At 42.1% G+C, this 255029-nt stretch overlaps 9 protein-coding genes across 12 annotated transcripts; 4 read left to right on the top strand and 5 right to left on the bottom strand.

Moving 5' to 3' along the window:
* Positions 1-13496: 13496 nt before the first annotated feature.
* ccs (copper chaperone for superoxide dismutase) lies at positions 13497-28206 on the top strand. The gene is made up of 8 exons (XM_030753456.1): positions 13497-13627; positions 13812-13884; positions 15006-15143; positions 16370-16544; positions 22962-23022; positions 23419-23496; positions 23588-23691; positions 27258-28206. Exons 1-8 carry the CDS (start codon positions 13499-13501, stop codon positions 27415-27417), a joined length of 918 nt encoding a protein of 305 aa, XP_030609316.1. The 5' UTR covers positions 13497-13498; the 3' UTR covers positions 27418-28206.
* Positions 28207-29658: 1452 nt separating this feature from the next.
* rbm14b (RNA binding motif protein 14b) lies at positions 29659-37909 on the top strand. Of its 2 annotated transcripts, none has more exons than XM_030753433.1 (4): positions 29659-29797; positions 32882-33234; positions 33528-34572; positions 34821-37909. In XM_030753433.1, the coding sequence occupies exons 2-4, from the start codon at positions 32886-32888 to the stop codon at positions 35149-35151; spliced, it is 1725 nt and encodes a 574-aa protein (XP_030609293.1). In that variant the 5' UTR covers positions 29659-29797; positions 32882-32885; the 3' UTR covers positions 35152-37909. The 2 variants fall into 2 exon arrangements, with proteins under 2 accessions (XP_030609293.1, XP_030609294.1); XM_030753434.1 differs by lacking the exon at positions 29659-29797 and adding an exon at positions 29941-30072.
* A 4877-nt stretch (positions 37910-42786) lies between these two features.
* actn3b (actinin alpha 3b) lies at positions 42787-79095 on the top strand. The gene is made up of 21 exons (XM_030753416.1): positions 42787-42921; positions 64303-64417; positions 64927-65046; positions 65626-65712; positions 67448-67535; positions 67800-67878; positions 68236-68317; positions 68738-68823; positions 69107-69199; positions 70363-70593; positions 71176-71323; positions 71807-71957; positions 72867-72975; positions 74115-74255; positions 74598-74780; positions 75543-75677; positions 76027-76206; positions 76323-76469; positions 76708-76773; positions 76889-77047; positions 78463-79095. The coding sequence occupies exons 1-21, from the start codon at positions 42787-42789 to the stop codon at positions 78619-78621; spliced, it is 2694 nt and encodes an 897-aa protein (XP_030609276.1). The 3' UTR covers positions 78622-79095.
* An 895-nt stretch (positions 79096-79990) lies between these two features.
* On the bottom strand, positions 79991-95605 carry prkd4 (protein kinase D4). The gene is made up of 19 exons (XM_030753426.1): positions 95461-95605; positions 94915-95081; positions 90791-90929; positions 89628-89759; positions 89358-89512; positions 89013-89208; positions 86780-86863; positions 86077-86230; positions 85624-85747; positions 85385-85462; positions 84192-84405; positions 83994-84019; positions 83811-83883; positions 83504-83610; positions 82207-82368; positions 81928-82026; positions 81589-81856; positions 80557-80642; positions 79991-80336 (listed from the first exon to the last, which is right to left on the bottom strand). The coding sequence occupies exons 2-19, from the start codon at positions 95068-95070 to the stop codon at positions 80172-80174; spliced, it is 2418 nt and encodes an 805-aa protein (XP_030609286.1). The 5' UTR covers positions 95071-95081; positions 95461-95605; the 3' UTR covers positions 79991-80171.
* A 194-nt stretch (positions 95606-95799) lies between these two features.
* On the bottom strand, positions 95800-110402 carry klc2 (kinesin light chain 2). 3 transcript variants are annotated; one of them, XM_030753431.1, is made up of 15 exons: positions 110251-110402; positions 109763-109969; positions 107010-107255; positions 105974-106316; positions 104416-104632; positions 104131-104320; positions 103803-103976; positions 103149-103248; positions 101878-101927; positions 101644-101711; positions 101008-101116; positions 100543-100695; positions 100234-100358; positions 99244-99301; positions 95800-99092 (listed from the first exon to the last, which is right to left on the bottom strand). In XM_030753431.1, exons 3-15 carry the CDS (start codon positions 107235-107237, stop codon positions 99009-99011), a joined length of 1899 nt encoding a protein of 632 aa, XP_030609291.1. In that variant the 5' UTR covers positions 107238-107255; positions 109763-109969; positions 110251-110402; the 3' UTR covers positions 95800-99008. The 3 variants fall into 3 exon arrangements, with proteins under 3 accessions (XP_030609291.1, XP_030609292.1, XP_030609290.1); XM_030753432.1 differs by lacking the exon at positions 109763-109969; XM_030753430.1 differs by lacking the exons at positions 109763-109969; positions 110251-110402 and having other exon boundaries at positions 107010-107379.
* A 5445-nt stretch (positions 110403-115847) lies between these two features.
* Positions 115848-195020, bottom strand: pacs1 (phosphofurin acidic cluster sorting protein 1). The gene is given in 25 exon segments (XM_030753415.1): positions 115848-117545; positions 117640-117759; positions 119160-119398; positions 120774-120915; positions 121015-121057; positions 121154-121196; positions 121283-121385; positions 121479-121589; positions 121839-121993; positions 123673-123779; positions 123888-123992; positions 124340-124475; positions 126247-126305; positions 126307-126369; positions 126621-126704; positions 128359-128452; positions 129309-129469; positions 132947-133006; positions 135663-135740; positions 140142-140233; positions 140340-140484; positions 147857-147982; positions 150011-150100; positions 151216-151303; positions 194507-195020. Coding segments are annotated over 25 exon segments (2718 nt in total). The 5' UTR covers positions 194662-195020; the 3' UTR covers positions 115848-117426.
* A 4649-nt stretch (positions 195021-199669) lies between these two features.
* Positions 199670-212272, bottom strand: sf3b2 (splicing factor 3b, subunit 2). The gene is made up of 22 exons (XM_030753425.1): positions 212094-212272; positions 211606-211652; positions 211309-211359; positions 210149-210376; positions 209793-209843; positions 207209-207293; positions 206968-207047; positions 206520-206628; positions 206219-206322; positions 205683-205895; positions 205469-205591; positions 205298-205378; positions 204973-205200; positions 204739-204888; positions 204546-204635; positions 203760-203867; positions 203474-203581; positions 203026-203168; positions 202081-202182; positions 200983-201082; positions 200667-200858; positions 199670-200016 (listed from the first exon to the last, which is right to left on the bottom strand). Exons 1-22 carry the CDS (start codon positions 212221-212223, stop codon positions 199945-199947), a joined length of 2595 nt encoding a protein of 864 aa, XP_030609285.1. The 5' UTR covers positions 212224-212272; the 3' UTR covers positions 199670-199944.
* A 627-nt stretch (positions 212273-212899) lies between these two features.
* capn1 (calpain 1) lies at positions 212900-244787 on the top strand. The gene is made up of 23 exons (XM_030753429.1): positions 212900-213036; positions 216252-216340; positions 216621-216938; positions 219989-220058; positions 222906-223024; positions 230680-230813; positions 232176-232344; positions 233828-233911; positions 235677-235762; positions 236343-236417; positions 238694-238854; positions 239468-239628; positions 239771-239782; positions 239863-240074; positions 240721-240760; positions 240839-240904; positions 241005-241062; positions 241234-241298; positions 241400-241468; positions 241652-241730; positions 241853-241969; positions 242056-242114; positions 242258-244787. Exons 3-23 carry the CDS (start codon positions 216681-216683, stop codon positions 242282-242284), a joined length of 2121 nt encoding a protein of 706 aa, XP_030609289.1. The 5' UTR covers positions 212900-213036; positions 216252-216340; positions 216621-216680; the 3' UTR covers positions 242285-244787.
* On the bottom strand, positions 244779-248033 carry pnp5a (purine nucleoside phosphorylase 5a). The gene is made up of 6 exons (XM_030753457.1): positions 247794-248033; positions 246961-247130; positions 246767-246870; positions 246495-246670; positions 246216-246406; positions 244779-245624 (listed from the first exon to the last, which is right to left on the bottom strand). Exons 1-6 carry the CDS (start codon positions 247814-247816, stop codon positions 245401-245403), a joined length of 888 nt encoding a protein of 295 aa, XP_030609317.1. The 5' UTR covers positions 247817-248033; the 3' UTR covers positions 244779-245400.
* Positions 248034-255029: the final 6996 nt, after the last annotated feature.

The following is a 255029-nucleotide window of genomic DNA, read 5'->3' as shown; positions in this document are numbered from 1 at the left end:
CCTCAAAATGAGCTGATTTAAAGCTGTGCATGATTGGCACATAAGAAAAAATAATCAGGCCTGTTAAATGCTAGTTTTTATAATTGTTTCTGCAACTTTATCATCTTGTGAAAGAAGGTGCAGAATTTTGTGAAGTTTTTACGATGAATAAAATAAGATATGAGGTTTTAAAGGAAACCACTGAATTATTTTCCTGTTGTGACATTTACGGCATGGCTGTTACCAGCTGTTGCAGTTTATCCCTATAAACCTTTTTTTCTCTTTTGGAAAAGTTGGCAAATTTCTTTATTTTCATATACATAAAAGTTACAGAAGACAGCAACAGTTATACTGTTATACACATGACAGTTTCTCAGACAAAGTTGATAACTTCACATATAATAAACTGACATGAAGAAAAACCATTACAGTCAATTGATTTTCTTACATGTATGTAACATGTAATAACATAACCATCGTGTTTTTTTTGTTTGTTTTTTTAATTTAACAAAAATTTTAATGCTAAAACAAATATATATATTTAGTGTGGATTGTGAAAAATGGCCGCAGAGCAGGTAGAAATCCCTTAATTGCCACATTCCAGTCTGCAGAAGAAGCAGAAATATCAGTATTAACGTGTTATCTTTTGTTTGGACATAAAAACTGAAAAATCATTAAACATGCAGCATTTAAAAACCACTATTACAGGAAATGCAAATGTGTTACATCATAATTTGGAGGGTATTTGAATATAAACTGTGGTTTATTTGCTGTAAGAATGCAGTGATTACTGTTTTTTTCCTGATTACTCACTGGAAAAAACTTCAAAAAATAAAATTTGTAGTCACTCATCTGCTTTCCAGGGTGTTGAGCTGCTCTCCAATCAACCTTCTGCCCGCCTTCTTCAAGCCAATCAGCCTGCGCTCTGCATACTTTAAATCTCACTGCTTACCTGTCATTCTCCCTTGCAGACTCATTCATGCAACCCACCCACCCGCATCTCCACCTTACCCAAGTCACAGTGCTCCATCCAAGCCTCCATCTTCATCTTCACCCCCGCCAGTGTCCAGACTACGGGGGCTCCTGCACTAATTCCTGCTGAAATTCACAATTATGCTTAATTGGATTCTTTATATCAATAAATCATGTTCAGTATCACCATGTGGGTTAGGTGGCTGGTCAAAACAGGTGAACACACATGGAAGGGCTACAATCTGATACCAGGCTCCATCTTCTAGCTGTTATTCCTTTGGGATAAAATCATTTTTTAATATACTTATTTTTCAAAATTCACCAAATTTGAAATTTTATTTACTCAGTGAATTAAAAGAGTTTGCAAGATTACATAATCAACTTGATTATCAAGAGTAATGATGGAATGAACCCAGTCTTGATAATCAAGTTGATTTTTCATGCAATTGTGCCCTTATTAAGTTTAACTGCCCCCAGCATGAATCAGCATGAGCTTTTTCTGATCTGAAGGCCCAATCAGCAGACCTGTTGCTTCTTTACAGAACTATAAAACACACCACTGAAAAATGCATTTGTTTCTTGAACACTATCAAATACAAGCTTTGATTATTTGCTAACATAGTCGATAGCGCCGTTCTTAGAAGCAGATCAGGTTCATGTTGATGCTGCTGGCAAACTTGGAGCCAGTGTAATTTCACCCATATCTTGACTCACAGTCAAGATATGGGTGAAACTGAAAGCTAAGATACTGGATCTCAGTGAAAGCCTCTCAGCCAAGTTCCCAGTTGTGCCTGAACGTGACATAAAAAGCGATTCCCCTCCTTCCACCTAACCCACAGATGACCAGTGCCAGGACCTAATGCCATAATGCAAGCAGCTCAAGGGACCAGCATGGAGCATTGGATCCTGTTGTAGCTGTGTGCTGTGACCCAGGGGGCAGTGTTAAAACATGTGGACGCTGATGTTGGCCCTCTAGCTTAGCCCCGGTCTTGGGGAAACATAAAAGTCACACAAAGAACTTCTTTGTTGTGTTAGAAACAATGGCAGCTCTCCACTGAGTCCATTGCCTGTGGTTGCTTTTTTTAGACTTTGTTTATGTTATCATGTTTCTTCCTGTTTGTGGTTAACTCCACAATTTCCAGTCTTTGCAGTCCAAGTGAACTAATCAGTCACTCAGCACTCTACCTACGCACAGCGTCATCGACATGCTGTGTTGTTGTTTAGGAGAGCTGCGTGCAAGCACATCTGCATATGTTGCAAACCCAAAATCTTTTGCTGTGCATTGCTAAAGACCTGCAGAAGCAGACAAAGAACCATGAACTCCACCTCTTTAACGAATAATAAAAACTGTGATTCTGGGTCATAGCAGTTCTTTCTTCTTCTTCTTCTTCTTCTTCTTCTCTTCTTCTTCTTCTTCTTCTTCTCTTCTTCTTCTTCTTCTTCTTTTTTTTTTTCTCTTCTTCTTCTTTTAGATGGTGTTATCATGAATCCTGCAATCCTAATTTGCTTCAGTGTCCTCTTAATCGTCTCCAAGTCACATCTGGTTAAAGATCTTTGTCGATTTTTATCACCCAGCATCTCTCCTGCGTCATTTGAAGTCAGCTTTAAGCACCATTTATTAAAAGACACAAATGCTTTTTTTTTTTTTGTTTATGCTCATTAACATCTTCTTAAACTCTGTCTTTATAAATTAGTATTCGCATCATATTTGCTTTGACTGTACTGTATATGGCAGCTTATTGTGACCCTTTTTGTAATTAATTTTGAGTTGCGTTGTCCCTTCAGAGATAATACGCAAAACTAAGTTTCAAAGGCCTTTGTAGTTTTTATATTTTCCATAATATTATCCTGTTCTTAGAGCGTTCCAGTAGACTATAATAATGAGCCACGAGTATTGTATTTAAAAGACAGTTGGGCTCTTTGTGCTTTCCGGCCTTTACCTCCTAATAAATCCCACCACTCTTTGATCCTATATTAGTATTACGTTCCTATTTAATTCATAGATTTCTTTTGTTGTGCAGGGGCTAAGGCTGCTTCCTGAATCATGACAGACAGATTGAGTAACAGTCTGGACTCAGGGGTGTAATAAGTTAATGAGCTATTGTGTTTGGTACCCACACTGCATTATATTGCCGCCTCCATATGGGTTATTATTCTTGTGAGGAACGGTACAGACTTTGATTAGGCAACACCGTCTCTTCTTCCTATTGATCGTGTTCGTGAAGAGCTGTAGAGATCGGCCGAAGCTTGTTAAACACCCCGCTGGCATTATAAATTCATCGTTTTTAGCTTGTTTGTGGACCGGCAGGAATGCATGACACCTCTGTGCTGAATGGATATTGTTTGTTTAATGGGCTGCTTTCTGATTGATTGGGCGCCTTGATCTGGTCCCTCTCCAGCTTTTTTATAGTTTGTGGTTGATGTGATTCGAGAAGCAGAGATGGATGTTTCTAAAACTACACAGACTCTTTTCTTTGATACAAGTAGTTGTTTTTGAGCAAAAAAATTGATTTGAATAAAAAGTCTTTTATGCCCAAAACGATCCAAAAGAATCTTTTTAAGAAAAGAGATATTGGGAAAGTATTATTTTATCTGTTCCTATACTTACATTTATTGATTTACGTAGACGAGAATCAGGCACACCGAAGTATTCACCAACAGCCTGTCCAGCTTGGCCAACCTTACCAATGTTTAGTACTTCAGAACCAAAGCAAATATCCATCTTGTTCCAGAGCGTGAAAGCTACAAAAGATTGAAAAGAACTGAAGCAGGTCAAAGTCACACTCTGTACTTTAAAAAAAAAAAAAAGTATTTAAAAACTGTCCACTTGCAGAGATCCCCCGGACACGCCTCACTTCATCTTTCATTTGAGCTGTCAGGGTGCAATCAGCAGACACGGAGGGCACTCTAGCTTGTCTGTGACATTACTTTGACCTCTGCAGGGTCCCTCACACCACTAACAGGCCCCACCACTCCTCGGTTCTGAAGCTGAATAATTCAGCATCATGAGGTCGTGGACAGTATTGCTGGTACAAAGCATTTGCAGGGTCAATGGGCTGATTTCACGGTGGATCCACATAGCAAATAAATAAATATGTGGCTGTGGTGTGTTTACTGACTGATCTGACAGGTTACAGCAAAGAACTGTTTGTTTAAATGTCCTTATTGTCCTTCAACAGCCTTGAATACTATCTGAAAATCAAATGTCATCTCTGGTCACTTTTTACATTTTAATATTACTAGATGGTCTTAAAGCATGTTGGACACCTTCAGAATGTGTCCTCACACTTGAAATTATGCAATCAAAAGGCTGAATATAGCAAGTTTGTGGCTAAAAATAAGTTATGATCATGCAAGGACAGATCCGCTCAGTTTCATGACTCATTTTTTTGTTTCTTTAGCCAATAAAATATAATTCAGATTTCTTTTGCAACATAAAGATTCAGAAATAAATTACAGCTTTTCAGCAAAACTGTTGAAATGTTTATCCTTGAGCAGCTGACTTAATACTAACTAACACCGATTCATGGGATAATAGTAGATTCAACATCAGTACTCAAAAGATATCTCACCATCACCAACAACCAAGCAAAAGGAAAACATTCATCATTTTGGAATTTCTAGTTTTGCACTTAACATATTTAAAAAGAGCCATCTGTTTAGGAAGGAGCTTTGTTTCTGGCGTCTCTAACAAACTTCATGATTGACACTGTAATGGAAACTGCCAGAGGGCTTTAGAGATTTATGCTGCCATAAATACACTGATTACACGGAGTCGTATACAAATCCAACCCCAATTCCAAAAAAGTGTGGGATGCTGTGTAAAATGCAAACAAACCAGAATGCAATGATTTGCAAATCTGATAAAACCATATTTTAGTAACAATACAAAGTGTTTAAACGTTTTACTACTTCATGAGTAACATCAGCTGATTTTGAATTTGATGACAGCATCACGTCTCAGAAAAGTTTGGGATCGGGGCAACAAACTGGAAAGGTAAGTGGTACTGACAAGAAAAAGCCTGGAAGAACATTTTACAACTAATCAGGTTAATCAGCAACATGATTGGTATTTTAAAGAAAGAGCACCTTAGAGAGGCAGAGTTTCTCAGAAGTAAAGATGGGCAGGGGTTCACCAATCTGAAAAAAAAAAAACTGCATCTATGGATTGTGGAACAATTTCAGAATAATGCTCCTCAATGTAAAATTGTGAAGACTTTGAACATCGCATCATCTGCAGCACATAATATCATCATAGGATTCAGAGAACCAGGAGGAATCTCTGTGCGCACAGGACAAGTAACAAGTATTGGATGTCTGTGATCTTCAGGCAGCACTGCAGTAAAAACCGACACGATTCTGTCATGGAAATCGGTGCGTGGGCTCAACAGCACTTCCACAAATCACCGCGTGTGAGCACAGTTCACTGTGCCATCCACAAATACAGCTTTAAGCTCCATGACTTTCACAACTGGAAGCAGGGAAACAGAAAACATATCAGAGGACAGGAGAATAAATCATATTTATTTGAACACAATAAAGAATGCCTGAAAGTCTCACTGAGTTCAAGTTGCTGTTGAACTGTTACCTAATGCATCACTTCAACTTAGATAAATCTGCATACTTGAATCTTTTTCCTCTCGCGGCTTGTCATTGGCTGTCTGTACTGCAACTGTTCGGGTTTGCTCTTAATGCTTTCATAGCAATTTTTTTTTTCATTGGCAGCAGATGCTGTTTTCAGCAAAACCTCTAAAATCCCACTACACACCCTATACACCAATAAGGAATTTTAGATAACAGCTTTCCTTTTTTTTTTTAAAGCCAGTCCCAGTGGGGCGAGCCTGCTCCGCTCTCCAGCATAATGAGTGGATTCTGTTGGTGGCCTCCAAGTGTTTCTGTGGCCTCTGTCTACATTATGTTTACTTGTGTCTGCATCCACAGGAAGGTCAGAAAGCTGAGCTGCTGACAGAAGATTAGAATGTGCCTTATCTGAATAGAAAAATGAGCTGAATATTTACAGTAGTGTGCAAAAGTATTGAGGCTCACCCCTCGTTTCTTTATATTTTGCTTGGATAAAGGTGCAGTGATTTATTGAAACATGTGCAAACATACAGGAATTGTAGGTTCCTGTACATTTGGTGAAAAAATAGAGTTTATACTATTCTGACAAGCTTGAAAGTCAATATCTGGTATCACCACCTTTATTCTTCAACACAGCCTGAACTCTCTGAGGCAGCTTTCTAGTCATTTCTTTCAGTAGTCTTCAGGAATAGTTCTGCAGGCTCTTGCCTCTGATTTTCAGTCCAGTTCTTGTAATGTAGCATACCTCAGCCATTTCTCCCTGTTTCCCTTGGATAAGAATGGCTTCTTGACAGCCACCCTTCCTCTGAGACCATTTCTGATGAGGCGTCAGTGAACAGCAGGTGGATCAGCTGAAGGTCCAGATGCGTCTCTCAGGTCCTGAGTCAGGTCTTTGCTGGATTTTTTTCCCTATTTTTTTAAGCACATGGCTTTCAGATACTGTTCATCTGCTGCAGATAAGACACACTGCACTGAAAATGATCAGGTAGAAAGAATTTTGTAATATTATCATCATTATTATTATTATTATTATTATTATTATTATTATTATTATTATTATTATTATTATTATATGGTCATAACAGATTAAAGTCAGCCCATCTAATACAACTGATGGTGAAGCCTATTAGTCAGTCATGCACACTAACTATTATTATTATTATAGCAGAAAGTTTTTAAAAGAATCATTTCTGTTACCTCAATAAGCTACATTCAGCTGCTCCCTGAGTCCACATGTTTGATTAGGCAGATTTTTACACCTGCCCTTCCTGACACAACCTCCGAGGGATTTGCGTCTCCTCCAGGGATCAGACGAAGGATCTTTTTCTCGTTAGGCAAATGCGTAAACCATCTTACAGGCTTCAGCAAACAATGATAACCAGATTGTTTCAACCAGTGGAGAGTTACATAAAAACGTGCAGTTGTGACAGACAGCTGCCCCTCCCTGAGTCAGCTTCTGCTAGAGGTTTCCCACCATCACCAAGAGCTCCCTCACTGGGGATCATCTGATTGCTGGGGTTTTCCTAATATTTTAAGGTCTTTAGTTTACAATACAAAGCATTTTGAAGTGATAGTTGTTGTGAATTGGTGCTGTCTAAATAAAAGTGAACCAAACTGAATTTGTTACCCGTAAATTTTTTTGGGTGTACTTTAAAAAAATAAAGAACTCAGATTTTGTGCCACCAAAATATAACTAATGGTCTCAGCTTGGCCAAGCCTACTGAAGCTGCATTGTGCACCAACAACAGAGAAACATTCCTTTTCTCCTCCACCTTTGATTACCTCTGTTTGGTTTTATTCGTTGTTAGATCTGAGTGTGCGAGTTCTCTGTGCTTCTCTGTGGAGTGCACCGTTTCTTCCTGGCTCTAAAAATAAAGATTTGCTTGCTTTGCTTCTTTGCAGTAATCAATGAAATGGGAGCTGCTTCACCCACTTGAAGTATTTAATAAGAAAATATAACAGACTCCAGGTTGGCTTTTAATAGGGCAGTGTAGGATGGGATATAGGGCCTCATTTATTAGCACAGATAAAACCTCTACTGTTCCAAACGGGCCTGTCAACACATCCTGTCAGCACTGCTTTGCACTGCCCTCCAAACACACACACAGACACACGCGCGCGCGCGCACACACACATACATTCCCACACTCATCTTTGTCATCTTCTTTTTTCTATTGCTGTCTTCTCACATTTGCTCTGCCTTCCTCCTGCCTCTTCCTTTTCTCATTTGCTCCTTCCAGTAAACACATTTTTCAGCTAATTTCACCATCTCCTCTGCTCTTACCTCCCTCCTTTGTTCCTGTCGCTAAATCTGCTCTGGACGATGCTCGAGTAGTTATTAGGTTTCCTGCCACTTCCTAGCTCTCCTGTGCCTGTTTCTGTATGTGTGTGTTAATGGGCTCAGGTGTCACCGGAGCACTCTGAGCACTCCTTTGAACGGCGAGCTCAGTGCTGCGGCTCAACATGAGGGCAAAGGTTGTAACCAGTTTCCCATTAAGTGAATAAATTAGCTGCTGCTGTGTGGGCAGCGTGTGCGCGTGAGTGCGTGTGTAAGAAAAAAGGCTGCTCAGCACATACAGAAATGACTATGCTTGTGTTTTCAGCCTTGCGCACATTGGCTCGGCCCTCTTAAAGGATACGGTCGTATTATTCAGCATGGGGTCAAAGGTCAAAGCCAATGAGGCACCAGATACAGAAGACGCTCTGTTCTAGCTGAGCTGCAGCTCGACTTTCTTCTGTGTAAAACATCGGCCTCTCTGTGTTGTTTTGACATAGCGATGGTCACGTTTTGGGATCGACAGGCAGCGTGGATGAGCTCACGTGCACAGTGGCGATTATGTGTCACTCTCTGTACTGTGTACAGGGTGTCTGTACTTATCCACCCAAACTTAGTTGGAGGAAGTTTCATTTTGAAAGCTTTTATTTTAGACTCGTGACCCAGATTTTCCGTCATTATCTGCAATCTCCCGTGGCCCGTCGGTGCTATCAAAAAGATGCAGAGAGGTATGGCAGGGACGTGTAGACACAGACAATGGCCTCCTTATGAGCCTCTTAAAACCTGGGGAGTGTGCATCCGGCTTAGTGGGGGTCTCTCAGGTGCCAAACGTGCTGCTTTAATCTGCAATAATCGATTAACACTCTGTTAAACTGAACGTGAGGACATAAAACTCTGAGAATCAATGCTCTAATCTTATATTTTCTCACTGCCAGATGTTCCTGTCCTCCCACAATGACTCAACATCTGCATGTTCCTTGACAGTTTCAGTGCGCTCTCATCTCATTACCATATTAGTGCGCTGCATAATATGGCCCGCTACTGATGACTGCAGCTCACTGTGGATATAGGTTTTTATTCAGTTTCAATATGAAAATCAGCTTAAATGGATTTGAAGGATATAATGATGTAAACATGAGATTACAGTCAGGTCAGCGTAACACAGAGAAGAGCAGTCTTAAAATTTCCATTACAGCAAATCAATCTGGAGAGCAGGCAGTTTATGCCGATACTGGATTTCTGCATTGATACTATAGAACATGTTGACTTTGGTTATTTAACCTGTGATCACATCTCAAAACTGTTTACAGCTTCCAACATTTTTAGTTTAAAATCCTGTTAATTGATGTCATAATTAAACAATAACAATTAAACTTTTCAGTATAACACAATGCACAGGAGTCACATATAGTATAGTATCGGCCTATAGTGTTGTGCAAAAGTCTTGAGCCACCCGCCATTTCTTTATATTTTGCTGGGAAAATCGGAAATCGGCACAACGATTCATTGAAACGTGCAAACATACATGGAAATGCAGTATTGAAAGTCAGTATTTGGTATGACCACCTTTATTCTTCAACACAACCTGAACTCTCTTAGGCAGGCTGTCTTATAATTTCTTCAAATAGACTTCAGGAATAGTTCTCTGGGCTTCTTGAAGGACAGGTCAAGAAGCCTGGAGAACTATTCCCGAAGTTCCTGAAATTCAGGAATTTAATATTAGACAAGTATAATTTGAGTAAATACAAAATGCAGTTTTAAAATTACAATTTCATTTACAGAGAGTGTGTGAGTGTGAGGTCCCAGAAAGAAGACAACACAGGCGGGCAGGATCTCACAGAAGGCGAGCCATTTATTAAGGCTGATTAAACTGTCCATGAAGCAAAACACAATTCCAACAGGAAAACAGGAAACCAAGACCAAAAGAAAAGTAAACTAACAGGCACAGGGAACTGAAGTGCATTAACCACCGAGGAACACAACAGGCCAGGGTGGGCGAGGTAAGGCAACACACTTGGGTGAAGGGAACAGATGCACTGATGAAGACAAAGGGAAAGACAGCAACTATAATTTGCTATAAATAAACTGTAGATATATAAATACACAGAGGGGTGATTGGGGCAGAGAGGAGACACCTGGGAACACAGCTGAACAAAATCAGAATAACAAGACACTGGGGGAGTAAAATGAAACACCAAGCACAAGAGACTAACGACTGACAAAGTTAGACAGGAAGGAAAGAAATAGAGATGACAGACTCTAACATACAAGCTGGACAACAGGATACAAGGAACACAGGGGAGGTAACCAAGGACTAAAATATCAACCCTACTACGAGCAAAATCCAAATTCTATATAAAACTTAGAACACCTGAGAATACAAACATAATGAACCAATCAGGAATAAAAGCTAAAAGTAAAAGAACAACACAAGAATCCAAAACTCAGGCCCCAAACCTCAGGGTTCATGCTATTCAGACCTTACTATTATTTACATTCCTGACTAAACCATACTACAGAGTCTTCTGTGCAGCCATAAGAGCAAAAGACAAAAGATTAGAGAAGGTCAAAAACTTAACAATTTTCATGTTTCCCCCTTTTGAGCATTTGTTGGTCACACAAGTACAGTACCAGTCAAAGGTTTGAACACACACACCCATTCTGGTACTGTATTTCCAAATTTGGCACAAACATCAGACCTAAAAATTCCAACAGGTTCAATCAAAGTCATCACTGTGTGTCATACAGAAAGCATGTAGCTGCTTTTGCAGGGCGTAGACACCCCAGGCACTAAAATTAAAACCATGCAACAATTTTACACCGTTGTTATTTTGATTCTTCATCAGAATCAAAATAGCAACCATTAGGTTTTTGAGGATCAGTCACTCTGAGGCTGCCGCTCAGGGTCAGGTGCACTCTGAACCAACTGCCACAAGAGAGAACGATCAATCAGTCTCATCACCATCAAACTAAAACATGGTACTACAGAGAAAGAGCCAAAGTCATAAGCACAACAAATGCTGGGGCACATAGTCGCACCTAGGTAGAGTCCCAGCCTGGAAATAGGGAAGATAACCAGTCAGACGATCCAGATGTGTGGAAACTAAGTTGGTTAACCATTCTTGTAATGTTTCTAATTCCCTCATCAGTAGCATGACCACCAGCATCATTATCTGGAATATAAGACAGTAGTAGTCACTGAGGACTCTGGTACCTTTTGAACTAGGGGCAGCTGCAAAATGGCAAATGAAGTGCATCAAACTGTGAGACACTCCCATCCAGAGTTCCCTGCTTTGAAAGAATAGACTGACCTGCACTGATGTCTCTTCAGGAATCCCTAAAACTGGACACATCCAGCCAGTGCACAGTGACTGAAAACCATTGCAGGCAGGACAACAGCTTCAACCAAGGGAGCAGCACCTGGCAAAGGGACCCATTCCCGATAATTCTTAGCAGAATGGGGTTCATAAGGGTGTCGGTCGAATTCCCAACTCTCAGTTTATTGCTACTCACAGAGTGGGGCATGGGGGAGCAAACATAGCTATCAGTGCTGTTTGTGGTCTTGGCTTGATAGCAAACATACTGGAACCACATATTCACCTCATAATGGTGACTGGGTTCACTGGGATGAGGATTCCATACTCTATGTGGGGTGTACACTTATCAAGCTAAAGCACTGACAAAAAAAAACCCATATCAAAGCAACAATCAGGATATTAACAGTCACTTCCTCCATGATCCACACATAACTCAGTCTGTTCAGTCTGCACTCCTCCCTCACCACGGAAGCAGAGATGAAACCTTCCTCCCCAACCTGGTGCTCGGTGGAGCAGAGTGCTTTGCCGCTTGCCCTTGCTGGGTGTCAGGTGGAGGTAGAAGTGCATCCAAATCCCTCTCTCAGCAACCACTGTGTGTGTCTTCAGGAGCACCTGGAAGGGGCTGTTCCACCTCTTGGTCCTCCGATGCTTCCTCAGCAGGTCCCTGACCAGCACGTAGTCTCCCGGCTTGATGTCGTGCAGATGGTGATTCCCTGGAGTAGGGAGTGTGCCCTTCACCTGCCTGTGAACCTGAGACAACACAGAAGACAGGGTTTCACAATATCTGTGGGAGGGGGTGGCCTGTCTGCAGGCCCCATTGCCATCTTTGGGGGTCTCCCAAACATGATTCCTAAAGGACTGGGATTAGTACATTCCCATTTCCTCATCATGTACATTAACACATCTCGCAGGACCTTTGTCCATGAAAGGCCAGTTTCCTCTCAACACTTGGTCAGATTCAACTTCAGCGTGGAATTTTCCCATTCCACAGCTCCTCCACCAGCTGGATGATAAAAGTAGTGCTGCCTGAATGGTGCGCCATTATCACTGCTGATTTTTATAGGGATTCCCCATCTAGGAACAACCTCTGTCAAAAGTGCCTTTGTTACTGCTGCATTTTATCTTATGTTGGGAGGGCCCCCACTCATTTAGAGAACATGTCACCCATAACAGGAACACATCTTTTGGAAAGCTGAGTTCAGTTTTACTAGCTACACACAGGCCTGATTGCTACCAGACCTGCAATCACTTAAATAGAATCTGTCAAAATGAATGAGGCTAAAAGATCCCAAAAAATAACACATCTAAGGAAACAGCTAAGAAAAAAAGTCACTGACATTTATCAGTCTGGAAAGGTTTACAAAGCCATTTCTAAGGCTTTGGGACTCCAAAACCTTAGAACCTTCGCCATGCACCTCCACAGGAGCCTATCAAAGTTACTCCAAGAGCACATCGAGGACTCATCAGGAGGTCACAAAGAAGCCGAAACAACATCTAAAGAACTGCAGGTCTTGCTGTAATTGATGGAAACATGAATTCTGCTCTCTACCAGAAAATCTTGAAGGAGAACATCCGGCCATCAGTTCATACCCTGAAGCTCAAGGGCGCTTGGCTTATGCAGCAGGACAATGATCCAAAACACACCAGCAGATCTACCTCTGAATGGCTAAAAAATAAAAAGTCTGGACTCAAATCTGACTGAGATGCTTTGGCGTGACCTTAAACAGGCCGTTCATGCTGGAAAACCCTCCAGTGTGGCTGAATTACAACAATTCTGCAAAGAAGAGCGGACCAAAATTCCTCCACAGTGATGTGAAAGACTCCTTGCCAGTTATCACAAACATTTGATTGCAGCTGTCGCGCCAAAGGTGGCACATCTAGTTATTAGGTTTAGGGGCAATTAGTTTTTTTCACACCAGGCCAGGTAAGTTTAGATAACGTTCTTCCCGTAATAAATGAAATAACTGAAAAACTGCATTTTGTATTTACTCAGGTTATCTTTGTTTAATATTAAAATATGTTAGATCTAAAACATTTGAGTGTGAGAAATATGAAGAAGAAATCAGGAAAGGGGCAAATCATTTTTCACAACACTGTAGATGACATTATTTGTAAGCCAACATGCTGAGGCAAAAGGAAAAAGAATATAATAATTATATATAAAAAGTACTTTATACCTCTTATATTTAAGTAGCCTAGTTTAAATAGGTTTAAGACTAACGTTCTTTTTTTTTCTTTTCTTTCTTCTGGCTCAATAAAGCTAAAGGCTCAAAATTTTCTTCGTAGGACAATATAGACATATAGGAAACTGCAGTAGCAGGTGCTCAACACCTGGCGGCAGCAACGTGCGGAACATCACTCTGACCTCACAAACATGGCGGCGCCCATTAGCAAACATTGTATTTCCGTTTCTAGAAAAGTGGGAAGTTTTCTGTTTAATTCCGTGTTTATTACCCAAGCGGCGCAGTGCGCCAACAAAATGGACTCGGAGAGACCCACTAAGGTTTGACAGCAGATTTTTGTCCCTCTTATAAGCGCATGTTTTGTTCTTTCGCAACATTATCTTGTATGTTTCTGGTAAATATGACTTAACGAGCTGTTACTGGTAAAGCAGCGTTGCCTATGCCGCGCAGGTATCTGTGTGTGCGCTAGCTCCAAGTGTTTAATGTCAGCTCTGTCCTCCACAGCTGGAGTTTGCGGTGCAGATGACATGTGAAAGCTGCGCGGAGAAAGTCAGAGCTGCTCTGGAGGGCAAAGCAGGTGAGGGCGCACATATAGGATTAGCTGCTGACTCTCAGTGCAGTGTTTATTAACAGGGACTATATATATATATATATATATATATATATATATATATATATATATATATATATATACACACACATACATACATACATACATACAGGGGTTGGACAATGAAACTGAAACACCTGGTTTTAGACCACAATAATTTATTAGTATGGTGTAGGGCCTCCTTTTGCGGCCAATACAGCGTCAGTTCGTCTTGGGAATGACATATGACATAAAGGGAGCAGATGACATAAAGGGAGCAGATGAAAGAAGGAGATTTTGAAGAAATGAAAACAACAGCTATAATTCTCAGCCCAACTAAAAAATCTTACCAAGAATCAACATTCATGGTTCTTTTTCTAAAGAGTGTTTGGAAGTGATTAGAAAGCAATAAAGCTTTAAACATAGAAAGCAAGACAATGTATAGTTGTAATTTGAAGGTATTGTATTTATTGTTTACACTCACCAGCCACTTTGTTAGGTACACCTTTGTTAGAAATGGGTTGGTCCTGCTTGTACCTTCAGAACTGCTTTAATTCTTTATGGCACAGATTCATCAAGATGCTGGAAACATTCCTCAAATTTCCTCAGATTTTGGCTTCCTATCAGTCCAAAGCAGTCTCACCTCTGACACAAACATGCCATTTTCACCCAGAAAACTGCTGCTCACTGGATATTTTCTCTTCTTCGGACCGTTCTCTGCAAACCCTAGAGATGTTTGTGTGTGAAAATATCCACAGATCAGCAGTTTCTGTAACCATGCCACGTTCAGTCACTGAAATCACCTTTCTTCCCCATTCTGATGCTCAGTTCAGCAGGTTGTTTTGACCATGTCTACATACCTGAATGACTTGAGTTGCCCCCATGAGATTGGCTGATTAGATATTTGTGGGTCTATATTTTCATTGCTATAATTCAGCGAAAAGCAGCAAGTCTTCACATTTAAGAAGATGAAAATCAAATCAAAATTACACAAACTGTGTTTGACTTCAACGTTTTCACTTTACCCACATCGCTGAATGTTCACCTCAGCTGTGTTTCCCCGTCTGTTTGTCTGATGATCATGTCCACTGGTGCTGATGTGTTTGCAGGTGTGAAGTCAGTCAGTGTTGATGTCAGTAAGGAGCAGGTGCTGGTGGAATCTGCTCTGACCAGTGCAGAAGTGCAGGCCCTGATAGAGAGCACCGGACGGAGGGCTGTGCTGAAGGGCATCGGAGGATCAGAGCAAGGTGAGGAGCAGCAGCAGAAGCGCTCCTGTGTGCTTGTGTTTAAATGCAACTGAAATGTACTTTAATGCAATGAAGTATCAGAAGCTTTCCAGTGTCAGAGCTAAGTTAGGTTTATAGTCTTGTTTAATCATTTTATGTTTGACAAACTTAAATGGTTTTGCCTCAGGAGGCAGAGCAGGGTGTCCATAATTCTTAAGGCTTGTGGTCTTTCTGTTGAAGTGGGCCTGAAGCCCAGTAACATCCCTGATGCAGGAGTGTATAAACTGGTGTGTAAAAATGGAAAGACTAAACGAGTGCTCTATAAGATGCAATCTATTTACAAAACTATAGACTATGTAAGCAAAATACAACTGATTATGTGTTCCCACTCCTTTTGATAAATTAAAAAAACAGAATGAATTCAGATGATTTAGTCAGGAATTGGGCCTTTTAGGTATTAAGTACAGTGGGGTAACCGTACAGTTGATTTTTATTGAACTTCCTGCTGAGCAAAGATGCCTCATGAAACAGTCTAAATGGAGCTTTGTTAGTTGAGCTGCTGTTTGTGGTCGCACGTTTCAGTGAAATGCATTCTGCTTATGCAGTCACAGGCCAGTGAAGGTGTGACTGCGTGTACTCAGGATCAATTAGGATTTAAAAAATACACAACTTATCAGTTAATCTGCTGTAAAGTGTGAATATCATCGTCATCACGCTGGCGAGGAGCCAAGCCAGCTTTGTTTTACATGTCAAGCACAGTGTGATATGGTAGATATGCTGCCCAGCAGCTGCACCAGACAAGGATTTGAAGTGTGTATAATAAAGAAACCACAGTCTACTGCAGTCTGCCCCACTCTGTAGCTATATGTTGTTATACTTTTATATTAAGCTCACAGTTCCCTACAGATACCATCTAATGTGAGACTGCAAACAGTCTGATCACAGCCAGCCGCCTGAGATGTATTTGTATTTCATTCTAATCTCAACCCCAGTTTGTCCTTATCAGATATAAAGAGTCTGGATCTATATATGTGCATATGTGTTATATATAGATGGGCACAAAACATATAACCACACTGCAAGATATAACCTTATTGCTCCCACCCCAACCCATGTACAAGAATACAAATTATTCCTTTTCTGTATTTTTCTAAATCAGTGCTTAGTTTGTTCAGTTCTGCAGTGGCAGAGGGGACAAAACTTCTGCCGAAGCAAGCGCCTTTACTCTCTCTGTCTTTCCGTGGCAGATCTGGGTGCAGCAGTGGCCATGTTAGCCGGCGTGGGATCGATTCAGGGGGTGGTGCGTTTCCTGCAGCTGTCTGAGGACCGTTGCCTGATTGATGGGACCGTTGATGGGCTGGAGCCCGGACCCCACGGCCTCCACGTTCACACGCTGGGGGATCTCACACTGGACTGCCTCAGGTGAGACCAATGTTTCATACCAGTTTCATCAGGCCAGAGTCTGATTGCTAATGTACTGTTCTCCTAAGAACAGCACATTAGCAATGTACAGTTAAGAAAAGTTACAACTGCAGGAAAAATGTTTCTTATTTGTTTCTTCATAAGTTTATCCTGAAACGTCATCAGATTTTCACACATGTTAAGAAGCTGCTTTCAGCCGCTCCCTTATTCACACCAGATCACCACAGCGAGTTGCATCACACATTTGATTGACGCCTGATGCTGCCCCATAGGAATTTGATCCCCCCGGATCAAACTGGGGATCGTTTGCTTGTCAGGCAAATGTCTAAATTACTGATTATTTTAATTTAACACAAATAATAGAAAACCCAACTAGATTAACAAATCATTCTGAAACTCTCATAGATCTTTTATTTACAAATCATGCTGAGAGGATTCTTAAAACATATAATCTCATTACAGGTCTTTCTGATCATAATATTGTACTTTTCTCCCGCAAATTAAGTAAAAAACGATTCAATACCGCTAATTTTAATAATCATCATAAATTTATTCCAAAACATTCACATTCAAATCTTGAAGATATTATAAACGAAGTAAATTGGCCCGAATTGTTTTTGGAAGATAATATTGAACTCAACTCTCAAATATTTAATTCAAAAATCACAGAACTTATGGAACCTTTTCTTAAAAGGGGAAAAGAAAATATAAGGAAAAAACAACTGCCATGGCTAAATAACTACTGTAAAAAACTTATGAAAGAAAGAGACATTTTGCTTAAAACCTCTTTGAAAACTGGGTTGACTGTTGATAGGCAAAGATTTACTTCCATGAGGAATAAAACTACTAATGCACTACGTAAAGCCAAAGCAAATTTCTTTCTGGATGTAATCAAAGGTGCTAATGGAAACGTCAAAATCATATGGCAAAACATAAATAAACTGATAGGTAAGGAACATAAAATGATCAATGATAGATTGGAAATAAAAGTTAATAACAAGTTGTTGATTAATCCAAAAGAATTAGCAACTGAGTTCAATAACTTTTTCATTAAGTCTATTGATGAAATAAGACATATGTTTAGTCAGTCAGAGACAGTTTGCAATTCTAATGACTCTGGACAGCCTCTTTTTAGATTAGATCAAATTACAGATATGGAAGTCGCTAGTATAATTCAATCAATGAGGGCTTCAAAAACTAAAGATGCATACGGGCTTGACACACACTTTTTAAAAACACACAAAGATGCACTGGTTTGTCCAATAACACATCTGATAAATTTATCCATCAGAATGGCAACAGTCCCAGCAAGTTGGAAGGCTGCCATAGTCTCACCAATTTTTAAATCAGGAGACAAATCAAATATTTCTAACTATCGTCCCATTAGCATCCTCCCTGTTGTTTCTAAGGTTGCAGAAAAATGGATTGCCAAGCTGCTGAACAAACATCTCAGCCACCATTCTCTTCTGCACCCCATGCAGTTCGGGTTTCGCCAGCATCATTCCACAGAGACGGCAAATTGTGTCCTTATAGAAACAGTGAAATCCCTGCTCGATAAAACCACCTGTGTTGGTGCAGTCTTTCTAGATTTAAAGAAGGCATTTGATACAGTGGACCATCAGGTCCTTCTGTCCAAACTGACTTATTTTAACTTTGCCGAAGATGCATTAGCTTGGTTTCAATCTTATTTATCCAACAGGAGACAGTCTGTGTCTGTCAGGGGCACAATGTCGTCATACCTTGACTGTCCAGCAGGGGTTCCCCAGGGCTCTATTTTGGGACCAGTCCTGTTTTCTTTGTATATAAATGATTTGCCAAATGTGTGTCAAAGTGTCCACTTCCAAATGTATGCTGATGATGCTGTTATTTTTACACCTGCAAAAAGTCCTCAGGAAGCATCTTCAATCCTCACATTAGCCTTGGAGAATATACAACACTGGCTCCTTCAGTCCTCCTTACTGCTGAATAAGAAAAAAACAGTTACAATGATGTTTACAAAAAAACCTATAAAACTGGAGCGGTCTAGTGTGTTCCTGGGGGGCGAAGAGCTTGATCTTGTGCAGGATTTCAGGTACCTTGGGGTCACACTGGATCCCACACTGTCTTTTAAAAAACATATAAAACTTACAGCAAGCATAATTAAATTTAATTTAAATAACTTCAAACAAATTAGACCATCAATGACAATTATTTCAGCTAAGGTTTTTCTACATTCAATGATATTATCACATATAGATTATTGCATTACATCTTGGTCACTCACTGGAGATACGTTCTTAAAACCAATAGAAATATTATTTAAAAAGGCTATAAAAATCCTTGATCAAAAGCCCTTATCATATCATCAGTGTAATATTTTGGAAAAATACAATATGCTCAATTTTGAAAATTTTATTAAATTTAAAAATAGCTGCTTGATCTATAAAGTTCTTCATGGACTAGCTCCAGTTCCACTTTCAACATACATTAAATCAAGAACTGACCGAGGTTTTGGCACCAGAGCCTCTTCCAGAGGAGACCTTGAGATCCCCCGTAGAAAAACAACCTTTGGACAAACGGTTCTGTCAGTCAGAGGGGGTCATTTCTGGAATACTGTACCGACTAACATCAGAGAATGCTCCACTTACAGTACTTTTAAAAAGCACCTTAAGCAGTTCATTAAAAGTTCCCAGACATGTTCGCACTTTCACTAATTTTTATTTTTATTTTATTTTATTTTATTTTTTTTTCTCCTTTTTTCTTTTTCCATTTGTATATTGTTTTAATGTTTGTCAATGTGTTGTCTTTTACTACTATTGTATATTCATGATGTTTTCTGTTGTTTGTCCTTCTGCCTAGGGACTACAGATGCAAATTAGCAAATATGCTATAATCTGGCTCATTTACAATCTGTACTAAGTATTGATTGTTTTATTAATGTGCATTGTCCCAAATAAATAAAAATTAAAAAAAAAATAAAAAATAAAACACTGCACTATGGAGCAGCTATAAAAGTAGATGAAGAGAACCCAATCTATTGAAACATAATTTAAACCAGTATAATAAGAACTGAATAATAAAACATTTAAAAAAAAAAGCAATAAAAAGCAACTGTTAAAATGTAATGATATAGTAGGGTATTTTATTCTTTACACAGAGGATATGTTTGTAATTTGAAGCTAGACTGAACGCAAAGTGTGTCATCTGTCAGGATTTGAATGCTGTGGTGATTCCTGTGATCTGATCTGGAAGCAGAGGTTTTTCCAGAGTTTCAGAGCTGCAAGTAAGAAATCCTGGCTGGCTGTAGGTTTATGTGCCAGCCTGGAACATAGAACTGCTAAAAGCTGCAGGCTAGCTGACCTCAACACATGTTGTGGAACATAATATTAAACATTTTCTTTTTAAGAGTCATATCTAAAGAGTTTGGAGGCCACAAATGCAAAGTCAGAGTCAAACTGCATACAAATGTAGGAAATTAAAGGCCATTGTTACCCTGCCCAGGAGAGATCAACCAACAAAGATCACTTCAACTGCAACTACAGGTCTTTCTCTCATGGGCTCAGGAGAACACTTAGCGACAGCAGTGTGCATAGCACAGCTGCAAGAGAAGGCACTACGCTTCATGGCAGTTTATTTTCCCATACTGCTGTCCATCTGCAGTTTGCTAAAGATCATGTAGATGAGAGCAAAATGAGTCACTGTAGTTTAAATGAGAAACATTATGTTTGAAGAAAGAAAAACACTGAATTCCCACATCAGATCCCCATCCCATCTGTTCAGCGTGGTGCTGTTATGCCTCTTTTCCACTACTACCTACTCGACTCGACTCTACTCTGTTTTTAGGGTTCTCCATTAGGCACCAGGTACATTTTTAGTACCTACTCAGCCGGGATTCCAAGCCAGCTGAGTCGAGCCAAAAGTGTGTTGTCAACAGACAGCTTGCCACTGATTGGCCAGGGAGTAGCTCCTTCACAAGAATCAAACCATGGAAATGGCTCCACACTGACTGAGACCGTGGTCCACCGACAAGATGCAGACGTTTTTGTGCTTGTTGTCTGACGACAGAATCCAGAGGGAGCTAGTTTGTGTTTGTTTGTGTCGCATACAAATGATGTCACAAGTTTTTCAGGCCACCTTGCTATAAAGACCCCACCCACACGAGGCTGTCGTCAATTGTAATGGAAAATGACCCAAACCGAGTAGGTGCAAGTGGAAAAGAGGCATTAGTGTCATGGGCTGGTCCTGTTTACTGCCAGGCCAGGATAGCTCACAGTCACTGATGGAGCAATAAATTCTGATTTATAGAATCTGTTTTTAAAGGAAAATGTCAGGACATCTGTCTGAAAACTGAATCTCAAGAGAAAGCGGGACATGCAGCAAGACGAGGACCTGCAGCACTCCTTCTAAATGCCTCCAAAAGTTCCTCCAATTCAGTGTGCAAGACTGATCTACAGTCAGTTTGTTGCCGCTGTTGCAGCACGAGGGAGTCATACTAGATACTTTTTACCCCCTCACAGATATGAAAGGATGGATCTTTGTCCTCTGTAATTAAAACAAGTCCAGTATTTTCTGCTCACTTGTTTAATTGGATTCTTTTTCTACTTTTAGCACTTCTGTAAGAATCAGATTAGAAAAACGCTTTCATAATGTTTTTCTTTCTTTAAGAGGGATGCACAGAATACATTTTACCATGCTGTGATATGTGATCTGGCCTGTGATCTGAAAGAATAAAAAGCAGGGTTTATGGTCTAGAGACCAGTGGTGACCTTCAAAACTCCCACGCATACACACAGGCCCTCAGTTTTAATTATCTCATCCTTGTCCCTGAGGAATATTGTATACTGCTGTACCCATGAGCCTCAGCTCCCATTGCTTTGGAGAAGGCAGCGGCAAGAGATGAAATTATTGTGTAATGTAATTATGGTTTTAATTAAAAACAGTGCTTTGGCTGCGTTAATCTAAAACTAATCTAGAATCCAGCAGATTTAATGTGTTAATAGGACAATGTGTAATGTTAAACTTGCACTTGCCATTTTAAGCTCGGTAATTCAATTAACCAAATGCATATCGACAGCCCCAGTTAACAAGTGTTCTTTTTTGTACATGTAGCTTTTCTTCTTTTTTTTTTACATTTTTTGTTGATGCTCTCCTGCAGGGATACAAAATGTGTCAATCATGAGGATTCAAATATGTTCATGTGGCGGCTGACTCATTAAAAATAAGAAAATTGGGGGACAAATTCATCCATATATCCACAAGCTAATCACAGGGCTGTACCTGTTATGCTTTTCACTGGACACTTCATTAGGTGCACCTTGTTAGTACCGGGTCGGACTCCTTTTTTCTTTAAGAACTGCCCTAATTATTCATGGCATAGATTCACAAAGGTGCTGGAAACATTCCTTGGAGATTTTGTAGCCTGGGCTGTTAATACAAGGCAGGATGGATCCATGTTTTCATGTTACTCCAACCAAACTCTGACCCTGCCATCTGAAAATCAAGATTCATTAAACCAGGCATCTTTTTTTTTCAGTCTTCTGTTGTCCAGTATTGTTGTAAATTTTAGCCTCAGCTTCCTGGCAGTCAGTGTGGTCTTCTGCTGCTGGAGCCCATCTTCAAGTTTCGATGCATTTTTTGTTTATTGATACTTTTCTGCATACCTGGGTTGTAACGAATGGTTATTTGGGTTACTGTTGCCTTCCTATCAGCTCAAAGCAGTCTGACCTCTGACCTCAACAAGCCATTTTCACCCAGAGAACTGCAGCTCACTGGATATTTTCTCTTTTTCAGACCATTCTCTGTAAACCCTACAGATGGTTGTGCATTAACAAAGAGTGGAACAGGTATACCTAACAAAGAGGCCGGAGAGTGTAGATGCTGTTACAGTGGTTGATGCCCACATTAAAGATGGCCAGAATTTTAAATAATGAAGTCAGTTTTTGTGCAAGAAATCTCTGTGAGTCTATTTACTACTCATGGATCTGTTTGATGTCACAGAGAGCAGAGATCTCTAATATGGTCGTGGCACAAACAGTCTCGCCTAGCTGCAGGGGTGAGGGGGAGTGAAACACTAGAAAGGTGGCTTAAAGGGAGAAAGTGGTTATTTCAAACTGAGGGGTAGCATCAAGGCCTAGTGTGAGGTAAATAATGATTATTTTCAACTGTGAATGATGCAGAGCTACTTTAATAAAGTCCCTCCAGTATCTTAACCTTTTATTCTGGAGGGGGGGGGGGGGGGGGGGTGATCTGGTGTGAATAAGGGAGCGGCTGAAAGCAGCTTCTTAACATGTGTGAAAATCTGATGACGTTTCAGGAAAAACATATGCAGAAACAAATAAGAAACATTTTTCCTGCAGTTGACAGCTACTTCATTAGCTGCAACATTAACAAACTACATTTTCCGTATTTGATTACATTCATCTTCTTCTTTTTCTGCAGTTGTGGAGAGCACTATAACCCCTTTGGGAGACAACACGGCGGTCCAGAGGACCCTGAAAGGGTACAGTTACATTTCTTCTTTAGAGCTCTATAAAATAAGGTCTCCATAAAATCATTAATTTTTATAAGTAGCGTCTACACTGTGATCAGCTGTGCCAGAACTTTCAGAGTAAGAGGATGAAACCATGAAGAAAATAACGGATAAATTCTGACAGAACCCCTTCTGGCTGTAGTAAAGTGTCAGCGGAGGCCAAATGCAAGGCGCGATAACCCTCTCAGATTGCCAAATGTGTCCCAGAGGAGCCGTTTTAGGCTCTTCTGCTCCAGGTGCTAAATTTTAAGTGGAGTGTGAGAAAGAGTTGGAACTCTTCTATGCTGTAAAGGCCTTCTTTTTTATAGATTTATACTTGTGTCGTGTGGTTAAGTGCAATGTTCACATGCACTGTATCACATACAGCATGTAGGTGATCTGGGAAATATCATCGCTGGACCAGATGGGAGAGCCTCATTTAGACTAGAGGACAGTCAGCTTAAGGTAACACACACACACACAGAGTTATATTTGTCACCAGTACTTGGCTACAGGATATAGAGCTTAACAGCATGCCTTGGTCCCCTTGCTGCAGGTATGGGATGTGATTGGTCGATCCATGGTTGTGGATGCAGGGGAGGACGACCTGGGTCGAGGCGGTCACCCTCTCTCCAAACAGACTGGAAACTCTGGTGAAAGGTGGGTGTGAAGGTGGTTTGTATTAAAGATGTGTGGCTTCAGTTTGGTTTTCGTTTCATTCATGGAGTCACTCACTTACACAGCATACAGTTACACTACAGCCAATACGTTATCAGCCCTAGTGCCTCAGTCGTTTTTTTTTTTTTTTTTTTAAATCTGCATAAAGGGCATCTATTCATTGTGGGCACTTCTACATGCATGGAGAGATTTAATATAAATTAATTTTGTAATTATCCCACATTTGATTTTTATCATCATTGAAGCAGATTTTCTTTAATAACTGATTATTTAGTCTGTAAAATAAATAAATATTCAGGTTGTGTGACTAATCATCTGAATCTCAGCAGTAATCATTATACTGTAATAAAAGATCAATAAACCAGCACCACATTCAACAGGGATGGAGCAAGAAAATAGTTGGCATTATTGATGAAAAATGATGTAGGCATTTAACATAAAAAATGTTACTGATGTTTTGTTTTGGTTTTTTTTCACAATATTTTATTAGACATTTTACTTCTTTTTTTTCTTTTTCTTTTTTTTTTTTAACCCCAATTTGAGAAAATAAAGAGACACAAAACTCAATTTCCAGTCTCATCCATCCAACCAATTTCCAGCATTTATCTGGGTCCGGGTCAGAATAGAATAGAATACCTTTATTGTCATTATACAGGATGTATAATGAGATTGGAGGGCCACTCCTCTTCAGTGCCATGCAACAGAAAGTCAAACTTTCGAAAATAAAAATATAATAATCTAATATAATCTAAAAATATACAGAAAATAAAATATATTAAAAGTACAGAAAATAAGAGAATGTATAAAAAATATATGCATTGTAAAAAAGAGTGTGTGAGTTCAGGGTGGTGATTGCGCTGTTCTTGAGTCTGTTTGTTCTGGCTTTGGGAAGCAGAGCCCTCCCTCTCCTCAGCCACCTCCTCCAGCTCTTCCAGGAGGACCCTCGAGGCATCCCCGAGCTAGCTCTCCAGCATGCCCTGGGTCTGCCCCAGGGCCTCATCCCAGGTAGCCCGAAACACCTTACATAGGAAGCGTCCAGGAGGTGTCCTAGTCAGGTGAAGCAATATCCTCAACTGTCTCCTTTTGATGTGGAGTAGCACCTCTGCTGCGAGTCCCTCACCCTGTCTGTAAGGGAAAGTCCAAACACCCTTCAGAGGAAGCTCATTTCTGTTGCTTGTACCTGTGACCTCACGCATCCAGCCACCACCCAACACTGACAGCCTCAGGTGATGGTGGGTAAGAAGCACAGATAGATCCAGGGTGATATTCCATGCAAGCTAGTGTGCATGAGGCACAGCATTGCCTCACAAATGCTGTGTGTGGAGCAGACAAACCCAGAATCCTTGGTTATTGTTCTTGGTGATTTTAACACAAAGGAAACCTCATCTGCAAACTCCCCATTTTATTAAACACAGTTTATTAAATGCCAGATCAGAGAAGACAGCCGTGTGGATCACTGTTACACTACAGCAGTGATTATGACGTGGTCCCTCACGCTGCTTTAGGATTCTCAGACCATGTCATGTGTTCACTTGATCCCTGCATACAGGCAGAAACTAAAACTTAAAGTGTGGGGAAGACATCGAGGCTGTGTAGATTCTGCAGGCCTGTCTGGGCTGCGCCGACAAACTGATATCACGCAAAAGCGTGTAACAGACACACTTTGCCTGAAATGGACATGCATGATGAAGTTGCAGTACCACCAGGGTGTGATATTTTACTTAAAGCTAACAAGCTAGATGGCTGACATTTATGTAAATTTGGCCTCCGTTCACCTATCCTGTCAACTTTTGTTTTGTTAAACAATATTTGTAATCTAGAATTGTTTAAATGGCTGTTACTCAACACAAAGGTGGTAGAAAGTTGTTGCCTTAAAATAAAGTGTTGCACCCTGCTGGCACTGCAAGTTACTGCAACTTAAGCATGCGTGTCCATTTTATACCTAGGACAGGCAAAGTCTGAAATCTACACGGTGCACCAGCGTGTCTATTACATGCTTTGCCGTGATACTGGGTTGGCACTGACTGGGAGGCTTTCAGGACTGCTACCAACAGTATAGACGAGTATACAGATGGTGCGATGTCCTGTATTTGCTTCTGTGAGGACAACTGCATACCGTGATGCACCAGGGTTGACTTATTATAATGACAAGCCCTCGTTCACAGCGAAGCTAATGGGGAAGTTGTCGTCAGAGGCGGTTGTACGTTTGCAGTCTGTGGAAAGCTCCGGACAGCCCGTCTGCCTGTCAGATGGGGGCAGTGTCAAAAATATGTGGCCACTGCTGCTCATGCTGCAGTTGTTCCATCAGTGAAGTTCTAACATACAGCTTATCCACTGCAGCCACTGTCTGCACTTTCCATGCTGTATTATTTTTGATCTTCTCTTGAGTATGTCAGAAGCTGTTCAGTTGTGTTTTTTTGGAGGACTGTGTGGAAGCATGTTTGCGGTGGTTGAAAACCCCTCTCTGTAGGCTCTCCACAGACAAATACCTCTGCAAACAGACACAACTGTGGTAGCATAAATTAATCATAAGGAGGCTACGAGGAGGAAATGTTTCAGAGTGGAGCTGGAGGCAGTTTCAGAGTACACCGCTAATGACTGCTTCTGTCTGAGCAGGACTTCAGCAGTTAACCAGCTGTGAGCCTAAAGGGACCCCCCCCCCCCCCCCCCCCCCAAATTCCAACAACAATTCACACCTAGCCAACAGCCTGAACAACTTCTGCTGTGGTCCCATTGACAAACAATAGCTCCACCATCTCCACCATTCATAAGACAGCAGGGGCCTGGATTTGCCTTTTCTTTTGTACCATTGTTAGCTCTATTACACTAAGACAGAGTCCTTGGTTGGGTAAAAACTTGGAAATAAGCATAATTCTGATTATGATTCTAAAAGAAAAAGACACTAGCAGGTTATTGTGTCCTTTAAGAAGACCTTCTAACCAGCTGGAGAGAGTACATGTCTATGGTGGTGTGAATGATGGGCCTAAAAAAAGGTTGCCTATCCAAGTTATATGTATGTAGGAGGAACAGAGCTGTGTATTTCTGTTATTAGTAATGAGAGAAGAATCAGATTGCAGTGTTACTGCTGTACGTTTCCCGGCCACATGTAGAGCAGTTTCCACCGATGTCGTTAATGTCTGCTAATTTTATTAAAGTTCTCTAATGATAAACAAAACTAACAGTATTGGAAAGCTAACTCCTGTAGTCTGAGTCAGCTTTACAAAGGCCATCCTCACCTTTGGTCAACACCAGGAAATGTTTGTTTTCACTAACTGATTAATCTTTAATTACTGGCACAGGCCTGCTCCGGGCCAGTAATCCTATCATTTCAGTCACAACCAGACCAGTTAATCAATGTTTTTGTGAACAACTAAACATTTATTAACTTTGAAAATATGCAAATTAAAGGCAGATGATCCTTTACCAAACACTCAAAGCAGGCAAAAGCCAGATAATTGTGATGTCGAAATTATTTATTCAAGCACTCTGAGTTGGTCTTCTGCAGGTGTTCTTGATTGTTTCCTGCTTCTTTCTTTCGTCCTCTGCAGACTGGCCTGTGGGATCATCGCCCGGTCGGCGGGCCTTTTCCAAAATCCCAAACAGATTTGTGCCTGTGACGGCGTCACGCTGTGGGAGGAGAGAGACCGGCCAATAGCCGGGACAGGTCGAAGCAAGACAAACCCAGAAACACTGGCAGCGCACCTGTAATCCTCGGAAACAGACTCTGATGGGAGTTTGAATGGGAGGAGGAAGAGTGTCTCAGAGAGAAATGGACATGACGTTTCTCAGCGGGGGGGTCGGAGCTGAAGCGAGGAAGACCTGAAGTCCTGAAGATAGCCGCACTGATGACCAAACAGAAATCAATGGCCTTAGCTGTATGAAAATGTTCTTTGTGATATAATCAAACACTCTTGGAGTTGTTCTCATTGTTCTCTGAGGGGTTTAAATGCATTGAAGTTGCCTCATTAGTAAGATGTCCGTTATTAGTGTTCTCAGCTAAAGATTTAGTATATGAGTTACCCACACAGCTGCTAGCACACACAAAAGCATCAATTAATTATTATAAACCTCCCTAAAGGACAAGAGGTTTAAACATATTTTGGGGGTGCATGTTATCTCCACATAAGAGTTTTATGACGCACAAATAATATTAAAACTGATGTGATGCTGAAGATTATTCTGATTGCTCATGAATAGTAGCTTTTTTTTTTTTTTTTTTTTTTTTTTTAAGGTGAGTGCACAGCTGGTGGTTGGAAAACCAGATCAAATCTTGAAATTCCAGGATCTAAGATGTAGATGTGTTTTTATTTTTGAAAATGTTTGTCCGGATCTGAGGAAGACGTGAAAACCATCCGTCCCTCCCTCGGTCTGTTCGCCTTAAATCCGTAAGGTGGTGTGAGCGACTCGGTAGGAGAGTTTAAGGTGCCGTTTACACGAGACCGTTTTCATTTTGAAACGGTGTCGTTTTGATGCGTTTCGGCCTTGCGTTTACACGACAACGGTGTCGTTTTGATGCGTTTCGCCCTTCTGTTTACACGACAACAGAGTGAAAACGATGTGTTTCAGAAACGGGGTCCAGAGTGGAGCGTTTCAGAAACGCACCGGCTTGCGTTTTCGTGTAAACACTTGAAACCGGGGTGATTTGAAAACGCTCGACTCGCACATGCGCACTATGGTTGCGACGGCCAGTTTTTCGCGCACGCGCAAACTGACAAACAGTACTCGCGGATTCACGAGTGCTTCTTATGCTTTTCCTGTGTTTTTACCGTTTTGTAATTCAGCGTTGTGTGCAGCAGCGATCCAACCTCATCATCGGTCCACACAAAACCTCTCACATTGGCCGTTTTGTAAGTAATGAACAATTTGCCGCACTACCTACTGTGTCACTCCACGCATGCGCGTCTTGCGTAAACAAACTGCAAAGAGAAAACCAACGCCAACTTGTGGCCTGGCATGGGAACTACATCGTTTTCATCGTTTCACATGTCCTCGTGTAAACGCGGATCGTTTCTGAAACGCCATCGTGTAAACGAAAGGCTGAAACGCATCAAAACGACACCGTTTCCAGTGAAAACGGCTTCGTGTAAACGGCACCTAAAAAGAGCCTGGGAGGGAGAGTGAAATTCCTTCCAGAGTGAAGGGGCAAGAGGGGGGTTTAAAAAATGACAGAGGGAGTCCTTGAAGGACAGTGTGCTCAGCTGTTTTTTTTCTCTCCAACATGGAGAGTGAGGTTAGTGTTCCTATATTACTGCTGCAGCCAGCTTTAGAGCCACACAGAGAGGACAGCTGGCAATCTTTCAGACTTCCTCTGTTCGCTTGTAGGAAAGTTGGATGATTGAAATAGAAGCGTTCCAAACTGCTACCTCTGCATATACCCCAGCAACACTGCCACATGTTGTACTGTGTGTGTGTAGCAAGTTTTGGATTGATTTTTTTTTTTTTTTTTTTCCACCCCCAAATCGAGCTTCTGTCTTGTTCTGCTGATGCCTGAATAAGCTTATTGAATTTCCCAGTGAATGTTCGGGGATTGTCCCTCTCCATTTGAAGTGTCTGGGCTTTAAATGAAGAATGATGTCTGCAAATGATTATTGTAAGTGGACATGTAAAAAAAAAAAACTTGTATTAAAATTGTCTAATATCTAAGCAGGAATCCCAAATCCACAGATGTTTGAGTTACCGTGAAATAAATTGAGTATGGATCCGTTCATTAGTGTGTCTCTTTAATCTCTGCTCCACCGAGCCCACATAAACATTAATTCCGCACTTGGAGGTGTCCTCTGTGGTTAAGCAAATGTGTCATCATTAATTGACCCCCACTCACTCACTCACTCACTTGTTGCTTGTCGCTTTGGGCCAAGAGCCCGCGGCTTTGTCCCCCGTGGTAGCTGTAATACATTAAAAAGGCTTATGCGGGGCTTTGTGTGTGTGCTTGAGTCATTTTGGAAGGTTTTCTTTTGTGAGGATTCAGCATCCTCCCGGTGCAGCAGCAGCAGCAGCAGCAGCCCTCCCCCTCTGCAGCCTCTCCAGCAGTATGCCCGACGTTCAAACGGAAGCAGGCGCTACCATTTTGAAATACAGCACCGCTTAGGTAAGATGGTAGATCCTTTTATTTAATCGCCTTTTTTCTTGGCTATTATTCTCATCTGGGAGCTCGTTAAAGCCGATCGGGCTGTTTTCGGCGGGTATGTTGTAGCGACAGAGAGCATTAGAGCGCGTTGTTACGCGGGTATGCCTCGCTGTTTCACTGTATTCATTCCTGTGCGGAAAAATGTGTCGCTATATTGTATCGATCTGGTATCGAGAGGCACGCGTTTTATCAGATATTAAGTATTGATCATTGACGCCTGGCTATCCAGAGTGAAAGTAAGTGTGTTTAATGTCTCTCCGTGCCTGTTTTCGCTTTGGGGGGGGACTTTGTTTTGCTTTGCTTTGAACAGCACCGAGCGGAACCAACAAGCATCTCTCTCTGTCTCCATTCACAAAAACAGATATTAGAGCAAACAGCAGGCGAGGCGTTTAGCAGTCCGGCCAGTCCAACCGACTCGTCTCGTCTCTTTTCGGTATTTATGCGCTTGTAAATAAGCCGAGCAGTAAAAATGTGTTGACTCAGCGCCGCGCTGCGTCATCAGAAAACCAGCTCCCCCCGGTTATGCTTCACTTGAACCCAGTGTGTTAGTGCAGCAGCCATATGTAAGCGGGGTTCAGGCAGCAGCGCGGCGTACAGTATGGGGAGCACATAGCCCGCATCTGCTTAAGCAGCAGGAGGAGGAGAGGGAGGTGTATGCAGCCAGCTTTAACCAAAAACTAGAAGTGCAGTTCTCTGCTGTTATGATGCTTGTCCTGTGCACAATGTGGAGTGAAGGGGAACTGGAACCTTTAATGGGGACCCTGTTGTGCTCATTTCCTGTTCCACGTATCTGCTCTTGGACTCTTTTAGAGGAGTTTGCTTGATTCACGGTTAAGTTAAACCTTTTAATAATGGACCTCGGTGCAGCTCCTCAGTTCAGCCGCTGTCTGAAACCACTGTCTTCTGATTGGCTGCCCCTAGTAAACAGAAGCTTTGAACAAAGGTGGGAGGAGCCTCTGCGCTCACACACACAGCTGTATGCACAAATCGCGATACGAAACCTCAAGCTGAGCTTTTTTGTTGCTGTTGCCATTTAATGTTTTTAAACCGACTGTGAGACGCAGCAAGCGCGCTGTCTAATGATTGACGAGTCATTATCCAAGGAGCATACACGGGGTAACCCTCTTTTCTGACTCTCAGAATGACCATAATTTGCACTACTATTTGCTACAGTTGTCTTTTGCACAATCTTAGTCCTATTTTTCTTCATCTTCATTTTTTATTATCTTATTTTATGACTTTCGTATATAAAAGTTTGTGCATGTGGTACTTGTAATGATGTAACAGTAATTTCCCTTGCAGGATCAATAAAGTATCTATCTATCTATCATTTTCTATACAGTATGGCCTAAAACTAGAGACTGAGCCAATTTAAGTTGCGTCCACTTGAAGCAATTTCATTCGTCACTTGCAGGCAATCCAGGCTCCAGTTTCCTTGGTAACCCACTAATGTATTTCCTACCAGCTCATAGGTCAGTCGGTGGTATCCTGCGCTCACACTGGTAGTCGCTGACTTTTTGTAGTTCCTGGAAGTTGAGAAAAGTTCCTGCCTGCTCCTTGTTGCCAGCGGTTATTTTGCCTGTAGTTGCTTGAAGTTGCCAGCTGTCCTCGTTCCCTTTATATGGTCTCTGGTCACCACATTGTTTCCAGTGTGGACGCAGCTTAAGGCCTGGATTATACTTTTTGTATCAGCGAGTCTGCTAGGGTCCATTCGGGTCCGTGTGATGTAAAATTTCATCATCAGATAGTGGGTGAGTCCACAGCGGAGTGTAATGGAGGTCTTAGTCATCTGGAGAGCATTTACCGAGGTCACCGAGTGAGGGAGCGAGGGGCCGTTTTCCCATAGACCCCTGTGCAACCAGAAACCATAGAAGTTGCCCCATGCTGTCCATTAAAAACACTGCATGTTTAAGGCTCTCCAGCATTGGCTTTAATTATCAAAAAACTGGAAGCTACACTTGCTGTGAGCCTGAGATAACCATATTAGGGATATTCCCTCTCACTGACATCAGAAAGAACCAAGAATCGAAAAAAACTGCATCAGGCTGAGGATCTAGAGCAGTGTGAAGCCTGAACCTTTATTTTATAGAGGTTATTTATACATACGGCGGCCTCATTATATGAAACTTTGACCACAACATGAGCATCTACCATTTTACAGTGGGCGTCTGTGACAGAAAATATGGAAAAACATGATAGATCCACTTTAAAGCAGCATTTTCAGCCACAAATGTGTCATCCTGTTTCATAAAAGTCGCATTATCGTCACTGTAAATTCATCGTGAGTTGAAGAACAGTGCTGTTTCTAGAGGTGATTGGTGCAAAATGCTCCATTTGCTCGTCTGTCTCCTCCGTATGAGGGTGACTCATAGCTGCATGGGTAGTCACAGCCTGCTTGTGAGTGCGACCAACGTCTTCTCAAGTGAACTCTGTGATATCTGTGGCACTTATTGAAAATGTTTAGTGGTTATTCGCTAATATAATCTCCACAGCTCTGTTTTTACATAATATGACTTTATCTGACCTCAGTGGGCAGCTCTTAGGCAAATCTGTGGTCTGTGTTGTATTTCATTTGAGGAATTTGAATGTTAATCTGTCTGCTCATTCATCCATAAAGGTTCTTTACCAAGAGTGCGTGTGTAACATTTTCTCCAAATAACAGGTTTCTGCCCCCCCCACCCTTATGCTAAAGCTTAACAGCTTCTTTCATCTGTTATTTGTTTAGTCATTCAGTGTATCTTACAGTGAGCAGCAGCTTCACACTGGAGATATTGACATTTTAATTGAAAGTCAGCAGCACCCTTTCCCACTGACATCTCTAAGCCTCGACGCTCACACGCTGTGTCCTGCTTTTCACCCCTAAAGTCAGGCAGTTGCACTCCAGCTCTTCCGTCTCCTTGTCAAACTAAGACAGAGCCAAGGTGTATCTTCATGCTCACTCAGCAACTGTCACGTCTGGGGCAGCTGATAGTCATACCGTGTTGCTAATCCTTTCACTTATCTCTAGACAACAGTCAGACTGAATGCTCCTCTGTTTCTCTTCAGCGCCATGGACAAGAGCCACACAGTGAAGCTCTTCGTGGGCAACCTGGCATTAGACACCACACAGGAAGAACTGTCGGCCATCTTCGAACCTTACGGCCAGGTGGTCAGCTGCAGCGTGCTGCGGCAGTTTGCCTTTGTGCATCTGCAGGGTGAGGGTGCTGCGGAGCGAGCCATCCGGGAGCTCAATGGGCGGGAGTTTCGCGGCCGGAATTTGGTGGTCGAGGAGTCGAGGGGGAGGCCGCTGCACTCCACCAAGGTGTTCGTGGGTAATCTGAGTGGGATGTGCACCACTGAGGACCTCCAGCAGCTGTTCCAGACATTCGGGAAAGTTCTCGAATGCGACAAAGTCAAAGGTAAGCGAGGACCTTAGTCACACCTGAATTGAAGTTAGTGTATAAGTTGAACTTGTGCAGGTGAGAGATTGTGTTTTATGGTTTAATTACAGTTGTGGAATTGCTGGGAGTGCCCTCAATGGGAAATGTCTCACCACAAGATATGATGCAAAGTTCTAAGTTCAAGATCATGTCGATGTTGTAAAGATGTGACTGGGTGGTTTCTTTTGTCGCAGTTCATTTTCCTAGTAAACAAATGTATTCCTTATTATTATCTGTGCACTTAATCACAGCCAAGCATTGCTCTTCCACAGGCTATGCTTTTGTTCACATGGAAAACAAGGAAGATGCACTACAGGCCATCGAAGCCCTGCACGGCACCTCCTTCAAGGGCCGCCCCCTGTCCGTAGAGCTGTCAAAGGTCCAGCCCAGCAAGCAGGCACCGACAGGGAAAATCCCGTGTGTTAACTGTGGGAAGCAGGGCCACTATGCTGGAGAATGCCCCGTGGGGAAACCTTCTCTGGAGCAGTACCAGAGTCAGGCAGCGGTCCTGGCTGCTGCTGCTGCTGCAGCCGCCGGCCTACCGCTACAGGTCCAACAAAGCGTGCACAATTCAGTCTACAACACCTCCACCTTTGATCCCACATACGCTGCTCTCACAGGAATTACGACGGGGACACGCACTGATGGGAATCCAGTAAATCCAGCTGTTTATGGTGCCCTTGCCAGCCAAGTGTATGGTGCCAATGTTGCCAGTCAGCTTTATGGAACAGTGGCGAATCAGGCTGCTCTTACATCAGGCGCCACACAGGTATACAGCGCTATGGCACCTAATATTTATGGTCAGGTGGCTGCATCTCCAGCCGCAGCTGCAGCCGCCGCCGCCGCTGCTGCTTACACGACTCCGGTTTACACCCCAACTGTGGCCAACCCCCCCGTCTATCTGGCTGCTGCTCATGGGATCGAAATGCCAACAGCAGCGGCTGCGGTTAATCCTGCTTACACTGTAGCGCCTGCGATTTACGGCGCTGCCACACCAGCCTACGCTCAGTTAAGCGCCATGGGGGCAGCGGACCCAGCTACAGCCATCTTTGAGGCTGCCAGGCAGGCACATTACTTTGCCCAGGGCCAGCAGGTTGTGGCAGAGCAGCAGTCGGCGGCTGCCGCCACAGCAGCAGCTGTGGCAAAGTCCGGAGAGAGGGATCGTAGTCCACTAAGGAGGTCGGCACCTCTGCTACCAGACCCCGTGATGAAGCCATTTATATACCAGAGGGCCAAGCCGCGCCGACCCCTGCTCCCCACGCCAGCTGGTCGAGCAGCTGAAGAGGCGGTGGAGGCTGCAGAGGACCCCATGGCCAGGTAGGATATAATCTTTGATTCTGTTTCCCACTTGCTAAGCAGGAGATGTGGAATAATTAGAGAGTTTTGACTTTCAGGTTTTCTAAAACTATTTTTTCAAGCTGCTCACTTACCACTAGGAATCTAATTTTCTTCTCGTGGTTTTAAGTCATGTTTTACAGTCTTGTAAGCAATTTTCTCATGATTCGGACTCTGTATTACCTTAACCCAGCCATCTCTCTATTTCCGTCCTTCTTCACCTGTCTTAGGTACTATGCGGAGTACTACCAGCAGCTACAGCAGTACCCCCAGTTCCAGTATGCCTATCCATCACCGAGCACAGTGACAGCCATCCCCGGCATGCATGGAGTGCAGGCCATGCAAGCAGTCCCCGCAGTTCCAGCTGTACCGACGATGTCCGCCCAGTCCGTCGCTACGCTGGACGCCCTCAGGCCAGTGGTCCCCACCGCTGCGGCAGTGGCAGCCGCCATGGCTGCGCCCAGGGTGTATGAGCCGCCGTTGCCGCCGCCCACGCGCAAGGAGGCCATCCTCCGCCGCCCCGAACTCTCCCTTCACACGCCTGAGCCCCCCTTCCGATAGTCGCACACAGCTCTCTGCCCGCCCCTCCCTCTTTGCCCTGAACCCACCCCTACCCCTCAACCTCTTCCACCCCAAACTTGACCACCTTACAGCAGCTGTATGTATGTGTGTGTGTATGTTTGTGTGTGTGTGTGTGTGTGTGTGTGTGTCTGGGGACTCTTGAGTGTTTGGTATTAAACTGGGGACTCCTTGGTTTATTAACCTGCTTTATGAGAAACCTGATACGCCAGCCTTGGTTCAGTTCACATGCACACAGTGCAGCCATGAAAGGGAGGCTTTCATCTGTTGTACGGGCATTCTTTGCGCTTCTCAGTTTTACTTTTTTATTGTGCCAGTCTCACACTTGTGCCAGTATTAGGCTGACCCAGTCAGCCGTTTCATATGCCTTTATTTCTGCAACCCAGTTATGATTTTCTAAGGCCAAACCTACGATAGACAACATCAGCCATCCTCCTTAGGCCTAGATGATCGGTTAGGGCAGCTAATTTGAAACCTTTTTTGCCTTATGTTGAAGAGCTTCAATTTGTAATGTAATCAGATGGGAAGTCGGATGGACACTTTGCGTGTATTGGCTGCATCGCGTCGTGTGCGGCCGAACCAAGGTTGAAGTGTTGTTTTTGGGGGGACGTTTTGTCTCGAATGTGACGTGGCTGCGAAGCGTGTGAGCGAGTGAGAGGTGAGGGCTCTTGACCTTGCAGCGCACAAACACAGCAGCAAAAACTGCGCCTTGCCGAAAAACTAAAAAAAAAAAAAAAAAGAAAATCAAAAAAAAAGTAAAGCACACATAAACGTACTGTAACGTATGTTTGGATCTCCCCTTTGACCCTTTTTTTTTTTCCCTGAGTCCTTCCCCACCCACCCCCTTACTCTAACTACAGCGACGAAAGACACTGCTTCGCCTCTCTCGCTCTTTTTAACTACAGCTGCCTACCTCTTACAGCAAATTTCAGTGTCTAATCTTTCCTATTCTGTTCTCTTCTATTGTCAGCTGTTTCCGCTCCTTGTAAAGGTACAGGGTCAGTAGTTTAGAGAGGGAGGAGCCAGACGTTACTGACAGTGACTTTTTGTAGATATTCCTTGTTGAGTCCTTCATGTTCAGAGGCCTTTTTTTAATAGCGTAAATGTTTTTTGTTGTTTTACTGTAGTTTACATGTGATGGAAGTCCGCCTGGGAAAGGGGGGGGGCATGTGTTACTACTGAACGAGCTGTTTACAAAAGGATCTTTTAATTGCATCCTATTAGAAACCGTGACCGTATGTGAGAAGCTCAATCGTGTGCCTATAAAGCCTTGAGTGAAGTGCATTACGTGGAGGGATCTCCCATTTTAAGTGCTTTTGACATTATTTTTTAATCATTAACAGGTAACAGGAGCCCTCCAGAGCATTAGTGTCCAGAAGGCTAGAGAGCAGTGAAGCTTTCTCTCGGACTCCTGCGTAAGATTTGTTTTACAGTTCTTAACAACAACAACAAAAAGCCACAAACTGAGCCTCGCGGGTTCATTATTAGCTGCTGGTTGAAGCAGAAACAACAGTGATAGCACCAATGAAGTGAGAGGTGGGGCAGTGTCTTCCAAGTTGCTTGTTTAGTCGTCTGAATACCAGACCTGCTTTAGATTGTGATTTTTTTAAAAAAAAGAACATTTTTGTGTCTGTTTTAATATATTTGTTAGAGCTTGTAAGTGCAGTTTGCAGCATTAAAAAAAAACTGGACTTATACCTCCTCATGAGTGGCAAATTCCACCCATAGAGCTCTACATTTAATTAAAACGATCACTTTCAAAGTATTTTGCAACTGCCATTCGACGGCGGTCTGCTGCACACACACCCTCTGAAATCACTTTTACTGCCTCATTGTCCCCCTCCTCTCTCCCCCTATGGTTTTTTAGCAGTTAAGTGACTTTTGCATCTCACAGTGTAATCTCTCTCTGTGTCGTATATACAAACACATACCAGTTGCATCCTTTGTAGAACTTTGTGGTTTGCGAAATGTCTTGTTTGCCATGTTTGAGACCGTATTTTTTAGAGAAGTATTTTAATTTTTGCCTTCTTTTTAAGAAAAGACAAAAAAACAAAAGTAAAAAAGAAAAAAAAAATCAGCATGCTTTTTATTGAGAATATGTATACTATAAACCTTATTATAATAAAGAATGTTTGGCTGACTAATGTGGTAAAAGAAAGCAAAGGGTTTGGACATTTCCCCTTCTTCCTGTTTATGTTATTCTTCTCCACTATCTGTTTCTCTTGTGTAAAATGACCACCAGACCCATTTGACTGGGGACCCAAGGGGGAGACAGGTGTAGATGCTGGCCCAGCTTTGCTCTCTTTGGTCAGGGTAAGTGCGGGTTCGTGCTCCTTCCTCTCTCCAGCCTCTCAAAACTCAGTGCAAACCAGCTTGTATCTTTAAGGGGTTTGCATTTGACGAAATGCATTTTGGTATTTAATTCCGGCGAGAAACGCTCGCCGTGGTCCCCAAAAATCGTTTTTTTTTTTTTTTTTCTTGCGGAAATATTTTTTGCACACTTTGAAATTACATTGAGAGCTGGGGAGAGGCACACAGATAGAATGGCCTGGGTGCATTTTGATCTGTGGAGCAGTCCTGTTCCTGGGGTTGATGGGTGTGTGTCTGGTCTGGTCTGGTCTCTTCCCTGCTGCACCAAATTCTCCCTCTTCGTGTGTCTCTATGTCCACTCTACTCTCAGACCTGCATGTGTGATAACCTGTAACTCTGCCGCACAAGCAAAAAAAAAAAAAAAAAAAAACAAGCAAAAAAAAGAAGCCCCACGACAGTCCAGCTCTTGACTAACTATCTCAACTGAATTAGGTCACCGTGCCACCTGGAAAGGCCAGTGTGCAGCCGTGCGTGAGCGTGGCGGCGTGAGCCATGGGGACGACTTTTAGCGCAACGCCAACGCAGCGGGAACTTGTTCTCTCTCTCTTCACCACCAAGGTAAATAAAAAAAAAAAAAGCAACAACAGCAGCAAAAGAAATCATAAAAGCACTGACCTCTCCTCTCCCCACCTGCCGCCCCCTCCTTTGACTGTGCCTTGACCAAACACTCCTCCCTCTCCTCTCCACACTGCCATCACCACCTTCCTTCCCCACCCCTCCTCCCCAGTCCGTAACTCCTCCTTTGCTGCAGTGGCAAGTGCCACAGCTACAGCCTTGGGCTTCTACTCGGTGGGGTTGGTGAGCAGGGTGGGGTTGGGTTAGGAGTCAAGTCTTGCAATCAGCATTAGGAGGCGACTGGCACGCCCTCTCTGTCCTGCTGGTGTGTGGGCGTGTGAATGAATGTGTGTGATGGTGTGTGTCTGTGTGTGTGTTGGTGTGCTTAAGAGAAAGAGAGCAGCATTTTATTTTTTTTTTCCCTGTGGGTGGTACTTCATTGATTGGTGAGGCTTGGCATATGCGGACACCCTCCCCCCTCCCCGCTAGTCAACTCCTCGCCACCGCCGTGTTCGCCGCCCTTGCCCCTTCCCCACCCACCTACCTACCCCCGTCCCTTCCTCCTTCCCCTTCCCTCTCACACCTCCTCCTTAACCCCACCCTCCTGTCCCTGTGCGCCTCTCTTTTCCGCCGTTCACACACACAGCGCTTTTTTTTTTTTTTTTTTTTTTCCCCCGCCGCCACCGCCGCCGCCACCTTGGATCTGGGTTTGTGGCTCTGGCTCGGACTCAGACTTCCCAGAACCACCCACCTAAACCCAAACTACCCACCCTCCTTTTGTTACCATAGTGGCCTGGGCGTGCCAACGGACAGTGTATGTGTGGTGGCCCGCCGCCGGACTCAGTAACATGACGCAGGGAGACTTCAGTGTCGGAAGAGTCGCTTTGCTGAAACTGTTTAATGATGGGTTTGCACCACACAGCTGTGGAAGGGATCATAACTCCCATAAGACCTTAGAGCCATGGCATCTAAAGTGATAAAACCAACCTCATTTATGTTTATAGCGGTTTGCCTTGGGTCCCTCACAGCCTGTGTGCCAATCAGAAACGTCCTATAAGATAGGCCCAGGTATGAGGCCAGTCTGACCTGTAGATTCTCACCAATCTCAGGACTCCTATAGGACTTTTCTGGTACGGCAGATCTATTTCTCTAATACTGGAATCAGCTGGACTGGTTGGATATGTGCTATGAGTGACTTGTATGAGGTGTGGCTTTTAAATAATGAGACTAAGGCTGGGTCAACCCTGTACAGTTGTTTAACAGCCACTCCTCGTCTGCATTCTTACCTGTTAAGATTATCCCTGTACACACAGTCCTGCACACACTCACTGTATGTCAAATGAGTTGTCTCGCATTTGCTCTGACAGCTGCGAGATGGGAGTCGAGACAAATGTGGCGCTGCCTTCTGTCTGCCTAACAAACTAAAAGGAGGTGGAGTGGATTGAATAGATGAGTTACTTATAAGGTGAGTTGATAGCGGAAGGATCCTTTGTCCAAAAGCTGCTCCCTAACCTCACCTTTCTGATCTTGGAGGACCCCACAATAGATCCACTGGCCAGAATCTTGTGCAGTGTATCCTGATAATGAGCCCTGGACTCTGAGGTCTCTGTTGCTTGGATACACTTAATCTGCAAAGTGCAAAAATCTGGTTAAACTGATTTTTGCATTTACAGACTTATGAACTTTTTTTTTTAAACACAGTGCATCACATGCTACACAGATAAATGATACATTAATTGTTTGAGAGCACTAATGTGAATGCAGTTAGGAAACTCGGTGCATCTAGAAGCCATTTTTATAGCCATTTCTCTCTAAAGAACCAGTGTGTAAGATTTAGTGACCTTTGTCACTGAGGTGTGGATTGCAAGTGCAATGCAGGATTCAGGGTCCTACATTGGTGCCCTTTTGTGTAGCTCTTTGGCTGCACAGAGAGAGGGATTGTGGGATTTCAACCAGTGCAGAGGCGATGTGGAGATGCACTTGCATGCATTTTTCCAAAGAGCCAAAAGCACATATCCCAACACTAATGGCAATCGGCTGGAAAGTTGGCTTGAACAAGAAAGGGAGAAACAGGGAAGCTTGCTGCAAAGAGGAAGCAGTGTTTCCAGGTTTCACTTCACCACAGAGAACCGAAAGGACCAACAAAAGCATATAAACAAGAGTAGCCCACATTACTAAATGTTGCACACATTTCTGACCCTGCCCCCTGGTGACAGTACACAGCTACAGCATATAGTCAAACCTCTGCGTACACACAGACTAATCCATGACGAGCTCTAATGAAAACAAAGCAACAATTATGAATACTGTTTTCCATTTCCACAAGTAGAGCCTCCCCTAAATCCTACACACTGGTCCTTTAAACAGTGCAGCTGGAAAAAAAAAACCCTCCTCAGCCTCCATGATCAGGGCACACAGTGCTCCAGTTTTTCCCCTCCAGCCACCTCATCCCCACCCCGCCCCTCCACTCTGCCAGCTCCTCACTAAAGGCTTCTTCTGGTGCTTGAGAGTCTGGGCTTCCCGTGCTTGGGTGAATGCAGCCACGCATCTCTAACACCCCTCCCCCCCCCCCCCCCCCCCACACACACACACTCTGAATTCACAGTCACACTGTTTTGACAGACAACTCGCTGTAGCCTCCTCCCTACTTCCACTTCCTCACACAAACTCCGCCTGCCTTCTGTGGTTTGAACAGCTGACGAACTCAAATACTCTACACACACACACACATATATATATATATCTGTGTATTGTGTTGTTTTTGATGAGATCCCACAGGATACAGCAGACATCAGAAGAGATGTACATCGGGAACAGAGCCCACTTCAGTTAGGTTTGAGCGCAGCCCTTATACTGTAGACCGTATTGCCTTTTTGAGTTGAAGCTGAAATTGAGCAGGTTTAATTAACATGACTTTTCTAGGTCATCTAGCACAGATGTGAATTACAGATATCACACTTTAATGATGCTCATCCTCTCTTCAGATAAAGGCACCGTCAGACGTGTCTTATCTCAGACATTACCTCGTCTAGAGGTGGCAGACACAATATGAACACCCGCAGAATGCAATGCAGCTCAATACAGACGTCACTGCATCGATCATTCATACCATCAGATGTCTTTTGTTTCCTCTAAACTGCAGTAGCGGTGTGTTGGCTGGCATTACAGTGACAGGCGTTCATGTTATTTTGTCCACCCCTCTGCCCTTATATGATTATTAGCCACCTAAGGCCAAGCCTGTCTTTTTTTTTTTTCCCCACGGTCCATTTCATTGTCAGTAGTCCCACGGTGGTGTTTAGCCATTTCAGTTCCCTCAGCTCAGCACTAGTACAGTCACATACCCAGTTGTAACCACAAATAGTCGCACAGTAGCTAAGCTGCTTTAATTAGGTTAATGGACCAAGCTTAGTGTAGTTAAATAAAATGCCTCAATTAATTACAATATTAATCATTCTAGTTTCCAAAGACATCAGGGGTGACCGAATAATGCGTCATCTCAGGAGGACTGTAATCTGGATCTGCTCATTTCAAAGAAATTGAATCTAGCACAACGCTGAATGAGGGGATTTTACATGATGAATGTTAGATTAAACGTTTTCGTCAACATGTTTACTGTGAATGACAAATCCTGATAATAAAGACAATTATATTGTACGGTTGTGTATGCATATATTTATGCCTTTTAACCTGTATTTCTTAAGATGTTGAGGTATTTTTCAGTCTGCATGAAAATCATGAATAAATTCTTTTTTTTCTCAAATATTATTTGCCTGAATTTGTTTTTATTGCAAAGGAGTTCCTGCAGGCTGTTTTGAGTGCACCTTGATGGATGTTTGGACCTTTGCAGTGTAGTTTATTCAGTTTTATTCGTATAGGGCAAAATCGCAACAACAGTCACCTCAAGGTGCTTTATATTGTAAGGCAAAGACCCTACAGTAATACAGATTATTAGGATAGTAGAAACTATGCATTTACCTGCAACCTAATTTTAGCAGTGAGTAATAAGATTGTTGTGAGCTGCTGGCAGTGATAGCAGTGCAGGCGCTACTTTGCCTGGAGTCAGATCTGGCCGTATTCATAGGAGAGATGTTGTCAAAATCTCTTAAATGGTTGTCTTAATTTTATTGACTCAGGGTTTTGTTTTGTTTTTAAGGAATATTAGATTCAGTTGTTTGAAATTGTTTTATGATGTGGGTAGGCTGAAACCACATAGGCTTGGGTTTGCCATTGAGGATCACTAACAGCAACAGGTGCATTGCACAGACCATAAAAACCTCTCTCTAGTGAGAGGAGGCGTAATTGACATACTTCCACACCATTCACAAGCCCCTCATCCCTACCCGCGGGAGACTACCCCGCCTTTTACACCTTTTTAGGCCCAAAACCTGATACCCAGGCTGTCGGTTCCCATACTTATTGGGGTGCGGTCACGTGTGCCACTTTTGACCAGGAAAGGAGCACCGGCCAGCAGGGTCTTCTGGTAGTGGGAGCACCACCTCTGCACAGGCACCTCGCACCAGTGGAGTCTGGTCTCTGCAGCCCCTAACTGTCTCTCCCCCCCACGATAGCGAGACCCCTACTCTCAAGGAGGTTTTTTGGCCTCACGGCGTCATATTCGTCGTTGCTATTGCTGATTTTTGTTCTTACCAATAAGCTGAGGGGGACGCGTAAAGTCCTGACTGAGGCGGAACCATGACAGCTGTCGAAACCCAAATAACATACAGCAACTCCTTCACGATCCACCATGAAGACGCGTACATGACCCAGGAGGAGGACTGGGACAGGGATCTGCTGCTGGACCCCGCCTGGGAGAAGCAGCAGCGGAAGGTAGGTTTGGTTTAAGGGGCTCTAGCAGCGCTGTGCCGGCGTGCGTAATTACGCACAGATTGACCCCATGTCACATTTCGCGTCGGTGAGAGGCGCTTTTTAATGCATTTAACACGTTAACCAACGCAGACTGAATTTAATTTCGGAATCAGTGTTGTTGGGCTAATTGAAGTCTAATATGAAAACTGCGCTTTAGCTTGTCCTCACACCTGGCACTTCAGTTCTGCTTCAAGCTGCGTGGGCAGATATTTTAGGCTGTGGAACTTTCTCAGTTGTGTCTTTCAGTTACCCCCGATTGCCTTGCAGACTGTCTAAATATATTACCAATCTCCCAAGTTTAATTTTTTTTTTTCTTTGGCCTACTTTTAATCACTTAACTTTTAAAATGCTCACGAGTTTATAGGGATATAGTAACGTTAATCCAACCTGGAGCAGATTTGAAACACGGAATGCAGAGGCTGGCTGTAAAGGAGGAGGGGAAATACCCAAGGTAAATTTACTGTTTATTTGGCTAATTTAGTCCAACATAAGTATGCCTAGGTCTGATCTAAAACGTTTTTTCATGTTTCAGAGGGATATTACTTTGAACACTTGCAAGCAAAGCAACAAAAATAACTCTTACATTTAGATCTTTAATCTTATTTTGAAAGTCATACTGAGCTGGGGTGTGGGTGGGCTTTATGGTTGCATGGAGAAAGAGCATGACAGGTGTGTTTAATGAGCTACTGGCGCAAAAGTCATCTGACACAGGTGATGTCTGCCACAAAGCACCAGCAGAGGTTAATGAGCTGCAGTTTTGTCTTTGAAATGTTCACCTTACACACAAATTACCCGCTGTGATGTTTAAGTTCAGTGAAAAAATTATCCATCGTGTTTGGTATTTCTGGCCCAAGCTGATGTTAAGAGTTGGTAATTGGTCGCCATGTTGGATGACCTCAGCCTTCATCTACCAGGAAACCCCACAGCCCCGGCTGAAAATAGCTCTCAGGGAGATCATTTTTTGCCATTTCTCATGATGAAATGGAGTATGTTAAATATGAGTAAAAGTGCCTAAAATACAACAGTAAGTTTCAGCTGTTTGCCATGCCATGAGTGAAATACATTAGCTGCTGTTTACACAGCACGAGGTCATAGATATTGCACTTTAAATGGATAATTAGCTCTCTGGCATGTCTGAATGGCAGGGTGAGCAAGGATACACTCAAGCCTAAGCAGTCCTTTTTTTATGACGGGTAACATTATATTGTAAAAATTTTAATATATTTTAAGGGTTTTCCTATATTGCTGTAACAAACAAAAACTATTCAGTTACAAGAAAAGTAAAAGTTGAGACTTTGCCTTCGGCTAACCAAGATTTCAGCCAGAAATGACCCACAAAATCTCTTAAACTGTGCTCTAAAGATAAAGAGACAAATTTGGGCAAATTAGGTTTAAATCAACAATAAAACCCTCTAAAATGTGACGCTAACTTCCAGCTGCCATTTGTGTTTAGCTGAGTTGAAGAGTTTGAAAAGAAAAATAATCTTTGTGTAATCTGTTATTTTTGACGCAGTTGGTTTGGAGAGTATTTTATGTTCCTAGGCTCATCTGATAGTTATTGTAGTCCACTGGTTGCTGCCATATCCTACTTAAACCCAAAATCTAACCTAACCTGTAGCTAACACCTAATCTGCATTATTTCTGACTTCATCAGTAAAACAGTCACATTTTATGGCAGCAGCTGCAGTGAATCTGCAGAATTGTTCTCACTGCAAAATGTCTCCCAGAGCAGTGACAGGCTGAGAGACCTCAACAGATGGTACCAGAGAGCAAGAGAGGGAGAGAGATGGATGGCAAGGCTGTTAGATATACACCCCGGGTTGGTTTCACAGGCCTACAAATAAACATCTTCCTAAAAATACCTTTTAACTTGCTTGGCTCCAACGTCCCTCCCCCGCCCCTCACCTTCATTGCTTACTTTCTCTTTATCGCTCTGTCTTTTCTCCACTTATGCCAAACACTTCCCTCACCACCGTTCTTGAAATATTTGCACATCTTCTCCTGGTTTGTGTATTTTGTCAATTAGATGAGTTAATCTTTTACTTTGCCTCATGCGGTCACCCAGCCTTTTAAATGTTGGGTCATAAAATAGGCCTCGAATGAGACTCCACAGCCAAGTAAGCCTTCAGTCTTCGCCCCTCATCCTCCCTGGGGAGCCGGTCATGGTACTCCGCTGCACTTCTCGGCATGTAGAATCTAGCTTAAGGAGCTGATATCAGCCCATAAATATAGCCAGCGCTTCATTTTGCAGCGCTATGAATATGAAAGGGAAGCCTCGTAACACCTGTTGTCTCCTCTATCCTTGAAATTTCAGTGGAAAAAGCTGCTCACCACTTGGTGCAGTAGTAAAGTGTTTGTCAACACACAGTGATGCCGAATCTGATACCGGACATTAGAAATGGTGTGTGCTCAGGTGTGTGTGCGTGTCTGAATTGTACACGCTGACACTGGTTTATATTTATCATAGAGCATCTCTCCCACTTTGCTAACTAAGTGATTCATGACTTGATTTGGACAAGGGATGTGATTTAATAGGAGCTGGCAAAAATTGTGTTAGATATTGCATCTAGGGAAAGCTGTCGGAAGGAAATATGAGATATGAAAGGCCAGAGTGATGAGATTTGGCTGCATCTCATCTTGGCGAGCTTCTTTGCTCAAAGCAACTGTAATCCTGGAAATAAGGAGGGCTGGTTTGTCGGGCTGATCCAAGCCATGAGGAAACCAGTCCAGTTAGGACCAGAAGTTCTTTTCATGAGCTTTCGGAGCTCATTGATGTCTGCCTCAAACAGATGATGGGCTGACAGCCCGGAGAGGTCCATCTCCACTACATCTGCAAAAAGTAGTGATTGCTGTGGGCGCAATCAATATCTGTTTAAAGATTTACTCTTTCTGCAGAGATCTGCAAAAGACTGTACTCACAAGACCACATGTAATGGCAATTTTTTATTTATTTTTTATTTTTTTAGAAGATGATGGGTCCATGCTCCTGTACAGTTGATACTTGTAGAAAATGCCAATATGTTTAAAAAAAAAAAAAAAATCAGTGCTTTGACCCCGGCAGCTTGTGTTTCCACATTGTTAGAGTTCAGCTGCTAACTCACTAAGTGAAGCTGCCTGCGATGCGTATGTTAGCAATAACCTAAAATATCCATTACGATGGGTTAACAGGGACCTTGTGCTTAGCTGACCTGTTAGCAATGAATGTTCTGTGTGTGTGTATGTATGTGTGTGTGTGTATATATGTGTGTGTGTGTATATATATATATATATATATATATATATATATATATATATATATATATATATATTAAAAAAAATAAAACACACAAGAAATTAGGCTCTTGACAATGTTTAAGCTGAAAAGTATAAAAATAGTCATCTTATATTTTTACCCACTGCAATGCATTGTTGTAATGCAGTTTAAGGTATGATAGGTAACATGGTTTAAATTGATACTGCAGCATTATGATGTTCAGCAGTATCAGAAATGCAAAAATTAAAGTTGTACGGATGTTTTCAGCTTCGTTTCCGAGTGCTCACACAGACCTGTCTCTTTACAGCTGCGCGTTTCTCTGCCCTGATCGATATTCAGATGATATCACCGTCACAGATGGCAGTGGTGCCAAGCTGAGCTGGGTCTTCACATTAAGTTGCTAAATAGTTTTTTGGGGGGTTTTTTGAGGTGTGTAGCCAGTAAGTTTATGAACAATGACCCCATGATTTTTTCCATTTTCAGTATCACCACATATTGTATTAATATAAATCTAAATAACTAAATCTAAAGAACATTGTCTGCTATAATGACATTAGTTTTTTTTTTTTTCTACTCTAAAAATCAGCCGGACTGTCCATACTGTACACTGGTGTGAAGGAAAGGAAGCAGAGGGTTGGTTGCTGAGTTGTGAAGAAGACATGCAGTGAATGATGAGATCCAGTCAGGAGTCAGATGTGGGTGTCCGTTTCATTTCCATCCCATCCGCTCCTGTCTGCACATCAACACAACACATCATGCACTCATCCTGCAAGCTGAGTTTGCATGTGGATAAAAACATAATTGGAAAAAGAAAATGATCACATAGGGGGAAAAAAACCTTCCTTATCCTGGGGGGAAAAATCAGACAGTCAGACATGTTAGGGAAAAAGATAAATCTGCACACTGTTCAGGTTAAATTAAAGCAGAATTCAATTACTGAATGCTGAAGCCTAACAGCGTGGATACGTTCTCCCTCTTTTTTTGTTATGTACAGTATGTCCTTGTCACCCAGTAGCATTAAATTTGTCCAGTCATCTCACATTAAGTGGCCTTCAACATAATTATGAACTCATAGTTATGTTTCTAGGATTCAAAGAAACCCTGATTCATCAAATATTAGTTTCACAAAACGTACATTTTGATTTTTTTTTTTTTTTTTTTTTTTTTTTTCATTTCTCTGCTTTTCTGTTGCGTTACTTTTTATTTCACACGGTGCAAAAAGAAGTGGCCCACAGAGTGTTCATCGTTCAGATTCAAGTGTTATAAAGTTAGATTTGGTAATGTGATATTTACCCTCTCAGCCTAATGTAAAGTCTCTCTGTGTGGGCCAGGAGAGATCTTAGCAGGCTGAATAATCCAATCTATTCTTGTCTAATCTCATTTGTTACACTTTAACAAGTGAGCGCCAGCGTGGTAGGGTCATCAGTGTCATACCTGATGCTCAGCGATGGAACTAAAGCACTGGACCTCCTCAGGCTTTAGCAGCATGTAGATGTTTATATTAGAGTTAAGTCTAAAGAAAGCTGACACAACTCACAGTATCATTGATGATGCATTTGCCTTGTTTATTATCATGTAAGCTATAAAAGAAAGTAAGAGAATGAAGAGAGGAGTCTTTTTAGAGACCTCTTCTGACCACTCCATCATCATCTGCATCTTTTATTGCATAACTGACTTATCATTTGCCTCCATTTGTTCAGTCTCACCGCAGTTTGTATTTACAAAACCAAGTAAGACATTGTGTAAAACTACAAACTGCCTTTAAACTTTGCTACATTTTTTCAGTTTTGCTCCCAAATTCAATTCAGTTTTAATTCATTTTATTTATATAATGCCAAATCACAACAGTCGCCTCAAGGTGCTTTATACTGTAAGGTAAAGACCCTACAATAATACAGAGAAAACCCCAACACTCCTATAACTGCCTGTGAGCAAGCACTTGGCGACAGTGGAGAGGAAAAACCTACCTTTTACCTACCTCCGGCAGAACCAGGCTCAGGCCATCTGCCGTGACCGGTTGGGGTGAAGGGAGGGAGACAGGGCAAAAGACATGCACTGGAAGTGAACCAGAGATTAATAATAACTAATGATTAAATGCAGATGGTGTATAAACACACAGAGAGAGTGAAAAGAGGTGAGTGAAGAAGAAACACTCAAATGTGAATTGTGTTAAAATAATGGAATTAACTTATCACAGTTCACTATATCTGTTTTGTGCGTTGCATGTAGAGAGCATCTGTATGAGAGTTCAACATAAGTGGAGAGGTGAGAGAGCCGGCAGTCAGATCAAATAGCAGTTTCTATTCCAGAAGCTGTGTCCATGTAGGGAGGCTTCTATAAACTGCTTTAGTGCAGGAGCCCAAGGAGGCTGTAGGAATGGCTGAGGAGTCTCTCTCTGTCTCTCTCGTGTCTGTGTGTTTGAGACATCTTCTTTATGGTCATACATTGTGTTTTTATTTTAATTTAAATTTTTTTGTATAACTGTATGTTTTGCGAGTGCATTCCCGTGGGGACAGGAATGCAGGCATGTTCTTGTGTTCTAATGTTGTAATGGCAAAATCAGATACATGATACGAGCATGGCACAGCGTCAGAATCCACGCAGCCAAAGAAGAAATGGTGATTGATGGCCTGCGAGAGCCGCCATCTTGATCTAATCACAGCAGTTAGTCTGTAAATGGAATAAAAGGTTTAAAATAGTTCATGAAAACTGACTGACTGCGGTGTTGCTGCCGTGCAGTTTTGTGCACACATGCGAACAAACGTGCAGGTACGTCTGAGTCTCACAACCTCCCAGTTTCAGCTGTTATTATTCCTCAGGCCCATTCCTGGTGTTGAAAACGGAGAAACGCTGCATGAGAAAGGAGACGGCAACAAAGCCTGCCAAGCCTGTGCCTCAGTAACTAAATGCACATAGAGGACAGATGGCCAAACACCTGCAAAATGTCACCTCGGGTCCAGTCAGTGTTTATGCTATTCAGTTTTCATGTAGTAATGAGACAAATGAGACACCTGAACCTGCCTTTATAAAAAGTGAGCTAAGCTCATAATGCTAGGGCTGAGTGTTTGCTTCATGCACTAGATATTTATAGGTTGCAGAGGATGAGATGAAACTCTGCCTTATGATAGGACTGAGGTCACAGGGATATCATTATGAGCTTTATAATGGCTTAAAAAGCTGCAAACTATTCTGCCAAGGCAGCTCCAATTTAAAATACCAAAACCATAACATAGCCCACCTATTTTATTGGTTAATGCTTTGGAAACAATATTACAGATCTAGCAGCTCATATAAAAGAGAGATTATAAAGGAATAACTGAAAAAGAAAGCAAAATTCATTTTGATTTTTGTTTACCTCATTTCGTTACAGATGTGGGACAGGGGCGCTTTGGTCATTGAACAGCTCAAACACTATACACTCAGCTATAGTCTGAGCTGTTTGATGCTATTGGCAGCAGCTCTCTAAGGAGTGACAAAGCAGCCGCCATGTGTGCTCATTCTGGGCTCGCTTTGGATTCACAACCCACAAATAACAAAATGAAACCAGAGTTGTGCGATCATCTGACCTGAGCATTTAACAGCCTTTTTGTGGTTCTCCAGTGGAGGCTGAAGTCAAAATCACAAGGTCATCTGTGACTTGCTCGTTTGGATAAATGAATGCTGAGAAATGTAGCTGGTTACATGGTACCGGAGGCAGCCTTGGATCAGTTTCACACATTGGTTTTCATGGTCAAGGTTTCCGTTAAGATGGAATTAGCTGACCCCAGATCTGCCTTGAGAGTTTTGCCTCTTATTACAGAGAAAGGACTTGCCTGCTGAAATTAGAAACAACCCGCCCTCACACACCCCCCCCACCCACCCATCCTCAGTCACAGGCGCACTGTCATAAATCCTCTGCAACCACTTACACCAATTTATCTCCCCCACCGTCAGTCTTCAAGTCCAGAGCTCATTAAACGACAAAAGAGACGACATGCTGCTGCCGCCAACCGTGAACCTGTACGCTCACCTTTATTCTCCACCATCAATCACGGAGTCAATTCATCTGCTCACTCATGCAACAAGAAAGAGGCTGAAAGCTGTGTGAACAATGCAAGATAAGGATTTTGTGTGCGTGCGTGTGTGTGCTGCAGTGCCAGCAGAAAATAAGGGCTATTACATACACCCCAGCTGACAATTTAAAGTAACAGCGTCGTGAACAATATCTTTTGACTTTGACGGGTAGTTTTTCAGGCAATTAAATGAAGCAGTATATCAGAAATTACACAATTACAGCGGGTTTCCACATACACGTACAGGGACCGCTTTACAAGACTGTTGGATGGTTATTGTATTATCTGGCATGAAAATGTACATATGAATTTCAGGAGGATTCATTCAGTTTTTCTGTGGCGTCCCCTTAGTGGAATTTATTAGGTTTTTGGTTTGGAAATAATTTAATACTTTTTCAGCTTAGAGCCAAATGACACAAGCTGTTATACCGGAGATGGATGGGCGGCCCATAAGGGATGTCACCAGAAATTATAAAACTATGTGATAAACAAAATCCTGAAAATGCAATGGTACTTTTAAAGTAATGTAGGGCCAGCGTTCCTGTAATGCCTTTCCCAGGAACTGATGGGGGCAGCAAACACTACGATACACGTGTTCTTGTCTGGGTCCTGAAGACGGCTGAACATTCACAAAGTACAGGAGACAGAAACTACACATGGTACAGGACCACGGTGATTTAGTGTAGCCGCACGTGATAGCCCATGCCCCAAACTTGGTTGAATAAGGAAGAAGACCGTAGAATTGAGTATGGAAGTACTTTCATGTTATGCCTTGAATACCACATTCTCTTTTGTTTGAGACAACTGCCAAGTGTGTTACACAAGCTACAAGGTTTGCAGTGGCTAACGCTGTATTAGGGTTACCAGAAAGATTAGTATTCGTACCAGTACAAAACAAAATGATCATCCCACGCACTTAACACAAACTACTCCTTTATTAAAAAGGTATTTTGAAACACTGACGTGGTGGCAGATCATTTATTTAAAATGTTAACAATATATTTTGTTGGAAAGACAGATTGAATACATTAGCATTCAGTGCTAGCCACTGCTAACATTTCAGCCTACGGAACAAAGCTGACTTCACATCTGCAGTGTCTCAGTCTAAAATGGTAATGTGCATTTCAGATTAATGTAAGAATAATACTTTGGATCTTTCTAATATAAACTGAAACTTTGCCAACTTGAATTCTTTCAACAGATCCGAATGCCAGTCTTTTAAAATGCTTTGCTAAATTGGAAGTATTTCTTCCCTCCAATAACATCGTTTGCATATTGCCTTTTGCAATTAGTTATCATCCCTTGTGTGGCTTCATTCTTCTTCAGCATGTAAGCATAGACTAAGACACTTGTAGCTGTTTGGTGCCCTTCAGCTGCAGAAGAAACTGCCACCTCTACACACCGTGCCTAAGGTACCTATGGTACAAAAGACAAACAAGCAGCTGCATTTTCAGAATTTTGGTATCGAATGGTACCATAAGTACTGGTTCTGGTGACACTCCTGCACTGTAATAAATGCTTAGCTTAACTTGATGTAATTAATGTTATACCTTTTATAACATTAGGAAGCCAATCAACTACCATTCCAACATTTCAGTCTGAGTCCTGTCAACAAAATATTAACATAATAAACAACAATAAGCAGTCTGCCGCCATGTTAGTGATTTGAAATGAATTGTTTAATAAAGGAGTTTATTTGGGGGATAACCATTTTGTATTGGGAGCAAGAATTGTGCACTTCTGCACCGTATTAGTTCAGAGGTTGAGCAGGGTGACTAGTTGGCCCCAAGGCTGCATGCAGCAGCCTGGGGTTTCCAACCTAAGTCCTCTTGCCTCTTCCCACCCGTCTGTATTCCCGTCTCTCTTCACGGTGCTGTCTAATAAAAACATCCCCAAGTTCTTTAAAAAAAAACAAAAAACAAACAAACAAAAAAAAAAACAGAACTGTGCACGTCTACTGGTACTGACTGCAACATTTCTGGTGTCGTAATATCCCTGCTAGCCACTTGAGTCATGTGTGGATCTAGTTTTAAAACCTTGAGTTTGTCATTTTGACCATCACTATATTTTCTCAGAGGCTTATTTTTGCATCCAGACAAGTCGCCCCCTGCTGACTTTTAGTAAGAATGCCCTTTTCTGACCAGAAGGTCTCCGATCATGTGCCCACATTAACAACGCAAGACAATCATCTACAATATATTGCGATTATCTTCTCATTAAGGAGAAAAAATGTCTCTTAAAGGGCAAAGAGGCAGCTATGGTCTGTATATGTTTACTTCATTGTGGTTCCCATCTGTGTGGGTCATTATTATTGTAAAGTTTTTCTGTCTGTTGAATTTATTACCTTTCTATTAGGTTTCCCTCTTTGCAAGTTTCTTCTTCTGGTTAACTTTACCCTCACTCAGTTGCTCTGTTATTCAAATTGGGCAGCAGAATCTGTTGATAACAATGATGGTGATCAATACTGTATTTCACCTGCTGTGCCTGAGTTACTTCATGACAGACAGAGGAGCCTGTATAAAATCATGAATCACATAAACTACCAAACAGTTGAGATCATCTGTCCCCTGAAGATGTTCCACGGTGAACTGAAATGACGTCCAGCACAGCAAAACAAAATGCCAAGGATTTCTAGCTGTGCCCTCTAAATAATTGCCTTCGCTTTTCTGTCCTTTCTTTTCTTTTGTCTCCTTACATCGATCCGAGATTTTGATAGATGTGCGTCTGTGGACCTGCCAGCATTTCCAGTGCCTCTGGAAAAGCAACACACAAATTGCAGTTTGCATCGCACACTCTCACATAGACACGCTGTTAAATTCTGGCTGGCATTTGTGGTTGGCATCATCATTCTGGTAGTGCAGCAACCTGCAGCCACGCAGCAGTAGGACACAATGTGAGGCAGCATAATGGAGCCGGGCAGGACACAATGTTTCCTCCCCCTCCGCGCGGAGTCGAAGCAATTAATATGACAACTCAGACAGATGGTTGTGTCAGTGCGAGTGATTGACTAAACCAGGTTAGCCATTCTGTCCCTTGGGTGGTGTTCAGACATGGGCAGAAAATAAACAGAGTACCTGATTTGGAAGCGGCTGCCAATCACTGTGAGGCGCTTTTTCTTGTAACCTTATAAGCACGTGGGTAACGTGCTCTGAATCCCATCAAAATGCAGCAGATGATGATGCTGCATATCCAATATGTCCTGTTCATACAAAACTCATCCTTAAATCTTTAAAGCGTAACCATTGTTCTCTCTGTGTTGGTGGGTGGAGGGCTGTTGTCTTTCTCCACCTGTTCTCTCACCTGTTAAAATCCCTTGTGCCTACTGTATATCTCACTGGCATCTGGCACCTGGCACACACACACTGACTAGAAGAGGTGTCCTAGTCCCTTTCATCCTCTAAACGCAGGCATAAATCCACGGTTGGGACACACCCGGTCTTGCATTGGAGGCCAGCGCTGGCTTGTTGTCCGCAGGGTCTCTGGGTATTAGCCTGTTAATCCTTCACAGAGAAACGGTGGAAAGGAAGGCTGATAAATTCATGTTGGGAACTGCTTCAGCCTGAAGATGGAACTTGAAACTGCTCATTCACTATCACTGATGGGTTTTTTGTTTGTTTGTTTTATGTTTCAGGCATGTTTACCTGGCCCTGCTGATATTCAATGAGGAGAAATTTAATTCTTATTCTTTCTTTTTAAATTTCTGTTTCCATTTGCTTTTTGTATGGCTGCAAACATGAGTTCAGTGATTGAGCTTTATGTGGTGATTTTGTAGTTTACTTTAAATTCAGCCAGTGCCAGTTAATAACTGTTTTTGTCCAGATTTTTCCTTTTCTTTCCAGATGTCAATTCAATTTTGGGTGCTTAATTTTTTTTTCTTTCTTTTTTAAGTGAAAACATGCCAAAAAAATGCAAATTATTCTAAGCTCATCATATAATTCCGTGTTGCTTTGACCCCTTTACAAAGGCTTTATGGAAGCAAAGATGTAAGACAAACAGCAGTGGGCAGGTTAGAGGTATAGTAGTTGTTTATAGACATTATGAGGAGGGGGTTAAAAGTGAGTCCCCAAGGTGGTCGGATGGCCTATTAGAGGTGTGCTTAGGGTACAGGAGGGTAAATGCCTGGCTCTTGCGTCATAGACCAAAATCATCCCTGTGGCACCAAAGTTCAGGGCTCTGGATCTGTTTTTGAGGGGTGGGGGTATTTAAAGACTACAAGGAGAGCATTTGATGGGGGGGGGCTGGTGGTTCCTAAATATTGGTGACACCTGTTGAGTTTTGTAACCCCCCCCCCCCCCCCCCCCCCCCCCCCACTTCGGTCCTGTCACTTTATCGACTCTTAAAACTCAGTGAAGGAACTCGGTGCAGTTGTTGTTTACTGAACCCTCGATGCAAGGAGGTGATGTCAGATGTGAAGCCCGCAAAATCAAGTTGCTGCAAATGAAAGGTTGAGAGTTTTATTCACTGAAAACAGTTTTCTTATTTTAAAGCCCAAGTTTTCCCACCTGCTTTTGTGTGGATTTTGGGTTTGCAAGCATCAGTCCCACACGCATGGAAAACATTCCCATTTTTCAGAAGTGCTGGCGGTTTTTGGTGTTTTTTTTTTTTTTTTTTTTTTTTCTTTGACACTTCTTTGAGATGACGAGCCTTGACGTGAGTGTTGTTTGTCCACTCAGAGCTCATATGGCTCAACCGCGGCTGTTCGAGTCTGTCACAAGTGCTCTGATTGACGACTTACATAAGTGCTGTCAGTGTTTTCATCATCACAATTTATGAGCAAATCCTGGAAATGTCATCATGTCAGCAGCTCTCAAAAGCATTTTACTAATGTGAACCGTTGCATTGATGCAAGTTTTTTTTTTTTTTTTTTTTTTTTGATGCGTTTGAAATTTACTGGTGTGAGTGAGGAGCAGAGTTCAAGAGGAGAGCTCAGCAGTGCACTGACACAGGAACACAGCCTGTTACATTTCCTACACTTGCAGTCAGTGTAGCTCAGTTACAGCAGCTTGTTCAATGGGAAGCACCCAGCAAAAAACATCTGACCTAATATTATTGTATAATTTTCCTCTTTATAATGCAAATTAACCCTTTTCCTGGACATACTGTGTGTTATGCTATTTTAGATAGGAATAATGTCTTGCTAAAATGTATCTGTGTTGCTTTTTGTGTGCACAATGCTTATTTTACTATCAGTAAAAGTTAATTAAATGAGAATAATATAAAATCAATCCAGTGGTCCTGTGATGATGATTGTTGCTTAAAAATGCAGGTGCAGTTCTGGGGATATGTGAACCAGGTGTGTGTGGTGTGTGTGTGTGTGTGTGTGTGTGTGTGTGTGTGTGTGTGTGTGTGTGTGTGTGTGTGTGTGTGTGTGTTTTTAATAACTGCTGACCTGTGGTTTGTTGACACTGGAAGCTGCAGTTTTGTTGCAGAGGTGGAAAGGCCTGCAATGCGCTCTTCTCTGTGCAAACAGGCATTACTGTCAGGCAGGTGGACCTCCAAATCGATGCGACTATAATTAGATTTGTGGCTTTAGGTAGTTTCTCAGAGCTATAAATTACATAATGTAGGTTTGGGAGATTAGTGTCCATAGTATGTGTTGAATCAGCATTTTTTTAATGATTTTTAAAAAATTTTTTAAATATATTAAGTCTTCCTTTGAATACAGTTTCAATGTGAATTTGATGTTAGCCCCGCATCACAAACGTAAACAAAAGCGTGCAGGTTTTTTTATGCGTGTGTGTTGTTGTGTCCACTGTGAGCGGATGTGAGGTGAGCTGTGACTGGTTTGCGTGTGAGAAGCACGTGACTGGCGAACAGCGTGTGACAAAGGTAGCTGTAGTGGACAGGTGTGAGCGGGGTCCACAATGTCAACCCTGCAGGAAGACTATTTTTATCATGGCATTGACATACAAACCTGGGTTAAATGAAGGCTGGGCACATGCAGGTATACTGATTTATACAGATTTTTTTTTTTGTACAGTAAATCTATAACAATTTAGATGTACACATTGTTATATACAACATACTGACACAAATCCTTTGGTGGGGGGGGGGGGGGGGGGGTTGTGTCAGGAAGGGCCTCCGGCATAAAAAAGCTAACAATCAAACATGTGAGTGACCCACTGTGGAGAGCAGTTGTGATAAGGGAGCAGCTGAAAGTAGCTTATCTTTACTTTACCACTTACACTAATCTGGTAATGCTTAGTGTCCTTTTCACAAAAAGCACTTTGGGATTTTATGAAAAGTTTATATTTAATTTATCCTTTTTTGAGGATTTCCTCAATATTTTCCGAGTCTGAAGCTTGGGCGTATGTGAGCTAGCTAAATTCATCTTCTGACATGTGACCGTTCTTAATGGGAGGTTAAGGTTGCCTGCAGCTTTTACATCTCGGCTGCAGAATGATGCATACCCTTTTTAAAGGGACTGGTTTTGCCTTTAAAAACCCTTAATAGCAGCACATCAGGTATTCAGATGTAACTTCATATGAAACCAGTTCTGATTTGTTATCGTGCTTCATACAGGGTCAGAAAAAACCAAAGCCATTGCAGAGGTGTCTGACACCTGTGCTCTGGTCTGAAAGCCACCAGGTGGTGATAGCTGTGTTTGCAAAAAGACTTTTAGGTCCTAACGAAGTCGGTGGGAACCCAGTTTTCTGACTTGACCTCTGTCAACACTTTCCTGCTTTGTTTATGGGCTCAGTCACTCCTTTTGCGTCATTAGATAAAGTCTATTGTGTAAACCTTGGTCTATGCTATGTCCAAAATCGAAGCTTATGTTAGTATGAAACTGAACGCTCATTGGATAACAATCTGTCAGTCACAAGGCATTAGCCAATAAGCATGCGATTTCACAGTCAGACCCGCCCCTGCTCATCACATTTGTGTTTTTTGCAACCAAGGTGGAGACGGCAGAAAAGCTCACCTCAAAGGCTTCAAAATGAGACTTCAGAAACCAGTGGGTGACATTATGGTAACTGCAGCCATGTTTTATGCTGTCTGCAGCTAAAATAAAGTCACTATTGACTTTTGGCTTCAGGACTTTGACCTGGGAGATGACTCAAACCCCACTCTCCCTGGTGAAGGTCCTACTTAATCCAGTTCAGCTCAGTGTCTTAGCTCCCGTGTCTTTTTTTCTCTTGTTATACTGCTCCTCTCTCACCTGATCTGGTCTGGGATGACCTCTGATTGGCTCCCGTCACAAGCTCAAAGCCTAAAAATCCAGCCCAGAGAATCCACTTCAACTCCAATATATTAATAGGATATAGATTTTTAACAAGCGTGCTGCTTTCCCAGCTTTAAGGTGCTTTCTGTGCTATGGAAAACCCTGAATTTGTAGAACACTGGGCTCAAAAGGCTTCAGTTATGAACCACAAGACAAAACAAAACCACACAGCAGAGGGGAGAAAATGCCAGAGAATGAAAAGGAATACCTTCCTGTGCATCCTAACCATTACTCTTTATTTAAACTAACTAAATTGAAAGAATGAGGTTATGGGCATAGAGATGAGCGCAGCAACAAAAGAATCCTGTCGTAGTTCATCGCAGCTATGCTGTGTGATGCTCGAAAAGCAGCACCTACAAACAATACCAGACTTCACAAAATGGTTTATAACAGATTCAACGGTTTTTCTACCACATGTGCTGCCAATTTTTCTAAAGCCCCGCTTATTGTTTCTAATTCTGCACTGTATCACAGACCTCATAATTTCCCTTTTTTTACAGTCAGCAGATTAAAACGCACCAAATCTTAAGACACGTAAAGCCACGCAGAGATTATCTGTGCTGGCAGCGTTTCCTGTAAGCCACAACGCTGTGCGCATTTTTATTCCAGGCAAACATATTTCTGTAATTAGATCAGCTTCGTCTGATCAACGGCACTAATTAGTGAAATCAGATACTGTAGACTTTTGTAATTAGATCTACACACTCTTTGGAAAAAGGCCTGTAAACAGTGAGGCAGTAGTGCAAAGAGGTGAGGTGTAATTTAAGCTTGTCCTGAAGGTTTATGTAATTATGCCTCTTGTTAGCAGAAGTGTGGTGTTTATATTTATTTACTTATTTATCTTTTCTTAGGACGTATGACGCAGAGAAATGAAGCTCTGAAAGTGTAAAGAGAGCCTTGATACATGTGAAGCAGCACTCACTCTGGACTAATCAAGTCAGCCACAGCCGACAGTAAACAGCTGTGTGTGTGTGTGTGTGTGTGTGTGTGTGTGTGTGTGTGTGTGTGTGTGTGTGTGTGTGTGTGTGTGTGTGTGTGTGGATGGTCAGCTGTGGAAGGCCATTTTGTGCGCACACAGGGTGCTGAGATTTATGTGCGAGGTAAACTCAATATAATCCCAGTTTATGGCTCCCATGTCAAATCGCACCCACTTTATGATGAAAGATTTCTTTTAAATGCAACCTCATTAAAAGAAGCATTACTAAAAGCATCTCATAATGTTTGATTTATTAATGACCAGGTCATCGTTCATTTTAAATGTTTTTTTTGTTTTTTTTGTGTGTGTGTAATTACTAACCTACATTTTTTTTCATAATAACAAAAAAGGTTCACACCTTGTACAAAGATGCTTAAGATATTAACAAAACCTACATGGAAAAAAGTTTGAATTTATTTTGAAGCTTTTGGATTTGTCACATTGATCTTCAAATTACCATCAATTTTATATTGATTTTATTATTTTTTTTAATTGATTCAAAGACTCATCCATCCATCTTTTTTTTTTTTTTTTAACATGACCAAGTGCGACCATGAAAGAGAAGGTGTCGATTCGCTGGTCGATCTACAGTCCTACCCTCACCTATGACCACAAGCACAAGGGTAGCTTCTCCTCCACACTGAAAGGACCCAGTTGAGGTGGTTCAGGCATCTGATAAGGACGACCTCGTAGGTGAGGTGTTCTGGAAGGAGAGCCTGGGACAGACCCAGGACACTCCAGAGAGATTACATCTCTCAGCTGGCTTGGGAACACCTTTGTGTCCTCCTGGAAGATCCATCAGAAGATGGATGGATGGATGGCTACATGTAGCTGACTTGATGGCGCAGAGTCACTTTTTTATTTTTTCCTTTCACCGAGGGAGAGAACTGGGGGGTGCTGTCGTCTGCAGGGCTGCAGCTCCAGTTAGCAGCAGCTATCTGCTAACCTCTTAGTCACAGCAGTGAGCTGGCATTGTGCATTCAGAAAGTATGAATGTTTACTTTAATCACCTAGTAGTTCTGCTGCCAGCTGGTGAGGGCAACAACCTTTAAACATCTAGTCGACACTAGTCGTGCCTATCCCTCCAATAAAGTAACATGTCTGTCTTCTGCTAGGATGTGTTTTTTTTTTTTTTTTTTTTTTTTTTCAGCAGCAGGGCCTGGTGTGAAATGGGGAATGCAGATAATTGAACATGTCAGTTCATAAAAAGCACGATGTTCTTGGTTTCAGCTCTGAGGCTGGCACGCTCTGAGCTGCAGGCAGCGCTGCAGTTGCGTCAGCACTTTGATGGACAGCCGGGCTGGCTGACATTATTAAGAGCTCCGAGCCTGTTCAGATGGGAAGAAGAGTGTGTGTGAGCATGTGTGTGTGTGTGTGTGTGCGTGTCAGATATTTTTTTTTTTTTTTTTTTGGGGGGGGGGGGGGGGGGGGGGGGGTCCTGCAGCCCTGGTTCCCCTGGGGGGATGTAGTCATGACAGGCATTCAGCTGGGCTAAACTGTGACCACACTTTACAAGAAGGACCTGTAAAAAGGCCCTGAGCCAGGATGGACCAACAGGTGCAGACAGAAGAAAGAGGAGAGGGGGTGGGGGTGGGGGTGCTGGGATGGAGGGTGACTTCATGCCGGTGGACTTTGTAGACACCACAGGCATTACAGCAGACTCTCGGTGGGGGTGGGAGGGATAATGAAGCATTACAGTACAGAGGAATAAAGGTATCAGCAGCTTTAGTTTCACATGTGTGGCAGTTAATTGTTTTTTATCCAAGGCTCCTTATATAAGCGTTTTGGATTTAATGAATCAGTGATTATGTTTGTGTCTCCAGGTTAAGTGAATCCTTGATTTCATTTAGCGCCACTTCAGCTTCTAATAGCTCTCCTTTGATGTAGGTGAGGCGTCACCCCTCTCATCTTTCCCACACTTTCTCAAGTTATTATTTTATATCTCATCATATTCTTAAATCCATTCCTTCCTCCCCGTCTCCTCCTCCTCCTCTCTGTCTTGGACTCTTACAGTTCACCTCAGGAATCCTGCCTTCTCAGCTGTCCACTGGTGTCCCATGGCATTCCAATTTAGCCTCCGCCACCTCCCTTTACTTCTTGCTTGTCCCCTCCCCTTCACACGCCTTTCCCCACCTCCCTGCTCCCTGTAACTCTCTGCCACCGTCCTCCATTCTCCTTCACACACCTCCTTGTCCCCTCTCCAGTTTGGCCTAGTGTTCTGTGTGTGTGTGCTGGATTAGGAGTCTGTCTAAATTTGGTCATGCCTGGGAAAGGAGATGAGCACCTGCTGGTTGGACAGGCGTCCCCTTCTCCCCTCCAGACCTTTACATCAAATTACACCAGGGCTTGGGCATTCCTGTCACTCCTCTCCGCTCCTTCACTTTGTTGCTTCTTTGTCTCCGAGTCTCCTTTTCTTTGACCTTCCATCTCAAATTCAGATTATATCAAATTTTGATTTATGGGTGTGAAAATCTAGTTTTCAAATGTCAAATTCTGGCAAAACACAACTGTTTGACTACAAAAAGTACTTGCACTACAGTATAAAAAGTCCTGCATTCTGAAGTGTGATTACAAATTAGGCTTGATCATACAAAATTCTGCAAAATACAAACAGCTTTCCAGTAAACTCCAATGCACTGTAATGGGAACCATTTTTTAAAATAGCAGAAAATGGAAACACCTATGCAAAGAAAGTACAAATGCCTCTAATTTGCATTCACATAAAGGACTTCCACTTACGAAGAGGACGAAATGATTACATAATCAAGAGTTCTTTTCAAAGTTTAAAAGAGTTTTGCTAGCGAGCAAAAACATGCACACAAACTCACAATGTTCTGCTAATAATGTGAAATATGAGGTTTTTGTTTTTTTGGGTATAAATACAGTACTGGACAAAAGTCTTGATCCACCCCTCACCTTTATATTTAGCTTCCAAGCAGTCAGACTTTCTTCTAATTTTTTTTTAAATTGGTCTTGAGCAACAGTTCTGCAGGTTTTACTTTCTTTGGCTGCTTTATCGCTTGTTTTCAGTCCACTCCTTTTATCTGACCATTTTCAGAGGAATGCGTTTTGTTTGTTAAGCTGCTTAACACTGACCCATGAATCATTAAAGCATTAAAAAGTCACTTAACTCAAGGGATGAACCAGTGTTGTGTCTACACATAACAGGCAACTTAGAAAAGAACCATTTTAAAATGTATCTTTAGGCACTCTGTTACTAGCAGATTGTATCAAAAACATATCATTTGTTCCTGTTTCTCTGGCATTTTTCATAGATTCAACTAAAGATAACACAGTCTGACAGACAGAAAATTGTGTTTTTGCACCAACAAGGTGTTTCCCAAAGAGCTATTAGGTGATGACTTATAGCTTAGCATATCTCAGCATGGTGTAGAGCATGTCCTTTAAATAATTTGAGGAAAGTGGACAAGTGGAGGACAAGAGAAGAAGTGTGAGGCCTAAAAACTGCAGATGAGTAGTATCTGAAAGTCAGACCATGTCATGGCTCATCCTTCAGTTGATTCATCTACTGGTATGCTAAATTACAAAAGAACTGGACTGAAAAAGGTCTGATGGAGTGATGAATCCAAATTTGAAGTTTTTGGTTCAAATCATTGTCGGTATGTACAGAGGAGGTCAGGAGAGGTACAGCAGTGAGGGTCTACAGCCATCTGTAAAACACAGTAGAGGCTCTGTCATGGTTCAGGGCATTTCAGTCAGTGGTGCTGGAGATCTTGTCTAAATTGACAGAATTATGAATCCAGAAAAGTAACATAAAATTTCGATCCACCATGGAATACCATCTGGAAAGCATCTAACTGTCAGCAGCTTCATCTTTCAACATGACAATGATCCCAAACACACTGCCAGTGCAGTAAAAGCACACAATGGAACGATTCCTGAAGATTACTTAAAGAAATAACAAGAAACCTGCCTGAGAGAGTTCAGACTGTGCTGAAGAATAAAGGTGGTCACACCAAATATTGACTTTCAAGCTCTTTAGATCAGTATAAACTCTGTATTTGCCTTATATACTAAATATAAAGAAATGAGGGGTGGCTCAAGACTTTTGCACATTACTGTATTAACTATATTTTAAGTGGTCACACCAAAAATAAATAAATAAATAAATAAAAGAACACAAGGTTGCCTGCATGCTTACATTACATCTGTTATATTAATGGAAATTCAGCCAATCACAAATCTTCTCCAGGAAAAGGAGAAAATCGGCCTGAGTGAGGTAGAGCCAGCCCTGAAAACTCTTTATGTAATGGTTTATCTATAAAATGTCTTAAAAATGATGAATATATTCAGTTTGCATTTACATAACATGGGGGGGCAGAAAATCATTAGAGCTGTGAAACAGGAACAAGGAAATGTGCAGCATCTTTGCTTGAAAAATTGCTTCAATTAGTCATCAGGTTAATTCATTTTCACTCCATCAACTAATTAGATAATCATTTCAGCTCTGGAGCACATGCAGAGATGAGGTGTCTGTATTTTGTCCTCATTCTAATTTGCTGCTTTTTCTCAGACACTGGTGTGGTTTCTCTTTTTTTTTTTTTCCTGTCAAATAAGCTCCTTTCCTCAGCTCCTCTCGCTGTCTCCCTGGCAGTTTCCTACTTTACTTCTCTGTCCACACTTGCGGATGCAGACGTGAAGCCCGGAAGCACATATAGGCATAAACACCCACTTACTTTAAAGGACATATGCATTTTTATTCTTAGTTTATTTAATATGCTCCGCTATAATGTTATGCTCTTACCTAGTGAGCACAAACCCTGTTTCATTGCTAATTTATACATCTCTCTCTCTCTCTCCCCGTCTCTCCTCACTCCACCCACACTATCATCTGTAGTTTAGTTATTCAGCTCATGTACTTATTCTGCTTCTACACCCCCGCATCCTCTAAACCCTGGCAAAGTTTTGGCTCTACAGCAGAAGCCCTAACGCACGCTCACGCTCCTGAGTCTGAACACACATCTTGTTTTCAGATTTAAGCTAAACAGCATGGAAAGCCTCTTAGAAATGCCTTTCAGCAGCTGATTGATTGATTGAATGGCCTGATGGAACCCACTGAATTGTCCCCTGCATGCACGCCTGACGCCATTAGGCAGTTTTCCAGACAGACTGAAAGCAAGCACTCAGCGCTTAAGAGCCATTTCTGTCTATTACACACGTCACCATCACTGAATGAGCAGTTTGGTTTCCAAAACGGGAGATTTGTAGCTGTTGAAAGATGCAACACCGACTAAAACGTGTGGGTTTTTTTTTTTTTTTTTTTTTTTTTATAGCAGGTACCTTGATAGATTAGACTCACACCACTAGCAGACTCATTTTACTATACTGGGATTTCCAGCTGCTTAGGAAATGGGCAGTACTGATACTTTTGCATGTAATTTGTAAATGTTAAAGTTCTGCCGGTTACATGTATTTATAGTGAATATCTTTCATACTCCTGTGAATTCATCTGGGAAGTTCAACAGCTTCAGAGCACACTTTAAAACAAACTGAGCCCAAAGTCAGATTGAACTAAGATCAAGCAGCCTGTCAAACTGGCATAAATGTCAGCGTGTGGATGCTCCCGCTCTCCGTCAGCAGCCGCAGTCACAGCAAGGTCACGATTCGAAGAGGACAGCGCGGGCCTCCCTAAGCGTTTTGTGACCCTGGTCTCAAAGGGGAAGCATCAAGCGATATATGCGCGTGTGTACATGCATGCATGTTTGTTGAAGGACGTTTTTCTGGCTCTGTGTGTATGTGCAGCAGGTAAAGTCTGTGAACATATATGCGGTGCGGGTGGAAATATGACCTGTGAGCCTGCATCTCTTCTCTCCTTCAGACCTTCACAGCTTGGTGTAACTCCCACTTGAGGAAGGCCGGGACACAGATTGAGAACATTGAAGAGGATTTCAGAAATGGCCTCAAACTCATGCTGCTGCTCGAGGTCATATCAGGTGGATGTCATCAGACACGCACATGCATGTGTACACATTTGAAAATTGAGTCATACTGAGTCGTATTTGGCTTTGGAAAGTCTTTGTTGTACATGTGCAGCATGTCTGTCAGATCTGCTCCTCTCTTGTGTCGTCCGGTTTGAAGACAAAGAAACTAAGATGGTGATGATCAAAATGGTCTGCTAGAATATTAAAAACTGTAGACCACAAACCAAAAACAGTGGCTACGGCTGTCCAGCATAAGTACAACCTTGGAGCTTTTGTGAATACCTAGAAATATTCTTCTGATTTATAAATGTGTTCTTTGGTGTTAATAAACTGACAGCCTAGTCAGAATGTTCATGAGTTATCTCCAGACCTTATGTTTGATTAAAAAGTCCAAAAAAAACCATGAAGTCTCACATCTGTACAGCAGGAGAGGGCGTGTTCTTGGTGAGATCATATTTTTCCTTGGCACTCAACTCAAACAGTAACCGGTGATCTAATCCATCTTTTTCTTGTCCTTTCAGGCGAGAGGCTGCCCAAACCCGACAAAGGCAAGATGCGTTTCCACAAGATCGCCAACGTTAACAAAGCTTTGGACTTCATCTGCAGCAAGGGGGTCAAGCTGGTGTCTATTGGTGCTGAGGGTGAGACAGATGACTCCATCTCTATGTTGTCTGCTACCCACTGTACTATCCCCCTTAAAAAAAAAAAAAAGATATCACATTGTAGTATTTTTGCACATCTTTAGCCCACATTAGAGATGACACTTTAATGGCATCAAGAAAGTAAACTGCACATCCCCCAACTGGGACCAAACGTGATGAATTAACTGCAAAAATACTTAAATTTAGCAGAAGCTTCAGTGCAAGTGAAGCTTTTTTTTTTAATCAGTTAATTTTTTTTTTCCTGTTGTTTGATTGACTTGACATAAGAGAGATGATAGATCCCTGATAGAATAACATTAAATCCAAAGGTGACATTGATGCCATCATTTTAAATAATTTTATTGTTTACTAAGATTAAACAGAAACAGAGAAAAATAACCTAAAAAAAATGAGTGCACTAAAGTAAAAAAGACTGAAGCTCATGCAGCAGAGAAATACGTCTGCTCCATAACTTCAATTCTGAAGAAAGAAGTTTATAGGCACACAGTCTGACTAAATTAATCTGGATCTGCAGACACGAGTACAGTAAGTCGCATCTGCGTGTGTTTGGTTTTGCAGAAATCGTCGACGGTAACGTGAAGATGACTCTCGGTATGATCTGGACCATCATCCTGCGTTTCGCCATCCAGGACATCTCAGTGGAAGGTGCGTTTCCGTAAAGCAACACTGAATCTTATCAACCACGAGCTTAAATTGAAGCTGTAAAATGCTGAAATAAATAGTCCTGCTGATAATGCGTTAATAATGAGACTTTATGAGAGTGCACAGAAATCCACTGGAGCGGTCAGCGTGCCTGCTGCACGAGTACGACAAACAGGGACAGTTTTCTTTGTGCTGGTTTGGGTTTCTTACTTAAAATCACTTAGAAGCACAGTTACACATTTCTTACTATAATACACAAAATCTCTGTGTGTTTGTTTGGCCGCCAACTCCTCCTACACAGTCAGGAGTTGAGCAACCAAACTTGGCACAGAGGTACGTCTTAGGCCCCTGAAGCACCGAGCAGTGGGCTAAAATGACCTGTTTTTTTGCCTTTATGCACCTACAACACCTTATGAAAGCAAACCAACAGCACGAGCAGGCCAAACGACACTGCAGCATGGACATGTACGAGTCGGTTAAATGCTTGAAGTGCATTTTGGGTCAGTAACGCCTTTATCTTAGAAAATGAGGAAACCCATAATGAGTCTCCTTTAAACTAGGCTCTGACACGCATACACACGTGTATACTGTTGCAGCTGTAGATGCTCATATTAAACGACCTTTTTCAGATTTCTAAGCACTTCGTTTTAGACAGTTATCTCTACGTTCAGCTCTGTATGATGTCACTGAGAGCAGATATCCATAATATGGTCATCTCAGGCACAATCTTCTGTTTGCAATGTTCTGTTTGCCAATCAAAGAGGAAGAGGAACTAAAATGTCCTGTTTCACACAGTTTGGCTGCACCAAATTAATACAAGTTAATAAGGCTTATTTTGAACTGTGAATCATGCATGTGACCTGGTAGCAAATACAGTAGAAGGGTCACCTAGACAACCGCAGCCTGGAATAGCCACAAAGCTGCACGACGAGTGCGTTGCATTCAGTGCGGATGCAGTTTTAGATTAAAACTGCATCCACACTGGAAATGAATATAATAGATCTGCTTTGATGCAGTGTGTGTGTGTGTGTGTGTGTGTGTGTGTGTGTGTGTGTGTGTGTGTGTGTGTGTGTGTGTGTGTGTGTGTGTGTGATTTGTTGCTTACTTGTTTGGTAATCCCTTCCATCCCAGCCCCGAGCTGCATTTGCGCCTCATGCCATTTTATTTAACCTTAATGCTGTCAGCAGGTCAACCCACAATAAATTCTTGTTTACAAAGACTCTGACCTTGTTCACTCTGTCCTTCCCTGTGCATCTGCCCCCCCCCCCCACCACCACCACCACCACCACCACCACCACACACACGCTTACCTTCAAGTCATCTCCTTTAACTCTGCTTTTATTGCTCCTGCTCTTCAATCATCTTCTGCTGTCATACAGCTTGACTTTCTTTGCCATCGACCTCGCTCTAACCTCTCATAACTCCTCTTCCCTCCACTAGTGCAGGAAATTATCTTTAAGCCACCTGTCAGACAAGCCTGAGAAATATATTGAGTGCTGAAATCATACAGCATTTTTTTTAATGCCAGATTTTGATTCTAAACATCTCTTTTTAGGGTTTCTTTCTGCAGTATTTCCACCTTTGACAGCTGACTCTCCTTTTTCTTCATCACTCTCTCATCCTGCGCCTCTTTTCTGACGGTCCAGGGGTCCTCAGCATCATTCTTCTTCTCTTAATATTTGAAATAACATAAACCCATCTAAAATGACCTCCTCTTTCCTCTCCTCAACTTTTCCAGAGACCTCTGCTAAGGAGGGTCTGCTGCTGTGGTGCCAGAGGAAGACCGCCCCCTACAGGAACGTCAATGTACAGAACTTCCACATTAGGTGGGTGAGCAATGCCGAACTGTGGCACTGACAGGGAACTGCAGTCATTCAGCTCATAATTCTGTTCTGATGATTTCTTTCTGTTACTTTTGTCTCCCTCCGTGTCACCCACTCGTCATTTTGACACCTCCCTAAATTGATGTCATCTGCTTTTTTCTTTTTCATGGTTCCCTTTAACCCACCTCTCTCTCCACGCCTCTTCACTTTTCTTGCCTTTCTGTCTGTTTCTTCACTCGTGCCCCCCTCCCCCTTCTCATGGCTCAGTTGGAAGGATGGCCTGGCCCTGTGTGCCCTCATCCACAGACACAGACCCGACCTCATTGACTACTCCAAACTGAGAAAGGTGGCCTGTCCTTCCCTACTTTCCCCTCTATTTTCAACCTTTATACTGAATCATAATTAATACACCCTGTTTACATCTTCAGTAAACTTGCCAACCCAAAGTACTGTCCAGATATTTGAAGCTATATTAGAGGAGTGTTAATAAATAACAGTTTTTCTTATTCAAAATTGTGTCCTTTAAATTTGGATGTGATGTAGGAAAGAAACAGAGCTGGAAACCGTTTGCTTGCCAGAACTGGCACTGAAACATTTATTAATGAGGTTTATTTATCACATTGTGGATCAAAATACTCATCAAACCCACTTCCTTATGTGTTCCTTAGCGTGCACGTGTGACACTAATTGTCTGTGCCTTCAGGACGACCCCATCGGTAACCTGAACACCGCCTTCGAGGTGGCTGAGAAGTACCTGGACATCCCTAAGATGCTTGACGCTGAAGGTGAGGCCGTGAAATGTCAATCAAAGTGACAAAGCTGTGCAGGAACTCATTTCTTTCCTTATGCTGACACGCACGCGCGCGCGCACACACACAGCGATGACCTCCGCTGCAGCGAGATGCATGATGGCAGATGGTTCTTTCTTACTTGGAAATTCAACCATCTGCAGTAAAACACAAATGCATTTAAATCACTTTAAAAGCATCCACTCCGGCACTGATGGTTCTGACCTTGGAAATATGACTACTTACTCGGCAAATGTCCCAAAGTGAGTGATTAATGCAAGAATAAATCATAATGTTCTTTACTTTTCAAGGCCACATTTTAATTGAGTATATATTTAATATAATTTCTATTTAAAAAATGCTTTTTGCAGCTTTTCAGAATAAAATGTTGCAAAAATTGATATTTTGCACCTTCAGATATCGTGAACACACCCAAACCTGATGAGAAGGCCATCATGACCTATGTATCCTGCTTCTACCACGCCTTTGCCGGTGCTGAACAGGTGAGCCGGTGTTATTGTGTTTTGGGAGGTAAGGTACTTTTGGCTGCTCCCTTACCATAAAGGGGGAGCAGCAGCAGATGGAGCTGCATGTCTGAGTTTTACGGTATAATTTTTTTCATGGATCGAGATCCTCACAGTGCAAACGTGCCAGCAAGCGTTCCCATTCTAATTGATTAAATCAGATGACACGTGAAACACTGTCATTGTGACATAACGGCAGCGCTGAGTAAATGTGAGAGCTGCGTGAATCTCTGTAATCAGCTGTTGCTACTCTCCCTCTCAGGCTGAGACAGCTGCCAACCGTATCTGCAAGGTGCTGGCCGTCAACCAGGAGAATGAGAAACTGATGGAGGAGTACGAGAAGCTGGCCAGCGAGGTGAGAAACCGCTGCAACCGCAGAACTCCCACTCTCAGTCTGTCCTGCACTTCCTCCTCTGCAGCGACACTTCTCTTCACTCTTTCTGCTCCTTCCACTGAATTCAATAACATCATTGCATGAAAACTGATTTTTCACTGCTATAGAAGCCTAAAAAGGAAAGCTGAGGACTAAACACATTTTATATTGTGCAGAAAATATGAAGCAATCACAATGATAACTTGTAGTTTAGCACTTTAAAGTCTGCAAACCCAAAATCCTGACTGAAAAATGTCAAAGTAGCTGTTTTAGTTTTTGAAGAAATCCCAGCTACTTCTGATGATTTTCAGTGATATGATTTCAGTTCAGTGGGGGTTCCGTTTATTCAATTTAGACCTCAAATTTAATTGCACTTGTCAGACGACCCAGGGTTGAATTTATAGTATATCAGGAAAGTGCACAAAAGGCTTTAGATTTATAGATCGGGGAGGTCGTTTGTTTGTTTGTTTTCCAGGCTCGGGTGTCAGGGTTAGTTGGCAGGAGAGTTACGGATTAGCAGGGCAACCATTTAGAAAGCACAGTGGGGTTAAGAAGGATTAACAGAAATTCAGCAGCCGACCGAGACGGACAGTTTCTGAAAACTGTGTCTTCATCTGATTTTTACTTACAGTACTGTGCAGAAGTCTTGAGCCTTCCCTCATTTCTTTGTATTTTGCTTCCAAAGAGCCAGACTTTATCATTTTTAAAGTTCTCCTTTGGACACTGGCTGCTTTTTCACTCATTTCAGGCTCGTTAGAACTGTGCAAATTCTGTTCTTGCCTTTTATTTACTGTATTTCCATGTATGTTTGCACATGTTTCACTGTACCATTGCCATTTTCCTGACAACATATTAATAAATGAGGGGTGACTCGAGGCTTTTTCACAGCACCATATTTTTTGCAGGGTAATCAATCAATCAGATATATAATATATATAATCAGCGATATCAATATCTAAAGTCAGCTAGCATCATGTTTCCTACCTATATAAAACATGAAGCCATTGTTTCACTAAAGACAAAATATTCCCCTTAGACTTTGATACCGTCAGCAGGTCATTTGATACAGCCGACCTACTGTGTGCCTATAAACTGCAGACAAAACAAACACCCTGAGTAACCTTTGCATTTCCCCTTTTCTGCAGCTTCTCGAGTGGATCCGCCGCACCATCCCCTGGCTGGAGAACCGCGCGGCGGAGCAGACCATGCGCGCCATGCAGCAGAAGTTGGAGGATTTCCGTGACTACCGTCGCGTCCACAAGCCGCCCCGCGTGCAGGAGAAATGCCAGCTGGAGATCAACTTCAACACCCTGCAGACCAAGCTGAGGCTCAGCAACAGGCCCGCCTTCATGCCCTCTGAGGGCAAGATGGTGTCGGTGAGTTTGTAAATTATTCCCAAACCAAGTGAACAAAAACTGTTCCCTTAGCTTCAAAATCCTCACTGCAAAACATCAGTTTCCAAAGAGGAAACGAGTAGAAAAAGGGGACACATTCAGACGCGTATTGGTGGTTAGGTACGGGCACTTTAGTTAAGGTTAGGGATAGATAGTAGTTTTGGTTAAATGTTGTGGCTCATGACGCTGTAGACTGTATTAATCTGGACCTCAAGCTTTCCAGAACGAGAACTGTGTTTTCAGGGCCTAAATAAGAAAAGGAAGATTAAGATGTATTCATCATCACTGCATTCCTTTCTTTTGTTGCATAAAGCACGAATTCAAAGAGACGTGTGTGTGTTTTTTTGTTTTTTTTTATTTACTAAAAAGAAAATGTTCATATCTACTTTCTGAGAAATTTACAGATATTAAAATGCTCTCAAGGTCTACAGCCTTGAATAATTTCAAAGGCAGAGTAAAGCAGGTCTCCAAGCTCTCAAGTCTCCTCAAACATGCCGATAATACAGCTAAAGAGCCTCATCCTTAGCATACAGTAATAATTAAAGCTCTCTCTCTCTCCTTCAGGATATTGCAAATGCCTGGAAGGGCCTGGAGCAGGTGGAGAAGGGCTACGAGGACTGGCTGCTGACAGAGATCCGCCGCCTGGAGAGACTCGACCACCTGGCCGAGAAGTTCAAGCAGAAGTGCGGCATGCATGAGACCTGGACTGCAGGTAGGAATGAGGCAGAGTAAATGGAAATTAGATGGACTGCAGGATCTGGATTATTAATTTGTGTTTTGTTCCTATCACAAAGAGTGACAAATGAAGATGTGAAGCTGCAAAAGAAACAGTTATCAGATACAAAAGGATGCTGTCGTGCTCTGTTGAGTTTTATGATTTATATTTGAGATCAAATTATTATTTTTGTAGTGTTTTATCCTCCATGAACTGAGAGTCTTCCCACTTCACTAATAGGGTAAAATGCCAAATAACCCTTAAAACCACATCAAAGTATTATAAATCTCACAGTAAAATTATACAGAGCGATCTAATAATTCATGGGGACGATGAAATGCTACAGCGAGTCAGAGTAAAAGAACGAACTGCAGTGAAGATATAAAAATCAGAGGCTGAGCTGAAGTGAGACCTGTAAAACTTTACAGCCTGACTTTTCACTGTGAAGAGGAGTCACTTTAAAATGATTGTGTGTTTCAGGTAAGGAGGACCTGCTGTCCCAGAAGGACTATGAGTCGGCCTCTCTGATGGAGATCAGAGCCCTGATGAGGAAGCACGAGGCCTTCGAGAGCGACCTCGCCGCACACCAGGACAGAGTGGAGCAGATTGCTGCCATCGCCCAGGAGCTGAAGTAAGAGGCAGGGATGGAGAGGGACAGAGCGGAAGATGGACAGATGTTTTAAAGTGTCGTACGTGGGGACAGCTGGAGTTTTAGAGGCTTCCTGGTTGGAATTTTATTCTGTGTGGGAACCTCATTCGAACAGATTCGTGCCTACGTTGGGCGTTAAGGTCATGGGGAGAAATGGAGAAATGAAACTGTGATTGGGTGGCGAAATTATTATTCTACAATTTTTTTTTTCTACATAATGAGTTTTTTTAATGAGATAATGCTCATTTTAAAAACTGCGGGAGGAACAGCAGGGAAGAAAGTGAGTAACTGAAGCGTTTCACGAGTCGTGCTGGGAGAGATGTCGAGAGCCAAGAACAAAAGATGCAACAGATGAGTGGAAAGCATATTAATGAGAGCTAAAAAGATGAAAGGGTGGTTCACGAGAGAGCGGAAACCTCTGATCTCACCATTTCCTTATCCTCCAGTTTCCTCTGGGCTTTTTTTTTTTTTTTTCCCAGATAGCCTTGAGATGACTTCTTTGATGTTACAGTATGTGAGCTGATCAGCACTGTAAAGCTGAAAACGTACAGTATAATTTTATCAGTGAGGACTTCAAAAGCACAAATCGTGACCTCAGTAGCAAAAAAGTTCTTAGATGACCCCTTGACTCAAAGAAGGGTAAAATATCAACGCATTAAAAAAAGGACATTAAATATTCCAATACAGTGATTTTGAAAAATGTGATCACTTCACAGAAGAGTTTCCTCATGAGTTTACTGTACCGTAGATGATTTATTAGAGATGCAGTGAGTTCCGCTGACTTTCAGCTATTATTTGAATTAGTTTTGTAAGTCCATCCATCTATTTTCTTCTGCTTATCTTTTGGAAATGTGATGTCACTGAATCGGTTCCCCGCCCCTCCCCCTCCAGTGAGCTGGACTACCATGATGCTGCTACAGTCAACACCCGCTGCCAGGGTATCTGTGACCAGTGGGACAATCTGGGCACCCTCACCCAGAAGAGGAGGGACGCACTGGAGGTAAACCTAAAAAAGCGATCAGCTGGTGCATGTGGAAAAACATTTGGAGGGAAAGGGCAAAACTGACTCGGATGATAGGCAGCAGCACAAAGTGGAGTCCCACATAACGGTAGGGGACAGTGACTGGAGCCCTCTGATTATCTCTGGAAAGTAGCAGAACACACCTCTCCAGGGTATACCAGACTGGGACAGCTGGATAATCCTGAACTGGATGGATGGATGGATGGATGGATGGATGGATGGATGGATGAGTAGCAGAACACTGATGCAGACTTTGGATGAGATGGTGATGTGGGGAGGACGCAGGATGGATGACAGGTGGCCTAAAATTGCTGATTGCGGTTAATTTATGTAGCTGGGATTAGTGGCTGATTGGCTGGGAGAATGTGGTCAGGCTTAGATGATTGGACAGGAGGAATGACAGAAATTATTTTGACCCTGTGGGAAAGCAGAGATAAACTTACAAATAAAGCTTATAAACTAGATTTGCCTGTAATAATGAAAAACACAGTTTCACTAATTAATGTGAATTTGATTTTTGGTGATTAGACTCAAATATTATGAGGAGAGGGTGGCAGTGGAGGGAAGTATAAGGTTCAGGGAGGGTGGCTGTATGCCTCAGTGAGGGGTGGTGGAGGGAAGCAGCAGACAAACAGTGGACAGCTCTGTGAGATCAGAAACCAGCAGAGAGATGCAGGGAAAGTGGACAGAGAGGAGACTGAAAGCTGATGACATGCAGCAGCGACTGATGGAAACTTGGATTAGGAGGGGTTGCATGTGAAGGGACTGAAAAGCAGAATTCCAGTGATTACAGGAAGTGACAGAGTTGCAGAACGCAGGCAGAAAGATCACAATTTCAGAATTACAACTGAGTGAAGCTGTGAGGTTCTGTGAGGACAGCGGACACATATGGCTAACGTGAGCGAAGACTTCTTCCCCTCAGCCAAAGCTTGGGTGATGATTTCTTTGATTGCCAAATGTTTTTATGACACTCAGTGAGCAGTCCACAAACTAGCAGCAAAAACAATATAAACAGTGCAAATAACAGATTTTCTCCTTGTCTCAGATTGAAAGCATCTGCTGTTTGTATCCACACCTCTGCTTTGGCATCATCAGTGTGTTTGTCTCTGTGACGGCAGCGTGTGGAGAAGCTGTGGGAGACCATTGACCAGTTGTACCTGGAGTTCGCCAAGAGGGCGGCGCCCTTCAACAACTGGATGGATGGAGCCATGGAGGACCTGCAGGATATGTTCATTGTCCACAGCATTGAAGAGATCCAGGTACCCTCTGTTTTTTTTGAGGGGGTTGTGTGTCCATATTTATTCATGAGTTTTTTGTTTCATTTTTAACTCCCTCAGGTTCCTGATTTCAGTGCCTGACAGAATTCCAAATAATGACCCTCATCAATCATGTTTCTCTCATTTTAAGCATCCCTAAAAACTTTTATTTCTATGAAGTTCCACAGACAATAACCCTGAAGTCTCATGCATATTGGTCTTTGATTTGAACCTAACAGAAATATTGTAAATGATAATAAAGAAAAATGAATAAAGCATAGAAAAGTAGCAGGACTTTTAGAGGCATCTATCACATTTGCTCATCTGTGTTCTTCTCCCATACAGAGTCTCATCACAGCTCATGACCAGTTCAAGGCCACTCTGCCCGAGGCCGACAAGGAGCGCATGGCCACTTTGGGCATCCACAACGAGATCCTGAAGATTGCCCAGACCTACGGCATCAAGCTGTCCGGAATCAACCCGTATACCAACCTCAGCCCCCAGGACATCAGCACTAAGTGGGACACTGTGAGTCAAGTCAAACGTACCCCAGAATCATGAGTTCAAAGTCCAGCAGCAGCAGTTGGAAGTAGCAAACTGGTCATTGTATTATAGACACAATGAGATGAGGAGTGTGGTTGCTCTTTAAATCTGCTTTCAGTTGTGGTCTGTGCAAGTTACCATTATGTAAGCAGCAAATGTCAACCTGGCTCTCTCTCGCTCTCTCTCGCTCTCTCGCTCTCTCTCTCTCTCTCTCCTCTCTCTCTCTCTCTCTCTCTCCTCTCTCTCTCTCTCTGTGTGTGTGCACTGCATTTGGTCATCCAGCTAATAATGGTGCAGTGCAAACATAGCGACCGGTCAGGAATAGTACAGTGCATGTAGGTTAGAGTGACACTCAACACTGCTGGCTGCAAGCTCTCAGGGGAGATCAAAATAACTCCACAGGACAGCCTGTCAGTGCAGTCGTAGTGTGACACGCATCAGACCATCTGTGCTCGAGAACAAGATTTTTTTTCTTTCTTTTCCTTTGGGGAATCATGAAGAAACAATCTGGACTGAAAAACTATGCATATAAACTTAGAAAATATGGACTTTATTTGGGCAAAGGCAATAATAATAATCGGTTCATTTAAAAATGAGTTCTTAGAAATGCAAGAGGCAGTGAGGCCTTTAATTAAAATGTAATAAAATATGGTCACACAAAGGTTTGAAAATTACAGAATAAGAATTATCAAGTACATCCACATAAACGTCCACATACTCTTGACCAGTTTTAAACCGTGTCTGCAGGTGAAGCACCTCGTGCCCCTCAGAGACCAAATGCTTCAGGAGGAGGTGGCCAGGCAGCAGGCCAACGAGAGACTGAGGCGCCAGTTTGCCGCCCAGGCCAACATCATTGGACCCTGGATTCAAACCAAGATGGAGGTACGAGATGGAGGTGTTTCTGTAACACGGCACCAGTCGTGCTGTTTTTTTTTTGTTTTTTTTTGTCTGTAAATCTGTGCAGTCAGATCAACAGGACATATTGAGACTTTAACAATAATGCTCAGCTGGGAAACAGAAAACCGTATGTGAAATTCTCTTAAATACTCAAACCTCTTGCCTTATGGCACTAAAAATGATAGTGCCATAAGGCACTGAGTTCAAATGTAAAAATACATTTGAACTCAGCATATAAACAAATGGATCTATGCAGCTATTATAGAAGAGTGCCAGGGCTGCATTTAAAGAAATGGTTAGTGCTGCATTTCCTCATCGCTTCCCGTCTCTGCAGGAGATCAGCCACGTGTCTGTGGACATCGCCGGCTCCCTGGAGGAACAGATGAACAGCCTGAAGCAGTACGAGCAGAACATCATCAACTACAAATCCAACATCGACAAGCTGGAGGGAGACCACCAGCTCATCCAGGAGTCCCTCATCTTCGACAACAAGCACACCAACTACACCATGGAGGTGTGCGTGCAGACCGCAGCCCCGCAAACAGGCTCAGCGTTCAAACCTCCAGCTTTCCTTTATTTAGAGTGTACGTTACCTCCATTTTATTTCCTTCTGTTTCTCCCCCCCTGCAGCACGTCCGTGTGGGCTGGGAGCAGCTGCTCACCACTATCGCCAGAACCATCAACGAGGTCGAGAACCAGATCCTGACCCGCGATGCCAAGGGCATCAGCCAGGAACAGCTCAACGAGTTCAGGGCCTCCTTCAACCACTTCGACAGGGTAAGGAGAAGTGTGTGTGTGTGTGTGTGTGTGTGGTCCCTCATACCGTATAAATCGGTAGTTTTTTAACTTATTTTTGGCATCTCCTACTTAAGAAGCTGAAAAAGTTCCAATACATCACTTCAGTTAATGTGAGGAATTAATTCCTGGGCATTATTACTGGGCTGCACCTTCTCATTTTATATCTCCTCTCTCTGATACAGTAATAACATGGATACACTGTATTGTTCCTTTGCAGAAGAGAAACGGCATGATGGACCCAGACGACTTCCGTGCTTGTCTCATCTCCATGGGTTACGATCTGGTCAGTGGTCAGAAACTCGTAGGCTTGACTTGTTCAAATCTGAAGTGAAGTATAAGGATGAAGTGATTCATTTATGCAGTAATGATGTTGAAGCAATGAATGCTTTTGCTGACAGGGTGAGGTGGAGTTTGCACGCATCATGACCCTGGTGGACCCAAACAACACGGGCGTTGTGACCTTCCAGGCCTTCATCGACTTCATGACCCGCGAGACCGCTGAAACCGACACTGCAGAACAGGTCATGGCCTCCTTCAAGATTCTGGCTTCAGACAAGGTGAGCAGACAGATACGGCATCTCCTTACTTTACATCCGATATGCGCACGATCAGGTTTAGGTCATTTCTTTTTAGGATACACTCTATGGACAAAAGTACTCGGCCACATTACAGGAGCTGCTCGTACATGGAAGCCCACACTTTGAAGTGCTGGTGTTAATGACAGAGGAGGTTTGGAGCGCTGCAGTTACTGAGTCAGCTTGATTTTGTACACCTCTGGCAATGGGACTGAAAACACCTGAATTCAAATATTAAAAGACTCTGTGGCCTAACACTTTGGGCCATATAGTGTATCTGGGCTTCTGCTAGATAAATTTGAAAAGCTAAATTGTTGCCAGACTATATCCAGTGGTTTTAAGATTGCATTTCAGTAAACACAATCCCTCTGTGCCTTCAAATTTGGACTGTTAACCTGCATCCAACCAAAGCCTCCTTACATGTGATTAGTTAGTACAGCTCAGACTACACCATGAAGTTTCTGGTATTTAACATCTTGTCTTTTCACTACTGAGTCAGTATATATTTATAGTATTTAGTTTGTATTTGCTAACCACAGGAAGATCATGGTTGTGCCACAAGAATTTCAAGATGTCTGACAGGTTGTAAACAAACAAGCTTTGTTAAACGATAAAAACAAGAATCCTGCTTCTGAAGTAAAGGATTACGAAAACCTGATTTCTTCAGGCCAGTGCATTTTCTCGTTGATGGTTGTGGTTTCTAACAAAAATAGATCTATAACATAGTTAGACTTGGCCTAATTATAAATACAAATTACAGACATAAAAGAAATATCAGAATCAGGTTTGTGGTCATTTTTGAAATATTGTCACCACAGCACAGTCTGCTCATTAGAGAGCATTAATTGTAAGTTGATAAGACTTTTTTTAAAAAGTGCACATGCATGGAAAACACCTCTGACAAGGAAAGATGATGCTGTGGCAGCTAAGAGGTGAACTCGGCTACAGATATATGCTTGCAGCCCAAAATAATTCCATCCAAAGTGAGACCAGCTCACTGATATGAAACGGATGCACTCTTTATCAGTAATGTAGTTTTAAAGCCATGCTCCCATTAGAAAAGCTAGTATGGAGAAGTCTGTTCATCACATTAATCAGCTTTCTTCAGTGCATCCAAGTGTTTTCCAAGATTACATGCATAACCTGGAGTCTATGTAAACAAACATCCTCCTCCCCAGATCACTCAGCTCCTAACCTGGAATAAGGCTACAAAATTTCCCTTTAAAGATTTATCTTGTACTGCTTTAGGTTAACAGTCCAACACTCAGTCCAAATGTGGGACTGTTTACGTAAACTTTTAGTCATCATTCTTACCAAATCCTCACAGATGCATCAGATTCATAACAGGAGACAATAGTTCTTTGTGAATCACACCTCGCCCCCTCTCTCTCCTGCAGAATTACATCACAGTGGAGGAGCTGCGCAGGGAGCTGCCTCCCGAGCAGGCAGAGTACTGCATCAGCCGCATGACCAGGTACGTTGGACCCGACAGCCCCACCGGCGCCCTGGACTACATCTCCTTCTCCAGTGCCCTCTACGGAGAGAGCGACTTATAAGCGCAGCTGCTTCTCTTCACCTCCTCCTCACCCCTTCTTCCCAGCTTCTCTTATTTCTCCTGTATGGAGAGAGTGGTTTTAAACCCTTCCACTGTCCCTTTAAATACTTTATCATTTCCCCCCCCTCTCAAATCTTAACTTTATTTCCCCCTCATCTTAGTCCTCCCATCCATCTTTTCATGTCCAGGAACTCTGCTGAGAGAGGGGAAGAGAAGAAGACTTTGCTCAAATCTTAGAAACTATGTTTGGGCTGCTCGGCTCCTCTCTCATATTTAAAGGAAAACCGGCGTACCAGGTATTGCACTGAACTTATGTAAGCAGCATACATAATGACATACCTGCCTTTACAAGGCTTTAAGGAGAAGGCGGCAACGAGAGAGAAAGTTATTTTTGAGCAAAGCCTTGTGGCTCTTCCCCTCTCCATCTGATGACTTTTTTTTTTTTTTTTTTTTTTTTTGGCAGAAGGGTGATCGAAGAAGAAAATGTGATTTTTAAAAAAAAAAAGCTGGTTGGTCAGTTGGCTTTGGTTGGTTGTGTATTTGTGCAGATGCATGCTATGTTGAAGTTTAGAAAACGCCGTCTTTGAGTCTCTGACTCATCCTTAATCATACACAAACCCAGTAGGAGCCTGTTCACAGTTCAGTCAGCAGAGGAACGAGGCCTGTCAGGTTGCTACTGAAAACTCTCACCACAGCACTGTGAAACCTGAATGTTAGCAAACATGCAATTTAACCTGGAGCTCTTAAAGCCTTAAGAAACTCAGGAACACACGGGGGGGGGATGAATGGGGGCGCCTAAACGTGAGCGCTGAGTAGTAACATGCAGGCAGAGGGAATGGGAGGAGAGCACTGTGGATAAATCTAAACACTGGGCGGTGACTCGGGAACGGATACAGAAAGATGAGCTGTAATGGGCAGAGAGTGTGACCCCCCCCCCTCCCCCCCTCACACACACACACCTCTCTCCTTTCTTTTTTTTTTAAGTTAATTTTTGGCTAAATGTAAAATTGCGAAGAGAAGGGGGACACAGGCAGAGAGAGAGGTGTCAAACAGCGAGAGATAACAGGGCATCAGGAAAGTTGTGGATGAAATGGGAAGAAGCAAAACTGTACGTGGAACCATCGCAGGCCTACTCACACACAGGGTTTAGGGTATCATTTGAAGAAGACAGGCCAGCCGTGGTGATCAGTGTGTTTAGGCTCCCCCCTGTGCATGATCACAGTATCTTAATTTCATCTGTGCTCCATTCTCCTCTTCCCCTCACCCCTAACTCATTCTGTCTCATCACTGATGCCACACTTTCAAACGGTCACATTTTAAAAACCTCAACTTGAAAATAAAAAAGGAAAATTATATTAAACCCACAAGTGTTTGTGTCCTTTATTACATTATGTTTACGAGTATACAAGTAATCATTCTGGGTGTGTTAATGTAAAATATCCAATATTAGATCCGTGGTCTCCTGCTGGCGTCCAGAATTTTGATCGGCCTGAAATGTTTTTATGTAGCTGTACAGTCTAAAGTGTCCGACCTGTAACCTCTGCGCTGAGGTCACGTGTCCAGTTCGTTGTCGGGGTCCCAGCAGAGGTTGGAGGGGAAGTCCAGCCCCCTCTCCACAGCGTAGCGGTGCCATCGATCCTTGTCCCCCCGATGCGTCAGATACCTGCAGCCCATCCTGAGCTCGAACTCCCGGAGGTCACACCACAGCTGGAAGTTCTGCAGGAGCGAGAGACGAGTGAGCACTACTGTTATTAAAAATAACAGTCTGGGTTACATCTACAGAGCAGAAATATTACAAATTTAATCAGAACAACTGTTCAGGTGCATCTGAGCATCCTGGTCAACGTCTATGAATTCAGTAACAGATTGAGGAAATCCTGTTGTTTCATACTACAAAATGAAATGATTCTTAAACATGGATAATAAAATATCTGACCTGCAGCCAGCTGTGTCCCAGCGCTTTCCCCACAGTGAACCGCCGTCTCACTGACACCTGCAGCAGGTTATTGATGAGGCTCACAGCTGGGGAGGAAAAGAGATGGAGAATGATTTTCTATGGGAAGGATTTACTCACTGGAGCCATCCAGTGGGAAAACAGGAGAATAACGGGAATCTTCCATTCCACTACTCACTACTGAAAATGCCAGAACATGTCAGGGGAAATAGAAAATAAAGTAGCATTGCTGATTGAATAATGCAGCTATATTTTTGATATTGTCAAAATAATTTGATACACCCCTATGAATATTATTGATTCTTAAAAGTAGTTGAAAATCCAGCCATTCATTTCCTTTAAACAGTTACTACAGTGTCTTGGAGGTAAAATCTTAAAGCAGACCTATAATACTTGTTTCCAGCTCCATATTTTTATTCTCAGACTCCATGAAAGTAGATTTGCATTATTTACAATTCAAAATAATCACTCTTTGTCTTATACTGAGCCTTGGTGCAGCTCCTCAGTTTATCCAGTGTCTGAAACAAGTACTTCCTACTGCTCTCCCATCATTAAGAGGCTGTTGAAGCATACTTTCTTTTGACTGGCTGCACCTCATAAACAGAAGGTTTGAACAGCAGGTGGGTGGGGCTTCTGTGGCACAACCAGAACTGACATGACCATATTAGGGATATCTGCTCTCAAGGACATTATACAGAGCCAAACATATTTAAAAAAAACACATTATGGAGTGTTTAGAACAGTCTGAAACCTGTAACGGTGTGTATGACACAAAATCAAGGAAAGCAGAGCAGCTCTATTTAAACTCCCATTAATGATGCATTAAATGACAGTAAATTGCAGTAAATTTGCTGACCGCAAGCTGCAAACCCAGACGACAAAGAAGTATCAAACTGTTATTTTGTGAGGATGATGCGGTGTCAGCTGGCTCCTCTTGCATTTAAAGAGTCTGATAAGTGTTCTTAAGCACGCCGATGGGAGAAGTTCTCAAAAGAACAAAAGAATCGTTCTTACCTTCCAGTGAAATGGTGGCCCACGTTTGGCGTGGGTACATGAAGGTGGCGTTGGTGATCTGCTGCCGAATGTCCTCATCTTCATTAAAGGGAAACGTGCCGCTCAGGCTGACGTACATGATGACACCAACGGACCACATGTCCAGAGAGCGGTTGTAACCGTTGCTGCTGATCACCTCGGGTGCCAAGTAGGCTGGAGTCCCCACGACGGAGCGTCTGAAAGACTTCTCCCCAATGATCCGGGCGAAGCCGAAGTCGCACAGCTTCACCTACAACACAGACACAGCTGATTAAATAAGATGCTGTTAGAGATATCAGGAACAGAAGTGCGAAATCCCACCTGAGGTAAGGGGTCTGCCGTGGCCAGCAGTACATTCTCAGGTTTCAGGTCACAGTGAGCGATATGCTTCAAGTGCAGATACCGCAAAGCCTCAAGAATCTGAAGCACATATTTGAGAATTTCACATTTTATTTTGGTATAAACACATTTAGGATAGATAACAGATGCTTATGAATACACACAAACAGTAAAGATTAGTGCACCTTTGTTAAAGGAAAAAACGTGAGACTGACGTCATCTAGACAACTCCAGAGCATTTCTGAGATCAGGATCTCGTACCTGCATGACGAGGAAGCGAGTGATGCGTTCAGGGAGTCGGCCTCTCTCACTGGACAGAATCATCTCCAGCATGTCTCCGTGCAGCTTCTCCATAACAACGAACACGTGCTCGACAGTTTCGAACATCCCCTCCAACAGCACCACACCGAGGTGGGACAGATTCTGGACACCGCGCGCATTATTAGGAAATAATCAGATCATAATTATAACGCTAAAACTCAGCCAATAATTGGGTAACACTTTTCATTAAAAATTTGCTGAGTTAATGAGGAACAAGCGAGGAAGGAGTCAGGAACAATTTGATAGTTGAGTCATTCGTTGGTACTTTGCTAATAACTCGTTAGTAACTAAGCATTATTTACAAAACAAACAAAACAAGACACCAGGCCCACACGCTCTCTTGTCTTCAAAATCACATTAATACTTTGTGGCAAGATTTTGGTCCACATTGATGTCACAGTGTCACACAGTAGCTGCACATTTAGCCTTGTTTGCTGTTCTTATCTGACAGCAGTGGCACCCGGTGAGTGGCTATTTGAGTTACTGTTGCCTTCATCAGCTCGAAGCAGTCTGCCCATTGTCCTCTGACCTCTACAGGGCTCACTGGATATTTCCTCTTCTTCGGGCCATTCTCTGTAAACCCTACAGATGGTTTTGTGGGAAAATCCCAGCAGATCAGCAGTTTCGGGAATACTCGCACCAGCCCGTCTGTCACCAACAACCACGCCACATTCAGTCACTTAAAGCACCTTTTTTTAACCATTCTGATGCTCAGTTTGAACTTCAGCAGGTCGTCTTGGCCATGCCTCCATGCATAAATGCACTGATTGCTGCCACGTGGTTGGCTGATTAGATATTTGTGTTAATGAGTGGTTGAAGAGGTCTGCTTAATAAAGCGAGTGTAAGTTCCCTCTAGGTAATTATGTTGCTTTACTTGAGAGGAGACAGAAACACAAGATAATGGCAGCGTAACCTTAAAGTAATAATGGACTGTGTAACTACTGAGTATACCAAACACCAAAACAAATTACTAATGCCGAATACTATTTTGTCAATACATCATGATTTAAATCAATTAATTATGAACTAACTGTTGCCTAATAATGATTTGCTAATATATCCCAGCTGGTTCTTCTACAATGAAGTAATGGATCAGGACTTATTAGCCAACTAATGATGAATGGCTCCTTAACCATCAGGTTGTTCCTGTTTTCTTCTTCAGCTGTTTTTTTTAAAGTAAATTTTTGATTTTTTTTGTCCCTTATTGTAAAGTGTTGCCAAAAAAACGCATCAAAACCTGCAAGATGGCCACTTCGTTTCTCAGCTGCGTCTCCTGTTGGGTGGGGAAACGCGTCTTGTCGATGACCTTGATGGCAACCGGTCGACCTGACTTCCTGTGAGTGCCTGAAAACAGAAATGATACGAGGGATTCAGCATTTGTAGTTTAGCAACACTTACTTGTCTTTTACTTCTTTGTCGACCAAAGACTGTTTAGACTTTTGAAGATGGTTCTACTGTGTATTTTCAGGTTTACTGCATAAAGACAGTTACAATCAGTCTCAGAAAATAATAGTTTCATATACACTGTGTCTTCATCAGCTAACCTCCATACACGACACCAAACTGTCCTGACCCCAGCACCTCGTCTGTACAGATCTGGTACACCGAGCTGATGTCCTAAAACACACACACACACACACACACACACACACACACATTAACACAGTGCAACGATCTCTCCTACTGTGTGTGCAATAAATTCAGGAGCAGACACACTGAAACCTTACCGTACTGCGTCTGTGTCGGTATTGATCTGTAATCAGAACAAGGACTCATTAAGAGGTTCCATTTTGTAAATGAAGATTCATACATAAATAAGGCCGTTTCCATCATTACATTATTACAATCTAAATGAATTAGTATTAATGTGGATGCATACTCCACCACCATTATTACATTCTGAGTAGTAAGTGTTTAACAGGTACCCTGGTTCTCCTCTTTATGTCCTCTGCTGCTCTCCACGGGCATCATAGCCTGACGGATGGCGCCCTCCCAGGCTGCCCCATCCTCGCCGGCTATCACGCAGTACACCAGCAACACCGTCACCAGCTCAAACGAGTGAGAGCTGCTGTCTGACAACGAGGGCACGGCGAGCTGGGTGGGGCCTCGGACCCCGAGCACCTCAGACAGTGAGATCTCCTGCAGGAGAAGGATTTAATCTTCTTCACAAGAATACATCACAGATACAAATACTGCTCACATCTTAAAGATTTTAATTAATTACTATTTAATTATTATTAATTATTAATGAATTAAAGATGAAAGTTTAAAGAGGAATACAAAGACCAGTCAAAACAGAGAACCTTTCATTCACAATAGTAACAATAGTGATCCTAGATCAGGTTCAGCTGACAAGGTGGCACGGTCGTATGGAGACTTGCTGTTGCTCTCCCTGTATGTGATTGTTGATTTAAGAAGGAAAGGCAGGTCAACATCTCCCCTTCTCCATCAATGGCCAGGTTGTTGAGAGGGTTCCCACCACTATACACCAATCTTTATCATGGGACTTAAACATTAGTCTAATTGTTAGTAAAACCCACCAGAGACTCTACTGTCTCTGGTCAGAAAATACAGGAGTCAGTCATAGAAGGTATGATCCATTTTTACAGAGCTGTCACAGAGAGAGAGTGCTTACTTTCTCCATCCTGATTTGGTACCACATCAGTCACTCCTGAGGAAATGTTTTGGAAAGGTGCGCCTTTTGTGGCTTCCTCCCTGGACACTATTTTTTCAGTTTCTTCAGATGGTAATTCTGCTTTTTTTGCTTTAGCAGTGCAGGTTTCTGTTACACCTCCACTGCTTTCTCAGTGATCCACCTCACGGCAAATTTGCTTCCTTATTTAGAGAAAAGGGGGCGAGGCAGTATGCACATCACAGGTACGAGCGTGAGCCTGTTGATTTACAGTGTTTCAGATTCACTAACATATGCACAGTGGTAAAAACAAAATTGGCCCTTTTCATGAATCCAGTGGTAATTTTCCATGTTTACTTTTTTTTTGCGCATTGTAAGAACATTTCTACACACATGGCCAGTAAGTGAGTGAGACTGAGTAGTATAGTATATAGGATACTGCTTTGTCGGTTTCTGTTTGGCTTTTAGGCCATGCAGAGATCATACCTTGTAGTACTTGGTGGTGCCTTCATTCTGGTACAGAGTGATGCTCTTCCAGTCCAAGATCCAGTAATGACGTTTCCTCTGGGTAAAGAAATTAAAAAATATGATTGCATTAAAAGCCAGTGAAAATGCACTTCTGCTACATAAATTCATGATTACAAACCTGAGCTACACATTCTTGATTTTGTTTTTTTTTCCTTTTGAGCATTTCAAGATCTGAGTGTGACGACTGTGTTTCTCACCAGAGTGTCTGTGTTGGTGTGATGGAGCAGCCATCCCTCTCTCAGGACTCCTCCACCTCTCCTCTTAGTGTGATGCACTGACTGGACGAGCCTCATCAGGGGGATGTTGCTGCTGAAACACGGACTGATGGACGGACAAAGGGCAAAAGGAAAAGGAGAACAAAACAAAGACCCATTTAGGGATGGTGGGGGGGGGGGGGGGAAACTGGTGAATTACACAGTGAATTACAGAGGTTGCCTCTAGGTGGCAGTGTGGGCCAAAAACTCAGCAACCACAAACAACGCAGATAAACTCAGAGATAAATGACAGGAGAGAGAAATTTTTTTTTTTTTTAATGTGTTTGCTCAGAAGACACGTGATTCAAATGTCTGACATCATCAGGACACCATCTGCCCCACCAGACAGCTTTTAGCTGGGATTACATCACCAGAAAAACTTGATGACCCTCTGACCTCATCGGCTCTCGCAGTTGCTCCACTTCCCCAGTCTCGGCCAGTGAGTCATCTTCGGTGAGCATGTCATCATCACAGATGTCTGTCGTACTTGTGAGCACTGACTCATTGTCCTCTGGGTCTGGTGGGCAGCTGTTATCAGCTGGTAGGGTTTCTGGAAAAGTGACACCAGCAACTAATGAACATCCACACACAATTTTATTTATTTTATTCATGATTAGAGCTATAAAATGCCAACAAATAATGAGAAGAAACAGCAAGTTAAAATCGCCCACACATGACGATATTCACTACGCAATTAAAAGTAAGACCGAAAGAGAAAAACAAATAAAATGTTGTGGATTTTTCTCAGTAATGTATGTGAAATACTGCTGAAAAGTTATCTGTCTTTTCTTTTTTTCAAATTTCAGGAAATTACATTTTCTCTGGTGGAACAATTTCAAATCTCATCAGGCTCCGATCGAGTTTCCCTGACTCATCATGCAGCTAATCATCATCCCTACTCTGGGGACTGTGATGTTTCTGAGATCCTAATTTAGAGTGAGGCCTGAATCTATCAAATGTTCCTCAGAAACAGGGTGAATCAGCTTTGACTCAGTCTGACAGCATCAGAGTGAAGTCCTTTTTCAAAGAGCCATGATCTAACACAGTTACAGGCCCAGAATACGAAATGAAAACCAGACCTCCAGGGACTGTTGCTCACCTTCTCCGTTCATGCCGCTCCTCTCTCCAGGACAGTCTCTCGGGACTAAATGCTCACAGCGCCGATGGCAGTTAAACCTGCAGTCTGAAAGAATTGATCACAGAGGAGTTGTGGGAGGCTTAAAAGCTGACAGAAAAAGAAGAGTGCTGGAGTGTGGAAAGGTACAGAATTCATGAGTCAGAATATTATAGTCAGTTTTTTTAATAATTAAAATGAACCTCACTGAGCCGTCTGAGACACATCCAGGCATTTAGGTAAAATTAGATTCAACCCAATCTGCTTACGTAAATATGTGGGATACAGAAGCTCCTTGACACAACGAGTGTTTGCTGTGTGCTCATGAGCCTCTAAGTCAAGCATTACTAATCAAAGTCAAAGCTCTGCAGGAACAGAGCATCTAAAAATGGCCACAGGATGTAAACGCACAACATTATCGGTGTGGAAAGAAGGGAACCTGCAAAGCATTTAATTTTTACAAGACCGGGTCACCCCCCCAAAAAAAATCACATTTACATATTCTTCTGTCCTGCTGTGCTCTTTATTCCTTCAGACCACATGTGTCAAGATCAAGGTCAGCAGAGTAAATCAGGCCCTCTGCAAAGACATGGAGCCAAAGGGAGAAATGAAAAAAGCAATCCCGCTACATCACGGGATGCTTCTTTGAGCCAAATTTCAAAGTGATGGAGCTGTAAAGGCAAGTTTTATATTTGTGTGCAGCCAGTTTGAGAGCATAAAGCACAGGCAGACTGCATGATCAAACACTTTTCCTTTTAAATGAAGCGTGCTACAACAACTGTTGAGTTGCCATGTTTAGGCCTATAAAACAGGTTAAAAAAAAAAAACACAGCTATTACATTTATATATCAGAGTGAGGTTTGCTTTTATGAAATGCCTCATACTGTCAGTTTCAAGCTTACTGCTAGACTAAATGTTATAAAGGCTAATAACCTTTTTGTGAACTGGTTGAGGGCTTCATGTGGACCAAACGCCTCTGACATTAAATGTGATGTGCTTTCCCATTCTGGCCCAGACTACATTTACCACCCCCTGGCACTGAGAGGTTTGCTGTGAGTTTTGCAGCAATGTCTGCCTTTTCTTAGCACTTGCACTAATTTCCTTCTACCAAAATGAAATGTGCAGCTGGCTAAAATAGCAGCTCAGCTGAGGTGTAAACCATTAATATTTACATCCTGTGATGGTGTCAAAGCAAGAGGGTCTCATTGCAGTAGATGCACGCTTCCTTTTTTTCTGATACGGCCGGTCGGTGCAGTGTGTTAGAAAGACGGTGATTCCTACATTAAAATATCTACAATGTCTGTCTGTGGCTCAGAGCATGAGCAAGAGACATTACTGATGACTTTATCAAATGTGAATTCTTGGTACTGTGGCTCATTTCAATGATTATGCAGCTGTGTTGTTTATAAGGTGGGGGGAAATGAGGCTGAAGAAGTCACTTGGATGAGTGATGAAATGTTTCTCCCACTGAAAACGCTGAGTCCAGATAAACAAGATCAACTTTCAATACATTTAAGTTTTTGATCACAATATAAACACTCTGAAGCTTGCATAGAGGACGTAAGGATACAACATACAGTCAAGTGATAAAGAAAGTTTCCACAGCACTCTATGTAGTCCTGTGAAAAACTTGCACTTGACAAGACCAAAGTGGAGATGTTTGCTCATAATGCACAGCATATCAGCACAAACACCTCATACCACCTGTCAGCACAGTGGTGGAGGGGTGATGATTTGGGCTTGTTTTGCATCCGCAGGATCTGGACACTGAGTCAACCATGAACTCCTCTGAATACCAAAGTATTCTAGATGTGAAACATGTTCATGCAACAGGACAATGATCCCAAGCACAGCAGCAAATCTACAACAGAATGACTGAAAAAGAAAAGAATCCAAGTGCTGCAATGAATCAGTCACAGTCCAGACCTCAACCTGACCGAAATGCTGTCGGGTCACAGATCCGTGCATAAATGAATGCCTGCAAACCTCAATGAACTGAAACAACTCTGTAAAGAACTCCACAATGAAGTGAGAGGCTGAAAAAGCCACACAGGAAATGATTGCTTCATGTTACTGCTGTTAAAAGTGGTTCTACAAACTGCTGAATCCTAGGATGTAGTTAGTGCTTTTCTTTTTCACAGGACTGCACATGTACACTCACTCACATGCACTGTTAGCACACTTTGTTGAAGAAGAAAAGAATCCCTTCCACCCTCACCTGAGCACTGCAGCCCCTGTCTGAAGAGGCCTTTGAGCAGCCGGTGGCAGTACTGGCAGACGGTGGGTTTGGTGTAGCTGTGGATGTGGAAGGTGTGAGGGACCTGAGCTCTGCTCCAGTCACCATACCCCACTCCCAGCCACACTGGAGGCTCGCCCCAGGAAGGAGGCCTGGATGTGGGCTTGGACATGCTGATCTGGTGAAGGATTTAAAGGGAAGGACATCGATGGGACACATCTTTAAATAACCAAAAAACAAATCCAGGGTTGCAAACATACTTCTGCACTCTGTCTGACTAAAAACGTTAGCTCATCAGGTAAAATTCCAGTTACAGTAGCCCCTTACCTCTTCTAGACTGCCACCTGCCTGATTGGACAGCGAGTGTGTGCGAGGTCGTCGGGGTGGAAACAGGGAAAAGCTGGTGCTAACCTGGCGCCGTGCTCGACTACAGTTATTGGGCAACAGCAAAGCACAACGTTTATGGAAGTCTAACCCACAACCTGCAAAGAGACAAAGTTTTTCTTTAACATTCGACACCCTCTAACAGCACTCAGGTATCAGTGAAGAAAATATACTGCTGAGCTACATCATCGTGAGGTGTGAAAGCGCCTTTACCGTCACATTTTAAACCCTGTCGAACGAGCCCCCACAGCATCTCTCCACAGTGGTGACAGAAAGTGGGGGTCCGGTATGACTGCACCACCAGGGAGTGTGGACGCATCGCCATCTGTGTCACGGAGGCTGATCCTGAATTGCAGACAGTATTTATTACACCAATAGATATGTGATATAAAAGAGGCTCATTTCCAACTCCATGCACTTAGTGTTAGACTCTGCTAGAGTAGCTTTGCATGATTCACAGTGGAAAATAATCTTTATCTATCTTATACTGGTCCTTAGTGCAGGCCCTCGACTCATCTACTGTCTGAAGCAAGCTGTTTTAACCCCCGTCACCTGCCCGTTAAGCACACTTTCTTCTGATCGGCCTTGTGAAAATAAGTTTGGACAGTAGGAGGGCTGGGCTTTCGCACTTCGTTATTTAAAACTTTGGCCATGTTTTTTAAAAATATCTGTGGGCCTTTCTGCCTTCAGCGCCGCACCTGTGAGCTACACCGGCACCCAAAGCTTTGGCCTTGTTTAATATGAACATCCATCACTCTAACTCTATATACATGAGAGAAAATAAGGAATAATCAGCCCAGTTTGAAGAGGAACAGATCACACATTAAGCAGCTCAATCCCATTAATTAATTATTTCCTATTTGCTATATGTTAAAATAAAAATGGCATTATGGGATGTGAAATGGGCTTGTACAGACACCCTCTAACAGGAATGAAGAGTAGCTGTTTCCCTGATGTATCCATCAATCAAAACAATCACACTTTTGAATGTGATTTCTTGATATTTATGGATTTTTTTCTGCAGCAGACTTGTAGTTTTGGGACAATCTCTGAGCCAGAGGCTTAAGTAAGAAAGTTCACCTCATACACAAGCTTTACTTTGGGGTTTAGCAGCTTTGTGATGGTTGTAAGTATAAAGGGAAGGGACCAGCTGATTTTAATATACATTTACATTTTATAAAGCACCTTTTTATAAAGCTGCTTGAAAGAGCACCTGGTCTTTGCTTTGTAAAATTATTTATTTTGAAGAGGTTCCCTTCAAACACCTGGAATTTGAAGATAAGCAGCATTTCGGATTAAAATACACATCATGCATGACTGAACAACAAATCATCCAAACAAATAAGGTCCACGCATTTCAAAGCTCAGCCTCTAACCTGCAATGATGACCTCGATGAGGTCGCCATCCTGCAGCTCGTCGCAGTCGGTCAGCCGCTGCAGCAACTGCTCGGAGGCGGGCTGATGTCTGAACAGCAGAATCTTCTCCCCAACGCCCACCACGCTGCAATCTGGAGCCTGAACCCACACACATACACACAAACAAACAAAACCCACAGTCTCAGGTTGACTCGTCACTGAAGTTTTAAAAAAAACCCCAAAGGGTTCCAGTAATTGTGATGATTTGCCTTATCACTAAATAAGCAAGTGATAAGCAATGTGCACAAAAAAGGCAATTTTACCACAAAGGCAGTAATTAAAACGTTTAACCTCAGATAATCTGGGTTTGAAAAACTGGACACAGCAAATAGAAAACCTGCAATCTGTCAGTCGCAATTTTCCCTTTTCGTATCTGCACGGCGGTAAACAACAAAACCACATTAACGTAAGCAGCACAGATGAGGAACGGCTCTGAAGAAACTATAAGCGATGCACCACAGGTAAACTGTGATTCCACCGTGTACAGTTGTAGAAATAAATAATCTGCATATTTATGTCGCTGAACTGAGACAGAGGAAGAGAGAAGGCAGGAAAATTAGTGAAAACAAGTGATTTTCTAAATGAATCATTTTTGCAGAGATGATATGATCACTTGCCTCAAAGGTGCATTCGCTACTAGCCACTTCATTAGGTACACCCATTCAACCGTTTGGTAACTCAGATATCTCATTAGCCAATCACAGGCCAGCAGCTCAGTACATTTAGGCATGTACGCATGGTCAAGACAGCCTGTTGAAGTACAAACTGAGCATCAGAATGCAGAAGAAAGGTGATTTAAGTGACTTTAAACATGGCATGAATGTTGGAGTCGGATGGGAAAATCCCAGCAGATCAGCAGTTTCTGAAATATTCAGACCAGCCCATCTGACTCCAAACTTATTTGTGAGGGGCTGGAGCAACATAAGACCACACTGGAAACCAATCCTGCCAACTGAGAACAGGAAACTCACCAAAACTGGTGAACAAAAGATTGGAAAAACGTTACTTCGTCTGATTAGTCCCAATTTCTGCTGCAACATTCAAATGGTAGAGCCAGAATTTGACACACACAACATGAAAGCATATATCCATCCTGCCTTATTTTCTTGGCACACTTTGGGCCCCTTAGTACCTACATGAGCATCATTTAACCACCACAGCCCACCTGAGTATTGTTGCTGACCACGTCCATCCCTTTATGACCGCAGTGTACCCATCTTCTGATGGCTGCTTCCAGCAGGATAACACACCATGTCACAAAGCTCAGCTCATCTCAAACTGGTTTCTTGAACATGACAATGAGTTCACTGAACTCAGATGGCCTCCACAGTCAGCAGATCTCAGTCCAATAGAGCACCTTTGGGATGCGGTGGAACGGGAGATTCACATCATGGACGTGCAGCAAGAAATGAGCGGTAACTGTGTGATGCTGTCGTGTTAATATGGACCAAAGTCTCGGAGGAATGTTTCCAGTACATTGCTGAATCTGTGCCATGAAGACTTTAAGCAGCTCTGAAGGCAAAAGTGGTCCAACACAGCACTAGCAGGGTGTACCTAATAAAGTGGCTCGTGATTGTATTCAGAAGGTACTTTTAGCTGCTCTCTCATTTCCCAAGGGGTCGCCACAGCGGATGGATCCGCCGTTTGATTTGGCACAGATTTTTATGCCCTTCCTGATGCAACTCTCACATTTATCCGGGCTCGGAACAGTAGGAGTCCACCGTCTTCTCTTAGACTGAGCAAAATTAACATTCCTAACAGCAGTACTCAGTACTTAAAGGATGGTTCTCCAACAGGGACTGTGACTAACAGCACATCCTCAAAACATTGCATCATTACAAGGACCATTTACACTAATAAAACAACCACATGTATTTCTCTATAGCAGCTCTAGCATTAAATCTGTCATGCAATCATTCAATTCTCTCCAGGTGCAACAAACATTCCTGCTGCTGCACAGCTTGGCTTATTAGCCAACCAGCTGAGGAGCAGTTTGAGTCAGTCGGCATCACCAAACCAGCCCAAACCCCCTAAAATCGAGTTAGGGTTAAGATATTCTTTGGAAGCTTTTCTTCCAAATCTATTCCAGTAAACTGTATAATTTACTTTAAAAGAAAAGCTGTATATTTTTAAATGATGAATGAAAGGATTCTCAGCTACTCAATGAGATCACTAACACACATTTATAGATTTATACTATAGCAAATGTATAGAATCAAATATACACAGTGGATAGTTGGAGAGGGTGATTCCCGAGAAGCAATAGTTCTGTTTTCAAACTGTAAACTCAGCTGCTTTACGTGACCCTAAAGGTAAAAAAAAAAATACCTGTTAGGTTCCTGTGTTGGAAATGAGGGTGTTTCACCATTAGTGACATACTCAATATAATGAATACACAACGTGCACAAGTCTTACACACACGGAAACACACTACTCCGGTTGTGCTGACCTACTGCTTGGAAACTCAAGATAAAAACTGTAAAGTTGCGCCGCATGCATGTGTGCGTGTTGGAGTGTGAACCAGAGAGAAGAAGCTGTGGTCGGAAAGTTTTCTGCGCTCGTGGTGACCACAGGCCCTGTAAACGAGGCAGTACAAAGACCAGACCAGCCCCTGCAACACCTGCAATTCACAACCTTCCTTGTTTAACCTCAACTACAATGCTGCTGCACCATCTGTGTGCTGGCTCTAGTTTTAGATTTTATTCAATACACAAGTTCTCTCATTACTGGAAGAAAAGCTGTGAAAGCTGGAGAGATTATACCTTTTTAATTGTTATTCACAAATGATCCAAACTCTGAGTTATATTATAAAGTAGGTATGACACAACCAATTGTCATACCTACTTTATAATATGAAATGTTGGTTAGATCACATGTTAGCAAACTGCATACAGCAGAAAACCACCAAATTCTTCAGTCAAAAAAAAAAAAAAAAACACACTTCATGCATAAAACCTACACAATCTTCCTATCATAAATGCAGTGACCTTTCAAAATCCACTTCCTGACAGCTCAGAGAGGCCCAAAGAGCCTTGAAACATCATCATAATATTTTCCAAGTGGGACTGTGCTATGGGTGAGGGTATGTTTACAGTCACAGCTGTGACAGCTCAGTGTTTGCTGAGTGTTTCATACTAATTATGTTGGCATGAAGCACTTCTGGGTTTTTGCAGAGTTTTTTTTTTTTTCCTGCAGCTGTGGGATGTGAACAAGCCACATTAGTTTCAACCACTAATGATTGGCACTTAAAAAAAAAAAAAAAAAATCAAACAAACTTGACTTTAAACTGCACACCTGCCAGACAAAAAGAGTTGAAGAGCACAGTGAAAAAAGCTGCTCTCTTTGAAGCGCTCTATGCAGATTAAAACAAACACCAACTGCACCTGAAGGGGAAAAAAAATCACTCAGCTGAGGATGATGAGAATACTTGTCTAGGATGGGTCCAGCTACAAAACCAAAACAACAGAACAGAATAACCACAGTACCCACAATGCAATTTATATGTCCTTTATGAGACCCTTCCTGCTTCCTAAATGGTAACTTCAAGCCACACATCTGCAGTTTGTTATGCAGACTTTTGGTTTAGCATGGCGCTAAACTTGTTTAAAGGGGACCCCATTACACCCAGCTCTATATTTTTATAGTTCTGCTTATACTGGCCCTTGTTTGTAGCCCCTTACTTTCTCCTTTGCCCTCAAACAAGCAGGTTTAGCTCCTCTCCCCACCTTCAGTTTAAGCAACTTTTCCTCCAATTGGCTGCCCCTCAGAAACAAGTTTGAATCGCTGGTGGGCGGGGCACATCTGCTCACTCCCACAGTCCTGTTCTTCAGAAGTCCACTTTTAAGCATAACCCCTCTCTTCAGCATCAACAGATCCAAGAGCAGGAGAAACTATGTGCACCCACCACTGTGCCAGTGTATGTGTGTATAATAAAAAACATCCAAAGTTGCACTTTAAAATCAGTGCGGTGACTCTGTAAGACCCCCGACTGATGAGGAACTTTCCTCATCAGATGCACACCACCTCCGCAACCTCGTTTCGTAGTACTGTTGAACTAAGAAACGAGGGCACCCCGTGTGATTACCTTGCGCTCTATGACCTCAGCAGCCAACCTCCGGGCATGACGGTAGCTCAGGTTGCCAGCCGAGACTCGAACCACCTCCCTGAACAGTCCCAGCTGGAACTGGACCAGAACCGGTGTTGTGAGACTATTGCAACTTGAGGGAGTCAGTGCAGACATGGAGAGAAAGCCTGCAGGAAGCGTGGATACAGTTACAGAAAACATATAATGTGGGATTGGAGAAAGAAAAAAACTGAGAAAAGCTGCTGAGGTTCAAAGTGGATCTCAAAAACAAAGCACACTGCAAACACACTTACAGCTCGTTTGAAATAGTTCCTGTTTAAGTTTCAGGCGCCTAAAAATTAGCCCAACATCTCGGTGTGAGATCTTAATCTCATCATTGCCCAGAATAGCAGCGACAATTCAAGCAGCGAATACTCTTTGCCTTAAAAGACATCTGATGTAAACACCTTTTAGCTGATGTTAAACATTGATATAATAGGACATAATTTACTATACAATATAGTTTTTAATCAGAAAATGAAACAACCCAATGAACATCAACCTTACTTTCTAATCCGGGTCCAGTCTTTGACTTTGATCGAAGGATTGCGTCTCAGCGGTCCAACAGCTGATCAGTCTATCATTGTGCTGCCGAGTCTCATCATGAGCTCTGGTGGGTTTGATTTCCTTTTTGTGGGGCTCGTCTGTCTGAGACAGGAAGTAACAGAGAGGCACTCACCTCTGTGACGGCTGCGACAGCACAGCGTACGGTTAACACCCCACACCCAGGCTGTTAAAAGCAAAACACACACGTACTTTGAAATGGTCAAAAGCGTCTATTCCCCACGCGTAGTTTTTTTTTTTTTTTTTTAAACGTTTTGAATGTGAAAACACACAAGACAAAGATTTGGTCTGAAAAGTGGAATTTGTATTTATTGAACCTTTGATAAAATACACTGAAGGTTGGCCCCGTCATAATAAGATGCACGAAATCATCTGCAACAAAAGAGAAGGCCCTCACACACATCAGTGGCTCCGAGTACATGCACTGATCTCCATAAATATTTGGACAGACGGCACACACAAATCAGATTTTACTTTTAAGCTTTGGATCAAAATTTTGTTGCTGTGATCCCAGATAAATACTTACAACCGTAGCAGTATTGTTCTTCACCCACACGAGAAAAATAGTGCATTAGCGTTCACATATTTATGGAGTCTGCAATTCCTGAAACTCCAGTTATTACACTGCACCAACCCAGGGTGTATTAATACCGTACAGTACTAGTAAGTATTGATATGATGTTGTGTATACTGGAAAGGAGCGGTGATCTTTATTGGATCTTCAGCTACAAACTGGTGTTTCACTATTTTTATATATACACACCAATACAGTGTTGAGATTGTGTGTATGATTAAAGGAAGCTTCCATCATTGTTATGAGTGAACAAGTGACAAACAGTAAACACATATATAAAGGTAATACACGGATAATTCTGTACATTATTTGCTGTGAACGACACTTAAAGCACTTTACGTTTTCCGGTGTCTTTCCAAAGTTCTTCCAGTCACTTCTTTTCAACTCCTTCCTGCACTTTCTTTGCTCCTCCTTTCCTTCGTTGCACCATCTTGCACATTCAGAAGCGGACAGGATAGGATGAACTGATTGCAGAAAGGGTGACTTCAGTTTATATAGGCACGTGGTGATGGTGTGTATACACCAACACTGACAAAATGCCTTCACAATAAACCTGTCTTTCCCTTTTTTTGAAATCAACTCGCATTATTAAGCCATGAAGTGGAGTGTAGGAATAAGACGTACATTCGGTGAATAGTTCTCCTGATAGTAGTCTCCTGGACACACAACAACCATCCAGTGCAAATGCCACCAGACCTCACCACAATCAACATTAAAATTAACATTCAAATAACCAGCTGTTTGTACCTGTGACATAAAAGCTCAGCGCCAAAACAATAACTCACATCAGCACAAAAATAGTCACTGAGGATGGATCACCATCAGTCAGATTCCTGTGAGGGTTTGATTACGACTGATGGGAGCCCACCCGGGCGAACTTTAAAAAAAAAATTAACAATGAGGATTGTTTTGTACAAAATGATACACATTCAGCAACAGGAAATATGGGAAAAATAACAACAGTAAACGTATTATAACACTCTGCATCAACAAATGAGAGGGTTACCCACAGCTTTCATTGTGTCTTCAATATCCTGCTGTAATGATTGTAAACAAATTACTTTTAAACATCTCTTAAACATCCATTTTTTTAAAATATTTATTAGACACATGGATGTCGGGAAAAAGGTACCCAAAAAAAAAAAAATTCTGATTATAGTATTGATGAAACTCCCTGTTGAGCCACGTAGGATTGCTCGGTTCTCATTCCCAGGGTGTCAAACGCTGCCGTTGTGTCAAATTAACCAGCGTCTCACAAGGAGTCCTTTTGGAGTTACCGCGTGTTGGCATTAGTGAGACGTGTTGCTCACTTTAAACTTGTGTGTAAAGGACCCCTAGGAGCCACATTTAAATGCAATGAGTAGGCGTTATTTTTCAACACACAAGGTGAATGTTATGAAAGAGCGTTTTTAAGATAATACTTGGCCTTTTCCTAAATCTATTCAAGCGGAGAAACAGCCCAAAATAGGAAGATCCAAAACGGGACATGAAACACTGTCTCCTGGATCACGTATGACGTGCTACACTCGGAGCCTCTGAACGTGGACTTTGCAGGTCTTTAAAAGAATTCAGTGCTGATCAGAGTTCAGTCATCAAGACACACGTCTGTGACACCAGTGGTATTTGACACAAAGGCAGTATTTGACATCTTGGCATGAGAATGCAATGACAGTATTGAAGAGGATCCCCACCCCCACCCTACCAAAAAAAAAAAAAAAACCCTGCACATACATCAAAAAAAAAAAAAAAGAAAAGATTGTGAATCATTTCTAAAATTTTACATCAAATGAACTTTCTGATCTGTTTTCTTTCTTTTGACCCATGAGGAAGTTCATTTGACAAAGTGCAGTTTTTGCCCCAAACGTTGCCACAAGAGCATCCAGTGAAGATTAGTGACAATCACCATCCAAGCATGCTCAGCAGATAGCAAGACTGCTGCTGGAAATACAGTACTGTCGCATTTAAAGCACATACTTTTAGTTTATAGTGAAACTTTGACGTCTTGGTACTGGATTTCAGTGGTTGAGGTAATACATTTAACAGCATTTTTGACTTTGTCATTGATACAATCAACTAAATGCCCGTTCAACCCTTCACATCGCTCCCTCCCTTCTTTTCTTTCATCTCCAGTCTCCACCCTTCAAAAACTTAGAGTTTTTCTCCCAGCTGAGACCCTCTTTACCAGAACTAAAGTGTAAACAAACAAAAAAAAATAAATCAGTGCACTATATACAGAGAACCAAATATCAAATAATTTAAAACTGTATATACATAAAAAAAACAAAAACAAAAACAAAAAAAAAACCAAGAAGGCAAAAGTGAGGTTGAAAAAGGTTAGTGCTAACGATTTCCCCCAAAGATTGCTTGTATTCTCTTTTTAACACCTCTGCTCTATCTTTCAGGTAGTACCACTTTTATCATCTGTGATATGCTTTAAATGGATGGTTAGAATCTGTAACTACTTCATGCTACTGGTGAAACTGTATTGGACCTGGAGTACATTAAGCCTACCTAAGGTTGAGTGTCTGCACATGAGAGAAGGAGACTGAAACAACCAGCACGTCACAATGCGCGATGCTCTGCTACGGTGCTATGAGTCAAAAAACACGAGGCGTTCAGGTGCAGACATTCCACGATCTAGTAAGCAGCATGCTTGTAAATGTGTATCTAAATATTCTCTTTTTTTGATCGATGGCAGTATTTTATACAGCGAAGCAGCAGTGTCTCACAGGACAACCTTTAGTGTGGAACTAATGCTTTTGTTTCCCCCCAGTGTTCTTTAAAAAATATGCTGCAGGTGCAAAGTGTTTGATCTGCCATTGAGCTTTAAGTGTGTAGTTTGACCAAACCGAGCTACAAACAACCTCCCCTCCTCCTCAGGCCGCTTCGTGCCTCCTGAATCCCACCTCGTGTCTGTCTAGCCGAGCAGAGAGCTGCGTCTGGATAGGTCCACGTTGCTGGCGGATAGCCCCCTGCTGTCTGAGAGTCCCGAGTTGGCATCCTGCAAACAGACCAGTGTTAATATTGGGGTTGGGAAACACTGTACACATTCTGTCAGGTAACAGACAAACACCTGGACTCGATATTTAATTCAGAAAATATCTTTTCCTGAGATGAATCATGTGCAGTGACAGCTGTGATGAATAATGTACCTGTGTGGTTTCCTCAGTGCTCTTATTGAGGAAGTTGAGGGAGCTGGCTCTCTTCATTCTGTGTAGAAACACACAAATAACAATGACCTCAAACCACAAACAGCAGATTAGTAATGAGTTAAACACAGACACTGTAAACAACTGGAAATCTGGTGGATTAATCCCAGATTCCTCCAGTCTGCATGTACAGCCCCTTTACCATTTAATTCATGATCAATTCTTTTTTTAACTATACCCAGTTTTCATCATGGATGCTCAATTGTAAATTTTATACTCAATTATACACTCACTGGACACTTTGCTACTACCAGGTTGGACCCCCTTTTACCCTCAGAGCTGCTTTAATTCTTCGTGGCACAGATTCAACAAGGTGCTGGAAACATTCCTCAGAGATTTTGGTCCATATTGACATGACAGCATCACACAGTTGCTGCAGATTTGTCCGCTGCACATTCATGATGGGAATTGTCCATCTGCTAACACTGAAGCAGTCTGGACATTTTCCTCTGACATCAATAATGCCTTTTCACCACTCACTGGATAGTTTCTCTTTCTGCATCATTCTCTGTAAACTCTACACATGGTTGTGTAGGAAAATCCCAGGAAATCAGGAGTTTCTGAAACACCCGTCTGGTACCAACAACCATGCCCTGTTCAGCCTCACTTAAATCCCTTTTCTTCCTGATTCTGATGCTCAGTTTGAACCATTTCTAAATGCCTAAATGTATTAAGTTACTGCCATGTGATTGGATAATTCCCTGTCTGTTAACAAGCAGATAAACAAGTTGTGTACCTAATAATGTGGCTGGTGAGTGCATGTTTCAGTTTTGAACAGTGCTGCTGGTCAGAAGCATTTTGAAGATGTAGGTTTTGCTATGAGAACTGCAGTACAAATCTAATTTGGATTGGTGGCATGAAAAGTCACAAAAATAGTCATAAAATTTTCAACAATCATTGCAACCCATGACTGCACACCTAGAGTAGTCTTACCCAGGGTTGCGGGGTTCTTGAGGCCCACTCCCCTGCAGTTTCTTCACCAGCATTTCGCTGCTCCTTCGCAGAGCATCACGAATCTTACCGAAGGAGCCGCTGCGGCGCAGAGACCCGTTACCGTCCTGAGGGAAATGCGTGCAACGGTAAATATGAAAAAATATTTCCTTTAAAGTATGTTAGAATAGAGACACAGCTACCACCTGAGGATTTCTATATCACTGCATGAAATTATTCTCAATGTGGTTGTGCTGTTTTTATGATGTCCAGTAAAGCTGCTACTTTCATTAGCTTCAAAACTTAACTCACCCCGTTCCACTCAGCGGAGTCATCACCGTCGTTCTCCCCTCTCTGTCCACCAGGTCCGTTCATTCCCTCCCTGCTGTGTCGTCTGTCGCTCCCTCCGGATCCTCCATCCTTCAGCAGCTCCACCACCTTACTCTGGTTAATGGCATCGATGCCCTGAGAGAGAAAAACAAAGATGGGATTAACGTAAGGAACTAAAAAAATAAAATAAAATAAAAAAAAATTAGACAATACCACACGCAGCATGTGTTCTTTATTGCAGTGTACAAACATTAGCACGGCGACTGATCTTTAAATCACTTTGGCACAGTTTATGAGCCAGTAAATCGTAGCTTAAAAGCCCGCTGAACAAATCAGCTTACTCAACTGAGAAAAAAAAAAGTATCCCTTAAAAGACCCCAGATGACTAATCTAATGGCAGTAATTCAACCGAGCAAACAGCAGTCTCTGAGAGGGTTTCTATTGTACCTGTTTGCGCGACTTGCTGGCGCACTCCTCCAGAGTTTCTGCTGCCTGCAGTTTGCCCTGGCGACGGTACAACGCTCCCAAGCTTTTGAGAGTTGTGTTCACTGTTGGGCTATTGAGGAAAAAAAAAAGAAATCCAGCCAGGAATGTTGGGTTTTTTTGTTTTTTTTTTCTTTAGATCTTTTAAAGTAACTTACTCCATCAATCAGGATTAAACAATCAAGCATTAGACCTTTCCCAAACTGAACCGAGGACGGAGTGCACAAAGCAAACTTTCTCCTGTTGCTTTCAGGACATTACAATGTTTTATGTGACTTTTACTGTTACAGTCTGAAAAGTATTTGCTCCTCGGACAAAAGCGATGGAAATGTGGTGTTTCTACTATAATATTGAGTACAAGATGAACAAGATACTGATGAAGTCTGTGGTTTAAATACTCTTTCAATGCTGCAAACATAAATGTGTACTGAGCTAGTTCCCTTTTATTCACTTCCTTTTGGTGATGACAGTTCCCGTTTTCTGTTCCCCTGTGTTGCTATTTAAAAATGCGTACAAATGACAAAACGTGATCAAAATAGAAAAGCATCTCCTAGTAGAAGTCCGCAGTTACTTGGGGCACATGAATGATGTCTGACTAACCTGTCCACCTTGCAGGCCTTGTACCAGCTCCCATACTCTACATACGGGCCGGAGTCTTTGCGTTTGTTCTGGGAGAAAGATTGAGACACAGATACAGAGATTAAGATTAAAACAGTCAGACAGCAAGAGGAGAAAAGTATGAAATATTGGTCCAGTAGCAGCAAGTTAGAAATGTCTTCAATGCCCATTCTGCTGTTGCCCTTTAGATCACTGTATAATGTGTCACTTGCCTACCTTGATCTCTTCTCTCTCCTCAGCATGCATCCAGATTGGTTTATTATCATCTGCAAAAGAGAGAAAAAAAAAAAATCATATAAATACTCTCTGGTATACAAGGACATTATGTGTGGCCCACACAGCTATGTGTTACATAATGCTAAAATCATGACTGCTTATAATAAACATGGCCCATGGCTCTGAAAGCTCAGTTTCAGATATTTTTTCCTTCTCTTGGCTCTGTAGTCAATTACATTTTGTTTGCCTGCCCCTCAAAAACAGGGGCCGTCACTTCAGCGTGACTCCCTTTAAGCCACCAGTCTTGAGATCCCTTCCCAGGTGCCTAAACCCCCACTCACACCTTACTCTCTATCATGTGATCTCGATAGGTCACATGAAACCCATGGTGGTAATGATCCATACCTTTTTTCACACCTTGGCTCATGTGATGGCGCACATGATTAATAGTGAAATAGTGGAGCACGTCCAAAGGGACAACCCCGACTAGAGTTTAAATAGCTGGGACTCTCCACCTTTTGGTTTTAGAACTGAAGAAGCTCCTTGGATGAGAGATAAAACATAATTAAAAACTTAGAGGAAGTCTAGTTGCCTTCTTTTTCAAGCTCTTAAGTCCACAATGACCTGGATGACTGAGAACCTCAACAGACAGACCTTAAAGGAGAAGAGCTAAAACAACTAGTTGCAGTAGCTGCACAAAGGCTGAGTATACCACAAATAAGGATTATTTGTGTATTGTGAATTATGCAAAGCAACCCTCCAGAGTGCTGGAATAAAAGCATGGAATTATATACAAGTATGAAAGGTCCAAAATCCTGAAATGATCTATTTTCAAAGATAATGCCTCCTCTCTGTCTGTGCCAACACATGGCTGTCACTCACCAAACCCGTGCAATGCCAAATCCCAGCTAAGGCCCGCTCTCGGGCTGAGCATGTGAGCACATAAGGGTTTGATAGACTTAGCAGGATAGGCGGGAGGAATCTATCAACATTAAGCTGCTTTGCGAGCTTCAGTGTAACAGAATAATCCTCTGACCTGCTGAGAACTCAGACCGATGCAGCCGTCAGGGTGTGGACAAAGTGAAGCCTGAATCTGAAAATACCACAGTTGAAGGAAAGGACTAACAGAGACACTGCTGATATTAACCAAGTCTGACTCGCAGAATGGCCCTCTCTGCCTAGTGCTGGCACTTTAAGTAACGCTGTGAACAGGAGGATTTGATACAGTGACTTCAGGGTGACTCAGCTGTTTGACTGTTGGCTCAACTTACTGTTGACAGAGCCAAACTCCTTCTCATGAGCCCTGGTCAAAATCTCTTTGTACAGGGTTTCCGCCTCTGCAAACTTCCCCTGCTTCAGGTAGCATGTGGCCTAAAGAGAAACAGGAAGGGTAAATAATCCTGATCAGTGATCAGTGTATCTAAACTTAAATAAACCAGCTTAGAAATATGTAAAATATGAACATGTATTCTCAAAAAGATAATTACAAAAACAAGAGAACACACAAAGGTAGTTAAACAGTGAAATGGCAGAAGTCAAAGAAACTTGTTCAAAAGATAGACTGTATATAAAAGATGGATGTAGCCAATGTGATGTAATCCATTGGTTAAGACCCACTGTGAAGCCTCAAGCTGAGGCTTAAGCTGTTGCCCTCTTGATGTCACAAGAGAGGAACTGACTGAGAAACTGAAGGGCTCAGGACACTCACAGGCTAGCAGCTTGTCAATCAAATGTAAACCACGTCCTTTATCCTCCTTTAACCTGTGACTGAGCCTGTAAATTCATCAGGACAGTGTTTACTAGTGTCTCTTAAATCAAAGGGGTTGGCTTCCCATTGACAACCAGAGTCGCTGCCCCTTGCTGGTCATTTTAGACCCTGACACTACATCCACCTTAACAGTCAACAGTGCAAATCAAGCTCCCACCAGGTTATTTTTGGTCTTGGCCACATTGGGGTCATCAGCTCCCAGTTTGGATTCGTAGATTTCCAGGGCTCGTGTGTAGTAGTACTCCACCTCGTCGTACTTGCCCTGGTTCTGACACAGCAGAGCCAGGTTGTTTAGCTGCTTAGCCACGTCTGGATGGTACTTCCCCAACACCTGATACAGCAGGGAGACAACCACACATTTGAAAGACAAACTACAACCACATGGAGACAGTCAGGATACCTTGCATGACTATGTACCCTTTACATGGACAGATGGTTCAGCTGCAAAGCAACAAATATGAACAAAACTGAAATCCATCATTTACCTTCTCTCTGATCTCCAGCGCTCTCTTACAGAGAGGCTCAGCTTCCTTGTATTTGCCCCTCTTGCCGTACAATACAGCAAGATTATTGAGGGTTGCAGCCACAGCTGGGTGGTCCTTCCCCAGTGTCTTCTCCCTGATGGCTAGGGCATCATTCAGGAGATGAGCAGCTTCTTTGTATTTATTCTGGTCCCTGGAGCACAAAACACAGAACCATAGCACTGTTTTCAGATCTTTTATTTGATATGAATAGTTTAGGGAACATTTCCCTACTCTCTAGCCTCCCACCTGTACACCAAAGCCAAGATGTTAAGCATGGTGGCCACATCTGGATGGTCATGCCCAGATGTCTTCTCCAGGTCCTCCAGGGCTTGTTTGCACAGAGGCACAGCCACCTCGTATCTCCCCTGAGAGGCGTACTGGATCACCAGGTTGTGCAGGGTCCTGAGGCGTGCTGGGATCTCGTAGCCTCCCTGCTGAGCTGCCACCTCTCCACTGGGCTGGGCTGTGACACGTAACACAGCATGGGTGGGAATAAGGAAAAATACCAACTAGAAAATTTAATTTGCTGATATTGCCTAACAGGTATGGAAAAAATTAAGTATTCACATTTGACAAGCTCGAACTAGGACATGCTTGCTTCAAAAAGGACTTAATCAATCCATCAGTTTTCAAAATCGTTAATAAATTCACTGCCAGATCCAAGCAGGACATGTAATGGATAAAAACATCAAGTCAGATCTGCTATAGTGATAGGCACTCCAGCAGGAAAAAGAGGAAGCTTCTGTAATGAGATTTTTTTCATTTATATAATTTGATGGTCGTGATGTTCTCCGAAAAGCCTTTTAAAAGCCATTTGTTGTACTCTCGACCCTCTTCTCTGCTTATTAATCCCTCTCTGCTGCTCTAAGCCATTAGCCATTAGCAATATGGCTGAATTTATATTTGACTGTAAGAGAGAGCGAATGTTCAGCATGTAGTGTGCGGTTCATCTGGAGGAAAGCTAAAGTAGCTACATATACTGATATAACTGATCTACTTTTAATGTGTTTTGTTGAAGCTGAAAAAAGAAAAAAAATCCCTCATTTTTGCTCCCACTTCAAGTCAGATTTGCATCCTTTCCAAACTACCCCGCATGTTACAGGCTTCCCATTTATACAAAGAGCTGCTTGCATAAAGAAAACTCTAAAGCCTAAAACTTGAACCTAAGCATTTAAACGACTTACAGCTCTGTCTTCATGGCAGTTTTGAGTTTTTCTAGTACTTCAATGTGATTTTGACACTGAATAAAGCAGCATTGATTCCTTTGCTGTGTGTGTGGGAATGATACAGTTAAGACCATCTCTGTTTACAGCACTATAATAATAATAATAATATCATCTATCTGGTACTCCTAATGTGAAAGTGTATTTGTGCCACAAAGTACCACATGCTGCAACATGAATAGATCAGACATGGTGGCTTGCGGTTGGTCATCAATACTGGGGTGTAGGACAATACCCAGTGAGTCACCAGTTATCTCTTCTTGTGGTGTACCATAGATAGCGCACTCTCTCTGGTAAAATGGGATGTGGACAGTGTGTACTCTGAACTGATGATTAACCTCAGCAAAAAAGTCATATTATAGTTAATTCAAACTGTCTTGGCCACATGGAGGCCCAAATAAACAATCTATATATAAATGTTTATAGCTCTCATGACTAGATTTTGTATTAAATTATAGAGTTCAGCTTTATTTAAGGCGTTGACTGGCAGGTACACTCGCAAAACCCCTTTATAGTCCCCTTACACTCAATCATGCTGCTAAGGCCTCTCTGAGATTTAATCACCACTGCTGATGTCATACCTGGTCCCTGGTCATCATCATTAGGGAACAAGTCATCCAGACTGTCCTTTGAAGCATCTCCGCCTCCACTTCCACCACCGCCCGTGCTGCCGGAGCTCTGGTTCTTCTCGTCGGAGGGCGACACATCATCGTCAAACTTCTTGATCTGGTTCATGAACTCCAGGTGCTTTTTCTCCTCCTCCAGCTGGGCCACGCTCTGCTCGCTGCGCTGCAGCTTGTGCTGGGTTCCCGCCAGCTCGTCCCGCAGCCACTGGTTCTCCTGGCAGAGGCGACGCACCTGAGCGCGCAGCTTCTGCTTCTCCGACTCCACGGCACTCAGGTGGCTGGACAGGGCGATGATCACCTGAGGTGAAGGGAAATTTAAAAAGTTTTACTATAATACACAAAAGCTGTCTGCCTGTTTCTTTGTCCGCCAACTCCTCCTACACAATCAAACTTGGTGCACAGGTACATCTTAGGCTCCTGAAGGTTCTTATCTATATCAGATATTATGATGTTGTTATGTTGCCATGTTGCCTAGCAATTGGCTAAAATGGCCCGTTTTTAGGATTTACACACCTACAGCACCTAATAAAAGCATATCATTTTAAATTCACAACAGCAACATCTAATTTATATCCACAAAACTTCAAACACGCATGATATACTATGAAGCCATCAGGCTGCCTAGCAACCACCTAGCAATGGGCTAAAATGACCTATTTTTTTGTATTCATGCACCTACAACCCCTTATGAAAATATCCTATCAATTTAATTCCATGACAAGAACATATTATTTATATCCACAAAAGTTCAGTTACACACAACATATTATTAAATCACTGTGTTGCCTAGCAACCACCTAGTAACATGCTAAAATGACCTACTTTTTTTAAATTTATGCAACTAAAACATCTCATCAAAGCACTGTATCACTTTAAGAGGCCAATCAATACTATACAATGACCATGTGCTAGTACATATAATTTACTACCTGTTATTAGATACAAACCTGTCAGAGCAAACAATAAAAAAAAAAAAGAACCCGTCTCTCACCTGTGCCTCTCCCAGACCCAGTTCAATGGCTTCCAGACTCTTGCGTAGCAGCCCTGACTTCTCTTGTGCGACAGGTGGCTGGGTGCAGTCCAGGAGAGAGTTTAGGAGCTGGGCATGCTCGCCGCGCAGCGTCTCCAGACCCTGCATGACAGCTTTAGTGTTAAGGACGATCTCATCCTGGCTCAGTCGCTCCAGGGCTTCTTCACGTGGATACACCATGGTGGACATTGCCAGGTTTCATACACACTGTGGAGAAAGGGAAAGAAAACCAAACTCCCTTTATATTCATATCCTGTCCTGTGCGACACCCTCAAAACATTAGCTGCTCAGTGTAACCACATCCTTTATCTGTTGGTGACTGAGGTCAGCTGGAGGTGGACAAGATGAAAGAAGAAAGCACCGAATGTAAATGGAGGGATGATTCATTTTGTGGTGTGAGGCCATAATGAGACAGCAGATGAGAAAAAAAAAAACAATAGCTTAATATATTTTAAAAGGTTTCATTATGAGTCAAACCCTAGCAACACCAAAAGTTTCACTAAGCACCTGCTCACATATGAGAAGGATATAATGTGGAGTAAACTAAGAAAATGGCAGGAAACAAAAGTAATGAAGAGAACAAAATGAGAAACACAGAGAGCGGGAATGAAGCAAATGTTCCTGAGATCCATTTACTGCTTGACAGCAACCTCTAAATTATGGAGTTAAAAGAGATGGACGAAAAACAAAAAGCATGTAGTACAAACACGTCTCATTATGGACAGAATGCACACTGTAGAAAAGCGTCCCCTCACATCTCCATTTATTTAGACCCATTTCTCTACAATGTCAACCAGGTCAGTGGTCAAATAATAGTTTCTCATTTCATCATTGCGTAACATGTGTCCTGGGGGAAGGTTACATTAGACAGAAAGAGAAAAGGTGCCTGTGAGAGGGAATACTGTGGGTGTGTGTGTGTGTGTAATTAAGGCAAATTTAGCTTTCAAACACAGGAGCACCCAAAGACCAGTAAATCCAATTAAAGGCAGAAGTGATCAGTGAACAAGACTAACCTTGCAAGAGCTCACAGCGGGTGGGGTGGGGGGGTGGGGGGGGTCGTATTTAGAGCCAGACGGACGTCTGAATGAAATGCTACTTTCAAGCTAACACAACTGTCTCACCACTTTAAACTTTTTGTGTCAGAAATTTTAGTTTTTTTCCCCCTCATACATTTACAGCTTTAATAACTGTAAATTTATGGGGATTTTTCTAATACGTTTACCACTTTAACATCAAGGAATATGCATCTTTTCTTGTAAATGTTTGCTTTTGTTTCCTGCTCATACATCTACAGCTTTAATCTCAGATTACTTTTTACTGCAAATTTGTGTTATTTCCTAAATTTATTTTTACCCCAAAGAATATTAAACCTGTTTCTTTTAATTTTGCACTCATACATTTACAACCTAATCAGTTTTATTAACACCTTTTCAATGTTCAAGCCAGTAGCACTGATGGACTAAACTGTCCAAAATATAAACATATATAATGTCCAGATATGAAGAAAATAAAGACAGAGTAACCTAAGATTGATCAGAATTAAAGCTGTTTTTGGTTTTTTTTCCCATTTACATTTTGTTTGATTACTCTAAAATATCTCACAGCCTAAAGGGAGATCTTTAAATATTTGTGGCTGATCTTCTGGGAGTATTAACCATCAAAGGTAGATGATATATGGGCTCTAAATCATTACTCATTACAAGCCATCTTCATGATGAGCCCAACAGGTACGGATGTGCGCACTGTTAATTCCTACAACCAGGAAAAGATTACACTTAACCTGGATATTGATATCTCCAAACTGTAGACTGATTCTAGCAGAGTAAATGATGACCTTCCTGCCTGAGCATGCGCTTTGTGGGCCTCCATATTGACCAGATGTAAGTGAAAGGGTTGCAGCAGCAGCAGGAGGTGGTGGTGAGAGGAGGCAAATGTGCAAAATCGTGACTTTCTCTCCTTTCCATCTTTGATGGAGGAGGTGCACCTGTTCTCCTTTCCTGCTCCCTCCCTCCCCCGCTTCCTCCCTCTTCCTCTTTCACCCAGTCTCCTCTCCCACCCCTCCCATCCGCCTCATACACTTGACTGCAATGCACCAATATTCCCTTCAACTCCACCGTTTACAAATGCGGGAGAACAGGGCTGCTATGAGGGGCTCGAACAAGCTCCAGCAGGAAATTAACGCTATCGCGTAGCTATCAGATTTTAATTAAACCCTTTTGAACCACAAATAAAGGCAGGAGCCGGTGGCTGGCCGAGGCCTGAGGCTGGGCAGGGAGCAGCGTTTAGCTTGGCACCAGATCAGTGAAGGTGACCGACAATAGAGAGCACTGTCAAAAAGCATAAAGCTATAACACACGATTAATACAAGCGCAAATAAATCACTACCCATTAACGAAAACGTGTTGATGTGCCAGGTTCCGACACGCAACCTGTTTGTAAACAGTGCAGGCCCGGTGCTCTGAGGTGTTTACAGATGCACATTATAATCACTATCAGCACACGCAGGGCTGCAATATTTACAATATGCACACAGAATCCTAAAGCAATCGCCACGAAAAGAGCGACGCTTTATTTCTGGCGACAAGTTTATCGACCTCGCTCGCGTGCTAGATATATACCGACAAATAGTCACCACACAAGATAAACTGCAACCTATTCTAACTATATAACTGCACCACAGTGCTAGTATTATTATTATTTATCCATATTTTTACCTTCATCGAAGACAAGCACAGCGATTTCCAAGCCTCGAACAAAGCGGCGGTACAATGTTGTGATGCTCCGGTCAGACCCGCGTGAAGTCTACGGGTACGAGCCAGCTTCCGGTGCCAGTTTTCAAAATATACACCTCATTTACAGTTAGACAAGCGGGCAGTGGGACGATAACGGCATCCAAGGACGACATCAATGTTGAACAAATTCTAGTATTACACAAATACATGGTCCTCTTATTTTTTTTCCTAAAATTCATTTAGCAGAGTAGCCGTTTAATTTGCTTTATTTTGAAGAGCGCTGGGCGCCGATAATAACCGTTAGCACAGCCGCTTTGTTCAAGTAGCACGCCTCGGGTTATTTGCAGGCAAACCAAAATAGCTCCTACACACTACTGAGGGTACTTTAATGCGATTATTACAACAAGTTTAACGGAGCTAAACGCGACCTTGGCTAACTGCTGTTTGCTTTCTCCTTCACTTTGACTTACCCAGCTGTCACTTGACAGCAGAGGACAAGTGGAAAAAGCTCTAATGTGCCAACAGTGTCAACAGCATAACTGACTGAACTTTTAATAAGTATAAAAATGATGCCTTTGCGGATGTTCTTCAAAATGTGACTGAGAAAACGAAATGGCTGAGTTCCCAGAGTCCCCGACCAAAGATTAAGTAAACATCAAGATGATTCACATTTAATATTTTTTTCAGCTGGGCAGGTGATGTCTGTTGCGCGTGCGTATAGTCGACGTTACCGCTCCTAGGAAGGAGCATCCGAGCCTCTCATTTTTATCGTTTAATTGTTTTCCTTTTCAGATTTCAGTGACTACTTTAACCAAAACTGTCATTGTACATTATTATGTAATTTAAACAAGGCAATATAATTGTCTGGACTGTTTTGTTTAGCAGCGTTAGGGTAAAATAGAAAAATGTGAAAGTAAAATATTCACTTAGCAACATTACCTTTATATAGATAATTAGTTTTGATAAAGGCTAGTTTAAAAATTATACTGGACACCAAAAGCAACAAAGATATAAACAATGAATAAAATCAGATTTTTCACAAAACAAGTGGAAATTAACTCTCTTGCTTTGGTCATACTCTTTGTGCGATGATGTCACCAGCATCCTCCAGCCACAGTCGCAAAGGGGGCTCACCACTGATGTGCCTCAAAAGGATCATCAATGCTTATTTACACTTTTAAATTTTATAGACGCATCAGAAATCTGCTTTTACCCTCAAACTTTAACATGACATTATTCATCTCCAACAAGGACTGCGATTCTTAAAGTTCCTATAGATTTCTATATTTTATGTGATGAGCAGCACATCTTTAATGATGTTTATCTAGACAGTTTTTGTTCTAAGGAAGAAAAAAATGACTTGTATTGATTGGCTAGAAAAGCTGGAAAGGATGTGCAACAGGTTCGGATGATTAAGGACAGAGATGGAAATGTACTAAAGAGTGTGCTGAGGAGCACTTAGAGGAGCTGCTGAATGAAGAAAAGGACAGAGAGGACGGAGCCTGAGCTGTCTCAACTTCAGACCTGAGACAGCTCAGGTTGAGCGTTTTGAAGACAAAGAGAGGCAAGGCTGAGTTATTACAGGCTTTTATTTTCCATCCATCCATCCATTTTCTTCCGCTTATCCGGGGTCGGGTCGCATATGTCACATATTACAGCAAATGATCAGCTCAATCACAAACAAACAAAAAAAGTATAACAATGTAATTCACCATCTAGTTAAACAAATTATTACAAGTTCCTTTATTGTTCTTGTTATGATCTGATATATTGTAACTACAGCACAGAGTTGCAGAACAGTGACCTGTTGTTTTACTACTAGTAACTTAAGCTAACCTGAGTATTTAAAAGCCTCCTCTTGATACCAGGCCCGGTTCTAGCCCACTGTAGTTGGGTGGGCAGACTGAAAATGTAGGTGGGCAAGTATAAACGTGCAGTGGCTTGCAAAAGTCAAAGTGTGGAAAATAAAAACTATTGTAGGCGTAGCTTGATGGGAGGACCTTTCGCTGCCCGCAGGCTGTATGGGAGGTTTTGATTGGGTGGGCAAGAATCAGATTTGGGTGGGCTGAGCCCACCCTTGTCCTATGCTACCGCCGGCCCCGCTTGATACACTGACATAAAGTACCGACTGTCTATAAAACATTTTGAAAAGTTTTTTTCATCCCAACAACCTTTTTAAATCATTCTCCTTCTTCCCTTTTCTGTTTTCTTTTTTGCCTCTCCATCTTTAACTACCTGTCGTCAGATGATAGTACGACTCAAATGAAAACAGTCGCGATCGAGCGCCTTTTGCGTGTGTATGTGTGTGTATGTGTGTGTGTGTGTGTGTGGGGAGGGGGGGGGTGAAGGAGCACAGGGGGGCCTAATCAGCGCCGTGCCTCTGTTATTGATCAGATCATACGCACAGCTGTTAAATACAGAAAATGCAACTACAGAAATAATTTCCCCGCATCGCTTTGCCCCTCCCCCTTTTGTGCGGCCCCCCTATGCATTGCATATTGTGCATACCCACTTTTTGCGCCACTGGCTGAGATGGCTTGAACATGTGCAGAGAATGGACAGTGGATATATGAGACAAAGGATGTTGAATATGGAGCTGCCAGGCAGGAGGAAAAGAGGAAGACCACAGAGAAAGTTCATGAATGTAGCAAAGGAGGACAGAGAAGGATGCTAGGGAAAGGGTGAGATAGAGCTAATGATCCAGTGTGGTGACCCTTAAAAAAAATAAATAAATAAAAAATCAGCTAATAAAAGAAATAAAAGATCCAGACAGTTTTTGTTCTGCATGATAAATCAGATTTGTGAGGCTAGAGTGATCGCATTTGTTTGTTCCTCTTCAGAAACACATTTTAGTTTTACACTAAAGTTTCGAGCTGTAGCACAAGCACACATCCTTATTTCAAGAACAGGAGACAGGGCTACAAATCAAGAATATCTTTATTTTAAAAAACCAATGAAACAATGAACACGTCCACTTTTCATCCCACATCTGATAGACAAACGTAATCATGAAAAAGCAGTACTACAAAACATGTCAAATTAAGAAAAAGAACCAAAAATAAAGAATACAATATAACAAGTACTATCTGATATGTACAAGCATCATAGTTTATTATAGTTATTGTTATAGGCAAAAGGCAAAAAAGCTGAAGACTGCTGCTGAAGAAACAATGGCATGTGCAAATTACTCTTCACCACCACAAGCTCCAGGCGCTCTGTTCTGAGCAGAACCTCGTCAGGGAGAAATCTGCTGCTTTCACGGGTTAATCCCCTTCTCATGAAGACAGGTGGCAGCAAGAAAAAGAAAGAAAAAGTATGGGGAGAGAGGGATGGCGTGTTGTCAGAAAGGTGAGCTTGTGGAAGCTTGGTGATGAAGACTCTCTCATCATCATCAGAGGGACGGCAGAGAGGAAAAGACACTGCTGACCACTGACAGCTTATAAATGGACCGAACAGCTCCTACTCTCTAACCACGACGAGACAAGGACAGAGGAACCATCGTTACAGCGTCACAAACACATCGACACAGGTACAGAGGTACAGGTAAAAAAAAAAAATAAATACACAGCAACAAGTTCAGGACTTACACAGAACAACCAGCATGTTCAGAGAGACGGCAGGAGAACAGGGTAAATGAGGAGCGAGGGTCAAATGTTTTTAGGTCATCAGGAATGAGACTGTTGACAAATGACAACTCCACAACAAGGATCACTTTGCTGTTAATGTTTGTTTGGTTTTTTTTTTTAGTTATCAGCACCCTGAAAACCCTCATATTTATTTGGATATTTCACCATTTCTTCACATTTTAGTTTTGGCAGTGATTTTTAATGCCTCCCGTTCACGTTCAGTGACCTCCCTCCCTCCCTCCGAGCGCGTGAGGGAGGTCACTGAGAATTTGTTGTAATAATTTGACTAACAATACTACGAGGCAAAGAGCATTTTTGACTCAGTAGGGGTCTCAGCAGATTCTGGAGCACAGCTACAATTTAAGTTAAAAAGTTGAAGGTTTCATTCCAAATATTATAGAAATTTCTCAAATTTAAAAATGCTGTACCCTTTTATACTAAAGTTAGAAAAACCTACTAGTTCATCACTATGAGTTTATACATTTAACAAAAAGCTTACAATACATGAAGTAATACAAGTTTTGGGTTGCCATGTAGCGGGGAACGAACCACTGGCTCACCTGCTGCGTCTCAGCTTTTATGGACAAAAGGCCACAGCTGCTAATCTTTGAATTCTGCTGTTTTCAGTCCCACTGCCACAAAAATCCAGCAAACGTCTGTGAAAGAATGGGCCGTTTTAAAGCAGGATGCCACCACTGACCTTTCTTCCCTCCTAGATATTCCACAGTCAGATGTAAGCAGTATTATTACAGAGTGGGAGCGTTTAGGAACCACAGCAACTCAGCCACAAAGTGTCAAACCACGTAAAGTTTCAGAGCGGGGTCGCCGAGTGCTGAGGCGTACAGCACAGCACAGAAACTGGGAGCTTCATGGCTGCAGTTTCCATGACTGAGCAGCTCCTATAGGTGTATTGTGTAGGTGGGGCTAAGGACTTTTGTCCATATAGTCCATTTTATATTGGAATTAGTTAACAGTTCCTAATGGTACAAAAGTTCAACTTTGGGCCAACTTTACTGGGAATGACTGAGGAAAAAAAAAAAAAACTGTGGATTGAGAATTTTTTTTTTTGAAGTTTCTTAAAGGGGGAGCATCCCAGGATAAGTTTGCTATGTTAAACTGGTGGCAAAAGGAATCAGTTTTAGTTGAGTTTGTTCTCAGTTTCCTATTTAAAGATCAGACCAATGTACAGCAACATTATCAGCTTTGGTCTCCAGCAGATCTTGAGGGGAATATCCAGCGCTTTAGCTTTTAGTTGTGGGACACATTTAAATGACCCACTGCTTATATAAAAATCTTAATAAGTGCAGCTTTAAAAATGAGATGTAGCCTCAAAGATGTGTCACAGAAGCATGAACTCTGGCAACCCAAAAGTTGTTTCTTTCACGCATCATAGCAGAGCAATCCTGAACCTTAGACTCATTTGAATGAAGTAAGTAAAATAGAAACTCTCAGTATGTGTGGATTATTTTACAGTAGTACTAAAAATGTATCTACCTTTCATAACAACAAACACAGCGCTTTACTTTTAAGCCAGTATGTTCTGAGGGTAATTAATACTGGAATGAAACCTCATATTTTTAGTTTGGATTGAGCAACCTCTAAAGTACAGTACAGCACATCATTCAGGCATCTTAAAGCCCAGGAGGCTCCCGCTCTGTCTGTCTGTCTGTCAGGCCCTTCAGTGGTTGTCAGCAAGAGGCAAAAACCTGCAGGTTTATAGAGGAGCTTCATTTCTAAAAGTCTCCGATCCCTACTTTTATCTTATTGAAAAAAAAAAAAAAAAAATCAGTCATTCACAAAGATGCAAGACAGCACATGTAAACTAAATTCAATACATTCAAATCTTTGAAATCACTCTAAAAATCAATCCGCAGAGCTGAGCGTTCACTCAGCGGTGACAGACGAAACCCAAACTTCGTGTAACAGAAGAGGAAAAATGAGCTGTCGACATCACAACTGTAACACTTTAAACACTGACACAGGAGGGGGAAACGTTCAGGTCTAAATTCAACCAACCAAAACACAAAAAGCCTTTAAATCAAGAAGTTGGCATTAACACTAAAAAAAGAAAAGAAAAAAAAAATAGCATTACTAATACTTCACTGGAGATGGAGATTGTTACAATGTAGGTGACACAAAGCCGAGTCATTAAAAACGACTGTTAAACACTTCTAACCCACACAAGCTCTTAGGTTTGCACCACATTTTAATTTCAGTGATCTCCTTTGTCATTAAAAGTCCAATTTATTTGTAATCTTGTTCATTTTTACTATTTACTAGAGGAAAAATCTGCATTCGCTTTGTGCCAGTCTACAACGTGAACACGATGACCACTGCAGCATCTGCAGCCCTAATCGATGGGTCAGTGACATCAACACGCACACGCGCACACCAATTGCATGCCCTCTACCACACTGTATTAAAAAAAAAAAAAAAAAAAAAAAAAAAAAAAAGCTATTTCTCTTCTTAAGTGATTTTTTTTTCTTTAAAGTTTCTGACCACATTACATTTATTTCACCACGCACACACACACAGGCACACACACGTTACCAGTTACTGTACACTCACTAATCACCTCACGACATCCTAGAGAAAGCGTGTAGCGGAGAGACCTGCGCCAAAACAAAACACGTCTCCCCCCCTTTTTTTTAAATTTTTTTTCTTAAGAACAGGGTCCGTGAGGAGTTTAAGGAAAATGGGAACACTCAGATTTTACATTTGGACCCGGTCTGCTGTTTCCACTGCAAACAAAGCTGCCAGTCTGCCAATGAAGTGAGGACATTTTTGGGAACAACTGGCAACAACGTTGTGCTTCACTGCGAGTAATTAACTCCCGTTTTTACAGCATGAATACTAAAAAGGAAAGAAACAAAAAAACAAAAACAAAAGCGTTTCCCGTTACGTTTCCGTGAGTGCTGCAGAGTTTCAGACTGTTTAAACATGCATTTTGTTGCTTTCTGTTGCATATGTATTTGGGTCTGCTGTCAAAGAGCGTTAAACTGTATTTTTTTTAACCAGCTGCAAACACCCAAATGATCCACGTGTATTTATACGGTAAGTGCATAGCAAATAATGATTAAAAAAAATGCACACTACGGTAGCCCCTGCCCTGAAATCTTCACAGTAACATACACTATGCATCACGAAACAGCTTTGCAGGGGGAGGGTCGGATATTTCTCACTACTGCACGTTTTTTTTTTTTTTAAAAAAAAGGACACTTGCCATTTACAGGGATTTTTTTCTCCTTTTTTTCTTTTTGAAAGGAAATATTTGCCATTAGACATCCAAATCACTTACAGAGGAAATATATATATAATATGGAAGCCCTTGAAATGAAAAGATAAATGTACAGAACTTTATGAAGGGCTTTTTTTTTCTGTTGATACAGAGAAAACCCATTAAACACCAGCCTTGTTATCTGAATGCATGTCCTTGCTGACTCATGCAAACACTGAAGCCCTGTTGTATTAATTTGAGTTACTGTTTCTGGCACACGAGTGGTTGTATCTGTTAGTTTAGAGCATGCACGTGTGGATCGGGGTCTTCTGCGGTGAGTGGAACTTTTGAGGGGTCGGACTTTTAGGGCTTGAAACTGGTGAGTCGTTGCATGCTGCTGCATTCCATAGAACGGAAACATAAATGGCAGTTAGCTAATAAACTTGTGCTGTAGTCCCCTTGTAAACACACACACACACACACACACAAACATACTGTACATTCATGTGTACATGCACACTCACAGAACACACCAACACACACAGAAAGGGGCATTAATAAAGTGACTAGTAACAGCACTGTACCCCCAACACTACCCCCACCCTCCTCCTCCTCTCCCTAAAGACAAATAAGACAACTGAAGCCAAAATGACACTGAAGAAAGGAGTGCAGCTGCTTTATGTCTTCCCTCAGCTCTGCAGGTGGCTGAGACGAGGGGTCTGTGTGCAGAGACAGGATGGAGGGGAGCTGAAGGTCAAATCGTGGGGGGGGGGGGGGTCCAGGGAATCGAGGCGCGCTCGGCCCTAAGAAGGAGGCTTGGTGTAGCCGAAAAGTCCAACAGGTAGGTATTTGACGTGAGTGGGCCACTGGGCGGCCAGCTGGAAGAACTTAACGTCGTTCCACTCGACACCGTCTATGGACACTGGTGGGGGAAACACAGTGACAGAAACAATGAGGCAAAACTACAAGATGAACTGGAAACAAACAAACAAACTGATCCCAGTCAGCCAGGTTACCTTTCAGGATGGTCTGCTGCTGCTTGGCTGAGCAGATGAGTCGGCTGATGCCTTCAATGACCTGGCTCTTGGAGTCTACGTCCTTCTCTTTGGGCTTCTTTCCCAAGAAGATGGTGGGAACTGAAGGGAGAGGTGAACACCAATGTCAACAGGACTGAGTGATTAAGGGAGGGATGGAAGTCGACTGTGTGGCAATGCACTGAATTTAGATTTAGACAGGTCAATTATGTTTAAATATAATACTGTTAAAATGATTAAATCTTTATTTCTGTGATGTCTAGTGTTTCTGCCCCTTTCCTCCACAAGAGTTGCTGAGTTGTCAGTTACAGAGGAAGGGTGTGACAGTGTGTCGGTTGCAAATTCAGCAGGACTCATGCCACTACGCCGTATGAAGGACCATAGCTATAAAGAGCAAATTCAACCCTAAGATGATCCTACGAGCATCATCCAAACTTTGTGCAGTAGGATGACGGCACATTTGGTGGTTTCATCAGGCTCAGCAGTTACTGTGTGGCAGCCTTGGTCGACCTAGGCCCGTAAATTTGACTATTATTCCATCAGCATCACAGCGACCAAAGAAGCCATTATTTAGCAGAAGTTATTACAGTGCTTAAACTTATTAGACTGCCTGTCATAAAAAACAACAAAACACAAATGCTTTAGAAATTTGTCAAAAACTTGTTTAAAACTAAAAATTATATTGTTATTTATTAGGCAAATAGAAATCTGATTTCATGTTTTTATACCCAAATTTGAGCCAGCACACTGCACTTCTGAGAAGTCTGAAAATCACTCAAGCAGAACACTCAACCACTAAAATGAATGTTTCTGCTCAGGAAATAACTATAATTTGGCATCTTTAAATCAAAAATAATAATAATGTGCTTTAATATTTGCTTCTGCTTTTTTTTTTGTGAAACAGTAAATTGGAAAATTCATGGATAACAACAATTTAAGCATTAAAAATCTCATTTAGATTAAAGAGCATGCTCATGCTGGTGGATTAACCATTACAGAAGGATAAGAAATTATTTTTGTAAATACCAGTGCTATTAAAATTAGATAGCTTATTTAATATGCAAAATACTTTTAATAATGACAGCACTGGTAGCATACCAGCCCTCAAAACATGTAAGCAATCTCTCCCTTGTCGCTAAGAACATCCCGTGAACCGGGAAATGACCTGATTCATATGTTATTGGGCTAAAAATTAGCCCCTGCAACTCATTTTGCCAGCTCGAGTCATAATTTAGGACATTAAATTATAATAATCCTTACTCTGGGTGGTGATCTAATAAATTTGTTAAAAACTGTACTTAGTTCTGTCTTCTTTTATTATAGATATAAGCATGTATCCATGCATTATGAATCCATTTAAATAACCTTGCCATTGAAGGATCACTAATGAATCTTTGACACGTAGACTTTGCATTAAAAATGTCTTTTTAAAAATATTCTGGCCTTAAAAATCTTAACCCAGTCTGCGTTAACTATGCTGCCAGATTTAAAGCAGGTCTCACCTTTTTTGTTCTTCTCCTTGGTGACCACAGTCATGGCCATGGTGCTGACCTGGGCCTGTGGATCGCTGCTGCCCCCACCTGGTAGCCTGCTGACCTGCAGTGAGCGGAAGGCGCTCTTCAGTGTGTTCTTGCAGCCCGTGTCACGTCGCTCTCCCTCCCGCCGCTTCTCCGCCAGAGAGGCCAGCCAATAATCCACCTGCAGGCCGATGGCATCCACCCCGTGAGACATGCTGGGGCTCCTGTGGGCAGAGAGCGCGCATGAGCAACATCTCAGAGGATAAACGAGGCCCTTTGTGACAACTGTGCAGCCTTATCATTGTCTCTATTCATGTTACCCATGTCAACATTGTAAAGAACCTATTTAGATCCCCATTTAACATTTTTAGCTGAGATTATCTGTGGTTTTTTTGATCTCAGCAGAATACACAGATTCAGGGAGGGTCTGCTCTGGTTTAATTATGACAGACACACATTTAACCTCTCTTTATCCAGCTTGCAGCACCCGACCTCCCAAACACATCTGTCAGTCGATTTAACTGCTTCAAAAACAGACGGACCTCCACTGAATTTTGTTTATCGTATAGATGTTCAACACGCTCCCCAAAAGCTTTCCGCAGAGGGCGAAAAGGAAACGATTAGATCAGTGAGCTCTGCGGAGAGGGACTGCAGCAGGCACAGCAAAACACATCTGATTCAGTCAGATAAAAATGCGGCTGAACTATCAAAGAGACCCTCGTTTGGATGAGGAACTCAGAGAAACATGAGTAACTCGCTGCCTGTTTGCTTATAGAACAAGCAGACAGATGATTAAAAGGCATTAATCTCTCTGCCACAGCTCAGCGCTGATAGCTTCATCAGCACGCGTGTAGACAGCTGATACACCAGGCATAAAATCAACCTGAATAGAAACATATCTTTAAATATCAACATCTGAGGAGTTCTGTTAAAGCACTTCAGCATCATTTACTTACTAAATCCTCACAAACACCTTTTGAAATAACTGCAGCCTGTTTGAGAAAGATAGCATATCAGAACTGTATGATCTGTTTACATCCTCTTCATCAAAATATAATATAAAATAAAATAAAATAAAATAATGAAAGAAAGATTTGGAGCCATCAGAGCAGAGAAGTGGAAGCTCATCCTCAGATTAACACACTATAACTGGTTCATACAAGCACACAATGCCAAGTTAAATGTTATAATAAACACTATCTGACATATTATGATGCCTGGTAGCCACTTGTTAGTTCTACAGGACAGCAGAAACTATATCAAAGATACACAGAGTAAATGTACAGTTACCACACGAGCAGCGTTTGAGGTTCTAGTTTAATATGCCCCACGTTCTCTGTAGACATTACACCAGCAACCACACGGTCCTCCATCCATTTCACCAGCTTAAATGTGAAATGAGTAAAACATGAATATTGAATATTTTTATAGTGTAATTTTAGAGCTTTAGAACTTATTAATGATCAGGTTTTTTTCTTCGTTTTTTATTTATGTTGCTGCAAAAGACGATGAGAAAGGAGAAAATCAGGACAAAGAAATAAAAAAGGGAATAAAAAGGAAAATGATAAATCAAGATACTGTAAAGGAAAGAAGTCTTACCCTTGAACAGTAAGGACGCTGCCCATGGAGGGCGAGGACGGAGGCGTGGCTGCCTCTTTGATCATCCCAGTGGGTGAGCCGTGGGAGGGGGGCGATGTGGAGGGGACAGCCAGGCTCACTGCTATGCCCTCCTCTGTATCTCCTGGATACGCAAATGGAAATAACAGTGTGAGACCCTGAATCAAATTCAGCCTCTTTTTATTTGTTTAAATCTGTGCTCAGTCCTTTTTCCATCACTCACCTGTTGGAGACTGACCTGACTCGATCAGACCAACCTTCACCACCTGGAAAACAGCAAGTGACATCAGCCAAAAAAAAATAATCTTAAAGATGAACAGCAGCAAGAGTCAAATTTCGCTTCTTCAGAGTACGAATCTCACCCCGATAAAAGGAATGAACTTCTGGTAGGAGTCTTCATCTCGCCTGTGAAAAGGAGAAAGGACAGAGGTCATTAATGAAGCCCTTAAAGATAAAACACCCGGCATGTGTTTGCGAGCATCGGCACTCACGTTCTGTGTTTGCAGGTGAGCATGGCCTCGGCGATGGGAAGCTGGTGTGTGATCGTAGCTCCGCTGATGTATTGGGAAATTCTTCCTGCCACATCCAACTGATCTGCAGGAGAAAGAAAATAAATAAAAATCACAGAAGTGAATAAATGCATCAAACCCAGAATTACTTTGCGAGGGGAGACGGCGTGTGTGGTACCTGTCTGAGGTGGCTCTGAGCGGCTGAACATGTCCCTCCATGCCACGTCCAGGAAGGAGGAGCTGTAGCGATTGTCGAGGGCGCCGAGGTGCTTAGCCACAGGATGAGAGCCTGACAAACAGAGAGAGAGGGAGAAGGTGAGAATGTGGAAGGGACAAATAAAAAATAAATTGAAGTCAGTTTAATGAGCTAATGTAATTCAACAATCAAGGCATGGTAACAAGCTACAGCATTTGCCAAAATCCAATCAGCATGCACACAAGCGGCTGTGTGTACCAGACATCGCTTCCTGCAAAGTAATAAAACCTTGCTGCAGTCTGACTCTGCAGGAGGAGAGGAGACAAAAGCAGACTCTCTCACCCAGCGGCACCACCAGGAAGCGCATGTGGTTCAGCCAGTCAGACGTCTTGTTGGCGAGCTGGGTGACGAAGAACTGCAGGATGGCTCCCAGGTAGCTCTGGCTGCCCACCGCCACCACCTTCACCGCTCTGGGCATGGACGAGTTACAGTTGCAGCTACACAGAAAAAGAGAGCGAGAGTGAGTGAGACAGAGAGATGTAATCAGCGCTGTGTAGGTGTGAAATAACATTAAGGACATTACACGTCAGCTTTCCGGTGCCTTCAAGTTTCTTGTTTTGCCTGATCTGTGTTATTTTATTCATATAGACTACAACGAAATAAAAACTGGGGTCACTTTATAGTATCCATTTGTTTTCATACAAAATTACTGGGCCAGATACACACTACTCCTACAGAAGCTGCTCGGCTATGGAAACCCATGCCACGAAGCTCCTGTTAATGCCAGAGCAGGTTTGAAACTCTGCAGGTTAGTGAGTCAGCAGAGCGTTGGGGACTTTTACACACTCGGCGACCCCCGCTCTGTAACTTTACATGGTCTGCCACTTCATGCCTGAGCTGCTGCGGTTCCTAAACACTTCTGCTTTACAATAACACCACTTCCAGCTGATGGTGGAGTATCTAGAAAGGAAGAAATTTCATCAGCTGACTTGTTACAGCACTGCTCAAATTCTTCCACACATGTTTGTAAAGGCAGGCTGTGTCAGGTTTTGATTATTGTCTCAAAATGCTTAGAGCATTCTTGCTTTAAGAAACAAAAGCTCATCTGTTTGGGAAAACACTCCCAAAACTCCCAGCACGAAGTAGTTCGGACCAGAATGGAAAGAGAAGCAGGAGCTAAAGATGAGATAAAGAACATCAGAGGTGTGAGAAACAGACACGTGTCAGGTCCTAAATTTGCAGTTTCAGGAAGCCAGACAGTGCAAGTAGTACGCATGGATGTATGAAAACTTTAGTTTTTAAGGAAATTTCCTGCTTGGGTCAGCCTTCCTTTCTTATGCTGCGTTCCACTTGAAGTGGGAAATCAGAATCAGAAACGCCCCCTCAAATCAGAATTCCTACTGGGAAGGTCGGAGAAGCCACACCAACCTCGACTTCACAATCCAACATGGCAGCAGTGAGCGTACACAGCAGTAGAACTGTAGAAGTTGTACTCTGTACTACCACTGCTGTGTATTTGTGACTTGCTAAATAAGCCACACACAGAGAACTGACGAGGCACTGTGTTGCACTCCAGGGTACTGCTATCGATGGCAAAATAAAACCTATTATTCCGGCTGCTGCGACTACTGCAGCGGGTCTGACTTCAGTCCCAGCTCCAACATCCGCATTACAACAACACTGACGAACTTCAGGAGGAACTTTGTTTTTGAGGCAAACTCACAGTCAAACTCACAGTGTTTGAGGCAATATAATCATTGTCTATATAGCCAGTCAGTATGATAATTACTGCTTTGATGACATTTCTTTCATGTTTAGGCAAATTTCATACCAATAATGCAAAATCAAACCAGAAAAATTCACAAATGTGTATGAGAGAGATAAGAAGAGGGACAAGAAGTGATGGGTGCAGATATGGGAGATATTATATAATATAATATTTTGTTTTAAATCAAGTAATGTGAGTCACAGGGGCAAAAAAAGTGGAGGAGGACAAATGCATGGGATGGAGGAGACAAATAGAGAAGGGTCAAAGAAAGAACAGAAGACAGAAAAATAAGGCTTAGAGCAGAGAAAAAGACTAAACAGATGAGTCATTCTGCAAACCAATGAGTTCTAGCTCGGAGTGTATGTGTGTGTGTGTGTGTGTGTGCTGGATTAGATCAGAAAAACTCACAATTTCTGGATGCGAGTGAGCACGGCAGACAGCACTGCCTGGATTTCAGCTGCCGAGCACGTGCAGACCACCGGATGTCTCTGTACCTGGAGCTGCTCTGCAACATACTGCAATACATGAAAGAGAAGGTGAGCAATGAAGAAAAAGCAAAACACAGAAAAAGAAAAGAACCACAGAATTCACCAAATGTTATTACGGAAAGCTGCAGGTCTCACCTGCCCCTGCCAGTCGGTGCCGTTGACCAAAATGAGGCTCTCTGGGAGCGCCGAGTCCGACAACAAAATCTGGTTAAGCTGATCGTACACCGCTTTCCTCAGAACCTGCACACACAAACACACACTACATAAATCTCCCGACAGCGACACATTTACTCTTCAGATGACTCATCGCCACATGCATAATTCATTTCTGAGCTCCAGGCCAGTCATACATTATCAGAATGCATGCGTTTCTTTACTTTAAGAAAAGCGTGTGGGTCGAAAGAGACGGAGAACAAAAGGCAGGAGGGTGTTTTTTCTTTTTCATATGTTAATTCCTGAGAGACATAACCACAATATGCAGGTTTATTTTTGTATGCCAGGTTGAAATGATGACGTTAAAATCCTGGAAAGTATTATTCCCAAACATGGCAAATCTAACTGACATTTATAATCATTCAGTCCCGTACCGGCGTGCTGTGTCCCAGCTCCGGGGATCTCTCAGAGTCTGAGCTGTTGGTGCGCTCACTGAGAGGTTTGGACAGCTGTCTCTCCTTCATTGGAGTGCTGATGCGCTTCTGCCTTGGTGTATGGCCTCCATCCAACCTGTGTGTGTGGGGGGAAAAAGCAAGGTCAGGATCAAGCACCCAAGGAGTTGCCTTACTTTTTCAGTATAAAAATTAATAAATAAATTAACAATGACCTTGACCCCAGTGACCCCATATACAATCCCAACCTTGGTTTGGTCATAAGCCATCTACCTATGAAGTTTGGTAAGTGTAGGCCGAGCAGGTCGAGTTAGTGAGGAGACACTTCAGTGGATGTCGGCCAGCCACGGGTGAGCACATAAAGCTGCAGTACCTGGAATGGCCACTTGAGGCTGGCTCCAAATGAGAGTCACTCTCCATAGACTCCCATGTTAAAATGCTCAACTTTGCAGCAAAACTAAACATGTTTACAGCCAGATGCAAAGAACAGTTTGGTGATGATAATGATCCATTTTATTTATCTTGGGCAGGTACAATACAGGAGTAGAGCTGCTGCTCCTGCCTGTCGAAAGGTGGTTCAGGCAGCTTGTTAGGATGCCTTCTGGGCACCTCCATTTGGAGGTTTTCCAGGCATGCCCAACTGGAGGAGATTCCGGGGTAGACCCAGAACCTGCTGGAGAGATTATATATCCTGTCTGGCCTGTCGACACCTTGAAATCCCCCAGGAGGAACTGGAAAGTTTGGCTGGGGAGAATGACATCTGGAATACCCTGATTAGCCTCCTGACAAGCATAGGAAGGAAGGAAGGAAGGAAGGAAGGATGCTGGGCTTGCAATGCACCTGTGCAGGTTAGGGATGATTCTTGCTAACCAAGCTTGCTAAGGTTATCTGATAACTAGTGTTGGCGTTATGGTCGGGCCGCAGGGGTCTAGAACCATCCAAAAAGGTCACCGAGTGTCCTCAGCTGAATTCTACTGACACTCTTTTACTATTATAAGTAAAATTAAGTCATGTGGTTTGGTAATGATAAAGTTAACCACCCACACTGCTGATAAGCTTTTGCAGTAACACACTAGGCTCACGTCTATCATTCAGTTAATAGCAGCTTAGTGCATTTGCAGCATAATTAAGGAGGACAGAGATTTTGGAGCGGATGAGCCTATGCAAGTCAGACCCCGGGAAGTACCTCTCATGTGTTTTTGGAACTAAAAAAAAAAAAAAAAGTCATTCTTCAGCTCGTGAGGCTAGTTTTAAAGCATGATCTCACTGTGAAGAAGGCCAGACAGCGTCTCTACCTCCCCAGGCGGCTGACAGAATTTACACCTGCACCATCAAGAGCATCTTGCTTGGGAGTATCACCACCTGGATGGGAAACGGCACCAAACAGGACTTCATGGCCATTAAAGAGGTGGTTCATTCAGAACCACCTCCCCAACGTTCACACCAAGCAGTGCAGATTAAGGGCTAAGAAGATCCTTAAACAGCCCAGACACCCCGTCTTCTCCCTGCCCCCATCGGGCCAGCGTTACTGCTGCCTGAGGACTAAGACCAAAAGGTTGAAGAAGAGTTTTGATCCCCATTGTCTTTGGCGGCGCTGTTTTAAATGGGGGGGGGGGGGGGGGGGGGGTGTTGGTAAACTAAATGGTCTGGTGCCAACTTTGCAGATCACGTAACCTGATCCGTTCTGTCCAAACGTGTTAATTCTGACTCCAAGTACACAAGATGGCAGTGATTATGCTAAAACTGAGGCTTAACAGGACTTTGTCTGAAACAACTAAGAGACCAACTGTGTGCTTACTATAAACAGCCACAGTAAAGAGGCCATAGCCAACACACAAACAGCAAAACTAATTTATCTGACTAAATATGTGACAGTTTTGATGGCTTACCTCGGTGATGGCATGGGCTGAGCTTCACTTTTGCTGCTCTTAATGGGTGTACGAGGTTTTTTCTGCCACTGACACTGTGATGCACGGGCCAATCTCAGCAAACAGCTCCTGGTCGGTTAGCTCCTACACACACACACACACACACACACACACACACACACACACACAGTCCAAAAGACAGGCTGTCAGTGTCAAAGAAAGGAGATACTGGCACTCACTTTTTTGCTTCCTCTGCTCGCACAATCTGTCTCACTTACAGCACAGATGGCAGTGAATCCGCCTCAGAGTGATACCAACCAAAGATCCCAGCACAACATTAACTCTCCCTCTTTCACACACACTGACACTCAGAAAACACACGAGGAAAGTCGTACCAGTGTGTCCGTCTCAGACAGGATGTCATCAAGGTTGCGACTGCGGGAGGGCTTCATCTTCTCTAGAGGAGGCTGCTCCCCCTGCTGGGAATACAAGGAAGCGGCAGTGAGTCTGCGGGCTTAATAAGCCTCGAGATTCGGTAAATAAAAAAGGAACAGACCCAGCTCTTGGCTTTAGGGAGAAAACACGCCCAGAAGATGTTTGTTTTCGTCTACCATTGCAAGCCACACAAAGTATTCTACACAAATGATTTGGGAAAACCTCCTTACTAAAGTGAAAGCAGCCTTTTTCCTCCAAACACATATTTGTGAAAGTGTCCCAACAGTAGTCACAGCCTAAAGGCTTATTTCATTATGAAGGGAGGAACCAGAGCCGCTTGCAGCGCATCCAGTGACATTCATTCAACTGAGCGAGATTAAACACTTTTTATTCAGCAGATGGCGGCCGTCAAAGAGTTATTGGATTTCTGCTCCATTAAGGAAATGTTTTTGAAATTTCCAGTCCGCTTCCCTGCCGTGCCGACTGTCATCAGCTTTAGATTGTGGATATTTATCAGATCAATGCAGAGTCGCACGCTGTCTTTCATGCTTCTTCCTTCATTTCATGCTGTATTCTTTATGGTACTGTGTAGCATTTAGTCACACTGTTTTATTACAGTTTTATTATTTTGCTATAAGAAGCACTTTGCAACCTTAGTTAATGCTATAAAAATCAACATTTGTGTACTTATGTAATTATGACATCTTAAGGGCCCAAAAAATAAGATACAGGTGAATAAGATGCAGAGGAAAAATGAGGAACAGGTGCAGCGATTCATTGAAGCATGCACAAACACACATATATGAGGCAAAAAGAGTTTATACAATTCCTGTGTCGGGTCTTTGCTGGATTTTTGCCTCTTTCTTAAGAACATGACTTTCAGACACTGTTGATCTGCTGTAGATGGTTTTTAGGTCTCACACTTTCATCGGCCACTTGTCCAGTTTCCTGAAAATTTTGAGGACACACTGAGCTATGCCAAGTTTTCAGCTAATAGTTCTTTTGTAATCACCTTGTTGGTGCAAAAATATTATTTTATGCCTGTCGAGTTATCTTTGGCATTTTTTTGTAGATTCGCCTAAAGAAATGGGAACAAATTATGTGTTTTTGGGACAGTCTAAAGTGCCTAAAGATACCATTTAAAATCTGGTTCTTTGCAAAGTTGTCTATGTGTTGTGTGTGGACACAACAGTGGTTCATCCCTTGAGTTCGGTGCCTTTTTATGCTTGAGTGAGTCTGCCTTAACTTTAAAAAAAAAACAAAAAAACAAAAAGGTATATGTACTGGTCTGAAAATGAATGAAAAAGCTGCCAAAGAAAGACCTTCAGAAAGCCTGGAGAGCTAAGAAAGAGTGGCTCCTTAAAAGCAAAATAGAAAGAAATGAGGGGTGGCTCATAACTTTTGCACAGTACTGTATATGCAACTAAATTAAGTTGCATATCAAGTTTTTTTTTTTCTTTTTCACAAAGTAAGACCAACTTAGAGAAAACATAAATAATCTTGTTCAGCAGAAATACTGTTTTTCTGAAACTGACACTCAATAATGTAATAAAAACAGCATCTATAGAAGCTATTACAGCTTCACACCATCACTGCACACACATCAAATCATTTTATAGACTCATCTTTATATGGTCTCAGACGAGCACCATATAGATGTAAATCCTGCTGACTGTGCAGCTGCTGAGAGTTACTCACCGGACTGAAAGTGTCTCTGCCCAAACTGCCTTTGCTGTTCAGGCTGCCGATCTCCGTCTGAGAGCTCGACTGAGACATTCCCTCAAAGAACGGCCTGGGCGCGCAAACACACACACACACACACACACACACACACACACACACACACACACACACACACACACACACACACACACACACACACACACACACACACACACGCGCACGCACAGAGCAGGAACCATTAATTTCCTATACAAATACTGGTATAACACACATTCATTTTCCAAAATAGACACAAAAAACTCTACTGACAAGTGGAAGAGAGGTAAATGCTGTCAACCACACATCTGAGCACTCAGAGAGACGCGCTGGGCCTTTAAAGTGTTTTTTTTTTTTTTTTTTTTTAGTGTGCATTTTAAAAATGTTTTGACGCTGCTAAAATTAAGAAAGAAAGAACAGACTTCAAAGCGCAGCTAAAGTAAAATAACATTGATGACATTTTAAGAATTATTTAAAAATTATTTACCTGCTATTTTTGCTTCCATCTGAAATATGTTACTGACCTCCTAAGGATACGAACTCCTGGATAACAATAACTATGTTTAAGTTTTGGGTCATTCGGCTGCTCTGACTTTATTGAAAATAATTACTAAGATCTGAACAGCTCTCATCATTTGAGTTTAGGGAAGCGATTCTGTTTCATTCGTGCATGCAGAAGAAGAATTTTCGAGAAAAAAATTATTATTATTCAGAGGTTTTGATCAAAGTTTACTGACCCAGTTTTGGTTCGTGTCAAGCTTTTAATCTATGGCTGCAATGAGCAGCTTTGCCCAACAGAGGGGGCTCTGAATTGTTAATGAAGCCCTCTCAGTGCAGCCATGAAAGTCGAGCTGAGTATGTGTGCAGGTGAAGCAGTAGCAGGGTGTGTGGGGTGAATGCTAATATCCTGGCTGTGCCAGTGCAGTTACCTCAGCTTAGGTTTGGGTGTGCTGAGGATGCTGTCGGTCTCGTCCAGCTCCGGCCCGCTGTCGCTGGGATTGTACATCTCCAGGCTGTCATACAGCTCGTCCAGGTCCTCCTCCACCTCCTGGATCTGCTCCCTCGACACGTGCTCCAAGCCAAAACCAACCTGGGAGAGAAACAGAGGAGACGGTGACCCACACAGACAGCTGCTGCGCTGCTTTTACACCCAGAATTTCTGTTTATTGCCCAAATCCATCACTTCCCTTCACATATATAGAAGCTATAAGAGCATGTCAACAACTGCCTCCCTTCCTTTAAATGAGCACTAATATCTTCACGTACAGAGCAGAGACGTGTTGATCGCAGCAGGAATACTCGACACGGCTCACCACCTGTTTTTCTGTTGACACCGCAGCGCTCTGCGAGGCCGAGATTTCACAGAAGGCGAATATCAAAAGTGAGATATTTACACGCCACAGTGACCTGGTTAACTTCAGAGTGAGTCACAAGGCTCAGCCATAAACTCCTAATCAAGATACTGAAGCCCAGTTACAGCAGCGATTACGCATGTAATCATACACAACACATGCAGGTCGCAGTAATGTTGACAGAGATGCAACAACTCTGGATTTCAGGAATAAATGGGAATAACAGGAGCTTGGGTTTGGGCCAGCATTTCTATCACTTAACTCCCAAAAGGTTTGCTTCGGTGTGGGAAAAGAAAGATCAGGTCTGGACTGGCTGGCTCAGGAAGCAGTCTGTAAATTGTAACCCACACACAATGGGTAATTGTTTTTATTGTCACCAGATGTGATAGGGCAGCTGGTTCTGTTTTCAACATGTAAGTCTATCTGCCTGTGTGTGTGTGTGTGTGTACAGACTTTTCATTGTGATTATGTCTTTAGTCACACACCTAGCTGACATCTCAATATATCAAATCTCAAAATATATCTAAATACTACCCATCCATCACTTCTTGAAAAGGACTGAGAGCTGCAATTTTGGATGATGTGTTGAAATTCTGTATTTTTTATCCTGCAGGAGGTCCAGGTTCCTCCAAATTGGTGTGTATTTGCATGGGAAGTGTATTAAGTGCATTGTGTGTAGCTGTCAGCGCTACAGTAATAGAGTCATCGGGTTTATTTTCCAACCAGTAGGCCAACCTGAGGTTTGACTAAAAGCTGGGGTTTTTTAACAACTAACAGCTGATGAAATTATGACCAAAAAAAACTCAACTAAGCACCTATAAAGTTTTTGACTGTATCTTGTGCAGTTGTGACGCTATTCCAATAACAAAATGTGTACACAGACAACAACAGAGTGTCAAGTGTGCTTTGTGGCAGTTAAAAGGAACAGAAAGGGTATTGCCAACATCAGCAATGATTGTAATCACATGAGCAAAGCAGAAGTTGCTTTTCTGGAAGTACTGGTTGTAGTAATACAAATGGCAAAAATTGATAATAATAGTGATACGAGTATTTAAAGCAGAAGAAGGCATGTGTTCATAACACCGTTAGCTCTATAGGTTTTGGGGCAGGGACTTATTTTCTTATAACTTTGCCTTTGAACACAGTCAAAGTGGATTTTAAGTGCAGACTTTCAGCTTTAATTCAAGGGGTTTAACTAAAGTACTGCGGTAACTTTTTAGGAATTACAGCCATTTGCATATTCAGTCCCCTATTTTCAGGGGCTCAGAAGTAATTGAACAGAAATGAACCACCTCCAGGTGCTGCTTGTTTGTGGGTCTCTCTGCCTTCAGTTTTGTCTTCAGTAACTGCAAAGCTGGGGATCAGGTGACTGACTTGGCCACAGAAGAATATCTCATTCTCTGCCTTTGGGAGACGCTTGGGTTGCTTTTGCAGTTTGCTTTGGGTCGTTATCCATTTGCCCTGTGAAGCGCTGCCTGATCAGTTTTGCAGCATGTGGCTGAATCAGAGCAGAGAGTTTAGCTCTGCACACTTCACAGTTCACCCTGCTGCTTCTATCAGCAGTCACATCATCAATAAATACCAGTGACCCAGTTCCACTGGCACCCCTACATACCCACTGCCTCCACCGTGTTTAACAGATGCTGTGGTGTGCTTCAGATCATGAGCGGTTTTCTCTTCTTCTCCAAACTTTCCTCTTCAAGTTCATGTTGGTTTAACCCGTCCAAAGATGTTTTTCCAGAACTGTGCCGGCTCTTTTAGAAGTTGGCAAAGTCTAATCTGGCTTTCTTGTTCGGAAGTGTAACCAGTGGTTTGCAGCTTGTTGTAAATCTTCTGTATTTCCATTCATGAAGGCGTCTCTTGATTGAAAAACCTTTAAAATGAAGCACCTGCCTGCTCCAGAGTGTTCTTGACTTGGTTAGATGGTATAAAGTTGTTTTTCTTAACCACGGCAATAATTCTGGGATCTTCAGTTGTGACAGTTGTGGCTGTGGCTCGGTTGGTAGAGCAGGTCACCTACTAATCAGAAGGTTGGTGGTTCGATTCCAGGCTGCATGCCAAAGTATCCTTGGGCAAGATACTGAACCCCAAGTTGCTCTCTGATGCAAGCGGAGTGTGAATGTGCGTGACTGTTAGATGATGAGAACTTAGTTACATATGGAAGTGTTTGTGTGAATGCAAACATGTTGCTTAAGTGCTTTGAGTGCTCAATTAGAGTAGAAAACTGTTACATAAGAACTAGTCCATTTACCAGTGGTCTTTGGTGTTGCTGAGCTGGTCAGTCCATCCATTGTTCATATCAGATGGTCACTTTTGTCACTCCACAGTCTTTGCTCTCGCTGTGACGGGTTTATTTTGAAATTCAGACCTCCTTCACTCGCATCAACGTCTGTTTGAGACTTCCAGTGAACAGCTACCAAATACAAGTTTAACACTCGCGACCAACTCCGGATCTTTAATCTGCTTAATTTGTCATTGAATAATGAAGAAATCTCAGTCAGTTATCCAATTAATAAAAAAAACAAAAAAACAAATCCTGAATTAAAGCTGCAAGTCTGCATGTTAATCCCAAATTGATTGCTTGATTTAAAATCCTCTGCTGTGGTGCACTGAGGTGACAAAACTAACTACATTGTTCAAAAACTCATGGATCTGACTGTGAAATCAAAAATCTATATTCTATACATTTTGATACAAAAAAAAAAATCATCTGATAATATTCCAGTTTGCAGTTTTGAAAAGTCAACATGAGCCAACACAAGACCCAGATAAACTAAAGACAAAGAGGGAAAGCAATCAAGTTTTAATAGACAGCAACACACATATACACACACACACACAGACTCAGATGCTACTTTGAGATGGCGCACACACATATTTTGCTTGACAGAATCCCTCCAGAAGCACACACACATTCCCCACACACACACACACACACACACACACACATTTTGTTCTATTTTAAATTACAATGTCGTTGTGAGCTGCCAGCTGAATCTCAGTTGTTCTGCCACATCTCTCCCACACATCTCCGCGCGTCTTCAAAGCTGAACTGAAATACACGTCGACTCCAACAACCTCGCAAAACACACACTCTGAACCTCGCGCACGGAGCAGAGGTGTGGATGTGTGATATAAGTGATCGGGAAGGGAGAAAAGCCACAAGGGAGGCGGAGGATAGAAGAGACAAAAACAAGTGAGAAACAAGAACCCACCTCATCAGTGACTTTAAACCTTTTCAGCAAGGCGACAAACTTCTGCTTGATGTTGGGTTGCTGCGAGAAAGAAAAACAAAAAAGGACAACATGAGACTCTGAGGATATGGATGTTCATATCTGTGTCTGTGTGTGTGTGTGCGTGAGGAAGGGCGCAGCGGCACAGGGAGAGCCGACGATCTCCGCGCTCACTTTTCACGCCTGATGAGTCAAAACAGCAGCAGCTAATGGATGCAGCATCGCTTCTGCAAAGGAAAAAATGTTATTCATGCTGATACTTCTGTGCAGGCTGGGGAGTGCGTGTTGTGTTATTAAAATGGAATATGTGAGAGCGGGCCCGTTATTGAGGTTATCAAGTCACAGATGTTTTTCTGAATAATTGCAAAGGGCTGGTTATCTATTTAAAAAGTTATCTGACAAGGAAGATGTAACATTTATTAAAAGTGAGCCTGCGGCTCTGGAGTTTGTCTTCAAATGTGTGACATCTCTCACTCTGCTGTTCAAAATTCAGTCAATTTTGTGTGCGTGACATTTGTGAGCCAGGCTGTGCTATAAGACAGCAGATCTTCAAATGCAGACGTTATTTTTACCTCAAAGACTTACTCCACACCTAGTCTAAGATACTAAACTTTTTCTTAAAAAAAGAAAAAACCTTGCAATAACCACATGGGGAGGTGAGCTGATACGGTTGCTTATTTACGTTATTGGGCAATCTTGTGAGGGTTCTCTTCATTTCGATTTTGTTTCTGGCCTCTCATATGGGAGTCTCTGACTCAAACCCTACAAACATTACACAATGCCAGCGCTGCATTTGATCAGAATTTAGTAAGCTACAACATGACCAACTGGTGACAGTGTTGCAATTGCTCTGTTGACACAACTGGAATACATGGATACTTCTTTGCAACACTGCAATAATATTAAAATACAATGTAAATACAGTGTATTCGCTTTACTTTGTAACACTGCTGCACGAAGGGCCCAGCGTCATAGCTGAAATGTTAAATATCTCTGAATCTGTTATTCTGTTTGTTACTGTGCAACACTGCCAGCTAACAAACAGCAGTGATCTGTGGCAGGACTGCATTCTTACATAATTGTGCATAAATCTAATAAATACTATGATTTGTTTGGTACGTCATTACCTGGATCAGTCAAAAACAGATTATTCTGCGTGCATTTTTAATCTGGAAAACAATTTCCAGAAAATTGACTTTGATCACAATTTATAAGACAACATGATTACTGCCCATCGCAATTGTGTTTACAAAGGCCTGACCTCTATTACTGTCCATGCTGCTTTATAACTAAATGACTGGCATCCTGTAGATGTCATGATTGGACGTCATCAATTTTAAGAAAATACAGACGATGCACAAAGGTAAGGAGTTTTCAAACGCTTGGATCCAGGTGTTTTTATTCCATAACATTAATTTTAAATGAAAAACTCAGGTAATAGCAAATAAAACCATTTAAAAACAAAACAAAACATATTTTGCCATGTAAACAGTATGGTTTGCTGCCTGAACATAAAGAGGACTGTGGTGTATTACAGTAAGGTAATTTCTCAGTTTTTCCTCCTCAGATTCTTCTACCTGAAGCAATTTTTCAAAATAAGAGCATGTTTTTTTGGTTTTCTGTTTTTGTTGTTGGCGGAAACCCAACAATGTTTGCATGTGTGGGAACCTACTTCAGGCGAAGTTTAAAATATAATTCTCTGGGATGTTTTTGGTTAAAAAAAAATCTGTTTGGAAGAAAAAAGAAGAGGGAAAAAAAAAAAAAAGGACACGAGCAAAGCTTTCATCTGCAAAATAAGTGGGTGTCTGAGTGGTTGTAGAGAGCTGTGAGTGTTTTTGGAGGATTTGTCACTGTGCTGCTACACAGTGGAGAGGGTCGACTTCACGCTGGACCTCCAGGGGACGTAAATGTTCCTGTAGATACCGTACATGTGAGAGTGGCAGGTGGAGCTGCACAGGGTGCAGGGTCTGCTGTAGGGGCTTTTAAGAGTTTGTACATATTTAATATATTTGTGGCTGTGCAGATGGTTAGTGTGTGTGTGTGTGTGTGTGTGTGTGTGTGTGTGTGTGTGTGTGTGTGTGTGTGTGTGTGTTGTTATTATTGTGGTGCAGCAATGAGAAATCTATAGCAGTGCTGCAATAATAACCAGCTGAGGCAAACACACAAACCAAATCCTGCAGCTCTACTGTCATTCTTACTGGCTGATTTATTTATTTTTTATTCATTTTGTGTGGTAATCTGTGCCCCTGCTGAGTCTTTATGTATGGTTTTTGTGTGACTGTGTGTGTCCAAGCATCCTTAGGTGCGGTTCATGCTGTTGCAGGCTCGTTTTAATGTTTGGCTCCTGAAAAATCGTCTAAATTACACGTAGAATGAATGAGAGGGGGGAGAAGAAAGAAAGGATTTGCAGATAAACCAACGTGAGAGCGAGCGAGCGAGGCTGGGAGGCAGTGAGAGAGACAGGGGGAGGGGAGGGGGGTGAGTCGATAAGGAGGAGAGGTTGAATGAGGTGAGGCAAGAGGCTGCAGAGGGGGAGGGTTGTTGAGTCCAGTCAAATCAAATTTATCTGAAAAGGATGTCGCATGAAGCGGGTTTGCCGCAAAAGTGCTTTACAGACAAAACAAGCAGGTAGGGAGAAACACGTATAAAGAAAGAGAGAGAAAGGATGAATGGGGAGGGTGTTTTTCTCCAGCCTTACCCTGGTGATAGCAGCGTTGGAAGGCAGCTTACGCCTGGGCTTCTTCTTCCTCACCTCCTCTTCTTCCTCAAACAGATACTAAGGAGAAGAACGAGAGAAAGAAAAGGAGAAAAAGTACGACAAATAGTGTTTTTAAAGGTTAGTTCAAGGTCACCGCGGCACTCCACTGATCACAGCAAAAACTAACAACTAATGAGTCTCGCTAACACGTTTCGCCTGCGTCGTCCAAAAGCCATTAAAAACACGTCGCACTGTTGGTCGCGGTGACGTGGGTACCGTTTTTCACATTTCAAGGATGCAAAAACATGAAACTCGAAAATATTTCAGCCAGTAGCTGAAACCCGTGCCAATATTTCCCTCTTTACTTTTATTTTGTCGTTACACTCCTTTTGTGCCAAGGAAACAAAGAAATTTTTGGTAGGAGTTTATATAAGGTTTTAAAGTTTGTGCGATTCTTTGCTTTTCATTTTTTGAACATTTAGTCAGTGCTAAACTGATGTGACAACAGATGAAAATACGGTGTTTAGCAAATCTATTAGATCACCTGTCATAAAAACAAGAAACCAAAGGTGTTAGAACGCAGTCAAAAACTTATTTAAAATTAAAAATGACTGAATTCATGAATGAATTTAGACCCACTGGACCTCAGAACACTCAACCACTAAATCCAATTTTGCTGTTCAGAAATGGAAGTTATTTAGCATCTTAATCAAAAATATAATAATGCGACTTACTCTCACAACAATAATTATAGTTTGGCACTGAAAATAATTTTGGTTAAAGAGCTTATGCGTGCTGGTGGATTAACTGTTACAAAAAAACATTAAAAATTATTTTGCAATTAACAACTTTTAATTCAGGGCAGCTGTGGCATAAACGTTTCATTGGGCGGTGGTCTAATAAATTTGTTAAGCACTCCTGACCTCACTAAATGCACTCTTATTTGCCAATAGACAGATACCAGTCAACAAGGCCGATATTAGCCATTAGAGATATTTGGCCAATATATTGGTGCACCCCCCAGTATTATTCAGAAATGCAGTTTTTTGGGGACCATTTGTAATACGAAATATTTCAGCACAACACCATCTTTAAAAAAATAAAACAATAAAATAAAACTGTTTGTGAGCCGTGCTGTAGATTTAACTTTAATGGGAACTGGATACCACGGTTTGTTTGGGAAGTCTAATAACACATGGACATATTTTTAGTTTTTGGTCTTTTTACGAGATTTTTTTTTTTGATAACTTCAGGAATATTTAATAATATAACTTTATAATCCTTTAATGTCATCAGTGCACTAACCAAAAGCTGTGCGGAAATCTGGGAATTTGGCAACATTGCAAACCAAGTCCATAAAGTAGATGTGGTTAATTTGGCTGTTGATGTTCAATTTGAATCAGTTAAAACAGCTCGTGCTTATTCTCCTCATCTCTCTCATTTAGCAGTGTTGCCATATTCCTCAAAACCCAGCAATTAAATTGTCCTTGGATATAGTATCATCAAAATAAATAAACATGAAAATAAGATCGATGAAACTGATCCCCAGCTTTGACCCTTTCCTGCTGCAGTATTAAAGTTAATTCTTCACTGTATCACCCCAAGCTCTATTTATCCTCCCTGTTGCTGCTTGGGTTCCCTTCATCCCTCCCTTCTGCCTTTTCAATCTGGCCTCCAAAAGCCTCATTGCTCTTTTCTTATCTCTCCACGCTGTCTGTTTGCTCCTTTCAATCTCTCGCACCGATGGGTGCCAATTCCTCTCCCATCTCCTGAGACCCACCAGCTTCTCTCTCATAATCCCAGAAAGAAGGAAACCCAATAAAGAAAGCACAAGTGCTTTGCTGATGATCACACCAGTTTCACTGTGAACTGATGTGCCTGGGGAAAACCCAATACCCCCTTCAGTTTGACCATAATTATATATATATATATATATATATATATATATATATATATATATATATATATATATATATTAGATGCACTATTCCGCTTATCAATGCATACAAGCACTGTAGTAAGAACTGAATGCTGGCTTAAGGCATTGGGAAAATAAACCTGATTCTGTACATATGGAAATCAATGGGAATTAAAACCGCAAGCGGTGATATCGGGCCCTCGCACTCCGCGCGCGTCGACCTGTGGCGCTCGTCGACCCGTGCCGCACTCGGAGGTTTTGTGATCGTGATGGGTCTCTAGAAAGTTGAATTCTTTTATAGGAAAAGGTATCTTTTGCTCTCGGCATAGACGCAATGGAATATTTGGGGGTGTGGTCACGGCTCCAGCATGCAAAATAGGGCATGGGTCTGATTGACTTTTTTGATGGGCTGTTTGTCTAGATGATGTGGAGCCAATTTGGTCTCACTGGGTGAAATGCCCTAGGAGGAGTTCATTCAAATAGCAGGCCTGAAAATGGCAAAAATTGACACTATCAATTGAAGATGCTGGACTTCCTGTAGGGTTTGGAGTATGGCTCCAAGAGACTTTTTTGTATGTCTTAGGATGTTACATGAGTGTGCAAAATTTCAGAGGTGTAGATAAAATGTAACTCAGGGGCTAGCTAAAAAACATGGTATATTATGATATTTAAAGCTGCCAGTAGGGGGCGCTCTAACGTTTATGGACTTTATGCATATCAATGTGTTCAGGGCAGGAGGCTTATCAAATAGATGAGGATTTTGTAAGGAATGGTGAAAGATATTTCATGTATTTCAGAGCAAAACTAATTCTGTGGACGGTCATACAAATTTTCATTTGCTTCTGTAGGGGGCGCTATTGCGCCTACAGTCTTGAATCTGTAGTTATGGATTCAGCCTGGGTGTGTACATGAGTGATTAAATTTTCAGCCTGATCAGACAAAGCATGTGCGAACAAGTGCACAAACAATTTTGGTGGTGAGGGAGAAAAACAAAGGCCAAATTTAATGGCCTGGTGTGACAAGGCCGTTTAATATTTTGTAAAGATTTCCACAATATTTGATGGGCTACTTGTGTAGATGATCTGGAGCCAATTTGGTGTCAGTGGGTGAAATGCCCTAGGACGAGTTCGTTCAAATAGCAGGCGTGGAAATCGCAAAAATTGACACCTTCAATTGAAGATGGCCGACTTCCTGTAGGGTTTGGGGTATGGGTCCAAGAGACTTTTTTGTACGTCTTAGTATGTTACATGAGCCTGTACATTTTCATACATGTAGATAAAACGTAGCTCCGGGGCTACTCAAAAAACATGCTATTTTAAGATATTCCGAGCTGCCACTAGGCGGCGCTCTAACGTTTATGGACTTTATGCATATGAATGTGTTCAGGGCAGCATGCTTATCACACCACTGAAGTTTGAGCCAGATTGGGCAAGTTGGCTTTGAGTTACAGCCATTTTTGTGTTCATGGCGAATCATCGAACTTTGCCGTCCCATAAGGGTCACGCCCTTTTGTCGAAAACTCACAGTTTTGAAAACACAGTAAGTCCAACTTCTTAAGGCTTTCCAGGTGAAATTTCAGATGGTTCTGCTAAACCACTTTGGAGCTGGACCTCCAAGTGTAAAATATGACATTTCCTGTTCCCACTAGGTGGCGCTGCGACTGATATTAAATATTGTCATATGTATGTGTTCAGGGGGGCACCCTCATCCTACTGGAGAAGTTTGATGCACATTGGATCATGTAGGTATGAATGAGAGGCAATCAAAATTTCATGGCGAATGATCAAAGTTCAAAGGGGCATAAGGACCCCTCCCCCTTGGCAAAAACTCACCATTTTCGAGATTTAGATTCCCCTGGGGGTGTAGGTTAGACAAACCAAATATGAAGATGATAACGTCTAAAACCTCTGAGTTATTAGAAAAAGTGTGAGGGCTGCAAATCGCCAAATTTGCATAATTAATGCAAAATGGCGGACTTCCTGTTGGGTTTAGGGCATGGCTCCAAGAGGATTTTTTGTGCGCCTGGACATGATATACATGTGTATGAAGTTTCATTCATGTACGTGAAACACAGCGGTGGGGCTCCAGTTAAGGGGGCGCTAGCGAGCCATTTGGGCGCGCCCTTGCCCGAGCCCATTAAAATACTTAAATTTTCACCAGGTGTGACGCATGTGCCAAGTTTCATGAGTTTTTGAATATGATAAAGCCCCCAAAAAGCCAATTCATTTGCCTGAATAATAATAATAATAAAAAAAAAAAAAAAAAAAATAATAATAATAAACGAAGCAATTACAATAGGGCCTTCGCACAGTTCGTGCTCGGGCCCTAATTATGGTTAAATGAATGGAATTGTATTATTATTTTAGATGGGAGTCCTTGTTTTATTTGTTTGTTTTTACTCTGCAGCCGTTTTCATGATGTAACGCCACTTTAAAATGGAAACAAAGCATTAATACTTGATCAAAAGCTGCTGTTGAAAACTGTAGAACGACTAAGCGCAGAGCTACTTTGCACCATACATCAAAGAGCATATTAGGGCAAATGTCCTCATCTAAACACACCTGTCCGTGAATAGGGTCATCGCTGCCTTCCTGTTCTGACGAGTAGCTCTCCTCCTCTTCTTCAGAGTAGTTGTCGATGTCTGGGGAACGATCTAGGGAGACGCAGAAAAGAGACGACTGAAGAATGGGTGCAAAATGACAGGAGGAGGACAGACAGAGACAGATGGAGAGCAAGATTCAGTGAGATGATGTGCGCACCAGACATCTTCGCTTTAGGTCCCTCGTGATCGATGGGCTGACTCGACAGGGAGTAGACTCTGATCTCAGCGACGGGCACTGAGGCATCTTTCAGCTGGCTGTGGAGCCCCAGGACCTGAGCACCCTCGCTGGGGTGCTGCATCACCTTAAGGAAGAAAAAAAAAAAAAAAAAAAGCAGATGAGACTTGTTTAAAGAAGATCGGAGTCAGCTGAATTAAATCTGTTCTGTCATGCTGACGGCATAATGTAACATACCACAATATTTAGGCATCGTGAATAATATCCTAGACGCTATCTAGTCTACCCAGAACTGGACAAAAGGTTAATGTGAACTTGAGGCTGGGTCCAAATACAAGTCATGTTAAAATGTCCAAGAGCTTAAAACATCTTTTACAGCTTAAATAAGCACGTTTACAGCCTGAATGATTCGCTGATTTTTAGCCAGTCATAAAAACTGTGCAGGCATTACAGTCTGTTTTATAACTCATTTGTTTAAACTGTATTAACACTTAAAGTTATTAGTGGCGTATCAGCTTTAAGTTAAGACTCACCACAGCTAATTTAGGTCCCTGATCTGGAACGCCTCTGTGTTTGTGGTGTTGTTACCTTTGGAACATTTTTAAGGTACTACTACTACTACTACTACTACTACTATCCATCCATCCATCCATTCACTTCCGCTTATCCTGTTCAGGGTCGCGGGGGGGCTGGAGCCTATCCCAGCTGTCATAGGGCGAGAGGCAGGGTACACCCTGTACAGGTCGCCAGCCTGTCACAGGGCCAACACAGAGAGACAGACAACCTTTCACACTCATATTCATGCTCTCATTCACACCTATGGGCAATTTAGATTAGCCAATTAACCTAACCCCAGTAAGTGCATGTCTTTGGAATGTGGGAGGAAACCGGAGTACCCGGAGGAAACCCACGCAAGCACGGGGAGAACATGCAAACTCCACACAGAGAGAGGGAGAGGCCTGGGCCAAGGTGGAATCGAACCCAGGCCTTCCAGATGGTATTCTAACTGTGAGGCAGCAGTGCTAACCACTGCGCCACCGTGCTGCCTACTACTACTACTACTACTACTACTACTCAAATGTTAGGGCTCAAAATGGAATTTTTTTACCCCACTGTCATGAAGGGTACTGTCTACAGACCATCACCCTCATTTATTTATTTATTTATTTTTTTAAATCAGTCTAGTTGTATATGTTCAATATAAACAGAGCATAACAAAATGTCAGTGCATCCACCTTTTCCTGACTTTCAGAGTCTAAGCTAGCGTCTGTGTAAGATTTGAATGTTCCACAAAGGAACTCTGTTCCCTAATGAGAGGCATCTGAATATTAAAACAGCAGCAAGCAAATAGAAACAAGAAGACTGGAAGAACAAAGAAGTCAGATGCATAAGCTTTAACTGAACTATTGAGGAAAAAAACGATTTCTTTCCAAGTCTTCATCCTCCTGTACACACAAAGCGGGGATACATTGGACTATACATCATTCAAACAGCATTAGACGGAGACAGGAGCGAAGCTGAATCAAAGACGGCGGCGCGAGGACGACAGACACGAAGCTGCATCTGAGTCGTGGACAATAATGAAACTGGGAGACAAAATGAGGCTGAAGGAAATGAACAAAAGCAGAGTAAACATGAACACGTGAGGCAGAGAATCAATCCTCTGTGTGTCTGCAGCAAAGAGCAGCATCGTGCCTCCCGTGTGTGTTTGTGCTTCTCACTGAGTGACATCCAGCCTCTCTCAGGAATCTGGTCACACTCGCAGAGTTAATGAAGTTTGAGCAGCTTATTATGGAGAGAGCCTTAGCCAAACATTAAAGCAGAGAGACATTATTGCTATGTATCCATTCACTTGGCTGAGGTTCACCTAAGGTACGGCGCATGCTGCCAGTAGCTTCCTGCAGCCGCTCATTTTAACCTTTTTTTTTTTTTCCCCCCCAAAGAAAGACAATTATGCAAATCTGTCAAACAGCAGAACATGCACGCCTGATGAGAAACACAGATGGAATTTGACTGCTTTTTTTCCCCCTTCATAAAGATACTAAAAACCACAGATGATTCAGTGCAAGTTCATCTTCAAAATCATTTTTAAAAGTCCATTCAAACGAGCATTAACGCTGGACAGCATGCAGCCAATCCTCCTCTACTTTTATCACAAAGATAATGACACCATTCATGTCTGAATGTTTCACTTTCCATTAGTGCACAGAGATGTGCTGCAGGTAGTTAAAATAAATACGTATATATATAATGTTAGCATTCTCAGCATCATGAAAGCACGGGCAATAAATGACAAGAACATTTATAAGATTAATGATGACGTCATCTCATCCTCATACTTCCATTTCTCGCAAAATTGTGCATCTTTAGAGGTGATTTCATGGTGCTTAAAAAGTAACAACCAGTAATTTCTTACCACTGGATCGTTTAATAACCTCCCTGCACCGATGACGGCTCATAAAACCTGCAGCTGAAAGCGGACCTGTGTGGTTTGCACCCTTTAAAAATTACAACAATTTAAAGCTCTAAGCCTAGACTCTCCCTTTGCCTCCTATAAATGAAAATTACAACTCATAAAGTCTCTGTGTGCACTGCTCACATATGAATAGATTATGGTAGATAACATTTTGTTTGCAGATAGTTTATACCTAAGACATGAGTCTATTCAGAGACTAACAGTTAATAACAAAAGGTAACACTTCAGCGAGTACATGAACTGTGCTGCACATAATCAGCTCTAACTGAGCAGAAAACTGAAGGAACCACAGAAGGCCAAAACCTGCAGTTCCTCAAGCTACGGCTCTGAGAGTGAGTTTTGGGGGTCTACAGGTAACCTGCTCCTGTGCAACAACCCACCTGTTTAAACTTTTATTAGGGCTTAGGGGTCATGGCTGCTTGAGTAACAGGTGGACAGCAGCACAGGCTGACTGCTCAACTTCACATCGGCTACTTTGAGTCACTAATCTTAACCTCAAGCCTGTAATCTGTGGTGTTGGTGGCTTTTGTAGCATTTCACATGCACTTATTTGAGAACTAGCACAGGTTCCTGTGTGGTTTAATACAGTAAGAGCTTGTCAAAGAGGTCTTTGCTATATTTTTGTTCAGTGAGTGAAGTTCTCGTCTTATTAGTTTGTTACTGTGCACTGATTAACACCCATCTTTCTGTGTGTGATGTGTACATATAATACAGCCTTTATTTGCACTTTGCCAACCAAGCTGGCGGGCACTCCTTGCAGCTATCATCATAATATGCTCACTTCAGTCATAATACAAATCACCCGAGCTTCAGAGTAGTACTTCACAGAACAGTGGGTGACATCATGGTGCCTACTTTTCTATAACATCTATGGCTGTATCACATGCTCGCTCTCAAAAGTAACTTTGTTTAGGGGCTTAGTGGTGAAGCCGGCGACCACATACATATGCCGCGGTGCGGGCGGCGCAGGTTCGAGTCCCGGCCCGTCACCAACTTGCCCGCGTGTCTTCCCCTAAAACTAAAGACTAAAGCTAACTCAGCCTGAACTCTGAGGCAGCTTTCTTCTCATTTCTTTAAGCAGTCTTCAGGAATAGTTCTCCAGGCTTCTTGAAGGACGTTCAAAGCTCTTCTTTGGATGTTGCTGCATTTTATTCTGTTCTCGATCAAGATGATCCCACACTGCTTCAATAACGCTGAGGTCTGGGCTCTGGGGAGGCCGATGCATGACCGATGGTGCTCCTCTGTGTGTTTTTCTATCCAGATATGTTTTTACTGCATTGGCAGTGTGTTTGGGATTATTGCGATGCTGAAAAAAAATGAAGCTGCTGCCTATCAGATACTTTCCTGAAGGTATTGCATGGTGGCTCAAAATCTGATGGAACTTTTTGGTGGTCTTTGATTTGTTTCCTGTTTTTAATTTAAAAACTGATTCTCTGAGAAGTTGCCCGTTATGTCGAGAAACAACACTGGTTCATCCCATGAGTCAAGTTAGGTCTTTTTTATGATTGATTCATAGGTCAGTGTTAGGTGGCTTAACAAAAACATTCCTCCAAGAATGGTCAGGCACGAGTACTGGACTAAAAATGAGTGGAAAAAGAAAAGAAAAAAAAAACCCTTCAGAAATCCTGGAGAACTGTTGCTCAAAACCACTTTAAAACCTACAAAGAAAGTCTGGCTCCTTGGAAGCAAAATATAAAGAAATAAGGCGTGACTCAAGACTTTTGCACAGCACCATACTTGGTAAGGTGTCAGATTCACGGGCTAAATGTTTGCTGAAATTATGAACCGGTTCAACAGTTCACTCTCGCCCCACTCCTTGCCGGGTCAGTGGAAACTACCTGTCGCATTAAAGCGGCACGCTGCCATCAACATGACATTTCTCGGTGACTCTGGAAGCCCACGCCTGTCCCCTGTAGCATATTATTTTCCTGACACATACACAGCTTTAGGCAGAATATGCCGACAGAGGAACTCCCGCAGTGGCTCCGAGGAAATGAGTTTGAACCTTCGGTGCGTATCAGTCTGCATTTAAGGCCTCTACCCTTTATAAAGCACTTTGCAGGCAAACTGTCTGTTGAAAGCACTTCCAGAATAAAATTTGACTTTATTATCTATGCAGGGACAGCCGTATACAGCCTGGAGGCACCACCGCAGTAGATAAAAAGCAGTTTAATCAGGACCGGCAGTTTGACTTAGGGTTGCATGTATTATAACAGCTCATTTTACTGTATTTGGTTCAATTTGCTCTTCAAAGAGACTCGTGTAAACATGCTGCAGAGCAAACCTATTTCTTGATTGACTGTGGATTTATGTGCTTTTCTATCCATAAAGCATTTTATGAGAAGCCAGTTAGCTGTAGGTGTTTTATACAGTTAATAATTCTGACTTACACACTCACAAACACACACACACACACACACACACAGTGAAAGCCACCAGGCATTCTCAAAGGACAAAGAACGTCCACATGTGAGCACACAAGCACAGACACCATAAATCACAAGCCTCTTAAAGCAGTTTCATATTGTAGGCGGCAGGAGCTTTTTGGCAGAAGATGCTGAAATTTAATTGTACGTTTGATTTATGGTGACATTTATGTCGGCCAAGAAGGGAACGACGGGCCAAAGATCAAAATTTTTAAAGTGCACTCGCCTGAATTGAGTTTACGTGAAGGTTAAATGAAGGTTGGCAATAAGTAAGTTTTGCGAGGCACCACTGTGAGGAGAGGAACTGCTGTGCATGAAAGGCAGCTGCCATAAGAGAAGACCATCCCAATTATTCTGGTGGATATTAGGTTAGAAAACATTCTGCGAGGACACGCTGAGAAATGAAGATTGGATTTAAGCAGAGGGCAGAAGCTGCATGTTTAGGGAAATGAGACCGTGACCGGTGGCTTGTTGGGTCAACAGCTCAGATCAGCTGGGACTTTTGTCCGACTGCAGACAACGAGACTCCTGACTCAACAGCTCGAACGTGCAGCTTAACCTCCATCTGCTGCTGTGGAGTTGTCCGTTGCCAGCACTGGGCACATCAGCCTCTGATGAGTCAAGCTTGTCTGCCTGATACTCATTTACTCGCAATGCTAACAGAAACTTAAGATTCTGCACAATCGCAACTCCACACTACATCTCTGAAGAAAAGTAACGGCTGCTGAGAGGATGTTACAGTCGTACAGGCAGTGCTCCCGTTTCAGATTTATCCAAATGTGTCTTGTGAACGTGAGAGAATTTCTTCAGATTTTGCACAAACATTTGACTGGACTCAAGGACAAGCTGATTCAAATTTGGCCAAAACTCAATGACAACATTTAATGTGAATGATACGATGGTGTTTTAAAACCAAAAAGGTCAAAGATCACTCTCAGGGTGAGGTCATAATGTTCTGTTACCCAGCACAGGAAGAGATTGATACTGAAGTGGTGACATTAATCGCTGGTTCCCACCTTCAGGCTACAACTGTTTCTGACTGACTAATTTACCACACAGTTATACGTAAGAAGAAAAAAAAAAAAATCAGACTAATTAGCCATTTCAAAAATCTGATCTTTTTATTAATTCTTTTAATTAATTGATTTTATTATGAGATTAATCATCAACTGCACAAACATTGCGTTTGATTTAAAGAACACGACGATGCTCAATCACAAGGTCGGTAATCTAACCTTGCTGTGCGGGGCTGAGGGAGAAAAAAAAAAAAAAATACTCTTCCAAAACTTTTGCACCTAACTAGCGTCTGCATAGAAAGTGCTTACAGACAGTTACACAGAATACCAACACCAGGTTAATTTTAACTGCTGTTTAACTGACAGGCAGCACGGTGGTGTGGTGGCTAGCACTGTCACCTCACAGAAAGAAGGTCCAGGGTCCTGTGGTGTTTGCATGTTCTCCCCGTGTCTGCGTGGGTTCTCTCCGGCTTCCTCCCACAGTCAAGGATCACATGCATGTGGTTAAATTCTAAATTGATTGTTCGTGTAAATGTGAGTGTGAAAGGTTGTCTGTCTCTCTGCGTTAGCCCTGCGACAGACCGGCAACCTGTCCAAGGTGTACCCTCTTCTCTCCCTATGCCAGCTGGGATGGGCTCCAGCCCCTCCCACGACCCTGAATTGTTTTAGCAGCCAGTGGATGGATGGACATTTAGTGTGGAAGCTGCTGACAGCTGATAACCAGTGATTTGAAACTCATCACTGATTGGTGGATTAATTTCCACCTTCTCGCTCTCTCCGACTGGTGGATACTTAAGATGCGTTTTCACAGCTTAGTGCTCTCTCTCAGACAAATGGTTAAATATAATTACAAAGCCCTGCCTGAAATGGACCTACATACATCCATCTTTGTGTCACTGTAGACTAAATTCTTCCTCTTTCCGCATCTTAAAAACAAAAGCATACTACTTATTTTTCAAGTATCAACTACTGTCTCTATTCAGCTTTCTTAGCCATCCTGTTTACCTCCATTTTTTTAGTAGCAGCAAGCAGCAGTCAAAGTCTGGCAATAGCAACAATCCCTCAGCAATTTCTCCAGCAATGGTATAGTCTAGTTTTTACTTGTCAGTCAGACTTTAGTTTAGAGCGCACTAAACTGCACAAAAGTACCGCAAACATGGTCAACTGGCAGAGACGCCTCCTGTAAGAGCTGCAGGCTAAACATTATTTTCATCATTGATGAATCCTCTATAAATGTTCCACTAAAAAAAACAAACTGCAGCAGCACTTCCAGTAAAGAAAAGCAGAAGGTTTAATTATGGATTTTTTAAAAATTGAATGCTGCTATTCACAGAAGCAAAACCTAATTTGGAATAATACATTTAGAAAAATAATAGAATGCAGAATTTTAGCTCAAATGCCACAAACTGACACAGCTTCTCCTAAATGCAATAAATGCACCGCATTCAGGTGGGCTTTGAAAGACATTCAAGCAGGAATAACAAGAGCAAGAGAAAAGGAATACAGAGAAGGATGATCAGGTTTAAGGGGAAAAAATAAATGAATGAACAGGTTTTAGAAGGCTCTGTGCATTTCTGTTACCTCGGCCATGTTGATTAGCCCCAGGGCCAGGGTCTTGTAGCCCAGGATGGTCCTGTTCTTGTATCGCTTGCGCCTCTGCAGCATGATCTGAAGCTTGTTGGCATCCCTCTTTAAGAAGTGCGGGTACTGCAGGTACACACACACACACACACACACACACACACACACACACACACACACACACACACACACACACAATACAGTTACTTCCTGAATGAAGGTTCAGACATATAAATAAATAATGTTTATTTCTCAGGTCTCGATAATAAGACTGAACCAAATGGCTTCTTGTACAAGGCCTTCACACCTGCTGACCTCACTCAGCATCCCCAGGTGTCAAACTACTTAGTCTGAGCCGAACTATGACATAACCCATCATTAATGATCTCAGCGGCTGCACTATAAATGGAACAAAAACTTGCTCCTGTAACAATGTTCAAAGCCGTGAAACGACTCCGGTGGCTCGATTTTAATAAGCTTCCTGCTGCTGTAGAAAGTTTAATGTATAATGTATAATGCCTGGCCCGGTGTACTCGGCAAGCTCTGGAGAGAGAAACTCCCTGACCTTTTAGCAGCATTTAGAGTCATGGAAATTGGAAGGGATGATTTAGAGCAGAAGAAAACCCCACTGGGAACTACATTAACCATGTTCTGCCCTAATGCATCTACATTTGTTGCTGTATGCAGAGTTGCAGGCAACATTTCTGCAGCTATGTGTAAACATTTCCCATCTGTCCCACACAGTTTTAATATTACAGGTGCAAATGCATCAGAGCTAAAGCGTAAGCTGTCATCTAGCACCATTATCAGGCCATTTTTCCATGTTTGCAGAACTACAGTACTGTGCAAAGGTCTTGAGCCACCCCTCATTTCTCTATATTTTGCCAGGAAAATTGGAAATAGGTGCAGTAATTTGTGGAAATGGAACATGCATGGAAAGACAGTACATAAAGCAAAAACAGAGATTGTACAGTTCTAACAGGTCAATATTTGGTGTGATCACCTTTATTATTCAACACAGCCTGAACTCTCTCAGGCACCTTTTCTTCTCATGTCTTTAAGTAGTGATCAGGAATAGTTCTCCAGGCTTCTTGAAGGACAATGAAAGCTCTCCTTTGGATGTATGCTGCCTTTACTGACTGATAGAGTTCTATCGTGCATTTTTCAGGCATGCTTTTTACTACATTGGCAGTGTATTTGGGATGATTGTTGTTATGAAAAATTAAGTCAGACACTTTCCAGATGGTATTTCCATCAATTTTGACAGGATCTCCAACAACACTGACTGAAATGCAGCTCCAAACCAAGGCAGAGCCTCCACTGTGTTTTACAGATGGCTGTGGACACTCACTGTTGTACCTCTCTCCTTACCTCCTCTGTACATACTGAAGACAATCTGAACCAAAACTTTCACATTTGGATTCATTACTACATCACACCTGTTGTCACTGATTTTCAGTCCCATTGTTGTGTAATGTGGCACACCTCAGCCTTTCTCCCTGTTTTCCTTAAGAATGGCTTCCTGACAGCCTCCCGTCCACTGAGATCATTTCTGAGGAGGCTTCAGTGAACAGTAGATGGATCAGCTGAAGGTCCAGATGCATCTTTCAGATCCTGTGTCAGGACTTTGCTGGATTTTTTTCTTATTTCTTTAGGATGTGACTTTCAGTTGCTGCTCAACTGCTGTAGATAGTTTTTTTTTTTTTTTTTTTTAGCCCTGCCACCTCTTCTTCTGTCCTCCACTGCAGGACACACTTCACAGCACGGTGAGATGAGTTTTCAGATAATAGCTGTCTGGGAATCGCTTTGTTGGTACAAAAATACTCATTCATGGCTGTCAAACTGTGTTATATATGGCATTCCTCAGAGATTCAACTAAAGAACAAACCATGTGTTTTTGTGAACTATTGCTCAAGACCACTTTAAAAAGATTACAAGAATATCTGGCTCCTTGGAAGCCAAATATAAAGAATTGAGAGATGGTTCAAGACTTTTCTACAGTACTGCTGCTTGTAAAATAAATATATATATATATCTTAAGCTAGGGTGTGCATTTTTAGTGTCATTATTGCAGCTGGGTTTTCTGTATAAAAACAAATTCATCATTTGGTTTTGATTGGCAGGTCCCTGATCTCTCTGAACCTCTGTTCGTACCTGCAGGGAGAAGGTGAGCTGCAGATCGGTCTCCGTCAGTCCCGCTGAGGACAGCAAGATCTCATTGGAGCGCAGGATCCGCTTGGAGCCCTGAAGACGAGACAGAGAATGATGACAACAGAAGCATCACAGTGAAAGCAAAGCAAGAAAGGAAAACAAAATGATTTCTGTTAGTGTGCCCTAGCTACCTCCAGCAGTTAAAACAACAGACTCGTCATCATCATCAGCTACACACAGCGAAGGAGGTGAAGGAGAAGGAGAAATGCATGAGAAAGCAGCGATGGAAGACTGAGCAAGTGGCAGCAGCACGGAAAAAGAATTAAACCAGCTTAAAGTGTATTATGTGACAGAGGAGCAGAGAATTGAATGGTTTACTTAGAAAACAAGATGATCACAGTCGAGACTGAAAACAAGCCAGGGAGTAGAAGTTTGTAGCGGAGCCCCAGAATTAAAGAGAAATTACAACAAAATCTGACAAAACGCAGCATTTTTGAAGACTTGTGTGTTAACTTTAACCAACTTGGCCATCTGCAGTGCCAGAAAGCTCTCCAACAGTCAGAAAAGGTGGAGTTTGGCAGCACTGCTCTTTCTGTCAGTTCTAAGAGAGAAGTACCGAGCTAACGAGGCGTTTCAGAAAGCATTCTGGCTGTAAAGCAACAAGGAGGAAGTGTGTCCACGTCCAATAAAACTGACTCAGCAAAACAATGAACAACTTTACACAAACAGAAAATGGGGGAACAAATGCTGAGCTTTGTTTGTTTTGTTTGTTTCACACTTCATCACCTACTGGTTAGACACACTCGAAAGAGAAAATCTTTAAATCCTATAATGCAATTTAATGATTAAAGCTAAGGATAAATGTTCAACTCGAGCTGCCTTTGACGAAACAGTACGCCACCTTGGGGACTTTATTTCCAGGAAGGGTCAGTCGATTTTTTTTCCCCTTGAACTGAGCTCCAGGTGTGATTGTAGTAGACTGGTTTATAGATGGTTATTACACAGGTATTACTCAAAGCTGCTGTTCCTACTTCTAGGTTCACAGGGATCTGGGTGTATAATCTTTGGGTAAAAACTAAGGTAGCTTAAAGTTGCATTTTGTTTGAATATTTTTCCCCATACATTTTTTTAAAAAGTGATGCTTCATAAATCCAACCTACAGTTACAGCAGGTTTCACCTTCTGCGTGCTTTATCGAATGTCGCGTACCTGCAGTTTGACTGCGATGACAACTGAGGTGAGGTCCTTATCCAGCTCCTTCAGCATGATCAGCTTCTTCAGGGTCAGATTGAAAAGCCTGCAGGAAACAAACAGACACACAAAGGCACTAAAATTAGATTCAGTATCCAGTGCTCTCACGCTGCCGTACTCTGAGCTCTGTGGGGAACTGATGGATGTCTGATGACCTGTCGATCATTTTGCTGTGTTCAGAAGCTGCCTGGAAAAACATCACCCGAACATCTCAGTGCTTACTTATGCACATCAACTTATTTTTGGATGCTCCTCATTTCTCCGCTTATACTACCGAACATTATTTGAGCCTAGAAAGAGCTCTGCTGGCTTCCAATTACGGCAACGTTTTGAAACTATGTAAACAAGCAAAGATATGGATATCAAAACTCTGGCCACTGTTCCTCCTTTTCTCCTGTGCTGTTTTAAAGGGGACACACGTTTGCAGCTCATTTGCAGCTCCATTATTTATACTTGGATTGTCCTACAGTAGCTTTGCATGATTCACAATTCAAAAATAAACCTTGAGATGCCCCTCAACTTGTACACCAGCCAGGCCATTTAGGCTCCCCTCACGTTAAACTCATCATCTCTTTATACCAACTGTATTCTGATTGGCTGCTCCTCACAAACAGAAGGTGTGAACAGCAGATGGGTGGAGCTTCTGTGCTCACAGGCAGAGGTGTGTGCCTGAGATGACCATGCAAGTGAAATTCATCCCCATCCACTGCACTATAAGTTACAAGCTACAAATTATGGTTGAGTTAAAACTGAGGAAAATGCTAAATGTAGCATTAGTAAACTGATAAATGGATATTGTGACTTTCCTGTGAACAGAAGAGAGCAAAGACTAAGACTATGGCCAAATTCATGTAACCGATGGAGAGTTTAACCAACAAAACTGGATTAAATGTGGCTCGGTCACATCTGGCCCACACCCAGTATCTGTAAACAGGGTCGATATCAGAGCCAATCCAGATTACTGTAGCACCTGGGTACTTTTTAAAAGTCAGTGGGTTTCAGCTCTTTCTGAATGCATTGACGTTAAAGGGAAAAAGGCTCTCGGCTCCCTCGCCATCTCACCTCTGTAAACACTTCATGGGCTCAATTGCCAGTTTCAGGTTGTACTGAATAAACCATGAGGCTCACTTGGTGAACTATGGTCCTTATTAGAGTCATAAATGAGGATAAACAGGGGTATTCTAATTAGTTAATGACCTGGCAATCACACGATGTTAGCCAATGAGCACGCAACAGTCAGATCCACTCTTTGTTAGACCATCTATTCAGGTGATAACTTGAGGCTTCATAACAATGTCACAGTGGCTGTGCCCATCTTTTATATACAGTTTACTAAACCAACACATAATATATTAGACTGATGTATTAGTTAGTTGTTAGTGGGCTTTAACACATATGAATATTGGAAAGATATCTGACATGCATACATACACAGTTAGAAATTATATCATTGCATAGTTTGTCCAGGTGGAGCCTCGGCACTGTCTGCAGCACATGTAGCAGAAGATCTTCGACACTAACAGTATATGTATATACATGTATATACTCAGTATAAAAAGAATATCAGCTGATATATATAAGATATGAGCGCTGACTGCAAAAATCCAGCGTCAGTCAGACTGTTGGGGACCACATACATGTGTATATTATGGCCTAAAAGCCATAAATTTGTCATTTCCTGTCTCTGTGTTCACCCTCTCCCTCTCAAGAGGGCCATCAAACAGAGCAAAAATAAAAACTGACTTTAGAAGAGGCGTTTAGCGCAGCTCTGCTTCATCTGTTGACAGGCTGTTAAAAAACAAAACATTCAACCCAGCCCACGACGAGTCTGAAAATGGATCGCTATTTTTGTCAAAGTTAAAAATGTCCCTTTTTTGTTCCTCCCCCCCCAACTGAAGCCAACACTTACGTCAGCACACAGTACACATAAACAATGACAAAAATCATACCGGATGTCATCCAATCCGAGAAACAGCAAAGAAACGAAAGCTGGCACGACCTGAGCCTCGGCCACAAGTTTCCTAATACTTGAAAGAAATGCTTTCACTGGGCAAGTGTAAGGTAGACACGCAGAGGGACATACAGGAGCATTTAAAAAAGTGAAATTCAATCAGAGAAAAGACACACACGCACACACACACACCTCCCAAATAGCAGCTGTGCACACCATGGTCAGTGTGTTCAATAATTCATCTCCATGGCCTGGAAGACAGAAAGTAAACCACTAGAATAGACCTGACGGGGCAACCTGGAGGGAATCAACAAGAAACAGGAAAAAAAAACAAAGGGGGAAAAAAAAAAAGACGGAGAAAACATTATGTCAACAAATTATATGCCGGAAACAGGCAAAGACGGGCCGACAGCAGATGAGAGGGAGGAAGAAGAAAAGACGTAAATGACAAATAACAAACAGAGATGTGGAAACAGCCATGAATACAGAGAGAAGGGAACAAAAAGCAGGCAGACACAAAGAGAGAGGAGAAAGGGAGGGAGGATGAGGCATGAAAATTGAGGGAGACATCAACAGAGAGAATAGAGAACTGGTGATGACAGAGGCTGGCAAAATGCGCAGAGAGAGAGATGAACTGTCTGACATCGCAAATATAAAAATGAAAGAAGAATTTCTTTTTCTAGGGCAGCCTGTATTTGAAGGAGAGGATGAGAGCAACATGCTTTATGAACAGTTATGTAAACATTCACCAAAGCCCTGCATGGATCAATAGCCCAGAGAGGACAGAGGTTACATCGAAAGAGATGTGCTGTTACTCAAAACATATAGAAACAGCTCTTTTGATGTCACGCTAAAAAGGCAGGCAGCGAGGACGGAAAAAAATTGCTCCACATCACATCTTTCCTCCCTCAACTCCCTCTCATTTCACCTGGGCCTTCTCCTAAATCCACCCCACTTACTTGCCTTTCATCTTTCTTTAAGTGCTCCCTACCCAATCGCTGAAATTGACAAGTGGCCCCCGACTGCTGACGCAACTGCTGGAAAAATTCAGCGACAAACACAGCAAGCCTCTCTCAATGCCAAGGTTTTCTAGTTTCACGATCAGAGTGGCCGGGAGAGGAAACCTATGAATAAAAACAATCAATTTTTATCTCTGATAGAAAGGCCAGCTAAGAGCAACTTCTGCTTGCACCTGCTGGATCTGAGTGGATGAATCAAGATGGAGAGGAAGCAGAAGAGGGTTGGTGCCAGGGGTCGATTGGACTGAAGCACCTGAGGCAAAGCGTGAGGGAGGGGTGTGGGTAGAAAATGGATGGGGGGGGGGGGGGGGGGGGGGGGGCAGACAGGCATACAGAAAAAACAAAACAACAAACATGAGAAAAAAAAAAGTGCAATAGGGTATAAAAAGCTACTAGAAGCAACCACAAAACACTTATGAACTTATTAATCTTAGAACAAGGTACCGGCAAGGCACTGCTGGAAAACAGATACCTCATATACATTATATGTATCTGGATTTAGAATTTTTTGATGCTGGTACCTAATAGAACTGCTGCATGACCTTTTTCACAATTATCTTTCTGTAATTTCACCAGTGCACGTGCACACACACACACACACACACACACACACACACACACACACAAAATCCATTTTCTCCCTCATAGTCATGGCTGGAGCCTATGGCAGTCTGTCAGACTCACATTCACAACTATGGGCAATTTAGAAACCTAAGCTTTGGGGGTAACCATAGAACGAAGCTGCATTACTCCACACAGAAAGGCCCCAGCCATTTGATGGATTTGAACCCAGCACCAATGCGCCACAGTACCGCCTGCAAGTCTTCTTTTGGCTGCTCCATTTATGGGTTGCCCCAGCAGCTCATCTGCCTCCGTCTCACCCTCTCCCTAGTTTGGTTTGAAATGATAAATGCCACTTGCTGACATTCAAAAGATTTTGCCTGGATGAAAACACAATAATCTGGCACATCAGAGGCCTCACTCACACAGATGAAGAAAACACTGAGTGGTTGCTAGAGAAAAGTGTGTATTCCCCAACTAGATTGGTGAGTGGTTTCTGGAGGCTGCTGGCAATCACTGATCACAGAGAGGTATATGGTGACAGTGGCAACCTCCCTGCGATTGCTTTGTTTGCTAGCGGTTTGCCAATGTCACCCACATTTTGCATGGACGATGCCAGCTTTCTGCAAACACCCACCAAGTGGTAATGAAATTTGAACAAGTGTAATGGAAACAGGAAACAGAGAACCAGTCGCCTTGAAACATGTTGGTTGCAGCAGTAAGGAGAAACTTTTACTTTTAATACAAATATTTCCTGTTTGTGGTTTGAGTCACTTTTTCAAGTTTCACTACTGCTCCATAGTCTTTGTGACTGTAGTAGACGGTGTGGCAACCAACTGGTCGGCCAGAAGTTGAGCGTGCAACACCCTCAACCTCTCGGCGAAAGCTTTAGATAGCAAGGTGAATACGCAGGTCACCTTGTGGGAAGCAATCTGTCTCCAAACAATTGCAGTCTGACTCGTACTGACTGCAGTCACTGCCGGACAGATTGGCGAAGGCTTGTAAATAATATCAGTGTAATTTATGATTGCAGACACGTTGCAATCACTCTAAGTCAGTCTACACAGATGAGCACAACTCATCAGCAACGTGTCTGTTTGCGACAGGGAACGTGACTCAAGTGGTTGCCAACTGGTTGTACTCCTATTTAAAAGAAGGCTTGCTACGGCTGTGTGACAGAGACCTAAACAAGTTTGACTATCTTGCCATGTTTTTTAAAGTCACCATTTTTGATATTCGATAAAAAAAAAAAAAATAAAAATAAAAAAAAAAAAAAAAGGTGCAACTTTTATTAAAGCAATTTTATTAAAGCATTTTAATTTAATTTGCACAACTGTGCAAACTGACCATGAGGGCTGTGGCACGCCCCTAAATCCATTAGTCTGAGGTCTTTCCAATTCACTCTTTATTAGATATTGCTAATAAGCATTAACATATGGTTACATAGCATGACATAAAAAAAAAGCTGCCTAACTGCACTTCCTCTTATATTTATATGCATCTAAAAGCTGACAAGCCAGTAAATTATTCATACCACTAAATCAAGACTGAAATAAGATATCGTACACACATCGTATTTGAGCTGTTTGCTTCACTGCTCAGTAAAAAAAAAAAAAAAATCAGGACTACAGAAATGTTAAAAATCCATGCAGTAACTTTCAATTTACTACAGTAATTGGGTTCACCACAAAACTAGTTCAGCGCTTTATTGCTGTGTTATATAACAGCTGCAAGAATTCAAATGTCCCTCGAGACGACCTTACTGCTTTACTTGTTGCTCTGTAAATGGATGCGGGTAGCAGTGGGATTTCTGCAAAGCCTGAAACACAAGTTTTCCATTAAAGCATCGTGTAGACACTGAGTTTCATCCTTTTCCACCGTTACTGGTGCTGTTCATTTAACTACTGTAAATCCCCCACGGCTGCACCAGCCTTCACTGCCACAGTGATGGGACCAGTAACCACAGGTGGCGAGGGGAATCACACGGTAAAGGTCAAAACAGTCCACCTGCCACCAGCTCTTCTTCTGTGGTTCACCTCTCACTCATGCCCCGTCTTCTCGACAGCTTGTCACTACACTTTAAAAGTCACTGCCCGTTATCATCAACCCGAACAAAGGAACAGGCACGAGCAGAGCGTGACTGAAAGGAGAATAAATCAGCATGCGACGAAAACAAAGAGAACAGCATCTAAACACGCCCCAAAAGCACAGCCTCATCTTTCATCCCGAAATAATTACAAACCTGCTTCTATGTCTTAACAGCTGGGATAAATTTATGGGCTGCAATGCATAATGGAAAAAAAAACAACACACCAATTTGTATCCTGGAGAGTCTAACTAAGCCAGGATTGTGATTAATCCCCATCTAAATCTTTTGGGTCCAAGCTGTTTCTTACAGTGCTGTGGAAAAAAAAAAATTTGCCTCTTCCTGATTTTATTTTAATTACATATTTGTCATAGTTACATGTTTCAGATTACACAAAATTTCATATTAGACAAAGATAACCCGAGTAAATGCAAAATACATTATTAATTATTTCATTTACTAAAGTTAAAAAAAAAAACACAGTATTTAATGTGTGTATAGGAGTGTATGCAGGAATGAATTAAAGAACGTGTGTATAAATACGTGCACTTATTTTTTAAAATGTATTTTTATCCAAACTGTGATGCACTTTGTAACTGTGTGTTTAAAAAAAAAATGCTATACAACTAAAGTCATTATCCAAACCTACCTGGCCCTGTGTGAAAAAGTAATTGCTCCCCTCATTAAATCAAGAATGAACTGTGATTAACTGCATTTTATGGAAAGCTGAGTTCTGTTCCACTCGCTACACACAGACCTGATTACTGCCAGACCTGTTGACTCAAGAAATCACTTAAATAGAACCTGTCAGACAAAGTGGAGCAGGCTAAAAGATCTCGAAGAGAAACACATCATGCCACAATTTAAAGATACAGCTGAGAAACAAAGTCATTGACTGTCAGTATGGAGAGGGTTACAAAGCCATTTCTAAGGCTTTGGGACTCCAGTGAACCACAGTGAGAGCCATTATCCACAAATGGAGAAAACCTGGAACAGTGGTGAACCTTCCCAGGATTGAAAAACCTACCAAAATTACTCCAACAGCGCATCAACGACTCATCCAGGAGGTCGCAAAAGAGCCCAGAACATCATCTAAAGAACTGCAGGCCTCACTTGGCGTGACCTTAAACAGACGGTTCATGCTCAAACGCCCTCCAGTGTGGCTGAAGTAAAACAATTCACAGGGATGTGAAAGACTTATTTCCAGTCATCATCATGCTTGATTGCAGTTCTTGCTGCCAAAGGGTGGCGCGAGCAGTTATGAGGTTTAGAGGGCAGTTATTTTTTTCCCACTCAGGGCCAAGAAGGTTTGGATAACGTTTTTTTTACCTTAATAAATAAAATCATCATTTCAAAAATGCATTTTGTATTTACTTGTATCATCTTTGTTTAATATCAATATGAGTTGATGACCTGAAGCATGTAAGTGTGACAAATATGAAGAAAAGAAAAGAAGAAAGAAATCAGGATGGGCGCAGATGCTTTTTCAGCAGCACTGAATATTGATATTTGGTTCCCAGACTCTCAAAGTAGCAGCGAGAACAAACGCCATCTCTCCTGAATGATGATGATGATGATGATCTGATCTACTATTGCAGAAGCAGAAAAGTTCAATCTGTTTCATGTTTTGATGCCTTCGGATCAACTGCACAATATTTTAAGGTGAATTCAGAGTAGTTTAAGTACACGTGTTCAGGATGAATTCAGTTTTCATGGTATTTGTTGACAAAAACAAAAAAAAAAAAAACAGTGTATCGTGTCAAACTAAGCCTTAAATAGCTGGAAATAGAGCAGCTGAAGGGCGCTCTAACTGACAGTCATCACAAGTGTGTAGTCATTTGTAAAAAGCTTCTCTGTGGTTTGTTGAAACTTCCTGATTGTGTCATCCTGTGCTGCCAGCCCCACTGTGTGAGTCCTACAGAGGATCACACACACGCTAACACTAAAAAGTACAAGCAGGGGTCCGTCTGAGTGAATTCTGCTCCTTTTATATCTTAAAGTCAATACCTGCCTCTGATCTATTTCATAAAAAAAACACCACATTGTCTCCAGAATGCAAAATCAAAGGAGCAGCTTTAAATTCACACCATCCTTCACATGGAATAATCAATTAAAAACAACACACCCACACCCACACACACACACACATGCCCAGATTTATCTGCTGGTTTCAACAGCACTGTCAAACCGAGCCTCTGCCCCACACTTGAATGTGAAAGCTGATGTGGAAGTGCCTCAAGCTGTACTTCCTCCAATTGCTGCTGGCTCCAAAATGTAAAGTCTATTAGGGAAACCTACCGCTTCACTTGGAAAACATGTGCCAACGCATTTTTCTTTGCAACACACCAGTTTCACTTCTGTTTTGTGCATCTTGGCAAATTACAAAGTGGTTTTAAGGAAAACGAGAGTAGGCGTGCACAGGATTGTGACTTGACTTGTTTTTTTCAACTTCAAATATTTATTGTTAATTTTTTTTTGTGTTGCGTGTGTGTGTGTGTGTGTGTGTGTGTGTGTGTGTGTGTGTGTGTGGGGGGGGGGGGATTTTCACATCTTGTCACATTCTGTAAATGAAAATCAGCAGCTAAAGTTTAGGTTACATCAGGTTACAGTTTATTCCTGACTTTGGAATCAAAGCTTCACTTATTCACGTTCAAATGTGAGCAAACCGCCTTCAGAGCAGCTAAAGCCTTTTCAGCCTCTTCTTTAGTCTGAACACTTACAGCTTAATGAAAACCGCTCAGTGGGCCTACAGGATGTGGTTTAAATCGGAAGAACAAACAACAGGAAAGCAGACCTTAAATTTAGACTCTTGTTTGTACTGGTGAATAATACGCATTTGTGATAAATGACCATCTTCAGTTTGCTAGTTCGCTCTAGGAATTCTTCTTTGGGCATTTCCAAGATTTTGTGTAGTGAAACCACCAAAGGTTGTTGGAGGTTGCGTAATTAAAGGCAAGACCAGACAAGAGCGCAGGCTGAGTCCTCTGCCTGCCGGGCGTACGCGTCCTCACTGATGTATTGGGTGCATCAGTTTATCACAGAAACTCTTTGTGGTTCTACAGGACAGAATGAAGATGACCTCCACGTCTGAATCACTGCTGCTGAATAAATGTCTAATGCCCCTTTGACTGAGAACGCCTCCTGTTCATCCCGCAGTCGCAGATATTTGTTTATTTGTTTGGGGAAAAGGCATGGGTGGATGAAACGAGGGAGCTGACGGAGGTGGAGAGCGGCTCGATAATGTCTGTGGGAAGACTGACCTCTGATATTCTGTAAAGGCCAGACTCTGTGGAAACACAGACTGTCTGTCATACAGCAACAGACACACACAACGTAAGCCATGCAACAAAGTATCAAACTTGAGGAAAGAAGAGCTAGGAAAAAAAAAAAACAGCCTTACCTCGACTCATTTTAGACCTCATTTAATTGATTAATTTGCAGTTATGGCATATTTTCCAATTAGCTAAATAATCTTCTACAAAAGGATAAGCACAAGAAAATAGATGAATGGCTGGATCTGCAGAATTAGAAAAAAATTTAATGACATCATTACCCAGAGGCCAAGGGGATACCTTCAAACTGCACAATAAAAAACACAAAAAACAAACATGAAGCACCTCTTCATGTGGAAAAGAGACAATTTATTAAAATCCAAATTAGGAAGAAAAATAATAAAAGAAATTCTTCAATTATTGAAGCTTTTACGAGCAAATGTTTGGCATTTTTAGTAACCCGAGCAGCATGGGTGGCACTACGGGAGGCAGTTGAATCTAAAATGAAATCTGATTGATTTCCATGAAATGTTGCTGATGTGCAGGGTTTTCCTGCCCAGAGGGGTTTGTTTTGTAAACCGAGGCTTTCAAAAACAGTCATTTTTCTTTATTACTGTTGGTTATAACATGAAACTAAATAAAGCAACAGAATCATTGCCTTTACTCTGTGCACCCATCATACTTAGTGCCGTATGCAGTCGCGTTCTGCGCCAGGAAATATCCCACAAAATGTTCAGATTCTAAAATGAATCATAACCGAGGTTATGATTCAAACTTGATACCAACTTCAAACTTAATACCAACGCCCAGGAAAATACACAGTACTCATTTCAACACCAAGGGGACAAAAAAATAAATAAAAAAAAATTTACAAAAAAATGAAGAGCCTTTTTTTAAAAAATAAAGATTAGAACAATATGATCAATAACATCATTGATAGCACTATTTTTAAGTTGCTTGCTGTAGTGCAAAAACAGAATTATGAAGCTACTTTCGGCTGCTCCCTTATTCTCAGGGGGCCGCCACAGCGAGTTGCTCCAACATGCTTGATCTGGCAGATTTTGACACTGGATGCTCTCAGAGGGATCTGCATCTCCTCCCAGGATCAAACCAGGGATCTTTCACTTTCACTCACAAAGGTGTAAACCACTGCGCTATGGACCCACTACCATCACAGGATTATAAAGGGGTGTGTGTGCATGTAAATGTATGCATGTATGCTTCTGGTGACTCTGCTCCATATTTTTGTTGCTGATCAGAGTTGGTGTATCCATCTAGCTGTTGGGACTCACTTTTTAGACAAATATCCTATTAAATTAGCACCATTACAGCCAGGCAGGACTGATAACTTTTGCTGCACAGCACCAACATTAATGTTATCATTTTATTGTTAGTCATAGCCGTTAGCTGCTACCTAATAACTGATAACAGCTAATGCAGATATCAGATAAAGGTACTTCTGGCTGCCCTGTTATTTCCACAGGGGCCGTCACACCGAATGGATCTGCATGTTTGATTTGGCACAGATTTTACGCCCGATGCCCCTGCAACCTTCCCATTTATCCGGGCTTAGGACTGGCACTGGGAGTACACCAGCTCGTGACCCCAAGGGTGGGTTTTGTCCTTCGGGTAATTGGTAACAGTTAAATAGCTAATGTTAATGTGTGCCCCAGCCAGGTTAACAGGAGCTTTACTGACCCCTCTGAGGTCCTTAAAGTGTTATTCAGTGTTGTGAAGATCAACTATTTCAGCTGCTAGTGAGAGGAGAGGCTGTGTGAAGTTGTGAGTCAGCTGGAGGAGACGAAGATGGCATTGTTCAAATCACTGCTGGTGCAAATGGGCATCTAAGCTGATAGTAATTTTTTAGTATCAATAAGTGTCTGAGTATCCATTTGTTTTGCAATCCTAATGGTGACATTGATGGTTTACAGACTATTTTTTCCCTAGTGCTCCCAATCAGAGACATCATCTTCTGAATGATTGTGAAGGATGGCTGCAGGCTCATTTTGTCTCTATGTTACAGAACAATTTACAATAATACAAAAAAGCAAAATGTGGCAAACTCTCGAGTTTGTCTTCTTACACGTTTTTGCTTGAAGAATGACTCAAATCATTGACGATTTTCTAGAACTGACTCCTCATTTCGGCCTCAGATTAGTTCACCCTCATAACAAGCAGAGTCTGAGGAGCAGGTCGGTCATGAAAGACTGAAAAACCAAACCGCGTTCTGTTTTCCCTCGTCATCTAGATTTAATTACACCAATTAACATTAGCACAAGCTGATATTTCTGTAAGCGATGCCGACGACCTTAAATAAACTTGAGGGGACATAAGAGTTAAATTATCAAGAGATGAGAGAAATACACAGACCCAATGATGATTTCCCCAATGTCAAACAAAAAGCACACGAGGTCTGAGTGAGCGTCTACACATGTGAGCGTGTGTGTGTGTGTGTGTGCGTGTGCGTGTGTGTGTGTGTGTGTGATGGTGGGGCATAAAAGGTCTGCTTCTTTAAGAGGAAGTAGGGCTGGGCGATATATCGATTTTTTAAAAATATCGATATGTTTTCATACGCGATATAAAATGAGACAATATCGTTTATATCGATGTAGTCTAGTTCGCGTTACAATCACACTTTTCGCTCCACCAGTTCGCCTCTCTCTTCTCCCAGTTTGCCTCTGCACAGCTTCCCGCGTTAATCGTGCAGGAAGCGACCGCATGGCAGTGTTCCCAACTTAGTGAATTTGTTGCTAGATTTAGTGGCTTTTCAGACCCGCGCTGGCAACTTTTTTCCCCAAAAGCAGCTTGAAACAAATTTAACTACTTTTTCCGGTGAGGTCGGAGAGTTTTGGAAACCTGAAATCCTCCACTGTCGCCGTGTTTTGTGTGCATACAGCCTTCGTACTGCGTCCGTTCGTACGCTTTGGCATCGCCCGGATCCCCCAGGAGTCCCTGGCTGCAGGTAAGAGAGCGCCGCCATGCAGCAGAAGCTGGCTTGTACCGTAAGTCACGTGACCTTAATAGCGGAAGTGGGTCTTTTATGTGCGCTTACGGATGCTGCATTGAGCGGCTGGGCCCGTTGCTGTGATAAGTCAGCGCACACTGAGATGGCTAAAATCCTGCAGATGGAATTTTGTTCATTTTGTCACGTACAGGAGCCTGTACCTGGACGTACAGCTCTGTAAAGAATAAGTCAGCCTTTTGCCGTTTTTGTTCTCTCTTTTCTATTTACATTTTAACAGCACAGCTGTGAGTCTTTTTATAGAGGAAAAAAGCATTATTATTTAAATATGCCAATAGTTTATTTTTGAGTAATTTCTCATATATATCTACAGGTGAATGTTAATAAAAATGTCTGTGAGACATTTGGGACATGTAGGTTTGACTCTGAAGCGCCTTATTGTTTATACCTTTTGGGAAGAAAATATATCGAGATATCTATCTTATATCGCCATTCAGCTAAAAAATATCGAGATATTACTTTTGGTCCATGTCGCCCAGAGGAAGGTGCCTATAGTTCTCTTGACAACGGTCAGTCATCAGAGGTGTGACCTTGCCGTGTCATACAAGCAAAACAACATGCTAAGTATGCACTGCAGATGGGGGGGGGGGGGGGGGGGGTCCTTGCACCGACCTTCACATTTAAACCCTTCCCTTGTTTATCCTTCCGCTCCTCCTCCATCAGCTGTCTTCCTCTCACCCTTTCCTCCCATCATCAGGGCCTTTGTCTCCTCCCTTAAATAAGGACAGTATAACTGTAACTCAACTCCTCTCTTTCACCGCTGTGCCCCATCTCCTTTCTTAAGTAACGTGGCGTTCCCTCCTCCCCTCAGTAATGGTGATCGATGGCAGGGCCCGGTCGCTTGATGGGGAGGGGGGACTAAGATTCTTGCCCTCCTTCATCATTAGCTTCTCCTCCTACAAACTCATTATCATTCCATTACATGGATTGGTCTGTCCTTGACACACAGCAGGACCAAACGCTCCTCATTTTGAGCAGAGTGCAACACACACACACACACACACACACACACACACACGCACACACACACACACACACACACACACACACACACACACACACACAAAGTGAGATCCAATCATTTGTATCGATCAGATAATTATTTCTATCATCTCTAGGATGAGAGGTTTCATCTCACTGGCAGGAGAATTTCCAGCCAATTAGTCTAAGACTCGAGTTTTGAAACATTTCAAGTTTAAACAGAAATATCCTCTTCAATAAAAGAAGCTATTTTGGGTTTTATTTTTTCCTGTATTGTATTAGAAGGTCCTTACTCGACCTCACTCGACTTCCTATGTAAAGATTACCTATGCTATCATTTGCTGCTATATAAACTCATCCGGTAGCAGCTCATCTGGCTCACAATCTAACACAGTTCACATGTGAAGAAGAGAATGAAAGTGCTTTGCTGTACTGCACAAAACTACGAGAATTAAAATCCACTGAGAACAACTGATGTGACCTTGACCTTGAGCACAATTTGAATGAAGATGACCATGATGATGTATGAGAGTTATGTTATCCCAAAGCAGAGAAGGGGAACAAACAGGCTGGTGATACAGGAATCCACACCCATTCCTGTGGTTACTCAGAATTCCCCAACATTTCCCAGGAAGACATGAAAGCAGCTCCAGAGATCTTCCTCCCGGTTACATTACTGCAAGAAGATAAGTGCAACACTTCCTCAAAAATAAGGACATCCTGTTTATTGTTTAAAGACAAGAGCATAAATAAATGATTAAAGTAAACTACTAATTAAATAATAATTAGGTAAGACTGACGTTTTAAAGTGCCAATTTTAATACAACCTAGACAAGAATTCTTCCCTCATCCGGCCTCATATTCAGAGTATTTGTTGTGTGTTGTATCAGTTGTTGCCTGTGGTATGACCACGACCATGTAGTAATTTAACATAATTCCAGCAGTTTCCTGTTTAGAAGCAGTTATACGTGAGTAAATTTAGAGGTTTAACTTGGGCATCGAAAGCACACAAATGATCTGCGAAAGCTGCTTAAATCACTTTAGAAACCCACAGAAACACAACTACTGTCACGCATGCACGACAAACAGAAAGAGAGAACTTTCTGTTTGCTGCATAGCTACAGGCATAGCTACCAGTGAAATCACATGCCATTATTTCCATTATCCAAACAGGTTTGTGTTAAACACCCCAGTTCACCTTTGACTTCATCTTTCTTTGGCACTCTGATCAGCTTTTCCATGAAAGCGGAGCAGCACAAATTACACGGCCTTTGATCTTTTAAATTCTGAATTTCCACGTGATCCTCAAACAGACACAGCTATGATATTCCAACACATGCCATCCGCCGGAGGAGTCCAATCAGAAATCAGGCGACTTTTTAACGTCTAGCGTCCTGCTGTGACGCTTTAAAAAAAAAAAAAAAACGGCGCCAGGAGATGTAGTTAAAAATAGCTTTGACAGCCTGTAATTTAGATCCACACACACCTAATAAAAAAATAAGAAATAATTAACAATTATAGACTTTATAGACAAATACAGATTTCATTTTTAAAAAGCACGGAGATGAAGGAGAAAAAAAATAAAAGAGGTGGTCCAACAGTAAAGGCCAGCAAACACTGGACTTTGATCTTTGACTGTTGTGTGTGTGACTTTGAACGAGTGTTTGAGTGTGCGTGTGTGTTTTTTTTTGAGCACGTGAGTGTGGGAGGCTGTGGCTTAAAACCTCACATGGGTATGTTTTGATCCCAAGGTCCTCAACAATCACTAACCCGTCACACACTAAAATACACACAGAGACACACACACAGAGACACACACACACACACACACACACACACACACACACACAGACAGAGGGACACACAGGGACAAAAGACATTCAAATTAACTTGTGCCTGAATCCAGAGCACACATAAGCAGACACAGATAAACACTTTTTTCATATATATATAAACAGTGAGAGAAGACAGAGAATGAATGGAAAGGGAGAGAAGGTCAGCAATATTTCACTGTGTGGACTCCTTACAGGCAGCAGAAATAACAAGCACTCGGGTCTTCACGAACAGCAGCCCTAAAATAGCTCTTGGCTGAGTCGATACAGCCTGTAAAGATGTCAACAGCTTAGAAGAGCAGTGCCGAATCAATTTTTTTACATTAAGATGCAAACAGCATAATTCACCAGAAAACAGTGCTCAAACTCACAGTGTGTATTATTACACCAAAGGAGGAGCGTCAGCACAGCAGGGCTTTTATCTGGATATATAAATAGACGGGCAGATCGGAGGAATCAAACACAGAGCGGTTAATACTTTGCAAAAATGCGTGTGGTGTGTGACTCATCCAAAATAACAATTGCAAGGTAACCTTCATTAGCTGCAAATGATTCTGCTTGGCAACAGTGCAGAGAGTGTGACTAAGTGTTGGTCCACAAGTACAAAAAGTCTGGGCCCTCTTTGTGTCACCAAGCAAGAGCATCCGATTCCACTCTCATTTGTTGCTTCACTTTTTCAGTTATTCCACGACTCAGACTCATTAAAGTCTAATGTTCTTAAAGTCATTATTGGATAAGGGTTGAAATGAGGACTTGTACTCTGCTGTGGTGAGACGCACTCAGACGTGCATTCATTTACTTCTGTGTTAATGAAGGGAAAATATGCTGGAATATATATATATATATATATATATATATATATATATATATATATATATATATATATATTTTTTTTTTTTTTTTTTTTTTTTTTTAAAGATGTTAGCCAAGTTGACTTTTGTTTGAGATTATTGTCAAAATACTTAAATTATAAAATATTGTGGCCTACAAATACCAGCTAATTCACATAATTTAGGTCAGAGACTTTATGAAAGGATTGTTTAAACACTTGTTGTGGCTTGTGCTAGTTAGCTTAAGCTATGCTCACTTCATAAAATTATTTGATATTTTTAGAAACATCATTAACAATATTGATTCCTGAGGTTTTGATAGCAATAACAAAGCTGTAGTTTAAACAAAAAACAAAAACAATAACAATATTTGACTTTAAAAAACAACAATGAACATGACCAGAAAATTGACGCTAACATTAACATCAGTAGCCCACTTGCTAGTTTTGGATATAAAAAAATGTAATTAAAATAAAATACATTAATTAATTTAATTAAAATACAAAATAAAAATAAATAATGAATGTTAAAAAAAAACATTTCCCCCCAAAAAAATTAAAAATAAAAATATCATACTGAATATAATCAATATCTATATCTTACAAACAAGCCTTGAAAATTTGTTAAATGCAAATTAGAGTGGACATGTCTACACGCTACTAATAGCTGCTTGTTACCACTGTGGACAGTAAAGCTACTAAATTTTGGTATTACATAAATTGCTAGAAGGACCTACTTGACCTAAACAGGTTGTTTAGGTCTTATTTAAATGAACTGGTACAAAAACACCCTGTGGTAATAGCAGCTAATTTAGGCTACATTATTTGATTCATCTGGTGTGACTCAGACCATCGCTGGGTGGAAACCAGCCTGGAATACTGCGTGAGCATGACCGCCCAACAACATCAGGGCTTTTTCTGAGAGCAGCGTTGTAGCCTGATGAAAAATACCCTCCACTCTTATAATGCTTCAGTTAAAATTACTCAAGCATAATAAAAATGTTTGTTTATAAAACAGAAATAACAGTGATCGTGCTAACTGTAAGAAAATTCTGGATATGTGGTCACCACCCCAAGATAACCATCCCTAAACATTTTCCCCAAGACCTTTCTGGGCTATACGGTGATGTGGCTATAAGGACCTGAGGATGCAGTTGTTTCATGTGAAACCATCACTCAGAAACAACCTGCCTGCTGAGCAGAATGAGTCATAAACCTCTGCAGCCTGCTTTGCTTCTTATCCGTGACCCTCTGACAGCTCTGTGACAGCCAATGAGCAGCTGGAAAAGGCGGGGCTTACAAAGCAGAATGGGGAGAGGAGGGGGATGAAGCATGGCGTTGGGTGTCCAAGACATCAGTCAATTAGGAGAGATGATTGCTTTAAGCTAGAGATGGGGCTGGGGCAAAACTGAGAGACAGAACAGTGAGTACGTGCAGGTGTGCATGTGTGTGTGTATACAGGCTATACAGTCCTTAGCCTGGACTGATGATTAGCATGCTGGTCACAGCAGCAGACAGACTCAGCGAGGCTGAGGCTACCTCCATCCTCGCCCACAGTGGTGCAGCAGACCAATGCTCCAGTAACATTACAATGAACAAACAATACAGCAGCCTGACAAACACAATAAGCGAGAAAGAAACATGTTTTTTGCATGATGTTCTTTGTTAGAGTGTGCGAGTTATTCTTTAAAAATCTACACAGGGGGTAAATGGGCTCCTTACAAAGATCACCTCATTTGTTATTTATAAAGGTTTCTGAAATTGGATATTTTCTTAATCCCCTGGGAGAGCATTTCTTCTGGCTGCAAGACAATTAACTACAGAAATCCTTGAAAACCGGCTGTGTTTAACACAACACTATAAATACACTCACTTTATTAGGTACAACTGCTCATTAACACAAATATCTAGTCAGGTAATCACATGGCAGCAATCAGTGCATTTAGGCATATAAGTAAGCATGGTCATGATGCTCTGTTGAAGTTCAAACTGAGCATCAGAATGAGGAAGAAAGGTGATTTAAGTGACTTTAAATGTGCCATGGTTGTTGGTGACAGACGCTGGTCTGAGTGTTTCACAAACTGGGAAAATCCCAGCAGATCAGCAAACAACCATCTCCAGGCTTTAAAGAGTCTGGTCTGAAGAAGAGAAAATATCGAGTCAGCGGCAGCTCTCTGGGTGAAAATGCCTCATTGATGTCAGAGGTCAGAGGACAATGGCCAGACTGATAATAAGGCAACAGTAAGTCAAATAACCACAGGTTGCAACCAAGATATGCAGGAATGCACACACAACATGAAGCAGATGGGCTATAGCAGCAGAAAACCACTTATGGTACCAACTGAGCCTCCTTTAAACACCACAGCCTAACTGAGTACTGCTGCTAACCATGTTCATCCCTTTATGGCCACACTGTACCCATCTTCTGATGGCTGCTTCCAGCAGGAGAACGTGCCACAAAGCTCAAATAATCTCTTTAACGTAGCAATATGAGTTCACTGCACTCAAATGGCCTCCACAGTCACCAGATCTCAGTCCAATACAGCACCTTTGGGATGTGGTGGGATGGGAGATTCACATCATGGATTTGCAGCTGACAAGTCTGCAGCAGCTTTGTGATGCCATCGTGTCAGTATGGACCAGAATCTCTCAGGAATGTTTCCAGCACCTTGTTGAATCTGTGCCATGAAGAAGCAAAGCAGCTCTGAAGGCAAAAAAGGGGTCCAACCAAGTACCAGTAACGTGTATCTAATAAATTGGCCAGTGGGTGTACTACCTGTCTTAGACATGGGCTAAATCCCACCACAAAAGCTCAGTTATCATTCAATGTCCACTAAATGAGAGCTGACCATGAAATCTGTATTATACCAAGTCAACCTCATTCAGACCAATCACCTGCTGTCATCACATGTTACAGAGACCAGGTCTCAGCATCAGCTGACTCATCGTGGATTATTAAACAGTTTAAGGTCAAAACCTTCAAAGTTTCTGTTTCTCACACATGGCTCTAGAAGAAAACACTGGAGATCTTCATTGAATTTTTCTTTCAGGCTGGCAGTGGAAGGGTTTGGACTAAGGCTTGGGTTTCACTGTTAAGAGTAAGTAGGTGGTTTGATCTTTATTAAAACCAAACTTTTATGTCCACAGAGGCTGAATGCTTGAATCTGGCTCCGCTTGACATTTCAATAAAAATAAAAAGTTATATTCAGAAAATGTAATCTCAGCTGCAAGTGGGAGGAAACACATTTGACATCTTCTGACTCATGGAGCTGGACACGCTGCGATTTCATCTGATGAACAACTTGGTTGTCAAAAGAATCACAGCTGCACTTGCTTTTAATTCTTGTGAGTCATTTAGAGAACCCACAACTTAAAAAAAAAAAAATGGGACATTTGATTTAAGTATCAAATATATTCCCCAGAACAAATCTATACAGCCCTAACATGCCTCTACTGAACAGGGAAGCGCCAGTATAAAATTTAAAAAAAATATATATAAAAAATTTTAATTTAAGAAAAGCAACATTTTCTGAGGTCTACATTTTATTTCTATTAGACCTATAGTCTGATTCAGCCTCGCTCAGTAGCAACAGTTTCTGAGCAGTCAAGGGAAACCTCTGGATGATGTGCTCTGAGTCAACAATAAAAACACGCAGCAGCAGCAGCAGCAGCAGCAGCAGCAGCCCACTGGCATATCATCTCTAGTCAGTCATAGTCAGAGTTGTCCTGATTCAAATCTTATCAGTGTTTGTCCAAACGGGCCACAGCATCCAATCCTGCTGACACACATTGCAAACCGATAGCGCTGTCTGCTCATTACAGGGAGGGAAGCAAACAGACATGCACACAGAGGAAGCTAATTATGGTTCAGCTGATCTATATGCATGAATTAGCTCTTAGGAAATGAGGAAGGGAGATGGAAACGTGGTATAGAGAGAGGGGGGGAAAGGAGCATTGAAAAAAATAAAATAAAGGAAAAGGAAAGCGGGACGCTAAACCAGCAGCTTTTAATATAGTGTGCATTGATCGAACAGCAGTCTGTGTCTCTGCCCGTCTGTCAGCTGAGTCGTGTTTATTCCGCAGATGCATAACAACTAATAGCATCCAATAACTAATAGGCTCCAGAGCTTTGCTGACAACAATTTGATGTACAGTATCACTTTTACTGCAATATCACCACAACGTCTGCATTGCACCAGAGGAAGCCAGAGGACTTCACTCTGCTGTAATCTCTATAAACAGTTAAATGCATACAAATATAATCTGAATCTGTAGCTGAGGGGCGAGATTCAAAGGTGGAATGACTGATCAATAAAAGTAAACAGCTCGTGTACAGAAAAAGAACCTGCAACCAGCTGTTCTCTGACAATAGTTGAGCTTTTTAATCACTCTTTTGAAACTCATCCACATGGTGAGGCCCAGAGATCTGCTGGTTACACTGGAGGCCCAGAAAGATTGGCACACATCCTCAGATACTAAGTTGTCAGACAGCAGTCGATCATTGCTGAGAGACCGACTACAACACAACAGTTTACGGCCATGCTTGAGACCATGTTAACACATTCACAATGATCACGTTATACAAACAGTGCTTAGTGTGTTAGCGCGACAACAGCTGAGGATATTTAGCCGTTGTAGAAATATGACTTGATGATGGCACTAGATTAGGGCTGTGTGAGCTTTTCCATCATCCTAATATCCCGTGGTCTTCTACCAATAATGGACACCCCAGAAAGTTGATTCAGTTCATCTGAAAACACAACATTTGCTTACTGAATGAGTTACATTTAGATGAACTGAGTCAACTTTCTGCCATTTCCTTACCTGGATTATTGAGCATGCACAAAGACACTATAAGAAAACAATAAGAGATTGCACTGGCAGCAGGACTGGTTGAGGGTTGGGCTCAATTAGCACCTGTTAGCATAATGGAATCCTCCATCCATAACGCATTTTGCACATCCCAAATACAGAAGATGCAGTAATGCTCTCTCATTGGTAATCATAATTCTGATTTCCTGCATAAAAACAAGCTAAATATAGGCTTGATTGCCAAGCACTCACCAATCAATCTGACTGTTCAATCCCTGACATCAGGGCCCATCGAGTCCAGAGATCAGTGACGTTACAACAATTTATCTTCAACATTATGGTTGTAAAGCGGTCCATTCAAAAGTGGATGATCTATGTAATGCCTAAAGAATCTTTATTTTTTAATCTTTAAATGAAATCTGATTGCGTGTTTGAAATACTGTATGTAGTACATGAACCACACAAACTACTTTGACCGTGGTGGATTCATTAGATCTCAATTAAAACAGCTTATTGTTATTAAGCTTAAATACCCAGCAAGGAGCAGCTAAATAAACAGAGAAGCAGAAAAATGCAGTCCTCTGTGTCTGGCTGTCACATCTGGCATTTTACAAGGGCTAACTGAGATTAATTAGGGTTAAGTGTTAATTCACAGGAATTAATGTGGCCTATACCTCTTCTGAATAAGCCTTTTGATGCACCACACCTTTCAGGGATATTGAACTCATTAAAAAGGTAGTTTTTTTAAATATCTAGGCCAAGGTCACACCTGGCATTGACATGCATTAGACCCTACTTCCCAAGTCTATATGCAAATTTGCTCTATATGCACATAAACATCATCACTGCAAAGACCAGATGATGGATATATATAAAATTTTATTGAAAAATATGACTAACCAAACTTTTAAGCTTAAATAAAGTAATAACTTTAAATAGTTCTTGGATTCCAACTTCAGTCTGTGTTCCCTTCATGAACACATAAAAGTTTAGACTGTTTTGATTTGGGAAGCATCGCGCCAAAAAATGAGAAGTTACAGAAATAACGTCCTGCTCAAAATAATATGATCTGTTCGTTTGAAAAGAGCTTTTATTTACCAGCAATCCTCCTTTCAGATCAGCTAAATAAATTACCAAAAGGATCAACATTAACAGATCGAACCTCACCTTGTGTGCCAAGGTGAGGTTCGACAAATAATAACAGCAAAAGGGCAGTGTAACACTAAACTGCTTTTCATCAGCTAATGGCTTTGGGAAACATCAGCCTTCTGTCGTCCTAATCTTTCCGTCCACGTCTGCTTTTGTTGTTTTGGTTTCTGGAGCTTTCACGACAATCTGGGAGAAGTGTTTTTTTAAGTAAGGGGCTGTAATTAAATGTGCTGCGAGACACGAGTGCAGAGCAGCTTCCGAGCTTTGGCTCTGTAATAAGAGACATTTAATAATTTTTCTTTTTATAAACAAAATATTCAGTTTAGGAAGATTAGACGTGAAATAAAGCCATCAATGTGTTCCTCCTCTGTGACATTTCCCTCATCCACGGTGTGTGCATGCATGTGTGTTTGTGTGAGACAAACAGGCAGCATTTGCAAACTGAATCATTAATAATTCTGCCAGCCTCTGCCTGAAATTGGGTGTTTAGGTGCGTTTCAGTGAGTAAAGCTAATCAATCCACTCTGAAGGTGTGTCGCTTCCATCAAAAGGATGGCAGGCTCTTACAACAGGGTCACAGTCACACTGGCATTATGCATTAGGACCTCCTGCGAGCGGGTGTTTTTCTGCATGCGCGTCTCTGTACTACTCAGTTTCCCCCTTTTACTTATCTCCTTCAAGCTGTCCAACACTGTTCGCCAACAAAAAGCAGGACTATCTCTCCTTCTGCCTCTCATCTCCTGCCCACTTCCTGCTCTCCATTCAAGGCCTTTTCCATTTCTCCTCTGGCAATCTGCGATTCTCCATCCTCTCCATCTGTCTCATCAGATAGCGCCTCTGTTTCCTTCCATCCTATCATGCAGCTCCTCCTTTCACTCCTGCCCCCCCAACACCCACCCACCCACACTTGATACGGTGGTTTTAGTTTGATCTCCAACATATTAAGTCATTTTGTCATGTTCCAGTCCAGCCCACCCTCCACACATTCTGGCTCCCTCTGTCACATTTATTTTGGTTTAAATTCTTGCCTGGTTCCTCTGCTGACGGTCGTTGGGTTTCTGACCTACGAAGGCAAATTGATCGCACCAACTACTGACATTAATGAACAAGATGGATGTCCTGATAAGTGGGACCTCTGTTCTGTTTACAGCAGCAGGAGCGTCCTCGTGGTTTAGTGGTCAAACAAGAACATTACATCATGCATCTGTACATCCACTGCTTCAGCAGCAGCAGTTCAGCTCTTTTCTTGTTACACACCATTGTTGCCCCCAATTACTGATTAAAGACTTGGGCTCAACAAAAAAAAAAAAAAAAAAAAAAAAGATCATTACTATGGAGACAACACAGGTTTCAGCAATGTAATATCCAAGGAGCATAACGCATCACGCATCACATCCCTACCCCCATCAATGCTGGAAGACGTTATTGATCAGATGGAGCTGAAGTTGCACGTAAGGGCAAACAGTGAATGTGCATGAATGTAAAACTAGGTGTCAGGTCATTTAAAAACAGAGTATACATTATCATTTGGGTTTTGAAGCCTTGAGATGTAACTGAACGACTTTTTCAACCGATTCAATCAGCCCATGTCCCCCCCCACACTCCCCTTCCAAGGAGGATCAGGCCAGAAGTCAGCTGAGGAAGCTTCATCCCAGAAAAGCAGCGGGCCTGGACAATGTGTGTCCCCAACTGCTGAAGACCTGCTCTGCTGAACTGGGTGAACCACTTCAACGCATCTTCAACCTCAGTCTGCAACTGGGGAGAGTGCCCACCCTCTGGAAGACATCCTGCATTGTTCCAGTACCCAAGAAGGACCGGCCTAGTGAGCTGAATGACTTCCAGCCGGTGGCACTCACCTCACATCTAATGAAGATGTTGGAGCGGCTCTTCCTTAGCCTCCTCAGACACCAAGTGCAACACGCCCAGGACCATCTGCAGTTTGGATACCGGGCAGGTGTTGGTGTGGAGGATGCCATCCTCTACCTGCAGCACCGAGCACACTCTCATCTGGATAAGGGACGTGGCACAGTGAGGAGAACAGAGGGAGGGGAGGAGGCTTCTCCTGAGCCCGACCACAACACAACATAAACAAATACTTGTCCGTTTTATTATTTATTTATTTATCCATATGTTTGTTTATTGTGTGCCTGTGTTTCCAGTAAAAGCTGCTACTGGAACTTCAATTTCCCTGACGGAATCTTCCTAAAGGGATTAATAAAGCTTTATCTAATCTAATCTAATCTAATCTTATACAGCAATTTGAGCCCAGCAGTTATTTATCAGCAGATCGATATTATCATCCATTTGCCATTATATCAGTATCAGCATTTATGATGGCCAATAAATGAAAATTAAAGTATAGAAGAGACAGGAGAAACACCCTTCAGCCATGTAATGAGTGTTGATGTTGCATAGTTTGTCTGTAAGGGGCAATCTGTCACTTCCCTAATGGCAACACAAATAAACAGCCAGCTGATCCAAGCAGAGTCGGGCAGAGCATAAGCGAGTAAATAAATAACTGCTGATAACAAATGTCAGAAAAATCTGTTTATGTTTTGTGTCTGAAAAGAGGAAAAAGAAAAAAAAAAAAAACTGGCCGATATATCACAATATCAGATCTTTAAATCACCAAATATCAGTATTGATCTTAAAAATCCTCTATCAGTCTGCTTCTATAACAGCAATCGCTGTAGAGGGAGGATATTGTTAGAGAAGTGGTTGTTAAACCCACGACCAACAGATCCCCAAAATAATTTGCTATAAATAAAATGTTTAGTATACTGTGTTCAGAGCTCCTGGTGGGAATCACAGCAACTCATGTACGACATCATGTATTACATTAAACAATACAGTGATTCTGCAACACTGAATACATGGTAAGACCTTAATCTAAAATACATCATACTATATGGAAGGGGTGCAGGAGGGGGGCAAGAAAGATGTATCTGGGTACATTAGCATTATTTTTAGTGTGTCATTTAATTTTGCTGTCTGATTGGCTTTCCCCTGTTGTCTGCCACCCCCACCCCCAATGTGAGTTTCTTCTCCATCACTGCAGTTCACCCTCACTGTCCTCGCTCCACCACAAGAAGTCATGAAACAGTGAAACGGGTGTGGCTGGAGATTTAACTCAAATTACCGGGAGGCAGCGTATCAATAACTGTACTGCAGGTGGAAGCAATGCAATATGTTCCGTCCATCCATTTTCTCTTCTTTTCTTTCTTTTCTCTTCTGTCACTAGGCAAGATGGAGGGTACACCCCGGACAGCTCGTCAGTCTACTGCAGGGCTAACACAGAGAGACAGACACCCATTCATGTTCACTGTCACACCTACGGCCAATTTAGTGTCATCAGTTAACATGGATGTCTTTGGACTGTGGGAGGAAGCTGGAGTACCCGGAGAGAGCCCACGCAGGGGACCGGAGACCCAATCGGGCTGTGCAGGTTCAAACAGGAACCTCCTGCTGTGAGGTGATAGTGCCAACCACTGGTCCACCATGCCATCCTATACCACAGTACTGAATAAAAATGCATGATGGAGAGTATGCTGCCTACACTAGCACCATACCATTAAAGTAATTTCAAAGTGTGCCTTCAAACCTCAACATCCAGACATAAAAATGCACACATTTTATTCTCGAACCTGTAAAAGAAAGTTCTGATGTTCTTTTTGAAAAACACAACAATTTGTGTGCCTCTAACAATCAGCTATCAGACTTCCATCCACCCTCTCTGTAGCTGTATGTGCTGGTTATCACACACACACACACACACACACACACACACACACACACTCTCCTGCTATCCTCTCAACCCTGCCTGTGTCTACTTGCGATGCCCTGATCTCCTACGCATGCATGTGCGTTTGCATTGATGAGTAAGCACATTAGTCTGCCAGCACGTGTGCGTGTGTGTGCGTGTGCGTGTGCGTGTGTGTGTGTGTGTTAGTCTGACAGTGTGGGAGAACAGAGAAAACAGAGTGGGAGAGTGTGCACTGGCATAAGTAGGTTACAGGTAGTACATAGCATGGCTGTGGTGTGTGCATGTGTGTGTGTACCACATGTGTAATAGTATATGCATGACCAGCTATGTGTGCCCCTCACTGTGTTTTCCGTTGCTCTGACTCATAAGCATTCTGAAAGCACAAGTGATTCCTCCCTAACAGTAAAATGTATATAAGCAACGCGCGTGTGCGTGTGTGTGTGTGTGAGAACCAGAGTGCTCATCAAAATCCTGTCATGACTCTCGAGTGTGTGTTTTTACCCACAGCAGGGGAGTTATTTGAGTGTGTGACTGCATGTAGGTGGGCAGGCCTTTCATTTTCTGATGTTTTATTCTAAGCCATCTAGTGCGCGTACTGCAACGTGGGCGGCTGCTGCCTCGTTTTGGAAGGAGATCACTGTGCAGAGTGTATGCAGCTCAAAATTTTGGGATGGATGGGGAGGTTTGTAGATTGATAACAGGGAGGAGGTAAACAACAACAACAACAACAACCACCACCACCACCAAAATGGTTTGAAACAGGCCACCAGTTCAGAGAAAAGGCACTGGAAGAGAATGAAAGCTCAAACCCAAATAATTTGATGAGATGAAATGGAAACGATGAAGAGATTTAAATAAAAAATAAAACAGAGCAGGCAAACACGTGGGAGAAAGTGAAGGTGAGCATGTTGAGTCATAGTTCATGAACATTATGCTGGTGTGTTGGTGAGGAGATAAGGAAAAGAGCAAGTCACTCACGGAGCTAAATAAACATGAGTGTGTGTGTGTGTGTGTGTGTGTGTGTGTGTGTGTGTGTGTGTGTGTGTGTGTGTGTGTGTGTGTGTGTGTGTGTGTGTGTGTTTTCCCTGGGGTCTAGTACTGCCATCTACACGCCAACATGTAGCCATGCTCTGCATCCAGACTAAAAAAAATAAAATTTTTATACACACACACACACACACACACACACACACATAAACATACACACAAAACTCTACATCATCAACGACACAGTTAATACACTAATCAGAGAGTAGTGTAACTTTTAAATAAATGGCTTACATTAATAAATGAGGGGTTTTCTCAGCAATAGTGACAAATATCCTGTGAACCAGGCCGAACACTGGAAACACTGAAGAGACAAACCTCACGGTGCCTTTAAGAGGTGTTGTGCCTTTTTGTGTGTGTTCATCATAAAAAGACCACACGAATCTGACAATGATCACTACTGAATGTGAGTTTTACCAAAGAGCCGATGTACAGCCAACCAGAGGCTGACTTAAGTGCACAGGTGAGGTTCACGTTAGGGTCGGCCACGTGCCTGAAGATATATCTGCCGGTAAAGGTTTGTGTGTTTTCTTAGCTTCCTGTCACCATAACCTGAATCAGCAGGGTATTTGTTCAGCGCTCTGTGGGACGAGCCAGAAACTCAACATTTAACCCTCAATGAAACTGTGCACTTCAGACACATGTCTGGTTGTCAAAAAGAAAGAAATAACTGACACTCAGAAACTAACTGAGGCTAAAAATTATCAGAATATAATACACTGTATTTAATGGCACCTTTCATGACCCTCAAGGTCCCACAATTTAAAAACTAATGAAATTAGATGCTTATTTGCAGCAATATTATATATATATATATATATATATATATATATATATATATATATATATATATATATATATATATATATATATATATATATATATATATATATATATTAGGGGTGGGACTCGATTAAAAAAATTAATCGAATTAATTACAAGCTTTGTAATTAATTAATCAAAATTAATCGCATTTTAATCGCATTTCAATATTTGACATGAGGAATATTAATTTAAGTTTAGTTGATGAATAAATCAATATACATAAGCTTAAACTTCAAAATTTTGTTCATTTTCCCACCAGTCTACTACACAGACCAATGAAGGGTGGAAGTGCTCCTGTGATAAGCAAACACCTGAAATTAAAGTTAAGCATCATAACTGGATAGTTTTATTCAACATTAATGTCTCACTTAATATAGTTGGAAATTAATCATTAGCTCAGCTGTATTCCTTGATGTTGAAATGTGTTAAGCTTGTTTTAACAGCTTATTTTGAATTAAAGACTTAAAATTAAACCACAAAAAGGAGAAAAAGTTCGTTCTCCGTTTAACAGCTGCTTTTACACAGCTGTGCTTCACACTCACGGTTGCTAGGCGACATGAGCTACCTGAGGTGACGGCAGGTGACGCTGATATGAAGGCTAGCCGCTCACTTCCGGCCTTTGTGGTGTTCGTGGCCTAATTTGGACATTGTGCGTCGATATAATCTGTATGCCGGGAACTCGCGCACTGAGAAACGTTCCACGGTGCAAAGTGCGATTAAAATGCGTTAAAAATTTTAACGCGTTAATTTCCCCATAATTAATTAATCGAAATTAACGCGTTAAAGTCCCAGCCCTAATATATATATATATATATATATATATATATATATAAATAAAACTTACATTTATTACTGTATTTTTATTTTTTGGCACCACGCCAGGTAACTTAAAAACGGTTGTATTGTTCTAATGGAAAAAGGTGTCGGGTATTTTCCTGGGCATCGATGTCGAGTCTGAAACTCTAGCACAGTGAAAACCCACACACGTAGCAGAACTACAACACGCAGACATCTGACTGCTGGTGTTATACATCTGCTTTTTAATGTCCCACTGACCACAGTTCCAGCTCTCTCCCCATTCACTTAGGTACGGTCGTGCTTGGTTTCAGTTCTAGTTTCTGGAGGGACTTTGTTACAGACGCAACTATAGTTCACAGCTGACACAAACCTTGAAACAAAAACTCCGTGTGTAACGTCTTTGTCCTCTTAACAGCGGCTATAGGGGACGTTACTGGAGTGAAACGTCAAACCCAACAGAAACAGGAACTTCAAAACAGCATCCATTATTCTTTACCTACAAACACAGAACAGTACTTTCCACTTATAAACACTTATAAACCCCTGTCACAAACATTTAGGGGCTTTTGGGGACTGGAAATTTCCCGCCTACCTGTGCTACCGTTGTGTGGGAATGACACAATCATACAGAACAGAGCAGAACTGAGATTTTTATGTTCAGAAATTCACAGGAAAATATGCACATCAGTCCAGAAAGATAAAGCTTATTTTTACTTTACATTTCTACATTTAACTTGTTGTAAATTGTATTAAATTGATTTATTAATCTGGGTTCTCAGAGGCTGCTGTTTACAGGTAAGGCAGCTGCTCACCTGTAAACTGTCTGATTTAATTACATACTCACAGATCATAAACAAAAGCACAAAAGCTAATCCAAAAACACGCACACTGATTTCTGGCCTCTGCTTGTCCAACGTCCTTAAAGAAGAAAAACTAAACCCAGGTTAGTCTGCATACTTTCAGTAGAGGAAAACTGACTGTATCTGTATTAACATCTTTGTTCTAATTGTAAACAAGAGTCACTTCAGCCTATCTACTACTTCTCCGTTGCACACTTTGGTGGAGGACTGCAAGTGCAAGGCGAGTTTTCGGAAAAACCACCACTACAAGCGTGGGAGCGCAGCACAAACCAGCCTACGAGTTGCGAATTGTTTGCCTTGTTTCACCAAGATGCAACAACTCCCACATGCGTGCCTATGAACTAGTTAAATTACTCTTCATGAAAACAAAAATAGTACACATTGCACCTTTCAAGGCTTTCCTAGAATTTCATTGTTGGCAGCAATGGGTGACAAAAACCAAATGACCGAGGCACTTGAGGGAGTTGTTTGTCTTTTTTAATAGTATGCCTCAGAAAGGAAACTGACACATTAGACTGTAGAGACTTCAACTCAAAATGGTGTTTATAAATCTGGCCTGGGGCATGGGAATTCAATTACAAATGCTTAAAAACAGCAGCCTTATGACACAGCAGGCCTCACGGCAGTCATGTCTGTACTAAATCTATGACAGCAGGTGTCAGAGATCCACAAAGGCAGCAGCGGAGGTGAGAATGTACTCTGTGGCAGATCCATCACAGGTGATGGGGAAGGGAAGCTGCGACTGTGGGGCAGAGCTGTACTGGTGGCACAAGGAGGACAGAAAAGAAAAGTGGATGAGTTATAGACAAGACCAGGATAGCACCCAAGACAGAAGAGCTTAGATTTAGATACTTGCTCGCTTTAATGGTGAGGATTGTCCCTGCGGTGGGAGCTGGATAAAGGAGAGACTGATGAGGAAACAGGAGGGAGAAGAAAGATTAGAGGAGGAAACAACAGCGAAAAATACAGTGAAGGTAGGAGACACGTGAGGGAGTCAAATCCTCAGTCAGCTCACGTCTCTTTGCCATATCTCCTCCTCTTACCCCAGCTGCTCCATTCTCCTTCACCCAATCACCTGGCTTTGAAGTTGCCCCATTCTGATAAAGCATACCACCCTCCCGCCCTACATACCCCTCTCAGCCCTACATACCCCTCTCAGCCCTACATACCCCTCTCAGCCCTACATACCCCTCTCCACTGCCTCCTTCGTTTATGTCTCACCTTCATCCACTGGAGCCTGTTTTCTCTCCTTCACAGTCTAATCCTTCTTTTGCCTGCTCTCATCTCGCCCTCGCCCTATTATTATTGTTATTATTATTATTATTATTATTGTTATTATTATTATTATTATTATTATTATTATTATTATGACAGCAAACCTCCGAGATGTCAGGATGAGCTAAAGCCCAAACAGTTCAGCTATTTGATCGATCCAGAAAATGTAACTTTTCTGATCATTAATTTGTTGTTCTAACCACTTTTCATGTAAAACACAAAACTCTGATTTACTCAAAGATCCAGCCTTCACACAGCACCCACTACCTTAAATGGCTCATGTAAGCATCTGGGGGAGGAGAGCCTCTGAGAAAGGTTTTTGGAAGCCATAAAGCTTTCCCACAGATAGGCAGCCTGCCCAGGTAAAGTCTAAGTACAGTTTGTGATTGATTTCTTTATTGTTTGTTTTTATTTGTCAAGACAAACACACCATCTTGTAACTACTGAGAGTTTGGTTGCTACTAACCAGCTAACTCTGGTCCTTCTTGTCCAGTCTTTCCCTAAAGACGGGCTGGTCAGGTTTCTGTTATAGCAGTCATCCCATAGGCAGACTGACACCAGCTCATGCATGGACAGATTTCCACTTCCACTTCCATTTCCACTTCTTGGCCTGCAGCTAGAAAAAGCCGTTCTAGTTCTACTCTGGAGATCTGCTGCAAGCTGAAAGTCCACGCTAACCAGTAGAGTCAGATATTAAAGGCAGATCTATTGGCATCAGCATTTATAAAAGGCCAAAAAGTGAAAATTTAAAAAGTAAAGAAGAGACGGGAGGAACACCCTTCAACCATGTTATGTGTTGCCTAGTTTGTCCGCCAGCAGCAACTTCCCTTCACCACAAACGACAACCAAGCTGATCAGAGCTTGGTGTAAACAAGTAATCCACAACTTGCTGTGACAATAAAACAGGATCGTTTTTAGCCTGCACTGATATATGATCTTAATAAAGACTCACATAACCAGTGTTTGGGCAATCTGTCTGAAAATATACATATCAGTCGGACGCTACTAGCCACGCCCTTTTTCTGTGCAAACCAAGTAAATGCTGCTTAATTCAAAATAAGCTTTTAAAGCTTTAACAGCAGCTACAGTCGGGGATGTTGACTCGTCTTCTGCTGCTGAAGATGCTCGACCCCCCCCCTCCTCCTCCTCCACTAGCCTCTTTGCGCTGTGCTTCTGCAGAGAGCAACAGTCACCCTCCTGACAGGAGCTGACACTTAGCCTAAAGCAAAAATACCCCACTAGGACAGATACGCACACATACACACAGTAAAGCACTATTTGATGTAAGCCGCGAGGCGATTTACACTCTGTGAAGCATAAAGTGATATTGCAAGGCCCAAATTCAGGGAGAATGCACTTAAAAAACACACAGAAGCCCCATTTAACACCAAAGTCAGTCAGGACACTGATTCGAGGGCTGCCAAACATAGAATGACACTGCTAAAGGCGCCTTTTTCTGTGAAAACACAGCACAATACACACTCAATCACTATTTGGACTTCAAAGTAATGTACAGGTGAGGCAGGCTTGATTGAAAAAAAAAAAAATCCAGAGAGGATGACACTTAAGAGCAGCAATCAATGTGAGAACAGTGTGAGCAAACACACTCATACCATTTACTGCAGAAGCAAGGCGAAGCAAGAAGGAGCTGCATGAAAAAAAAGAAAAAAACATGAAGGTGCAAGGTGAGGAAGAAGAACACACACACACAAACAAACACCATCAGGGCATGGAAAATGTACACCGACCAGCAACAGCCAGGTGGAGTGAATAAAATCTCATTACAATTCAATCATCTGCTGGGAAACCTTAGGTCCCAGCATTCATGAGGGATCCACCCCTGGAGCACCTACACAGTATTGGCAGATGGTTAGAATATTGGGGCTGGTTGGTATGAGATGAGTTGAGATGACTCAAACAGCAGTTATGAATTCAGCACAACACTGTGAGCCTCAAAAAGAGGTGAAAAATCCCCCCACGACCCAACCCGCAGTATGAGCAAAGAATACAGTTCTCTGGATTCAGAGCTGGCTGCCCGCATAGATAGATGGATATATATTCCTGTAAACATAGTCACAACCCCATACCCCCCCCCTCCTTTTTTTAGATCTACACATCGCTCTGCCGTAACAGAAATGCTACGTGCCAAGAGAAAATCTTATTACAGCTGCGCTGTACTTAAGACGACATCACTTGTATCCCAGCACCGACGCTCATCAGGTGACGGGCTTCAGTTACTGAGAAACGATGAAATACAATTCAGGAAGGCTGTTTTGAGAAATAAATCTCAGGGTTTTTATTACAGTCATACGCTAAACATAATATGTGGCAATTAAACGCCGTGCTTTGATAGATGACATCAAATTAAGTCAGCAAATGGGGTGGCCTCATTAAACACAGGACCCAACCACATCAGTCATGGAGCTGGGTTATCTCACAGGGCTAATGTTGCTTTAAAAACATCCTGTCTTTTTTACACTTCCTGTCAGAGGTTGCATGGAGAAATCCACTTGCAAAGACATGTCCATCCTCGACAGGTCCTGCAGCCTTTTCCTCTGCCCATTACATTATTCTAATCCAACCACAACTCAAGCTGTAACCCGAAAAACTTCAACGCTTTTCAGGACCAATTTCACATCCCCATAAAGGGATCTGGGTCTCTACGGTGTGACTGTGGACATATTTTGGTCCCCACAATGCAGGGAATACTAGCACAAGCCTACAGACACAAAGCCAAGGTGTCCCAGATATTTAAAAAGTAACCTTTTGCTCTTTTGCTCAGTTTTGTATGCATGCCTTCCCCTCGCTCCCTCGCTCCTCTCCTTCACTTGGTGCCTCTGTCTCTCCCTCTCTGCCCATCTCCTTTCGCCTTGCTCTACTTCCCACAGCCACAGGCAAGGACGCACCGAGGCCTGTTACTTCCTAAGCAGGGCAACCTTTAAAACACGCACACATTTAGAGTCTAACACATAGATAGCACATTCAAGTCTGTCAAAGTCTATCAAGCGTGTTTATAGTAAAAAAAAAATATGTCTGACAAATTGAGGTTAGGACGTGTTTCAGTGTATAGAAAGCGTGAGTTATCTTTGGTGGCAAGTCAGCTCATTATGTTTTGGCTAGTTTACACCTCCTTATCCAGAGTACAGGGCTGCTGTCCGGCCTCTTTCAAATCTAGGCGTGCAAGATGTGTGTGTGTGTGTGTGTGTGTGTGTGTGTGTGTGTGTGTGTGTGTGTGTGTGTGTGTGTGTGTGTGTGTGTGTGTTAGTCAAGATAACATATGTGTTGCAAGTGGAAAATGCATCTTGCTCACAGGCCTGTTCTGCATTTCACTGAATATGGGCGAGTCTGAAAGTGACAAGTTCACACTACAGGAGCATACAGCAGAATCCTCTCTTTGTTGTCTCTCTCTCGCTCTCACACACACACGCTCTTACCCCCGCCTCATCTCGGCCCCCTCACAGTGTCAAACAGCGCGCACACACACACACACACACACACACACACACACACACACACACACACACACACACACACACACACACACACACACACACACACAACTGACCCTTCGTTAAAGCGATTACAGATTAATGAGCAGAGCACCCGCCTAATCCAGTTTAGCTTGAGACAGGGAGGCGATGCCATCCAAGCTCGATGTCCCCCCTCCCTGCACAGCTGCACATTGCTGGATGGGTACTGGGTGATCTACCAATCACAGCCACTCCTGCCCCAGTACAGCCTTAATAACGAACTCAGAGTATCACAATGACAGTGTGAGTCAAGCTGAGGAGGATTCACTGCACCAACAAGTGTAACAATATTAGTAGTAAGACCTTTAAAAGGATGTGCCAGTTCATCTGTGTGCTAGGCCACAGTCACACAGCTCTAACGTTCAATGCACAAGAGGAAAAAAGAAATGCACAGGCACAAGACTCTGAGAAACTTACCTATTCTCAGTTTCAACCATTTATTTCACCTGCATGTCATATTCTGTAAAACCACTGAATCTTTCAGCCGATCACAGTCTTTCTTCCAACATTAGCACATTTGGTAACATTTTGCCAATTTAAATTAGTTAAAAAAGTGATTAGCCAACCTTTTCCTTTCATTTGTGTGTCTTTTTACCTTTGGATGCTAAACTTGTTAAACTCCATTGCATTATTCGTACTAGCTTTACTCTCTATGGAAAGGGAGTTGTGCCTCTTTTGTACAAAGTTACACAGAAGTAAGTTAGCTTAAGCAGGGGCGGCAGCTAGCGTAGCTAGGTCACTGTTCCCCCACACAGGGACTTTTCTTGGATGGTTGCTGATGGCCACCTACATACAACCCGAACTGCAAAAACAGGTGGGATGCTGTGTAAAATGCAATGATTTGCAATTCTCATAACCCCATAATTTATTCACAGTAGAACATAAAAACATATCAAATGTTCCATTTTGATTTTTAATTTGATGGCAGCAACACATGAAATGGGGGTAACAAATGGCTGGAAATGTAAGTGGGACTCTAACCAGAAACCACTGGAGTTGCTACACTACCTACAGTCCAAGAAAGTGGACTTCAAGTCTAGGATATATAGCGTTTGTTGTGGTTTGGTTCTTTAATGGCAACCTGTACAGGGTGTACCCTGCCTCTCACCCTATGTTAGCTGGGATAGGCTCCAGCCCCCCTGCAACCCTGAAAAGGATAAGCAGAGATGGATGGATGGATGGATGGATGGACGGACGGACGGATGGACTCAAAAGAAAGCTTGGGCGTATCTCCTGCCCCGCCACAAACGCAATGTCAACAAGTTGTCAGTGAATGGTTGCTCAAGTATGCAATCCTCGAGCTTGTATGTGTCTACAAACATGGAAGCATATGATTATACTTCACAGTTCATATTGCCGATTTCCACTAAAATAAAAAACTGAAGCTGATTGCTTTTGCATCCATAGTTCAAACAAACCATTCAAATATATAATCAGGATGACACATAATTAGAGCACTACAACATCATCAGCATAGAAAGCCCAAACTATCCAAAATTCAAGCAGTTAAACACACAAATTAAATAAATAACACACAGATGCATCTGAGTTGCACTGCCACAAAACCACAAACCCATGCAGAATTGGAAAGAAATGCCAATAAATTATTGTCAGAGTTACTAAAACACTGGCGCTGTGTCAAGGTCAATCTGTGTTAAGTGCATTACAAGCTTGTGTTATCACCCAGGGAAAGCAGTGTGTAACCTGAGCTGCAGAGGATTACAGCCGTGAGCAAGCACTATTTGCATGACCGCAGACATACAGCAGTGGCACAGAAGCACAAAGACAACTGTTGTTGTTTGCATTTTAGGGTCTTTACCCACAATACAAAGCGCCTCGAGGCAACTGTTTGTTGTGATTTGGCGCTATATAAATAAAATTGAATTGAATTTTTTTTTAATGCAGATTATTGGTCTGTTTTTATCTTTTCGTGTGCACAATTTTCCAGCTGCACGGTCCAGATTTTAACAGCGTGGCTGTGCTGTTAGTAAGACAGATGTGCCAGACAGTTTCCTCTCAAGACACTCCGGAGAAAACTAAACAAACCGAGGTATGGAATTTCAGCACTCAGGTTTCAACAGGCCCAAAGATGGAATGATGGAGAAAACTCGTCATATCGGGATGTAGTGTGTGTGTGTGTGTGTGTGTATGTATGTATGTATCTGTTGTCAGCATGATTTGTGTTTCCCCACACTTCTCTGTAAGCGTATACCGAGGTGTCCTTGTTCGTAACACAGAGGATGAAAGCAGAGCATATGTTAGTGACATTACCCATGAACAAGGTGTCACTACACCTTGGAAGTGGAAATCTGTCCATGCATGAATGTGTGTGTGTGTGTGTGTGTGTGTGTGTGTGTGTGTGTGTGTGTGTGTGTGTGTGTGTGTGTGTGTAGGTGTGTGTGTGTGTGTGTGACAGATGGGACACTATGTCCCCACAGAAGGGAGATCACGATCAGAAGACACAACAGTACAACTCTTAAAAAACAAAACAAAAAAAACAAAAAAAACACACACATTAATATACCACAACAAAGTCCTCCTCAGACCACAGCAGTTTCAGAGCCTGACAGACCACAGCTTCTACATTGCAGCAGCAGTATCAGCAGTAAAACACCTCAGCTTCACACTTCTGTCTTTTGACATCAGACCCTGCATGAGAAGCAAACACCCACCAACAACCAAACGATTTCTGTTTGGCTGCTGCCAAAAAAAAAAAAAAAAAAAAAACCCTGCTCTTGCAACATAACTGGCTTTATCAACCATTTAGAGCCGCAGCATTCTGTCAGTCTGACACAGGTCACATTCACGTAATGTTCCTCTTGGCTTCGTGTCAAAGACGTACCCAAGACAGTGACATGGTGAAAGCCCCAGCAACTGTGAAATTTCAACATATGTGCACGGGCGCTTGTTTCAGTGAGGGGAAGAGCACTGTTAGCCTCAACAGTGGGTGTGAAACTGCATGTTGTGAACATTTGTCACAGAGAGTACAGTCTCTCTTTATGTAGCCGCCCCTGCCCCTCGCACCACAGACTCCGAGAGAGCGATTTCTCTGAAAACAAAATGTCCACTGCAAACTGCCCTGTTGAGATAGCTTCATTTACATGTTACTGCATTCTGGGCAGCAAGGCTGCATGTTCTCCCTGTGCCTGCGTGGGGTTCCTTCCAGGTACTCCGCCTTCCTCCCACAATCCAAAGACATGCATGTGAGAGTGCACTGTTGCCTGTCTCTGTGCATTAAGCCTCGATTACGCTCCGTTATGGACAGCCGAGTAGTCATTCCTGACGCTGCCTGTGGTGCATGTGTAGTTGGTGCACTGTAATGTGAATTCTCCACGCACAAGTCTGTGTGGGCAGACATATGTGCAGACCCACACCGTCTGATGATGAATTTTACGTCACTTGGACCCGAGCGGACCCAGAGGCTCGCAGAAGTGGAAAGTCTAATCAAGGCTTTAGCGACAGTCTGGCGACCTGTCCAGGACGCACCCCGCCTCTCACCCCATGGCAGCTGGGATGGGCTCCACAGCCTCGGTACCTTGTACTGGATAAGTGGAAGAAAATGAATGGATGGTTATTGCATTTTCTACAACCATCATGATTTTTGTATGCCGTCATTAATACGAAAGCATACGGTTAAAAGTGATACTTGAATAGCTGCTCGTAACCCACACTGACTTCTAAAAATACAACAGAGTGCGGCTGCCAAGGTGAGTCATCTTAGCAATGGCCATTACTGGGATTTAGATATGAAAAAGCAGGCTCCACAGGTGGGGGTTCTCATCTTAATGTTTCTAAACCATCAACCCTGTTTACTCTGTGTCTGTTCGAGTCAGCACTGACAGCATTTAGATGGCTGCAGCACATAAGGAAGCTTTTGAGGACAGATGTCAAGTCTTTTGTCGCCACAGAGGGAAGAAATAAGGCACGACTTAAGTCAGAAGCAGCTCGACTGGGAGCTCGGGAACCAAATCATACGTCAGGCATCCAAAAAAAACTGTCACGGCGAGGAGCTGAAAAACACAAAATAACTGCCAGAGACAAATCATTCAAACGAGGGATTTAAATTAGCATACTTCATGTCTCTTTTATGAGAAGACACGTCAAGGATGAAGATTATGTTCTCTCGGGAACAGCACTGCGGGGAAACTTTCCCAACTAGGCTCTGAAAGTTTCACAATAGTCGAGGAGTCTTTTTTTCAAAGAATGAAGAAAAAAAAACAAAAAAACACATTGTTAGAAAAAGTTGTACATGGCAGCAAACATCCTCCATTTTAGACACTGTTTGAGCAAGAGCCAAAGCAAGCACACTCTCAAATCAATAAAGGGTTTCTATGTGTGATGCTGATATTTCTCTTTTGACTCATTTTCAAGCCTCTACACTGACACTGTTACCCAGCAAATTTCAATCTAAGGAAGGTCGGTAAAAAGAGGATTTATGTCAGTGTGTGGAATCACAGCAGAGAAAGGCATAACTGTGAATTTTCGAGTGGGTTAGCAGCTTTTTAAAGCAGGGTTAGAGGTTTTTCTGCAGCCTGTCAGCCTTCAAGGTGCTGAGAAAAACATTTTATTGGTGAGCTTTTTCAGCTGCATCATTATTATTCCGAACACCAGCAGAAGAAAAAAAAAATGCATTCCAGCGTCTTTGGAAAGCCACTGGATAAACATCATTGGAGTCAATAACGGTCATGCACTGCATGCCATCATGTCCCATCTCTCCCCGGGGATTTACCTTGGAAGGCTTCTAGCAGAAACAGTAAATAATGGCGGCAAGTTGGGTGAAGGGGTTTATACTTTACACTCCGTCTCCCTTCATCTGCAGCAGGCGAGCCGAGCCGCTTAGGAAACTTCAGACCTTTGGGCCACTCAGCTGTGTGGAACCAAAAAAAAAGCAGCAAAGCTCCTTAATGAACACCACCACCCCGCCTGAGAGCGTGCGCGTATGCGATAGCCTGTCGACGCGCTTTCCATTTCTTTCCAGTTATGTGTGCTCAGCAGCCGGTGTTTAGGGGGGGGGCAGGGAGGATAATGTACCGCTGACACTCGAGGAACGTGACGTCCACTATTGTACTGCGGGGCAATTACAGCACACGAGTGTAACAAACACACAATGTATAATTCAGAACATCCTGCATTTCTGCAGCGCACTTCCTCACACCAACAGTATTCATTACCAGAGCTGCAGATTTATTTTTAATGCACTGACCCCGCAGCCTTCACTTATTCATATTGTTTGTGTGTTCAGCGCCTAATGTTAAAGGGATTAGGCTGATTCGCTTTTAGGAAACTGTCTTATTTAGCAGGATTAGGAAGGTTTTAACCAACTAAATGCGAACCCAATGAAAGCTCAAGACACGACGTAGCCCAAGGTCCAATTTTTGTGGAGCTGATTAACGAAGAGATCCACAAATTTGATTGTGTTTCCCATTTTCTGTCTGGTGGTTTAAAACGAATTTTACATTTCTGCTATGCCTGAGCTGCAAACCATTCAACCAGAAAAGGGAAGTTCTCTTTGGATGGTTGAGTCATTGATTGCAAAAGGGGAAAAAACAAAGTGTGCAGGCTTTTTCCTGAGAGAGAGAGAGACAGAGAGGCCAACAATATGAAGCTCAGGAGTAACAGTGGTATACATTTAGACCCAACTCACGCTGGATTTCTGGAGCCGATACGAATTTTTAGAGAGGAAGAAATTCCAATAATTTGTTGATTTTCTTTATGTTTGAATTCAAAACAAACAGGGAAATACTGACATGACCATTCTTTCAGTCATAATGATATTGTTATACTATTGGTTGTTCATATTAAACCTGATCAAAGCAGCTTGTGTAAAAGTGATCCCTGTGAGCCACAAGTTCAGGCTTCAGAATGCTTTAAACCCTCAGTTTCAGACAGTTTTTTTTTTCCCCCTCTTGGCTCTGTATGATGTCAGTGACAGGGAATATCCCCAATGTCAATCTAGGGTACATGGGTTTGGATGTCAATAGGAAAGACACCCCCACCCCACCCCACCCCAAAATCTGACATTCAAACCCTCTGTTTGTGAGGGACAGCAAATCAGAAGAAAGGCGGCTCGGCTCAGCTCAGTCCCCCCTTGGATGCTGACTAGAGTGATCACTTGTTTAACCCTTTACTGATCGGAGTGATTTCAGGTCTGCTTCCAGACCATAATGACACTGATTGATTCAGTATCACTGCCCACTCTGCTGCAGTACCAAGCATACTGTAAATAATGGAGATGGAGTTGCTCTCCCAAACAAACTATGTGATGACAGCATTTCTAAAGTATTCCAAACATCATCTTCTGCAATATGGTTTTCATACAGGTGCATATCCAACAACATATACCCCTATAAACCAATATAGCGCTTCATTTCTAATAGGCCAATATTAGGCTCTAATAAGCTTGTAATCATCTAACTCTTGGCTAATACCTTATTAAGTAGGTTTCACAAAATAATGAACTTATATTTTTCTAATCTTTGTTGTTTGCTTGTTGCTTGTCAAACAGTAACTCAGGTGAAAGTAACCCGAGTTACTGTTTGAGCGGGCCACCGTGGAAAGTCCACTGAATCCCGTGGTAACAGCCTCCAAATGAACAACGCCTCGTTTTGTGGGGTCACTGGAGCACAGCACTCACAAAGCATTTCTCCCTAGAAGCCAAAATGAAACACTGAGTAAAAATCCCCAGGATCCAGCCAAGAACCTGAGTCACAGGACTTTCCCCTCAGGTTCTTTGCAAGGTGATCAACCCAGCGCTCGAACCTATTCCTGTAATACCTGATGTAGAGTGGCTGCACAACGAGCACCAACTAAACTCCACCAGGCGCTGGAATCCGAACCACGCACGACCTGCACGTTGACAGGCGAGAGTCGGCATTCCACCTGACAGCACCTGAGAATTGTTAATCTTTTTTTCCGCTACACCGCCTCTGTATTTGTGAAGTGTCAGGCCTGCTGGAGCAGCTGAGGCACTCATTATATTGGCTGCAGAAAATGAAAGTTTCATCCCCCCCCGAGGTGAGATATGAAGCAATGAGCTGAGCAGAGGGGACGGGAGACGAGCAGAAGAGGCAGCAAAGAGAATCGCCCTCGACTCCACGCTGAAAGAGCTGCTACGCAGCCAGAGAAATGATTTATTCCCCTCCGGTTTAAAACAAGACAATAGAAGGTCAGGAAGGCAGAGCACAGAAATGACCTTAGAGGCACTCGCGCTGCGTGGATGGATATGAGGAAGGGTGGACCTGATTTTAAGATGACTGTGCTTTTGTGCCCTTCAAAACAAATACTGGGGCTATAGCAGCTGCTCACACTCGAAGACGGATGCAAAATTTGACTCATGGCTGCTCAAACAAGTGATATCATCTCTCATTCTCAACTATTTCCTGTCAACTCCCCTCTGAATATGAGCAAAAGAAAAATAAAATAAATAAAAATGCCACATGGCTTTTGAATCTAGGTGAATATATATGCCTATAAATACAGCGCGTTTTCCAGGTTTCTCTACAAATCAGGATAAGCAGCATCTGTGCGCCTGTCGGGGCAAATCAACCCACGGCTCAGCGTAAACAACACACAAGGAGGCATTCTGGGTAGACAGGAAGAGGTTAGAGCAACAGCACCTCGACTAAAGGGGGTGGGGGGTGTCCTTAGTCCTCACTGCAGCAGCAAAGATTAGGCAACAAGGCAGTCAACAAGAAGCAAATAGGCCACAGTCAGATATGTGCAAGACATCCCCATGACTTATTCACAGTCTATGGTATGCAGGTACTTCTAGCTGTGGATTAGACTTCCCTGTTGCCTGTGTCTGTGAAAAATCCTGTTTAAATGTAGATGACAGAGCCACTGCTGCTACTCCCCATCTCACAGTGTCATCCTCTGTTTCTCTCCAACCCTCCCACCCGCTCTCTTTTTTTTTTTTTCTGGCTGTGAGTCTCTGCGTGTTGCTGAAACTGCAGTGAAATCGAAGATATTTGACAGAACATGACGGCTGCAGGCTGGTTGGGTGCCCCCCCCCCAAAAAAACATAGTCCATAATCGCATTTTGAAGCACGATGCCAAAATATTCCAGGATGTTGGTGCAAACATGAAGAATAACCTCAAACAAAACAGATTTTATATTCAAGCAAGCTAATTGCAAGACATAGATTCACAGCTGTAACATTAAGGGGCTCGCACACACACACACACGCACGCACGCACACACGCACACACACACGCACGCGCGCGCACACGCGCACACACACGCACGCACACGCACGCACGCACGCACACACGCACAGAATACCAAGAAGCCAAACATACTTTGAGGCTTTGCTTCTAAAACCAGTAAAGCCTCAAAGCATTTCAGCAAGCAGCATTAAGGTGTCAGCATGTGAGCTTTGTGTGATGATGACCGTGGTGCTTTATTCCACACTAATTGCGTTTTAAGTCACCTAAACATCTGCGCTCATCTGGAAGGACGTACCTTATGGCAAAAAGAGGATTTTTTTTTTTTTTAAAACACTTAACGTCATTTCACAGAAAGTTTTTGCACACCTTTTTAATCAGTGCAGCAGCTCTACCGACTGTTTGTTTAGCCAGGACTGAAAAACACAAGCACTACCTCAGCAGCAGCAGTTAACCTTTGACCTTGAATCTAACTTATTATGACCAGGGTTGTTACTAAAGCATCATAAAAAAAATTAGAGACAAACTGCAGCTGGAACACATTCATTAAGGTTAGACCTGATATATGTGTGTTATCACAGGTCACATGACCGCGTGCATCTGCTTCTGTTAGACAAACCATACTGCCTGCCAGCTAAAGCTCCCCTCACAGCCTGGCTGGTTAGTCTCTCAGGAAAAGCCTACTTCAGTGTCTTTGTCTGAGGCTGAGCTTAGAGGTGGATGAGGTGTCTCTCCTAGTGTGACCTTGCTGCATTGCCCTTAATGAACACACACACACACACACACACACACACACACACACACACACACACACACACACACACAAGTTCCATTACATGACAAGCAGTGGAAGTCTGGGGAGATCTGACAGTAAGCAAGACGTTTCGGTTTGCGGGTGCACCTCAAAGATAATTCCTGCCTTCATCTTTTCCCTCAGACTCATACATCACAGCACCTACTGTTACAGTTGTATAATAAATGGTTACAAAGTGGAGCTCTACAGTTGCAGTGACAGTCCGCCTGACCCAGTGCCTCATCAATCTTTTGTGTCTGCACTGATCAGGTGAGCAACAACTGGGGCTTTTTGGGCAGCAGCTGCTATAGGGATCAGAAATCATCAGGGTGTGTGTGTGTGTGTGTGTTTTATCTTTAAAAGTAAGGTTGTAGAGTTCTCAGGCTGAGGGCTGGGGACCACAAAACGTGTTGGAAGGGCTAACAAAGGGTCCAGTCAGAGGGTAATATCAGTGCTATTGGAAGGAACCTCTTAATTATTGGGTCTAATGCCATCTGCCCGTCTGTTAATACTACAGCAGCACCAATCAATGCAGATGAGACTTCCTAAATAGGCGCTCATGGGTGTTTGTAATCCCCCACTGTAAACACACTGACTGACTGGGTCACTTCCCATTCACAACAACCAGCCCCGAAAAAGTGATAAGTCATGCTAAGCTTCCCCCCCTTACCCTCCACATACCTCGGCACACAGCTAGGCGAGGAGCGGTCCACCTCCCAGGTAGCGTACAGGTTCATGTGGACCGGCCGGTTGGAGGTGATGCTGACCGGCTTGGAGGGCTGCATGTGCGGCGAAGGGACGCCCCCAGTCCGCGGGAGCCCTCCTCGCTCCGACATCCTGGAGGCTGAAAACGGGCTTTCAGACGGAGCTAATAGTGGGGAATACCCGTAGTAGTTTATCTTCTCCGTACGTGTGTGTCCTTCTTTCGGCGCTCTGGGTCCGTCTCCCCTGTGCTTTGCCTTATTTTTTCAGGCTCCGGATGGTGCAAACGAGTACAGCGCTCGAGTGCTCAGCGCAAACGTAAAGTGCTAATCTCCGCCTGATAGTGAAAACATCGCAGTCTTCGCGGTTTGTACCTGACGGCAGGCGGCAAATCCCCGCGTCTCTCCCAGTCTCTCCCCGTGCTTAAGTTGGCGTCAGCTCGGTGTGTGCTCGCCGCTGGTGTTTATCGGTGCAGGAAGCGGAAATTTCTCTCGCCGAAGTCGCACAATGAGCAGAAAGCAGCGAGAGCAACGCCTCTTCAGAGGACGTAAAGCCGCTCCGGAGCGGGAGACACACACACACACAGAGCAGCGGGCCAATCGCAGCAGCTGCTGTTACTGTGTTTGTTTAGACCCCAAACACACAATCTATACGCTTCTAAACGCACTGCTGTACTGCCGAGCGGTATATAATCATTTTTTTAAAGGTGTTGCTTTTATTTTTATTTTGTTATAGTACTGGACATTACTACAATGTAATTTTTATCGTTTAAATATATTATTTCTAAAGCTATTTTTATATAAATTCTATATTTTTATTTAATAAATGTGTATTTCACATATGTAATTTATATAATTTTATTCTCTAGCAATGTTTTATTTTCATTTATTTATTTATTTTAGTGTCTGTCTTGTTGGGGAAAATTCAATGGAGCAGTTGCAATAAGACTGATTTATTCATCACTGTAAAAAGTAATAATGATTAAATGCAGAGTGGTGGAAAAAGGAGAGTGAAGAAGAAACACTCAGTGCATCACTTTAAGTCCTGCAGCAGTCTGAGCCTACAGCAACATAACTGAGGGAGGGTTCAGGGTCACCTGATCCAGCTGTAACTATGAGCTTCATCAAAATCCAAACTGGGAGCTGGTGCCACAGAAGAGGGCCATGAAAGCTGAAGGTTCTCCCTCCCATTCTACTTTTAAAACCTCTAGGAACCACAAGTGAGCCAGCAGTCTGACTATGACGTTGTTAACAGCATTTGCATTTTTTTTTTGCAATGATGTAACAGAGGTCATTGTGACAAAGAAACTTCAAATGTGAATGAAGTAAGAGACAGAGCAACGATGTCCTTCTGATCTGTGGGACTACAGGAATTTAGCCCATAATCTACTTTAAATATTTAACAGCAGGATGTGCTCCTGCACAAATGTCTTCAATCACATACAATGACACTAAAGTAACTGAAAAATTATTTAACCCAGTTTATAGTAAAACAAATAAAAACAATGAAGGTGTATAATTAAATGTTTCCCAGGTGCTGCTGCTCCAAACAACCTGCACTCCAATCAGGACATCAATAGCCAGAACACATCTTTTACATCAATAGGGATGACATTAACTTATGTAGTGTGTTATGAAGTGTATTGATTTCAACCATCAATAAACTCCAGAGCTTATATTTATCCATCATTCAATGTTTTTTCCATACACCGCGTGGTTTACTGCTGCGTACAGTCAGCCTTGTATACAGTATGTCGGCCCACTCAGGTGTTTCACGCAGGATCCAGGAGGGTAGATTTGCAAATGTTCCGTTTTTGACCCATATTGCATAATGTCAGAAGTCTCAGGTGCTCCTGTAATGATTCCCATTAGTCATACACATGTGGTGGCTCTTTCACACACACACACACACACACACACACACACACACACACACACACACACACACACACACACACACACACCCCTAACCTCAGTCAGCTGTTATGAGAAATATGCAAAACCGGTTGGAGACTGTGAACTGAGACTGCTGTCCTTTTAATGTTCTTCACAGTTTCCCTGATCTGCCAGATAAGAGTTAATATTCAGGAAAGAGCTGCCTTATTTTCATACACCGCTAAAACAGTTTTGTTTGCATGTGGCCTCAAACTCTATTGTGTGAGCCATTCTCCCTCTGACACACACAAAAAAACCCCACCAGCCTGCATCTCATCCAGGGCTTGGCTGCCTGTCAGTGTAAGACGAAACAGGTGCAGCGTTTGCACCTTCAGGTGACAAAGGCGCTGCTCTGATTACAATCTCTGCATCTGAATATGAATCAGAAGGTGACCTAATGGCAGCGTCACAGCCAGGGCCGGCTGCCATCAGCGTGACGTCTCTCCACAGGCAGATTATCCCCGCAGCGATCGGGGCTTACAAAAACATTACGTGCTTGAAATGTTCACGGCAGCCCGGGGGTACGCACATAACTGCGGTGTAATGAAAAATTGATAGATCCATGTTTTAGCTCTTTTTTTAAAATTTCTAGATTATGATGCTTTCAGAGGCTGTAGGACGTATCAAAACTGTATGTAAAGAATTGAAAGGCTTTAGAGAACACTGTAGTCTGTTACAGTTTGTGTAGTATTTGTTCTTTTTCCCCCAGATTAAGATATGAAGATTAAAACGCACATCTGTTCTTATAGCTTACTGTTTAGTGTCATTACAGGCTTTTTAGGAAATATTCAATAGGGAGTTATTATTCTTCTCTGGCTCTCTTCCTTAGCATGTCTTTTGTCCTGTGTCCCTCACCCCCAACCGGTCATGGCACATGGCCGCTCCTCCTGGTTCTGCTGGAGGTTTCTTCCTATTAAAAGGGAGTTTTTCCTTCCCACTGTCGCCAAGTGCTTGCTCATAGGGGGTTGTCTGATTGTTGGGTTTTCCCTTTATTATTGTGGGGGCTTTACCTTGCAATATAAAGCTCCTTGAGGTGACAGTTTTTGTGATTTGCTGTTGTGACGGGACTATATAAATAAAACTGAACTGAACTATGTTAAAGACTTCAGACTTGTCATTAGTTCTAACAGTTTTTTTTTTTTTTAAAGATAATCAGCTGAACTGCTCAAACACAGCATATCCCCTTCTGCTCTTTTTGATGTGCTTCTCTCACCACCAGCCGCTCCTCCCATTGATAAAGAGATTAGTATCAAGCAGATTAAAACATGGTCACAGGATAATCCCGGGTTACTTTTTACACAGCGGCCTAAATCTGCAAAGTCATCAAGTGACACTGCACAGGCTCCAAATCCAGTGTCACGGTCAATTAAGTCTACACTGTATCCCATGCAACCTACAGCTCCCCTTTACTGTGACTGTGCATAGGCACAATATAGTAGCCATGCAGCTGTGCCAGTATGAGTTACACTTCTCTGTGTATGCAAAACACTTGGTAAAACACACCAATGCATGTCAACATATTAGGACTGACTGACTAATTACTGATCAGGCTACTTATGTTACTGAGATCTAAAATGATAGAAAGCAGTTTAAAGATGTGCTTAAAATGTTTGTAAAAATAAAAGAGTTTGAAGAGATTAAGTTTATAACAAATAGAAAACATCCACACTGGGGAAGCAGAGCAAGATATTTAATTGTATTTCTATTTTTATAATATACTGCAACTTTAATATTGCAAATAAACAGTCATACATTGCATATTTCACCAATGTGCTGTAGGGAACTGCTGAAAGGAGTCGGTGTAAATTTGTACGGCTCTTAGTAAATAAGGTTGAGTACAGCGAGTACAAATACTCTGCTCAGACGGGTGGCTTTGTCAGCAGGATCAGTAAAGTCTTATTTCCTCTAAATGGACCACTGAGAGTAAAGTTTCAGTCACGTAGGTGAAGGAGACGTCCTCAAATGCCACACTGTGTTTAGTCTTAAACGCATTCACAGAACTGCCCCTCTAAGGTATCCTTCAGTAACAGCAGCTTTCATCATAGGCTGCAGTACTGGGAATACTGTCCACACAGGCCTGCAGTACTGGGAATACTGGTACTGTTCTGCCTTTTTCAGGACACTTAAAGGATCTGATATGTACAGGCTGTTGCTCCGTGTGAGGAGCTGTGCACCAGTGACCGAGTCAGCATGCAGCCGCTGCAGGAGCTACTGTATTTAGGTCACTGTGCTTCCCAGACGGTCAGCTGACTGTCACCTTCGGTACTCGTTTGCCCTCTAGCTGTGGGAGCAGGAATTGCAGGTTGCCGCACCCTATCTTTAAGCGACTTAATTTGGAGGTCTTCCGAGGCAGCGCCTGTGGACGTAGTGCTTCTCTGACATGCTGGTTCAAGCTGAATTTATGTCATATATCTGGTAAAAATCTGAAACAAAACAAGTCTATGCTCTTCCTGAACCCACTGGAAGGCTTTAACTTTTGACTCATGTCCATTTATTCCAAGATGTCCATCCAGGACAGATTTAGAAATTGCACATTCACTCTTGGAGTACTTCTTCTCTGAGAGGTTCCTGGGATATCAGGCAAGAAACCCATGTAAGATAGCCAATAATCTGTTAATGCAAACAAGCAAAACACCCTCAGTGGTGCTGCTGGGTAAACTTGTTACCTTCAGATTGGCACCTTGTCTGGTTTGGAAGAAAACACTGCTAAGAACCAACCGCATCCAGTCACATGCAGCTTACTCCTGTAAGTTCAGTTTTTGTAAAGAACTTCTCACTCGAAATGTCCTTTTTAAAGCCTCCATTCTGATCAACTTGGTCTAAGCTTGTATGGATATGGCTTATCCCTGGCCTCAAAGCTCTAGAGGCCCGCGATAGGCCATATCCAAACAAACTTAGACCAAAGATGAAACCTCAGGTGGACCGAAGTGTTCAGCCCTGAATTCAGAGGTCATAATTTTGCATTTTCAGTGGAAGTAAAGGCTCTAATAGGTACAGTACAAGTTACTAAGATGCAAAATAAGATCTCTTCCTCCTTTCGGCCTTAAGTCCCTATCTATATGAGAGAGTGGCTCGGCTGACAGACGGGGAAAATACCTTGCATTTTACCACCAGCATGTAAGTACAACTCCTCAGAGAGTAGAATGAAATGAATCAGAAACCTGGAGACAGTACAGCTGTGAACTCATGTTGTCACTTCATTTATTTACAAAAAAAAAAAAAACATGGCTATCATCGAAAAAAAAAAAAAAATAACCATGACCTAAAAAGTTGAGCTAAACACAGGAAAATGCACGTCACCACTGCCATGTGTCACTGATTACGTGAGACGCGACAACACTGTCGATATACAGTTTACTGTTAAAGATCTGACAGATGATCGGTGCAGCAGTGTGGGTCCTCTGAAATTTAAATTCGTCTCTTCCTCTTTCGTTTCCTGTGGCGGCCGAGTCGCACGCAGAGCTTTGTTTTGGTTCATCTCCTCTAGAACTTGAACTCTTTGTATTTCTTGGCTCCTCCTCGCGTGTCCTGCGGCTGGGCCTTCCTCTTTTTTTGCTGTTTGGTGACAAGGAAGCAAAAAAGGGGGGAGGAGGGGGAAACTATTAATATTCAAACATCACCCCAAGGGAAAACCTAAAATGAATGCTGACTTCCACTTTCCTTTAGTTTATAAATAGAACTCCTTTACAGTAACACGCTGATAATTCACAGGCCAAATGTGTTGATTAACTAAATGGAAACCATTTCTTAACAACCACATCTGATCTGTTTTTTAAAGATGCTTTGCTGAGGTGTCTGTCGGTCTGAACCGCACTGCTGTTTAAAAGCAGCAAATGTAAAAGCTTCCAGGAACTGGTAACGTAACAGCTGTAATTTGTCAACCGGGAATCAATAAAACAGAAGCATTTATATGAAGAAAACATGTTAAAACAACAGCACTGCTGAGTGGGTGCCAATGCTCAGCTGTTTAGGATTCCTAACAAGGCGAGGGGGCGGGGTCATCGTCAAAGTGCTGTTTTAGTAAAGTCAGTTAAGGAGTGTGTGAATTTTGATGGGTCTAGCCTCAACAGTATGCATCTATAGTGTGAATTTGAACATCTTGGGTCACATTGAGTTATGGCCAGCGTTAAAGTGTTTGTGGAACAAATGACGTCGCGGCTGCAGCAATAGCTCGACTGTTAGAAATGGATTGCGTGTGTCAGTACCTTCTGTTTGGCTGCGTGCTCAGCTACCATGTCGCTGAAGTCCTCCTTCTCCACCTGAGCTTGCTGCTCTCTCACGTGCTCCTCGTACTTCTGCGTCATGGCCATGGGGTCCAGCTCCAACTCCTCCGGGGCCAGCGCCACCTCCACGCCCTGCGACTCCTGCCCTCCACCAGCTTTACGAGCAGCCATGGCCTGAGGGCAGCAGGGAAGATATTTAAGATTCTGCTAGTGGCAGAAGAGGACCCCCCCCCCCCCAAAAAAAAACCAAACAAACAAAAGCTGTACTGCCATTTCATCTGGACACATCGCGCCTTACCCCTGACATTTCGTAAATGTGTGTTGAGGCCATCATGGCTGCTCCTACGGGGCCCGTTCGCCTTTCTGGGAGAACAGTGTACAGCTGCGGCGTCTCATTCCTGTAAAACAAGGACGTGTCAAACTGAGAAAAGCACAGTGTTTTGCTCTTTGCTCACTTTCTATACAAAATATGACCGAAAAGGAGAATTCCTCTGGGTGGTTACAAATTAACGCTGCGAGCGTTTACATTGTAACAGCACAAACAGGACTAAGTTACCTGCCAAAAAGCAAAGAAATCTGCACTACAAATACCTGCTGCTGCTACACTGATGTTTTTTATTACATGGCACCAGAACTGTGGCATTAACAACAAATTAGAGTGGGTGTGATGACATTTTTTTTTTAATGTTGTGTACAGCAAAAGTGACTCATTTTATAGTTGCAGGTACTTTTTTTAGACAGCACCACTCATATAAATAAATGTGAATGGGTCATTCCATGTCAGCTCGTCAAATGCCATCCAATCCCCGGGGAGTCTCACACTGAAGCCGGATGAAATTATGATTTTTTTTTTTTTTTTCCATATTCAAGCTTGAATCTCTGTGAAACCTGATTTGAACTGGTTTAATATTATGTGTCTTGTACATGAGAAGCTATACACAAAACATCAGCCCTCTACTGCTGTCAAAGATCGAACACCCGAATATCTCACAGACTTCGAGCAGCCGTCATTCTGTGTTAACTTGAGCGTCCACATTCACAGAGCTGTAGTACCACATATTTACCCTAAAAAACTGAATGACCTAGCTCAAATACTTTCCTAGATAATGGAGTTTTAAAATTTCCTCTCAAAACATGGAAAAAAAAAAAAGTCTTAAAACACCGCCCCCCCCTCATCCTTGAAATACATGAACCTGAAATTCGGCATAGTTTCCATTAGGAAATTTTTCCCCTGTAGTTTTTTTTCCAGGTAAATATCTGATGATCAGATTGTTCTTTTTTAATATGATGAATTGGGAGATGGAATGAGCCTTATGTAAAGGCCGCAGGAGCCTCGAAGGACTGTTAAAATAAAGAGGAAATGAAAACAGCTGTGGCACTGCGGAGCGACACTCACCCATCCATGGCCTCCTCGATCTTCTTCTTCCTCAGCTCTATCAGCTCTGGGGTCTCCATGCCGGCTGGTACTGATGAGAAGCCTCCTGGGGTGATCAGCCCACTGAAACACACAAAACGAGACACAGTACACGATGAGTTTATTGTCGGGTGCAAATCTCCATACGTGGCTGAGTTCATGCATCTACACACTTTACATCACGAAGCCTCGAAAAAGATCTGAAAGCTGCGGGCGCGCACAACCTCAATCAACCTTAACCTCATAGAAATCCAATCAAGAAACTGATGGACATGAGCGAGGACATGCAGTCATACACTGCACCACAAGATAATCACAGACCAGCTATATACCTCATCAACTAAAGCAAATTACCCAGTTAGACACTAATCAGAATGGGCACTTTACCGCCCAAGTTGGTGTGGCATTTGCGGTTATAATTACACAGTAAATTAAGGAAATGGTTTCATGGTCTGAAAGCTAATTTAAATGTCAGCATTGATGAGAATGATGTAAATCTGATATTTAGTGTTACAGATCTATGAGCTGCATCCCTCAAACTCTTTAGCTGCATGGTTATTTTTTTTTTTATTTTGACACACCCCCGACAGTAACTACAACCTTCAGCTGAAATAGTGCCTCACACACTCTGATGAAGGCACTGTGCTGAAAACACACAAACCTGCTTCCACTACAATGTGAGCCAAAAAACAAATGCAAACTGAAGTTTGTGAGGTGTGACCCTTTTCATTTTCTGGAGTGCATTTATTTAGTTTTAGGTTTAGCACGCTATTGATGAAGCACAAATCCTCTCTACAAATTAGAAAGATTATTTTTCTTTTAATATTCTGGATAAAGATAAACACTTCAGGGTGAGAAAAATCAATCTGAAATAAAACTAAGATTCATGTTTTATAAAACGTTAACTACACCGTGCGTATTAAGTACCTGTCTGCTGGTGTGAAGAATCCTGTTTCGTCTGGTTTCTCCTCGTCGCTCTCTTCCTCCTCCTCTTCCTCTGATGATTCCTCATCTGAGGGTTCCAGCTCTCCCCACGGTGTGTGGTCCACCTCTTCTTCCTCTGCTTTAGCCTAAACACAGAACCACATTCATCTATTAGTCATTGTTAAGACAGCCATAATATAAATGTTGCTTCTAATCGGAATATGTGGGAATCAAACAGGGGCTGAAAATTTCAGCTTGGATGAAATTTGTATCAAGAAACCTGCCAGCAAACAATCAGAAATAAAAGTTGCTGTTGTAGCATTTTAAGCAAATGTATTTACTTTGTTTTCAAAGTTAACTTTTAGTTACGATTTAAAAAAAAAAAAAAAATGCAGGAACTCTAAAATGCCTGGAGTGTATTGTGAGTGTGGAAGATTGTGGAGGTCCTAACCTGGAAGTCTGCGGAATTGGTCCCGAACACGTCACCATAAAGAGGTTTGCCCATCTCATCTACTGGCGGCTTCCCCCAGCCTCCAGCGTGGTAACCAAAAGTACAGTTCTGATGAACAGAGGAACACCAGGGTGCAGACAGAGAAACAAAAGTCATACTCAAACACATTTAATGGCACTGATTCACTGGCATAATTAGTTAGAACTGAGGTCGATGCTGTTAGAACTTTGTATATTTAAGCCCTTTTTAAAAAAAAAAAAAAATCTGAGCCTGGATATTTTGTTACCTCTGGGATGGGGGAGTTGAGCCCAGGGATCTTGAGGTTGGGATATGAGGGAGGGGGTCCGTACCTCTGCATGGCAATCAACCAGGGAGGTGGCACCTTGTGGGCATTCTAGTGACGAAGAGAAAGTGACAATACAAGTGAAATGACTAGTTCTGCTTCCTCAGTGAGCAGTAAGATGGCTTCCCTCGAAGCTAAAAATATGCCCGGCGTACATGTGTGTGCCTGCTGCTGCTGCCTGAGACAAAATAATCTGCCTGGGTATATTTTTATAACCGTCGTTATCACAGCATTGTGCTCCTGTCCTCATTAGTGTGTCTGTGTAAACAAGTCCTGTCACGTCTTATCTGACACATTTATTCTCACAGCTTGTACATTCATCCACTTAACAGCAGTAACAGAGAGAGTGACAGAATGATATAGCAGGGAAAGTGATACTACAGCAGGATAGCAACAACAAAACAGCAGCAGCTGATTTCTTTTTGACAACTGGAACTTCCTACAATAGGTTTTATATCACTCTTTATTTAATTAGTCTCACTGAGATTAAAATGAGACTAAGAACAAGAAACACTAACAAAAACCCATCAGCAGGCAGCACAATAAACAAAGAATCATAAACATCACTGCATAAAGCTCTAAGATCACCGAGGCTGTGCGTTTCTGCATATATATGCCTGCATTTGTGTGTTTATCAAGAGAAATTGCAGTTAGTTTTAAACTCGTTTGCTGCTTTTTGTGCCTGAGCTCAGTAAATTTACACAGTATTTTAGCAACAGTGGAACCTACAGGTCCAACCGGCATGCCCAGAGCGATACGCAGCTCATCAGACAGATCTCCTGGCTTCTTCTCTTTCAGACGAGTTTCAAACTCTTTACCCTGCAGAGGCACAAAAACAAAGTAGGTCATGTGATGGACCTGCAGCACTAATGACTTCACTGCAGACAATGTAAGTAGTGCTCCTGATTACACATCTCTGTACCTCGTAGTAAAGGTCACCGTGGATAGTGAGCTTGGGCTTGATTTGCCATTTGAAGAAAGCATCGTGGAGCTTCTGGTAGTCGATGTCGATCTTTCCCATCTTGGGACGAACCTTCTCTCTCATTTTGGTTTTCATAGTTTTGGCATCCTCCTGCAAATGGACGTAAAACAGGGACATTAATCATGCACTAAACCTTCTGCTATTGTTGAGTCGGACTGTTAGAAGGCCACCCACCTTCTCCTGCAGAGCCTCCCTCATTTCCTGGATTCCTGTCCTCTTGATGAACTCGGGCAGCTCAAACGGCGGCTTCTCGATACCTCTCTTTCCCTGCAGATACTTCCGTTTGAAGCACCAGTGTCTGGGCACCGGCACGGTGTTCCTGGTGGCTTTTAAGTGCACGAGCAGCTTGGGCTCCTGAGCCGTCACATCGTGCATTTCCACCACATCTGGACGAGCCACCAACTGAAAGCAAAGTGGCAGAAAGAGAAAAAATGTTATCTATTCAAAATGTTCTATAGACGAGACTGAAAAGCAAAACATTTTTAAAGCCTGAACTTACCTGTTTGAGTTCAGCCACTGTCAGCCTGTTCATCCTCCTCAGCTTCTTCTTGGATAGTTTAGGAGCATCCTGCCTGATTTCCTGCACGTGAAAAAGCATTTCAGCTTTTAACACATACACAAAAATCATTTTATTCTTTCTACTAACAGACGGGGAGGGGGGGATTCAAACCTCATCACTGTCATCACTGTCTTTCTTCTCCTCTTCAAATCCTTTTTTCCGCAGCACAGCTGTCTCCAGCTTCTCTGCCTTCTCAGGCTCCTTCTCCTTCTCTTTCTTCACATCATCAGTCAGCTAGAAAAGAGCAGGAAAGACAGACTGCATTAGAGGGAGAGGGGCATCAAAGCAGGTGTATTATAAGAAATTATGTCTGCTGGAGTCACACCTTAAATGCCTCAAAAATCCTCTTGAAGAAGATGTAGTTGGGGTCGTAAATCTCGGGCTCCTCTGTGACATACTCGATCTCCACCTCTGACTCCTTCTCTTTGTCCTTCTCCTTGTCGCTGGTCTCCTTCTGCTGCTGCTCCGCCTGCTCCTTCTTCTCCTGCGCTCGCTTCTTCTTGCTCTTCTTTTTGCGGTTCCTGCGTTTGCGGTTTTTCTAAGGAAAAGTTTGGTTCATAAATTCAGACTGAGTCCCAATAGCTTCCAATAAAAACAAAAATCAAAACACTTTTATTGTGGATTAATTCATCCCAGGAACTTGGTTCTTTTGAGTTTAGAAGACACACTCCCATTTTTAAACGCAAAGGCGCAGATATCCTCACTTCTGAATTAAATACTAGTGTTGTGTTAATAAATTTTACAGGTTTAAGCCAATTTTAAATGTTAAAGCGAGAGCAACAACTCACAAAATTAACTCTTAAGCACAGACTCACAATGGTGTTACTTAAAGCTGCCTTGGATGCTTAAAAGAAGGCTTACGTCTTTTTTAGACATCTGGCTGTCGTCATCTGTTTCAGACATGACTGGTCCAGATGAATTGATCAAGTCCATCTCTGCTCCCTCATCTTCATCATCATCGTCCTCTGAAAAAAAAAAGATATATAAAAATGTGTGGTGATCACACTCTAAAACCTCATTTTCCAAACACAAATCACCCAAAAAACATTCTGAATTCGACAATTTAACATAACTAAAGTTGGCCTACCCAGACAGTCACTACAGCACAAATCTGACCAAATAAATTATTTTAGTTCAGCAGCACTCGAAGGAGCTGACTGACCTGTGGGATCGGTGAGCTGCTCCTGTCTGATCTCCTTCAGCTGGAGGATCTTCTCCAAAGCCTGGGGGATCTTGGGACCGCTGACACTTATCTCCTCACTCTGCCAGCTCTGAAATTCAAAAAGTGTGAGTAGGGAAATTTTATATACATCTGTGTGTTTGGAAAAAAATAGAAGAAAAACAACCTCTTTCAGGAAAATGTGGACTAATGCATACATGTCTGAACATGAAATGCAAACAATGGCGGACAGGGGGTCACGCTATCTGATTTGGTCATTTAAAGAAGAGGTAGTGTCAACAGAAGAGCACTGCTAAATAATTTTAAGAATATATACATACATCTGAATGAGTATACAAAATATAAATAAATAAACAAACAATCTGTGTAATTTAAGGATAGTTCACAGAGAAGATTGAATCAGCCTACATACAGGGGGAGCAGTATTTACCTCTCTGCTATCTTCTCCAGGAGGAGGCGGCACTCTCTGTTTCTGAACTGGTAGCATGGTGACACCTGGAGGCAGAGGCCCTGAAACACAGGCAGTAAACAACATGAGCAGCTTATTAAGATATATGACCAATAGCTCTCAAAATGTGCTTTTTAAGATAAAGACTCAAAACTTCACTTGCAGCAAAGATCAAGTCATTTCTGGAATGAAATACATTTTTAGAGCTCTGGCTTAAACACACCTCTGAGTGGGGTGACAGTGGGCATGGATCTGGGCTGCATCTTGGCCATCTCCTGCTGACGCTCCTGTTCCAGCAGCACTGCGGCCTGATATATGAGGAGGGGAACAGAGATTACCATGTTTAAAAATTGAAGTAGCATAAAAGTGAAAATTGCACAGAGATGAAAATATTTAACCAAAAATAAATAAATAAATAAAAAATAATAAATTAAATTATATTCCATTATCTGCTGCTTATTAGGGTTCAGGTCATGGAGGCAACAGTCTAAGCAGTGGCACCCAGATCTCCCTTTCGCCTCATCCAGCTCTTCTGAAGGAATACCAAGGAATAGCCAAACTAGCTGGGAAACTTAATCTTGCCAGCATGTTCTGGATCTGTCCCAGGGCCTTCTCCCAGTAGGATGAAACACCTTAGCTGGGAGCTGTCCAGAAGGCATCCTAGTCAGATACCTGAAACACCTCAACTGGTTCCCTTTGATGTAGAGGAGCAGTGGCTTTACTTTGAGCCCCTCTTAAATGACTGAACTCCTCACCCTTTTTCTAAGGCTGAACTCAGACACCCTTTGGAGGAGGATCATTTCCACTGCTTGTATCATTCTTTCAGTCACCATCCATAAATTGGTACCACAGGTGAGGGTGCGAATTAGGGCTGCAACTATCGATTATTTTTGTAATCGAGTATTCTATCAATTATTCCATCAATTACTCGAGTAATCGGATAAGAAATACTTTTTTCATATTAACAGGTCATCTGCATATTTTAACTTTCATACTGCAGTTTTTCTCTGTGTGAAACAAACAGGGTGAATGGAGCAGCTACAAAGTTCTCTTTTCTTCACTTGCTGATCAGATGGTTGATGAAGGACCTCCAGCTGTGTCCCAGTAAAAGGTTTAATGGTGGTTACAGGGGAAAAAGCTTGTTTTGGATGCTAGAAATATGTTAAATGCGCTCCATTTGAGCTCACGTCTCTGCTGTGTTAGTGTTTTTGTTGAAAAACTGGGGGCTGCAAGAGCATAATGTTGTAATGCTTTGTATTCACAAGCATTCTCCTAAAATACATTTCTACTGCAGGTCTATATTGAAACACTAGTCAGGGATTAAAGCATAAAAAAATATTTTGACGGGGTAGCTAGTGCTAATAGCGGCGCTTGCTAACAGTATATCTATGGTTAAAGCCATTTGTTCTAGGAGCTGAAGTAGAAAGAAAAAAAAAAATAACTGAAATTCTCAGCCCAGCGAGCACAGCACACAAACACGACAGAGCGGTGGAGGCGTGGAAAAACATGTCAGCGATGATCCACTCAGTGTTATGGGCTCGACACACGGGGAGCGACAAACGACAGCGACGAATGGGTCGCATCGCCACTGGGGTGAAACCGAACACACGGGACGCGATAGCGACGGCAGCTTTGCGAATCGCGCTCTTACGTCACTTGTCTCCAAGAAATGTGATTGGTTATGAAACTGGAGGGATTTAGACATTTTAAAAGCAGTCCGTGTCAGACACGGCAATAAAGATGAGGAGTCTGAAGATTTTATTGGAACTGACAGAAATCTTGCTGTTAAGGCTCCGCTACAAAAGAAAAAGACAACCTTGGGTTCATCCTATATTAGCACTAAAGTCCTCTCTATCCGTCTGTTTAACGTTAGTGTTACACCAACACGTTCTCATACGGCTGCCTTTTATGTGTAACTCGATAATCACTGCGTGAAGTGTCATATAATATAGGAAAGTCAAACATAGATAAAACGATGCTTTCCTTCCTGCTGAAAGTGGTTGCAGACTGCAGTGTGTAGCATACTCTCCGCTCATTGGTCAGTCAATGAAACTCTCGCTGATTGGTTTAGTGCCACACGACAGCGACAAAAGTAGAACATTTTCCAACTTTGTTGTGTCGCGTCGCCTGGTCGCGTGTGCACGTCTACGTGTACGAGCTCGAAATTTCACATGCACGAACGTCGCCGGTCGCTTAGCTGGAGGAGGGCAAGCGATTGTCGCCTCATCGCACAAGCTCCATAGGAAATGAATGGAGAGCGAGCGACGTCGCTCCCCGTGTGTCGAGCCCCTTAAAGGGAATCCGTCGCAGCGACGGAGAGCTTTTTAGAATCTGAGGGATTTTTTCCTAACGCCTGATACACACTGCAGTCCAGTAGGTGGCAGTAATGCAACTCTAAGCTGGTTTGCCCACCGCCATTAAACCCACAAGAAGTAGAAGACTACTGGAGAAGTTTAATGCAGCTAATAAAGGTGAAACGCTCCACTTATACGGAAACACCCAATTGCTGCAGAGTTTAAACGAAGCATCGAAGCAACAAATTTGCTTCAAGGATTTTTTTATAATCAAACTATTTGAGTTACTCGAGGAATCGTTGCAGCTCTAATGCGAACACAGATCAACTGCTAACCTGACAGACTTGCTTTCATGTTTAGCTTCTCACAATACACAGCATCCTCCATGCTGATCTATCTGTCAATCTCCTACTCTACTCTCGCCTCGCTTGTGAAACAGCTGAGATAACTCGTGTATGTGTGCGCTGTGCTTTAAATATGAATATTTCAACTGGGAATTGTTCATCCTCCTACCCTTTTCTGTTGTTCCAAAAGATCTTGTTCATCCATGACACGGGAATCGCCCTGGGACAGCCGGAAACAATAAGACCCAGACAGGAAAAACATGATTTGAAAGTATTTTCTGTGTGTAGTCCTGCATTTTTAAAGCAGGAACTTAATGCTATGGTCCTCTGGTAACAAAAACATTTATTCTGTCACATTCACTTATACTATTATAGGATATATTTGTCTTATTTACAAGTGCCTACACATTAAAACCATCAGCTCTTTCTCTTTGTTTCAGTTATCACATCTTTGTCTTTTAAATGCAAAGCTAAATGTCAAAAGTGAGTGATCAGTGAGTAAACCTTTGGTTCAGCTATCCTCACCTGCTTGGCCCGCTCCTCCTGCTGTAACACCATGGCTGCTCTCTGCTGAGCCATCTTCAGCTGATCATCCTGTGTGAGGCCAGGCGGTGGCAAACCAGAGTGCTCCATGCCCATGTGTATACCGGGTGGAGGAGGCCCACTGGGCATCATGCTCATAGGCGGGATCATACTCATACCAGGAGGCATGGGTGGCATGGGCATCGGGGGCATAGCAGGGATACCTGGTATCTATAGAGGAGGAAATACAGAAGGCTGTGGTTTAAATGTGAAGTATAATGGTTTGAAGTGAACTCATTAAGGATGCATCACTTCCCGAGTAAGATAATGTGTTAAGTGAACATGTTACATTTTTTTAATGTTTTGTTGAAATGCTTCTTAACGACATTTAGCATTGTTCTACAAACAGCAGCAACACTGACAGAACTGAACACACTCAACTGTAACACATTCACAAGACTGAAAAACTTTTGGCTGCTCCCTTATTCACAAGTGGTTTCCACAGCAGGCAGCTCTCTACATTTGAATAGGCAGATTTTTTTTTTTTTTTTGCCAGAGGTCCTTCTTGACACAATCCCAAAGGGAACTGTGGCTCCTCCTAACATCGAGCCATAGATCTTTCTCTTCTTAGCAAATAAGTGAACCACACTGGTTACTCACATGACTATACTTCTATTTCAAAATATTAACATAAACAGGAAGAATTGCAGTATTTCTACTCACTTCGATCTCCCCACCCCCCACACAGTTAAAATACTTTTTCCCTAGTTACTTGTACCATTTTCTTGTGGATGCACATATCTGTGGGTAATTCTTGGGTTGGTTAATGATCATTATGTGGTTTGACTTTTATTCTAAACATCCCTCCATGCATGTATTTTCTTCTGCGTATCCAGTTCGGGGTTCACCCAGGACAGGTAACCAGCCAGTCACAACACAGACAACCTTGGGCCAATCATCAATTAACCTAACCCCACTAACTAAATGTCTTTGGACTGTGGGAGGAAACCGGAGTACCCAGAGAGAACATGCAAAGTCCACACAGAACGGCCCCAGCCAGAGGACCGTCTTGCTGTGAGGTTAACCACCGTGCCACACACTACACTGATGTTTAACTACTGTGTGCTGTAGTTATTATACACAGTGTTTTCCCTCCAATTTACCTGAGAACCCATTTGTTTATCGTCATTAGGTTTGCTGAGGAGAATCCCAGTCTGTGGAGAGAGACATGACATTTAGACATTCAGAATAGTTCCTCTCATTTTAATGAAAAGGAGAAAAGAAAAATCAAAGAAGCAAAAATGAATAGCTGGGGAAATACTATTAACCTCTGGTCAAACATTTTACCAGACTACTGTAACGTAACCTTAAAGTGAGGGGGAAAAAATGCTATAAAAAGCTGCACCACCATACAAAACAACTGCACGGTCACTGGAAAACCGAACCGCGAATGCATTCACCTGTATCATGTAGCCCTTCAGCCTGTCAATTAGCTCCTCTCTGGGGCCTGAAGAGAGAAAATGAGAAACAGCTGTTAAACAACACTGATATGAATCTATGCGTGTAAAACGTACACCAATAATGTGCCAGAACAACTCATTTACGTGTTAACGTGTAACAGAGCACTAGGCTAACGCCGAGCACTACATGTAAAGTTAGCCAAGTAGCTAATCCTCTGGACAAGTTGCAGAGCTAATACGAAGGAAAAAAGCAAATCAGATGGTCTTGGTTTTACCAAACATGAGTCACAGTGGTTAAAATGTCACGTACTTGATTAACAAGTGTGTGAAATTTATGCAACAGAGCATCAACACAACGCAGGCCTAGCTGAAATTCATTGTAACGGAAGTATTGCGTTTTAATGCTACTAGCTGGAGTTAGCAACTAGCTAGCTGCTAATGGCCAAACACCGTCTACTTTGGCGCTTTCTCTAGGCTTTTTTTTTTACCCATGTTGGGCGCCCCCAGCTCCGCCAGCTTGCCCTGAAGCTCCGGGATGCTCCATGTATTCAGAGCTGCAATAGCACTCCCCAAATCAGACGGTAGAGACTCGGTGCCCGGCGGTCCGTCGGATGCCATGTTGAAGTGTTAGCTCAATGGAGCAACGGCGGCAGAGGAGGACACGCGAGAGTTGTGGAAAGACGCAATGCATGACGGGACTTGAAGTCTGAAAGAAGACGTGTTACTGGGTGGAGTCTCTAGATGTCAGTGTTTGCTATTTAGACTTGAAAAGTCTTTTAAATTTTATTAGGAAAAAAACCTTCCTAATTTTACATGTTATACTGTACAAGTCTGCCAACTTTTTAAGAGGCATAAAACGGAAATTTACTGCTTACGTAAACTTCAAATGAAGTATAGCACTTGGTAAATGTTGCCTGCTTATAGTCAGTATTAACTATATTACGGAAACGGATCATTTAAAGGGAAGCATAATGAAGAAGAAGAAGAAGAAACAGCCTTTATTGTCCCACAGAGGGGAAATTTGGGTGTAACAGCAGCCGCAGTTATTATAAATATAAATAAAGATATAATAATTCACACATAATGCATATGAATGTACACTATCATAATGAACTGCAGTATGAAGTCAGACCTGCTACAAACAAAAGGCACAGTGCATACAGCAATGACTGTATACGAGACTGTTTTCTGCAGTCATGGCTATAAAGCCCTCCCTTTTCAGTGTGGTGGTATATGACCAGCGGGCACTGCGCAGACGCACTGGAAAGAGGGCACACAGGCAGCAGAAGGGCGTTTCTTTGTACGCTCTGGACCGAGAGGAGGGGAGGGTATAAATCTGCACTTAAACATGGAAGGGAAAGTATGTTCTGAAGTTGTATGCTGAATGTCGTGTAACTTTTTTTTTTTTTTTTGAAGGAAACACATTGCAAGGTAAATATAATATTCCTCAACATCACTTTACATCCACAGTTTTGCGGCGGGCTGCAGAGACGAACACGTTTAAAGTCATTTGACCTCCTGGTCTGAACTTTTTAAAGAGGGGAGCTGGAAGTTTATGAGTTGTTGTTGCTGGTTTGGAACCCGGAAGGTATTGCAGTCAAAGACCAGTTTCTCACAGTTTGTACTGGAATAGCAACCATGAAATGTGCAATTATTGTGCAACTGATTACGCAAAATTTGCGTTACTGGATTAGTCCCCCCCTTTTTTTTTTTTTTCTGTCAGGGTTGGTGGATGGTGTGTTTGATGGTAGTGACGAGAAGGGAAATGTGTCGCACAGCTGTTCGCGATGGTCAGCTTGAGAAAGATGCAGTTTGAGGCTTGGAAATTTTATTATTTATTTGTATTTTTTTTTCCAGGGACCACACCCACCTATCTTTAGAGCTGCTTTCTTATCTGCGTGAGCCATGTGTCCAAATTAGTTGTATATGGGCCAAAATATGTTTCAAACCATACGAACTGAGTAACCTACTCTAACAATGAGCATTTCCCCAATGTAGTGCAGTGTTCCTAAAAGCTGTTTCTTTGCAGACTTTCAGAAAAACGACTCTCATACAGTAGTCAGCATGTTCCCATCAGTGGTCACAGTGAGTGTCCAATTTCTCTGCGGGTCTATTTTCTCCATAGCTTTAAAGCAAATACTTTGGATATTTAATTTCGCAGTAAACTGTCTTTGGAACATGAACCCTGCATGCAGAAATACACCACAGGCGGTCATAAGGCTTACGCATAGCACACAAACTGGACTTATCCCTGCCACTTAGTTACACTCAGCGTGCATTGAATCAGCCTGAGTCGTGAGAAGGAGGAAACCGAGGACACGCTGGGACATGAGCAGAAAAGCATTAGTCGGACATTCTGTTTATTGATGATTGCAGCGGTTTCACAGTCTTTGCATGTCTGCTACTTAAGTCATCTGACCCCTATTTCAAAGGAAGTATCCTGCTGTGCAAAACAAATAAAAGAAATCCATGTTATGGGCTGGATCAAAGTGTACGTTTTCAGTTTTCTTGTCTTGTATTGCTAGATAATGCAGTGCAGTACATGCATGTACCCACACCCTACTGCTTGCCACTTCTTATATGTGCCACTACCATCACTGAGCTGGAGGCTAAGTGTGTGTGTGTTGGGATATAGAGTGAGAGTATGTAGTCTGCATGTATTTCTCATGTGAGAGGAAGTAAAATATTCATTACAGTCAGATTGAACTCAGGTTGGGTAAAACGTGCCCTGATGGCAGCCAGAAGAGGTGAAACCATATGACTGCTTTCATTAAAGTAACCCAAAATAACATAAATATGATAAACATGTGAGTTGTTTGTGGTCTGCAGGGATGACAGTGTTACACTGTAATGGCTGTAGTTGTGAGCGGTGGAGACAAAAATAAGAGGCTGTTTAAACAGGTTGACAGTCTGGTCTTTTCTTTTCTTTTTTTTTTTTTTAATTATACTTGTGGCTTCTGGCTGTATAGTCAATAACTCTTCCAACTCCAGGAAAAGTGAATTAAGTATTGAATTAACTTACAGCAGTGCTCATTCTGTTATTCGAATGACAATAGTAAATTGTTAATAGCAGTGATGGTATAGTTACCTTTAAAAAGTAATCCGATTACAGATTATTCCTTTAAAAAGGAACCTGGTTACTTTACTGATTACTTAATTTTAGAAGTAACTAAGTTAGATTACGAGTTACTTTATTAGTTACAGTCAACAGCTGCTGGTGTTGTGCTGAAAAACTGATTGTCTGCCATAAAGTGATTCAGAGGTTTCTTTGTGCTTTTGTGTGTAATGTCTTTGCTTATATTGATAGAGTGCAGTCAACATGATTTATGAAGGGCTTATATATAAGATGAAGAAATAACTTGTTTAGCAAGAATCTTCAGGAGTCTGTGTTATTGTACCTACCTGTAGTCAACGTCACTTTGTGTGTGTGTGTGTGTGTGTGTGTGTGTGTTTTTTTTAAATCCTGCTCTTTATGTGATGTTTGAGGGATTTACTTTTTAGTAAAGGACTTATTTCTGCTGTTTGAATGACCATGACAGCCACTGTGGTAAAATATACTCAGTGGACCCAATATTTCTACTCCTATGTAGTTGTTATAGTGGTGACAAAAGTGCATTGGTTGGTGTAATAATGCTTGTGGTAAGAAATATTATGTCAGCAGTAGTTGTGGGAGCAGCCGTGGCAGCATTAAGCAGCACTTCCACATTTGCTAGCTGTCCTATTAGCAGAAATGATGTGTGTAGTACTCATTCAGATGACACCAGTGTAGCTTTATCATGTTAGCAGCAATAGAGAAACGTGATAAGTGTCCACACTCTGTAAATCAACAGACTGAGGAACCTGCTGTTGCAGCTGTTGGGAGTTTTTGGATCTGTTAGCAGGAACATTTTTCACTCAGTAATCCCAATGGGTGTGGTTCACAGAGGGGGGGGGGGTGGAAACTCTTACATGGCTCCACAGCTCCACACACTCAGCTTCTGCTGTGACTGACAGTCGGGACTCAAAACCGGAAGAGTGTTTAGGTTCATATCTGTGCTGGGGTTGTAAACAAAAAGAGACAGAGCTGAAAGAAGTTAAAAATAAACGCCTTTCCCTCTGTGCTCGACAGAAAAGGCGTAGAAAGACTCGAAGCAACAAAGGCAGACAAAGTGAGGCTAACTCTGTCGAGAGCTCCAGTTCTGTCAAGAGCTTTGGTGACTCTGATGATAGTTTGTGCTCCTCCATCGCGGGCTCTGCTTAATTAAAGAGTCACAGAGAGCTTGTGCTTGTTCTTTACCTCATGCAACCTTTATTGTGCATCAAAATACACACACACACACACGCTTTGTTAATGTGCTTGTCTGTTTAAACAGTGACTTTAATTTTGTTCTCACTGACCCTGTGCACACATTCAACTCCCCACCGTAAAAGTAGCACCGATATGCCTATTGTGTGTAACTGCTGTGCTGGGCATTACAAGAATCTATGTCTGTGGTTGGCTGAAAAGAAACGGGGACAGCTCATTGGCCTTTTTAAACCCTGAATGTGAATGCACACAGAGGATGTGCACAGCCTCTGCTTTAATCTGTGATCCATGTGTAGATATTCATAAGTACAGACTTGTATCTTTGTGCTTAGTTTTTTTTATTTTCCACTTTTTTTTGCAGGGTTTGGCCACTGTTGGGGTGAGAACGGGTTGACATCCTGCACTGCTTGAGGTGACTGGTGCTGTCTGGAATCAGATCTTTTGTACTGAGTAAGTCCTCTTTGCTGTGAGAAGCTTTGGATTTTTGAGCTCCTCTGTTTGTGATTGCAATCAAAGCATCCAGCTGTAGCACAGACACATGTACCATGACCAAGCAGCAGCGTAGTCTCATCAATGTTTGATAGCTTCTTGATAGCTTCTGATGTTTTATTCTAACTGATTATTGAGCCTTGAAGCCATTACCACTTTATATCAGATTTACATCAGTGCTGCTGTTGCCTCTTTAATAACTGACACTGACAGATCTTTATATCTTATTGTGGTTCCAAAGAGAATCCAATTGATAGGAGCAGGCAGCCCTACTGTGTGCCGTTAACTCCACAAGTTGAAGATGGCGGAGACACCTATTTATGCCACAGGCATGGCCTACAAGCTGAGGAACCAGTGGGATCGCGACAGTGGCCTGGGACAGAACCACAATGCTGTGAAGTTCTTGGGTCAGGACTACGACACTCTGAAAGCCCAGTGCCTCCAGAGCGGGAGACTGTTTGAAGATAGTCTGTTTCCTTGTGCTGCGTCGTCTTTGGGATTCAACGAGCTCGGTCCCAGATCCTCTAAGATTTACGGCGTTCGCTGGATGAGGCCTACGGTGAGAAATGAGGTTTGGGGGTGGGTGGGGGTGTTTGTTTAGTTTAACCTGGGGAGTTCTTTATTATGCTGCTGAAGATGCAAACAGGTGATAGCTGGGATTGTAGTGTATGCTTTGACTTTAGAGAGTTACACACTTGAAGCACTGAAGCAATCAGGTTTGGTTTACACAGCAGTTTAACGAACGAACGAAGTTTAACTGTAGCCTGTTTCCAAAATAACTGAAGGCATTATAGTGGTGTTGTTCCTTCATGTGTGCAGCTTTTGCCCAAGCATGGGTGAGCAAACAAGTGGAGAAAATGTAGAAGCTACCATTAGAGTTTTTTTTTAATCATTTGTCCGTGATGTGCATGCTGTAGATCGGGTTTTAAAGTGGTTTTTAGAAGGTTAATGTGATAGCTTCTGACACAAGCTATCTCCTACTGAAGGCTACATATCTGTTACAGAACACTTCCTCACAGTAGAAAACTCAACTTACAAACACAAAACACTGTTGTCTGAATAATCAGAGCTGGCAAGCACTGACCTCTGACAACCAAGAAACCAGATTTTTGAGATTTGTCACATTGTCTACTTCCAGGCAACAAAAGGTTTCTGGTGATGTAGCATTCCTGTGAAGTGCTGTTAGTCAATCAGCTGTTAGCACCAGTTTGGATTCTGACTAAGTGGTCGCTGCTGTCAGTCCTGAAACACTGGAGCAAGCTGTGGTCTTAAAAGCTTTGCAGAGTGATTGTTTTGGCTTCCTTTTGAGTATCACCACGTGTGCATGTGCCTGCATGCTACCTGTGTTTGCTTGTTCCCTCTAATGTTTTCCGGGGTCTCAGCCTCACGAAAATAGCGCTTCATAATGCATGCATCACCTGCACCACATGATCTGTGATATTTACACTAAGAGGGTCATAGTGCTCACTTTGTCCACTGAGCACACACAAAACCATTCAGCATGTGGCTGAACTTTTTTTTTAAGGCTCACACAGAGAGCTATTTTAGGTGTGCTTGTGCCACGTGAAGAAATGAAATGTTTGTTTTTATAGCTTCACGGGGTTTCTCGCACTTACCTTGCTGAGTATAAAATGGTTTGGGGAACAGGAAGTTGTGAAACACTAGAGTGTAACAAAACGTCTGTAACGTACCTGTGGTTTTAATTTATGCACTATGACCGGATTTAGAAATGGCCACAGGTTTACATTTTATTGAATAAAATTATAAAATAGATTTTGTAAACCAGCTATCATTCAATAACCTGATTAATTTGAGTTTTCAAAAAAGAGCCATGACAACTTAAGGATTTGCTTGCTTGGCTCACCACAAAGACGAAGAGCTAATGCAAGAAAGTAGCCTCGTTAAGTCCAGAGGAAAAAAACTTCAAAGTTAAGTAGCGTGATACCTGCTGCAGGTCAAACAGCAGTTTAAAACAGTTTGCTCCATCTATTGGTTGAAGAATTAATGTAAAGATTCATGAAATTAAATGCTTTTATAAGGTGTGCCAGGGGGATTAAAAATAAAAAAATAAAGTCCAGGCCCTTTTAGCCTGCTGCGAGGTGGTTGCCAGGCAGAGCATCATAATATTTGATATAGATAAGGAGGAGTTGGCAAACAAAGAAACACACACACATGTAGCTTTTGTGTGTTATAGCATCATAAATACAATTTGTTCTATAGATTTACTAAATAACTTATGGTCATTATTGGGTTGAGCAAATCCACCAAATTTCATTTATTGCATCAGTAGTTAGTCAGTCCTTCTTTCACTAGTCCAGAGTTGTCTCTAAACCTTGACTGACTGAAAGGCTAAATGGTAATTGTCTTGTTTTAAAACTGTCTGATTGGCAGTTTAATACAACAATACTGTGAAGTGATTTTTAGCTTTTATGAGCTGCAGACTGGCGGTCCTTTTTAGCTGATGCCACAAAGATAGTTAAGTCACCGCACGATCCTGCCTGCACGCATCCTTTTTCCGTCTCATCCCTGCGGTGCGTTAATGGTGCTGGTGTAAAGTTGTGTTAGTTTGCGATACTTTAACATCTAGCTAGCGCTGCAGAAGTGGAGTGTGTTGGACTGGTGCAGGGCTTGGTCCCTGCTAGGTTAGTTCCTGGGTAGCACCTGAGACATAAGAGAGAGACTCAATTCTGAACTGAAATTTGAGAAAATTTTATTTGACGTATTGCAGAATGCAGTTCGCAGCACAGTGGTGCGGTCGTTGGAAATACTGCTGCATAGCAAGAATGTCCTGGGTTCAAATCCATCTTTCTGTGGGGGGGTTTGCACATTCTCTCTGGGTACTCTGACTCTGTCCCATAGTACTAAGATGTGCAGTTAGTGGGGTTAGGTTACTTAGTGATTCAAAATTGCTCAAAGGTGTCAATCACTTTGTGTTAGCCCTGCCACAGGCTGGCAGCCTTTCCAGGGTGTATCCTGCCTCTTGCTCTATGCCAGCTGGGACAGGATCCAGCCCCACCACAACCCTCAATTGAATAAGTGGAATAAAGTGGATGGATGGCTGGATAGATATTGCAGAATGTAGACCTGCTGCCCCTGCTACAACTGAACTTAGGGTTCCCCCCACCTGCTAGTTCCCACTTCAGCCCCTGATTGTAAGCTCCCTGTGAGCTCTCTGGTAGCCATGGAGCCTGAAACAGGCACTTAACTTTAGGTTACAGAATCAAAGTGTGCAGCTCTGCACACATGCTTGGATAGCTCCTTTATTGTTGCTTCAGGGCGTGTCAGACTAATCATTGTATTTGACATTTTAGAGATAAAACTGATAAAGCTGTATTATTAAATGACAAATATCTCGCATAAAGGCGATAATGTTTTCATATATCAGGAAACGGGTACAGTTGGTATTCTTCCTGCCATTGTTGGGGTTTTCAAAAGCAAGTTAAAATTTGCATTAACCACATATTGTGTCATTTCTGTTGACTGGCTCCTTTGCAGCGTAGTCAGTGCAGCTAGTATGAGAAAGAGAGGAACACGACACACTTGCAAAATGTTTGTCTGAAGGCAAGAAAAGCCCTAATTTGTGTGTTTATGTGTGTGTGAACCCAACAGGAGATCTGCAAACGGCCTGAGTTCATCGTAGATGGAGCTACTCGCACAGACATCTGTCAGGGAGCTCTGGGTAAGTCCCACAGGGAGGATTCCCAACTGTTACTACCGCATGATTCATCTATTAGAGGTGAGGAGGGAATAACTGAGACTTTAATCTGGTAGAAAGTCAAAGAGGAGACTGTGCTCCTTTTTGAGAGGGGAAAAAATTAATTCAGGGAACTGAGGGCATAGATGTTAGTTGCTATGCTAAATCTAGGCAGAGGCTGGATGCAAGTCATGAATAAGTAAAGCTTCCCTTTCCTCTGTAGAGCCATAGACATCATGAACTTGAGCAAGACACTAAACATTTAACAGCAGCAGATCTGATATAAATGTAGTTATATTAAGGAAAAGAAAAACGTATTTTTTTTTCTTATCTTCTGAGATTTGTAATCTTTTCAGACTGCTGTCCTTGCAAACAGGAAAAAAAAAAAAAAAAGATCAGCACTACTCTCATATCTGCATGTTAGCAAAAGAGTGGAAGTAAAGGGGGGTTAGCCTGGCTCTATCCAAAGGTAGCGGACACCTCTACAGCTCTGTCATCAACAGGTTAATTCATCCATCAGCGAATGATGGGGATGTGGGGCTGACCGCTAAATAAAGTTTAAAAAAACTGTGTTGCCCTGTGCTGAGGTATTTCTTGGCTCCATGGCTGAGAGCATTTTTACAGTGATAAGGACACTGGGAGTACCAAGATATAGTTCTACACAGCTCCACATCCCATAATAAGAAGAAATAAGTTTTTTTTTTTGTTTGTTTGTTTGTTTAAGATTTAAGAACAAACTGAGTAGTTTGCAGTGTTGTGGGGTGAACATTTTCTTTTTCAGATTATTCCTCATGTGTAAAGTGATCTTGATGCACACAGCTTTCATAAGCGGTTAAGAAGATGGATGATTATTTCTCTAAGGTTCAGAGCTTTATGGAATTGCCTGACTTTAACTGGTAGTCAGTGTTGGGTGTGTTACTCAAAAAAAAGTAATGCATTACTGTACTTAATTACTACACAGAGAAAGTAATTTGTTCCACTACTTGTTATATTACACTCTAAAATGCCCTGAAATGCATTGTGATTTGATTAGCAGTTGACAATATAAGCTGACACCAATCCCTATCCTAAGGAGGACACACATACGATCTTTCTTTTGATGCAAACCCAAAGCAAAGTTGAAATCCAGCCCAAAGGAGCCCACAGTGATTCTACTGCAGAAACATGAGCAGGTAGAAATGGAGGCTAAAAGCCTGACGGCTCATCACTGCCTTTGTTACCTGCTGAAGTTCAGGCTCGAGCTGCTGAGCTCCCTGCACACAAACTGAAATCAGCTGATTGTGGTGGAAGTGCACAGGAAGAAAAAGACATGGTTGAATTTAGATTAATTTATTTTCTTTCTGCCCATCCTGCAGAAAATTTATAACAGAGGCTGACTCTGTAAACTTTGTAATGCCAGCAGCAACATAATTGTAACTGTAATATGATTACTGCAGATGAGTTTGAATACCTGGGGTCAACCATCCAAAGCAAGGGACAGTGCACAGGAGCGGCGAAGGAGAGTGGAGACAAGGATGCTAGGGATAAATGGGCAGCTACCTTTAGTAGGCTACAGGCAGGATTAAATGATGATCAGTCAAAATGGACACAGACGTGATCACAGATGGAGATGAAGAGCCTGACGGAGAGACACAAGTGCAGCAGAGTTCAGTCCGTAACAGTTTATTGCCTGAAATGTTTCCCCGCTCAACACAGAGCTTTGTTTATAATTCATGCCTTGTTGCTTCTCGTCATATCTGTAAACAAGGCCGCCCTCCATTTCTTTCAGCAGATCTGCTATTGCTGAAAGCCGTTTCCCCTGCTGCTGAATTGCATGCTTTATTGCAGCCCTGTCACTCCTAGAGGACCTGTTGCAAAAACCCCCAAAATCCTGAAACAGAAAGTGCAACGCGTTATGCGTGACAGCATAGTGTCAGTGCTGTGGCTTTATCAGGCAGCGGTACCCAAACAGGAGTCTTCCTGCAGGAGCCAGAGCAGACACAGTTTGAGGAGAAAAGTTAACCATTAATTAAATGTAATAGGTAAGCATTGTTAATAGACAGTCAATATAAATACAGATGATTTAAATTGATATGATGTGGTCAAATGTGGAAATCAAAATGTTGAAATAACTCTGTTGCATATGGCTAACAGTTGAAATTAGATTTGAGTAGGTGTAAAAATAAAGTTGCAGTTTTTTGCTGAAAGTATAGCTAGAGGGTAGCAAAAATTAAGGATAAACTATTGAAATTCTTAATAATCGTTAGCGAAATATAATTGATAAACCAGTAAACTGGTTAACATAAGAAGCATTAGACAGTGTTGAGGAGGAAGAACATAGTGTGACCAAGATTTACAAAGCTGAGTTTTTAATTTAATTATTTTTATTTTTTCCAACCACCTGGAGCCTTTCAGATAGGATGCAGTTTTTTTGCTTTGGGTTAACTTTTCTGACCTGGAAGCTACGTCCATGTTTTCTACTGTCGATGGACACGTCAAGTGTAGAAGTGTTGCAGCACTGTTTGTCAGTGACTGAGCCAGAATAAAACAAAGCTTTGATAACATTTGAAAACAGACCAGTCAAATCTGTTAAATGCAAGCCTAAAGAGACAAAACAGCACAACACTGACTGGTTATGAATGTGAAAGGATAATCTTAAATCTCATGTAGGCAAACTGCTAAATCAGTCATGGGGTTTCCATCTTCAAGCCAGTGCTCTTTTGCAGTGCACGGTAAAACAGGAGTGGCTCCTGTTTCAGTTATTAGCTAATGTAAACAGAGTCACGTGCATCAGTTAAATATTTTACCCACAAAGGCTGAAACTGTAATGAAACTGTCTTTGCATTTCCTCAGGGGACTGCTGGTTGCTGGCAGCCATCGCCTCGCTGACCTTAAATGACAACCTCCTCCACAGAGTGGTTCCTCATGGACAGAGTTTCCAGCAGGGATATGCCGGCATCTTTCACTTCCAGGTGATGACTGCTAGCAGCTTCACTTCCGTGTTTGTGTGTGTGAAAACATATGTCAAAGGACAGAACCACAAAAAGCACAGCAGACACCTCCCACACGCAACTAGCAGTGAGCAGTTAATTGATTGTTATCAGGTTAAATGCAGTTCACTGAGACCTGAGTCTCAGATCCGCCGTGACCTCAGTGACTTTCACACTGAGGCGGATGAAAAATAATATTTATTGCATGATGTGGGGAAGTTGTAAAACATGAAAGAGATGTAAGACTTTTGCTGAGTTCACTTTGTCTCGTGTGTTTCTGCCTCAGCGCTTCCTGTTGGGTTATTTCCTGTAAGAAACAGGAAATAACACAACATTTTGTGGTGTACAAAAAAATGTTGTATTTTTGTAGTAGTTTGGTTTGGTTTGCCTTTATTCTTTAAGCCACCCACCTGCTACAGCCATGGTCAAAAGTTTATATGCACATCATGGGCATGAATGTCAGGGTCATTTTCGTTCTTTTCCCAGGGTGGAATATTATACAAGAATTAGACGCACAAGTTTGGGGAACAAACGTTTTTTTCTGGCACACAAACTGTAATCCTGTAATCACAACTGAAAGCTTTATTGGGGAAAAAGCTGGAGGCAGCCCTTCATCAAACCACCTCATCAACAAGTGCCAACATGAAGAAAAAGCGAACTCTGTAGCTGCTCCCATCCACCACGCTTTGTTTTACACGGCAAAAAACCTACAACAGAGCTGCAGAAGTTACAATAAAAGTGTATTTAAGCAGATGAACTGTTATCTTAGTCTGGCATGATGCTTAAATCAGCCAGCCCGCTGAAGGCTGATGGCGGCCCTCCCACTTCCTGTCACTGTGGTACCTGCAGCAAGTGGGGTGGGGGTGGGGGTCTAAAGGGGGGCATGGGGTGTAGAAAATGATATTCATTTCAAGGCTTTATTAACATTAACATAAAAGATCAAAAACTGTTATTAATATTAATTAAATGGGATGATTTTATGCATTTCCAACAGTCAGAAACAGCTGCCAGGAAGCATTACTTTGCTGCAGGGTTTTTTTTTATACTCTTATTTGTATTTTTAATATTGTATTCAGGTCTAGATAGACATGGATATCACCTGCAGCTTGACTTGTTGGAGGAGGCTTGCAACCATAAGTTGGTAACTCAGATTTTAGTTTTGAAACGGAGTCACTGTGAGCTCCCTGACACTGTCAGGGGACCGTCAGTTTCACAGTTCTTTACCAAGAAATCTTGAGCAGTAACCGATTCTTTGGAAAATGGCTGGTTATTCAAGCTTAAAAATAATCAGGTGGTCTCATGTGCAGGTTCTTGTTTCTTTTAGCAGCAGCCAAGAGCTTATCTTACCCCATGGTTTATGAGCAAGAATAGAAAGCCACATTCCCGTCTCACGCTGCTCCTTTTGTCAATCCACACTGAGTCACCCAAGATAACTGACACACCCCACACCCTGTTAGTGGAAAAAAAAAAAAAAACTTTACTTCACAAGCAAATGTGTAACTGTAGCTGCTACACAGTGGGGCAGCGACGCAGGTGTTGGCCTGATTGTACTTCCTTTTATGTTGCAGCTGGTGAGCAGGTTAATAACACACAGCCCAAAGCTACATAGAAAAATATATTAAAGCAGTGGTATATGATTGAGACATTCAATTTGGATGTGGTATGCTGACAGCCAAAGTGAGGAATTAATGGTTAAGATGTGATTTGTGTGTGTGTGTGTGTGTGTGTGTGTGTGTGTGTGTGTGTGTGTGTGTGTGTGTGTGTGTGTGTGTGTGTGTGTGTGTGTGTGCAGCCACTCTATTCTTTTTTTTTTTTTTTTTTTTTTTTTTTTCTCTTCTTTTAATTTTATTTAGTTTTTGGTTACCATCACTTACAGCAGTGCTGCTACAGAGATTATTATGGTGTGCATGATGCTATTCTCTGCATGGTTTTTAATAATAAAGTAGGCCCAGGTAACAGCAGTTGGGTGCATCAATCAATTTGCTATGTGATGCCCCAACTGCACTTTGATTTAATGCTAATATAGCCCGCTTCAGCAGTGTATATATTAGCATTTCATTAAGTACAGCAGTGCTGTTGAAACCTGGTGAGTCGAGGTTTGGTTGTTCTGACAAAACAAAACTGCCTTTGCAGAGATGCCTTTCACAGGCCTGACTCTAAATTGTCTTCTGCACTAGTGTTAAGGGCCTTTTCAAAATGTCATGTGACCAGAAATGTATTGAGGTTTTGCAGTCATGTGGCCACTGCAACGCGATGTTAACTTGTCTGTCCTTTTGGATTTGTGAGTCTGTAGAGTCAAGTCAATAAAGCCTCAGCCACACAGGCCTAGAGACACATCTGCTGGCAACAACTGGTTGCTAGGTAAAAATGTGTATTCCCCAGCTGGTCATCAGAGATCTTCTTGCGATTGCCTTGGTTGCTATCAGATTGCCATGTTTGCCCGTACACACAGACTTGTCTGCAAACACTTGCCAACTATTCTCAGAGCTGCTGTGAAACAGTGAAAAATGTGACACAAAGTTGAGAGACGGTTTGCCTTCAAAATAAAAGTTGAGCCCTTTGAAATGTATTGGCTGCAGTGCTGAGGCGCAACTTTTACTTTGAAGGTGAGCATCTTCAGTGCAGTCTACGAGCAACCACGGGGAATCCGCTAGCTTTTTTTGGTTTGTTTGTTTGTGTTTTATTACCTGAAGGCTAGGATTGCTCAGCCGGCTACAGCTGGAGCATCCTGTGTCAGATGTCAAAGCTGCCACAAATTTCATAATGAAAATTTTGAACCATTTTTTAAGGCGTTGAGTTTAATTGTTTAGCTGTTTTGAAGGTGGAACTCAGCTATTGAGACTTCAACCATTTTTCATTACAGGCTGTAAAAATGTTTATTTCTGGTGTGTTTTTTATAATGTGAATCTGCTGTATGTAGACATTCACTCGTGGAGTCGGCCGCAAGTGGCCATTTGAGGCTTAATTTGTTCAAACAGATGAGAGCGACTTTTTGTCTAAAGAAAGTACAGAGAGAGGGAGAGTTGCAGTAATGCTGCCGAGGAATAATAAAAGTGTGAATGGATTTTTTTTTTTTTTTTTTTTTTTATATTATATTTATTTATATTTATATTTTGAAAGCATTGATTTTAATTATGAAAGATGATTGGAAGAAGCATCTGTACAGATCCTGGTACTTTTCTGCCTGTGAGTTTCTGGCAGCCTCCTTCACATTTGGATAGAAGGAGCCTATATAAAAAAAATAGGCTCCTTATTTGATGTGTTTGGATGATGGAACATTAAGATTTCTGATTAAGGTATTTAGTTTCAGGAGATGATTTTGAGATTTAAGATTAACCTTGTTGCATCAGATTGAATAAGTTTACATCTTTTATAATTTAACAAAGCTGATGTAGCTGGTAGTGACATTTAAATCTAATCCTAGGATGAGTATGGTAGATACAGCAGTGTAGTGTCACAAATAAGAAACCAGAAAGTGTGTGAACTTGCTTAGCGTCACTAATTCAGTCTGAGTAGAAGTTTTTTGCCTTGTAATCTCTTCATAATCAGTGCTAGAGTGTGTTCACCTTCCTTTGTTACTGCATCTGCACTACAGAGGGGACGGTGAACCAAAAGGTGCTGCTTAATGCTACTCATGTTTCTTTCATGAGTCCTTTAAAACAGCTGGAGGGAATTTCACAAAATCACAATATTGCACTTCACATCTTTCCCTTTAATCCTCGTTACTGAGTGTCGTTAAGATACAGACTAAAGAAATCATTTTGCTTGTCCTGCTGTGTCACAGAGCACTTTGAGCTGAGTTAGCGGCTCTCTTTCATGCAGTGATCACTCTGCTAACCAGCCTGTCAGACTGCCAAGTGAAGGGGAGAGAGACGGAGAGGGAAAGAGGAGGGAATGAAGTGTGGTAGGGTGCAGAGGAGACACTCTCACACAATAAAGTCACATTTTACATGCTTTGAGATATAAAGTACAACAAACACACACAGAGGAAAATGTCTGTCATGGATCTCTGTCAGCTGAATAGTCACTGTTATAACAGAGACGGGCAGGCTGACAACTCACATTGGCTACTGCTGTATGTTTCTCACACACACACACATACACTCTCACACACGGGAACTCTATCAATGAACTCTGAAGTTTATCCCTCTGTGTGTAAATGCCCACTGCTCTGAAACACCCTTGAGGAAGGCACTGTAGTCCTTTCATCTCCGGGCTGCTCGTCTGACTCACTTCAAAGCCTCAATAAATGCGATGGCACAGATCCACAGAGCTAACCATTTACACAGGGCTGCTGATTCAGTGAAGCCAGCCAAGAGAGAATGAGGAATCATTTGGCTGATTACTTCTGGAGACTCTGCTCGCTTGCATTTTGCTGAATGCAGCTGTCCTCTGTGCAAAGGCTACAGTAAACTGCATGTATAAATATTGCTCACTGCTACAGTGGGAGGAGCTAATGCTTCAGTCTGCTCTGAAGGCATGTAAATGTGTGTGCTGTATGCGTGAATGAATGATGGCCAAATGGCTTGTTAAACACACATGGCTGTTTTCCTGTTAGTAAAGGGTTGCTCTCGTTTCATTATAATTTTTTTTTGTTGGCGTTTTTAGTTTTACTATAAGCCTCTATTGATTGTGTTTATATTGCTGCCAGCATATAGGCGTGTCCTTACTCCTTCTCTGCTTTTGTGTGCTGCTGAATCTTCGTGGGATTTTCCTTTGTTTGCAAGTTTAGATCTGCCTCTGGGTAATTTTTCCAGATTGGAGTGAGTCATCCAAAAAAAATTATTATTTTTTTTTTTTTTAGGAGTGCCGGTTGTGGGACTCTTAATTAGTTTACGAAGTGGAGGAGAAGGAGGACAACAAGGAGTCTGCCTGAATAAGCAAGGCAGCGAGACAAAAAGGGGGGAAGTAAATGAAAGCAGGGCATCCCTTTTATGATATCCTTGGTATAGATCATATTTTACACATGAAGTCTGGACAGTTTCTCAAATTTGAAGGCGGGGTCACTGATGACACGGATGTCATAAGAGCTGGTTTCCCTCAGTCAGACAGGGTGTTTCTCTCACATAGCTGTGATAACGCCTCCGCAGTGTCAGTGTGAATAAGCAGAATGAAAAATCTATATGTTGACCAGGGGCAGGTCTAGATTTGCTATTCATGTCCGTCGGCGTGTGTGAAAATTTGTGTAGGCACTTTGTGTCGACTTCAGCCGACCGTTTTGTGACACGGCTCCTCCCATAATTGGGAGCAGTTCTGTTAATACACACTAAAACACAACCTCTCTGCATACACACAGAGAGGTTAATTAGAAGAATGCATACACTTCAACTGTAGCCGGTTCTGTTCTTACAAAATGACAGACTCCAGCTTTCTTCACCCTCCTTTTTCTCTTCTGGAATTAGATCACGTTGACTCTGAGCATATTTCTGTCTTCTTTTTGCTGTTGGGTGTCTGCGTTTGCACAGCTTTTCTTTAATGCGCAATATTTGTGTATTAAAATGCATCATAAATCGTTAAAAGGCAGTAACTGGGGTTCAACAGTGCTGTGCAAATGTCTTGAGCCACCCTTCACTTCATTATATTTTGTTAGGAAAAATAGAAAATGTGTGCAGTGATTTACTGAAACGTGCAAACACAAGAAGAAATGCAGTATATAAAGCAAAAACTGAATTTCTACAGTTCTAAGAGTCAATATTTGGTGTGACCACCTTTCATTCATCAGCGCAGCCTGAACTCTTAGTCGTTTCTTTAAGTAGTCTTCAGGAATAGTTCTCAAAGCTTCTTGAAGGACGATCAAAGCTCTTCTCAAGTTTTTATTATTGTGACTGATCGCAGGACATGATTTTTATTCCTATCAGCTTTGATGAATATTGCTCTCTGTGCTCTCAGCTCTCTGTCAGAAAGTAATGTGAATGATTCCTAGATCGGATGCATGTCTATGGAACAACAGGCTCAAAGGCAGAAACTTTGCCACTTTTTTTTTTTGGAACCTGTTTGGCTTTTAAATTGGTCCCTGCGCCACATTTTTTTTTTTTTTTTCCTCCACTCTTTTCTTTCTGCAGCTTTTCACCCGTCTCCTGGAAGCACAGTTATATAATGTTAGGTGTGGGAAAAAAACACAACAGCAATTCAGAGAAAGCCTCCTTTAAAACCTCTGTAAAGCATTTCGAAGAAATTCACCCTGCCCTATGGCATCAGGCCACCTACTTTGTGTAGAGACCTTGACTCGCAGGTTTAACGTGTGAACGAATGATTTGCAGAACTGGTTTAGGATACCGGCCTGTCTTGCAGTTAGTGTTGCCTTTATAGTCTCAGTATCAAAAAATTTTGCAAATTGACAATAGCTGTGAAATCTCTGTGCAGCACATCAGAATCATGTTCTGTGTTGGATCTGCATTCAACAGTACTTCAGCTGTTCAGCAAGAAGGTCCTGGGTTCAATTCCACCATCTTGCTGGGAGCTTTTTGTGTGGAGTTTGCATTTTCTCCCCCTGTCTGTTCTCCTTTTATACAGCTTTTCATCATGTTGCATTGGTCTCTTCTGCCCCCTCCTGGACAACAGTCATGTGTTGTGTGAAAAGCACAACAACAATTCAGACTAAGCCTTCTTTTAAATTTCTCTGAAGATTTCAGAGAAATTCACCCTGCCAACATTTGCATCATGCCATCTGCTTTGTGTAGAGAACTTGACTCGCAGCTTCTTTGGCGTGTGAACAGAAAATTTGCAGGACTGGTTTAGGACACTGGCGTGACCTTCCGTCAGTGCTGCCTTTATCTCAGTATCAAAAAATATTAAAAAGTGCAATGTCCCAATAAAATAAAATAGAATACAATGATCCAGCTGAATCACAAGAGGCTGTCTTATCACTCAGATGTCTCATTTGTGTGATAAGCTGAAGACATTTTTCTTCCTGTGTCCTATAAATAAATACAACTTTAGTTGAATGAAGGAGCATCTGTCAGTTTAGTGACAGAGGTTGAAATGTGTTTATTAATAAGCCTGAATCCCTTGTGCATCTGACCTGTTCTCATCTGAGTTTTCCCTGTTTTTCTTTTTCTTTTTTTTTTAAAAATTTCCTTCTCTAAAATCCAGTGACGGTGAAACAAAAAACATCTCAGCTTATTTAATCCTGAGAAGAGCAACTTTTTGCTGAAAACATTGCTTGGAGGTTTAAATGAAACATTAAAGGTCAGACATAAAACATTTATTGTTTAGTATGTTATGTTGGGATGTGCATAAAAAATGCACATTTTTCTTTGTTTGCCAAATAGTCAGAAACAGACACTGTACAGCAGGGTGTCCTGGAGAGGGACTCTAATTGTGTTTATTTTCATCTCCTTTGTGAGGTCAAATGAATCCCAGAGTGGTGTGTGATTTGAGAGAGACAATGTTGTATCCCCGATCACGGATGGGGAGCAGGATAAGCTCATGTTTAACCACTCTGCACAGCCAGGGCCTCTACACCCCGAACAGAGGCAGTGCATCATTTTCTGTTGCAGACCCATGTCTCTGGCTAATAATACATGTATCAAGTTGATAAAGGGACTGTCACTGTTAGAGTCCAGGTTCTCCAGTACTCCAACATTAAAGCATCTTAGTGAGACTGTTCTAACAGCGTTCTGTGCTCTGCTTTGCAGTTCTGGCAGTTTGGCGAGTGGGTGGATGTCGTCATTGATGACCGGCTGCCAGTAAAAGATGGGAAGCTGCTGTTTGTCCACTCAGCGGAGGGAACTGAGTTCTGGAGCGCTCTGATCGAAAAGGCCTACGCCAAGTAAGGCTGATTCACAGGAGAGCAGCTGAGAAATGGAAATCATGCTGAGGGCCCGTATCGGAAAGAAACTGGGGGGAACAAAAAAAACTTGAAGCAAACATTTCTGTTTAAAATGTCTTACTTCTGTGGGCCCTTTGATATTTTTCTCATGTCGCTAATAAATAAAAGCATCTCTGTATGCGGTGAGCAGACATGTATCTTTCCATGATACATTAAGTCTCCACCCATTTGTTGGTGAACTCCTCCTGTGCAACCAGACTTGTCATACAGGTACATCTCAGGCCCCGGAAGGTTGTTGTCTATATCAGATATTATGAGATCATCATGTTGCCTAGCAAACACACAAGTTACCTAAATGCATAGATCCAGCAATACTGTGAAACAGGCATGTAGTAGTGAGAGAGATGCAAAAAAGGCCACAGATGCGGACAGGGATCCTCACATCCAGGCCTCGAGGGCCGGTATCCTGCAGGTTTTACATGTGTCTCTGCTTCAACACACCTGAATCAAATATAGAAGTCATTAGCAGGACTCTGGAGAACTTGACTGCATACTGAGGAGGTAATTCAGCCATTTGATTCAGGTGTGTTGGATCAGGGACACATCTAAAACCTGCAGGACACCGGCCCCCGAGGCCTGGACTAGGAGAATAACAAATTCTCGTCAGTTGTAACTTTTTTGGATGATCTAAATTCTGTGTTACTTTTGTTGTCTATATTACACTCTTATTGAGCATTGCTGTTGTTTGAGCATGTGTCTTAGAAGACGTAACAAATGTTCGTTCACGCTTCCTTCAGCTTGAAGCTGCTGCTTATCCACGGTGACGCTCACGTTTTAGTTGTAACATTATTCCTCTGATAAAGGCTTGGACTTATATACTGTATGACCTGAAAAATGTACCTGGTAAGATGCTTAAACACACAACAAAAAAAGATCAGAATTGAGGTAAATTTTAGTGACTGTCCCTGGTTCTCCAGAAAGGAGCCTTGCAGGAACATGACTAAGAAATCCTCTTAAAGAGGGCGTTACAACATTCCAGCTGCTCTGGCTAGCTTTATAAGGGAAGCACAGCATTGTTCATGTAAGTGTGACACTGCCAAGTTCCGAAAGCTTCCTGGATGAGTGTGAGGTGACAGTAAGATTCCAGATGTTCCTTTCCTGTGAGGCCATGTAGGGCAGTGTTGCACATTGTTAAACAGTGAGACTTCTGAATGGGAGCGCTCTGCTAAAAAAACAAAAAAAAAACATATTAATGTCATATTTTTCTGCATATATTAAGGTGTAATCATAAACACTGATATTAAACTATGCAGTATCTTTGCTAGTGGGACTCTGTTTAAGCTCTAATTGTCTGCGTCGCAGGTTGAATGGCTGTTATGAGGCTCTGTCAGGTGGCAGCACATCGGAGGGTTTTGAAGACTTCACGGGCGGTGTGACGGAGATGTACGAGCTCGGTAAAGCTCCCGCCGACCTCCACAGCATCATCAGGAGGGCCATCGAAAGGGGATCGCTTCTCGGCTGCTCCATTGATGTCAGTACTGCAACTTTCAGGCGTCTTCTGACTGTAGAAAATAACACTGATCGCTCTCATTGTGTTCTTCACTGCAAAGCAGATACAGTTACAGAAAGGTGCACATAGTGACGCATTTGGTTGTTAAAAGAGAACATTTGTGTTTCTGACAATGTGATGATTCTTAACACAAGTCTAAATGAATGCTAACGGCTCTAACTCTGCAACTGCTGGATGTGCATGTAAACAGCATCTGAAACATGTTTGCTAGAGCCCTCTGGAGGTCAGAGGTCAGGGTAAGTTGTGGCTCAGCAACCAAATTTCTGAAAATTCCTCTCCTCAGTATCACCATCGGGGCTCAGGAAGGGAACGGGTGCTCTAAACATTGACCGTTTAGGAAGTCCGATTAGGGTGGAAACCTGTGCAAGTTCAACATACCCAGGGATTCTTTCCGTTAGATCAGGAAAAGCATTCACAAGTTAACTCTGGGCCTCGTCTGCACACGCACCTGAAAGGGGCGGTGTTGGCAGCTTTTAACCAGCCTAAAAAGGACGTTTCATGGGTTATGAGTCTTCTTCCACAGAAAATGATCCCTTTAAGTGCCACCTACTCCTGAGACATTAACAAGATTAAAAAAAAAAAAAAAAAAAAAAACACAGGTAAAATCCAACAATATTGGAAAAAGGACAACAAATGAAGGCCGCAGCAAATCATTGATCTGGAGATTTAACACACAAAGTGGTAAAATGAACCGTTAATTCCAGGTCATAATTTTAGCACTGGGTGCGCTCTCAGTGCGACAGCTGCACATTAGAGCTCTGTAAAGTTTTTCTAAATCTTACCCCAGTAAGAAGTGAGCCATCTTTGTTGTACAGAAAACCCAGTGTTAACCCTGAAGTTACCTGGATGAGCCTGCTTTGTAGTACAGGCCTCAGGAGAGAGGGCAGTGAGGACCGGGAAAAGGGTTGGAGCTGGCAGGAATTCAGTGGAACTGTCAAGGACACTTGAGCAACGCTTATATTTGCAGACTGAACTTATGTAATCAGTTCTGGTGGCTCTCAGTTTGCGTAAAAGGGGCAAAAGTAAAAGGAAATGTATCTTCTTTTCCAGAGATGATGAAATAGTAAATGACTGACATAAATAGGAATAGAAAATTTTCCTGTTTCAGCATCTTTGCTGTGCTAAAGTTTAAATGACACAGCAAGAACAGCTTTATGGAAAACAAGGATAAAATGTTGCATTTAAACTCAGCTGGGTTACATGGATTCAGTGCATTGTGGGACATTTTGCTGTTTTTAATTAATAAGCCATGCTGTGATATTGGCTCTTAATGCTGTTTTTTTTTTTTTTTTTTTTTTTTTTTTAATTTTTTTAAATTAACTTTCAATAACAGATATTGTAATATGCAGATACATTTTACTCTCTTTGTTATGATTGTATGAGTTATGTTGTAGACATTAGAAACCTCTGATTAACGCTGTGTGTTGTGTCGTTTCATTCTCAGATCACCAGTACAAATGACAGGGAGGCCGTTACCTTCAAAAAGCTGGTGAAGGGTCATGCCTACTCCTTAACTGGGGCAGAAGAGGTGAGCTGTAATACAAAATGATGCATAACTCTAAGCTTTAAGAGTGGACTTTTAAAGAAAACTGCAAAGATTTGTTGGAGACCAAATTGTTTGGTGGACCAGGCTGTAAATCTCTGTTTCTGCTGGAAAGTTGGACCTTTAACATGCACATGAGTGGGGATTGAATTTTGGAGCTACCCTCAAGTGACTGTTGGAAGAACTGCAGTTTTTGGGACTTGAGTGGGGTTTATCCTTCTGCGTTAAATCAGCCCCATAGGTGCGGCATCAACCCAAAGCCTTCTGAAACCCTACGGTTTAAACTGCGTGCCTTTCCCCATAAAGCGCATCCCTCAGTGACTGACTGACCCTTTCAGCAACGCTGTTTCCTTCTGTATGATTCCAGCTACTGCTTCTGCTGCCATTTTTTTTTTTTTAAAATTGACTTGAAGAGAACGGACCAACTGGAAGAAAGAAACCCCAAAATTGCAGAGAAATGCGGTCTCAAGTATAAATATTAATAAATAAGTATAAATGTTTTCAGTGGCGTCGGCCACTCACAAAAGCCTACGTTGTTTGTTCTGCATAGTGAACTCAGAGGAACAAATCATGAATTAGATTTTAAAAAGAAATCTTTGCGCATACACAATGAAGCTGGATGCAGTCATATCAGTGCAAACGTATGAAAAAGGGCTTAAAAATAAACATACAAATGTATGTGTCTAAAAGTAACCATAAAAGTGCTAAAAAGAAAAGTAAAGCACACATACCACAGCTATAACTTTATAAATAGGGTTTAGATTTGTGTTTACTTTGTATTTATTGTAAATATTTGACCTTTTGTTTTTTTTTTTTGTTGTTTTTTGTTTTTTGTATGACTTGTGTTTTGGAGAGATTCGTAGCCCAGTAAAGCAGTACATTCCTTTTGCACAGGCAAAATGGATTGAGCGGGTTTGCTTATCCTTCAAACATAAATTTTCATATTATAAGGAAATGGAAATTAAATTGTGTATCAAAACAGTTTCATTTGTTCTTTTTGGCTTTTGAGCTCTCAGCAGATGACTTGGGCGCAGTACTACAGTCCACTGCATTACATAAAAACACAGGTGAAACCTCACTAATGCAAACTAAGACATTTCAGTTGACTTGCGTCATAATGTCGCACTGACTGTAACTGACATAATGTGTTTGGTTAGTTAATCCTCTGCATGTGCTTGGGGTCCTTTTTAAAAATGAATAGACTGATTCAGAAGCTGAGTAAACTGAAAACCAATAATAAATCGAGGGCCCTGTTTTATTGTTTAGACTGTGAGTTAAATGTATTAAAGCAGCTGTAAAATGTAAACAGAGCTCAAGCACAGGACAGCGGCCTGCTGGTAACCTGCAGACATGTCAGGCTTGTGTAAATATGACTTTGAGCTGCACTGTAAAACATCACACAAATGTGGCAACCACAGCGTGCAGAAAATGACTGAATAAATGTTGCAACTGTGTTAAAAATGAACAAAACCTTCACTAGTCATGCTGAGCACACAGCAGGGGGGGGGGGGGTTAGTGTCTGTCAGTGTCCAGCTGATATCAGAACATGTAAATAACCTGTAATTTCCACTTTTAGAACAAAAGCTCATTTGATTCAAATGGTGGCTTTTCCTTTTGTTGTGGTTTGAGAGTAACATTTCATTTCAGGCTAACTTTATAGCAGATGCACACGACCTTGTGTGTGCAGGAAACTAAGAAGCGGTGAAGCAGATACAAAACATGAATGTGTTGTGTGTTTCTTTGCCTGTAGGTGCTGTACAGAGGAAACCTGACTAAGCTGGTTCGCATCAGGAACCCTTGGGGAGAGGTGGAATGGACTGGAGCCTGGAGCGATAAGTATGATTTTTCTACACAGTTATGAAAAATGCCCATCTCCTAATTTTCTGTTGAACATGGCTGAATCTTTCCAGCTGTTGGTCAAATTTGACCTCATGTCTTCATATTAAATAGATAGATTTAGTGTCTGTGAAACCACAAAAAAAAAAACAAAAAAAAAAAACACTGCTACACCTGTCATCTGAAGAAGACTGACAAGGAAAAGAAGACAAACCAATGGCGGTTGGCAGGATTAAAGCAGAGCTCACTGCATCAGACAGGGTGGAGAAATGGGTGGGATCAAATCATATAATTTTACTTGTTACAAGAGTAAAAATACCAAAAATGTTAAGTGTGGAGGTGGCTAGGGAGAGGGAAGTCTGGGCTTCTCTGTTTAGGCTGCTTAGCATGCTCAGTTACTCATTGACACTAAGAAGAAACTCAAGGAAGAAAATGAGACAAAGTTTATCAACATTGTGTGTGTGTGTGTGTGTGTGTGTGTGTGTGTGTGTGTGTGTGTGTGTGTGTGTGTGTGTGTGTGTGTGTGTGTCCAGTAAAAGATTTCAGTGGTTTTATTTATTTATTTTTTTAATTTCCTCAGTTCCAAAGAGTGGGACTACATGGATTGCACTGCCAAAGGTCGGCTACAAAACTGCAGTGAGGATGGTGAATTCTGGTGAGTGTTTGGATGTTGGTTACCTTTTGCTTTGCTCTCTGTGAAGATGATTCCACACCTGAGATATGCCAAGTGTTCAGCTAGTAGCTCTTATGCCTGTCAAACTGTTATCGTTGGCATTTTTCATAGATTCACTTAAAGAAATGGGAACAAATTATGTGTTTTTGCAACAGGCTGCTAGTAAAAAAAATGCTTAAAGATACAATTTAAAACTGGTTCTTTGCTAAGCTCTGTTATGTGTAGACACAACACTGGTTCGTGCCTGCAGTTAGGAGCCCTTTTTTATGCTTGAATGATTCATAGGTCAGTGTTAAGTGGCTTAACAAGCAAAAAACATTCCTGAAAATGAGTGAAAAAGCAGCCAATGTCCAAAGAAAAACTGAAAGGCTTTCAAAAAGCCTGGAGAACTGCTGCTCAAGAGCACTTTACAAAATGATAGTCTTGCTGCTTGGAAGCAAAATACACTGGTCCCAAAAATTTAAAGGAACATTGAAAACACATCAGATCTCAATGGGGAAAAATTATACTTGATACGGAGACGAGACGGTGGGGGCATTGTGAAGCAAGATGCCAGCTCCTAGCCAAAACAGTTCGCTTATGGTGATGGAAGTTCATCAGCGGCCGTGGTACACCAGATCCAGCACACACAAGTCACAGAGGGGAAGAGCAACCATCACACATTGTCCCGGAGAGATATGATTACCAGCCCCAAGGCCAGGCTAGGGAGCCGAATTCCTGATAATGCAGATGTGGTTTTGGAACAGCCTGCTTGTTTTTTTTTTCCAACAGCCTTAGTTTCACTGGGGAACCCATTCAGTAAAATCCAATAATCCAAATTCATTAGTTACCATCCTCGCCGTGCAGGAACCGAACTTTATCTCCAGATCTAATCCTATCGATATCTTAAAAACTCAATATATCGCCCAGGCCTATAGACAACAGATGGTGTCCTGGGGGATCTCCTCACAGATCTGGACCAGGGCATCGCTGAGCCCCTGGACAGTCTGAGGCGCAACCTGATGGCATCGGATGGACTGAAACATAATGTTCCAGAGGTGTTCTCTTAGATTTTGCTCAGGCGAGCATGGGGGGCCGGTCAGTGGTATCAATTCCTTCATCCTCTCGGCACTGCCTGGCCTGCATACTTTCACCACATGAGGCCGGTGCTGTGCACCAGGAGGAACCCAGGACCCACTGCACCAGTGTAGAGTCAAACAATGTCCATGGATTTCATCCTGATACTTAACGGCAGTCAGGGTGCCGTAGATTAGCCTGTAGAGGTCTGTGCGTCCCTCCATGGATATGCCTCCCCAGACCATCACTGACCCACCACCAAACCGGTTATGTTGAACGATGTTATGGGCAGCATAATGTTCTTCACAGCTTCTCTGGACTCTTGTCTGTCTCATCTGTGGAAAGCACAGAGTGCCAGCAGTGGACCTGCCAATTCTGGTATTCTATGGCAAATACCAATCAGGACAGTGAGCACAGGACCCACTAGAGGGCCTAGGGCCCTCATGAAGTCTGTTTCTTATTGTTTGGTCAAAGACATTCACACCAGTAGTCTGCTTGAGGTCATTTTGTAGCGCTGGTAGTGCTCATCTTGTTGCTCCATGCACAAAGGAGCAGATACCGGTCCTGCTGATTGGTTAAGGACTTTCTATGATCCTGTTCTGCTCTCCTAAAGCAACTGTCTGTCTCCTGGAATCTCCTCCATACTCTTGAGACTGTGCTGGAAGACACAGCAAGCCTTCTGGTAATGGTATGTATTGATGTACCATCCTAGAGGAGTTGGAGTACCTGTGTAACCTCTGTAGGGTCGAGGTATCGCCTCATACTACCAGCAGTGACACTGACCCTAGCCAAATGCAAAACTCCTGAAAAAACAGTCAGAGACGATGAGGAGGGAAAAATGTCAGTGACCTCGAGCTGTAAACCATTCCTGTTTTGGAGATTGTCTCATTGCTGCCTCTCTAGTGCACCTGTTGTTAATTTCATTAACACCAAAGCAGCTGAGGCTGATTAAAACCCCCCTCTGATACTTAACTGACCAGATCAATGTCCCAGAGGTTTAATTGACTTGATGCTGTACTTTGATTAAAAAGTGTTCCTTTAAATTTTTTTGAGCAGTGTATAAAGAGATGAGGGGTGACTCAAGACTTTTGCACAGTACTGTGTATGTTCGAATTTTCTGTATCATTTCTCATCAGCACTCAAACTGGGTTCCGTCCTTGGACTCTGTGATGGAAAACTAATGATAAATTAACCTCTTTCAGGATGTCATTTAACGACTTTCTGCGTGAGTTCTCCCGTCTGGAGATCTGCAACCTGACAGCAGACGCCCTGCAGAACAGCCAGATGAAGAAATGGAGCACCTCGCTATTTCAGGGCGAGTGGAGGAAAGGCAGCACAGCCGGAGGCTGCAGGAACTACCCAGGTATGATTAGTGGTGTAAGTGAGAAGGGGGGGAAACTGAAGGTAGGACATGGGCAGTTGTTGCAGCTCACGAGAGTCATGTCTCGTTGGTATTTAAATTCTGCTTTGTTTGTTTGTTTAAATTAAGAAAAAAAGCAAGTTTGAAGATTGAGTGAGGAAGGACTGGATTAATTTCCTGGAGGAATGTGAACCAGTGACTCCTGTTTAAGCAATAAGCAGTGAAACAATGGATTGTTTTTAAAAGGTCTTGGAGATGCTCCATCATGACATGCATGAAACTGGGCTCTGTTGTCTTGATTTACTGCAATGGAGAGGACCCCCCCCCCCCCCCCCCCCCCCCTTTTTTTTTTTTTTTTTTTTGGCTATGCTACTGATAAAAATCATTTGTTATACAAATAGAAACTTATAGAAATTTCTAAGGGTTATTTGGTTATTGTCTCTTCACCTGAAATGAATCTTTATATTTAATTTTTTATCATCTTTTACTGAATACTGAATTACACTTTTGTGAGACAAAGTAGCCTATGTATTAAGTAATTTCTGTCCTTATTACCGAATACCACATTATAGCTGGAAAAAGGGAGCATTTTGACCTTTTCACCTCTTGTCTCCAGCATCTTTTTGGCTGAATCCTCAGTTCAAGATCATGCTGCAGCACCCAGACAGTCCTGGTAAACCAGACTGCAGCTTTTTGGTTGCTCTCATGCAAAAGGATCGCAGGAAGAAACGGCGAGAGGGCGAAGACATGGAGACCATTGGCTTTGCTCTCTATGAGGTTAGCCACGCACAAGCTTGTAAAAATTCAAAACTCTGTCATAAACTTTGACCAAGCTGTAGTTTCTTCTTCTTCTTTTCTGTTTTTTTGTGGTTTAATATAACACAGATTATAATAATGTTCCCTCTCTGTTGTCTTGCAGGTTCCAGATGAGGTATGAGGTTTTCTGTTTTCAAACTACAGATTATACAGAATAGAATAAAACCTAATGATGACTCTTAACTGCCCTCTCAGTTTAAAGGGACGACAGGAGTCCACCTCAAGCGAGACTTTTTCCTCAGTCATGCCTCCAGCGCTCGCTCAGAACTCTTCATCAACTTGAGGGAAGTCAGCTCGCGTTTGAAGCTGCCACAAGGCGAATACATAATCGTCCCTTCCACCTTTGAGCCAAACAAAAATGCCGACTTTGTCCTGAGGGTGTTCTCGGAGAAGCCTGCAGGCTCTGAGTGAGTGTCTTCTCCACTTGGAGCAAGCAGGGAAAACATGTTGGTTATAACAATTATGTGTGCGGTATAGGCTGTATGTAACAAAAGGACATAGCAATGATGATGACACCCATTCATTTGTGTAGTCTTATTTTAAAGCCTCAATGTCAGCATTGCGGCTGTTGCCATCTTCTTTACGGAGGGCCAGAAGTGACCATATTTACAGCTGTGGTCAGGAAAAACAAGAATTTGAATTTATTTATGTTCTCTAATCCACACAGGCTCAAATATAAACATATGTTCACTTAAATAAGTAGTACTGAAGCTTCTACAATGTCTTTTAACATGACAAGGCCTAGGATCTGTTAATGTCTCACTGGTGATCATAACTGACCTCAACTGGTAGTCATTTAAGGTGCATGCTTTACAATCGTTCCACCCTGAAAAAAGAAGTTCAAATAAATCATTAACAGCCCCAAATTAACCTTACATTCATGAATAATCAAACATCTGACTGCAACTAGACAAGAAGGTAGAGCACTAAATTATAAGTGAACGTTCGCTAGGTTTGTTGGCAAAGTAAGCTGCAAAATACAATAGCTTAATCTCTCAAAAACGAAACACAAATGGGTCCTAATTTCAGCTGTTTTCTTCTTTTCTATGTCAGGGAGCTTGATGACGAAATTAAAGCAGAGGTTCCACCAGAGGTAAAAAGAAGTGACCACATCTGTCCATGTTGTGTGAGAAAGATTTAGTGAACACGTCCCTCTTTTTTTGTGTTTCAGACTCAACTAGATGAGAGCCAGATTGATGCCTCCTTCAAGAATCTCTTCAGGCAGCTGGCGGGAGCAGTGAGCGCACATGCGTACACACACACACACACACACACACACACACACAGAGGCATTTACAGTCACATTTAATTTAACTGATATCTGTTTGTGCTGACAGGACATGGAGATCAGTGTTACAGAGCTGCAAACCATATTGAACAGGATCATCAGCAAACGTAAGTTGTGTGTGTGTGTGTGTGTGTGTGTGTGTGTGTGTGTGTGTGTGTGTGTGTGTGTGTGTGTGTATGTGTGTGTGGTGGGGGGGGCATTACATTATGCATTTTGCTTATACCACTGTGACGCCATGTTGTCTTCTCTCTTTTTATTTTCCTTCCTGCTGTCGACAGATAAAGACCTGAAGACGGACGGCTTCTCAAAAGAAGCTTGTCGCAGTATGATTAACCTCATGGATGTATCCTTGATTCGATGCTCTCTTTCTCTCTTGCCTCTGGAGTTCTTCATGGTAGTAAAGGCCTCTCTGACCATGACATGTTCCTTAGCTTCCTCACTCAGACGGACGGCAGCGGGAAGCTGGGCCTGGTAGAGTTCCATGTGCTCTGGGAGAAGATTAAACGATACCTGGTGAGACTGACCGCTGGAGGTTAAAGATTAGTATTGATTCTACTCAGTGGTAACTGAGCAAACCTTCAATGGCCAGTGCACTGGTGTTTCTATTTTCTTATTTCTTGTTCATTTTAACCCCCCCCCCCCCCCCCCCCCCCCCCCCCCCCCCCCATCCACACACACACACACACACATTTCTAGACTTTATTCAGGCAGTTTGACCTGGACAAATCCGGGACCATGAGCTCCTACGAGATGAGAATGGCTCTTGAATCTGCAGGTACTATTCTTTTAATATTTCACTATGAAAAAGGGAGCGAAATCTCAAGCATCTTCTTCATGCTGTTGTCTGTTTTCTTTTTTTTTTTTCCTTTTTTTTCCCCTGCTTCTTGCGCCCTTCAGGTTTCAAGCTGACCAACAGCCTGTTCCAGCTGGTCATCCTGCGATACACAGAGCAAGACTTGGCTATCGACTTTGACAACTTTGTCACCTGTTTGGTCCGACTGGAGACGATGTTCAGTGAGTCGCACTACTTCACTGTCTCCAAGGAGCAGTCTAACTGCTTACTCCTGCTCTAAATTATTATTTTATTTCTCTCACTGCAGAAACCTTTAAGAACCTGGACACCGATTCAGACGGTCAGATATCCCTAAACTTTTTCCAGGTATGAATGACCATCAGAGCTGCTGTTGTCATAATGATTCATCCACATTTGTGCTGAAACGTTTACCTTTCCCCAGTCATTCAGTACCTGTGATTTATTAAGACTTCTCATTCACTAATTCCCTCACTCTCTTTGCTCTGCAGTGGATCACCCTGACCATGTTTGCCTAAAGACGAGCGGACCCCTCTGTAACTTTTTGCACTGCAGCGCTAGACCCATTTTCAGAAGTGCCTTTTCTCCTTCAGTTCTTCATCTCCTCTAAGCTGCTCACCGCTGAGGTCCTCTGCTGCTTAAAAACCTATAAAATCATGTTTACAGTGCCTGAAAATGTTTTGCCAACCGAAAGAAGGCCGCTTCTCCACTTCAGTCAGCTCTGTGAGAACACCGGCTGCTCTGGAGTCAGAAATAAAACAACTGGTTAAATGTCAGTGGGTGGAGACAAACGTGTGTTTTGTTTTGTTTATTTGTATTTTTTTTTTTTTAAAGGCAAAATAACTTAATGGAGCAACATTTATTTTTCAAGCTAGCCTTACTTTTCTGTAATGATTACTGTGTAGCCAAGCTGTACTGATTTAAAATAGCTTTAAAGAAACACATTACAAAGTGCCAACATTGCATTTGGTCATAATTTGTTAAGATTGCAGTATTACCAGTTGGTGACATGACATCACTCAGATTTTGCAATGTATTTGACTAAGATAACTAGGACGCGATACCAAAGTCGAGGTAATATCTAAATGTTACTTTGCCAACTGTAACGTTTTAAATGTAACATACTCATAATGTAGTTTTTAAAATTTGACAAGGCCCAGGTCCCTTGTTTTTACGTTAGTGTTATAAAAGTTGAAACCTTAGCCAGACACAAAGCTGATAAACAATGTTACCACAGCCAAATTTGTTTGGAGATTAGTTATCAGTCTTTCAAATATTAAAGATAATTGGGGGAGGGGTAAATGCTTGTTTGTTTTTTAATAAAATGCAAATATTGATTTTATTATTTTAATTGATTTTTCTTTATTACTGTTTTTTAAAAGTCCAAGATAATCTGTACATCATAATTCTTTATGTGGCTCTGGTAAATTTTTAGAGCAGGACCGATATTGCATTATTAAGACTGATACCAATATCGATATTTGCTGATAAGGAAAAAAAAAAAAATCCTATATTCGGCTATATCTGACAATACTTTTTGTCTTTAAGACGCGCTAAACATAAAAAATGTTGGGGAAATCTGTTTGCGTAGTTATTTATTTACTTGTTTACACTCTGCCCTACTGCTCGGATAAGATGATTGTTGTTTGTGGGGGGGCTCCAAACACGTGTTGCCAACAGGGAAGATACAGAGTTCCCTCTGGTGGACAAGCTGTTCATCCTGTCTCTTCTTTTTACATTTTCATTTATCAGCCATTATAAATGCTGATACTGATAGAGACGCAAGTTATTAATATCTGCCAATAATATTGGTCCACAGGTAAATTGCTCCGGCTCTAATAATTTTGGTAAAGCATGAATATTGTTTGTACGTTGGCCAAAGTTCCATCTTTGATAGCGCCTGTTCAGATTTTGCTAACCACTGCTCTCTAACTTAATAACATTACTGTTAAGTATGTGCCACTAACCTTGAGGCTTGATTTTAGCCTCTTTTAATGTGAGAAAGGTTTAACTCAGTTTGTGTTGCATGTTGGGGTTTAGGTAGCATATACTGGCGATTTATCTTCAAATATAAGGAATCCATGGATACGTCTGCGTGGCCAGATTTAAATGCAGAGGGATTCAGCCACTTACAGCTGAGGACAGTCGTTCCCAAAAAGTTGGCACACTTCCCGTGCTGGATGCAGTTGAAGTAGAGAGTTAGCGTGCTGGCTGGCGTAGATGAGTGTGCATTATAAATCTCTATTAGTAGTACGTACTGTAGCACTAGTGCCAGCCTGAAACCTTATGTGTTACATCCACTGCCAAACTTTCCTTTCACCTCAGCATGAAGGGCCCCCTCAGATTATGCAGAGACAGCGGTGAGGTGCTAGATCAGAGAGAATGTGTTGATATGTATCCTGTTTAACTTTAATATGTAATTTCTTATCATTATGCATGGCTTATTATTATTTTTTTTTTGGCAACTATTTTGTAAAGTGGGGGGGAATGAATAAATACGAGCTTATAAGTATGAAATAAACAGGATTTTATAGCGGTAGATAAAAGGGATGTCAACCCTGCTTTAATCTTGCTGTGTGAAGGGAGCAACATGTCAATATTTTGGGTGAAGGTAAACAAAGATGGGTGGGTATATGTATAGATGCTGTGAAATGTGATATATTGTATGGTTGGGTAATTTCTGTTCTGTGAGGAATTGATGAGTTTTATCTGAAGTATTCCACAGTTTGATGCTGCCGTGTGGAGGATCTACATGTAATGTAACCTTTTTTTTTTTTTTTTCCCTTTTAAAGCGTTTTGAATACCAAACTCTTTTATTCTGCCGGATTATTTTACAGATATCTTTTGTAAATGGAAGAATTGCATTTTTAAACTCTGCCCAGCACTTTGATCTTCACGCTCTGACATTCTTGTCTTCATTTATGGTGAGGGACGCTTGTGTTATGTTTACAGTCATAACTTTCTGGGTCCCTTTGAACTTCTATGTACACTTTGGAAATAAAGATGGGAAAGTTTTCAAGAGTCTCTGAGTTCATTATCAAGTTTTATTGGTCTGAGAGCTAAAAAAATAAAAGTTGCAAATAAATTGCTGTTATGAAAAAAAAAAATCAGTGGAAATATGTGTGATACGTGCCAGGGTAAGACATCATACAGTAATAAATAGTACATTTAACAACATATAAAAGTGGGTACAGTCAAATACAAGTAGATACAATAGAAGCATGTTAATGTACACGTTTTAACCTCATAAGACATTTACAGCAGATTTGAGTTCTTTTTTAAGTTAAATTGCAGACATTTACACAGGTGATCATAAATTTTAAGTTAGAAAAAAAAGAAACACCTTTTTAAAATTCTAACAAAGCTGAGCTACTTTTTTCTTCTGGAACCACTTGGCAGAGGAATGTGTTTCCTGTTGTGCACAGAGCTGTAAAATATAAAGTTTGAGTGCATTTTTTTTTTTAAGTCTATACATTGCACATCTAAGTGAGATTCTTCAGGTGACTGCCGTCCTCTCACCTTGTGACCTCAGGCTAAAATCAGCTCAACTACACAATAAATTAAGTGGGATTTTCTTTGAAGCAGTTGCACCAAATGTGAAGAATAACCACATGAAGTATCCTAAACATAGCATTTAATCTCTTAGGCCGTAGTTGTTGTGCACAATTTTGGTCACCATGGTGGAAACCAGCCGCTCCAACTGCTCCGCCCGCTGCTTGCCCGTCTGGAGGACCTCCTCGTGATTGGCCCTCTCTTCGCTGTCGTAGTCCATCACAACCTGGTTGGTGATCAGGGAGAGGGCAAAGACGCGCATGCCACAGTGCCGTGCGACAATCACCTCGTGGACCGTGCTCATACCTGGCGAGGAAAAGATTGAGATGAATATAAAACACACTGGAATAGATACAAATGAGATCATTTTGTCATGTTTCTAATTGGAACCATGTTGCGTGATGTCAAGTGTTTCTCAAAGAAAGAAGAAATAATATAGATCTATTACTGTTGAAGCCAACTTTGCTTGATTTAATTTAAAAGCTGGTAATAAACTTTACTGCTTTAATTTCTTTTCATGAGAAGTCACGAGAGAAAGAAGCCGCACTGAATGCAGCTTGAATGGATCTTTTTCACATGTTTTTGCTCCTCAAGCTAAAGTTGCATATTGAGGTTTGAGCAGCGCTGAGCAAATTTCTTGGAGACCCATTTCAAACAGCATAATGGCATTTGATGGGGTGCCTTTTTATAAAGCTCCCCTGCTGTGTGGGCATCAGTTTGGTAATTAGCTTAATTTCAGATGTTGTGTTACCCTACACAGTTTGAGCTCTAAATCTAAATGATGATCCTCGACATGTCTTAAAAATCCAAAAGTGCAAATTAAGATATAATTACTAAGTTTTGTGACTTCACACTCGTCAGTTGCAGTCATTCAAATCAACAAAATAACCAACTCACCAACAGCATCTGCGCCAAGTCTGTGCAGCATGCGACCCTCTGCGATTGTTTCAAATGTTGGCCCACCCACCACGCAGTATACGCCCTCCTTTAGGAACTCTCCATACCCCAGATCCTGTCCCACATCCATGGCCAGCTGCTGCAGCTCTCTGTCATATGCATCGGACATGCAGAGGAAACGCAAACCAAACCTGACACAACAAGGAAAACAAGAAGAAAGTTAAGTGTTTAGAAGGTTTAAATGTATGCTTTTTATGACTGTACAAGAACAAGCCCTACCTCTCATCGTTGGGCCCATTCAGCGGATTGATGCCAGCGAAGCCCGGCAGGTTGAGGTGGTCTTTGATGATCATGATGTCTCCCTCTTTAAAGTCATGGTTGAGGCCTCCAGCTGCATTGGTCAGTATCACTGTCTCAACACCAAGCAGCTTGAAGATGCGCATAGGCAAGGTAATCTGGAAACACACACACACAGAGAATATAAGTATAGACAGGCCACAGATTCCATGTAATAAATTTGGGACACTCGGAAACTTGTTGCAAACACACACCTTCTGGATTGAATAGCCCTCATACAGGTGGAAACGCCCCTGCATGCAAACACATGGCCTTCCTTTTAAGTGTCCAAACACGAGCCGCCCCGCGTGTCCGTGCACTGTGGGAATTTAACAATACAACAGTAAATATCAGCAGTATGTGTACATGTGGAGTCACCAGCTTAGAGATCTGCTGTTGCGTAGTTCACCTGTACTCTGTGGAAAGTTGGGAATGTCTTTGTACTTGAAGGCCACCTGGTCCTTTAAGAGGTCAGCGAGCCCTCCGAGCCCTGAGCCACACACAATGCCCACTGTGGGCTGGATGTCTGTCTGGGCGAGCAGCCAATCAGCAGTGGCCTTGCATTCCTCGTAGCTGTAGCTGGATGACATTAAAAAAAAGGGCAGAGGTTAGGAAGATCACTGTGACAGTACAACACTAGTGTTACAGCCTCTCATGAGGCAAAAGCACATGTTCTGAAACACACAGCAGGAGCCACATTGACCATGTGACGTTCACATTTTTAGATTTTTGTTAAACTCTAAAATGCATCTCAGGGACACGCCGTCTTTTACTCAGTAAGAGCAGCTGTAGCTCTTCGCCCATGTGCCATAACATGAGCATTACTATCATATTACAAGTACTTCTCTTTTTCTGGAAAAGCATGCCTCTTCTTAGAACTGCTATTAATAAGGACCGCTTTTACGCACATTCCTACAAATCATAGCAGTGCTGACTCTTCCTGTAATCATGACAAATGGCTTTAAAATATGGTTTTCACTGACTTAAAATTTAAACTGGAAACTCCCACTTGATTATGAAACGCGCTTTATTGAGAAACTACTTGCACCACTCCCTTGGCAATGCCTAACTGGATGGATGAATGAATGAATGGTTTTTTCCACTTAGCCACGGCGTCCAAGAGCTCATGTGCACAGACTTTTTGCTTCCTTTTCGCCCAATCCATTTTTTTCACACTACGCAAACCAACCTAGAGAGAGAGAGAGAGAGAGAGAAGAAAAGATAATCTAGAAAGGTACTCACCAGCTGTTTGCCTCTGGAAACATTTCGGAAGATTAAATGAAGTGGCTGATAATGTAAGAAAAAAAAGGATATGTGTGACTAAACACTTAAAGTTTCAAATCTGAAAAAAGAAAGACTCGAAGCCCAGCTGTTAGGCTAGATAAAATATATCAAAGACGAAAAAAAGGGAAAATATCGTTTTTCTTCTCTTTTAGAGTTCCGTGAAGTCTTCTGTTCTTCCTCACTTCTGTATGAAGAGGGGCAGATGCAGACTTTATCATAGGACCGGCGTAAACCCACTCCTCCTCTGATGACGCATGTACCTGCTGCAGCTTCATTGGCTGAGTGGACACACCCTCAAAACCATATTCGGCAGAGGTGAACTCGCCCACGGCACTGCGCAAATGGAGCCGGTTTTCACGATATTTCCCACCCCAACCAACTCATTACCTTTCATCTTCCCGGCAGCGCATATTTATTTATCCATTCATCTGTTCATTTATTGCGGAGTTTGTTATCCCTTCCCCCTCGTGACCCGTGACATGAAGAGAAAGGATGGATGGATAGTTATCAGTCAGATCTTTATTGATCTGTCTCGCTATTACTCCCCGAGATTCAAAACAAAACATGATGTGAGTTTTCTGTTGGGAAACAGTCTGTTTTGAACGTCACGTGTTTCTGGTCCACCCGGCAGTTGCGTTTGTTCTCCTCGTGAGTCTGTGAGACCTGCGTGTTGTGTTATTGCACGGCGTTAAAACAGACACAGCTTATTACCAAGCGCACATGGAGAATATGCTTTTATTTTTTGAATATGTTGCATTTTGTGCTCGCTATAATTTATCCTCTAGTTTAGAGATGACTTGCAAACTTTTACTCAGCTACAGGTATAAAGCAGTGACCACTTTTAGTGAGCTTTCACTCCATCAGTAAAGACACAGATTAGATCGCCCATTCATTCCACTTTTGGAATAGATTTAAATAGTGTGCTTGTGTTTTCAGTGTGACAGCAGCCACCTTAACTGTAAACGAGTTTAATCATCTGTATGTAAAGCTGAAACATTAAAAAACAATAATCTGATAGTTTGATGCAAAAGATGACAATCATTTATTTTCTATTAACTGCAGGTTTTCTGCCAATCCAAAGGTTGGTGGCTTGATCCTTGACTCCTCCAGTCTGCAAGTTGCCCCTGATGCATCTGTGTGTGTGCGTGTGTGTGTGTGTGTGTGTGTGTGTGTGTGTGTGTGTGTGTGTGTTGGTGCGTATGTTTATAATACCTTGTGGGGACAATTTTCCTGACATATACTACGTTGTGGGGACCAATTGCTCCTTGTGGGGACTGGAACCTTGTCCCCACAAGGGGAAACCCTGTTTTTGGGTCAGGGGTCAGAGTTAGGGCTAAGGTGTGAATTGAGTTTAGGTTAGGGTTAGGGTTAGGTATGTGATGGTTAGGGTTAGGAAAAGGGTAAAGGTAAGGTTTAGGCTGTAGAAATGAATGGAAGTCAATGGAAATTCCCCACAAAGATAGCAAAACACACTTGTGTGTGTGTGTGTGTGTGTGTGTGTGTGTGTGTGTGTGTGTGTGTGTGTGTGTGTGTGTGTGTGTGTGTGTTTGTGTGTGTGTTTGTGTGCGCTTTGAGGGCTGAGCTGAATAGGAAAGTGCTACATCAGTATCAGTCCATTTACCATGTAGGCAGCAGAATTAAGCAAGTGCAAAAAAAAGTCAGAGGGGATATTCGTGCAGTTAGCAGACCCATCTGTGAGAACATTTTTACTGATGTTGTTCCAGATTGCACTGCTAACTGTAAAAGTCAACAATCATTCTGGTTCATCTACGAAACCAATATTAAAGCACATCTAGAGAAAGTCTGTAATGATCAGGTAAATTGTCTATTGATTTCATAGGTAAACAAAGGGCCAAGACCACCAAATTGGCACTAGCCAAAATATAGGTAGGACCTTGAATTGTTGGCTGGCATTGAGAAGAAGACAGTCTGATCCTTGATGTGTGTTACAGCTTCCTTCGAGGTCAGTCACCTCTCTGTTTGGGTTCTGGCTTCTGCATATCAGTTGTCAACTTTGCTTGATAACACATGGACGTTTTTGACCTGTTGACCCGTCTGTCCCTCCCCTCAGTTAGTGCTAACACACCTTTGGCTTAGCCAATGAATTGGGGCCATTTGATTTCTGCACAAAGGTCCACAGTAACTGTTTCACCTATTTTATCTTTAAGTTTTTGCAGCGTCACTAAAATAATTCCCCAAAATTTGAAATGGCGATCCAAAGAGCAGGATGCACTGTGTTGCACGACATTTGGATCTCACAGGTACAGTAGTGTTAAATATAACTTTATAGCTCGGAGGTCTGGGATTCTCTGCTTAAGCTGCTGCCCCCACGGCCCAGCACCAGATAAGTGGATAAGAAAATGAATGGCTTTTACTGCATACGTTACATGACCTAAACTTCTTAAAGAAGCAGGTTATGTTCTGTCCATTCCTGTGGACGGTGCTACATTTCCAGTCCAGTCCGTTGCTGAGGTGAATAACCTGGTATTTGAAGCTCTCCTCCACCTCTTCTCCCAGAATGAAAATGGTTTTGAACTTAGAAAGCTTTTATTTGGAGGAGGTGTTTTATATTTGTCATGATCCATCCATCCATTCATTCTCATCCGCTTATCCTGTTCAGGGTCATGGCGCCTATCCCAGCTGTCACAGGGCGAGATGCAGTTTACACCCTGTACAGTCTGTCGCAGAGCCAACACAGAGAGACAGACAGCCATTCACACCTATGGGCAATTTAGAGTGACCAGTTAACCTAACCCCAGTAACTGCATGTCTTTGGACTTTGGGAGGAAACCAGATTACCCAGAAGAAACCCACGCAGACACAGGGAGAACACGCAAACCCCACACAGAGAGGGCCAAGGTGGAATTCAACCCAGACTTTCAAGATGTTACTGTAGCTGTGAGGCAGCAGTGCTAACCACCACGCCACTGTGCTGCCTATTTGTCGTGATTATAACTTAATTTAAAAAAAATTTTAGATATGGAGGAAACATTACAATTTGCTAAATAAATGCACTAATTAAACTTGAAATCACGATGAGCTGATGAACTTTGTTTTATGACTGAGGTTAAGAAATTCCACCTGCAGGAGCCAATGTGAACTTAAGATGGTGCAGCTTCAGTTTGTAGGTGTGTAGTGTGTTCTGCATTTGTCATTGTTGGTTGTTGTTACTATCGCTTGTGTAAGGCCTTGAATGGCATTTGATTTAATGTTAAAAATCCATTTGTTTTGTTGCTCTAGGTAGCTATTGAACTAGGCACTGTGGGTGCTCACTAGGACACAGGATTAGCAGCAGAGCCAAGTGTGGAGTAAAAAAAGTTTTTTTGCAACTTTAAATCAAGATTGATGCTGTAATTATCTGACTACCATCTACAATGTGGAACTTTTTAGGGATATTTTCATGTGTGTCTGATCTGAGAGAAGCTCGGATATATGTAGATGGAAATGTAACCTGAATGAACAGGATGGTGGAAATAAATGCTCAAAACTACAACCCGGTTCTTATTTGACTGGAGTAAGAAGTGTGAACGGTGCATACGAACCAAGCCCATCATTCTTGCCTGCTGCTAATACCAGTGAATGGCTTTGAATGGCATATGTAAATCATTCACTTTTGGTCTATATAAAGTAGAACTGCAATGCTTTGGTCTGAATTCCTCATTATTGTAGCTCCACAGACCCCTCGTTTAGGCCTGTTCTGCAGTCTCTTTAAATGTGAATGAGACATTTCACGCTGCGCCCCACTCCAGGTTGTGAAGCGTTCCACTCCACCCCCTATGGCCAATTTTGTTGTTCTTACCTGCAATACGATTATATACTGGCAGAGAAAGAAGCACTTTGAAGAGGCTCTGAGGCCTGGGGAAGGGGGAGGGGGTGTAAGGAATCGTGTGGGTTAATACTAGGGATGCGCCGATCTGATATTCAGTATTGGTATCGGTCCGATACTGGCCTAAATTACTGGATCGGATATCGGAGAGAAATAAAAAATGTAATCCGATACATTAAATAACGTTTCGCTCACATTAGCTGCATTACAGTGCTCCGTCGTCTTCTTCTTCTTGTGGGTTTGCGGCTAACCAAACCAGCTTAGAGCTGCATTACCACCACCGACTGGATTGGAGTGGGGGATCAGGAGTTAGGAAAAAACCCTCCGCACATTCTATAAAGTTCGCCGTCGCTGCGACGGATTCCCTTTGACAGTGAGCGATCATCGCTGACATGTTGTTCCGCCTCCACCGCTCTCTGTCTTGTTTGTGTGTTGTGCTCACTGTGCTGAGAATCAGCTGTTATTTTTTTTCTCTACTTCAGCTCCCGGACATACTGCTAGCGAGCGCAGCTATTAGCACTGGTGACCGTCCGGTACCGGAAGAACCCCTTCCCCGTCAAAATATTTTTGATACTTTAATCCCTGATTTGTGACTAAATATAGACCTGCAGTAGAAACGTATTTAGGAGAATGCTTGTAAATATAAAGCATTACAAGATTACGCTCACGCAGCCCCCAGTTTGTCAACATAAACACTGATGACAAAACAGCAGCAGTCAGCTGATTTACGAGCAGTCTGTCTGCACAAGCGGAAAGAGGCGGAGCCGGCTCAGTCTTTTTCGTCCCTGTAACCTCCATAAACCTTTACTGGGAAACAGCTGGAGGTCCTTCATCAACCACCTGATCAGTAAGTGAAGAAAAGAGAACTTTGTAGCTGCTCCATCCACCCTGTTTGTTTCACACAGGGAAAAACTGCAGTACAGAAGTTAAAATATGCAGATGAACCGTTGAAAAAAAGTATTTCTTATCCAGTTACTTAGGTAATCAATATAAATAGAATAGTCAATTGCTAAAATAATCAATAGTTGCAGCCCTAATGAAATTTGCAACATACCATAAGCCAATGCATCACCTTCTCACACAGAAGCAACAGGATTCAGGTGATAGTTATTGTTGTAAGTAAGTAAAATTTATTTTTATAACGTTTTTCACAGACAGAAAGGCACTGTACAATAATTAAAACACAATATCAACCCCCCACCCCCAGAAAACACTATGTTGAAAACATAATAACATTACCATATTAAAAGAATAAAAATAAAGTCAGAAACCAGAAAGCCTGGTTAAACAGAAAAGTTTTCAACTATTTTTTAAATGATGCCACAGAGGCAGCTAAATGGAGCTGGAGTGGTGAACAGTTCCAGAGCTTTGGTGCCACTGCCTAAAAAGCTCTGTCCACCCTGGTCCTTAGTCTTGTATGTGGGACAACTAAAAGACTTTGATTTTGTTGTGTGAGAGACTGTTGACTTCTTTTTTTAAATTTTTTTAAAAATGTTTTTAAATGCCTAGATAAATTTTAAATATCGGATTTATATCGGTATCAGCCGATATCCAAATTTAAAAGATCGGTATCGGTATCGGACATAAAAAAGTGGTATTGTGCCATCCCTAGTTAATACACCCAACAGCCAAACATTTTGACTTGTCTACTTGCAGCTACGGGATAACTTAACTTGGACTAAAAAATCACTGCAAGAAAAAAATGGAGGATTCACAAAATTGTTAGCCGGAAGTCCATGACCTTGTTTAGCAGTTCCACAGCAAATACTGTGACGTAACAGATAAGAAAATAAATGAAAAACAGGGAATAGAGAAAACTGAAGAGACTGAAAAATATGACCCAAAAAGTATATAAAGATATCTATGCAGGACCGGGAGAGAATAAATTTAAATTTCCTGCACTCCTACACACTCAAAGTACACAAAAAAAAGTATTTATTTAAGGGCTAAAGAAGTGGATTTTGCATGATATGTCCCCTTTAAGTCAAAAATGTAAATGAATACCTACAGTCTTTGTTCTCTTTAACACATTTTATGATTTTTTTTCTCTGTTTATTACTGATAATTAGATTTAGTGCAATTTTTGACATTTGGTGAATTATTTAAAATGACTGGAGCCCTGTGACTTCAGTGTTTGTTGAGGAGATTAGATGACTGCTTTGTTTTTTCTGCTTGATTGTTTGGTATCAGGACTACCTGTGTCCAGATTTCCTCCTGGATCCAGAAGGAATCTTCAGCCTGGGAGGAGTTTTGCAGTCCTGTACTCATGTTATGTAACTCATGTGTACTTGGTTGCAACACCATTGCTGGTCTGTATTCTATCAAATGGCACCCATGCCCAAATAAACAGTCAGTGATTTCTTTCAGAGAGCCAGTCATGGAACTAAACTAAATCTAATATGATTTCAGTGATTTAAAGGAGCCTGACAACATATATGTAAGGTTACAGTGAGGTCAGTCCACAGTATCACAGTCAGCTTTTGTATTGTACAGTTTTGCTGAATAAACACTGGTCAAGGCACAAGGTACACTGTTAGCAGACACAGTGGGGAGACAATGTCACAGTGATCTTGCATGTTTTCCACACCCATCGTCTTCTTTGTCTCATGACATTAGTAAAGCTGCCAGAGCAGCACAAGCTGAAACCATGGCCTTGTACGAAATCGCATGCTTTGGGAATAAATCCCGAAGGGAATGGCACGGTTTTGTTTTCCTCATCCAAACTCTGAAAGATTGTTGTAGAAGAAGAAGAAACAGCCTTCATTGTCCCGCAAAGGCGAAGTTCAGGTGTAACAGCAGCAAAAATGTAAAAACACAACAGGACAAGATTAACAATACTAATAATAAAATAATATATACTGTACAGGAATATAACTACAGGAAATAACAATATACTATGTATTACTATACAATATTTACATACTATTGGTTCTATTTTTGTTGGGAGCAGTGACGGTTATAGTCTTACAGCTGCTGGGAGGAAGGATCTGCGGTGCTGCGGGGGTAAAAACATCTTTAGTCCCACTTTAAAAGAAAAATGAAGGTGTGTCCTGGAATTACCTTGAAGTGCTTTTCCCTTGTAATACAAATTTGTGTTTGTGCATCATAAATCATGTTACATCAAATACTTTTGCATTCCTGATCCTTTGAATACCTAGAGCTTGCATCGCCCACAGTTCAAGTCGCACACTGACAGTGCAGTCAGAGTTCAGTCTGAGAGCAGTGGCAAATGTACCCATGAGCTGGTGGCCTCGAGCATAAACGAGGAGTGGGCTAAAGACAACTCATAAGCTCACGTCTTTCCAGTCCAAATGTTTTTGATTTTTAGCTCATGGTCTTCATCCAAACAACATCCCGTGAACAGAACT

The sequence above is a fragment of the Archocentrus centrarchus genome, chromosome 18 (assembly GCF_007364275.1).
Source record: "Archocentrus centrarchus isolate MPI-CPG fArcCen1 chromosome 18, fArcCen1, whole genome shotgun sequence".
Lineage (NCBI taxonomy): Eukaryota > Metazoa > Chordata > Actinopteri > Cichliformes > Cichlidae > Archocentrus > Archocentrus centrarchus.
This window is presented reverse-complemented; position numbering and strand designations above follow the sequence as displayed.

Coding starts and splice junctions, on each gene's coding strand:
- ccs (XM_030753456.1), top strand. CDS start 13,499: ATGGCGGCGCCCATTAGCAAACATTGTATTTCCGTTTCTAGAAAAGTG. Junction 15,144..16,369: donor CATCGGAGGATCAGAGCAAG/GTGAGGAGCAGC, acceptor TTTCCGTGGCAG/ATCTGGGTGCAGCAGTGGCC. Junction 23,692..27,257: donor ACTGGAAACTCTGGTGAAAG/GTGGGTGTGAAG, acceptor CGTCCTCTGCAG/ACTGGCCTGTGGGATCATCG.
- rbm14b (XM_030753433.1), top strand. CDS start 32,886: ATGGACAAGAGCCACACAGTGAAGCTCTTCGTGGGCAACCTGGCATTA. Junction 33,235..33,527: donor CGAATGCGACAAAGTCAAAG/GTAAGCGAGGAC, acceptor GCTCTTCCACAG/GCTATGCTTTTGTTCACATG. Junction 34,573..34,820: donor GCAGAGGACCCCATGGCCAG/GTAGGATATAAT, acceptor CACCTGTCTTAG/GTACTATGCGGAGTACTACC.
- actn3b (XM_030753416.1), top strand. CDS start 42,787: ATGACAGCTGTCGAAACCCAAATAACATACAGCAACTCCTTCACGATC. Junction 71,324..71,806: donor GCATGAGACCTGGACTGCAG/GTAGGAATGAGG, acceptor TGTGTGTTTCAG/GTAAGGAGGACCTGCTGTCC. Junction 74,781..75,542: donor TCAGCACTAAGTGGGACACT/GTGAGTCAAGTC, acceptor CCGTGTCTGCAG/GTGAAGCACCTCGTGCCCCT.
- prkd4 (XM_030753426.1), bottom strand. CDS start 95,070: ATGTCTGCACTGACTCCCTCAAGTTGCAATAGTCTCACAACACCGGTT. Junction 80,643..81,588: donor GGCCACCATTTCACTGGAAG/GTAAGAACGATT, acceptor TTTCCTCCCCAG/CTGTGAGCCTCATCAATAAC. Junction 80,337..80,556: donor TGGGACACAGCTGGCTGCAG/GTCAGATATTTT, acceptor TCGCTCCTGCAG/AACTTCCAGCTGTGGTGTGA.
- klc2 (XM_030753431.1), bottom strand. CDS start 107,237: ATGTCCACCATGGTGTATCCACGTGAAGAAGCCCTGGAGCGACTGAGC. Junction 104,321..104,415: donor ATCTTGGCTTTGGTGTACAG/GTGGGAGGCTAG, acceptor TTTGTGCTCCAG/GGACCAGAATAAATACAAAG. Junction 99,302..100,233: donor CAAGAACCCCGCAACCCTGG/GTAAGACTACTC, acceptor GTTTCTACACAG/AATGAAGAGAGCCAGCTCCC.
- sf3b2 (XM_030753425.1), bottom strand. CDS start 212,223: ATGGCATCCGACGGACCGCCGGGCACCGAGTCTCTACCGTCTGATTTG. Junction 211,653..212,093: donor GCTGGGGGCGCCCAACATGG/GTAAAAAAAAAA, acceptor TTCTCTCTTCAG/GCCCCAGAGAGGAGCTAATT. Junction 211,360..211,605: donor TGAAGGGCTACATGATACAG/GTGAATGCATTC, acceptor CTCTCTCCACAG/ACTGGGATTCTCCTCAGCAA.
- capn1 (XM_030753429.1), top strand. CDS start 216,681: ATGGCGGAGACACCTATTTATGCCACAGGCATGGCCTACAAGCTGAGG. Junction 216,939..219,988: donor TTCGCTGGATGAGGCCTACG/GTGAGAAATGAG, acceptor TGAACCCAACAG/GAGATCTGCAAACGGCCTGA. Junction 241,063..241,233: donor GAACAGGATCATCAGCAAAC/GTAAGTTGTGTG, acceptor TGCTGTCGACAG/ATAAAGACCTGAAGACGGAC.
- pnp5a (XM_030753457.1), bottom strand. CDS start 247,816: ATGTTTCCAGAGGCAAACAGCTG. Junction 247,131..247,793: donor TTTCCAGAGGCAAACAGCTG/GTGAGTACCTTT, acceptor AATGTCATCCAG/CTACAGCTACGAGGAATGCA. Junction 246,671..246,766: donor AGGGCTATTCAATCCAGAAG/GTGTGTGTTTGC, acceptor GTGTGTTTCCAG/ATTACCTTGCCTATGCGCAT.